Source organism: Zonotrichia leucophrys, chromosome 5 (genome assembly GCF_028769735.1).
Source record: "Zonotrichia leucophrys gambelii isolate GWCS_2022_RI chromosome 5, RI_Zleu_2.0, whole genome shotgun sequence".
NCBI classification, from domain to species: Eukaryota; Metazoa; Chordata; class Aves; order Passeriformes; family Passerellidae; genus Zonotrichia; species Zonotrichia leucophrys.
Genome location: NC_088175.1, coordinates 38400023 through 38662661, shown reverse-complemented (window position 1 = coordinate 38662661; position 262639 = coordinate 38400023). Strand labels below are relative to the sequence as shown.

The following is a 262639-nucleotide window of genomic DNA, read 5'->3' as shown; positions in this document are numbered from 1 at the left end:
TGTGGAGTCAGTTCAGAAGTTAATTGGCTGCACCCAGGGAAATTCATCAGATGTTTTAATACCTTGCATTTACCTGTTGATAAATAGAGAGGAATTACAGCTTTTTCAGGTGGATTTGGAGTCTTTTCTCTGTCCATTCATATTTTGAACCTACTATAACTATCACCGTCTTCAACGCAGGTGGTGTCTTACTCAAGCTCATAACGAGGGCTAACGATTCTGAGTGACTCCCAGGCTGGAGCAGAAGAAACATTTCTGGATATGTGAAGTTATCTGAAACAATGCTCTAAGGTACCTCCTTGGCTGCTATCCATCTGCATTTGTGTGCTCTCTGGCAGCTGCAGACAGAGGCCACAGAGCGTCGAGGCCCTCTTACTGAAGTGGATAATACTCATAGAAGTGATTATTGAAATTTATCTGTCAAGGCTGTCTCAAATATTCAAATGGCTTAAATTTTAAGTGTAGTCTGAGCTGAGAGAGGCACTTTAACCAAAGACTAGATTTAAGCAGTTGCAGGAAGACATCTGTAATTTTGAAGACCATCCCTATTGTGGAGGGTAGAAGAGATGAAAGAAAGTCAGAAGAAAAGAGTCTTTTTCACCTGCATTTGAATAGCGTTCTTTGTGTAGCATTATCTCTATTTTATTCATTATCAAGGAGTGCCTGGATTTCTTTAAGCCATAAAGTATAAGCAGGTGATCTCTGACTCTGTAATTCTCATAGGCAAACTCAAAAGGAAATAATGCTTCAAAACTTTAATATTCCTTAATGCATTTAGAAAGGGAATTTTACTTCTTGGACCTCCTTTTAAAGGAAATGCATAATTCCTGTGTGTGTGAGTGCCCATGTACAATCTCTGCATGTGCAGAGACAGACAGGTAAAGACCATCTGCTGCTTCTTAAACCATGTTTGTTAAAGCCTTTCAGATTTCGACTACAGGATGAACAGGGGCAGGCTTCTGAATTCCCCTGCTGAGACTTCAACATTTCTGCTTTAATGTTGGTGTTTCGATGTGTGTGTACAGGTACAACACTGGGGGAGGCCTGAGAGAAACCTGCCCTGATTGCATTTGAAGAGAGTCATTGCAACACTGCATCTGTTGCTCAAACAGGAGTGATGAGACAGGTGCAATGATAGCTGGGAGCAAATACTCTTGGCTAAGAGAGACACCCTGAAGAATCTGTGAAGCAATCTTTGAGTGAGAAAGCAGCCTTCCCGTGTACCTACCTCACCACAGTATTTTGGAGCTGTGGAAGGATGAAGAGTTGTCTTTTGTGAGAATAATTTGTCCAATTGAAGAGGTTTTAAAGTTTGTTTTTTTTTTGTTAAATAATAGAAAGACATTTAACCAAGTAAAACCTGCAATAGTTGTGTAATACTCAACTTACAGATAAATCTAACATAGATTACAGATAAATCTATCATATCTCATCTAAGAAAATACATGGTATTGGGACTGCTTTGGGCATACGCTAAGCCATTGTTTTTCTCTGTGCTTTTCTAAGCATGAGTCCAGTTTAATTTTTAAGCTACCTAATGTGGTAATTGTCCTCCTGTGGGTGTGCACTATGTCCAGCTCAGTAGTGTGTGTCTGTGTGTACCATTCAAATCAAACTGGACATGGATAAAAATTGATAATTTACTTTTAATTTCAGAATTGTGACATCAATACCAAAGGAAATGACAGCTCTAAAATATCAACAAGCAAAACAAACAAAAAACCAACCAACCAAAACCCCCCTCGTGAATAGCTATTACCCTCCACTGAGGCAAGAGTTTGCCTAACTGGTGGCAGAAAGTGACATTAGGACAGGAAAAAAGTAACTCTGTGGAGAACTCAGTGACATAAGAACTCTGGATTCTTGGATACCTAAACACTGAGAGGGTGGAGAGTGTTTGTTTTGAGGTTGGTTTTTTTTTCAGTTTTTAGATTAATTAAATACAGAAAGATGTGGCATTGTTGTGACAATTTTTTTCCCATAGCAACCACAAGTTCTAATTAAAAGTTCTAGAATGCATTCTTTTGACTCTAGAAGTTTTAGGGATTTCTTCTGAAGTTCTTGTGGTATTAAAAATAATTGTTTTCATGTGGTTTGCCATTATTTTTGTGGTAATTTAGAATGCTTGGCTGGAGTTTCATAAGTGAAAAGAGATTAAACAACTAGAGATTGCAATTTTCTTTGCTTGAAGTATGTAACTGATAGGTAAGTTTTCTGGAGTAGGTGCCCCTGTCAAGAACAGCACGAAATGTAAAGATGGCCTTTTTGTAGGCTTTCAACCATGTGAGAACAATATCTAATTTCTTCTTGCTCAATTTCCTTTTTTTTCCCAGTTAAAATTAGTTTCAATGTACTGAAAGTAGTAGTGACCTAGTTTACCAAAACATTTATAAACACAATGATGTTTTTACAAAATTTTGAATTATATCTGCACATAAAAATGTTTTCATTAGAATTCTGAAGGACATTCCAAAGATGCTCAATTGCACAAGTTTTGTTTCAGATGTAGATTTATGGCAGCAGCAAAGTGTATGCATAAAGATTATTTTAGTACTGACCACCACTTTTAAAGTAAGAGGTCATTTTAGTAGGAGGTCATTTATGTGTCAGCTGTTTAAATAATTTGAGGAATTTCTTATCTGGCAATGTGTAATCAGTTTTTACGACAATCCCAGAAAACCTTGACTCACCTCACCATGAAGTCCTAAGAATTTGTGTTATCTCTGCAATCCTTGTACAAACAGACCTTTTTACAATAGAAGCATATTTGGACTTGAAAGAAATCTTCAACTTTTTTTGAAGGCTGTGAGGAGTCAACTTCCTCAGATAGAGTTAAATTTTTGTGAGTTTCTGTCTAGCCTCCTTTCAGCAACTGTTTTATTGCTAGTATGCAGAGAATCTAGATTTCTGAAATAAAAATAGTGCTGGGACTGCCCAGAGAGGTGCCAAGAGACTAAAAAGATTAAGATATCAGCTCCTACTAGATCTTAAAATGCTGCCTTTGGCTTCGAGTGATAATGTGAAATATCAGTGAGGAAGCCCTTTGTTGTTCATGTGTCTCAGGTCTCTTGGGACTGCCTCACATCTTTCAAGTAATCAAACTGTGAGAAGGCCCAGAAAACAACTGACCACCCAGCAGAAAGCTGAAGCATCTCTCAAATGTTTACTAGCAGTCCTGGCTAAACAGGGAGGTCTCTGCTGGCTGGAATTCTGCAAAATGTGTCACCCATCTACAGAATGGGTTGGAAGGAGGATTTGGGGAACCAGGAGTTTGTCAGCCTGCCCTCAGTGCCAGGGAAGGTCATGGAGCAGACTGTCCTAAGTGAGATCACACAGCAGGAACAGGGCAGTCAGGGGATCAGCCCAGCCAGCACGGATTGGGAAAGGGAGGTGCTGCTTCACCAACCTGATCTCCTATGACAAAATGACCTGTTCAGTGGATGAGGGAAAGGTTGTGGATGTTGTCTACCATGACTTTGGTAAAGCTTTTAACAGCATTTCTCATTTTCAGCATTTTCTCCAGTGTCCTCCTGGAGAAGCAGGCTGTGCATGGCTTGGAGAAGTGTTTACTGGGCAAACACTGACTGGATGGCTGAGCCTGGGGATGGTGTGACTGGAGTTATTTGTGCTGTCAGCCATTGGAACAGGCTGCCCAGGGAAATGATTGAGTCACCATCCCTGGAGGTATTAACAGACATGTAGATGTGGCACTTAGGGACATGGTATAGTGCAGGACTTGGCAGTGGTAGGTTTACATTTGGACTTGATCTTGAGGATCCTTTCCAGCTAAGTGATTCTATGATCCAGTTCAAGTACTTGGGGACATTTTAAAGATTCCAGAAATTAGGGTGAGAGATATTTTACCAGAGAGCTAGATTTCTGTTTTCCTTGTGCTGATTTTAACAGTGCCCCACACTATATCTTAAATAATAACAATTTCCGCATCACCAGAAGTGTGAAGTCTGGATGTTCCTGGGGTCGAGCTCATTCTGTTTGTGATTGAGATGATCTAGAGGCACTTGGTTTGTGTTTGTTAGATGTAGTTCTTGAAATTTTAGGCAGTTTGTGAATCTTATGGCAAAAACCTCACAGCCCTGCTGCCTCCTTCTCTGGAAGCCCAGGCTGCTGTCCCTTCTCAATCATTGGGTCCACTTCCCTTGGCTCTGGATAATCCCTGCTCGTGCTGTTTCTCCCTGAAGCTATCTCCTGTGCTTAGCAGCACTGTGGCACAAACTGGTTGATATTTATCTTCACAGTTCTGCAAAAGGAGTAAAGCAGTGGCTTTAAGAAAGAACTGGTGACTGTTATATATATATATATATGTGTGTGTGTGTGTGTATTAATTTGCCTAGCCAGAAAACTCTTTGAATGGTTTGTTTTGAGCTAAGTACTGAAAGCCTGTGAAGCAGGGAGAAATATTAAGATTACTTTATTTCCTCCTTTGTAAGCTGTTCATGTAATCCATCAGAATTTGCCACTCCTTCTAAAGAATTCTTTTGTCTATCCATAAACTGGTTTAATTCTTTCAGATTCACTAAAGCAGGACTCCTTAATGACATAGTGTGTTTTACATTTTAGAGCAGGGTACCTCTGACTGTTACCAAATCACTTTACTAGAGACTGTTCACTGACTGATATATAAAATACATTGTTGAAGCTAGCATGGTTTATAATTTTATTTTTCTGTTTTTTTTTCTTTACCTCTCAAGCCATGTTGAGATTGTTGTGGCCCTTTACATCTGATTTTTAAAAAAAGAAAAAAAAAAAAGTTGCAGGACTAGGGGACAATAGTTGCTTTTCAGCAGTGGTGTCTGGAGACCAGATAGGATATCCAAAGGTGTGTAAAGTAACACAGACGCTTGCATGTAAACAAAAAACTCATATCTGAGTTGCATCACTAAGCACAGAGAGAAACCACTGCTAGGTTTGGACTTGCCATCCCTTGTTTCCCTAGAGAATAGGCTTGAATGATTTTTTTTTTAATTGAATGTTATGGTTTTTTTTGATAGGACCTTTGTACTTTCACTGTACAAGGTAAGAGGTCATTTTGAGTGCTGTTCTCAACTAGATAACAAAGGATTTGCTGGGAAACAGCTTGATTTTATTATTGTTCTGGTAGGTTTCAGATTTTCATAGCAGTGAACTGAATTTCAATGGAATAGAAACAGGAGACACTTTCGTCTTCACTTTTGATTAAATCTCATCCGATCTTCAGCATCAGCTGCTGTTATCTTTAGCTTGGAGATTTGGATCATGACCTGAAGGGGAGGAAAGCTCTGTCTAGTGAGTCCTGGCACAAAATTAACTGTGTACAAATGACTGTTGAGTTTTAATTTTAGGTGCCCAGGAAACTCCAAACTTCACACGTAGTATCACCCCAGATTTCCAAGGACTGCCTGCTCACCAGGTGCTTACCAGATGATTTACATATGAAAGAAAACAGAAATTTTTGAAAATCAGGAACTGAAAAACATGTAACTGCTACTAAATCTGTATAAGGTATGTGCAAAAATAAATTAGAAGCATGCTCTGATTTCATATTGAACACATCCAGCCAAGAAGACAATCATCTTCTTTTTTGAGCATTTAGAGTAGTAATAACAGTTAAAATGTAATAGTTCTCCTCAGCATACATAGTAAATTAATGTGAAATATAGTTACTACTTCTGTACAAATTTTTTGATTTTCTTAAATGAAAAAGCCCTCAACCTAGACATAAAAAAGACAAAAATCTCACTAAAAATATACAGACATTTTGCAGCATACATTACTTTCCAACACCTAAGGATAATTAGCTAGGCATCTCTTAAATACTTTGCATGTACAATAAAACATTTCTTTAGTGAATAGCAGGCTGACACTGGGGCAGGAGAACAGCAGGGGAGGAAAGCAAGAGATGCATGTACATGTTGGTGCTGATTACAACACACCTGCTTTGTTGTCTTAAACCAAGAACATCATCAAACCAGTGCCTTTGTTCTTAAACACCAAAGCAAATTAATTGCTATAAAATGCCACACAAAGGAGTTTTTTCCACTGCCATTCCAGCTGATTATATGGAATAAGAATTAACAATTAATTAACATTATTGTAATTCAAAGTTAGGTAATTAAGTCTATAATTAGGTCTGATTTTTAGAACAGATGAGAATGCAATTTCAACTGTATTCCAAGGAAGATAAACTGTCTGGAGGGGGAGTACATGCTGGCAGTTGAGATAGAAGGTTCCAGAAAGAGACTTGCTAAGAGAGTTATGGATTTCCAAGAAAAAAACATATGCCAGAGACTAGAGATGAATATCAAAAATGGAGGTGCAGGTGACCTGGCTGGCACTGCAGGAAGCAGAGCAGGTCTGGGGAGCCAAGGAAGAAGTTCGCCTAGAAGTTGTTCACTGTCCCCTTGTGTATTCTCCATGAGAACACTGTGCTTCAAAGATTTTCTGCCTTTACCTTCTCCAGCCATGTTATTAAATTCTGACATGTCAGAGAGTCAAATCTTTTATCCACACATCAACACCTTGTATGGCAGATTCTTTTATAAAATTGTTCTTGCTCTTTAGCTGGGAAAAAACCATAATCTAGATTTTACACAGAAGAAAATCTTTTCAGAATTATTAACAGCAGTGTGGGTACTTGATAATAACTGAATACCTGATATGGTGTGTCATCCCTAAGGTAGAGGGGTTAACCTCCAGTGGGGGTATCATTCATCCTTTCTGGAACTTTGGAAATGGTTGGAACTTTCCATGCTGCACTTAAACAGTGTGCTGTTTATCATTAATCTGTTGGAATTTGAAGCAGGCATACCCTTGTGTTCTGATTCTGCACCTATTTCACCAAGCAAGTTCAGTTTAATCTATTATAAAGTAAGCTCTGTTTTCTGGAATGCACCAAAGGGTGTGGAAAACTGTCTAAATATGCCTGCACTAGGGACAGAAGACAGAATTACATAGGAGGAAGAGAATTGCTGATACCTAAGACAAGTTAAAAAATCCACCTACTAACTTACTGCATTGCCTTATAACAGCTGGAGTGATACAGAGAAGGATGTCTGGAAAATAAGTCATTTGCAATTAAGTATGGACATAGATACATCACTCATAAGTTTTCAATTTCTAGCATGGAGAGAAAGAAGCAGGAATCAAAGCCTGTAATGCAGCTGTCCCCTAAATTTGGAAGAAACTTGCTTCTTCTTGTGACCTGAATTTTCCACAGGTTTTTTTTAATCTTCAGCCTATAATAGAATAAAACATTTACTATCTTAAACTTTAAGAATGTCACGATTTCCATCCCTGACATTTAGATCCACTGCCAAACCACCAAAGTAACTGCTGTTATCCTTAAAACAGCAGATTCATTTCTATGGCAATAAATAAGCTAAGGAAATGACAATAGTGTATTAGAGAGAGTCAGCACTGCTGTGTCTTCTTGAGAAAAGTTCCATTGTGCTTCATAAATAATAAGCTTCATCTCTAATGTTTACTACAGAGTTACTGCATCTTACTGATTCATTATTTGCAATCTGTTTCTGAGAAAGAAAAGTGCTGTCATTGCTCTTCTGTCTGAGCAGCAGAATTGTTATAATATGCCAATGTGTTTCTAACAGCACAAATGCACTATGACCTGTGAATGCCAGATCCTCTCTGCAGTTTTCACAGACTCCAGAAAAAACAGAATCTTTGTGATGCTGATAAACTTCTGGTGATCAGCCATGGCTGTGACTGATGGCTGCAACTGAAACAAGGTGCAAGCTATCAACTCAATCTTCCACTCAGGGGTCATTGAGGTCAGGGGTAGATAGCCAGAACAAGGGGCACGTTTCTGCTCGATGCAACCAGAAAATGGTTCTTTGGTAGCTAATGTTTTATTTGTATGGGAGTCGCCATAAGGGCTCTGTTTGCAGATTGCTTTGCACAATCGACCTGTCCTACCTGTTGCCGACCTTTCCAGTTCCAGCAAGCTGTGTGCACCCACTGTTCTATTTTCCAGACTGCCTCATCTTCTTCTCTCATATCTCTTTCCTTCTTCCCTTGAGGCAGTTTTCTTCCTTTGCTCTGTTTTGGCATCTGTAAGTATGTTGCTGTATGGGTCTTATGCTTATGTGATGACACAGTACCACCAAGGGAACCATGGTAAATGATAAATGCAATACTGCTGAAACCCTCAGAGGGCTTCAACAAAAGACATCATCTTTATAAATTTGTGTAGAAGAAAACTCTTAAGGAAAACCACCCTTTTCAGAGTCCATAAATGAATTTCTGAGGGGGTACACTGTCTTGTAACAGCCTCAGGCTGACCCAAAAGTCAGTACAGAGAAAAGATGAAGAAAATAAGCTTGAGCATGTTTCTTGCAGCAAAGTCCATTCTGGAGAAATAGCTCCAGAAGGATTTAAATTTCTCATGAAGCTTCTCAGACTGCAGAAAGTAATTTGTTAAGAAAAGCGAATTACAGACATTGGACCCTGGCTGTCAGTAGCTTATCTCCTGGAACAGACCTTTTGTACATAGATGTACATACTTTTAATTATGGATTTTCAAATAAAAATGTGAAAATGGCAGTCCCAAAGTTCAGGCCTACATTCTCCTTCTCTTAAGCCCATTAGGAGATGCAAGATAAACAAGTTTTTTCAGCTTGCTGTGGGTGCAGCTTGCCTTGATGATGGCCAAAGGAACCCTAGGACATCTCCAGGTGTTCTCCTGCCTAGCTGTCCATGCAAGTCTGTGGTTGTTGTTTTTTGCTCTCTCCACTACCTTCTTTTCTGAAAACTGGGGCTATTTTCAGTGACTGCAAAGCTCTTTTCATTCAAAGCTCTTTTTTCCCAGTGCTGATCCAGGGAATGGTTGGCAGCCTTGCACTGTGCACAGCTCACCCATGGGGCAGGTAAAAGCCTGATGCAGTGATCTGCCCGCTGGCAGTTTTGTGGATTCATCCAAACCTGTGGGTGACCTGCACCTACAGGAATCTAGACCACTCTTCTGTCCACTTTCTTCTGTGGCTCCCAGTCTCTGTGTATAGAGGCAAATTAAGTTATCTCTGAGAAGTCTCTCTGAGCACAGAAATAGTCAGGTGCACAGAGCTTAGGTTCACTAGAGCAGGAGTTCCAGTCACTTGTTTTGGTCTAGCAATTCAGTCTGGGAGATAACAGCTCACTTCTGCATGCTGTTCTCTGCAGCGTGGTATGACAGATGAGCTAAAGTAAAACAGGAACGAGACACATGAGGAATCTATTCAAAGTTATACATAGAGGTGGGGAGAGGGAGGGAATTTTACAGTGATTACACCCTGGCTCATGAGACTTAATTATCCGGAACAGTCTGATAACTAATGAAATTTGTTTGCATAGCTAACCCCCCAATTAGTTCTGAGGAGGTGTGTGTCTTTCTTTCCACTTCAGGGAATTTCTTGTGTAAATTTCTTCTGAAGGTGACAAATATCTTATTTCCCTAAATGCAGCAGGCTCTGAGAAACAAACTCTGAGAATCAAGCTCTGCATTCAGCAACTGAATTTTCAATTTCTTACTGTTTGATAGTTTCATCTGCTCAGAAGTTTCTTTCTCCTTTTCAGTACATACCTTGTACATATTATTAGCTCACACTTCAGCCCATATTATAATATCTTTAAATATTTTTCAGAGTAAACCTTTTTCAGAGTAAGCCTATTCAACTGTGACACCTCTTTCCATAATTTATCTATTCAAATCTCTGACATTTTATATGAAAAGACAGAATTATCACAACCACTAGTTTAAATGGCAAAACATCTTTGGAACACCAACCTTTTTATCCAAAACTTAATTGGATTGACATCTAGATTTGGGTTTGTTTTTTAACAGATCAGCAAATTGTAGTGTTCATGCATGGTGATCTGTACATTGTTCAGTACACAGAGCAGGTAATCTCTTGACAACACCAAAGTCTGCAGGTCAATTAATGTGAGATCTATTTGATAAAGTAATTTTTAAGACCTTCTATTCTGTTGTTTGTTTTGCTCATCTAAACACATTTCTGGACACCTAATGGAAGAATTTTTTTTCCTTCTGAAAGTCAAGGCCTCAGCCTGGCATAGCAAACTGAGTGAAATCAATAAGAAAAAATTAGAACATTAGTTGTTCCTCTTTATGCTTGTCACGTCTCCTTTGAAAGTAACATTTGAAATGTTGACTGCAGCTCTGTATTAACATGGGGACAGAAATAGAGATGAATTAATCCTCCCACTGACTTCATGTCATGCTGAACTAACTGCATTTTAACAAACAGAAGTCATGTTTTCAGGATGAAATGTGCTGCCTCAGTTCACCTACTTTCCAGACATGGCTGTTTGCTAGTTCAGAACAATGCAACATTTGCTGCTGTCTGTGTGCTCAGATGTTGTGTTTTCTGCTGCCTTAACAGAGCTATGGGATTATAATCATCACTCTAGTGATGTTATTTGACCTCTCACCTGAAATTGCCACTAATTGTAGATATAGAAGAAGGAAAGAAATATTGCAGGAAAGCTGACAAAGCTCAGAAAGGCTTTTTTTCCCTCTCAAAGGCATAAAGAGGAAGACTCCAGTCATCATGAGAATAGGATGCAACGCTCCTCAGACTGATCAGAGGTGCATGCAAGGAGGCTTCTCATTCCAATGAAATGAAATCTTGTGGGGTAAATGTTAGCTACACATGAAGGAAGAATACAGGTTTTTGTCATGCTTTTGTTATGACTGCAATGGTCTTGCCTGGTGAACTTTGCATGCAGAAGTTGATTTTTTTTCTTGCCATTCAGCATCTGAACATTATGAAGGGGCAAATGAGACACTCCTGACTTTCAACACTCTGCTTTCCAGATTTTGAGAGAAGATGCGTTTCCAAACAAGGCAATCAATTCACTGCTTCTTCCGAGAATGAAGAGATCTTGGTACATGCTTTTATAAGATATTTTCCCACATATTTTGCACACAGCTGTCCCAGTACTAACAATTATATTCCTAATTTATGCCCTGGGATTTTTTAGTCTCTTGGGCTGTCAAAATTACTGAAAATCTTGGAGGCTAATGAGAGAAGTCTAAGTCTCAGATTAAAAAGGAACATCTGGACATTAAGCATCATGCAATACATGGACAATTGGGCTAGAAGTCAGTCTGGTTCTTTAAGGCAGAATTAAAGAGGACAAGAGAAGTAATTCTTAAATCTGGCCCTTTTTTCTGTGCTTGGAATTCTACCCTAGTCATTCCTTGAAATTCCTGGTTAGAAACACCATTCTGGACTTCAGAGGCCCATTTGCCCTTTCCGTCAGGATTCTGGCTCAGTGGAGAGGAGTTTTTAGCATGCATTCCTTTATGTCAGATTTCCTGTGTCAGGAAATCTGACACAGACTTGCTCAGGAGTAAGCCTCTGCCTTATTAATTATTACTTCCTCTAAAGAAAAATTCTCTTATTCAGTTTTGGTTGAAAAGTAAAAGTGGTATTTCCCATCAATGGTAAGAAATCTGATCACACTTTTAACTCTCGTGATCTTGGTGAATTTTGTAATTGGACTTCCTGAGCATATTCAGTAGCAGGAACCAAAATCATTTAAAGGACACAAGCCATAGATCTAATCTCTCTCAAAGCTGAAATTAGATTGTTGGCAGTCACAGCCTTCAGCTGAGATCTCCCTGAATCCTTCCTGGTTTGTGAGAGTCTGTTTTGATCTGTTTTTTGTAGGCACACATTTCTTGGGTTTGCTGTCTAATGGTGAATTGGTGCTCTGTCATCTCAGGTCTTAGAGAAAAGAAGAGCCAAACATTTATCAGAGAAAATAGACATAATCCTCCTGCCTGCAGCCTAGTTTTCAGTGAGAAGTGATGTCTCCTGCAAAAGAAAGGTGGAAATATCTTATATTCTTCCTTTCAGCCATAATACTTGATGGGAGAAGGTGGAAGTGTTGTCTTCTAAATGATTGACACCACTCTCTACAGGTGTTTCTTTATTAAGTGCAGCATCAGAGAAGCAAACACTTGAAAGTGCCGAAGGAATTGCAGCACACTGTGGCTTCACTATCAGTCTTTCTGGGTGGAATAATCCTGGCCAAAGATGACGTGTGTGTCAGCAAAGGAATTTGTCAAATTCTGAGTGTGGTAGCTCACGGCAAGAGAAGCCAAGGGAAACCTTGGAGTGTGAGCAGCTAGGCTGAGCTGACAGCAAAGCCTGCGTGCATGGGTTACATGAGGGTGATTATCCCCCTGCCACAAAGTTTTCCATGATTGTACCACATAGCTGCAATCCACGCAAACCTTGCCCTGCTATAGCAACATGACTCATTTGTTCTTTTAAAGATATTTTTATTACATCAGGGAGACAATTTTTGGAAATCTGATAATTTTCACTGAGTCATTTAACTGTCTTGTCTTTTCCAGATGTGTCTGGTTATCTTCTGAGTAAGCTTGGAGAATGTGAGGCTGAAGGGCAGTTGTTGGGGTCTGTCTGTCTACTGGCAGAAAATACCCTGAGTAAATACCTGGCTTGTATGACGTGCTGGAATTATTCATGCACATACTAACTACGAAAGAGAACAATTTAGCAAAACAGTAAATTTTTTCTTAGTAAATTGAATGACATTTAGGGAAGAGAGAATTCCTCTTTCTCAAAGGACTTTTCCAGGTTGTTTGTGCTTGGAAAAATATATTTTAAATTGGTACAGAATAACTCCATAACAAAAGTCCAAGTATTTCTTTGTGTTATACAAACTGCACTTTATGAAAAAGCAACTTTGTATCACAACAGATAAATCATAGGTAGCAAGCTTTAAAGAACTTTAAATGTAGATATAATAAAAATATGAGGTTGTCTATTATCATGTTGTCTATTTCAAAATTATTTTTTATAACTATACAGTCCAGGGTATTTTCTCTGAATTTTTGGAAGCTTCTTAACTAAAGCTTTTACCTGAAGTCATCAAAATAATTCAGTCTAATATCGATTTCTCTGCATGGAGAAGTTTATAGTAGAAAGCTGTCTGTATGAGAGCACATGATGTGTGTGCTATTTTACAGAAAAGACAGATTTTCTTGTTTATGAAACATTAAGCCTGCAGTAAGCATTTAATATAAATCAGAGTAAGCAAACAGATAAACAAATCCCACTGAGTAAATTGAAAACAGTCCTGCCTGCATGCTGCCCATGACTTATGTGTAAATGGACAATGATATACCCTTGTAATTGGAAAATATAAAAATTAGAGTGAGACAAGGCTTTTATTTTTTAAAAGAAAATGTTTTATTTTTAAAAAGAAATTTATTTTTTAAAAGAAATTGTTTTCTTAAAATAGCTGTAAGGAGAATATAGGCACTGATTTTTAAATACTACTATTGTTGTATTGTTTCACTGACATAACTATTCTGCAACAAAAAGAAATAATTGTGTGCTCAAGAGGGATTCAGGGAGTGCTGGTTGTAATTCTCAGTCCCAGGTAAATCTCAGCCCAAGCACTTGTGGAATGGCTCGTGTCTGTCTCGGAGCTGGTAAGAGTTACAGCATGGAAAGGGAACAGCAGGGGAGTCCCCAGGCTGGGTGCTTGGTAACTTAGAAACGCTGATTCCCTAAATTTAAATTGCTTTAAAAGTGTCTCCTCCATCTCTGGAAAGCTGGGTTATGCAGGCTTGGAGCCAGCAGACCACTGCTGTCCCAGGGTGCTCTGATGTGCTGCTGGCACTGCAAACGCTCCTGAGTCTGGAGCTACAGGCAGGAGCTTTGCTCAGCATCACAGCAGGCAGAGGCAGCTGAATTAATAACTGCTCAGCTATTAATGCTGCTCTCACAGCATCACCATAATCAGCTCCTAAGAAATAACATGCCTCAGCTTGCTGGGCTGCCTTTAGTTTTACTTTCCTGCATGCAAAGGCAGCTCTTGCTGCAGCAAACAGCAGCATTTGGGGCTTTAGTTTAACCTCAAAATACACGTAAACTTTTAAATGAAATTGTTCTTTCAAACTCTTACTGTATTCTAGGACCCTCTTTTAAATTTTTTTTTCACATCCTTTTCTGTTTGCTTTTATACAAAATCAGATGAACCCAACACCTGTGAAACCTGGAACAGAAGTTGCAACTGCTCGCAGTTATATGATGTCTGCCTGGCATTTAACTGCAGGTAGGTCAAGATCAAAAATAACAACAGAGAGCTCCTAATTAACACATAGTGCTGTTTCGGCATCCAAGAGCTCTTAAAATATGAATTCACTGGATAATGCTCTCTCAAATCTTGTCTCCCCAGTACTCCAACTTTATATGAAAGATACATCTGCAATTTGTTTTCTGCATTTATTCATATTTGCTTTAAAATGTAATATGTCTAGTACCTCCACAAAATTTTGCATGCAAATCACTTAAGATTTGATTTTTATAGGCATTGATTGGTCACATTTAGCTGGCTATGGGGAGACTACCACAAGCTTTAGTCCTGCTGATGCAAGCCAAAAACCAAGCAAGCCTACAAGAGGACACAGGAAGCACTGGAAAAAAATAGCACAGGGAGTGCAGGTACTAAAATGTCTATGCATATGTCTGGGGGCTGGTTTTGTATTTCTTCAAAGCAAACTTTGTTTTAAAATATTTTGCTGTGGAAAAAGACCAGTTAGGATCTTTAACACTTAGAAAACAATCACTTGTTTTCTACGTACTTTCTTTTTTTTTTTTTCCACGCAATGAATCATAAACTTGTTTTGGAAATTTTTTTTATTTTTTTAATCATTAAGGGAACGGGCCAGAAAGAAGCAATAATTATATAATGCATTACAAAATAAGGTACTGTTGAAACCAGGAAAGCAGCAAAGCAACCTGCTTGTGGTTTATTTCCTGGGTGAGAAAAACAGCTTAGGGTGTGACTGGGAAGAGGAGGCTTTTGCCATGGAAGTGTAGCAATCACCACCCATGAATAAGGAGCTGTTGAATAATGGACAGTGAAATTTTGGGGTGCAGATGACTAACATCTTATTTCATTATTGGACCTTATTTCATTCTCTGCACCCTGCCCATGGCTTGGAGAAGGGTTCTCCATATTTTCTGCCCATCTGGCTATGCATCTTGTTTCAGCCAGGATGAAATCAGATGCACACAAAATGCTGATGATTAACTTGCTGTGGCTATACAATGAACATTTCTTTGCATTTAAGAGAAGGACCCAGAATTCTGATCAGATTCAAGTCACCATGCTCTTCCTCCTTAAATTTTAACACATACTCATCTGAAATAAACAATTGTCAAAACAATGTGCTTTCAATCAGCTGTTGTATTGCAGTGGCAAATTTATCCTCAAATGAAGCCTGCAGTTAGAGTAAATTGATTACGATGGACTGCCAAATAAGTAGCAATTGTTGTCCATTATAAGTACCCATAAAATAAATGTTGACTAAATATTGCTGTGTGAAACTTGTGGATGGAGAAAATTAAATTGATGTGGTTTGTATTTTACTTGGTAGTTTTAATGCTGAGATGTGAATTATCTGTTATGAATGCCAAACAGCATCCTAAGTTAGTTTACTTGATGCCAGTCAAAAGGTAACAGCAAAATCCCATGATCCATTAGTACAGAATATGAAGGACACTAAAATAAAGTTGAGGTCTCCTAAAGAGATAACCCTGGTGGTGGTTGGAGCATAGTGATCAGGAAATTAAAAAAAAAATACTAGAATGGAAAGTAAACCTAATAGCAAAATGAACTTCACTATTAGAGGCTACTACATTAATTAAATTTCTGATGAATCATGCTGGATTGGCAGCTTGGAATGCAAAGGGATTTTTAATTAAGAAAAGAAATCCTGCTCACTTAACAGTACTTTAGAAATAGCATTAGATGAGTAGTGTTGAGCTCTATAAGTAGAACACATAAATAGCTGGATTGCTTGATTCTTGGTACTTGAAAGAATATATGTTGCCAGGTTTTCTTCTCTTCCCTATTAGACTGCCCCATTTTGCTCACTTAAGTTATTACATTAGATGGTCCTTTAACTTAATTCCTTCATTCCTTTAAAACTTTAGATTTTTATATACACTCTGCAGGATTTTTTTTAACGTCCACGTGTATGTGAATCATAGGAATCTTCACTAGTTCATGTTTTGGGCAGTTGTCACCCATATGTAAATTGATTGATCTGCCTTTAGTGGAAGCTAATTAAAGGAAAAAACATTTAAAACACCTTCAGAATCCGGGATTTTCCCAGTTTGGTGTCATTTCCCATTGTCAACTTAAGATAATTCTGTTACAATCTGCTGTTGTAGCAAGCAGCTGGTGTGCAATCACATAAAATTTTTATTAATAGCCCACAGAGCCTCCCTCAGTTTCTCTCTCTGTTTCTCTCTTGGCACATGTGATCTGCTGTCTCTGTCTCCTTGTGACTCCCTAAGATTAAACTTTCTGCTAATTGTATCAGGACATTCCCCAGTTAAAAGGGCATCTTGGGACTGGAAAATGCCCACTGTGGGGCAGGAGAAGAAAATCTTCCACAGTGAGGCATGGGTTTATTTCTTTGTCAAGGATTTCCTCCCTCTGAGCTGTACAGGAGGAACATGTTTACTGGATTTATTTTCTGAAGAGCCCAGATACTGTCTAAAAATACTGTAGCTGAAGTATTAAAGTGGCATTTTCATTTGAATGGGCCTCTGCTGCTCTGCCCTGCAGTGGTGCCTCACTGTGAAATTGGTGTTTGGAGGAATAAATGGAGAAGAATTTTCTAGGCTTGCTTGGAGGTGGGTGTGTGCAGGCAGAGCAGTTTTAGGCCCTTAGCAAGAGGCTGTACTTTATTCTAGATGAAGGAAATAAGGATTTTCTTGCTGAGAGATGCTCCAATGTGTGAAAGTGGTGTCCATTGAATTCTATCTTGTCAGTAGAGGCTCTTAGAGGACACAGCCAGTTTGACTGCAATAGGTTCTTTTGCTTAAATGTCAGCTTGGTAAATAATTCAGAAAATCCAGGGGGAAATGGGGGATTTGGGAGGTGTTCTTTATTAGTCTCTCTCCTTACTAATCATGTGAGAATATTCACATGTCAACAGCTTAAAACTCATAGCTCTCTTAGCTGTTGCTTATTTCTGGTTTCTCCACTGTCACTGTCTTCTGCCTGGCAATAGATGGCCCAAGGTGCCCCACTAAGTATCCCAAGAAACCATTTCAAATTAACTAGAAAAGGAAATAAGCTGATAATTATAGACATGAAGTTTGAAGAGAACATTAAGACAGCCCCAATGGCAAACATTGGGAAGCAGCAGGAAACAGCAGAAACAGGTTTATCTGTGCTTCCATTTTTGTAGCTTCTTTCTACATCTGATTACAATTCTCTTTTTCAATGCATATCACACGCTTCCTTCTCTCCTAACCCTCCCAGGACCTCAGGGATGCTTGCTGCATGACATACACAGTGCTGCTCACTTAACAAGCATCTTTTCAGAATTTTGCTTATGCCTCATTTTTCTATGATTGGTGTTTAGATGACCAAGAAGTGCTTTTAGATGACTTGTGCTTTTCTGTAGTGCCTGAATGCTTCAAAAGCAGTTTTTCTTCACAAAGGCCCCTGAGACAAGCAAATCTTATCACCTCCAGGAGGTTTTATGATTAAAAGAAACAATTAGCTTGATTTGAGACAGTGTAGTTCTGACAAATTTGAAACATGCAGGAAATCTTGTTTAAGGATGTGTAGGAGTAAACTGAATTTCATACTTTCAAACTATAGCTCTGTCAAACTTCACTTGCAGCTGTGAGCCAATGAGATTATTTCCTTACTGGAGCTGCAGCTGCAGTTCAGATACCCAGAAATTAACATGCAGGCTTCACTTGCCTTAAAAAATAAAATATTAGATCAAGCCACTCCTCCAGTTTCAGGCAGAAAATATGAGGCAGAGAGAGGAACTCAATTTAACCTTTAATTCTCATTGCTGAGCACACCTTTTTCTCCTGCAGGCCCTCAGTCTAACTGCTGCATAAATCCCAGTCTCTGTGAGGATTATGGGTGCTACCAACACAGTAATCACTTTTACTTCAGAGCTTCCCTGCCTTCCCAGCGTGTTTTGTAGCATGCATGCTGAATGAAGTATTAATTGTGAAATTGTGAAGGTGGTTTCTTTATGCATATAAGGAACAAATGCATCAAGAGTGATTCATGAACATATACCAATGAATGCTGGTATTTGCTCATTTTCATAGAATCATAGAAAGGCTTGAGTTGGAGGGGAACTTAAAGATCATCTAATTCTGACACCCAGCCATGTGCAGGGACACCTTTCACTAGACCAGTTGCTCAGACCCCATCCAACTTTGCCCTGAACACTTCCAGGGATGGGGCATCCAGAACTTTTCTGGACAACCAGTTCCAGTGCATCAACACCTTCTGAGTTAAGAATCTGTTCCTAATAACTCATCCAAATCTCTCCTCTTTTAGTTCCAAACCATTTTCCTAACTATCTGCTTGGGTAAAGTGTCAATTCCTATTTTTATAAACCCCCTTTAAGTACTGGAATGCATCTAAGGGGTCCCCCTGGAACCTTTCCTTCTCCAGCTGAGTTGTTATCACAGTCCTTGCATTAACAGGACTGTTTATCTGTGGTAATGCTTGTAACCAGACCATCACTGGGGGGAAAGTGAGGGAGTGGTACCTGACAGTGAGGCTGTACTGTAGAGGAACCATATTTCTGGAAGGCATTTACTCTACATCCAGTGGGACACCACTTCTGGCAAGAGAGAAAGGGCATGAGTGTGGACACAGCTGCAATATTTATTTATTTCAACACAGAGATGAGCTTTTCTATTCCTCCTGCTCTACACTGTGATTTCCCTCTTGTTTTCTGCCCTTCCCCCTAATGAGTCAGCCCAGGTTTTCTCTCCCTGCCAGGTCTTTCCACATGCTTCCTTTTGCAGTCCACTTGCATATAGGTCAACTCTTGTCCTCTCCTTAGCTCTGGCAGCCTCTTTATTTCCCTGACTTTGTGTGGCTGTGTGGATTTCAGCAGTTTCAGAGATAGCTGTGCTTAGCTCTGTGCTTGGGCATGCCCTGTGGAGGTGGAATATTTGGTAATCACGGCTGCAAAGAGCCATGGGTTGTATATGGGATTCAGCTACTCTTAGAATTTGAGCAGCACTCTGAGGATTGGAATAAGGCATACTCCTGATGCAACAACCACTGTGTAAAACTGTGAAGTATGTGGATGTTAGAAGAATTGGGGAAAAAACCAAACATGTCAGAAGTATGGATATTTGAATAAAACACTAGATTTTTCAAATGTTATGCTCTGAAAAAAACCCCAGCCATTTTGGTTGAAATTTTCCAAAACCTATAGTTACTTTACACTGCAAACACACAGAAAAAAAATTTCATTTCAAAACTTAGCAGACCTAAAAATATTATTTTTAAAATACATATAGCTACATAACTTTAATAGGTAGAGCTATACATATGGTAGCTACTAAGCCACCCGCACATGGAACTATGCCTCTATCTACATGAGATTGACCAGGAACCCAAGCAATAATGTAAAATTATAGGACTAAGTGTTTTATTTCCAACCTCTGAGCCTTAAAATGTTTTTATTTCAGGATTTTATTTCCTCACTAGAAGGCAGTTCCCAACACAGCCAGTCTTGTCTCTCCCTCTTTTCTTCCCGTTTCCTTACTGTAATAAACTGTTTTTCTTGATCTAGAGTATTGAAATGAGATTGAGTACTGTCAGGCATCCTTCAAAAACAGAGATGTAGGAAGATACTGGAGCTATTTCTTAAACCTCATATATAGAATTTTTCATTCTCTTTTAGCTATGCCTTGTCATTTTCTTAGTGCTTTTATTCTTTGCAATAACATGACCTAAAAGTACTTCACAAAGGAAAAAAAAACCCAACAACTAGACACTTGATTCTTAAATGGAGGAAGAAAAAGGAAATATTCTTGCAGAATTCTGAAGCATACAGGCAGAGGAAATTCTCTGAAGCATACAGATAGATTTCATTCTCCTTTGGTAGATTTTGTTTCAAAGAGGTGGGGCAAAGATAAAAAAGAGTCTTGGAACTTCTCCAGGTTTCTTAGGATTTCTGTGAGCACCCAGTGTTTCCTTTGGATTGCCTGAAGTATTTTAAGGGGATTCTGTACACCTTCAAACCAAAATAAGTCAAATATACAACAGTGCTCATAATGCATAGCTCTGGTATCTGTTGCACAGTTATTTGTACCTAAATGTACTCCAGCGTTAAAAGCTGCTGGAAAGATTTTATACTTTCTCCCCTTGATTTCTTTTTCCCCCTTCTCTTATTCTTCTACATGTCTTCTTTTTTATTTTTTCTCTTTCTCTTTTCCACAACTGTCTATCACCTTTCTACTACTCATTTTATTGCTCACATCAAACCATGGATAAGATTAGATTAGATTATTGAGCTTCCATGTCATTACTTTTAAGTCAAAAGAGTACCACTTTGTTAAAAAAAAAAAAAGGAAAAACCCCAACTCTCCATCATGTAGAAATTCCCTGAAGAGCTTTTGAAGAATTTCTAATCCCTTCTATCCCATTCACAGAGAGGCTCATGCAACGTCTGTTTTCATGTCCATGAGGGAAAAGATGGACTGAGGAAAATGAATTCTTCTGTCTGGAAGAAAACAAATTCAAAATGCTATATTTGTATTTTCACAGCTGGTGACCATATATTTAATGGTGAGTATATTAGAATGTGACTTCCAGGTCTTGGGTGCACAGTAATAGAACTGCAAGGAAATTCATAACAAAAAATGCTGTGTGAGAAAAGGATAATAACTGCCTTTCTAATATTCTCTCTCTCAATGCCTCTGAAAAGGAAAATTAATTGCTATTTTTATTCCTTTTTTCTGAGATTAAGAAACTTGGAAAATTTCATCTGCAAATCAGCACTGCAGTTGGAAGTTAATGCAAATCCATAGGCTCCCTTTTTCTGAGGCAAATGGTCTTTGTCAAATGCTGCTAAAGCAAATTTCTCTCACCAGTGTTGACTTTCCGTTAAGATAGCTAATATTTGTTTGAGCCATCATTATTATAATTATTTAGAATTTCGTGATAAGAACAACCTTTGAGATTTGAAGCGCAGATTTAGAAACCTTGGATAATGGCATGGTAGCAAATTGTTCAAGATTCTTTGTACTGTGTAAGTACCAAACCACATTTTGTACCTTTTTCCATGTCAAGGAGTTGAAAAGAAATGAACTCAAGGAAAAAGAGAAATCGGTGTTTTGTTTTCTAGATTTATACAAGATATTGTGCTGTGGCCACTGTTAGGTTCTTTTCTGATTAATGTTTGTGGTCCCCCTAATGTATCAAGAAGTCATTTTGTCATGTATGACACAGAAAGAATCATAGAAAAAGATCTTTCCTCATCCCCAAAAGGCGCACTGCACTGTAAGAAAGAAAGCATGACTAAAGCTGGGAGAAAAAATCAAGCAGTGCTTTAGTCAGTTGTTGGCATGAAGAGTATTACAATTCTATGGCCTCGTTCAGTAACGAGGCTGTAAATCATAAATATAACAGAGGAAAAAAATCAGCATTACTTTTAAATAATGTATGCTTGCATAATGCATTATAATTATTAGGCATTTTTGCATAATAAACTGCAAAATCCTAGAGTAAGGCGTTGCAGCAAAATTATTATTGTCTGGACTTGGAAGGAAAAAGTGAAAGGACAGCTCAGAGGGAATAGTGACAAGAGTCTGCAAAAAGCCGAAGGATATTAATGTCAAAGAAGGAGAAGAATTTACTATGATTTAGAGGAAGTACTACAAGAATTAATAACCTGAAAAATTTGGAGGAAGTATAACTATGAGACTGCAAAATGCTCTAAAATAGACTTAAAAAATAAGACTGGGCGCATGTCTAAAAATTATAGTGCAGGAACCAGCCTGAATGTCAGAACTGAAGATTTTACAGTCATAACTGAGCCTTGTAGACTTCCTGCCACCACAGCATTTTTCTGCCAGTAACCTCAAAAATCACAGAGAACTGATATGTTGCCCTTCTGTCTGTTATATTAATAATCATGAACTGTTCTGTGATAGGCCATGTAAAAAGAGGTAAAAACCTAAAGACTGACCTACTAAAAATAATCTTTAATCCAATACCGGGAGAAATCTTTGCAGTGATAGTGAGAAAGATGAACTTTAAACTGAGGGAGAAATAAAGACTTGTGTGATCTCAAGGCTCAGTATTTACTCACCAAGAGCCTAAATCAAGTGAATACCCATACAACAAAATGCAAAGGAGTATGACCAGGGGACAGCAAAGGGAATATGCAGATGAAAACATGGAACAGTATAGGTACTGAAGAAACTACATACAAGTCATCTCAGAGACTGGGTGTAGTCAGTGAGAAACCAAATATTTGTACACCAACACCACAGCATAGTAACACAAGGGAGGAAGCTGAGCTGGAGGGGGAAATGAAACTAGACGAGTGGAGGACGAGAGGAACGTGGTGGAGTAAGAGTCATGTTGGTACCAGTTGTTGGCACTGAGATGTGTGCCATATGCTAACCCCATTCTTTATACATTGTTAAGGCAGATGGAGCATGCAGCACACTCACAATAAGATCAGAAATAAACAAACAAAAAAGAAGTAGCGTGGCTTTAGTGGAATAGGTTTGAGTCAAAAGTAAGTCCATTTTAAAACAGTAAATAAGTTATTGCGTGCCAATACTATAATTTGTATAGATTTTTTTTCATTTTTAATGGTGTTAGGAAATACATTTGGAAATTGCTTTATTGATATTTTTGTTATTGCTGATAAGGTTGGAAAATAGGTCTCACTTACAACCATGAGCCTTAGAAATTCTGAGATTTTGTAGTTAACACATCTTGTCACATACCTGAATTAGAAAGGGATGATGTTATTTAGCTTGTTTTGGGTGCATAATAAAACATGCTACAAATATACTATAGAGGAGTCGGTCACAGAATTTACTTGTGACTTGAATTATGTCAGCTTGATCTGCTGTAAATCAAAGGAAAGATAAAAGATCTTTGAATAAGATCTTTGAATAAGGCCTGCAGTTTTAAGAGAGAGAAAATTGAATAATTTTATTGTATGAATGAATGGGGATGAATTAGTCAAGTTACTTGAGCAGGAAAGCTGAGAATATTGCATGAAGACAGTACTGACACTTGCTTAATTAGAATATTGTGGAGCCATCAGGAACTCCCATGTGCGAGGAAAAACTTGAGGCACTCTGTACCTAACTAGATTATAGGTACCTCCAGAGAGATATTACCCTAAGTAGAGCTGGGAAAGAATGGAAAATGGCCTGCTTGCCAAAAATACCCCATATCTTAGAAGGAACTTTATAGCTACAGAAAGAATCAACAGAAAGCCAGTTGAGACAGACCTTGTTAAAGGCAGGGCAGATTTCAAGAGATCTTTCAGCCATGTGAACTGAGAAGTTTATAGTGAAAAATGTTCAGTGCACTGAAGTTGTGGTCAGGAGTACAGCTATTTCTCTATTATGATTCAAAACCTAAATCAGTGCCCAAACTTTCACAGATTTCCAAATTGGCCAGCATGCTAAAAACTGTGAAGCTGAGTTGCTTTGTTTTATTATACAATGGTCAGGTTAACATTAAAGACACACATACGTTTTTATCAGCACTTACAGAGGAAGGGGTATTATCTGCATATCTGTAGGTACATTAGTTTAACTTGGAATACAAAAAAGCCTTTAAGAGCAAGTTTGGAGGACAAGATTACTCAAAGATTGAAAACAAGGAAGCATACAAACAGTGATTTTGCAAACAGACAGGTGAACCACAAAAATCTTTTATCTCTCTCTAGAAGATTAGGGAACTATTTGGCAGTGGAGACAATCTGATTTATTTGAATTAAACGCAACATTTATAGAACCACATTAGAGGCTATGCATGAAGAAGAGAATGTGTGCAAAATTTCAAGTGGAGAAGAAGCTGGTAAAGGAGGGATAAAGGAGCACCTTGGGAGTAAAGAGATAGACAGATAATGACAAAAGCCTTAATCTGTTGTCATCACAATTACCCAGGTAGGCTTGATTGCATTGGGTACTGGAGCAATAGAAATGAGATCAAATTCAACAGTACAGTAGAGAGAAGCACTTCATGGAGAGACTAAGCACTGCCACAGGGGTAGTGGGAAATTAGGGCAGCTTAGAAAGAAGATTAATTTAGGTGAGAGAATGGACAGCTATCGGTTGCTGACAAGATATACAAAAACTTAGGAAAAGACAAAAGTCTTGGGAGATATCATTCAGAGCATTGCTAGTAATGATGGAGAGTATTTGAACAACTGATGGAAGCTGGAAGAGGTGCAATTTAGGGTACAAGAGATGCTTAAGGGAATGGAGAAAATCAGGAGAAATTTGCATTCTTTGGCTTAGAAAGACAAAGAGGAAAAGGGGATATTGCTCTCTGCACATGAATGATGAGGATAACCAGTACCAAGAGATAACATCTTACCCCAAGGAACACATGATCAAACAGATAGAGGTGCTTTGTCTATATGGAATCTGAAAATGAGAACAAGAAGGCTCTGGAGGAGCCCTTCATTAGAAATAGTCTAGATACTCATGGGATTTCTAAGACAAAGATCAGAATAATATGAAAAATCACTTTTGTGCCTAGGTGACTGTTCGAACAGGAAATTGCTCTGGGTGAGCTTGGAAAATCTTTCTAAACTTGCAGTGTAAATGTGTATTCAATCATTTGTGAATAGTTAGTCTCTGATTCCCCTCTCCAGTTCCCTTAGTCTACAATGCAGGAACTGTTTAGTTCTTCCATGTAAACACACTTCTCAGTAAACATTTCCCAAGATTCATCCTTGTTAACACAACAATGAACTTATTCATAAATGTAGTGGGTTAAGTAGCATTTCCTCCAGTAGGCAAGGAGAAAAAACTACTCTTTTTCCACCTCTATCAATGCTATGGAAAATCCTGCAGGTAAAAAACCCAAACCCTTTCATTTTACTTTATTTGAATGGCCTGCCATCATTTTAATGACACCAAAATACTGTCTCCTCAGAGAACTGCTGGCCTGCTGTGTCTGAGGAATTGCACTGGTCAAAGTCTGAGAAAGGGGGCAACATGCAAATTTCATCCTGCTGAGATGATTTAAATTACAACCAAAAAACGCCCCTCTTAAATATTAATTGGGTATTTATTTTATACTACTCTTTAGTTAATCACCTCTTTCTCCCCTCCTCCCTTCAGTTTAGTAATTAAAAACATTGTTTTACTCCTGCAAGAAGTCCGTATGCGGCACAGGACATCACCATGTGTAATTGCACAGGTGAGAAATTATTGGTTTTGCTACACCAGCAGAGCTATTCTGAGTGGCTGAAGTGAATAGAAATTATGTGCCAAACTCTTGACTTCAACAGGGAAGAGTTTAGTACATAACGCTCTCTCTCACCTTGTTCATGCATTTATCTTGCTAGTGCAGGTATGTACAATATCACTGGGAGATGTGTTTGGGGCTCCCAGGGCAGCCGGAGTCCTGCTTGCTGGCAGCTTTGGTTTGGGAGGAATCCAGCAAAGTTCATGATTTAGGGGGTGGCACCCCACTGCTGGCCACGTGCGACTGGACACGAGCAGTGGCCATTTTCCTTGGGAAAAAAGCCTCATTCCCCCAGTGCCCCAGGCTCAGCTCAGAGCTGGTGTTTGGGGCTCCAAGGGCAGTCAGGGTCTTGGTTGGTGGCAGCTTTGGTTTGGGAGGAATCCAGTAATGTTCAAGATTCTAGGAGGTGGCATCCCACTGTTGGCCATGTGCGACTGGACGCGAACGGTGGCCACTTTCCATGGGGAAAAACCTCCCAATCCCCGTGCCTGGGGCTCAGCTCAGAGCTGGTGCCTGGGGCTCCAAGGGCAGTTTGCCACCTTTAGTCTCTGAGTTAATGGTATACCCAGAGTGGCTACGTCAGCCAGGAATTTTTATGTGTAAATACTGCATAAAATGATCTATCATATAGGAAACAATAAAATACAAGCACGGTTGATCTGGTAAAGTAAATATTACATTATTGCTCATTATTGTTCATCAGTTCACTTTAGAAAAGTCTTGCAGAAGATTTCAGTTGGTCAATGCATTACATTGTCAGGAAGTGGACATGCATTTATAGCCACAATTTAGTTTTGCTGTGCTGGATGCTGGATAGGAGAGACAATTGTGGCTGACAGAAAACAAGAAAGGGGTGGAATTGCACAGAACTATCTAATCCCTTCAATGTAGGAAAGCAATAATCAAAGGGAAACACTCTAGGATGGTTGTGGAGAGGCTTGAAAAATGCAGAATACCTAAAGGGAAGGGAGTACAGAACAATGTACTTGGTCTCAACTGCTTTGAAATATCTCTTCATGTATCCTAACCTAGCAAGAGATTGAATAATTTCACTGGCAATGTCTTCATCTAAATGTTCAAGCCCTAAGTTAGAAAAAAATATCTTCATTTCTACAAGGCATTTAATTTCTGCAAAAGCAACACTTAATGCTTATTTCATAAAGAGTATGAGTTGCCATAAAACTCGCTTTTTTTCTGTGAAATTGAAAACCCTGAGATTCCTCAGGTTTAGTGTAATAAATTTTATTCAGAAGAAGTAACTAAATTTGTATGTTTCAGAAGAGAAAAGCTGTGTCAGAAATTCAATAATTTTTCATCCATCTGGTGAAAAGTTTCCGGAAAGCATTTTAGAGGTTTTGAATGATAAAACTAAGCCATCAACATTCTGCCCAGGGGAAAATTCCCCATAGGCATCATGCATAGTATCAACTAAAATGATGTAATTCTTTTCTGGAAGGAACACATCAAGATCAACATATAAAGCCCACAAAGTAAATTTTTACATGGTGATTTGCTTTTGTAGATACAAGTCCTGATGTGACGGTATTCCTAAGTGACAGGTGATGATTAAACTAGAGTGGAAGAAGTAAAAGGCAACAACAAAAAAGTGTTTCCATTTCTTTGTCTCTGACTGCCATTCTAGTAAGTGATCCAGGGGTAAGACCATTCCATAGAGGTGTGGCAAAAACTGAGGAATGAAAAACTGAAGTTCTTGTAGATGATGTATCTGATTCTCTCAGATTTTTGTAAGCAGAGGAGGTTTAATGCAGTAAGAATGATTTCTAGCCTGATTATTCTATATTTCTCTTCATGAAAATTTTTTTTTGTTTTCTGGGAAACCTCCTCAACCCAGTTGCTTTTAGTACTTAGTCAGGTTGATTTCATCGAGAGCAAGCAGTGAGAGAGACACAAAAATAAATTAAATGTTCTTGTGAACATACAAGTTATCATTTCGGCGAGTTTATGTTTATAAATAGTGCCTAAATTCTTTGCATGAATCTGCATAGCAGTAGGATTTGATCATACTTTCAGCTGCTGCATTCAGACATGATTATTTGTTTTGTTTCCAAGTGGTTGCTTTACTATTCTGTAGTACAAGTAAAATCTGTGGTTTAAAACTGACCTTCAGTCACTCTCTCAGGTCCAGAAGAAGAGTTGATAGAACTGTTTATTATACATTTTTGATAGAATTTCCCCATATCCCTTCTGGCCCATTTATGTCATATGAACCTGTTTCTAAATCTGGTTTTAAATGTACCTTGGCTAAGTGCCATCTGACCACAGATTATATTTGTGTAAATTTGGACTTCTGCATGGAGAGTGAGTGTTCTCTAGGTTATTTGACATAGGACAATCAAGCATAATCCACACTGAGGCTCATGTCTGAGTTGGTATCCTAAAAGACTTTGCACTTCTGGTGTTTTTTAGAAACCTGGTTGAGGCTGGAACAGTTCTCTTGAGATTGTTTACTCCACCTGCCTTGCTCTCCTAAAATATCAGTGATGGTGTGTATTTGCATATAAAGAGATGGCATGAAGGGCCAGGCAGGAGGTTTAACACATCAAGGATGCCAGCTGGGTGCAGAGCAGTGAGGGTGAGCCAGCCATGCCTGGCTCCTCAATCCCACTGCCAGGCATGCCTCACTCCTCAATGCCACTGCCTGCTGGAGCCTTGCCCACACCTGGAATGCCTGTACTATCACCTGCAGCTTCCTACTGGGGACAAACCTGATTGTTCTACTTTGAAAGTCCCACTTCCCAGAAGTGGTGGGGTGCAAGCACAGGGTGGAATACACAGCCAACAGAATCCTTGAAGGAAGCTGGCAGTGGAGGTATCACCAAAACACAGCAGAAGAGACTGAATAAAACACAAAGCTAGTTCTACTTCCTGTTGCTTACCAGCCTGAAATCAGCCTGGAATAACTCAAATGGTGCAGCAGTGGACATGAGCCAGAAGTGATAGTGGTTTCTGGTTTCCAGACTGTGCTCCTGTATAGTTGTTAAGGGAGAACTTTCTAGTCTTCACCTGTAGTCATTTTTAATATAATTTATTTGAAGGAGTTTTGCATGCAAACCTTGCTGCTTCATTGTTGCTTTGCTTTTTTTCCCCTAGTTGCAGTAATTTTTGAAATAACATTTTGGCATACTATTGAATGCTATTTGGAATACTATTCGGAATACTATTCATTGGAATTCAAAGCATATCTGATTTTTGGAAGTTTCCCCGCTAGTCCAACAGATGTGGTAAGCAATTATTAGATGCTAAAAATTCTACCCTTAACCTTAACCCTCTGTTGTTTCTGGGTGGGTTTTTGGGCAGAGGACAACATTTTTTTATTTTAATGCAACAATGGCAAAAAACTTGTGATCTGTTGCCAGAACATTATAGTGTGTTCCTCCTCGGGATAGTAATCCTTTAGGTTTTATAGCCTTTATTTTTGCATAAACAATTTGTAGTTGCAGAAGTGCACCAGCATAGTCATTAAAATCTGGTTAATATGGGGCAATAGAAGTGTGAGGCTCAGACTGCTTGTGGTTACAGAAGAGATAATATAAATTGTTCATATAGATTGTACTATACAAGTGGAAATGTGGCATAAAGCTTTATTTTTTCCTTTGTCAGCTTCTGAGTAACCTAATCCCATTTAATCAGGCCTGGTAGAGAAAGCAACATTTTTCACCAATAATTTTCAACTAGGAACAAACTCTGCAGTATTTTTTCTGTGCCTGAACTAAATAGAAAAACACAATGTGAAGATTCAGGGTTTCCTGGGTAGCACGTGCTAGGTCAGTCATGTGGTGAAGGAGAGATTTAGCATCAGTATTTTGGTCCAATCCACTGAAGGTCAAAACCATGAATTACTTTCTTCCTTGGCACAGCACCAGTACAATGAACAGCTCTTTCATGCATTTGTGGAGTGAAAACAAAAAGACTACTGAGAGGATGCAGGAGCATTCTTTGTCTTTGTTTGGAACATTGTCTGCCATTAGCTAAATCTCAGCTGCATCTCTGTGCTCCTATCAGGGCTCCATGGCAAAGGTACTTGGTAGTTCCCAGGGTGGGAAGAACTGCAGTGGCATGGTTCTGATGATCTCACATCTACTGCATCTCCTCCTGGAAATCTGGGAGAAAGCCATTGCTCTTCAGGTGTCACTATTGTTTTGCCTTCTGTAGGCAATTTTAAGTTTCTTCTAAGATTTCAAATCAAATAGAAACATGAATTCTAGAGCTGAATGATCTAGAGCTTTGGTGTAGAGGCATGAGAAGGGTGATTGGAGCTCTACCCCAGATGTCAAGAATCAACCTTTTCCTCTGTTAGCTCTAAAAGGCCTTTGGTTGCTATGGCAAGGTAGTTTCCTCAGGAAACCTCACAAGTTCATTGCCTCCCTAGCTTGGTGTTCTTTATAGTGGGAGCAAATAGTCTTTTACGTCATTCAGCTTCTTTTTGCTCGGTTCTTTCTGTTCAGCCTTACAAACTACGGAAATGGGAAGTCCAAAATCTGAGAGCAATTTGTTGAAGATGAGAGTTTTCTGTAAGATCATGTTAAACACAAATACACAGAGTCAAGCAAACCATCTGAATTATATCCCCAAACGTGTAATGTACTAAGTTTGACATTTCTTGCAATAAATTTTTGGTGAATTCAAAAACTGAAGAGAATAAATAAGAAAAAGGGAAGGAAAGGAAGGGGAACTGAAACACAGAAATCAGTCAAAGAGAAAAGTTTTAGTTAAATAATCCCTGTTGCAGTTGAATAGATGAATTGTATGAATGAAGTAGCTTGCTTTAATAGCTGGCAGGAAAAAAGCTGATCTACATAACTTTCTCATAAAGAGTATTTAAGGACAATTTAATTGAGAACTTGCTGAAGGCCTAGCAGATAAAAGCAGTCAAAATTAGTTTGAAAATGTTTTTAATCTAGATTATCACAATGTTTTAATAAAGTGGCAGTGTTGATTTTCAAACTGAGTTCTCAATCCCTTTGATAAAATTTTAACACAACCTTTACTAACATTTTTTCAGTGACTTTTAGAGTTAAAGAATCTGCTACATCTTCCACAGATTCCTACTGAGCATGGGAGCGAGCTGCTACCATCCAGCTCTTATATTAGCATGTGGTAAAGAGTTCTGGCAATAGCAAGAACAGCATAAAAGCACACAGAGTTGAGATCTGTAGGAACCACTTCAGTGAAACTTGGGAGAAAATAAACGAAAGAGATCTCACAGAAGCAGCACATGTGTGAAACAAAATCTGACTAATTGAGGTGTCAGAGAAAAGTAACTGTAAAAAGAGAACCAATCGAACATGGAAAAATTTCTAGAGAATTCTTTCCTTTTTTGGCTCAGTTTGTTAATATTTTCCTTTTTAATGACTATTAGAATATAAAGCCATTTCCAATCAAGTTTATGGAAAAGAGAGTGCACTAAAAAAATGGTCAGACAGGTCCATTGTACAGAGTCCATTATAGTTCGCATGGTTGGTCTGTACCTCATATTTTAGTACAGCTTCATGTGATATTTTAGAACTGTGAGCAAAGAACAGTTTACTACACAGGAAACAAAATCCCACAAACAGCAATGTGCATTTCTCTTTTTTTATGATTGATGGCTAACTGGAAATGAGATTGTGGTATAATTTTTGCCTCAGACCACACCTACATCTGAACTGTTATTCTCTTTTCCTTTTTTTCCCCGTCCTATTGATTTGATACTAGGATCTTCTAAACAAAAAATTCACACAGTGACATTTGAATTGTTTCCTCTTTCCAAATGTAAATAATTTTATTTTTTTCCCTTCCTGTTTCAACACTACATTGTTCCAGACTGATTCAGCTGTTTCATTTTGCTCAAAGTCTTGCTCAATTAAGTATTAGCTTTACTTCTAATGCAAAATCATCACTTTTTTAGAAGGGAGTCTGTAACTTTCCATAATAAGGGCTGAAAGATTTTTTTTTTTCCCCTAATTGCTTGCAAAAGCAAGACCAAAAACTTAGTAGCTTTTAAAGACAGTCTCCTACTAATTGTGGGAGGTGCTTGGTGCCCTGTTTGGCAGTCCAGGTAGCAAAAATTAAGCTGACCTTTAGACCACATAACCTTTTCTCCAGGAATTGCAACAGAAACAAAACACTGAAAATGATGAGTAGCCTGGGTAAATGAGAGAGTAATGCGCCCTTGTGTCGTGGTTTAAAGCCCAGCAAGCAATTAAATCCACCAGCTGTTTGCTCAGTCACCCTGCCCCCCACCCCCTGGTGGAAGGGAGAGGAGAATCCAAAGGCTTGCAGGTTGAGATAGGAACAGTTTGATAACTGAAACAAAAATAATACTTAAAAAAACCAAACAAAACAAAAACCCCCAACCCCGATGCACAATACAATTGCTCATCACCCACTGACTGGTGCCAGACCCTGCTCCTGACCCCAAATTGTCCTTCATTCCAGGTCACTCCCCCAGTTTGTGTCCTGGCCATGACATTCTGTGGTGTGGAACATTCCTTTGCCCAGTTCAAGTCACCCTTCCTGGCTATGCTCCCTCCCAGTTTCTTTTCCTTGGTGAACCTTTCTTTCCTTGGTGTACCTCCTCACTGGCAGAGCATGAGAAATGCACAAACAAAAAGAAATCCTTGACTTCAGATAAACACAACTTAGCAAAGTCCAAACCTTCACTTTATTATCAACATTATCATCATTTTGAACCCAAAATACAGTGCTGTACCCTCTACTGGGAAGGAATTAACTCCATCCCAGCTGAAACCAGGACACCTTCCTGCAAAGAAGGTAATGATGTTGTGGGCTGCATCAGGCAAAGAATTGCCAGCAGATCAAGTGAGGCAATCCTCCCCTCTGCTCAGCACTGGTGAGGCCACAACTGCTGTGCAGTATTTAATTCAGTGACAATTAAAGCTGAACAAACTTTTATCTAATATATGTCCTCCCAGACCAACAGATATAATTAATGATGGACAGAAAATCAGCACTGATACATCAGGACTGAGGAGCAATACATCATTTTCAATTCACTTGAAATGGAGTGATGTGAAAATAAATAAGGTAGCATAAACTAATCTGAAGAAGAAGTATAGAAATCCTGGAATCAAGCATGTAAGTAGATTATTTTTGTTTGTATTGTTTTAAATTTCAAATAGAAAGATCCTAATACTCCCCTGAGATCTGCTGTTAGAGTGGCTAGAGAAAGCCTTACAGACAATCTGTTTAACAGGTAATATGGGCTTTCAAATTACTTCAGTTTACCATACTGAAAGCAAATATGATGTAATTGCTGCAACTGGTTAAACTCATACCTTTAATAATGTTCTGGGAAAATGAATGTATCAGTATCACGCATGAGCATTATTTATATTGAACAAGAACGCTAAATAAACATCATAGAAGAGCAAAATCATGGCCATATAAACTATGAGAGCTGCTTTGAAGCAGTGGCTCTGCTGCTCCTGCTTTTGACTAAAACCTTACAAAGCTTTGATTCTTCAATTTAGGAGCCCAAATGGATGTATACATTAAAAGGGAGTTTTTCTGGGTGGCAGCCAATTTATTTGTGAGAGCAAAACATGTGTGATGGGATTGGTGCAAACATTGGATTTCCCTATAAAACCTATTATTTTTGGCTTAAGCAAATTTTTGTGGGCTTGTTTTTTGTTTTTTCCTGAAATGAATATAAGAAAGGCTATCAGTGGCTTCAGTGGATGACATACTGGATTTTTAAATCATTACTGACTCTTGTTATTTAGAAAAATACCAAGGACATCTTACTGTGGAAAAATCAGGTTTGTTCTTGAGACTTTTCAAAACAATTGTTGCATTCTTGGTCACTGAAATAATTTAGTTTTGCTTAATGCAAGTTGGTAGAAAAAAAGTATGAAGATTGTCAAATTATTGTTTGCATTAGTATTTATATAAATAATATCATCTGTTTATAAACCACTGATCTCCTCTGACCCTGTAGAAATAATTTTCTTCATTGCCATAGAGGTAAATATGCAAAAACTGGCAAAATTCCTGTGAGAATTGCAGTGCATCTTCAGATTTTCTCAGCAAAGTCATCTATCTATTTTAGCTCTTTTTTAAATTGGACATCTCTGCATGTCACCAAAACAATGTGGCTTATACATGCAAATTAATCTGTTGATCCTGGCAAAGAACAATATTTTCAATATTTTGTGTTACCCATTTCTTTGCTGGGCCCTATTACTATTGTCATTCCCTTTGCCACTGATTGTGTAAAATTTTTTTTCACAAATGCTGTGAAATTATTGTCACTCCCCCTCAAGCCAATGGGGCCACATACAGCAGCGTAGAGCACAAAATAATTTATTTACTCCTCTTTAAAAGTGCTGTGAAGGATTTTGCAATAGTGACCCATCCCAAGTTATTTCTAGTCGCAGTAGAATATAATTTCCTTTCTCTGGCCATCATAGTAAGAGAGAGCTGATGAATAAATAATTTAACTACATCTCTTCAAATCAGAAAATCTATTTTGGAGGAATGGTTTTGTTTGCATTACACAGATGAATATCTAGGCCTACCTTTTGAAGGAGAAACTATTAGGCTCAACAATAACATTTCTGCACTGATTATCACTGCTTTGCTTTCCTGTTTAATGATTTCTTTCATTAAAATCTGAATATTCATAAATGGGAACTTAAATGTAAATGCATACTCTTATAAACATAAAATCAATTCAATTTCTATGTCAGAATTACAAAATTCCTTAAAATACAGAGTTTTAAGTTGAGAGATCCCTGGGAGGGATTTATATTCACTTTGCTTAAAGTGCTCAGGGAAATAGATATTCTATGCTCAAGTTTTGCGTTTTAAGCCAGAAGAATTTGGGGACATAATAAAATAAAAAGAAAGAATGTTGTAAGTAATGGAAAAGGAAATTCTTTCATTATGGTTGTGATCTCATGGGTGGTGGAAAAGCTGCAGTCATTGCTGCTTTGGGAGTACACGTCTTACAGTCTGCTAAATGAGGGGAGAAATAATCCCATCACCATCAGTAACTCCCTCTCTGACCATGTATTCTGTGCAAACACAGTAAATGGGTATGCCCTGAAGTGCTGTGAGAAAATAAAGTGGGGAAAAAATTGTCTTTCTAAAAAATTATTTTGACCATGGTGATAAAGGAGGGATCCTGTTTTATACTATTCAATATTAACAAGTGTCCCAAATTGTGAAGATACATTCTTGTGTATATATCTAAAGAAAAGCGAGGGCATGCAAGAAGTTTCTTTGTTTTAATTTTTACTTAATCAGGAAGATAAAAGGGCAACAGACTGGGCAGAATGTTTCTCTGAACTAACATGTTAATGCAGCTTCTCTTTTTTCCTCTTTTGACATAATTCTCCTTAATCCAGTGAGTAAATCAGAATAATAAAGAATTGTGCCATTGTTGAATGACTGGAAGCACAGGCAGGAATCACAGTACCTTCTTGCAAAAGGTGATATTATGAAAGGTAGCAAAGAATAATGTTTCAGAGATTCTTTAGCAGGTAAACAATTGTCTTTCTCTTTGGGAATTTCTTTTTGTCTTGAGCGCTTTTATTTGAATAATGAGTGCAGTCATCAAGGGTTTCTCAGCAGCTGCTACAAATAAATGCAGCTGCCTGGAGTGTGAAATAGGCACTTGATGAGCCAGGATCATGAGCCATTGATGACTGTACAGGAATACAGGAAATTGCCCTCCATGGGGAATGTGACAGAACATGCCTCTGTATCCAGTACCTGCAATGTGCTACCAGTCACTGCAGATAGCTTGAGCATTACCACATGCTGAAGTGGGGTTGCTCACCATGTGGAAACACCAGAGAATATGGGTAGCTCACTGTTGAACACATCTTCTCTTAAAAATTTTAAAGAATTTTTCAAAGAGAATTTATATGGGCTCAATTCTTAACTTCCTGCCGGGAAAAAAAAAAAAAAAAGTTTAACACAAGTTTGGTAAAGCCTAAATAAAGACTGAAAAATTATGACCCACTGACTTCTTAAATCTAGGTAAGAATGTTGGGTACTTTTTGTGATGGCAGTGATGAGATTACTCTTACTTGTCTAGGGAGTAGAAAGGGGAAATTCAAAAATTAAAATAATGAGGTGTCAGAAGTTCCTTCAGTGAGTTGTTAAGAGGAGTCACTAGACAAGAATGCAGATTTTAGACCTTTTAGACAAAAGGAAAAATAAGGTCCAAACATGTGCTTCTGTGTAGTTTGCATGGCTACTGTGGCATTAAAGATTCTAGTGAGACACAGGACATAGGGACATTCTCTGTGCTTCCCACTGCACTGAACACTCAGTTTCTGACAGCAGAAAAATGCAGTAATGTGGTGTTGTAAAAGGAAAACTTATTTTACTGGATTTTGAGTCAGTGGCAGAAATAAAGGCTTAATCATTATATTTCCTTGAGCTATACAGATTGGACCAAGCCACACCTAAGTCCTATCAGGAGTTTAGAAAGCAAGGGGTTTCTACTCTGAACCTTGTGACTCAACAACAGGGTTTCTCCCTTATCCTTTTGTATCTTTTGTCTTTGTGTAAATCATTTTAATCAATGCTAAATCAATTTCCCTTTCCATGATTCATCCACATAGTAAGCAATAGATGGAACCTTGTCATCAAACATTGTTAAGTTGCATTTTTATAAATTTCCATTAAAATCTCTTTTGCTAATACCTTTGATAGTGGTTCTTTGAGCAACTCTAAACACCCTTTCATGACAAATTGGCAAAGTTGGCAAGATCCTAAATGGGGATTCACAACTGATTCTGAGGAGTGTTTCCTTGATTTGGGTTAATGCTGGATTCTAATTAAGTCCTTCAGGATTTTCATCATTTTTGCTCTTTCTGCTTTTCTTGGAGTTTCACTCTTTAAATATGTGATGGGAGATTCACAAAGTTTCTTATTTTACACACACATACACACAAACATGCATAATGCCAGAAATATGTACACATGTATCTGCATCTTGTACGTATACATGTATACTTGGATGACTGCATGCTACTGTAGAGGTTTCAGCCTTTATTTGCATCTTAAAATGAAAATAGACATGGAGAAACCTGCTATCACAATTGTATTTTTTCCTTTTTCTTTTTAAGGATCATTAATATGACGGACATTTACAACCAAATCTATTTCTGTTATAGTTTCTCTCCTTTTAAAAGAAATGTCTCCACAGAAGTGAAACACCATTAATAGTTGCACAGGAATTCAAACAGCACAGCAACTGTGCTATGAGCACAGAGAAATACAGAGCAATATTTAAACCAACCAATCCTTGAATGCCACTCTGGCCCTCTCTGTAATCTACTTGCATATCTGAGACTCTTGTCTCCCTTAAGAGGATGCTTAGAATTTCTTCAAGTTTAAAGTAAATTGTAACTAAAAGCCACCCAAATAAGCAAGCAAACAAACAAAAACCTAACTAAAAAAAAAGGCAAAAAAACCAAAAAATCCCCAAACCTGGTGTAACACACTGTTCTGCAGCTTCTCATCTGATGTGCAATTTGTTGACTGTAATTGAGAGAGCTTATTGCAAAATACCTGGCATGTTATTTATGACTTTCCTTTACTCTTCATGTAGCCACATGCTGAAGAAAGAAATTATTGGACTAAGGTGGAAGTTGAGAAATAGGTATTTGTTTCTTTGGAAACTGGAGTTTATTTATAAACCCCACACATAGCTTCTGATTCCAATTCAAAAACTTTTAAAAATAATTAGGCAAATGTGTTTGATGCTGAATTAAAAAATAAAATTAATAATTGAAGTTTTGTTTATCCAAAATTAGGGTAGGTAGGAGGTGGTTACATGCAAATGACTACTGATTGAGACAACACTGGCTTAATTGCTGGGTGGAAATGAGTTCCCTGTCCATATCGTGGTTTTTGTCTCTTTTCTGGAGCTTGAGATGTTGTAACTTGTAGCAGGTTTCTGAATTCTCTCCAGGCTCCTCTTTTCTCTGCTCTGCACATCTCCTTTGGTTTGCACCTCTTTCCACCCCATAGCAATCACCTGAGATGCAAAATCACTCGTGTCATTGATTTAACAGAGAAGGCAAGCTGAGATTTATAGTAACTTTTTAGACTTTCGGATTTATTTTCCCCTCTAAAGTCTGTCAGGTCATACATAGGGAGAAAAGTCAACATAGCATCTGGCCTAGTGAAGCAGATTGGTTTACTGAGCATAATTCTACATTTGTAGATGTTCAGCCTTAGGCATAGGTTTCAAGTCCTAAACAAAGCTGAACTTTACAACTGAAAACAGTTGTAAATGGGGAAAACAACCTCCTTGATTTTAATACTTCCAGCATGGAACCAAACTTTTAAGACTTTAATTGGTATCTTATTCTCCTTTTATTGTTATGTTTGAGGTCATTGACAGATACAACTAGTTGCCTTTTGGGTTGGTCATAATTTTTTTGAAGATGGGCTGAACATCTGAATTCAGACTGCTTTCCATACTTGAAGACTGGCTGACAGATAGTACCCCGGTCTCAAAATGCTGAAAGGGTTCAAAAAATGATGGTGTTTCTCCTGGAAAAAAAAGGTATTTTACACTGATATGGAAAAGGAATATTTACTTAAACCAAAAATTACTTTTCTAGCTCTAAAAAGATAAATCTGTCTTGAAGTTTTTACATTCAGGAACCAAAGCCTAAACATAGATAGGATCAAATTCTGGTTGATTTTGGGACTATGTAGAAATAGGGAAGGCACAGGCTGGAACAAAAAATCTGGTGAATTTGAGTCTCTGCCTGCAGGAAAGAAGGGCTGAGGACAGTGTTGCTGTGTAAGCCTGTGGTCTACCTCAAGAAAAAGGAGCCACCATCATGTGAACTTCTGTAATTCTCCCTTTTTCCCCCCCTGTTTTCTATAACTTCTCTTGTGACTCCCAGATGCTTCAGTGTTGCTTGTATGAGTAGTGTTGCCCGGCTGAAACTGTTCATGAATGACCCTTGTCAAGAGTCATCTGAAGAACATTATATAAGTACATTTTGTTTCAGATATCTGTTTCTCTAGAGTTCATATTTTCAATGACAGCATATCTTCTGACAGATCTTTTCCTTACTCTAATACCATACTTATAGCAAGAGATCATCATATATTTCATGTTTCTGAGCTGCAGTTCAGAAGGGATGCACTGACCTCAGTAGAATAATGCTAATAAGAAAAGAATGTGTTCAGCCCAGTCTTCATTCCCTTGTTTCAAATCCTGTGTGCCTCTCATTTATAATTTCTTTCCCTCTTTAGCACTCCACTCACAGGTATTTCTGAAATGAGTCAGAGCTGCAAAGTTATTAATTCCAATATTCCTTTAGCACTGCCTACATTCTAAAAAGCAAATATTATTTGCAAAGTAATAGCTCAGCATGCAAAGCACTGACAAATGTGTAATAATAGCACAGCAATGAGAGTGTACTTGAGCTAGGAGATCACTATATGTGTCTATGAGAACTCTTTTTTGTAGAAATGTTTGTCTTTAAAAGGCCTGTGTCTTGAACTCTCCATTCAGCCATGCACCAACCCACATGTTTTCTCTGTGGTAGAAGCAATTACTGAACCTGTGAGGGAGTAGAAATTATTCTGAGATCTTGATCCTGTGAAGTTCTAATGGCATTGCAGAGCCCAGAGCATAATGCCCACTTTCCATAACAATGGCACTGAGTGGAGCAAAGTGAAAATAAGTTTGTGTTTCTGTTGGAGTAAAAAAATAAGAGATGATTAAAAATGAATCTTATAAATTCATACACAGATTATTCCTAATTTTTCAGTCAGTAATTTGCTACATACTGACAATATCTAATCAGGGATGTTAAATGGATAACTGAGAAATGTAAAAGTAGGGTGTCTGTGCGATGGTTAATAACACAAATAGAGAAGAGATGGGTTAAAATACAAATGTCCCTTCCCATAAAATAATTTACCTGAGAAAAAGCTACTAGCTGAGTTTTAGTCTGAAAGCTGGATGACTGAAAGCACCCCTTGTCTGCAGCAAAGTCTCTGAGGAGATGCTACCATGGTGTGACTAATTCCTAGTAGTGGTTTCAGTGACTGTTCAGATGTTCCAAGTACAGCACTTGAGGTGTGGGATCCTCTTAAGTGAATCAGAGTCATAGTTGAAAAGGTCTAGTCATTTCATCTATTCCTCTGCAGGGGTGAGCATATTCTCAAAAGCTATTCCGCTATGGAGCTGGTCTCAGAACAGGACCTTTCTAATGTTCAGATTTATTTCTTTCCTGTCTGAATTTTACCACTTACTCCAGTTAAGCCTCAGGAGAAACTTTTCCTAGTCTTGCTTGGCTTCCTAGACTTGCTTCCTGCTTGGCAAAGAATTTATTTGGCAAGACCAAAATCTGTTACTGAATAGGCTTTACAATCTTTTGGCTTTAGGCTTTAAATCTGTTACTGATTTTGGCTTCAGTCGAAATCCATACCTCTGAAATCCTGCAGATCCTTTCCAAAGAAAAAGAGTGGGGAGGTGGGGAAAGCACAGACAGCTCCTTTCAAACAGTCTTTCTTATCTGACAGGTCACAAGCTATCTCACAGGTGACTTGGGACTAAACCCTGCAATGAGATGTTCTTTAGGTAAGCTCACCTCAAGGGATGAGGGCCATGAGTTCAGTCTGCAGTAGAAGAGGGCGAAGAGCTGTATCCAGCTGGTGCTTCCACAGCTGTAATTACCAGGTATGTAAAGAGAGGAGTTCCTGAAAGCCATAGATCTCTAGCAGAGTGTAGCTGGTCCCAGCTAGTTAGGCTTATCTGCAAGGCTAATTAGCTCACCAGCAGTGCCAAACAAGGAGGCTACAATGTTTTCAGCTCTGAGGCTGGCTCGGCTGACAGCAGGCTAGGGCTGCCTTTGCTATGCAGATGTGCAAATTCATGCTAAGCTGCCTACTCCCTGAAGGAAGGAGGATCTGGATTCTCACACAAGAGTGTCAAACAAAGCCATCAGCCACAGGCTCAGCTTCTCTCTCTGGCCTAATATTTCTCAGTTTAAGCAAAATGGAGCAACTTCAACGTGACTGCTCAGGAGACACCCAGGGGACCAAATGTTCCGTGGCAGCTGTGCCTGGAATGTTTACAGCAGGTAAAGGCAGCCTCAGCCTCCTTGGGCATCCAGTGAGGGCTTCTGGCTGCTTGTGACTAGCACTGTGTGCTGTATTTTTACACTCTCATTTCTCAGGTTTCTATGAGTGCTTCAGTTAGTTCTCTAAAGCTAGAAAAAAGTGTAAAGTATTTTGGAACTGCTAAGTTCAGGAAGGACTGGGCGATGTGAACTGTATTACAGATATATCTGTCTGTACAGAACTGTGTGATTAAGAAGAGAGGAAAAACTAGCTAGACTGGGATTGAAGAACCAAATTTGAATAGAGAGTTAAAAAGGAATCCTTAAATAGTTGAGATAAGCTTCAGTATCCTTATATCTGTATTTGAACTAGACTCTTGAACATTCATAGCCTATCTCCCATCTGTGCCCCTTGAGATATGCCTTGTATAATTCATCACTTAGGGAGTAATATATTTGTTAGAGATCATGTTGGTGTTGATGCAGATCTGTGCTTCCAGGGCCAGCTAATACCAAGCAGTGACTCTCCTCCTGCATATGGGAAAGAATCTTTGCAGAAGTGCATTCAACACATTCCATTTTGTCTCAAGACTCTCAAAAAACTGTGCAGTATGATTCACTTTCTGTGGTCTTGTCTAGCAGTTCCTGCTTGCTAGATTAGGGGTGTGTGGAGTTTATTATAGTACCAGATCTATCAGACTAGCAGAACAGTTTTTTATGCCTTCTATTATCTCTGCCTCTCTACCCATTCCCCTAGGGAAAATTTTCATTAAATTATTGCAACAATTATGGAAAGGTTGCTTATAGAAAACAAAGTGAGGGGAGTATGAACCTCAGATAAATCTTCACGCGTACAAACTCCTTTATCTTAATGTGTCTTGCAAAGGGCAGGAAGAGGGACTTTGCACTGCTGAGACTTTGGGTACAATGGACAGCAGATAAACTACAGATTCTCTTGATAGTTTTCATATCTATTTGTCTATCACTGAATTTGGTCTCATATCATGTATCTTTGAAATATCTAGTGACTCAGACAGAGATAATTTCTTGTAAATTCAGTGCAAGTTGGCTGAAGCTTTAACATCTGAAGGAGCCTTAATAGCTTTCCAGATCTGACTTGTTCAAAAAGCTGTTCAGACATGACCTGCTTAATTCTTCCAACTCTTCAGTAAAATATTTAGACAATATAAGTAATGTTTTAGAGGTGAACTAATAGCTTATAATGTATTTATTGCCAGTTGTATTTCTGCAAACAAAATGGTTGTGAACACCTTGCAAATATTTTAGACAAGCACTATTCTGAAGAATTGATGAATAAATGAACAAATATTTTCTTTATCAGTGAAATTATTGGGAAAGGAGTTTCAAAAGGAGTTTTCAGGAGCCAAAAGATGATATGGAGTTGTTTAGCTATGATGATCATGTCATACTATGTAATTTGATGATTACTGTATTTTGATAAATCACCAGCATAAGGAGAATTTTGTAATGTACAATTTTATAAAACACTGAATTTCTTTTTCTCTTTTCTATACAGAATTTCTGTCTGGCTAATATCTGTTGCTGATAGATCCTGTCAAACATCCCTCAAAAGGTAACCCAAAAGGAAGTTGCAAATGCAAGTTGCATTCACTTGCAAGTGAATGCAAGTATATTTTCAAAATCATATTGAAAATAATATTTTTTCTTAAATTTAGTTAGTTATTGTCACTCAATATTACTAAAGAAAAGAAAAAAATAAACCAAATTTTGGTCTGTAAGAAATGTACATTTTCAAACACAGCTGTGTTGTTCTAGGTATGAATTTCTTGCTAATGAGAGAAATTTAATCCATAACTGAACTTTTACCAACTATGTAATAATATCCCAAACGAATGTTTATTTTTAGTTTCTAAAATGTTGGCTTTCATTGTTACTTAAGCCAAGTTGTTGAGTAGGCAATGAACGTGCAGTCTAGTGTGACAATTACCAGTTCCAAGAAAAACTCATCGTCTGGTAACAGCACTCAGCTCCTCCCATACCTATTTCTATAGCAGAAATTCAGGCACATGAAAATGTGCAAAACCAGAGTTTCTGCCTCACTAATTTGATGAATTCTATTTTGTGTGCCTCTGTCCCAGCCTCACACAAATCTCCTGCCTTCAGTCACCCCAAATCACCTTCTTTTGCTTGTTTACACTACAGAGAAGGGAACTTCCCTCAGAAGTCCTAGGATTTTCTACTTGACAATTCCAACACACCTTATGTATAGCTCAGAAATAAGGCTCCAAGGGGAAAAGCTGGGAGGAGTTTCCTGCCTTGTGCATTCTCCATACATGGAGGGGCACCTAGTGCCACCTGGACATGAAACAGCTCCTTAGGCTCCCTGTCTTCCAGCTGAGCACAGGGAGACAGCACTCCTGGCTTTATCTGGGGATATCCAGGTGGAAAGGACCAAACCTTAGGACACAGGCTGCTGCTGTTGCACCAATTCAGTGACTCCTGGCTGTGTTCAACCTGCACAGCTTACAGGGTTTAGGGGGAATGCTGCTGATGTCTGCACATGCAACAAGGCAAAAGGACTGCCCATTTGAGGAAGAAGATGCCACTGCTGGAGGAATGCATTCCCTAAAAGTACATCAGGGCCAGACTGCTTTGTGTATATTTTAGCCAGTGAGTTCAGCATTTCCAAGCCTAGCACGGCTGTGCCTGTCAGCCTCCTCACCCTCTTCCTGCTACGATGTGTGCACACCTGCACCTTCCCTGCTAGAGCCACGCTGGAAACAGCTGGAACCCTTGCCTCTGAAAACAAACATGCTTATTATGGTCTAAAATTAAGATACTTTTCCTTCCCTTCCACCTTTGAAAGGAATCATAAAACTGACTAACAGAGAGACTACTCAAATTTAGTAAGTTTCTGTTTATATACACACGGGGTCTGGTTTTAGCACACTTTTTAAATGAAAAAGATAGGCTTAGCTGCTCATTCCCACACTGCTATGTTTAAGACACAGTCTAAATGTGGATATGTTGTATGTGGCTATGGCAAGAGTGGCACAAACAAATCTGGTGTGAACAGAAATTTTTCCAGCTAAAATTTGTAGTTTACTTTCATTAGATAGGAAAATATTTCATCTGTGCCTATAAATCTGATATAACCCCTCTATCCTAATATGTATATGGAGATATATATATATATATATATATATATATATATATACAGGGGAAACACAAAATGCAGTAGGCAGAGTTATCATAATACAGATACTGGGACTGAACTGAACACTGGTTGCAGCTGCCTTGATTCAAAATTTCTCAAAATAAATGGAAAACCTCCCAAACCTCCCATGACTTTGAATGGCTTTGGTCAGGTTTGTATTAGTCACAAGGGCCCCCAAGCATTTCTCTATATATAACAGTTAACAGTTTGGTTATGCAAATATGAAGTGTTTCCTGAGTTTCCTGAATGTTTGCCTTTTGTAAAGCTCACCTGCTCTTCTGGGGCTTTAAATGTTTGATTTAATAATTCCAATATGTTGTATGACACAGAGAATGGATGAGAAAGAATGGGGGCTAAGAAAAAGGAGAAGTTAAGGGAGATGACAGAGAGAAGTCAAGGTAGAAGTCATGAAGCAAAATCAAGTAGAAGAAAATGGAAAGACAGCAGGGACAAAAGAGTACATCCAGGAAGTGGCTTAGTATAAGCTTGATTCACCTCTTGTATAACTGCAAACAAAAGAAATGAAAGTGGGAATGCAGAATGCTGAGCACAAAGAGGGCAGCTCACGCTCAGCGTTCTGCGTTCCCACTTTCATTTCTTTTGCTTGGATGCATCAGTTCCAGGCACTTCTTGCACGGTGTGTGCTGGGAAGGCCAGCCAGGAGAAGGAGGGGCAGAGACAGACAGAAATCACCTGCAGGGAACCAGAGTGTGCCCTTCTCCCCTCGGTTTCCCCTGTGTTCCCCCACGCCCGGCTCCGCGGCTGCTGCTGGCTCAGTGGGTCACCAATGTGCTCTGTGACCCTGGGACAGCTGGTGGCCCTGCTGGGGGCACTTCCCAGCTCCATCCCCACCAGCAGCCGAGGGGTACAGTGGTGCTGGAGCTGTGTGTGGGGCCTGGGAGTGATTTGCTGCCTGTGCAGTGCTGGCACACGAGGGACAGCCAGGGACGGCGTGCGCTGCTGTGGTGGTGCTGGGAACAGGAACCATGGTGGGGCCTCATAGTCCGACAGAATTCCTTAAAGGCAGCTCAGGCTCTGGAGGCTTCTGCCTGCCTTGGATTAGTGAGTTGTTTAGGGATCTGGGGCAAACCAGTAAAACAGGCTGATGAATCCACACTGTAGGTGCCAATCTGGGTTGCTGCTTTTTTCAGGAGTAAACAACTAGGAGCCATTGTTCATCTTCCTAACTCTCTGCAGGACACAGGCTGTAAATTACATCCAGGAACAAAAGCTCCATGGGAGTAGAACCGGGCGCTCAACTTCCCAAGGGAGTGCTTTGCCCTCCAGCCACAAGAGCAGCTTTTCTTGCTTCAACCAGCACAGGCTCTTTCTTCTGCCTTCCCTTCAGCACTCAGAGCCCAGGAAAAGTGTGCACTTCAAGATTTGCCACACTGGAGCATTTGCAACCGTTGCCATTACAAAACCTGTTTTCAGGATTGATAATGAAAATTAAATCTACTCTGAAATTGAATCCAGTCTGAAATGCAGGAAACTAGATTGCAGTCTAGGGACATGGAGGAAATCTTATTAAAAATAGCATATTTTATTGATATTACAGATAAGTGGGTATGAAATCCTCCCTACTCCCCCAAATCTGATTTTCAGCCAGTCTCACAGATCCCTGTGTATTCTACACAAAATATACACAGCCATGACCAGAACTACCTAATGACATTTGTGCTTTCTATATTCACTAAGACCAGTTGCTGTTTAACTCCCCATAACAAGCTTGAAATAGTCACAAAATTATGCTCAGAAAATTATTTTTTAATTAAAAAAACAGTGTTTCTGCTGATAATAGAAAAAAATTAAAATCAGGAGCTGTGTTTTTATAGAAATTTTAGAAATTTGTCTTTCAGAAGACAAATGCCAGCTATTTTCACAGAAACAGTGTTCCATTCTACCCTTCTTTCAATTTCTCCCATTCAATAGTGAAATCAGTCTCCATTGATACTTTTTTTATCCATCAGAAGTACAGGTTCATTCAGGTACATCCATTTTCTTGTCTGTCCACAAAACAAAATCTAAATATTCATTTTAGGGAGAGGCTGTGCCACTGAGTTCAGTGGAATTTTGGTCTTTCAATTTAGCTAGGCCAGAATTTCATCCTGTATGTTAATTCCTGCAAAAAACTCAACTTTTTATATCATTGTAAGCCATGCATATGTTTCTAGGACTCCAACATATGTACTCCCTATTAGGATTTTTATCAAAATTAATTAGTGCTGCCTACAGTTCACATATGTGATGCAATCACAAATTAGTTACTTTGGTGTTCCTGTGCTATATTTTACCATCATAGATTCAGTATTCACTGTATCAAAGGCATCATAGAAAAATACTATTTTAAATGATGAGCTTTTATCCTTTTTCAGTCTTATTGTTTCATTCTCTTTTGAAAACCTAATTCATTAATAATTTTACAAATTTTTGGTGCCAGTAGCTTCTTGTTGCCCAGGAAGTAAGCAAATTCCAGATCTCAGATATTTAACTGTACTGACAGGCTCAAAAGGGATGCTCTGCTGCATTTCTTCAGCTGAAGATTTGCGTCAGGATTTTTCTGTTCGTAGGTAATAAGGTCTTCCCAAAAGAAAGGAGAAGTTACATATTTCTCACAGAGAAATCCCCCAAACAAAACCATAACAAACCCAAAAAACAAACCCCCAAACCCAACAGTTTTTCCAGGGTCGTACATCTGCTCGGACTAAATTCTCTGAGCATCATTGTGCCCTGCAGCCAGGCTAAATTTGGACTGCTGGCTACCTGAGACTGGCACAAGCTGACCATGTTTGTTTGGGAAAGCAGGAATTTTTTTGTGTCATTTTTTTGTTGGAATGCACATGTGTGTTCTAGGCTGCCATGCAGGCAGGCTGGTGGCACGAGGAATGGCCAAACTCACATGTCACATACAAACAGCTCATGAACTGGTTTTGGGGTTTATCACATGAAATGATGTAATGTTATCAATTACTTTTCTTGTGTAGATCTGTCTTTTCCTTTTGCATTAGGTACTAGCACCTCCATGCACGTGGTCTAAACGTGTCTAATCTTAGCCCAATTTTTCAGGGCAGCAACCAAGAGAGTCTTTCCAAAGCAGAATACCACCCACCCTTGCTGAACACATGCAGAAGTATTGAAAAGACTGAGATGAATAACAAGTAATATTTTAGTATCTAGAAAATAACCTTTCCATATTCAGGTGTCAGAAAGGCTAGAATTAGAAACTTCAGACCATGAAGAGACTAGGAATTTCCACTCCTAGTTACCTAAGACTCTGCCTCTATCCCTAAAATGGACGTTATTCTCCCTTTATCTGTGCCAAAGAAAACGTTTTATTCTTTAAAATTCTGTATCATTATGAATATCGGGTATTAATGAAGAGGCAATTTATGTTAATCAAAAATAGGACTCAAAATTTCCTGAATTTTAATTAAATGTTTAATTATTCTGTTTAATCCATAGGACGTGAATTTTAAAAATAACTTAGCAAGAACAAGATATACTTAGTAAGTTTAAAACATTCATTAACAATGTGCCAGCATTTTGAAATCCCACTAAACTTTATTAATGGATTTTGATGCCAAAACATTTATAAATGTCCAGGATTTTACAGAACTATTTCAATTTCCACTTTAGACAATAAGGTATAAAGGAGATTGCTTTTTAATTGCTTTTAAAGTAATTTCTTTTTTAAAAAAGTAGCATATTTACTAAAGAAAATGAGTTTTATCCATAATTTCAAAGTTGCTAGCTTTGTAATAAAAAGATTCCCTATGTTTAAAGGAAAGATTTTTACTTTAACTTTGTCCCATCAGATAGTCTAGACCTGTAGGAAAAGCCTGTTGGAACCTGTTGCTAAAAATTTGGTTGGTTTAGGAAAGGATAGCCAGCCATCTCTAAGTCAAAAGGCAAAAAAAGGGCAAAGTCCTGAAAACCTCTTAGTGTGACCTTCTTGTGCCTGTGGCTGGAGAGACTTGTCTGTACTTTTCCATTGTTTGTGCTAACGGAGGTTAAATTAATGAGAAACTTCTTTCAAGTGGGAAGATCGACAAAATGGTAATCTGATATAGGACTATTCATTCCAGATTTGGCAAGGGAAACTGAAATCAGGGCATTTCTGGCTGTTGTTAAAGGTGAGAAGTGCTGGCTTTGGTGATCCCTGACCAGCCCCTCATGCCATGGCACAGGAACCGCTGTTCCAATTCTCCAGCTCCAAAGAGAAGCCAGTGTGTGGAGACACCATGGGAAATCTCCGAGGCACACAAGAGACAAGCCTTTTGCTTATCTGCAGAGGCCTTGGGGTTTTCACCAGGGGTTTCATGAAGAGCCAAACAAAACCACACACTGCAATGAACATCTGTCCCTCAGGAACTGAGACCTTGTCTGAACCTCAAAGATCTTGTACCTTTTTATCCTGTTTCTCTGCTTTCTGCATTGGGAATAGGAGGAAAAATTCCTTCTGTACCTTATGCCATCAGCAGAATAAAGTATCAGCCTTAGTCCTCAGTATCACTCACTTCTAGCACTGGAATTATTCACTACTTTTGCTCATTTATTATTCTTCTTGGAGCAGCCTGTGCAGAGTAGAATGGGCTGTGGGAAACTGAACAGCCTCTACTTACCTTCTACATGATGTTATCCTCCCGCAGTGAGCAAAAACATTGCAGAAAGCTTCACTGCAGAGCAGGCATTTTACTTGCTCTTAACTGAGCCACACAAAGAGAAAACGGTGACATAGGAATAAATAAGCAAAATATTTTTTGGAAATATCTAGGCTGTTATAGATGCTTTAACAGGTTTTAGAAACTCTAGTGCCTTTATGTTCACTTGGTTTGCAATAATGAAGAGATTTTAAAATGCAGGATGAAAAGCTTATAACAAACAGTGCATTTCTGAGAGAACTCAGGAGAGATTACACAATTTTTCCTAAAGCACACTAAGTATAACTTTTGACTAGACTAGTGTAAGAAGAGAAGGTTTAGTGGCTCTTTAAAACTCAAGTGTGCCTGCTTAGTCAGTCCTAGCTCTCCTTCCACTCCCCCTTCTTCTGCTGCTGGGTAACTTTTGTTGCAATATGGGTGTGACTTTTGATGGAGCTTTCCCCTCCCAGTTATGTCATTACTTCAGTTCCTTTGAATCAGAATAAAAAGTGCAGCAAACTTCAGACTCATTGACTGCAGGCTTAACAAGCGTCGGGGCTGTTCTTCTTGCTGCAGCTTCCAAGGATCTCTGGATTTTGCAAAACAGTTCCAAGAAAACAATGGCCAGCTTCTCCTTATGGACAGTTTTTGGATTATGTTTGCTGAAGCTCTGTCTAGCAGAAACAGGTAAGATTTTTATGAATGAAAATGCTTATGATTGTTAGTTATTGCTTCAGACAGCAAGTGTGCTTCTGCTAGACCAGTGAACAGCTTTCTTGCAACTTTTATTTTTCAAGTGTTATCAGAGATGTTTCAGAAGTGTAATCTCATTTGTGCTGGTCTGTACAGTCACGGAAAGCTGTGTATTGCTTGTAAAGGGCAATTCCAAGTCTGTAAAAAGTGAATTGCAGAACATTAAAGAATGAAGTTTAAACAAGAACAGAAGTATATTAGGGAATTCAGAATGTCTCTGGTGAAGCTCAGTTCGACAATGTGACTGCTGTTCCAAACGCAGTTTGTTCTCCCTGCTCCCCTCCGGATTGCAGCGAAAAGGGGGTGGAAGGAAGGGGGTGAGCCCCCCCAGCTTACAGCTGCACTCTGGAGTTTACATCAGCTGAACCAACAGCTGAAACAAACTGCATTTGGGCACAGCCTTGCTGAGCAGGAGAAAAACTGCAGGGATCTCTGCTGAAATTTGGAGAGCTTTTATGCCCAGGATGCTTCCTTCTGACTTTGTAAGGTCTCTCTGGGGCTGACTGATGAGCTTTTGGAACAAAGGGGGTTAGAAGTGCCAAAGTTCAGTTGTGTATCACTTACCTTCCTGCAGCTTGGTTATCTGCTTCAAATATTTGTATTTAAAAATCTAAGGTTAATACACAGGAAAAAAAGTAATTTATGTCCGAAGTGAATAAAAAAAGCTTTTGAAACTTTACATGGTGGAGGCTCAACCATGTTTTAGGGGAATGATCATACTTTTAGCAGACTCTCACTGTGGCTGCAACTGCCTCGAGGCATTTTGTGGTTAGGGATAACAGTTGTGCTTCTATATTGTTTTTGTACTCATCAGTTCCAGAGTCGAACAAAATGCATTTTTCATGGCCATTGTCACCCAAGGGCTGTGTGTATAGTAAATATGTGTCTCATTTGCTTGAGCAGCAGGGGATACTTCTGTTAATGGTTGCAGCTCTGCCAGGCTGGGAATGGGTGTGTCAGGGGGAACAAGTTCCCAGTGCTTCTGTGATAGCTGAAGCAGTCTCGTAGCTTTTCTGTCTAAAATCCTCTGCCATTGTACCTAAATGCTCTGGCTAAGATCAGGTATATAGACAAAGCCTTAAGAGAAAGGATAGGGCTACTGTAGGCAAATAAGGGATGTCTAAGATGTGTTAAATCCTTGGCAGTCCACGTCTGTGCACTATATAAATATTATAACTGCTCGACTGATTTTGACTCCTATGAGCTGCCTGGAGTGTCCTAGAGAGCAGGGTCTGCCCTGCCTCTGGGAGTGATGTGTTTTCACAGTGAGACAGAAAGCCCCATTATTGAGCCCTCGGCATAGTTACCAAAAGTGTGTCAAACTTCACATATGCCCTCCAGGGAAGTTTCTTTACTGGCTTAGGAAGGTATTAGAATATAGCTACAGTATATTTGAATTGGTATCTAGTACATTCCAGCATGACTTTGTAGTCAGTAATGATTTCAAAACAGCAGTTGATGGTGTTGTTTTCTATTTTTAACCAGTGATTTTGCTGTGTATCATAGACTGATGTCTATTGCTGTTGGGAAACTCCTGAACTGGAATTTTAATTCTTTTAGTACAGAATTTTATGGAATTAAAGAGAACCTGGAATTACTCATAATGTGATTTCAGAAGGAAAAATGAGATACAGAGAAAGCTGAAAAACTTACTCATCCTGATTTCTGTGGTGTTTTGTCTATATTGTCACTGATGAGTTTCTCACTCTTGGTGTTGACATCACTTGTCTAAGGAGTCTGGATCCTGGAGGATATAGATGCTGTCATCTTGGTTAATGATGTGTTCTGAGCAGATTTTCTCCTGCAAGCATCATGTACTTGTAGAAATGTTTTTCTCAAAGTTTTCCTTGATTAACACAAAGCAAGTCCTAGAATTTTGACCCCCAAACTTGGAAGAAACTGGAAGAGAAGTAGTAGTGGTAAGGATGAAATGGAAGGAGGCAGAATGAGTCTGCCTGTGGGAGGAAGGAGCTTGCCTGTTAGCACTGGAGAGGTTTCCAGAGCCCATTCCAAAGTAAGGCTCTGAGACAGGGCTCCTGCAGCTCCTGGTTAGTCACAAAGGAAGAGACCTGCCTGGCCCTTGGTTTGCATATCTATCCTGTAAATTTGTAAATAAAGCAGTTTGAAGAAGCTCTTTGTGCTAGATTATTTTCGCTCAGTCCTTACAGTGTGTATCTTGGCAGTTTCCCAAAGCTGCAAAGTAACTAGACTTTATTAAGAGTTCACTTGAACTTTCCATCATTGTTTAGTGGAAGGGTTCTGGAGCTGTCCTGGAAACACTGGCACACACAGAGCCAAGAAAGCATGGCGGGGGATTGTTTTGCAGTCTTTGGAGAAATGCTTGAAGATTCTTTAGGTACTGGTGTTCTCCACAATGAAGAGCCTTTACCTTGAAAATAGGAAGTCAGAGAAAGGCTTAATGAGGACAGATAGCATTGTACAATTGAGGAAAAACTTTTTAAAGTAAATGCTTTTAAAACCACTGGTAGCCCTAGCCAAGGTTAAACAAAATGTTCATCCATATGTGATGTATCTTTCTTTCCTGAAGAGTTCCCATGACTTTTATAGGCTTGAATTGAAGATAGTGTGAATATTGCAGTTATTCATCTATCACCTGAACAGGCATGAGGTTTGACTGTATCAAGAATGTGCCAGGAGTTGGAGACATCACGACATGCTGATAGACAGATAAACACCAGAGAGAATCATGAGCTCATTACTCCTAAATACCTGTTGAAAAGATGTGATAATATTTGATAGTACTAGTTCTGAATTTAGTTGACTGGTAGCAAAACACATTGTACAGAAGCAGAGATAAACCAATGTAGAGTTCCTTTATAAGAAGAGGGTAAATCAGTTAAGGAATTTAAAAGTTTTTGATGTTCCAAATGCTGTCAAAAGGCTTCTCCATCTGCTTTCTGGTCTTCTTGCATCACATTTTTGTTCCAGAACTAAGGGGTGAGTGTTTGAAAATACAGTCAATATGGAAGACGATAATTCTCCCCTTCATATATCACTGTTTGGTCTTTTATTTTAAAGAGAATACTATGTGAGAGAGCAAGGGAAGGAGTTCTGCAAAACTCGCCTATAAAGTTGGGTTTTCCAGGACCAAGGCTAAATGTACATAGTTACTTGTGAAATATAACTTCACAGAGAGGATAATTGTGAAACAAACACGACCCATCACAATAATCTTGCCTGCTTTGAAAACAATGCAACATTGCATTGGAACAATTAATGGTGTCCAAAACACGCCATATTTTAGAATCAGCTGGCATCTGGGAGCATGATGATTCAATTTGTCAGCATTAAACTGAATTCTTAAAATAGAGAAATGGAAGCTTCCAACTTGCTAGAAAGCAGAACACATCCACAGTCTAGTTTGTCCTTTGCCTTTACCTGTCAGGGTTTCTGTGTGATAAACCTGGTGGTTTGGACCATTCTGTGTGTGTTATCCACAACTGTGGGCGGGAAGCCAGTTTGGTGTAGCTGCTGGTCATTTTCCAGGAGTCCATCATCTCTTAACAGACAGCCATCTCTCCCTCCCAGAGAGGCAATAATAATTTCAAAGCTATCAGACACTGTAATTATCAGTGGCCATGCTGGGTGCTGCTAATAGCAGTGGCAGAGAGGGCTGTGTCGGTGCTGTGTGTTTATCATTTCCTCCCCCAGTGCTCGGCAGCAATATCAGTAGCAGCTGGCTGTGATTTCCCTCCCTTGCGCGGCTGCCGGAGCTGCCCCCGCCCAAGGACAGCAGAGCTGCTCATGCTATGAATGAGTCTGCAGGCAGAAATGTGAAGTGGCAGCTGAGGAAAAGAGGGGTTTTCCTTGGAGAATCTTTCCAGTCAGACAGAAAGTTCAGCTAATTGCGATTTAAAGTTCAAACCTCCGTGACTGTTTCCTGCCTAACGAAACCTGCAGTCATTTTTTGAGTCTGTGCTTTCAATTAGGAACATAATTGAACTTTCTTTTGTAAGCAATGGCTTTGGGACTTTCCAGTTCCTCTACATGACAACACTGGCAACTTTATATAATGCATCTGTCTTATTTTGGTACAATAACCTTCAATTCTCATATTGTGAAACCCCAAACAAGAAAAAAACCCAAAAAACCCTAAAAGGAGCTGGAGAATAATCTACAGTTTTATCCGTTAAAAGCATGAAAGCATAAGCAGGGCATGCTAATTCAAAGTAAAAATTGCAGAGAAGACCCAAATTCTGTTTACATTTGGAGTTTGAAATATACTTTGCTTCACTTTTTTTTTTTCTCTTTTCTGCTGTTGATTGATATAGTTTAGTAGCTGGAAACTCTTAAGAGACTGTGTTGTGTCTTAAAAAAAAAAAATGCCAGACATGCAGCAGCTGTGTTAAAACTTCATCTCTCTGCTAATGATACTGTTCCAAAAGCAGTGTGAGAGGGTTGTAAAAGAGATTGCCAGGGTACATACTGTCAGCTGCCTAGGAAAAGGGCATTAGCCTGCAACCCTCAACTTCACCATTAATGCTTTACCAAATACCTGCTTTCGTAAATAAGATGCTGCCTCTGACAGAATGTGTAATAGTAAAAAAAACCTGCCATGGCATAGCTTTTGTTAATTATGTATGTCTCACAGTGACAGCATGTTAGCAAAACAGGTTCTCAGAAGTACATTTCCCTAGGGGGCTTTTTTATTGTTATTTTTGTTAATGGATAGGTGTCTGTAAAGAAGCAGGGTGTGGTGTGTGTGGGTAGCTGTAATGAATAGTTCCTTGCAGATTTCCCATAGAGAAGTGAGAGGTTAACTGGAGCTCAGTGGACGTTCTGTGGGCACGCAGACCCCTGTGAGCAGATGTGGGGCAGTGCCCAGGCAGCAAGCAGGCTGCTGGCCAAACTGGGGTGTAAAAGCTGGGCAGCACCTGGAGCTGGCAGCCTCTCCTTGGTAGCACGGCTTGGGAGTTGTATCGGCGAGGGATGGGTGTTGCGTGCCAGGGCAGCGAGGCTGCGGCTGCGTGCAGGCCAAGCTCTGAGCCCACATGCCCACATGGCCAAAGTGGGGTGTAGAAGCTGAGCAGCATCTGGAGCTGGCAGCCTCTCCTTGGGAGCACGGCTTGGGAGTTGTATCGGCGAGGGATGGGTGGTGCGTGCCAGGGCAGCGAGGCTGTGGCTGCATGCAGGCCAAGCTCTGAGCCCACATGCCCACACACACCGGGCCGAGCAGGCTGCCTGTGCTCCTCCTGCAGCGTGCAAATGCCGCAGCTCAGCCGAGCAGCAGGGCTGGCTCTCATGGCAGCTTTACCTGCTCTTTGCCATCGGCCAGCTCGCATCTCTGAGACAGTGTCCCTATCTCGGAATGAGGAGGTGAGGGAGTGACGCAGTATGTCACTGCTAAGGACAGCCAGGTCTTCCCAGCTCCGTCCTGGTGCTCTGCACAAAGCTTCTGCACAAGGAAGATGGAGTAGTTAACCAGGCAGGTTCAAGGGAAAGTAGCGTTTGCCAATTATAAAGAAACGTGATCCATTCATAATGGAGACACTGAGGGTGCGGCCTGAACGCATCTTTCACTCACTTCCTTATTTTTCCTCCTCCTGCTTGATTAGGTGTCCTTCATTATTTACACATCCTTTCCCTTTTCCCTCATTTACACAGGTGTGTAAATGTAGAAAAAAAAGCTTCTTTTGCTAATGAGTCTTCATATTTATGAATGTAGGGCTTTGTTCTCTGTTCCTGTATGTTGTTTATATATGAATTTGACATGTAGGAACCCTTAGAACATGGAAGTGAAATAATACATATTTTGTTTTAATCAATTTCACCAGTAGCGGTGCTGTAAAAATCAGATAAAACTCTATTGCTCTGACAGTTTTATCCTGTTTACTTGTGTGTTTGCTATCTATATATGCACTGAGGACTGGCAGCTTTTTAGAGTTCAATAGCAATTGTTTCCTGTTAGACAACAGCAAATGCAAAGTAGAGTTTCCTTAAAGAATTCTTATTCCATGCTTATTTTTTTATGATTAGTGATGTTTGAAGCTGTTTGCCGAGTGAGAATTGACTTACATCTTTTGCCCTGCTGTCAGAATGAACGCTTCTTTAGGTTTGAGAATTTGAAAACTTGTTTAATACTTAGCTGAAGAATAGTGTCTTAAATTTAGTCAAGTTTTGCTCGTGTTTGAAGCAATACTTCCTAGTGATAAATATAAACTGTCCTATTGAGATTTTGGAGGTATTCCTGCTTAAACTTGATGCTCTGGGAAAGGCTGTAGGGCTGGAGTGTGCAGTGACTTTGGAAGATTGGTATTAACAAAATACCACTCTTCCATTGCAGTAGTCAGAGTAAACTTTGTCTTGTGAGGAGCACAGTCTCTCCTAGCACAGAAAATAAAAATGTCCTCCTTGAAACTGGGTATTGAGCTCTAAACTTTTAAATTCCTCTTTTCCACAGTGTGGCCAAATCATTTTATGGCCTACTGAGAAGAGATACTCGGTGGTTCCAGTTCACCACTGAGTGGGCACAGCTAAGGTTTTAGAGAAGCATTTTTCCCCTTGACAATTCTTGTATTAAAACCAGTAACTGCCAGACATTTTGAGCATGTGAGACACATTCCCATGGTGACTGCCTAGAGAAAAGTTTCTTTCCTGCATTTGTGGCTTGCCTCAGTAAAACCCTGGATCCATTTGCTCCCTGTTGTGGTATAAAATATTACAGAGCGCTTCTAAAAGTGTCTATGATGATTTTTGTGTCTTGTGATATTTCTGCAAGATCAGTTCTATTCTATTTTGTTTCTTTTTTTTCTCCTTTTATTCTTATGGCTTAATTTCCTGGATGCTTTTTAGGTGGGAAGAGATTACAGAAGTTTCGTTTTATTTTCTCAACATACTCTTGATCTGCCAAGTCTCACACATAATCCCGTAGTGATATTGTTTGTGCTCACACTGGACAGAGAACAGCAATATCTGGGTTTTTTTTTTAAACAGCAAAGCTGGGGCAATCTTAGAGCATCACGAAAGAGTAAGATCAGCACAGTTTTTCAGGTGATTTTGAAGGGCATCTCTAGGCATACACACTAGACAGTGTTATTTGTCTCTGTGGGTTTATGTGGATTAGAAAAAGCCCAGTTGTCCAGTTTTCTAGGAGGAGACATATTCTGTGAGTAGGAGATTGTTAAGACCAATGACTAAATCTGAATTTGCTTTCTGGTAATGCTTTGATGGGAGCTTATTTTAATTTAGGTAGTACATATAACAAGTATTTTGTGTTTCTTTCTGGAGCTGGAGATAATTTTTCTTCTTCTTTTATATTTCGTAACAACTCCTATTACTTATATATATGTCAGTGGAGACCCTACCTATTGTACATTGGTGCAGTATAAATAATATATTGCATAAAGAATAGTGCAAGACTGGTAAGATGTTTCTACAGTGCCCTTAAAGAACAGTAGAATTTTTATCCAAAATTTTTGCAAATGAATAAACTCTTTAATTAACTTCTTTTGCTGAGAAAAGGAGGAAAAACTTAAAAAAGCTCTCTGTGCCTGACTAGGCTACCCTTCAAAATAAAGTATTAACAATGTTATTTGCTTCAATTGCTTCTGTGTTATCACAAGCCCCTTAAAACATAGCCACAGCTCTGAAAGTCTTGAGCCCAGCAAGGTTTATATTTGTTAATAACCTACAAACGTATTTATTGCTAATGTTTACTTGATACACATCCACATCTTCAAAACTCAAGGTAGACATTAGTAACAAAAACAAGTGGTCTCTCCTCAGTATGTCCTACAGTACCTTAAATATTCAAACATTTCAACACCAGCACATGTCTGAGATGTATTCCATATCACTTCGGAAGTAGATGGTGTCTCTGTTGAAATTTAGTTCTTTTTTTTTTCCTTCCATTGCGCAGAGTTTACGTAAATATTACAACATTTGGTCAAGAGGGAGTTACCTTATCTGGTGGATTTCATCAACACCTTCAGCAGAGCTGGAGTCAGGCTGGATGTATTTAAATTACCCTAGAACTTTGAATTTGAAGTCTAGGTATAGTAGTATTTAACAGAGAAATAGTATTCCCAACTAATGAGAAAGAAGTGAAATGACAAACATGCTGCCTGCAGAAAATACTGATTTGTGATTTTTGTAGGCCATGGGAAGTCAGTGTTTTTATCCCTACCTCACAGGCAGGACGACAGAGAGACAGAAATATAGCTGTAATAGAACATCTCCAAAGCTCCAGCCCCTTGTCCCATCAACAAGATCAGTGCCTCTCTTGCCTCAGTTTCAGAAAACAGCTATCATTTCACATACAGGGCGATTTCAGATGAAAGAAGCATTATGATTAGTTGTAAGAAAAACGGTCTTGTGCAAATATTATTCTACTGGATAGGAAGTGAACAAGAACACAGAGGACCAGAGCATTCTCTGAAAACTGTTACCTTAAAAATAGGAAACTCTCTTCAGTTACTGTTTGGCAATCCATCACTGAGTCTGGTTGTGCAATCCTTCCTTCTGCCGAGCACTATGTGTGAGAAAATACCCCTTATGAGTAAGAGTAAGTATTTTCCTAATTTTTGAAACACCCATACTGATGCCTTAAGTTTTAGCTTTCATGTTTTGGAGATTCTGTACTGCATTACTGTATAACTCTGAACTTCATATGAAGTGTTAGCAAGTTCTCCTGACAGTTTTGTCAGACAAAATAATCTGTTTTCCAAGGAGAGCCAAGGACACCATTACAGCTTCTGGCCCCAAAAGCATAAACAGCAGTGAACTGAGGAGAGCAGTCAGGGAGGATGGAACTTCATAACCTGAAGCAGTAATTGGACGATTAACTCCAATATGTAAATGGACCAAAACCTATAAAAGTGCAAAAACTCATGACCCATTGTCTATCTTGGGTGTACCCACGAATGGGCTCTTGTAGTGCCCAAGGTGTATCCTTTGAAGGCCTTTTAATAAATACCTACTTAGTTCCTTTAATACTGTCTAGCCTCTCTGCTCTAGGTAACCTCTCAAGGCATCAGCACAACCCCTTTTTTGTAGACCTACACTGAATTTCTTAATAGTATAAGTCTTCTGTCTGATTTTGTTACTCATAGTGGTCAAGTCATGCCATTTTATCAACACAGTCACAATCACATCAGTGTTGACTCACAGCAATTGCAAGGCAATGTATTGACACCTTTTTTCCACCCCTGATGTGATACAAATATATCTACAGTGATAGTCATGGCAACATGACTAATTGAAATTTATCTTTTACTTTTTAACTTACTGGTTTTGGTATCTTGAATTGATTTCTATATTGGGAAATAGCCCGATGTCTCCCACCCTTCCAGAGAAAGTAGTTTTATGAGTCAGATCATTCAGCAGTTTGTTATAGCAAGGTGTTTCTAAGACATGTTTTTGGGCTGTTCAAGGAAGACAAGAGGATCTATGCACAGTGATTGGTAGCAAATGACCTGGAAAAGTGGTTTCTCACTGCATCACCTACTTCTGCTGTTCCTAAGACATCACAGAATCACAGTATGGCTTGGGTTGGAAAGGACTTTAGGGATTACCTCCTTCCAACCCCTGCCATGGGCAGAGATGCCACCCTCAGGGCTCCATCTAACCTGGTCTTGAATGCTCCCAGGGGTGGAGCTTCTCTGGGCAGCATGTTCCAGTGCCTCCTACCCTCACAATAAGGAACTTGTTCCTAACATCAAATCTGAATCTTTTCTCTTCTAGTTTAAAACTATTCCCCCTTGTTCTATTGCCATCTGCCTGTACAAAAATTATCCCTCTTTTTAAAAAAACCCTTCAAGTACTGCAAGGCCATAGTGAAGCCTCCTCAGTGCCTTCTCTTCTCTAGGTTGAAGAGTCCCAGCTCTCTCAGCCTCTCTTTGTAGCAGATGTGCTCCAGCCCTCCAGTCATTTTCATGACCCTCATCTGGACTTGCTCTGAAAGGTCCATTTCCTTATGCTGGGGACTCCAGAGCTGGATGCAGCACTCCAGGTGGAGTTTTACTAGGGCAGAGTAGAGGGAAAGAATCACTTCTTTGCCCTGCTGGCCACGTTCCCTTGGATGCAGCTCAGGATGCTGTTGGCTTTTTGGGCTGGGAGCACACACAGATGGCTCGTGTCCAGCTTTTCATCCATGACAAATCCCAAGTTTTTCTCATCAGGACTGCTCTCAGTGAGTTTTTCTCCTAGCCTGTACTTTTATGTCCTGGATGGATGCTTTGTCTAGTGTTCTTGATGAGTTTTGCTTCAAGTAATGTCCTTGGTGAGAGGAAAAATATTGTGGTGCTTTATTAATTAGTAATGTCTTTGGGAAACAATGATGCTTCACTGTTTGAGGATGATTCCATGCATGCAAAAGTGTATTGCCTTTATGTATCTCCACTGCCTAAATATATGTAGGATTTAATGTAGTATTTGAAGTCACAGAATATCAAGGCCCCACTGCCAGTGCTTCCTTCCCATTCTTCCCTCAAGCAAGAGAATCTTCACTGCCTGTCATGAATTATTAAATTTAAATAAACTTTTTTTTTAATAGGAAAAATATCACTATTCCCACCATATTTGTGATAGCAATAGCATTGTGTACATCTTAATGCTTATTGCAAACTCTAGTTATTAAATGTGCCTTTTTTATGAAACCAGTTCAAAAATATTCATAACTAAAACTATAAGAATTTCTTTAATAATAAGAATTATTAAATAAATTTAACTGCTCATGTAGCTTAGTGTATGAATAACCTGCATACATCTTGGGAAAGTTACTTGCTTGTCAGCATTTTCAGTATAAATCTCAAGATTCTTGAAACCCTAGTAAATGCGTGGATAGACCCACAAACTCTCCATTAAATGGAAATATTTTGCCACCAAAAATTCCAGGAGAAGTTGCCTGCTGGCCTAGGCAATCTGATTACAGACTATGGGATCCCTGTCATTCTTGTATTAGGGGAAAAACAAGGGGGGTAGTGGATGTGAAAATAGTCTCTTCCATCATCAGAAGCTTGCATAAGAACTTTGACTTTTACAGGTCATTCTTACACTGTGGGGCATATTCTGAGCAGCCTTCCTTTCTTTGGTATGTCTATCAGAGTAATGTTATCTTTAACTGGCTGGCTTTCAGAGGTTTTGAAAAGATTACCGAGGTTCCTTTCTTTGATTGGACAAGTGACAGAGCAGTGAATAGGAGTAAGGTCCTTTGGGCTCCAGACTGAGGATCTGTCCGCTGAGCCTCTGTGTGTGTGTCAACTGCTTTTATCCCAAATAACTAAATCGGTCTAACAGTGAAAATCAGACTCCAGCTATTATTCTCCAGCTTTGTTTCATGTGTTTCTTCACCTGGGTTGCATGGAACTGATCCCAACTGATTCTCCTCACAGCCCTTGTTACTCATCCTTTGGGGTTAGACTGCTCACTGTACAGCCTGGAGCTCTCCTGGTATCGGTGATGTTGATTATGTTTGCATCATTTCGAGGGGGGCATATCAGATAACTAATTGCAGACTATGATATCACTGCCTGCAACTTTTCCCCCGAGGTGCTGTGCAGCTGTACCACGTCCTGCTGGAGTCTGAAAACTTTCAGCTCCCTATTGGGTGAGACTATTACAAAAAGACTAATATTAGTGTCAGCAGCAAGGAGGTTTATCATAAGTGATGACACCGTATCGGCTCACTCAGGATGTTTACCAGAGCAACAGTTGCCACGCAGATAAAGTATGATTGGAAGATGCATTAGCAGATTCTTTTCTTCCTACAGCAACTGCTGAGGACTGAGGCATATTTCTTGTACTTACTTGCATTTTGAGTGACTCTGTGAAGGCTTGATTTATTAATAGCACTACCCCCACACCCATTGTTTTAAAGCAGTAGCCAAGAGAGCTGTCAGTTAAGAGACTGGAGATTTTTGTCCATCAGCAGACAGATGCAGAGACAGTGACTGCATGATCCATAGGCAGATTCATTAGGAGCAACAATTTAGAAGAAAGCCAGCAGCTTGAGCTTTGTCTCGCATCCCATTTCCGGTGTGCACTTCCAGAAGACAGAAATGCAAGGAATACTTGCTAATTTTTCTTGGAGAAAGGAGAACCTCCCACAGCACTGTATCCCACTCTGGCCCCTGTGCATACGTCCAGCCACATTTCTTTTTCACTGCAGAGATCTGCATCAGCCCACTTGGACCTCAAGGTTAGCATGGCTGTCTCATGGCTTTTCATGCAGTTAACAGCACACAGGAAAGTGAGAAAGCTACACTCTTATTTGCTTTTCTAGACTGAATTACTAGGTATCCAAATATAACTGGGTAGTAGGAACAGCTTGGGCACAACTTCAAAGAAAGTTCTGACTTTACTTACACCTTTGGATCTATGGAGAGTCATCTTCACTTTCTTGTCACCACACCCAGCTACTAAGAATACGTTGTCTCTATTTATAGCAGGAATGCCTTGCAAACATGCAGGTAAATTCCTTTTAAACTGTTTTCCTGGACATTGCTGTCTTTAAAAAGCCATTTATGCAGAGAATTTTTCCCTCCCTGAATATCACATATCCATTATGGATATAATTATGTGGCGTTTTTCTGTCCCATTACAATTTTCAAGGCTTAGAACATTTTTCTATGCCAAACTGAAATGAAAATATGACATTTTAAAGGATCCCTGAGGAAAACTTTTGTCTGGGTTCCTTAAACCATCTACATGTATTGCAGCCATGTAAACATTTAAACCTAACTTTCTTAAGTGATTTTATTTTATTTTGTGCAAATGAATTATTTTAATTTCAGAATTAAGGGTAATTTCATACTGGAAAACAAATTCCTTATTTTGCTTTATTTAAGTATCCACAAGGGATAACTTGAAAACTAAAAATAAGGTTTATTGCCACTAAATCTAGAAATGTATTTCCTATAAATCATTGTGGGTTTCACAGCTTGGCAATACTCCAAGGAAAGTATTTCATCGATTAACTCCCAAGAATTTGTGAAGACTTTCACTGTCACTATTTGGAGAATCCTGGCTTATGGTGCAAGTGGTCTATTTCTAGATTTGTTTCTTTGCTTTCTTTGGAGAATATTGGTTGGCAGAACCAGAATATCATAACTGGAGGAACACAGAACCAGCCACACTTAATGATGATATGTGTGGCTTGATCCTTGGCACTTTTGTGTTGGGATGGTAAAGGACTGCTGGCTTCATTCACATGGATCTTGCAAATTTGACTTCTGAATTTTGATCAGTGTGTAGTCATCCCAGTTTTGAGTCCTATTTTCCCAGCACAGTTTTCCTTTCCTCATCAAGCCCCGAGGGTTTCAAGTATAGGTGTGTTTTAATGATGTCGACACGTGTCTATTAGTGAGTGTGGCTGGGATTAATGAATCATTTCACATAACCTAACAAACAGCTATCCAGTGGTTTTCATCACTGCCTTGGGCTTCAGTCCAACTTCTGACATAAAGGTAAAAGCCTCTGTATCCTGTTACAGTTGCCTGGGCTGCAAGTTGCTTGAGTGAACTTTTTTACTAATAGACTGAAAAAAAGGTAGATACTCAGCAGATAATGCTTTCCAGGCCCATGTGTGTTGTAGTATATTAAGTAATCACTGAATAATAGTTTTTGTACATTTTAAGTTCTCGCAGATGTCAAAATGGCAGTAATCAGACTTATGTAATATATACATTGACAAAATGTTTTGGATCCTGAAATGTTTTATGAATCCATCCCATATGAAATTTCATTCTTATTTAGCCATAAAGTAGTTTTCTTGAGAAACAATTAGAAAACCAGGCATAACTAGAGATAGGTCTGAACTGAGAGACAAGATCTGAATTGTCCGGATCTCCTCAGATTTTAGCACTCATGTGGCCCAATTCATAGATTTGCTTGAAGAGGAATAGTAATGACTAGGATTTTCTTTTAAATATATTTGAATCTGTTTCCAGTATGTTAGTTTTTGCTGCTTCATTGCTGGCATGCTTTTAAAGCAGGCGATAATATTCATAGTGCAGGTATCAGTGCTAAGCTGGTGGTGGTTCCTGTTCAGAAGTGTCAGTACAAAATTCAATAATCTGTGATTATAAGGAAACAATTACACATGTACATCTGCCTAGAGCTAGAAATCAGTTTAATAAATATAGAACATAGTTCTTACAGTAAATGTAAATCCTATATCTATTAAAACAAAGAGAATGAAAACTATATGCGCTGTCGAACCTCTAGTTCTGTCCCTTTTGTCAGCTGCAGTTTAGCACATCCTGGTGAGCTATCAGTCATCTTGAACCACAAACTGAAAAGGAAAATCCCCACCAAAACATCCCCCTAACATTTCCTGGTTGCCATGCAGTTCAGCGTGCGGTTTTACCAAGAAGTCTGTTAGCACGTACAGGTCTTACACTGCTTTCGCTCCAGCAGGCAGGGTGTTCGCACATCTTCCTCTTGTCTTACTTTGATGTATCTCTGCAGCTGCTAAAAGATCTGCTGCTTTTTTGTTTTCTTTCCCTCCAAAAAAAGACAGTTTGAGAATGAAACCCCCAGGTGGTGTCTTGAAAACAATGAAAACTGGGGAGTAGAGCATGAGGCATCCATACAGTATACCAAAAATCTTCATGGAAAATTAATTCCAGTGGGAAGAGTTAGTGTGAGTCAGTGTTACTCATTATACATAAGGGTTGCAGAATCAGGGTGGAAGTGGAAATTGCACCTGGTTTCTTACAGTGACAGTTTCTAACAAGCCTCTCCTATTAATTATCAGGGTGTAACTCACACTTCTCTGACAGGACAATGCTCTTTAGTCTGTGTGAGGTGATTCCACCCCACCAGTGGGCTCTAGCTAGCAAATTGTCTGGGGAACCAAAGTTAGTGATTTTGGCTGACAAGTATTGATTGAATCTGGTTTAGATGTGTGAATGAGGATAGCAGAGAAAGGTTTGCGTGCAGCTGCTTGAGAGAGGGCACCAGAAATCCCAGCAAGGATGGGGAGAAATGCGGAAGTTAATGCTTTCCATGCTTATAAAGCTCAGCACAGACAGAAGCACTTCATGGCTTTGGGTTGTGTCACCCAATCTCATGGTCTGAGTGAGATTGATGATTATGAAAATTCAGATGTTTTTCGTACCGTTTGCCTTCTTCAAGGGCTATTATTAAACAGCTCTAGCAAATCATGTGAATGAAGGAAAAAAGGAAGGATTGTGTCCTGTCAGTCCCCAAAGCCAGACAGCTCTAGGAGGAGGAAGGAGGGAAAGTTAGCGTGCTGTTGGTGATTTCACTGTGAGTCCACTCTGAGTCAGCCCCTTTGAAGATTCAAAAATGTTAAAAGGATCAGCAGTAGTCGGTCACGTGGAATGAATTTTACATTGCCTTGGCTCTTGGAACACAATAAAAATCCATCTTTTGCATAAGTGTGTTACAGCCAGCTAAGTAACATCAATATAAAATTAATGGATTTGGCCTTCTTGCCCTATGGGAAAAGGTGAAATATGTGTTTTGATTTAAATTTCAGTTGTGTTTCTTCCTTAATTCAAAATTACTCTGTAAGCCTGAGCATGGGAAAAAAAAATGAAGGTATTAATTTAGTTTAGATCCCATAATTTGTTTTTGGTATGGTATTTATTGGTGTGATTAGAATTTTTTTGTTAACTCAGTTAAGGGTCCCTCCCCATTGTGTGAACGTTAAAATCTGAGCCTATACAGTAAAAATGCTGTGTTCCCTGATAGCTCATTTATAAAATGTGGTAATCACTGCCTTCAAAGAGTAGATGCTGAATCTACACAATTTGCTTAGACTATGAAATTCTGTGTGAATTTTGGGTACTGCTTTGGTCCTTTTTCCATACTCAGCTCTTCATGAACAGAGTGTCTCTGCTACAGCAGTGGTACTTTTGGAATAGTAGGCGTAGAAGATATCATCAAAGTGAAGACAGAGATGCTGTCTCAGCATTACTGTAGGACACAGTGCCAACGAATTGGATGGCCTCAAACCCAGTTTTGAGAACTGGATTGCCACATTTTTGCCTGGGGTTTCCTGGACACCCACGTGATCTCCCATGCTGCGCAGGCAAGGCTTCCTGGGAGCGTGGCTGGGCGTTCTCCTGCAGCTGGGCAGCACACGTGCAGCCAGCCTGGTACCCCCAGCAGCGTCCTGGGGTGCAGGGTCTGCTCAGGCTCAGCATTTCCATGGAAAACGTACACACGTGCAGGCATGCAGCCCATGTGTCGTTCCATTAAGCCTATCTGTGTGAGTAAGCCTACTTTTTTGAGCAGCAGAACTCTAAGTAATTGACTCTCTAAGCAGAATTCTGAGTATGAGTGAATCTCAGAGTGGTAATAGAGCAAAAATTGTTGTGTTAAAAGCCAGGAGTGGGCTGAGGTTTGATGATAGCTAAATCAACTCTCTCTAAACAAAAGCAAACTTCACTTTATAATTCAGTGAATCTAGGATTAACTGCAATCAAATGGAAGCCAAAGCAAGTGTATGTGGTATCTGCTTTCACACGGAAAGCTTTTTAGAAATTAGCCTAAAATTATCAGAAAAGATGTTGATGCTCCAAGAAAATTTATCTCCAAAATCTCTGAGCTTGTTACGTCTAAGTAATCAAGTACAGCTTTGTGATCTTATCCCCATATTTAACATTAAGTCTTGGGCCTCACAGAGTGTGTTTTAGGAAGAGAGAATCAAGAAGGGAAAAGTAAAGAGAAACCTTTTTTCTTGTCTAGGTAATTTAATAGGTGCTTAATACAGGTACTGCCTGGACAACGTCCAGGACACTATCAGGCTTTGAATATGAAATATTTGGAGCCAAAGTAGAAGTCACTGGCATGGCAGATGTGAGAGCAGCTCCATCCTAGCAGTAGTCAAGGAGTGGCAGAAGGGCCATATGTTTTTTAATGACATGTGACAACAAAATAATAAAAATACAAAGAACTGTAATTAACAAGACTGTTAAACAGCTCTGAAATACTAATTGATTTTGTCTAAATTATTTTTTTTTGTCAGCCAATATTGGGGAAGGTGGAATTGTTGGAAAAGAGGGTTTTTTCCATTCATTTTGTGGGAAGGCTATCCAAGTAACAATAATGATTAATTCTGTTGCTTATGGTGCAAGCATTCAAGATTGGATGCACAGCTTTTGAGCTTCTTTGGACAAGCAAGCATCAATACTGTTGGACTCCTACCTATGCTGTGAATAGTGGTTGGCCTCTCATGCATCACCCAGCCTGCATCTTATCTCTTGCATTTTATCTCCTTCAGTGTTTCCTGTGAGCTATGGAAAGGAAAGTTCCTTGAGGTTTACACTGAGTAGATACCTTGTACACAGAATAACATCAATTTATGAATGGACAAAAGTAATTAAAGAAAGAGTGCATGCCTTGGATATTATCATTTTCTTTCACATTTATGCTGTGGAACAAAATAAACTGTCAAGCAAAAATCACATTAAGAAAGTTGCTCATTATTTATAATGTGTCAATGCAAATGTGCATGAATTGCGTCTTGTGTCTTTTAGAAAAACAGTTTTCCTATATCATCTTTTTTTTTCAAATAGACAGTAAGGACACACCCTTTTAATATTGGAGAAGACTGGTCTATTTTTCCCTTCCTTTCACATGGAACTTCCATTAAAATTAAGATAAGAATGAGTCATGCTCCTCTTTGCACTGGAAATAATAGCTACTCCTATGAAGTGTGCTTTGCAGTTGTCATTCTAGTTTGGAGTTGCCACTGCTTTTTTTCTCTTGAGGGAAAGGTGGGACAGAAGCAAAATTAATTCACATTGCTTTGAAGTGTCCTGTTGTTTCCCCATTTCTCTCTATGCATGTGATTATTCTTATTTGTATTGATATTACTATTATTATTATTATTATTATTAACCCTTTCTTCTGCACATTAGTGTTAATGGCATGTTAATTGTCCTAGATACCCTACAAAAACATGTTGTATTGCTGGTTTTGGGAAGGCTGAAGATTTGGCTCAGCCCAAAGAGGGAAAGTATGAAAAAGGTGATTGAAAGTGGCAGTGCTTTTTTGAATGAATTGGTAGCTATTACTTGTGGGTTTGCTTTGAAAGCATTATACTTGAAAAAATTAATTTCCAGGTCTCAGTGAAGCATTAGGTATACATTTTTAACATTTTTTTTCTTTTCTTTTGATAACAGAATTCAATGTAAGTTGCAGATATGGAGGAGTTTTTCATGTTGAAAAAAATGGTCGCTACAGTCTCACACGATCTGAAGCAGTTGAACTCTGCAGAGCTCTCAACAGTACCTTGGCAACACTAGAGCAGCTGAAGAAAGCTCATGAGCTTGGATTTGAAACTTGCAGGTAAAGAAACTTGAAGACATAGTATATCATGACACCACTAGCGTAGTAATTACATTTGACTTACTGTAGGTGTTATGATTAGCTAAATAAGTTATATTCTATAATGAAAAAAACATCTTTGTGCATGTGCATGTTTGCTCTGAGTCCAGTAATAAGTAAGTCCTTGATGCCATAGTTTTTTGCCATTTATTTTTTTAAAGAAATCACAACCTCACACATATAAAATATAAAGGTAACAAAAGACTGACCGTATAATCAGCTAGTTAGGAAGATGTTCATATTCTAGTGTGTCACTGAACAATTGGTAAGATAAGTATGTGGGAAGGAAGGACCTAATTTGAGGTCAAAGGCTGAGGATGGTGAATGCAGTGAAGGGAACTCAGTCTTGCCAAGGAACAGTAACGAGCAGCAGGTGGTACTGTGAGGGGTCAGCTCTTGACATCCCACTGAAAAAATGGCCACAGTACTACTTCATTCTTGTAATCTGTGAATGGAGATGTTTCACATGACAGCTACAGTAATTATTAAAAATCCCAAAACCACGTTGTCAAGTGACCTAATTATCTGCTGTAATTAATGATGTATAGAGCAACAAATGTGGATGATGCAGACTCCCCAGTTTCTCAAAAAGTAACTAGACCAAGGGACTAGAAGTTGCAGAAAACCTTTAATTAAAAAAAATTAAGTGAATAAAAGTATGTGAGGCTGAACAATTGCAATCTTCTCAGTGTTTCCTTATAGCTGAGGTGCCTTCATCCCTGTAATCAACTTCATGGCGCTCCTCTGAACTCCAATAGGTCCATGTCCTTCTTGTCCTGGGGACCCCAGAGCTGGACACAGCACTTCAGGGGGGTCTCAGAGTAGAGAGGGGGAATGCCCCCCTTGATCTGCTGCCCACGCTGCTTGGGACACAGCCCAGGATGAGTTTGGCTCTCTGGGCTGCAAGCAGACACTGCTGGCTCGTGCCCAGCCTCTCATCCAGCAGTACCCCCAGGTTTTTCTGGCCAGGCTGCTCCCAGTGTGTTTATACCCCAGCTGGTATTGGTGCACTGCTTCCACTGCCTGTGCATTTCCTTCCTGTGCCTTAGTCCCAAAACAGCTGTGCTGGTCCCTTGGCTTGGTTTCCTGATTTCTTACACTGGTATCAAGAGCTCTTGCACTTTATTGGAAGGAATCCTTGAAGACCACCTCTGTTCTTGTCCCTGAGGGCAGTTTCCCAGGATGGCCTATTGACTACCTCCTTGAAGTGCTGGAAGTTTACTTCCCTAAAATTCAGGAGTTTGATTTCACTGTTCTCCTTGCCCATTTCTCTCAGGACTTCAGACTCCACCACTGCATGATCACTGCAGCCCAGGAGATTCATGGTGGCACACCATTATGGAGTTTAAGTAAATGTCAGCAAATTTTCAACTTTATTGCAGTCTAACTTAAACAGCAAGCATGGAGAAATTTAATTTATCTTCTAACTGGCACAGAAAAATTCAGTGGGCATGTCTCCAAAATTTTAAGACTTTCACTCTGGTACCATGAGAAATAGTACTGACATCAATGCTGCTTGCAACTATTTCCTGTTCTGGCATGTTCATTTCACAAGTATTGTGGTGGTGGACTATGTAAAGAGAGAATTCTTAGGGGATTCTTCCATTAGAAGTGGAAATGTAATTTAAAATTGCACCATGTAAAGACTAGAAAGAGTTCTTTACTCTGAGGGGAAGTCCCTCATAATGCAGTAGGCATGATCTTTTCAGACATTAGCACATGAACATACACAACATTCTGAATTGCCCAGCACTACACAATATTTAAAGATCAAATCCTAAATAATGCATAGGGGTAGAGATTTCTATGCAAGCAATTAGGAGTATTCTAAACTATGAAAAGCATTTTCTAAAGCTAAAGTATGAAGGCAATTGAAAGAAGAAGAAAGATTTTTTTTTTCCCCCAGGGGGAAGCTGTAATTTTTAATTAATGTTACAATTCCCTAATTCACATTTTACCAGAGGACGGATTTGGACATGCAAGCCATGTAGATAGGATTTCTTCCTCCCTTCCTTCTGGCCAACCCTCCCACCCTATTGCATTCATTTGTTGATCCTGTGCTAGAAGTAATCCTTGTCAGTAAGCTTTAACTCTTATTAAATGTGAGTAGGAGAGGGAAAATATGCTGTATATAACCATCCAAATGTGTGTGAATAAGATGAATCAACAGAGCATAACACAAGTAGGTCAATATTGGTTTGTAAAGTGTCAGCGTTGTAAGCTTAGATGGGAGTATGAGTAAAGCAATTTATAATTCCACCTACAAGAGTTTCAGAATTGCAGGTATCTGCACATTAGACATGAAACTCAAATGATGTTCCTAGATAAAAAATTGCAAAGCTGTGACATTTGCTCCTTCTTGATAAATCATTCCTCTCAAGAAGTAAAGCAAAACCCAAACCAAACTTCAGTTCTTGTTACCATTCTATCACATCTCCAGTTAAATACATTGGAATCAGTCAGGTGTTACAGGATTGCAAAACAATAACAATGTGTTGTACCTTACGTAATCACAGTCTTCACTGAATTATGTGAGCTCTGTGCACAATAATCACACTGTTCAGCTGAAAGATACAGTAAGAATTTGTAGATGAATGATTCTTGTATTTGAATATTTTACTAGGCCATCAGTTTTTGCAGATAATGATGTGGATTGCAATAATTCTTTAAACTTGCTCAAGTACCATAAATTGAGCCCTCAACATTGCTGTGTGAAATGTTTCGGTGTGTTATGTCAAGGCAATGAAAATGTGAATCCCTAAAGAACGGGAATTTAGTGTCAGGTAATACAAATTAACACTGAACAAAAAGTGCACTCACCTCCCTCACGTTCACTCCCTTGCTCTGGAACTGGTCACCCTAGCTAGCCAATAAGATGTATATTTAATTTCCCTCACGTTCACTCCCTTGCTCTGGAACTGGTCACCCTAGCTAGCCAATAAGATGCATATTTAATTTCAACGTGTTTAAGTCTAGAAATTAAACACAAAATGATGTTGAGTGATGGGAGACTGATATAGCTGCATGTGAGAAAGGAACATTCAAATGAAAAAGGAACAAAAAAGCAAAACAATATGAATAAATGCATGAGCCTTTAAAAAATAATAGTTTCTTTGTAGCTTCTTAATATTTGAGGTGATGTCTGCTATAGTAAGTAATATGGTTTATTTACCTCTGTTGTTCACAGGTATGGTTTTGTGGTGGGGTATGTTGTTATCCCACGGATCAATCCCTATCATCTTTGTGCAGCAAATAACACTGGCATTTACAAACTTTCAGCAAATGCAACTGCTCGGTATGATGCATACTGTTACAATGCAACAGGTAAGCAGATGATTTTATGATGCATTTTAGAAACAGATTAACTAAAAATAACATATGTAATCTCCTATTTAAGGTACTGGGATGAGGGTTTATATAATAAACATAGCCTGGTTTTCAGCTGAGAAGAAATACATTTTGTCAGCCTCTAGAAGTGAATCTGTAATTTCAGCAATGACCATTTTGTTTTCAGGGTATTTGGAACTAAATCACTTTTCTGGCCTTGGGACAAACTTTGCAGCTTCAGAACAGATCATGATAATGGCTTAGTGAAGTGAACCAGGGCAGCAGTGATTCTGAAAGACACAACTGCTGTCAGCCTGGCACTTAGCTCTTCTGTTCATGCAGACGTGAGCTTTACAGCCAGGAGCAGTTTTTGTGTTTTTGGGGTGGCTGCCACCTGCAGCAGCTCCGAGGTCTGCAGTGCCCATCCCAGGCCCATGAACAGAGCTTCTGCTCTCCTGTTGGCAGATTCATTCAGTATTTGCTCACTCAAATCTCCATCTAGACATGAGGCAGCTGGACAGCAACGTGTGTCAGCAGCAGACCGCTTTCATCTAAGCTTTTGGACTTTTCAATAGTTGGAGATATTATAGCAAATTATTAGGAAAGTGTATATAGTCTGTGACAGATGCTGAAAACACTGTTTGAAAATAAAATCTAAAATAACTTCCAGGATCTTGAATTTCAGTAGATTGTGACATTTGTAGTGGAAGCAGAGAGTTCTTACAGAAAATTGTAGGAAAAGTTCATAGATTATTTGAATGCAGTGATATTTTTTTATTTTGTTCTTGGTAGTGATATAATTAAAAATCTCTGCATTGGTGTAGTATCATGTGAATTGCTATTGTCTATCACTCACAGAGTACTACAATGGTGATGTCCATCCCCTCCAGATCTTTATAACTCCTCCCAAGTATTATTCCCTACCAGCAGTGTGAGCAGGTAGCTCATACACCGTCCCCAGGTGGGGCACTTCAGCCCACAGGGGCCGGCAGTGCTCACCAGAGCGGGGCACACACTGCTTCTGCTGAGCCCTCCAGGGAGGGACGGGGCCTTGCCGGCTAAAAACATTAGAGTTGCCACTGCCACAGTGACAGTGGGTCTGACTGCGTTGAAACTGTGTCATAAGGCTGGTTTAACTGGCACTGATTGCAGACATTTTCTGGAATGGTTATGGAAATGGGGAATCTCATTGTTAGCTGACGGAACAATCTCAAAGTGCCCCACCTGGGAAGGTGGCACATCAGTGAATAGCATTTGTTTGGAAATTTGCTTCCAGTCCTCCTCATCTGAAGCTGATGTTTTGTCATTATGTACAATTGACTTGGGTATACATGTGATTTTTTAATCCATTTTTTTTAATTAATACTTTCTATTTTCCTTCTTTCACAGAAACAGAGGAAAAAACATGTGAGCCAGTTGTAAAAATAGATACTTCCTTACTCAGCAACCAGGATGAAATAGGTACTGTACTGATTAGAAAGACATGCACTTGCTCAGTTTTTAGTAGCTGGTTATCTTATCTTACATAAACAATCACTAATATTAAAAAAGCCAAGCCGAACGTAAGAAAAAGAAGTTAAGAGATGTTCAGTAGAAATTAAAGCAACTAGTCACTTGTCTTCCCCTAAAGCCTATGAAGTTTGGCTTTTTTCAGGATACCAAACATTTTTTGTATAGGTATTTGACATTTTTTGGTACCTCCGAGCTGCCAACATCCCTTTGAGGTAAAGGAATTTGCTTAAGACTGCAGCCTTCATACATCTGATTTGAACTGTTTGTTAGAAAAGCTGCTGGAAGCGGAAAAAAGGCTCATAATAAATTATTTCTTCCAACTCTAAAATCTGATTGACTTTACAAATGCCAAGACATTATGTTAAAATCAAGGTGTTTGAAAAAAATAAGTGATGCAATTCAGGCCTACAAATGCAAAAAACATATAAATTAGCATATATGCATTAGACATATTTTAGTGATGTATTATCTAGGTTAGATAGGAGGCTAAAACCAGGTGAACTGGTATTAATCCATAGGCACTATTCTTTATTATGGCTGTGTATCTCCTTGACACAAATTCCGTTTAATTCCATTTCTGCAGTCATTGACAACGCGGATGGCTCCAGCTTCAACGCGGATGGCACACGTCACACTGCTGGAGAGTCCTCCACCTCAGGGGTGGATGATGAAAATGCAGGTAGTGGATCAACTCATGAGACAACTGCCATGGATGCCTCCATCAGCAGGTCCAGCCCCTCGTATTATGGAAGTCCTACTCCAGTCTCACAGTTCCCAGGTCACTCTTCTGGAGGAGGTGAAAAGGAATTTCCTGGAATCTATGGTAAGGACAGTAGGTTGAGACTAATTTCATGGGGCCCTGTCAAATACAAATGCCATGTTCTTTTCTACTTACTTTATTTAATCTTTTATGTTGCTTGTGTGACTGAAATTATCAGAGGTCTGAAAGAATCGCTCCCGTTGAATGTCAGGGATACAGATATAAGTCATCCTCTAAGAACAGTAAAGCTTACTGTGTGACTACAGGTTTTTTATCAAATCACTAATAAATTACCAGTGAAGGATAGCAGTATTTTGCATTACTATCCTGACTACATACTGAAATTAATTAAAAAAAAAGCAAGAACATTAGGATTATAAAATTACTTTTCACTGGTGGTGTACTCACGGCATGTTATGCTTGTTTTGACATGTAGCTAGCACCATTAAAGGTAAATCCTAAGACTGTCTAGCTAAGGAACTAGGATCAGAAACATTCCCCACATTCCCCAAGGTGTGTGCAGTGTATTTCTGTTGGTTGCTGTTACAACTGTTACCATCTCTGCATGCATAGTCTAGATTTTTGGACTAAACCTCGGAATATATCTCAGCAGAGGGGAATATGAATAACTTCACTCATTGCTCTAGAGTCCTGTCCTCATGTCCTACAGCTATAATGAGATCTTGTAGCACATAAATAGATCATTGCCAGAATGTTCATTGTCACTGTAATACATTCTCTTCAAACGATCTGTTTGGGTAATATCCTTACTGTGTTAGTGAGATAAGCTTGTGTGGGGTCTGCATCTTTCTTCTCTCTTGGACCAGTACATGAAGGAATGGAGCTTGCAGGGTGGAATAGTTGAAGTACTTGTGAGTACTCTATTGTAACTGAGCTTATGAAATAGTAATGATTTATCCATCACAATACAGGTGATGAATTTCCATCTGTATCACCTGATACCTTTTTTGGGACAACGGCTGGTGATTTCCATGACAAAGATGACGGGCAGTATCCTGCAAGTACTAGTAAGATTTATGTTTCATAATAACAACATTACACAGAGATCACATTAAAATTGCTTTCTTCTTCCAGAAGGGCATTCTGGTAAGTGGTGAAGTATACAACACCTCAGAAATTGGAAAGGCATTGAAATAGACTGCTTTCTAGACTGGTTAAGTGGGTAATGACCTTCACTCTCTGAGACAAGGGGAGCAAAATCATTTATAGTATGTTTGCTGCAATGCTTCTACTTGAGCTCAGAAAGACTGCAGTTTTGGGTTTCCCACAGCTGGTTTATCACTTTATGAGGAATCACAAATTAGTACAACCTATTATCGCTTGAAGTCAATTTATTTCTGAGGTAGAAAAGAATATTTTTGTAGATTCGTGAGGTTATTCTAATATATTTGTAGTTGTGAATGTATGTATGTTCCATGTCAAAAACCATGGCCTTGCTAACCAAGGCAGTGCTTTATATGGTAGTTGCAACTACCAGCCATTTGTGCACTGCAAAAACTAATTTCACCCTTGCTGTTGGCAACATTCCTAAGAAAAACCTGGGTTCTGTGGTTACTCCACAGTCTTTGAGGACCCAAAAGAACAGTAGCCATCTTCTGTTCTTTGTCCTTACATAGCTTTACTGAGTTGGAAAAACTGCTTATGATGTTTTTATCAAATATGTAGTGCGCAGCAGCTACAATAAATAAAAAGCTTTTGAAGTCCTCTTCCACATTTTAAAGTGAAAATAACATACATATGTTCACACTAGTTCTTATGGTTAGAGTGATAAAGATCTTTGCCTCAGAAAATATAGTGAACCTAAAGGGAGAACATTTTAATTATACAGAGGAAATCTACAGAGGCTTGTTGTAGTAAAGATCAAACTGATAGAAGGGAAAGTTCCTTCCCACTGGCTCTTTTTTTCTCCATCGGGGGAATCCATGTTCCTTGATTGCCTGTTGGTTGCTGATTGTTGGTCAAATGGTCTAAGTGACTTGGAGAAATAGTGCCCTCATCACTGTATTTAGAGGAAGAATGACTGTATGCATTTCAGTTAGCAAAAGCTTTGCTTAAAGACATAAATTATTAAACCCAAACATATTTTCTCAGAAGATGTGAAGATTAGTAACGCCTTATAAGTAAGCAGAGAGAAAAAGAAATATTAGGTTGATTTTACCCCTAACTTTGAAAAAAGTAGAGAATTTTCTGGTGCTTGTTTCCAGTGAAAGCTTTTGTTACAAAATGTTGCCTGTAAGGGGCGGAGGTTTCAGAAAATCCCACCTGTAATAGTGGGGAGTTTGGTTGGCTCTGGTGGTGATTTTTCCTTCCTATATGTTTGCTTTTGTGTGCACATATGACTTAATCTTTCCTTGTGCTGGTGTTTCTGTACCCACTGAAAAAAACCTGTGCATTGTTTCTGTACAGGAAAGCTTTCTGTTTTCATTTTAATACTTGATTATCAAATGTATTTGTCCTAAATATGTATGTCCCTTCCTCTTGCTAGCAGCTCTCTCTCATGGGCAAGATTGTTTTACAGAGGGAAAACTGGAGATATTTAACAACTGAAAAGATCAAAGAAGCTGTAGAGCAATGTGATAAAATGCGTCAATAATGATAAATGTGTATCACAGAAGTGATAGCATTGGCATGTTTGTTTACAGGGGTAGGAATGATAAACTGGTTCTCTGGAGGAAAAAAAAAATTATGAAAGTAATGCTCCTGGGCTTTTCTGATAGCTTTGGCTGTTACCCAGCAAGATCACTTTAACACAGAAGTGTTTAACTCATTTAGTTTAATTTTACTGTATTATAACTGAATCAGTAACCTAGCACTCCTTTTAGAAAGACGTAAAGTATAAGCTGTGCATCTCTCTAGGAAGTCATCAAATATTCAGTAGCCCAGGAAGAAATGACATGGAGAGCAGTCCTAAAAAGAAGGAATAAAGCCATGACCCAATATCTGTTACTTAGTTTGTATAGCAGTGCAGGCTCAGTGGAATATCCTGGTCACAATTTAATTTCCCAGAGAAAAAACCCACAGACAGGGAAGCAGAAAATTATTTGTCGTATATCTTCAGATAGATGGCTGGAAATCTATGTATCTAATTCTGTAGTATGCCAAAGTGAGAAACAAAATTGGTGGCTCTCCACTGTACTCAATTCATTTGTAAAGTTAAAGTTTTCTTAAAAGATATATAGTTTAATCTAAAGAATTATGTGCTATGGTTTGAAGTGAGCAATTTGCAAAGCTTCTTGTTCTTCAGATGATACACATTCATTCTTTCTCTGGATTTGGACATCACTTGTGCTGTGCTCCATCAAATTAATGGGCCAGATTAATACAACATCAGCACTTTACCATTGACTTTCTCTCCTTGCCCAGACGTGTTTTACTCTTTGTTATTAACAAATTATGATTCACCACTAGGTGTGCCATGAATCAGATGTAGAACTCTTACTGATTAATGAGCTACCTACATGAACAGTAACTCTGACTGATTTTTTTTCATCCATATATGATAGACAGATTTATATCTATTTGCATACAAATACCTATGTGGATGCACAGTGGAAGAAAATGCTGTAGATTCCTGTAATTATTCAAAGGAGAAACATTTTTTCATTCAGAAATATCTGTCACAAACCTGTAGAACTTAATACTTGATATGCTGTGTTCTGATGAAATGTTGTGGATTTCTAATGTGATAGGAGTAAAGCTGCTCCTCTCTCCCTGTGATGTACTAATGCCTGCCTGGAAGGGGATTCTGATGTAAAATTAGCTGCCAGCATCAGCACAAGGGGAACGCATGAGCCTTTTGAATATCCTCAGTTCTGAGCTCAGGGTCTTGGCGGCATTGGCTTTGTGGATACTTCTTACATCTTTTGATTTTTTTGTCATCTTGGTGGATGTTCCTCATTCTGGGCTCTATTTCAAAGACTATCTGCTCTCTCCTGCTGTCAGAGCCTGTGAGTAACTTATTCATCTTATGGAATGTGAAGGGGTGAAAAGCCCCATGGGGCTTTTTGGTGGCTTTTATCAAGGGAGCATGTTCTTTCCTGGGACTGCCCGAAGTGCTTGCATCTGGCTAGGCATTGGAGGAATGTAATGACACCGTGGGTTCATACATTCGCCCTGCTCTCACATCCATCTGTGGGCATGAGCATGCTCAAGGTGCTGCTGCTGGTGGACTGGACTGTGCTGGAGGAAAACTTGCTTCTCAAGAAATAACCACCAGATCTTGGTAAATTGAGCCATGTCCTAACAGCTCCAGGGCCACATCATGACAACCTGGAGAAAACCACCACCCAAGCTTGGTGGAATCCGTTCCCAGACAACTGGTGGTGGTCGAGTCCTGGAGAGAAGACGCAAGAACCCACGCCAGCAACCCGGGGTAAAGAATGCCATGCTCAGAGGCTGCTTGGATTAGGGGCTGAATTACCAGGGAGCAGGGCAGCAAGGTGCACAAACTCTAGGTGGAAGGAGGGATGAATGGGTGACATTTCTCTCTGCTGTTCCTTGCATGGTGCTTGAAGTAGGGAAAAGCAAATTCTGGGCTCCCTGTCACAGAGTGTGGACGTGGTAGCAATGGAGCATTTGTGCACATTGTCCATGTGCCATGGAGGCATTCTGCCTGTATGAAAGGGATGAGTATGGGAGCATGCCGTTATGTACAGCATGTACCTGGGTCTGTCTTTCTTCCTGTTTGGAAGCAGTTTAGGAGCAAAGTGTTCCAATGACAAGGACTTGTAGGGGAGAGGAAGGAAAGGTTTACATGCCAGTATACTCTGCTCTGATTATGCTGTGAAGATGGAAAAGTTCCCAAAATGTATGTAAGAGCTCTAGAGGAGCAGCTTGAGCAGGGCCATGGCAGAGGGAAGAACCCCGTGTGAGTGAAAAGGCCAGGAGCAGCTGTGGCCCCTGGGAAGCACGGGGCTGTAAATTCTCCTCTGTGATTGTAAGGCTGTGAGTAGAGGAGGCAGGAAAGCTGAAGTGCCACCAGCAGAAGGCCTTGTGGGTTCAGGCTTCATGGCAGATTTAACATCATCACAGCAGGTGTGACCTCCAGTGGCAGTGATTCAGATGATGAGGACTCTTCTGAGGAGATTGTGTATCCCACCATGTTTCCAGGCTGGGGCAGGAGTGTGGCCAAGGACGAGACTGCTCCGAGTACGAGTAAGGAGCTTCTATTCTCTTTCATTTTTTTGTTCTTTCTCCTTTCCCATCTGGTGCTCCACCTCCTTAGCTGCATGTGTATTGTTTGAAAATTGGATGAACTCATCAGCTCTTTTTAAAATCCATCAACCATGTATCAAAAAATTCTATTTAGAACATTTGGGCTCTATACAGCTAAAAGCACTACCCTCTATTGATTCTTGAACTGTTGTCTTCCTTCTCATTTGACTTGTGGATTTTACTTGTGACTTCGTGGGAGTCAAGGACTGATTTCATTTGGAGGGAATTTCCAGCCTCCTACAAGTGGCACAATTATTTCTCTTAGTCTGCCAACAATTAGTTGGCTTGCGTAGCATGGTGGATGAAAAGACTGTAGATTCCTCTAGTTTTTTTAAGCAGAAATCTCTATCCATCTGTAAATACCAGGCATAAATCTAGGTGTCCTGCTATTTGATATACTATGTTGTGAGAATAGGCTGTGCATTGGTAACAGGATACAAGTAAACCTTCTCCTATTTATCTATTCTGCACTGGTGCCTACTCTGAAAGGTGTTTCTGGTGTGCATTTAGCTGTCAGCATCAGGTCAAGGGTAGTGCATGTCTTTTGAGAGGAATGGCCTCGCTTCCTAGCTCAGGCCCTTGGCAGGATTGGCTTCATGGGCTTGTCAGTAGAAACCATTTTGCTTCTCTGTGTGAGCTTATCTCTGGGTATCCCTTTTGCCTATCATGGATACTTCTTCCATCTTTTGTATGTGATTTTTTGTCATCTTGGTGGATGTTCCTCATTCTGGGCTCTCTTTCAAAGACTATCTGCTCTCTCCTGCTGTCAGAGCCTGTGAGGAACTCATTAACCTTATGGAACATGGAGGGGTGAAAAGCCCCATGGGGCTTTTTGGTGGCTTTTATCAAGGGAGCATGTTCTTTCCTGGAACTGCCCGAAGTGCTTGCATCTGGCTAGGCATTGGAGGAATGTAATGACACCGTGGGTTCATACATTCGCCCTGCTCTCACATCCATCTGTGGGCATGAGCGTGCTCAAGGTGCTGCTGCTGGTGGACTGGACTGTGCTGGAGGAAAACTTGCTTCTCAAGAAATAACCACCAGATCTTGGTAAATTGAGCCATGTCCTAACAGCTCCAGGGCCTCATCATGACAACCTGGAGAAAACCACCACCCAAGCTTGGTGGAATCCGTTCCCAGACAACTGGTGGTGGTCGAGTCCTGGAGAGAAGACGCAAGAACCCACGCCAGCAACCCGGGGTAAAGAATGCCATGCTCAGAGGCTGCTTGGATTAGGGGCTGAATTACCAGGGAGCAGGGCAGCAAGGTGCACAAACTCTAGGTGGAAGGAGGGATGAATGTTGTAAGAGCTCTAGAGGAGCAGCTTGAGCAGGGCCATGGCAGAGGGAGACCCGTGTGAGTGAAAAGGCCAGGAGCAGCTGTGGCCCCTGGGAAGCACGGGGCTGTAAATTCTCTCTGTGATTGTAAGGCTGTGAGTAGAGGAGGCAGGAAAGCTGAAGTGCCACCAGCAGAAGGCCTTGTGGGTTCAGCTTCATGGCAGATTTAACATCATCACAGCAGGTGTGACCTCCAGTGGCAGTGATTCAGATGATGAGGACTCTTCTGAGGAGATTGTGTATCCACCATGTTTCCAGGCTGGGCAGGAGTGTGGCCAAGGACGAGACTGCTCCGAGTACGAGTAAGGAACTTCTATTCTCTTTCATTTTTTTGTTCTTTCTCCTTTCCCATCTGGTGCTCCACTCCTTAGCTCATTTATGTTTGAAAATTGGATGACTCATCAGCTTTTTAAATCTCCCATGTACAAAAAATCAATTTAGAATTTTGGCTCCATACAGCTAAAAGACACCTCTATTGATTCTTGAACTGTTGTCTTCCTTCTCATTTGACTTTGGATTTTACTTGTGACTTCTGGGAGTCAAGGGCTGATTTCATTTGGAGGGAATTTCCAGCCTCCTACAAGTGGCACAATTATTTCTCTTAGTCTGCCAACAATTAGTTGGCTTGCGTAGCATGGTGGATGAAAAGACTGTAGATTCCTCTAGTTTTTTTAAGCAGAAATCTCTATCCATCTGTAAATACCAGCATAAATCTAGGTTCCTGCTATTTGATATACTATGTTGTGAGAATAGGCTGTGCATTGGTAACAGGATACAAGTAAACCTTCTCCTATTTATCTATTCTGCACTGGTGCCTACTCTGAAAGGTGTTTCTGTGTGCATTTAGCTGTCAGCATCAGGTCAAGGGTAGTGCATGTCTTTTGAGAGGAATGGCCTCGTTCTGCTCAGCCTTGGCAGATTGGCTTCATGGGCTTGTCAGTAGAAACCATTTTGCTTCTCGGGTGTGCTTATCTCTGGGTGTCCTTTTGCCTTCATGATACTTCTTCCATCTTTTGTATGTGATTTTTTGTCATCTTGGTGGATGTTCCTCATTCTGGGCTCTATTTCAAAGACTATCTGCTCTCTCCTGCTGTCAGAGCCTGTGAGGAACTCATTAACCTTATGGAACATGGAGGGTGAAAAGCCCCATGGGCTTTTTGGTGGCTTTTATCAAGGGAGCATGTTCTTTCCTGGGACTGCCCGAAGTGCTTGCATCTGGCTAGGCATTGGAGGAATGTAATGACACCGTGGTTCATACATTCGCCCTGCTCTCACATCCATCTGTGGGCATGAGCGTGCTCAAGGTGCTGCTGCTGGTGGACTGGACTGTGCTGGAGGAAAACTTGCTTCTCAAGAAATAACCACCAGATCTTGGTAAATTGAGCCATGTCCTAACAGCTCCAGGCCTCATCATGACAACCTGGAGAAAACCACCACCAAGCTTGGTGGAATCCGTTCCAACAACTGGTGGTGGTCGAGTCCTGGAGAGAAGACGCAAGAACCCACGCCAGCAACCGGGTAAAGAATGCCATGCTCAGAGGCTGCTTGGATTAGGGCTGAATTACCAGGGAGCAGGGCAGCAAGGTGCACAAACTCTAGGTGGAAGGAGGGATGAATGGGTGACATTTCTCTCTGCTGTTCCTTGCACGGTGCTTGAAGTAGGGAAAAGCAAAGTCCTGGGCTCCCTGTTACAGAGTGTGGACATGGTAGCAATGGAGCATTTGTGCACATTGTCCATGTGCCATGGAGGCATTCTGCCTGTAGGAAAGGGATGAGTATGGGAGCATGCCGTTATGTACAGCGTGTACCTGGGTCTGTCTTTCTTCCTGTTTGGAAGCAGTTTAGGAGCAGAGTGTTCCAATGACAAGGACTTGTAGGGGAGAGGAAGGAAAGGATTTCAAGCCAGTATGCTCTGCTCTAATTGCTAAGAGTGTGAACATGGATAGGTTCCCAAAATGTTTGTAAGAGCTCTAGAGGAGCAGCTTGAGCAGGGCCATGGCAGAGGAGAGAGCCCCGTGTGAGTGAAAAGGCCAGGAGCAGCTGTGGCCCCTGGGAAGCACGGGGCTGTAAATTCTCCTCTGTGATTGTAAGGCTGTGAGTAGAGGAGGCAGGAAAGCTGAAGTGCCACCAGCAGAAGGCCTTGTGGGTTCAGGCTTCATGGCAGATTTAACATCATCACAGCAGGTGTGACCTCCAGTGGCAGTGATTCAGATGATGAGGACTCTTCTGAGGAGATTGTGTATCCCACCATGTTTCCAGGCTGGGGCAGGAGTGTGGCCAAGGACGAGACTGCTCCGAGTACGAGTAAGGAACTTCTATTCTCTTTCATTTTTTTGTTCTTTCTCCTTTCCCATCTGGTGCTCCATCTCCTTAGCTACACATATACTGTTTGAAAATTGGATGATCTCATCAGCTTTTTTCAGAGGCATCTCCCATGTCACAAAAAAGCCAAATTTAGAATGTTTGTGCTCCATACAGCTAAAAGAACCACCTTCTATTGATTCTTGAACTGTTGTCTTCCTTCTCATTTGACTTATGGATTTTACTTGTGACTTCTTGGGAGTCAAGGGCTGATTTCATTTGGAGGGAATTTCCAGCCTCCTACAAGTGGCACAATTATTTCTCTTAGTCTGCCAACAATTAGTTGGCTTGCGTAGCATGGTGGATGAAAAGACTGTAGATTCCTCTAGTTTTTTTAAGCAGAAATCTCTATCCATCTGTAAATACCAGACATAAATCTAGGTATCCTGCTATTTGATATACTATGTTGTGAGAATAGGCTGTGCATTGGTAACAGGATACAAGTAAACCTTCTCCTATTTATCTATTCTGCACTGGTGCCTACTCTGAAAGGTGTTTCTGCTGTGCATTTAGCTGTCAGCATCAGGTCAAGGGTAGTGCATGGATCTTTTGAGAGGAATGGCCTCGGTTCTGTGCTCAGATCCTTGGCAGCATTGGCTTCATGGGCTTGTCAGTAGAAACCATTTTGCTTCTCTGGGTGTGCTTTATCTCTGGGTGTCCATTTTTGCCTGTCATGAATACTTCTTCCATCTTTTGTATGTGATTTTTTGTCATCTTGGTGGATGTTCCTCATTCTGGGCTCTATTTCAAAGACTATCTGCTCTCTCCTGCTGTCAGAGCCTGTGAGGAACTCATTAACCTTATGGAACTGGAGGGTGAAAAGCCCATGGCTTTTGGTGCTTTATCAAGGAGCATGTTCTTTCCTGGACTGCCCGAAGTGCTTGCATCTGGCTAGGCATTGGAGGAATGTAATGACACCGTGGGTTCATACATTCGCCCTGCTCTCACATCCATCTGTGGGCATGAGCGTGCTCAAGGTGCTGCTGCTGGTGGACTGGACTGTGCTGGAGGAAAACTTGCTTCTCAAGAAATAACCACCAGATCTTGGTAAATTGAGCCATGTCCTAACAGCTCCAGGGCCTCATCATGACAACCTGGAGAAAACCACCACCCAAGCTTGGTGGAATCCGTTCCCAGACAACTGGTGGTGGTCGAGTCCTGGAGAGAAGACGCAAGAACCCACGCCAGCAACCCGGGGTAAAGAATGCCATGCTCAGAGGCTGCTTGGATTAGGGGCTGAATTACCAGGGAGCAGGGCAGCAAGGTGCACAAACTCTAGGTGGAAGGAGGGATGAATGGGTGACATTTCTCTCTGCTGTTCCTTGCACGGTGCTTGAAGTAGGGAAAAGCAAAGTCCTGGGCTCCCTGTCACAGAGTGTGGACGTGGTAGCAATGGAGCATTTGTGCACACTGTCCATGTGCCATGGAGGCATTCTGCCTGTATGAAAGGGATGAGTATGGGAGCATGCCATTATGTACAGCATGTACCTGGGTCTGTCTTTCTTCCTGTTTGGAAGCAGTTTAGGAGCAGAGTGTTCCAATGACAAGGACTTGTAGGGGAGAGGAAGGAAAGGTTTACATGCCAGTATACTCTGCTCTGATTATGCTGTGAAGATGGAAAAGTTCCCAAAATGTATGTAAGAGCTCTAGAGGAGCAGCTTGAGCAGGGCCATGGCAGAGGAGAGAACCCCGTGTGAGTGAAAAGGCCAGGAGCAGCTGTGGCCCCTGGGAAGCACGGGGCTGTAAATTCTCCTCTGTGATTGTAAGGCTGTGAGTAGAGGAGGCAGGAAAGCTGAAGTGCCACCAGCAGAAGGCCTTGTGGGTTCAGGCTTCATGGCAGATTTAACATCATCACAGCAGGTGTGACCTCCAGTAGCAATGATTCAGATGATGAGGACTCTTCTGAGGAGATTGTGTATCCCACCATGTTTCCAGGCTGGGGCAGGAGTGTGGCCAAGGACGAGACTGCTCCGAGTACGAGTAAGGAGCTTCTGTTGTCTTTGGATTGTTTCTTTCTTGATTTTCTTGTCTTACCTGATTCTCCTACTACTTTGTCATGCATTTATGTTTTGAAAATTGGATGTTCTCCTCATGAGCTGTTCCCTTCAGACATACGTCTTTTGTGACTGGAAATTATGTCAGGTCCTCTAGCATAAAATAATGTCCGTTTTTAAAACTACTTAAGGACACTACTTAAAATTCGTGTCTCAGTTTTGTGTTTATTCAAATGTTTATATTTACTCATGATTATGAAGACAAAAAATTTTATCTTTCCTTCTATTAGTTTATTTTAAGTGTTAAAATAATTCTGTTTCTTGGTATATATTACCTACATCTATTCAATAGTAGACTTCCTCTCCATTGAGGATGCTGAGGTACAATCTGAAAAGGCCAAACTCCAAGTCCCTTTTTCATTAGGAACTGTCAACAATACAGTCTTGTATTTGCTACCTTTTACACACATTCAGTCTTCTAACATCATCTCATTTGTTTTGTGACCTCAGATGTCTAGGCGTCATCCAGTGTTACAATGGAGATATTTTAATACATAGCTTTATTTTCCTTGTATGAATAGTCCTACAGTGACCATCTGAGAACTCTTTAATTCAAAAGCCATCCATATGTGAAATAGTTTTTGTCTGAAAACCAGAAAAACACCATATATGAAGATTAAAGCTAAATGCTATGTGTCACTGAAGTGCACAAACTGCTACTTGGCTTTTTGACCCGGCAATGGCCCCAGCCCTGGGGGTTTTTAGCATAGATGTTGCTGTTAAATACTATAGTCTAATGCTCATACTTATATAAAGATATTAACCTGCTCTATTTCTGTTTTATAGTTTTATTTAATTTGAGTACATCTTAATGTGTCTGTTGTCTGTGCTCTTATTTAATCAGCAGTCACTGTTCATAAGCCTTTTATTTTTTTGAAGGTAGTGCAGTATTTGCGTTTTTTCAGCAGTGGTTTCCATTTTTAGTAGAAAATGCTAATCAGGAATTCATCTTGCTTTGGGACTTCTTATGTTTCTTCCTATGCTTTGGATAGTTTTGGTGTTTATTTATCTTTGAGAGTCTGCATTGGTAACTTGTCCCACAGGTGTACTGCATTCCATACCTTTGACAGCTTAATGGTGTCTGCATGATCCATGGGTGAAAGTCTATTCAGTCTCTGGTCACAGACTCTTATAGAAGTTCTGGTTTATATCTTTTTAATTGTATTATAACTTTCTTGACTAATATTGGCTTCCTGGTGCTTGTCAAGGTGCTCTCATTTTTCTTTCTGGCATTCACTTTTTTGCTCAGTCGTGGGTATTCTAACATGGTACTTCTTGAGTACTTAGCAAGCATGTTTTATGTGTATTGATATACCTACCATATTCCTTAGGTCCACCATTATTCTTAAAACATGAGTTTAAATTTCTACAACTGCTCTAATGGTTTTGCAGTGCTTCTACTGTACATTTTTCTTCTGCTGCTTGTTTTTCCTATTTTTCTTGGGAAGATTTGCATCTCTCGAATGCAAAGAAAAGAGCAACTGGTTTGTTGTGAAGAGATTTGATAAGAAGAGTAAAGAGACTACAGCTAGGCTATGCAAGAAGTTCCATTTTCCATCACCTTTATGGCACACACTGACAGCAGATTTAGAGCACAGTCAGCATTCAATCCTCCATTCTCTCAACAGCTGTAGACTCACAACACGAAACACTTCTGGAAATTACCACACAAGGCCATTGGAATCCCACCTTTACAGATGAAGAGGAGCAGGATTCTAGCTCTGCTAGCAGGGGTAAAGCATTTCAGATAATACTCATATTTCTGATATAATTCAGTGAAGTATGAAACTTGTGGTGCAGTTGTTTGTAATTCCCACACCATTAGCCTCAGTTCATCAGTTCTCAGTAATACTTTTACATTATTTGTACTAGAGCCCTCAAAGGTGGCATCTGTAACATTCACCTGTCATTTCAAGTATATCTTATCCATACAAAGTTCATTTCTTGCCACTTCTCCTCCCATCTCTGGTATTTTAAAATTTGCACTGCCAGTAGTGTGCAATAAAACTGAGCAGACTGCAATTTTTGGTGAGGAAAAAAATTCCTTTTTCCACTTCAAAATTTCTATTGTAAAATCTGAAGACAAAAGACAAAAAGGGAGCTAGTGTTTCCAATACATAAATTGTCCTGCAAAGGATAATACACTACTGCCAGATGAACTGGAGGTGAACATTTTGCTACCAGTGTTGGTGCCAGTAGCCAACTGAGATTAGCAAAATGTTCAATTCTGTAGGCCAAAGCTACAGAGTGCATCCTCAAGCTATTTTTGTGTGTCTGTCTGGTTCTGAGATTTTTTTGAACAGCAGAAGTTTATGCAATTGGCATTAGAACAGATTCTATAATCACACAGAAATGGTTTTTGTGATAACTTTCTTTTAGTGGTGAAGTATTGTTAGATCAGTTGTATTCATACATTGATTAATATTACCTCCTTTTTTTTGTAAGACGCTGTATTTGTGTTCGGTTTAATTTAAAAATAATGAACTACATTTGCATGAGCACTGTCTTTACAAATATTTCATTGCCTGAATGTGAAGATAAATATTCCTCCAGTTTTTCTCTTCTTGGGAAATAGCATCGTTTCTCTCTCTGGTAACTTATGGCATGTATGACACATCCAGCTCATTCTTTGCATGCTCTTGATTAAGGACCTTAGCTTTACTTTTATATACCATGAATGGAAATGTTTGATACTTAAGGCAAATATATTTCCAGCCAAGTTCTTATGCTTATCTTAGGTTTACTGATGTATCTTTTCCAAACCTTCATTAGAACATCTCTTTTGGTGGTGGTACTTCATCTGACTGCATCTTCTGCTGTGTAAACAACAGCAAGTTAAAGAGCAAGCAGTGAATTCGTTTCATTGGTGAGAGCTTTAATTATTATTGAGTTCAAAATAATTATGCTTATCTACTTATATGAACTTGCTTATTTAATTCATCCAATCTCAGAAGAAATTACAATTTCCTTAGGGCCAGCTTTGTAATTATGCAATTAAGATAACTCAAAAGAAAAGGTTCATCAGTGTTTTATTTTAAAAACACAGAATACAAACAAACTCAACAGTTAAGCTTTTGTTTCTATGAGCTTTTCTGGTTCTCGGATATCTCTTGTCTTCCACTGGTCATTGGGATCCTTTCTTGTGTACTTAAATCTTCTGCTGCTCCTGGTGATGCTTTTGTGTGATCGGGTTTCCAGAAGACTTCTGTTTTCTTTCATCTTTCATTTCACATGAAATGCAACAACAAGAAAAAGCCAAAACGTAACAAACACCCTTGTTACGTAGACTATGATGATAAGGATACTATGTTGAGTATTTTGATCATTATTGACTCAATCACAATCTTACCAGCACTAGTTACAAGTGAAAAAGAAAAGCATCAAGGACCAACCCAACATCCGCTATTATACAGCCTTCATTCTGGAGGGATCAGTCAAGAACAAAATCCTGCAGATACCACTGGCAGTATTGAACAACATGAATTTACTACTGCAGGTGAAAATTATTTTGGAAAGGAAACTTCTACAGGTAATATTGCAGGTCACATTTTAGTAAATTTTCAGGGTTTTATAAAGATTTAGTTTTAGGATGTTTTACTCACATTTTTGATTCTGAGGCCATAACACAGATTCTGTGAATAAACCTCAGCAATTTTGATGTTAAATTATTATTTTTTTAATTAGTATGTTCTTCAGACTTTTCCTGGATGTTTCTCTTCTATTTGTCTTGTATGTCAAGACGTTTAATAGGTTAATTTTGTAACTGTCTCTTACGTTTTGTGTTGTGTGTCATGCAGTCACAAGCTTTCAACAAGCTGTCTGCCAGGGTTTTGTCTGCAGGAAACAGAGAAGGCTTAAGTGGAAAAATAATAATGTGTGCTGCATTTTTCATTCCTTTGGCAACTGTGTTCACTCTCCCGTTGCAAGTCATTCTTGGCCCCGGGATTTATTTTTTTCGTTTTTTTTTATGACAGTTATAGCTAAAAAAAATTATCAAAAATGTTTACTCATCCCACTTTTGAGCTATAGCAATATGAGGGGAAGAAAACAAAGCAATGTAGAATAAGAGAGAGGCTTCTCTCTTTCAATGGTTGAATAAATTGAAACATAAAAGATAAAATCATACTGTAAAGGTGGTAATTGAAAATTGATATATTTTAATTTCTGTTCCTGTGAGTGTACCAAACTTACAAGTTAATGACAGATGTGCTGTACTAAGCAACAGTGAATGCACCACAGTCATCATCTGCCTTTGTGGATTATCAAATGCAAGTCTCTGATAATCTGTTATCCTACACTACTATAGCAATACATAATGGCCTAATTGCAATTAAAATTGTAACACACTGTGGCAAATTTCCTGCTTTTTTGCCCCCCTTATTTGGTTGAAGGGGTTAAGAAGGTTTATGCTTTTTTACACAATTTGGGTACTCTTTTGCTTTGATTGTGTAATAAAATCTACAGGTTGGTTGACATGGATGATGTTTTTCTAAATAACTACAAGATCAGATATTCTCCAGCTGTATGCTGTTTTATTCATTGTGTGCACCATTCACAGATCTGAACCATGACCTAGCATTACCCTTTGTTACACCTCTTTGTGTGTTCCTGGAGATGCTGCAACTAATGAAACAGGGAAACTTTGAGTAGCAGAAATTGGATATAGTCAACATACTCAAATTATGTGATTAAAATCTTACTGATGGGTCATATCCTTGTGTATTTATGTCTGAGGTTTTAAATTCTGCATCAGTGAATTTTGATTTAATATTCAACAATACAAATTTGACAGCAAGATTCAGATAAATACTATTGAAAAATAACACAACTTGATTCTGAAAAGCATATGCTCATTTTGAGGAAGGATTTTGTCCTACTGATGACAGCTGGCAGCTTTTCTAAATATAAACCAGGATGAGAAGCAAATCTACTTTACTTCTCTTTGCCATTAAATGTAGTAGACATGTGAGCAAGACCTGTCATAGAGACAAGAACTGAAGAGGAGAATAATGTGAGAAATGGATCTTTATATACTGAGTTCATAATTGCTTCACCATCATTATAACAGCTATGGTCCCCAGCCATGGGGCCAAACAGAACGACTCAGCACGAGAGCCACTGGTGTCTCCAGGCTGGAATAAGGGAGAGGATTATGCCACAGAGCCTGCTGGAATGGATAGAGTTACTCCTTCCAGAGAGAGCAATCATGAAAGAGAGTCTTCCACCACAGGTAGTAGTGATAATGTCTGTTATGTATGCTGCATCACTTCTGTCTCTCAGATGGCCTCTCCTGGAAAGATACTGCATGAACTTGTAGAAGGAGTAATTACTGATCTCTTAAAATAATCTCATAAACTGTAGAGTGATTAATTTTCTCTGTGCCCTGTCTGGATGGTGGTGAAACAGATTTCAATTTTAGCTCAATATAAAACATTTGATCTTTACTTGCCACCACCACTTAGAGGGCTTTTCATTCCTTACTGGAGCATAGCTGTGCAATTGCATCCAGCTCATTACATAAGTTACATTATTTGGTGCTGCCAGACTGTCTTTATCATAAAGTCGAATCCATACTTACGCATATTTGTACCTCGAGGTTAATCCATTCCGTTTGTGAATATTCACCTGGTGAAAGAGTGTTCTTTTCATAGACTTTACTGAAATCTTTATCCCTCTGGTTCATTCATACAATGATGAGAGGCTGGAATCTATAAAATTGGCAAAACACATCAATCCATTCTCATATAACACAGTATTTATAACATCAAAATAGTGTTCTAAAAACATGAGTAATCTCTTCTTCTGGAGGTCTCTCCTCTCCATCTTTCACTGGAGATGGAGAGGAGAGACCTTCTCAAATCTGTATATTTTGCCGACATCTCACTCCAACATGCTGAGCTTAAATGTGGAGCTTAGGGGTCTCTCAGAAGCCAGTGACAGTGTGGAAGAAGAAGCAGAGGCCTTCATGTCTTCTTGACTGTACTTTCAGTACTGATGCCTGTAATGTGAAACACACTATGAGAGCAAGTGACAGTGCCAAGGAAGCTGAGACTTTGTAGGTAGCCTGGGATGCAGGTCAGGGAATCCTTCTGACTTCTGCCTCTTTCCCTGGGTCCACTGCCCTCAGGAGTCTTTTTAATTAAGTAAAAAAGCAGGCAAGAACAGCAAATGGATATGTCTCACCAAAACTGTGAGAGAGCAGTGGTGATGTACGCAAGGTCTCCCTTCTCTGCCCTTTTTGTGGATAGAAAAGGGTAACTGTGCTTTGAGGGGAACAGGAGGCTTGGATGGGATGGAAATGGGAAGGCCACAGCAGCACACATGTGGAATTCACAGCTATTAAATAATCTGTGCTTAAATCATCTGTATTAAACCATCATAGCAGCTGTTGCCTCTCCTGATGATGCCCACCACAAAGAGCCAACTCAACCACTTCTGCGTCGGGATTATGAACCAGAAATGACCACTGAAGGCAGCACGAATCCCACAGATGTCCCCGGGGATGAAGTTCTCCACAGGACCACAGCCACTAGGAGCAAAGCTGGTAATGACTCTCCTCCAATGGGTTCCAGTAAAAATAATGGATTGTACTCATTTCTCATGTCTAGTGTGAAATGAGACATTATTTCTTCTGAAACTGACTTTTTTCCTTGTCTTTCTCATCTTCGAAGTGTGCATTCTTGTTGTGAATTTACATTGCAAATGTTTTTATTATTTTGTTGCATGTGAATATCCCAACAAGAATTCTTGTCTGCTTAAGGATATTTTTTTTCTTGTGTGCCCTGTTTCTTGTGCCCCCTGACTTTGTTGGGTGTATTTTTAACTCTGAAAACAGTTGCTTTTTGGAGGTGGCTGGTAGTGCAAATGGCTTGTTCTTCATGTCTGGTCATTCCTGGTCTTATTTTTTCAGCATATTCTCTTCATACTGTAAAATTTGAAATAATTTGTTGGAGTTTGTTTATGTAGTTCTGCAAGGTTCTAACTTAAATTCCCAAACTATGCATGTTATCCACTTAAAATTATTCTCATTCAAAATACTTCTTTTTTATTTAATACAATAAGATTTTTTTTTATCACACTGAAGTTGTTTGAAACTTCTTGCATCTTTTCTTCCTGCATTTTATAAAAAAGATGTTCTAAGGAAAAATTAGCTGTTATCATTTTCTACCTCTAAATCCATTTTTATCTGGACTATTTAATCCTCAACATTTAGGATTTGACAGAGAGCTATGAAAACTACAAATTGTGTAGATTAAAAATATAGTTTGTAGATGAAAAAGTTTGTGTTCACTATCATCTGCTCACGTTTTCTAAACATGAATGAGATTCTGTAAAGTTTCCCAATTCACTGTTTTCAAGCTTTATGAGGTTTGACAGGTCAGTTGCAAATATGAAAACCCAAGTATGATTTTGCATTTTTTTCAGAGGTTATTAATTAAGTAATTCTAATCTCATTCCTCTGTGTAACAAGAGAAATTCTTATACTCATTCTGAAAATAATATTGCTGTTTTCTCACTTCTAAACAGTGTTCACTAGGTATTTTCAAAACCAGTATTTTAGGCTGCATTGTGAATATTAATGAAGGAAGAGGCAAACCAAAAAGAGTGTGTCACATGCAGAGGATATTCTTTGCTTGTGGCTTTGTTTTGTTTTGTTTTTCTTCTCACTGTATAGTCTACATAGGCAAATAAATTAAAAAGCTAGAGATTACTATAAATAAACAGGGAGTAATATGTAAGGTGCATTTTTAAAATGGGTTTGAAGTTAACTTGGCCATCATCACAACAGTCACAGCCTCCACTGACATTCTGGCACCAGAAGATGTAACCCAGGAAGCGTGGGCACCTCACCTAGTGGTGACATCTGCTTCCTCTCCTGAGGGTGCCCACCACAAAGAGCAAACTCAAACGCCTCTGCCTTCAGATGATGAACCAGGACAGGGCACTGAGGACATCACACATCCCATGGATACACACGGAGATGAAGGCCTCCACAGAACTACCTCCAGTGTGACCACAGCTGGTAATGACTCTTTTCTGATGGGTATCAGCAAGAATAATGGATCATTCTCATTTCTCATGCCTGGTGTGAAATGAGACATTATCTCTGCTGAAGATGACTCCTTTCACTATCTTTCTCATCCTGGGGATCTTCATTCTTAGCGTGAACTTGCAGTGAAAAATCTGGCATAGGATCTGTGAACAAGGCCTGAGGGACTCCTTGCTCCTTCTTGCTGGTGTACTTGGTGGTTTCTGACCTTTGCTGAAGCATGTTTTTGGGTGATCTCCCAAATGTTCTGTGAGAAATGCACTTTGGTGGTTCTGAATCCCCAGCCTGATCTTCCTTTCTTGTGCATCAGTGGAATTAGGCTGGATATGCTTTGGCACCATGACTGGTATGGTGGAGGTGCTCTGGCAGGCTAATCAGATGACTTGATCCTACAACTCAGCAGCAGCACCATCACTGGGCAGTGGTGTCCCAGTGGTGAGGGCAGTGCATTCATAGAAGAATTGCATTCCTTAAATTCTGCCATCAGTTTCTTACTTCACTTCCCCTGCGTATTGCCAGGCAAAACTCACAGAGGTGAGGCCACTCAGTCCTGAGTTACAGGGTCAGGTTGTTGCTGCTAAAGTCTCTTCTTCTAAAGGTCTCCCCTTTCCCTCTGTCACTGGGATCTGTGTATGTCACCAGCATCCTGCTCCAACATGCTGAGCATAGATGTGGAGCTTCAGGGTCTCTCAGAAGCCAGTGACAGTGTGGAAGAAGAAGGAGAGGCCTTCATGTCTTCTTCCCTCCTTCTGTGCTTTGCATGAGGAAGGTGAAGGTGCTTTCTGGCTTGCTGTGGCCCAGGAGATGATGTGGGTGGTGGTTTTTGTGAGTGCTCCCTGATCATGCCACCATCATGGCAATCATAGAGTCCGTGGATGACGCTGACCAAGAGAAAGCAACCAAGGAGCCACTGGCACCTGGCACTGCACCAGGAAGGGAAAGTGAACCGGCAAACACCACCGATGGTTTCCATGTCCATGGGATACCTGGAGTTTTTTCAGACATTGAGGACCGTTTCATTCCCTTGCAGACTACTCATACTACCAGTAAGAACAGTGAATTATAACCATTTTCATTTATCCATCAGTAAGTTGTTGTTGTGGACAATGGTTATTGTCCAAAAATGTGTACTAAGCATAATTGTAAATGATTGTCATATTATGATTTCCTTTTTGGGTTTTGTTATTGGTTTTAACCTGCTGATAAGATGTCATGAATGGTATCTCTTTCTAGCAAAAGCATTGTGTAAAGGCTGTAAATAGTGTTTTGCAAATAAACTTTTCTTATATTCTGTTATCAGCATGTGGTAACACAACTATTGAAATGAAGAAATGAAAACTTTCTCTTCATGCCCATATATTTGTGATAGCATTTTGTCTTTCTTTTTTTTTGCTAGGCACAAATGACAGCTATGTAACCCTTAAGTATCTGTCACTTTCCCCCCATTTGTAACCTTTTAAATTAGCTGAATAAGTACAAAAGAAAGGTAATTCTCTGTGACACCATTTTTTTTCATAGCTGTATGTGCTCTTGGTATCTTTCCAGTGATTAGTTGTGGCTGTTACTGGGCTGTAACTGACATTTCTTTTGTGAACAGCCTTGTTTTTCAAAGGGTTATTCTTCTGATGAAGTTACTGCAGTTAACAGTGTTTGCCTATTATACTACATACAGCCTTTGGTATTTTTTTTGGATGTGTGGTCACATGCTAATAACATGGGAAATGAAGGGACTTTTCCATATTCCCAAATGTAGTTTCCCCACAAACAACCATCCTAAAAGTAAGGGGTTTTTTCCCATTTCAGCTAATCCAAACACTGTTTTCATGCACTTTCTTGGAAGTTAATGGAACCATTCCAGAGCAGAATTTCGCCAATACTCTGTGGACATTCATTGCATATAAACAAGATTATGTACCTATATTTTACAAGATTATACAGAAAACACTTGAAAATTAATTCTTTTAATAATTCATTAGTACTAATTATTATACTGTGAGGTAGAACTTGGGCTAATTATTTTTCCAAGAATTTTGTATAAACCAGTAAATTCAACTCTAACAAAATTGCCTGGTTATAGTATTTTGATGTAGGCATAGGACTATAAAAGCAAAATATGTATTTGTCAGAATGTTAACAATGAAATCTGTTTTAAATAATGTCTTCCTACTGAAACACATTTCTTTCATTTCACAGGCCCTATTCACTTAATTAATTTAAGCTCCCTTCTTAATTTTATGTGTAGACATTACACACTATGAAAAAATGTTTGCTGCCTTTCTGTTTTAATCACATAAAACCTGTAAGAACAGGTTTGAATATTTTCCAGTGGGAATATCTTTTTCAATGGGGGTATTGTCAGTACCTTGGCAAAAAGCTCAGAAGGCCATTTTCTCAAAACTCTTCCTTTTTTCATTTACCTTCTCTTGTCGCATTTTAACACAGTTTATGGGAGTTACTAAGACATTACCATTGTCATCAAAAAGCTTATTGAAGGGTTCATTCATTTGTAATGTTGCCCAGTATAGGTGAAATGGAATGGAAAAGATTCATGAATGTATTGTTAAGCCCTTCTCTGATCAAATTAATGGTTTGATGTACTGTACCACTTTTTTTCTACAGCAGTGTTTAAGCTGTGGTCAGACCACACCAAGTGCCCACAGCATAACAAGTCAGTCCAGTGAAGGGACACAAAAAATAACTGTCCATAAAGAAAAAAATCAGCGTGTTACCAAAATGAAATGTAGAGGGCTTTTGAGGTTCCCTCCCTGCCGCTTGCAAGCACCTCCCCAGAGCCAGAACAACAGGGAACGTGGCTGACCCTTGCTGCTGCTTCTCAGTGCTCATGGGAGCAGCAAATGTAGCAGGTTTCTAAGCACACAACTTTTAATAAATATCTGAATGCTGTTATAAGGGGTTTTGTGGAGGAAAAACTCAAAAATCTGCTGAGATGTAGTGTAGACAAGTAAGTAGGTCCCTCTTGGTCAGCTTTCTATGCTGCTAGATCAAGGTTCTTCATTGTTGAATTTGTGCTCTGTCCTTTGTTGTGAGATAGTACCAAAAAACACGCCAGTCAATAAGTTTCTTGTTAACAAAAATAATAAAAACATCTGGAAAATTCATGAGCTGCTTGCTGGCTGTGCTTCACAGAGGGAATAAAACATGCTTCTCAATTTTGCATTTGCCAGCTGTTACTAGGAAATGAGATCAGAAATATTGGACAGAAATTAGTTGTAATTTGTGATAAAGAAAAAGAACTTTACAGCTGATTAGAGTTAGTGTTTAATTTCTTAGAGTCTGGAAGAATTCAGAGAGGTGGAGATCTGTCATATATTTTTGTAGTGATAATGAAATTACTGTATCTATAGTCTGCTGATAATTTTAGACTTGGGATACCTTTATGGCAATAGCATGGGCTTGCCTAAAAGTTTAAGTAGTATGACCAGCTTAGAAAATATAAGAGACTGATTAAAGGTCTAATACCATCTTGGAACCAAATTACACAACTTATTAAAAAGGACAAGAGGATTCACTTCTAAGTTTGCAGAGAACACTTTTTTCTATTAGGAGAAGAATACTTTTAATTTTTAGAGTCCCACTCTAGCTGCCTAAGTCGCAAGCATTCAGAGAACTATTGTTCAATTTTATGGCAACATTAGAGTATTAGAGGTTCAGTTTTATCCTATGTCAGAATAGAATTGAAACATATGAGGGAGACAAGTGGGGAAAGCCATGAGTTTTGCTTCTCAAAATACTAAAGCTAGCCATAGTTCAGATGAGTGTCGTGCTTATAGTCTGTGTGATAATTTTCATTATAAACACTCATTAACTGCTTCAGCATGGACTTTCCAGAATATGATTTTTACACTGTTTAAGTTGCAGTCTTCATACATTGCTGTTAAATATCCATCAAGCATTTTTGGCTTAATGGCTGGGGTTTTTTTTGTTCTTTAGGCTCTACCTCTAATGTGTATGATAACCAAGGACCACACAAGGGACATGATGAATCCACGACTTCCCCTGGAGGGACTGCCACAACAAAAACAGATTCAGAACCAAGGTCGGCCCGTGTACCAGGTGGGTTTTGGAAGTCAAATGTTTTAAAAATCCAATGATAGAATTGTCTTCATATGAACTGAAGTAAGAGATGGAAGTGAAGGTCAAATGCTTCGTTCAGGCTTTGTTCTGGATCAGATTGTATTCAGCATTTCACAAGTAGTCTGAAAGACAGCATATTGTAACTCATATAGTTTTTCAGCAATATTAAGATAAGAGAAACCATACATTTGGGGAGTGGAATTAAGATTCAATTAACTTTTATAAACTGAAATTAAATCAAGCAAAACTTGGTAAAGTTACATGCATAGCATCATATCCATGAGAATGTTCAGCTAAGACAAGCTCTCCAGAAGAGAATGTGCAGACTAAAATAGAATAAAAAGAAGCCAACACCATGATACAACTGCAAAAGAATGTGAATATATTCTGGGACTTATTAGTGGTAAAGTAATATTTAAAACAGAGAAAGTAATTATCCCACTGTACTTAGGCCTAGCAAGTCCAGAGGTGAAACTCTGTGTTCAGTTCAAGGCATTGCATTAGTCACAGGAAAAAAATGGACAAGAGCACACAGAAAATTTTGGGAAGGTAACCTTTGAAGTACCTTTTGAAGAACTCATCATTTGCAGGGAAAACTGAAGGGAGATATAAGAAAAGCATGCTATGAAAAGAATGCCTATCAGTTTTTCACCATGGAGTACTAATAATTAACTAATTAGAAGAGGTAATTTGTTGCAATTTAAATGTATGAGTCTTGTTAAACTAGGAATGGTTGTTTCAAACAAAGAAAATACAGGACATAACTCTTGGGAGAGGACCCCCATCTGTAATGGTAGCAGAGCTAAAATGGTAGTAGAAAGTAGGCTACTGGGAAGGTTATGAAAACTGCTTTGCTAAAAATGTGCTAAAACTCATCCTGCTTCTGTGCCTGAGACTGTAGGTGTGTCATGCTGAGCTTTTTCTTTTGCCGTTGGAGTAAATCAGTGAAACAGCTCCTCTTCACCTGTGCCCACTAAAGTGCTTGCAGGTGACAGCAGCAATGGAGTATTTAATGTGAGCTGGCCTGTCTGTAGCTGAGTGATAAAAATGCACGGAAAGACTTTGTACACCAAACAAACATTCATGGAAGCTAGGAAAAGAGTGTGACAGCTTATGGGAAGTAGAAGAGATTGTGTTTCTGCAGTTCTGTGAGATGACAAAACCACATGAGATACATTCACACTCTCTTGCCCTCCCTCATCTGTCCCTGCAGACTGGCTGATCATTGTTGTTGCTCTGGTGGTGCTTGCATTGATCCTGGCAGTGTGCATTGCTGTCAACAGTCGCAGAAGGTAAGGCCACCCATTTACATTTCCAAAACGCACTGCCTTACTTCTCTCTTCCTTTGGAGTGTCCCCAAAGCTTTCTCAAAGAGCAGAGTAGCAAACCACAGGAAAGAGCATTCTCTGCAAAGCTCTGTGGCTTGTGGTGTGGGGACCCAGGTCACCATGTCCTGCACAGGTCACACATCAGCCTCCACACTCACCTGGAACCACTCCCATGAAGTCAGCAGCTACATGAACTGTTTAGTCTGGGAAAGGGAAACTAACTGTACATAGATCACAGAAAAATGATTAGCCTCTCTCTATTTGTTATCAATGGGAAAATTGTGTTCACAGAGAGTGGAAGTTGTGAGATAAACACAGACAGTAACAACCACAGGATGAGCCAGGAATAATCTTCCACCATTAAAAAATTGTCTGTGTGCAGCGTGAAGGGCTGTCCTAGACAATCACAGCCATTCTGTGAAAACCTGCTACTCTGTTTCTTCTGAACAAGAGCCACTATCACAGCTGGCAGTCACAAGCGTATATGCTAACATTGCACTCTGAGCTCTCAGGAGCTTTATGTACTCCATTTTACAGATGAGGAAGCTGAGGAGTGCAAAGTAATGCAATGATCTGTGTGAAGTTAGCTGAGAAATAGGAAAAACCCTAGCCTAAAGGATGGGCTATAATATTATTACCTCTTTCTTTTCTCTGGGCCTGTGCTGAGGTTACTTGCCAATTGTCTTCAACAGCTTTTTGCTACTTGAATGTTAAAATTGAGCTTTTTAACAGAGTAACTATTTGCTACTTGAATGTTGGATTTTAGCTCCTTTTTCATCATAATGACCATATAATATGTGGAGATTTTTGTGCAGGAAGCAGTGAGCACATTTTTTCCTAGTCTGTTGGTTGCAGAGCACTCCGAGCTGCTCTTTTAAGAGGCTCTGGAGCTCCATAGCTCCTTGCTGGTGTCTTTTGGCATTCTATGACTGCAGAGCAGGAAATCATTCCCAAGGGTGTGTGTAGCATTAGCAGAGTGAACTGAGCTACTTCAGATAAAATAACACTCATCTATGAGGGTAGTCTATGAGTCAGTAGACATGAAAAAAATGCTGTTTCAAGAGCATCTTAGTAAAATTGAACAGCCAAATCAGTCCTTCAGGAGTAAATATGCTTCATTTAAGAAGAAAGGACATAGAAGTCCAATTTCACAGACACATTGTCCCTCCTAGGCATGCTGGGCTCTGCATATTCACTTTGCACAAGGCTGTTTGAGGACAACTATGATGTCCAGCACTGTGTAGCCAGGGAGTCATCTAAACAGTAAATCTGACAGCAGTGTAAGTAGTGCTGTTTTACTATGCCGAAGGATACCCAGCCCATGATTACCAGTGTGCATCATCTTTGGACTGGTGACTTTTAAAAAGACTGTGTTGGTGTGTTTTAATTTAGAGCTACATATAAGGTTTATTGGGCAGTCTTGCAGCGAGTGTAACTTTAAAATCACAGTACCTCTTTCCTACCTGAACATTCCAAGGAACTCTGCTGCTGACAACAGCAAGAGTAATTATCCATATTTCCTTACTGTTGGTTGGCTTCTAAGCTTGGCCTGCTAATACAAAGGAAAAAGCAGTTGTCTTGTTCAATGAGGTGAGAGCTTGATCCAGATTTTCTGCTTGCTTAAGAATTTGTGCATTTCAAAGCTGTGGTCCCAAGCCTGGATTTTGAAGATGTCTTCATAGTGGGAATATTTACAAAGTTCATAAATGTGGATAAATTCAAATGACAGACAAAAGTTTCTAGCCTTCAATAATGAATGTTATTGCTATATGTAGTAACAGTAAATAGAAATTAGATAAGTGAGCTCCTAATAAATTTTATGCATATAATGGTGGATGCTTTCAAAAATAAAATATGCAATATGGAGAAACTTTACACTTTGTATGGTAAGTCTGCACTGGCAGACACAATTTTAATTTCCAATCACCTTTTCCTAAATACTGACCTTCAGTTTTTTCTTATTTTTTTTATACTCTATTTATAATATTTAATTTTAATTTATTTCTAGATGTGGACAGAAGAAAAAGCTAGTGATTAACAATGGCAAAGGAGCAGTGGAGGACAGGAAGACAAGTGAATTAAATGGAGATATCAGCAAATCACAAGAAATGGTGCACTTGGTTCATAAAGAACAGTCAAATGACCGAACACAAGCATGTGATGAATTCCTGACTGTTAATGAAACACAAAATCATCACGAGTTTGACATGAAGACTGGAGTGTAATGGTACCACACTGCCAAGCAGATCAGGGCTGGGGAAACCAAAATCATGTGGAACTTGAACAGGAATTCACAGATGCACTGTGCTACTGATGTCTTTTGAAGATAAGCATAAGTTCTGTTTCTTTTTAATCACTTTGCAGTGACGCCTGAGTTTAAAAATTGACATGTGCTTTCTGAAATACACCCCCAAGAGTTGCATAATGCTTTCAGTTCCCAGTCCCTTCACAGAGGACTCTCACTGTGTCCTGGATGTTAGGAGGCATACGAGTTTACATCATTATTCCCCAGATGGAAGGTCTTCACTGTGTGAAGCTAAAGAAGTATCCAGTCACTCCATCTTACAGATATTTAAAGTATAAAACATTCCATGGTAGAGAAATAAGTGAGGAAAAATGTCAAGAGTAAAAAAATCAAGTTTAAACCCAAAAGGCATCTTCTACAATGTCTGCAACAGCAGAATCCTTCAGAAATGCTGTCCAGCCAGGAATGGCTGTGGGTACATTCAGAATCTGCCAGTATAAACAAAAAGTGACATTTTATAATTATGTGTGGCTTGGTCTGCAACGAAGGAAACCCAGAAGGACAAAATTTATTTATCTCTATTTTTAAATATCTGTGGACATACAGCAAGTCTTCTTGGGAGGGGTAATAAAGGCATGAAAACATGAGCTGAAATATAATAAACTTCTATTCTTTATTATCCTAGCAACCTGTACCATTATCCTTCAGTTTTTGAGGTGTTCACTGCTCTTCTCCCCACCTCATTCATTGGTCCAAGTTTGTGCATGTTTTTAATGAGCCTGTTAGTTAAGATAATGAATAAAACAAAATGACCCCAGCTCTATCACATATGCACAAATCAAGCAATTGAAATCACTAGGGAAGCTGACTGTATTTTATTCCTGAAAATAGGTCTCTGTATTCTGCTCCATTTTGGTAAGGAGATGCTGAGCCTATTAATTTTTTTCCTCTATAACTATTACATTACGCGAGATTGCTGATATTTTAAAAGCTGCTTTTCTATGATCTCGCTCATTTCCTCTGAATTCTATTTCATCTACATTTTTTCCATCAGTTTTTTAAAAACACCAAAAAGAAACATTGCTTGCTTTTTGGTACCAGAAGTTCAATTTCTACAGAAAAGATCAAAGCAAAGGAAAGGAAACTCTTCCCAGCCGTGTAATATAGTAGAGTAGCTGAGCTGCATTGTTACATGCTTTTGTTATGTCCTTTTGTGTCTGTAAAGTATTTGTATTAAGCTATGATGCTGTGCATTATATTGATAAGAATTGTCAGGAAAACAATTATTTACTACCAGTGGTCTGTGCCATTTTTAAGAAAGCTTATTGGAATGGAGGGAGAATTGTAACTTCCAATTGGACTCCCCCCAGGAAATGCAGGGAAAAATGCTGGTCTGTGCCAGCTGTGGGATGTAGATGGTCTGTAGCAGGGCTGTTCAGGAGTTCTGTTCACTGGCCATAGCCCCTGTCTTTGAAACTGTTCTGCTAAAGTGTGTTATATTATGTTCTCCATCTGAAGCAGTTTGGAGGGTGAATATTCAGCTGGCTAAATACTGACTTCAGCTAGCACTGGTCTTTACTGGAACATAAAGCACAAGACTGTTGATTATATTTCTGAGTCACAGCCCTCCAGCAGTTTCCCATGTGCTTCATGGAAATGCTCAAGTGCCCTGGTATCTGCTGGCAGATCTGCTCAGGGCAATTTACACCTGGGCAAAAAGTCCCAAGAGAAAGTGATGTTTTAAAATACACATAAGATGTTTTTTGGCTTTATGCAGGCCAGATATTTCATCTGTGAACAATGCATTGATTCTTGTTTAATGTTTTTAAGCACACTTTTCTATTTGTCATTAGAAATCAAAGTGATCTGCTGAAAGCTGTGTTTAAACTGCTGTTAGGTACTTATTCCACTAAGTATGGAGATCCAGAGTAAGAATTAAAAATCTTTAAATCCTAACTCGGTACAGGTCTCAGTGAGAAGGACGTATTTCACTGTCTTGGAGGCTTAACTTCTCTTAAAAAAACCAAAAAGTCTGTGGCATGTTATTCATCTCCCTGTTCAGACATTAAATGAAGAAATCCACAAACTTCTTGGTAATTTATCTTATAGTCAGTAGCTATAAAAGCACAGGCAACACTGGTTGGGTTCTTTGTATATTTTTAAAGGAGAGATGCTCAAGAGGCAATGCCATTATTTTATATATGCTGATTCTTTTTAGGTTATGTCCTGTGACTTATGTGTAATTGTTTCATTATAGTTTCGAAACTAGACAGCCATTTCATATGTATAAAACAGTACATATTTTTATTAATCTTGCTTTTATTATGAGGAGTTGTTTGTTGTGTGTATGTATTTTTATATAGAGCACTTGATATATTTGCATATTTATTTAACAGATTAATCAGAATTAAAGAAAATGCCATCTCTAAATTGTAACGAGAAATAGTATTGCTGAAAACACATCGGACTTTAAAATAAGCTTCCAAAATAAACCAGATTCCACACTGAGGATGAAATGTAAGTCCAGCTGTTAGTGGGAGAGAAGCCTTCACCTGGATAGTCATGCTGAGTGCTGTGACCATTTCTTCTGTTGCAAATTCCAAGCCGGGCTGAGGTGAATGCTGCTCTGCTGGCCTCCCCCAGGCTCCACGGGGGCTCTGGGGGTTACTGATGAGCTCAGCTTTAGCCCAGAAGCAGAAAACAGCTACAACACTTGGTTCAGCTAAAGATCAACCCAGTAAGATCTTGGCAACCGTGCCTGGCTCGCTGAACCAACACTTGAAGAGTGCAGCACCCAGCAAGATCCAGACAGACAAATCAGCTGTGACTGACAGATCTCTGTGTCTTGGTCTGTCCCTTCTTGGTGCCCAAGAAGAATGAGGATCTCCCCTAAAAATGCTAAGGAGCCTGCAATCAGCTTCTGTTATTCCTTTGTCTTGAAAAGTTTCACGTAAATGTGATCCAGACCAGTGAAATACTGTCTAAAGCAGCAAGCATATTTAAGAGAGTCTCTGTATGTTTTATGGGAATGTAATGTTTTCATGAAGCAATGCAGGCTGATTGTTTCATCTGTATTTTCTTGAAGTTCTGAAAAGGAATATTTGATTAAAGCAGAGAAAGGATGTGCAGCTGTCATGTCTACCTTTGTGGATGTGAAACCCTTTCCACAATACCAGTTCCAAAGTTGTAATTTTGTGGTTTTTCATAGGATAGGGATGTTTTTTGTGTGTCCCTTGTCAATAACATCAACCTCTCTACTAATTAGTTTGAAGCATTATGCCTGGAATATTTTTAGGAGACAACTGCCAAGTGTCTCTTTAGCACATATTCTGGTTAGAGCTGGTCCTAATTATTCTTTCTGTAGATGAAGGAATAAATCCTCTGACAACTGTGTTCTGCCTCCGCATACAAAGACCCCAGGGTATTTTGTAAGCCATCAGTTAATGGGTTTATTTCAAGCTATATTAGGCCATTAGACAATAATTATTTCTTAAGCTTTATTAAACAGTTCAAGGGTCTAATGCCTCTGAGTCTCTGCAAGAGCTGTGATTGGTAAAATACCTGCCCTTTTGGTAACCACAGGCTCTGACTACTCCTTCTCTGTGCAGGGGAGGACAAAAGGTGCAGGAAAAGGGCTGTTCCCTGGGGTGTGGTTCCAGCTGTGGGGGAGTGGATGACAAAATTTCTGTTCCTTAAGGGTGGAAAAAATTGTGCAAAGGTGTTTTGGGCATGAATCTGGGGGGTTCAGGACAGAGGGAGAGCACAATTTCTGGGAAAGGGTGTAAAGGGAGAGTGAAATTTCTGTACTGCAACCGGGAAAGTACCTTCAACACCCCCAGCACTCTGGCACTTGAATATTTCACAACTCTGAGTAGGAAAAAAGAGCCTTTTCCTGTGAACATCCCCCGCCTCCAAGTCATCCTCTACATCTACCACCTCATTTGCAAACTGATTTTGAATTTTCCCCCGGTAGCCTATTTCTCACTGTTGCTCTGCCCTGCTGCATGGCATCCCCCATGCTGGGGGATGCAGCTGTGGCAATGAGGAGAGACACATTTTGGCAAGATGAGTAACAGTGCGTTCTGTTAGTGTGTTTTGTCTTCTGTTTCTCACCCCTTTGGAGTAAGGTTAGTAAAGGCAAGATTTCAAAAACATTTCTGTGAGGGACTGATTTGATTTTTATTTATGCCCTAACATATATTACACATGAGGTGAAAAATTACTGGAGGGACTGGGCAGGTGCTGAGAGCCCTGACACATGCCAGGATGCCTGGGAAAAAAATGCCTGGGAAATGGAGCTGTGGGAGCAGCCTTGGCAGGTAAAAGCAGTTACTCTCTCCATCCCCCTTTTTCTCTGGTCTCTTTTCTATCCCACTCTGGTCAGAACCGTATCCTTTATCAATAAATGGTTCTTGGGTGCTTGCTGCTTTTTGGCATTATTTTCACCCAAGAAATCTATCAAAAGGAATCCCCCCCTGACTCCTCTCACAGTGGGACGGGACAATTCTGCTCCTTGCTTATCTTCCTGTCCTGAAAGTGCAGGACTGGTACAGACCTTCTCATTGGCCAAGTGAGCTGCTGCACAGGGGTGTTTAAAAGTTTTAAAGTCTAGAATTGAATCCACCATCAAAGCAGCTCTCCTGACCTCAAGGCAGTTGATTATTGTCAAAGTACAGGAAAAGCAGAGGCAGTGAAATCTTTAGCTGTGCTTGAAACACAGCCTTTCAATTTTGTCTGAATGGTTCCAGCAACCAATAGAAAGGTTTTGTCTGAGTGGCAACTTCAAGGAGTCTCAGACTTTGTATTTAAAAAGTTTTATTGAAAGGAATTTATTTAGTCCTACTCTACAGGAAAAAGTGTTTTGGATGAAAAAGTGCCACAAAAAGGTGTGCTCTGAATACTGATGTGAATGTCTTTAGTTTTTCTTTAAAAGAAAATTTCAAAAATTATGAGGTTTTGGATCAAACCAAGTCCACAAAATATGTCAAAAAAGAGGATTACTTTTTTTCTCAGAAACAGATGTAGTTTCAGCTAGTTTAATTATTCCAGATAGAAGATACAGCTGTATAAATATCCTTTTTTGTTTGTTTGTTTATTTTTTGGGATTTTTGTTTGTTTGTTTTTCCTTTTTTGTTTGTTTTTTTGTTTGTTTTTATTTTGGTATTATTTTGGTTGGTTGGGGTTTTAAGGTTTTTTTTGTGTTTTTTTTTTGGGGTGGGGGAAGATTCTCCACGTCAAATACATAGTATAGCTTTCCCTTTGTACTAAAATGAAATTCTTAGAAGTAATTTACAGTCTCACTGGAAAAAAAGATATGCAAAAAAACCCCAGGATTGTTCAAGTCTAAAATGTCATAAATTTAAGTGCATTTCCCAGAAAAATCTCCAGCTTTTTTTTTTTTTTTTTTTTTTTTAAATCAAGTAAAAGTCTCACTCAAACACCCACTTAGACTTTAGGTGAGCAGGTGCCCTTTCTGCAGAGGCCCAGCTGAGATTAGGGGCACATAGGCTGGCAGTGGTAAATCAGCACATGGCTCAGAGGCAGTGGAGACTCTGCATATCCAGAAACTTTCAGGTCTGCTGAGCTTGTCCTGAAGTCCTCGTAACTCTCAGAGCAACCCCGGGCAGAGGAAAATGCAATAAGGCATTTTCTGCTCCTCTGAAGGGTCTAAATTTTGTACCTGGCATCTGAAAGCCTTGCCTTGGGCAGCTGTGGTAGGATGGAGTCTGCTTTAACACCCATATTGCCATTCTCATGGGGAAGTGTATAAATTGTTTGGTACTGTTTGGTACCAAATGGCCTTGGTACAGCTGAGTTTTAGCTTTAATTCTAAATTTACCTCTAGTCATGATGTGTACACCATCTAACTTCTGGCAGGGCAGAAGGCTTTTCTTTTCTGAATAAATCTAAAAAAAGACCCCTTAGATCATTTTCAGTGACCACATTTTCCCTTGCATGAATTGAGACTCCACATTTCCATGTTTCTCATAAGAAACAGTAATAAACTCTTATGCCCCATGATGGGGTTGAAGTCTGAGTTTATATCTATATTATTTATATTTATATTTGGATTTAGATTTAGATTTAGATTTTATCAAAGTACTTTTTTTTTTTTTAAAAGCAAGCTTCCTGTTCAGGGCTGCTGCTGCAGATTGCTAGCAGCACCTTACCAGAGCTAGCTTAGGGAGAGTTCCCTGCAGCTGGGTTTATCTAAGGTGAGTCCATGACAGCCGAGCCCCACACACGAGACACAGTGATCTCAGCTGACAGCTGCACACCAAGGGAGAGAAGAATGCTCCTGCACATGCTGTGGACTACAGCCATCAGTGATACAATCCTCAGAGCAAATGTTGGGCTCCTTTTACTTTTTGGATCCACAAACTAAGCTCTGTTTTGGCTTTGGTCAAACATTGCCTGTCTATCTGGAACCTAGTGTGCAAGTACATGGAGTTTATGTTCCTGTAAAACTGTTTCACAAGCATCTCCTTTGTTCAGCAGGTTTTGTTTTCCAGCAGTAGGTCTTCATATTCACTAGCTTTATAGTTCTTGGGTATTTCCTTGAAGTTCTTTAGTGGTTTATTTTCTAGTTAATCTTTCTTTCATTAATCAAGTGCAAGTCTGAAATGAACTCAAGGTAGGGATGTTTGTTTGTTCAGCCAGTAATTTAAAAACAAACTCACCCTTTGTTCAAGAAGGTTGACTTCCCCTTCCACCCATGAAGAGGATGGGTATAAAGTCTGCCCATTGTTTACTGGCTGGTCAAAAATGGGAAAAGCCTGGTTCAGAAACAAAGGTGAAATGATCCAGTCAATTTAGATAACACCAGTAACCTGGGTGAAATAATGAAATTATTTTTGAGTGCATTTCCTAGCTTGGAAATGCTAGGAAGGCAAAGAGCTTCCTTCGTGTCCCTTCACCGCTTCACAGCTGCCTTTTCTGCCTTGCACATGTGCTCAGCAGCATTTCTCCAGTGGGATCCAGGGATCACAGCAGAGTGATCCATGCAGCCTCTTCAGGCACCCCAGTAGAAAACAGCCAAATGGGAGACTGATCTGTTTTACAAATGACTACATGAAAAGCAAACATTTTTAGTTCAGTCACAAATGAGAATGAAGAGCACGCCACCATGTAAAACAGACCATATGTTGCTTTTCTAAATGCCCATCCCTGTACTTCAGAAGCCCTACCAAGAGTGTGAGGCCTTGCTCCTCCAGACCTTGTTCCTGTAGTTTTGGTGGGCAGTAGTCAGTTTTGTCATTTATCTGTGTACACAGACACATCTTGTTTATCACCACAGAATGTGCCTGCCCCAGCCACCAGGACCACAAGCCCTTATCTTGCATGCAATCTGTTTCCCTGCCTGCCTGCTCTGCATGCTGCACAGTCAGACAGCAGGCAGTCACCTGCCCAGCCTGGGAGGCTGCCTCAGCTTTGGGAGCCTGCACAGGGCCCTGCACAGCTTTGGAAGCAGAATGGCACCAAGCCCTGCTGGGGGGTTTGTACATTATTGCAATGCAGGTGCTTTGGAGCTGCTAATAACCCAGCCCAACTGAGTGTAGTTTCTAATGCTGTTTTCCTCCTAAAGCACTGTACGTTGGGGCCACCTGTTTGTTTCATAACCTGGTCCTGTTCACCTGTGCTATCTAATACAAAGGAGAAGATTGTTTCCAATATAACAACCCTGAAGTATTATCTCAGTTGTTCTTTCATGCCTTAGAGGAGATACAGAAATATCTCTTAATATGGGTCCATGATTCATAACTCACTGGCTTTTATATCCCCTTTTAGCAGATTCTTTCCTGTAGAGAGGAACACATTCCAGACACAAACACACTCCTGAAATAATCTTTTTCTCTAAGGCTACAGACATGGGGAAAAGGGGTACAAGGAGCTTGCAAGGGCATAGAGGATCAGCCTTTGGGCTGTGTATTTTCAGAAAGGTCAGCTTCATATAATTGCAGTACTGGTTCCTGCGAGGGTTGGTTATTTTAAGTCACTTTGCAGAAACATTGCTTTGAAAAAAGCAACGTACACAGTTTGGTGTCGAGCCTTTAATTTTAAACTTTCATTCTGCTGTGTAACAGAAGAGCAGACAGATTCCTTTTATGGAAGGAATTTGAACGTACACAGAGCACATGAAGTATGTCAGGGATGGGCATCCTGGAAAAACTTGAAACAGGAATTTTACATTAACAAAATGCATTTATTAACAACACTTGTTGATGGGGCCAGATCAGGACATTTTTGCTGTGGTATCAAAATGGCAGCAGATAGATTTACTTTTTCAGTGAATCAGATTTACTTTTTGCCCAAAGATTCTCCCAGCACCACATCAGGTCTCAGTTCGTTACTGACTCAGAGGGCAGACTGCCAGCTGAGGCACTGCCAAAGCCACTTCCTGCCATGCCTGGATGTCTTTGGAAATTTCTCAAGTGGATGATTAAGAAGAAGAAAGGCCAGGGCTGTGCAGACTGTGAGTGCTCGCGGCCGAGGTTTCGGCTGTGCCTTTATCACACACCGGTAGCTGTGCTATTTCCGCAGCGCCTGCTATTCCGAGCGTGCGGCAACCTTGGAGCTTTCTCTCCATACTTGGCAACTGCCACTCCACTGGGCCACGGTTCACTCCATGAGATCTCTTAATTTATGTGTTAAATACTGTTGATTTCTTTATAAAGAACACCAGAAGTTCCGCTACAGGCTTTGTTTATTATTTTTTTAGAAAGGCTATGAATAAAAGATTTATTTTTTAGCAGCCAGGGGAGGGAAGTAGGTTTCTAAAGCAACTGCAGCCATTGATTTGTGTCCTCCTACTCTTCTAACGTCTTTTCACTTCTCTTCTTGCCAAGAATGAAGTTAGTGAATCCTGGCCTTTGTGGAAAATGAGCTCATTTGCAGCCAGCATCCTGGAATATTTGGAGGATAAAGTGAGGGGTGAGATTCCTAACTCTTTGGCAAAGTCAGGTCCATCTACCCTGCATGTAGTTCTCAGAACAGGCAGTTTCTCTCATCAGATTGCTTCACCTAAATGCAAAGCATTTTCATTTAGAAAATGCTAAAACTCCTAAAGCATTCACATATTGAATGGGAGAGTTCCCATATTGAGCATTCCCATATTGAGCCCAGGCTGAAATGAAAAGTCGCAGATGTAAGCTGTGAAAATTATGAATCAACATTTATTGATGATATGTACATAAGAGGTACAACACTTAGTGAAATATTATATTCATGACTATTTCCAGTATAGAAAGAATGTCTAGTTTGTTTTATACATGAAAGTTACAGAAATCAGTTCACTCTGTAAGAAAGCATTAAAAGCAAATGACTAACAATCCTTGTAAAGAGGAAAGGATCTGAACTACAAAAATAGAATCAGTCTACAGGGCATTCCAACTACAATATACAAGAACAGACCCCAGGGTTGGGAGAAATTTTACCATCTGCATTTATTAATTTCTAAACAAATTGTGCTATAGATACTGTACAGTATGTAATTTCAAAATCTCAGGAACTTTCTGAGTGTAAAGACCAGCCTTATCCCTCTTCTTTTTAATCCTTTTTTACAATAGAACATCGCAAAACATTCCAGTTCATGCCTGGTCACCTTAAAGAAGGGGCAAAGGATGATGAGCAGGCAGCACAGAATACTCCAGTGTGCAATTCATCCTGAAGCATCATAATGGGACTCACCAAGCAGAATAGTTTCTGTGCTTTGGGGCCTAATTTTTATTTCTTTCTGCCTAGAGGGGATGATTTTATTTATAAGCCCCAGGTCCAGAGTATCTAGGAATGAATCAGCTTCTTGTTGCTGTAGGGTTCTATTTTCTCATAGATCTGAACCATAGCTCTGATATCAGAAGATTTGTGCCACTGACTGTGCAGTTGATCTGTCTGCTTTTATGATGAGACACACTTTTGTAAATAACAGGCCAGTACAACAACCACAGTAGCTTTAGAAGCATTTAATTTGGCGTTTATTTTCCAATAAATGCTAACATCCCTTTTTAGCAACGAAAGAAACAGTGCCCCATTGCCCATGAGTGTATCCATCTCTCTCAGAGACTGTTCCTGCTAGCGGGATGAAGCAGAGGTTCCTACTGGGACTCCTCAGGCACTCTGGACAGAACTGGCAGAGCCAGCTGAGGGACTGCAGTGCTTTCCTGGCATCTGTGCCCGAGGAGGGACTGGAAGTGCCTCAGAGGGATCCTGTGATGCTGTGAGGTGACTAAGGGCTGATGGTGCACAGAGCCAAAAGCAGCCCGGGCATCCAGCAGGAATGCAGCTAGATGGACTTCCCCTGATTCACTGTGCCAATTTAAACAGTGACTTACTAAGCTTCCGGTGATAAAGAGTCCAAACATTTGAAGCAAACATGAAGAAAATAAAACAGAAACTTATCATTCCAGGTGAACATTAATTCTTTATGTCCTAACAAGTGTATTCACCAGGCAGCAAATCCATGCTGGGATCACTTTCACTCCCTGCCAGGGAACTACACACATGCAGCTTCTAACACACACCATACTGCTTAGATATTGAAAACTAAAATTAACATATTTACAATGAGCTGGCTGCATACACGACTCTGAATGTTATTAAAAGTGGGTACTCCATAAGAGACAGATAAAGTAGTTACTAAGCTGTGGAATCTAATCAGTTGATTAGAAACAAACCCAGATACAAATGAAAAACAGAAAGTCGAACAAAATTTTAAAACACAATCTAATTTTCTACTATGGCTCAACACACAGAAACCAAGTAATTTAATTTAAAGTACAGCTACACATACTGTATACACCATTTCACTGAAATTACGTATTGATAGCTACATTATCTACACTAAGTGCAGAGAGGCACTGGACATCATGCTTCAACAAAATGTCAAAACTGGTATCAATAAGGTTTTACAGCTATTAGTAACTCAGCACTATTCTACCTGCAATTCCTATTAAGTTAATACCTGTTACATCTGATTTAAAATACAATATAGATCAAAATACAAGGGTATATCAACACACTTCCTACATATATATCTACTAGAAACGTAGGCTCCAAAACCTCAGCAGAATAACATGGCCCCACAGATTTCTGAATAGCTGAAGAGATACCCAGTATCAGTCACACTGGGACAGCAGTCCTTCCTCTTCCATGTTTTCTTTGTTTTGAATTACAGTCAAAGAGCTAGTAGGCCATAGAAGATTTTTTTTTTGTTTGTTATATAGTTGTTATAAATATTTATATTATTTTATTTTTATTCCTCTACAAACAGTTCTTTATTAATTGAGTTGAAATTGTTATAGCCATGACCTTAATGGCAACAGGTATTTGCCTAATGGGAAGAAATTACCAAAATGAGAAGTAACTGTCATTTGGGTTGAAAAATATAGTGGTTATTCTCTTAAAAATACTTAAGAACACAGGAGGTATTTCTATGGATGCTACCCAGTTACATTGGTCCCATGGTTGTTCTGTTGGTCCTTTTTCAAGAAGGCAAAATTAGGTGGCAAAATCCTGAACTTTTTCCACAGGCTGAACTCACACACATTGTATTGTAGCAAAATGGATGGGGCCTGACAACATATTTTTTTGCCTACCCAGGTCTATTTTGTATAAACTGCATTCTGAGCAAGTCAGTTATACATTAACAGGTCCTAAGGAAGAACTGCAGGATTTGGCAAAGGTAACATCAGGAAAAATTATAAAAGTGAGGGACGATCGCCCGAGACAGTCAATCTAGAAGATTGCTCAGATTATTATAGTATTGTTCCATGATGAACTGCAGCATTTAAGGACATCTTGAAATTCCTATTTGCTTCTTGCATTTTGTGCTTTGTCTATAATTCATCACCAAACATAGCACAAAAATATTTCATTGATCCTAAATGTCATAAGAAAACTGATTTTGTTCTAAGGTATAGATCACCTTTAAAGGATTATTTCCCTACCTAATATGATCCCATACAAAACATTATAAGAAAATATTTGTGTGTCTGTAAATCACAGATACTAGGTAATTTAATTCAGTCTACACTGTAGTTTCCAGAGAACAAGTACAAACCCCTAAAACCTGTATTATTCTTAACTAAATCAGTGTTGAGCACACAATATTTAACACTATAAATACATATTCAGCTTCTTCTGATGCATTCTACAAGCAAGAGCTCATACTGGATTATAGGAAATAAGATATATTTAAGAAAGGAGCAGGATATATTGGATGGAAGTGTATGCAGTTGTCTTTAAGTAGGAAGGACAACCTGTAGTACACAAGAACTCACAAGTCCATACAAAACGCCAACATGGAAATGCTATAATCTACAATACTGACTGCAAAATCAATATGCAAGCACAGTTTGCTTACAGTCTTTGAAAAACTGTAGAAAAATGAATGGAATAGAATGATACAAAAATTCCAGCAGACTACACTATTTATGTACAAAGCAATATACAGGTACAAGACAATCCAGGCTGTGTGATGCTGCCTATGACAGCTTCCCTTTGTGCAATGGTGTGTGCCACAGAGCATCACTAAAAACAGTTGCAGGACTCCTGAATGGTGAGTAGAAGCCTAGAAGGACTGGATGATGTAGCATTGATCAGCATTGGCTCTGCAGCAGGATGGAGTTAGAAATGAAAGGAGATCAAAGGTTGGGTTAAGTGAGAAACCTTACAAGTCTTCTTGTCTCCCCAAATTTTGCATTAGGCTGTTGGTTATTTCCATCCTGGACTAGTGGAGACATACTCAGTGGCTCAGTCATGTGCTCTAAGCTTTTCCAATGTTTGTAACCTGGCTTTTTTGTAAGACTCCTAGTTGCAACTGCATAACCACTTTATGATTTGAATCAGCCATTAGTGGGGAGTCACTCCTGAACAGGAGAAGATGTCTCTGGGATGGTGGGCACCTGTGAGGGACAGTTCCTTGGAATCTTGTGCCAGGGAGGCCACTCAAAAGAGAAGTAAGAGAATTACCAGGACCTGGACATCAGCAGCAGTTTGACTCACTCATAGCAGCAGATTTCCATTGAGCACCAAGTATGGCCAGGAGGAAAACGTAGGGAGGCCCCCACTGCAGAGGCTGTAGCAGGCACTGCTGCTGCTGGGGCTTCCCCAGGAGCCCTGCCTGGCTCTGGGCCTTGTCTGGGGACAGACACTGCCTTGCTGCCCACGGGGAAGAGAGACCGATGACTTTGGAAGGAATATGCGCCAAATACATTGCTTCAGGAAAATCACGAGCAAGAACACGACATCTCCAAAAACAGCATGGCAAAGCTGAACAAGTAATTTACAGCTCGACTGCCTTCTTTGACACTTCACTACTGTAAATCCTTTGTTTGTTCTTTTTACTATGTGAAACTACACTCTCTGTACCATTCTTCAGGCAAAGGAAACTGGGTAAATACTTTCCCTTCAAAGTCACCAATATTATCGGAGAGAAGAAAATAACTCATCTTTCCAAGAATGCTTTCTGCTGGGAACAGGTGCTTCTACATAATTTTATATGGTGAATTATAGCTGAGGTGAACTGTCTCAATGGACTACACACCTATCATAATGGCTAATATGAAAAATATCTTAATTGTGGCCTTAAAAGTCACAGTAATAAAACTGAGATAACCTTCAGGCTCATAACAGAATAATATTACAGTACATTTTTATAAAGTGCCCTTATTTATCCTTCTGTAAATTAATTCAAATGCAGCAATCAAAAGAGCTGAATGGAAATCAAAGAGATGAGAAACAGTTACACCTTTATGTGTCCACAAAAGGATTCTTCTGAACTCGGTAGTAAAGCTCAGAGCCTTTTTAAAGATAGAAAGAGAAGTGAATGTTAGAGGGAGGTTTATTATTGCCTATAGTTATGGGGATTTGTGCAACTGCTCCTGTGTTGCTACAACAAGGCTGCAATAACAGAAATGAAGGCAAGGAAGCAAAGAAAATTGAGGCAAGTCACCAGAATAAATTTGTTCACATGCTGATGCCTCAGCTTCTCAGATGAACAGTCTACTCTTCTGTGTATCTACTGCTACAAAACTAGTGGCCCTGGGAGTGATGGAAAACAAATTAGAAATCTATATTACTCCTACTTTTAAAAGGGGCATGAGGTCTAGAATTCCATGTGCTTTGAGAAAGAAATGGAGATCATCTATATCTCAGAAAAAAACAAGGGAAAAATCTGTAATGAGATGAGAGTGATCCTTATTTTTGTGCGGAGTTTCAATTGAGTGCTGGACTTGTAGCACTGAAACAATTAAGTATAAAAGAAGTATCTTGGCAGAAATCTTTTCCATGTGAGAATCAACTTCATTATAAATAGCAGACAAAGACTATTCCCTAGGATGGGATTGTGAAATGTCCTATAACTTAACAGAGTCAGGAAGAGACTTAATTTTTTCCTGGAACATTGTGACTCCCACAGATTTCAGTGGGGCTTTCATGTAGTCAAAGCATTGCAGGCACAGCTTTTACTACTGCATACAGTTTTTCAAAGACATCATAAGTTTCTCACCAAATCAAATGGAAAAAACACATTTTTTAATAGGGACCAGGTGGCTTTTGCCCTACATGTTTGAAGAATCTTTGTGTGTAAGACACACACATACTTCTTAAAAGGCTGATGCAGCAATGAAGAAACAATTTAAGTGGCAAAGTGCTCCATCTCTTCTGCTGTTCTAACATACAGCCTGCTTTACTTTCAGTGAACAGATACTATAAGAATACTGACGCAGCTTCAGCAGCAAATGCACGAAGCAAATGTGCAAGCATGTATGTAATTTTGCATGCAATGAACTGAGTCTTTGCCTGGTCTAGACTCTTCCGTGTGCCAACGTGCTGCCAGCAATCTAAAGGCCAAAGGATGTCACAATTGCACAGACAAAGGTGGAGGGAACTGACAGAGCAGCAGAAAACAACGTTAATATAAACTACACAGAAACAAAATGACTTTTCACTGAGCTTCTTCCTTAACTTTGCCACCCCAGCCCTGCGAGCAGATACAAAAATTTGCCAGATGCAAATTAATTCACTGAGACTCCTAGTGAAAGCAAAAGGAGGCTGGCCAGTAACCAGCACTGCCTGCTGAAACGTGAACCTTGGATTAGCTGAAGTGGATGGTCCCTGGGTTATTTTCTGTTTATTTAGTTAAGTAGCAACCCGGCCTCGTGGAATGAGCAAATCGAGAAATGAAAGCCAAGAGTGAGTTACATTTTCCCACATAAATGGAAAGCTTTTTGATGATTTAATACAGTGCTGCACTGGAGTAACACTATATTAAATATTCAGTCAGGCTACAAGCAGAGGAATATACGAAACTCAACATTTCTCCTTCTCCCACATCCACATTTAAATAGAGAAATACCGTCATAATTATATTTTTAAAAATCCCTGAGTTACTGTATCTACAGAATTACCACTTTAAAATCACAGTCTGCTATTCTAATCCTATCAAAAGATCCAAATTTATCCTCCCATTTGTGGGTGGGGTTTCTCTAGCACTGCATTCCTTCCTTCCCTAGTCTCCATCCAAAGAAGCACTCTTCAAAGGGCATTACATCCCAAGTGGATAACTGTAAGCATATTCTAAGTGTTTCTCAATATGTAATTTTATGGAGCTGCCTGGTCACATGTTGCTGACATTCCTATTTGTTTCCAACTGCTAAACAGTTTCAAATGACGGTTAAAAGTATATGGACCAATTTTCTAAAGCTACTTTCAATGCAAGCAATCAGTGTGGCTGCTCCTAAGAAACTGCTGTGGTGAAGAGGACAAAAAAATCATCTATTAATGGGTGAGCTGTGCCATGAAACAGCTCAAGAATGCTGGATATAAATTGGGGTAAATGCTGTGTGCTCATTCTTCATTCTTGGATATAACTGTCCCTCAAGAGACAGCAAATTTCACTTGATGAAAGCCAGCACACTCAGAGTAGGGAACATTTTACAGTACCTACACACCATCCCAGGCACATTTCAGGCCCATAACCCAGGGAATGCTACTTGGGAAGCAATAGCTAGACAGAGGTTAACTCTGGATATGCTAATAGCAATGATTGAAGAAAAGAGAATACAACCGGCCTGCCACTTCTCTGAGAAATCTACAATTCCATCCTTCACAAAAAAAAAAAAAAAAAAAAAAATTAAATCCTCAAGTTCCTTCAGGAGGCCTTTGGGAAAGGCCTCCCCCTCTAATACATGTTAGAGGTCTACAGAATTCACAGTGGTTCAATATTGGTTAAATTTTATAGGCCATTTTGCTTAGGATTTGCTTGGCCATGGCATTCAAGTGATGACAAAAATACAGTGGTAAGAAAACTATTCCACGATAAATGCTTAAATGAGGGGTACTCTGACAGTGGACTTGATCTTGCACATCATTAATGAAGCAAGTAGCCTTGGCTGGCTTAGGTCCATGTGCAATTTCAGAGATATTTATATGAATGCAGATGAACAAAAGCAGATTATTTTTTTACTTTAATAGCTTCTACAGAGCCAAATAACACTCTACAGTTAAACACATTATTCCCCTTTAAACCCATGACTGGTCTGAGCATAGACACTAAATGGCCTCTTTCCATAAATGTTTGAACTCTGTTTCTTGCCATTTTTAAGTTCACCATATGCTCATATTATGACTCATTCTGAAAACTTCCGAGAGCTCCCCCCAAAATTGCACAAAGCTTGTTCTGTGAGAAGAACTATCCAAGACCACGTGGCTCAGCTTTGCTATGGAACATTGCTAACAGTATAATGGCATTCACCAGTATCTTAAAATTGCTAAGTATTAACAAGCACCTTTAAAATAATTTCACAAGGTGTTTATTCTCACTGCAATTTCTTCTGACAGGTTGAGTCAGATATAGTATGTTGATCAAACACTGTCTCATTACTTCAGATGCCATGTGCTCAAAGAAACATTTCTGTGACATTAGGGAGTTATATACTTATTACTCTGCAAAAGAGACAGAGATGTAATTCAACCTACTGGCCTAAATCCTGAAATTCTGGTTTCATTTTCATTCAGTCCTGACCCTGGACAAATTCTCTTAACTTTATATGGAATTTGGTTTAGCAACGAATTCAGGATTTAGCCACTCTATGAAACATGACGTACTCGAAAGATGGCTTTCACTTCATAGCAAATGCTACTGATGATCATATTCAAAAATTCTCTAAGAGAAATGGACTCAGAACTTGTTTGCAGCTCATTATCAAGTGCCCAATCATGACATCCATAACCAATCTTAGTAGTACCTTACTTCCCATGCATGGGGGAAACTCCTCTGACACCAGTGGAGCAGGGTGAATAGTAAGGTACCACCTACTTTGATTAAAAATGGCACAACTGAATCCATGGTTTTCTGTATTTTGCACATCAGTCGTAGATTTTAGTGAAGGAACTACTACCCCTGTAATTACACTGCCTTGTATTCTAGGGTGCATTGTGGTCACAAAGCAGCACAGCCCCAGCATAAAAGAAAGGCTGCACCTGCCCTGGGACATCTGATAAAAACACACCACATGCACATACAAATTGAAGGTCTTCTCTTGATGTTAAGTTTTAGTTGTACTGATCAAACAAAGTGTCTGGGACACCTTATTGACTTCTATGCATTAATCCTGCCCCCAGATCTAAGCTCAGTTAAAGTACAACTAGGCACAAAAGTACAGTGCTTGCTATTATCAAAACAAATGGAAATCTTTAGGGATGTTTTCAAAAGGTATTTTAGCCATACAGCGATAAACAGATCAGGTATGCCACAAGAGTCACCAAAAGACTTGAAGGCTTACGTGGTGTTATGTTTCTCTTGTATCTGTGACCCTGAGTCCCTGTAGTGAACTGTACTGGCACTTTGATCTTCCCATTTTGCAGCATTTACATTCTCTGTGTCTTGATTGAAAGGGGAAGTGGGTGAGAGCTCATTGCACTGCGTGGAGCGTTCTCCAGGTGCATCATCCAAACGGTAACACAAGGGAGACAGATGGCTATGGATCATTGCTTGGCAAAGACACTACAATGACTTGATGGGATCTTTGCTAAGTTTCAGTTACAAAATTAAGCAGAAACTGTAATGTTAAATAGGAGAAAAAAAAAATCAAACAGAAATCTTCTTAATCATGGTATCTTCCGCCGCAAGATAGCTTCAGGACTTATTAAGGATGCAGCTAGGAATCTCTTCACTTAGTTTTCCCGTTTCCAAGGCTCTTCTTCAACAACATTGAAGTCTGCAGATTTGCCATTGGTTGCCAGTGTTACCTGCAAGCAATTATCATCAACAAGCAACTTAAAGGCCAAGGCACTTTGACAAGAAAAGTAGTGAGTTTTATATGGAAGATTATGATATTTACAGGAATTACATACACTGTCACTTATTATATAAGTAAAAGGTATTTATTCAGAATTCACAACACTCTCAAATAGTGAGACTCCTGTTCATTTATTTATTATAATGACTAGAAAACATCAGTAGTAGAAAAAATGTTCCACATTTTTTGAACCTTCACTGCATTTTTTTTTTTTTTAAATCAATATGTCAGATTCTACCCCTTCTGTCTCTTGTAGATTTCTCTGGATAATGTCAAAAGCAGATTTTTTTTTTTTTTTTAATGTAGAAAATAGTGTTTTTTCAGTGGAATTCCTTAGCAAAGCTGCATACCTGATGCAACATGAAAAATATGCAAGGCCAGAATAATCATAGATGTGCATCTATACAAACTCACCTACAATTACACCACCTTTAAAGAAATGGAAGAAAAGACATGTTGTGAAAGTTTTGTTCATCATACCACTGTAACAATGTAGTGAATGATTTTGACTACAGTCCAATTAAAAATTCATAGTAATGCTAAACTGGTCTCACATGATGTACAGCAAAACCTCACTCTTTCCTGTAAAGATATATGCTGGAATTTTCAGGTTCTAAGTATGGTAAAAGACCTATAGAGATCTACCAACTCACAGTGAACACTGGACAATGTGTTCTATTCCAGAGACCAGTATAAATGGACCTGTGTTTTAAGAAAGAATCTCCAGCCAAATAACTTTAAAAAATCAAAAACCCAAAAAGGTAAAATGTCAATTTAAACAAAAGTGATGTAGATCTTGATAAAGCAAGAGAATCTTTCATTTAATTCTAAATGGATGGTTTACTTTTTCCTAACTTACCTTGTAAGTTAACATCTTCAGCTTCAAATGAAAACTTAAAGACAGAGCTGAAATTCCCCATGCTGGATAAACAGGATGCATGGAAGCATTGGGACATGGAAACATGACAAAATGCACTGATTTTTGAAACAAAGTCAAGCTTTTTCTTAGATAATTGGAAGGGGAAAACATGCAAGTACAGGAATTACCAGCTTATTCAGAAATGAAAATCACACAGAGTCACCTGAAATATGATAATAAAAAAATACAAAAATATCATGCGATAACAACCACTCTAACCCCATACAAAGGTAAACTACTTATTAATTATGTACATTGACCATGCAAAATTATAAACTACTAGTGTTATACATGGAATATATTACAGAAAGTAAATAGAAAGGGCATGCTAGTAGATTAGCTTTTCCATATCCTGACCAGAGTTGCAGTAAGCTTTTCAACCCATCAGCACATTGGACAGGATGAAGAAATGGCTTTTCAAGTTTAACAGCTGGCTGTTTCAAAGCCCCAGATCCTACTCTCTGATGCCTTTGCAAGTCTGACACTTGGGAGTTGTAGACCACTTCAACATGATCCAAATGCTTTGCAAGCGCCAGCATATATTCATAGCTCATCAATTAGGTCACAACAACACATCCTTTTGGCAGCTTGCAGACAGAAAAGAGAAGTGACCTGCTCAAAGTTAGTCTTGTGCTCAATCCAGTAAAGCCTGGCTCTTTCCACGAGACTGAGACTGTAAGCAGAGCAAACCTAAAACAATTAAAAAGGACAAACATTTCTCGTTCATAAATCACTGGTCCCAAACTTGAATTAAAGGATGTGCTTAGGATGACATACAGCACCATTAATCCATGGCTTTGAGGCAATCTGTTGCCTCAGTTGAAGGAAATTATATCAGAAACTGAAGGAGAAAAAAAAGTGCAGCAAATACTGATTTCAGCAACAGGCTACTACTTTTTAACTTGACTTGGATTTGTCTGCAAATCTGAGAAACTGGGAGCAGACAAAACTATCAGTATTAAGTTCTGTAAACATAATCTTAAATCCAGCATTGTCTATTTAACTTAACAGTTTTAAAAAATTCCAAAAGAAGTTATCTAAAAAGAGTGTGTGTGCACATGTTCTTTCTTTCCAGTGTTTCTTTTTTTCTTCCAATTTTAATCCCTTGTGTCCTTGCCTTTTTTGAGAAATATAAATTAATGACAATTCTCAATTTTGTGTAAGCATGTATTCTCTTTCCATTTCCGATCTTATTTTTTAAATTTTCTAAATGGAAAAAGAGTGGATCTGAAGAGAAGGGAAGAGTCATATCAGAAAAAAGTATGGCTTTAAAAAAACCCTCTTCATTGAAACCTTGGAAAATTCAGGGGGAAATTAAAGATAAGATGAATGCTGTTTGTTTTTCTTTTCCTGAATTCAATATTATTTTTTTCCCCTGAAAATTCAGGTTTGGCCTGCATTCTCAGGAAGTAACCATTAAGAAAAAAAAAAATCATTCTAAACATTGTCAGCCAGGCTAGAGACAAGTGAAAATGACAGTATAGGATTATATTTCCAATGGAAATGGTGATCTGCTAATGAACTTAGTGCAGTCATTCACAGCTAGATACTGGCTCATTTGTGGCAACTGGGAGGTACGAGAGAATCTGTTTAGATAAATGGCTAAGATAGGCTGATTGGCAAATCCACTGTCTCAAAGACAGTGCACAGCATCAGACTGGAGCATTAATCAGTGCAAAAAAAAAAGAGAGTATGAAATCAGGAAAAAACACTATGAAATGAGAAGTTCCACCTTGTTTTACTTTCGTTTCTCCTCCTTTTCAAAATCTCTCTCTGGATTTTAAACAGCTCCATCCCAGTGGTGGGTTCTTAGTGAACTTTTAACCACTAACCTCCCGAGCTATCTTCACATTCAGCTGGTGGGGTTGCTCAAGCTCACTTCACTCTGATCAAGACATCATTATTAGTATTAATGTTGCATGTTAGTTACAGCAGGGTTACAGAAGGGAGAGAGTGTTTGTGCTTTAGTGCCTGGGGAAGGAACACTGGCAGAAGAGAAGCAGAAGCGTGCTGTGTGAGTGCAGGAGCATTCTCATGCCAAAGCGCATTCAACGTGTCGACCTCTCAACAGCATATCATGAAGGCAGTCAGCAAGTGACAACACCTGCATCTGAATTGCAGCCATCCTTCATTTGGGTTGGCAATTAAGTTCTCTGTTGCCACAGAAAATTAAGTAAATGTCCATAGAAGGTGATGCCATATTCTCTGTGCCTTGGCATATTCCATAATACGCTGCATCTTGCCTTTTGATATGTAAACAAAGTACATGATCTTTTCCCATCAAATGACAAGTTTTAAGAAGAGTGCAAAAAACCATCTTTTGAACTGCTCAAACACATTCAAAATGTCTGGGGTTCATGGACCTTGTTGTCACATTGTTATTTGCAGAACGATTTGAAAAATACATGCAGGTTAAAAAATAAGATAAAATAAAGCATGCAGTGCTATATACATGTCTCAATATCCATAAATGTGAAAGGTACCTTGCACTCATCTACCATGACTGAGTTGTGAGCTGCAAAAACACATTGGTTTGAGTTGTTTTCCCTATGATTTTTCATGTCGTCATAGATTGACTGAGTCTTGGTCATTTCAATGTCTTCATGCCCTTTATGATGGGAATCAATGGTGTCAAGTTCTGCCTTGGAAAGGTGGTAGACAATGCCAGCACCAAAAGAATCCCCCACTACATTGACTGACGTTCTCATCCGGTCCCTACAAAAGAAGGAAAAGGCAGAGGCTGAATGGCATGAGAGGAAGAAAAAGTAGGGCATGGCAGCCCTGTTCACGGTACAGTTACTGCATTTGTTTCAGGAAGCTTAAGGTATCTTTTTAAGAGAGATGGGAGCTTTCAAGGGAAATGGGAGAAGTTTGCTTTCCCATGGGACTTGTTCAAACTCCTATGTCCCAGCTGCTTGTTCTCATGGAATATGTCAAAGAATGTATGAATGTATGCTAGGTCACAGCCAAACTGCAGAGATGTGCTTTACTGAGATTCCCCATGCCTGCTTCTGGAGCTGGAGGTTTCAATATCATGGTGCCAGGCTCACACCCCTGCCCTTTATTTAATCTGAATTTATCAGAGCACTGAACTTAATGCAGCCAGAGAAAAGGATTTTGGTTCTGATGAGCTGATCTCATTTCTAGTTTGAGTTAACAAAAGGCCTGTCCCTTTACTCTTAGTGAGCAAATTACGGGGAACAAAAATGCCTGAAATATCTCCATAATGCTTAGGCTACTGAAGCTCCTCTCCTGGCACCATCTTTACAGATGGCCATCTGTTGGTGTGGCAGCATGCCCACTCACACTACGTGTGCCAGAGCTTGGCATATGAGCAACCCAAATATAGGTCATGGCCTACAAAATTATGAGCCTGTGACAGCATTTCACTAACGAGTGCCCCTTGTTGTAGGAGAGTGTCAACAGAGGCTAACATGCTTCATTACAAAGAAATATGTTTGTTGGCACTTTCTGGACAGGATGCCATTAAACAGACATGCTGCCTTTCTCCTGTCTTGTCTTTAGTGTGGCTCTATCTGACAACAGTGAAGTCACAGCTGTGGATTTTCCCTGACTTCAGAATTCTGCCCCAAACCTGACAAAAATTCTGCAAAAACAGGAGCTGGGTCCTGCTGTCTTTCCTGCTGTAGGAAAAAAAAAAAAATCATTTATAATCTCTTTTGCCTCTTCATATCTGCACTAAACATAAAACTCCTAAAAACCTTCTGACCAAGGGTTGCAAATTAAACCGACTGAAAGCAGCCAAGTCTAGCTCTGCCAAATAGGTCAGAGAAGTGATTACACTGATTAATTCTCAGAAGTATATTTATGAAGATTCATTTACACAAAATGGCCAGGTTGAACAGTGTGCACATTTGCCAAGTGACAAAAGCTAGCATGTAAGACCTCATTTCCCAAGAGAGCAATTAATTTCAAAACAACCTTTCTAGTATTTCTAGTACTAGATTTGTGTGACATCTTCTTTTTCTGTAGAACACCAAGAAGAAAACATCTAAATATATAATGTCTCAACTGGTAAACGTTCATTATTCATGTTTATTCATGACCATATCAAATTTTGAGCACATTCTAACATCTGTGCTTTGCATATCAGTACATCTTCCTTTCTCATCTGTGGAATTACAGTCCCATTCAAGTTTCTCCTCTCCCTCTCAACATTATCATGCTTACATATTTACAGAATGTGTGGTGTAATATCTTTGCTGAAGCAGTTAATATTCTGTTTTCTGGCTTCAAAAGAATATCCAGAAGGGGAAACCCTTTACAGTAATTCCCTCGAGAAACAAACCAAGAACTTATAGAAGGAAAACATCCTTCCAGTTTTGCTTCATGCAAATTAAATGCTTTATACAGTTCTCATCCAATGCCTGTGAAAATACCTATTTTAAACCTGGTCAGAGTGGTAGAATAGGAAAATAAAACTTTCTGGCATGATTTTTAATTAAGACCATTAAATACACTGAACCTGGCAACACAACTCTTCAAAAAGAACACCTACTTAATTTTTTTGCATGAGTGGTGTTAAATTTGGAAAGGATTCACTGATGCCAGATGACAGAGGGATAGTATAGCACGCCAAAAAACCAAGGTGGAGAGAATACATAAGTATAATTGAGGCAGAATTCAAATTCTGGAAGGGTCATTTGAGGAGATGCTCCAGCTTGTGCACACGTACTACAAGCTGAGAGATAAAGCAATACAAACTGCACGCTGATGCACAATGTGTTACACTGCGCGATCCGAAGGAAAAAAGGAAGGTCCTTTCCACAGAAACAGCAAAGTCTCAGCTGTCAGGAATCAACAGCAAAGTGTCACTGACCTCTTTTGGGGCAAAGAACACCCTATGAAGAACAAAGACAATTGCATTTACTCTTTTGTTAAAACCATCCAACCAATTAATTCCAGGCAAGTGGGATGACGTAAACAAAACAAATATAGGAAAGTTGCAGTCTAGACCATTTTCATTACATCCAGACTTCACCTGAGTCTGAATATTCTGACTCTGATCTAAGCCAAGGCTTAGGTCAGAGTCAGAATATTCAGACCCAGAGTCAGAACTGAAGCAATCTTTTTCTGAGTTACTGAATGAAGGTTTAAGTACTGGATCAGCTGCCCAAGCTTATTTTCCCTAATTCCGCTCTCTTTGCTGCAAAATACCACTAATCTGGTAACACTGATATTTGCTAAGCTTGTCAGCTCACATCTGGAGAGTACCCAGTTTGCAGCTCAAGCAAAATAAGCTCATTTTATTCCATCTGTTGGCATATATTTGCTGTCCTGTTAAATGTCACTGCTGTGTTGTGCTTTCTTTTAAACCGTAATAGAGTCTGTAAGAGTTGTGAAATCCCAGGAAACTTGCCTGGTTGAAAGAGCTAACACTGGGTATGCATGCATGGGAGGCAGAAAAATGGAACAACCCAACAGATACTGGAGAGGCTTGAGAAAAAAATCAATATGGAAACCTTTCAGCTCGTTTGAAGGAGAGAATGTCAAGTTTAGGATTTGACATAGTGTGATCTTTGTGTTACACAATAACCAAATTATGCAAAACTGGTTTTGGTAAGACCACATTTTCAGATGGTGGTAGTACTGTAAAATCAGCTGATGTTCTGATATTTGCTTTTGTCCACAATAATGAAAAATTCATAGAGTAGAATATTTTTTTAAAACCTTTTTTATCTGAAATTGAAATGTTATTGAAGGGATGTTCTAAGTATTTGTACATGGCTGGTTGCATTTACTCATGGGTCCCAGAAAACTGGCTGGAATTGGGTCTTAAATATTTAATTAACTTTCGCTTCTACATTCTGTTAGAAATACTGTTGTAACATTATTCCATGCTTGTAGGTAAATAAAATGTGTTTTTACATTTCATTTCAGATATTCTTTAGGTGTGGTTTGTGTGTGCAAAAGCTTGCTCAGAATTTGGCCTATGTTCCTTTTCTTAATATAGCTATATCAGCAGCATCATTTTTCATAGTTCATTAGATCATTGTGGCTACCATAACACAGCCACTGGAAGATGGAAAATGAAGCTATCAGTTGTTGAACATAGATTAATAAGTACAGTGGCATGACACAGAGCTTTTCACCTCTTCTTTTATCTCTTTTTCTTTTACCTCTCAGTTCTGAATCACGGTGCACTGGCACTGCTGATCAGCAGGCCATGAGGATCCAAACCCAACCATTTGGGCTGAAAGTTCCCTTGCCTTCCATTTATTTTGGAAAGACATCTTGAAGTATTTCTTTCAGAATTCCTATCCTTCCTATTCCTACATTCATCATGGCTACAGCTGCTCAGTACAGAAGTTTTTATTTCTTAAGCAAGGTTGGATTAGCCAGTGGGGACAATGCTGCTGAAATGCAACACCCACTAGTGGATCAGAACTGCTGATAAACTTACAGCTCTGGAGCTTGCCAGAGTTAGCAGAGCTTCTCAGTCCACAGGAATATTTTAAAAATACATTTCTCTAAAAAACCAAGCAAACCACAGGCCTCTTTTGCACATCCTCCTACCAGCTGCAGAAACCTACCTATTTGCCTTACTCGGAGAGTGAAGAAAGCCAGATATTTAAAACATATTTTTATATAATTTTTCTCGCCTTCTTCCAGCTGCAGATTCCTGTACCGCTTTCCTGTTTTCGACTATGACATCATAAATATAATAAACCCACTGAATATCACATCTTTCCCTATGCCTGCTGTATCTTCTCATTTCACCATTCTCCATCATGATATCATGAGATTCAGCTATAAATAAATAATCTAAGTCAAGTTTTCCCTTTGCCTCCTCAAGCTGTAAATTCCTTTTTCTTTCTTCCCTGAAGCAGAAATCAGCTGCATGTTATCCTTCAAAATTCTTAGTGACAGATAGACCATGCCAGTAGACCCAAAATACATGCCAGAGGATTGATTTCGTTTCTTCAATTCTTCTCAATTCTCCAAGACATAATGACAGAAAATTAAACTTCTATTTTATCTGCACAGGTACATTCTCAACTCTGCTATTTCTCCTTGCATAATTTTGGTTGTATATCTGGAACTGAAAGTTACCAGAAGCAGGCAGCTGAGGCTGCAAGTGAGAACACATAAATAGTGCAGTTACATTTATGTCTTCCTTTCTGGGCACCACAGCTGGAACAACAAAAACAAATGTCTTTACTATTTCAAAGGATATTATGGGAGAGCTGGCTGTTGGCCAGAATAAACCAGAATACACTGTGCTGCAGCAGTACAGGACAATACAAAAGTGTCTCTAGAGGCCAGTACAACTTAAGGGCTACTGAGTCTCTTTCAGTCTCTGTCATCTCTGCCCAGATGACAGAAGGATATCCCAGCTGTCAAATTACAGCAAGAGAAAGGATGTGGCCTGGCATATCCTCTGTCTGTATTTACAGCTTCTGCATTCAAGTGTTGAAGACCAGTAGCCTCAGAAAACTATATGTGGGTTAGCAGTTTCTCACTGGAGGACCTGCAATGGCACTGGAGGACTTTGATCACAAGTTCTTGGAAATGAAAGCCATTCTTTCTAGTCTGAATGATCTGTCAGTAAAATGAAACTAGGGAATTACCTTCTTTATTTCAGTTTTCATTCTTATTTGTCTTTGGTCTTTGTCCTACCCTGGAACAGACTCTTTTTAAAGGTATTTTACTTTCTTATATACACAAATAAATCAACTTTTGTTCCTACAAGTATAAAACATTTGGCATTACAAGTGCCCACATCTCTCTATAACCTGCTGGCAGCATCCTGATGGAACTTGCATTTTCAGCGTTCATCCTTCATTTTAGACCAGAACTATAACAAATGGAAATATGAAAGCAAAGATTAGAAAACTGCTCTTGAGTGATGGAAAGGCAACATTAGGGAGAAGATAATACAAAACTGTGAGCTCACAAGTGTGCCAAGGAGACCCTTGGCTCATGGAAACTGACTTCAGTAGCTCTGTAACAGTTTGTAACAGCTGAAAAGCTGCTTTCAGTGTCTTCTACTTCACTGAACAGCCCATTTCCTCCTTTGGCTTATCTGTAGAGAAGAGACTTGCAGTTCTTTAAAAGCAATGGTTGTAAAGCACTGTGGACAAACATTATTTCACTGCCTTTTCTGCACTGAGCAGCAGCACCAGCACAACTTACAGAAGCCAGTCAACAGCAACAAGCAGACTGATGTCCTGGGTGGGGAGACCCACGGCAGTCAGGATCAGCAGCATGGTGACGAGTCCCGCGCTGGGAATGCTGGCAGCTCCAACACTCGCAAGGGTGGCGGTCAAACTGCAAAACCAAACATCAAATGGGAGCAGCAGGAAGAGAACACACACTTTGCTTGCATACTCATGGGACCATTAGGAAGGCCATATTTTTAATGCGTTCTTCCCATAAAGCACAACTAAATGCTAAATTAAGGTAAGCTCAGGTGTTGTGTTGTAAACACAACACTCTTGTGTTTCTCCAGGAATATTTTTAGGGGACTCCAGATTGATGGGGTTTGTTCCGAGAGTTAGAAGAGGGGTGTCTATAAGCTAGTTATGACATTCAAATCTGTGTTGTGATGTTTTCTAAACTCGACAAACTCATCCAGGGTTTTGAATCCTGAGTTTTGACCATCCCAACATGCCAAAGTTTGGTGACTACAGGTTGAATTTTCAGGGTGATTCATTTCTGTTTATTTATGTTACCTGAAGACTGGATTGTGAGTTAAAGGCTGAGAGAAAGCAGTTATTATTAAATACAGAAGAATAAAAGTCTGGTATCCAGAACCCCAAAATAGTTTGTCTACCAAGCCTAGATACAAATCAGCCTAGATGAAAGAGCAAAATTGATGTGATTCTTTCATAAATCCAAACCTGTGTTTGTTTTTGCCTCATATATTTTGATGAAGATCAGTAGAGTGAATGTCTGAGCTTCAAATATTTAGAAAAATACAACAGAGACCATAACAAATATCAACATCATTGGGCAGTCTTATAAAGAATGGAAAATAAATTTGTCAGAGAGCAAGTCAAGGGGAGAAAAACAGGGAAGAGGAGAGGGAGAGGAGGAAGGTAAATAGGTAAATAAAAAGGAAAGCAGGTGAGAGGGACAATTTAGATTTTTGTTTATGCCTTGCTTATGCCATACATGAGGTGAAAAACTCCTACAGGGTCTGTATGCATGCTGAGAGCCCTAACACATGCCAGGTGTTAGGGAGGCAGAAAATGGAGGGATGCTCTGTCTCTGAGGGGACTGCATCTGGCAGCCAGTCAGGGCAGAGAAAAGTCCCACAGCTGGGCTGCCCAGGAATAAATGCTGGGAAATGGGGATGTGGGTGGCACCTTAGCTCCTGAAAGCAAGAACTGTGCCACAGCAGGTCCCATTTCCTTTGGGCTTCCTGGAGGGACCGGGAGCTCACCCCACCACTGGTACCCAACAAATCTGAAAGTGTGGGAGCGGCTCACAGCTGGTCTGTGAGTCAGAAAGGATTAGTGAAAGAGAAGGAGCTGATAAGAGCTGCCTTTGCTCCTGAAAGGAGCTTTATCAAGGCTGTCAGCATGGAAACTAAGGAGAGAGAAAGAGAGAGAGATAAATGAGGGGCAGGCTGCCTTGCTCCAATGAATATTATGTTGATTTACTCTGACCAATGAATGAGTATAAACTTTGTGAAAGAGTATAAAAATACAGCATGCTGTAAAATAAATACAGAGAAGCCTTCTTAATTACAGTATGTTCTTCAGTTTGTTATGACTGCTCGACAACGACAAAAGTGCTTCCAATACAGAAGTAGGGGAGAACAGACTCTGCAGGAAATACTTGCCCATTAGCCCCAGAACTCATCTGTGAGGATGTTAGCCTGATTTAGATCTGCCAGATGCTGTCTGGCTGGGTCTGACCTAGGCTGCAGTGTGTCTGTCAGGTGTCTGGGTTAGAGTGCAGCCTGGCTCACTAAACACCCAGATAGGCCCAGCAGATGTGCAGGCAGGATGCTCTGCTCTGCTGTCAGGCTTTGCACGTGATGCCAGGTCCTCAGACACTTCCAGCCTAAACTGGTGAGGGATTCCTTCCAAACTCTGTGAGCAAATGCTCCTGCCTGCCTTCCCACAGTAAAGCAGTACTTAACAGACCTGGAGGGGAATAAAGCTAGCAGAGTTCAGAACTAAACAGAACCTGTCTTAGCTACCAAGATCACCCCTTCCCAAAGAACACAGAAAAGCAGAGGAATTAAATGACCAGGATGAAGTAACTAAGGCTGGTCAAAGGCTAGTTAAGTCTTTATGAGGTTATGTCTGAGTCATTTGAATATTGTCAGCATCACAAAGTGCCTATTCCAGAAAAAACCTAATAATCTTTCCTTCATTTGTATTGTAATCTCAAGAGACAGCTCTTGTCATATTGCTATAGCAAAAATTTATGAAGAGGGAAAGCAGTGGTTTTACAAATCAACCAAAGTTGCTCCCTGCTTTGTAAATGTCAGTTGCAAAGCTGGATACACCAGCCTTGAAATGGTGAGATCAGGAAGAGCCAATTGCTCAATCCCTCAGAGAAAGAGAAGATGAGTAACTCAGGTTCAAGCCTACCAAATCTCCTGGACAACAGCAGATTCCTGATTTGAATTCCCTTGGTCTCAATTTAGTTTAATATGTGGCATCTCTGAAATGACGGTTTCCAGTTTTAGGAACAAATATGGATCATGCAGGTCTAGCATCTGCCTTCATTAGAAGCAGCCCTGAAAACCCTTTACAAACTTGGCTTTACTATTTCAGGAGTCAGGGCAGGAAGTAAACAAATGGAAAGTGTGGAACTAGTATAGCTGGGCAAGAAACACAGAATTAGACAACCCTTTGAAGGAGTTTCTTTAGTGTTAAAAAGGTTTAATAAAAGAAAACTGTGTGGGTGAAAACGACAGGAAGAAGACAAACTTGGCAGCCTTCACTTGTGGTTTCCATTTTAACTATTCAAAATGTCAGACCTGCTGTCTTCATCAAGTTAAAACTCCCTTACAGTAAACAGCCTTCAATCACTCTTATCCTTTTTTAATGGGTGCTTTCTTCCGGATAAGACAATTTGATATGAAAAGACTACATTTAATATTTGCTGGGTTAGAGATAAAAGGTCTGGGAGTATCCAAACCATGCCACAGACAATCTCACCCTCAGGATGGGCTATTCTCAGTTCATTATTTTTTTCCTGTTCACCAAAGTCACAGAAAAAGTACAGGAAAATGTAAACACATAGAAAGATTTTTTAGGTATAACTTTTTCTTGTAGTGTATATAAACAGATATAATTCTAGAAAGTGAATGGCCCATACATGAGTTGTAGCACACCCCTAAACAAACAAAAAAAATAATTTCATTGGACAGAGAATGCTTCATATTAGAATTGACATTGTTTTTTGTGCTGGTTTTGGCTGCAGTAGAATTAATTTCCTTCACAGTGACTGGTATAGAGTTGTGTTTTGGATTTGTGCTGAGCACAGGGTTGATAATGCAGAGATGATTTGTTATTGCTGAGCAGGGCTCACACAGAGCCGAGGCCTTTTCTGCTTTCCATGCTGCCATGGTGGGGAGGGAGCTGGGGGTGCAGGGGAGGAGACACAGCTGGCACAGGTGACCCCAGCTGACCAAAGGGACATTCCACACCACGTGTGTGTGGAATCATCAGTGCATAAAGTGGGAGGAAGAAGGAGAAAAGGGGAGTTTGGAGGGATGTCCTTTGTCTTCCCAAGTGACTGTCACAGGTGGTGGAGCCCTGCTGTCCTGGAGGTGGCTGAGCACCTGCTCACCTGTGGGAGGTAGTGGATAACTCCTTGGTTTTCTTTGCTTGTGGGCACTATTTCTGCTTTCCCAATTGAACTATTGCTATCTCAGCCCATGAGTTTTCTTTTACCTTTGATATTCTGTTCCTGATCCCGCTGGTGAGGGAGTGAGTGAGTGGCTGTGTGGGGTTTGGTATCCACACAGAGTTAAACCATGACAATTGTCAACTGTAGAAGTGTAAAACACCAGCGTGCACTATGGCTGCAAATACAGAAAACACACCACCAGAGAACCAGGAGTCATATATAAAACATCCATTTGCATATCATTATTAGAAATCCACGGATTTCATACTGAATCCAACTGAGACAACTCAGCTACTGAGAAGACACCCAACCCAAAGCATTCACATTTTACAGTCTGTAGAAACAAAGGACTCTTTTGAACTGACCTCACAGTAACTATCTGGCCCCCATCCAGGTCAATTCCATTCATCTGTGCTATGAAGATGGCAGCCACAGCTTCATAAAGGGCAGTTCCATCCATGTTAATAGTTGCTCCAACAGGAAGAACAAACCTTGTTACACGCTTATCAATGCCGAGATTTTCTTCAAGACACCGGAATGTGACGGGTAATGTTCCAGCACTAGGGAGAGAAAGCAAAAAACACAAAGAAGTCATAATTAAAATCAATATAACACATACACGTAAGGGAGAAAAATGAGAAATTCTAATACCATTGTTTATATTTTCTACTTCCACCTTCTGCTGTGATTTAAGCCTTTTTTAGACAATTTTTAAACTAGGCCTACATTTAACTGGAAGTGGGACTGTAGCCAAGACATGAACGAGGCTTGATGTAGGATGAGAGCTTGAGAGCGCCTGGATGAATGCTCAGCTTTTCACTGAAGCCCAATTATTTTGCCAAAATTGATTAAAATACAAACAGAGAGGTTTTTTTCCTTTATTTTGTGAAACCTAGAAATGTTTGTTTTTTTCTTTCTTGAATGCAATGAGACTGGTCTTAACATGCTCTGAAAAGAAAAAGAATTATCACTTTTCCTAGTTGAGGAAACAAGCACAGAATTAACACAATTTGCACAAGTGATTAGACAAATGGCAGAAAAGAAAAAAAAAAAAAGAAGAAAAAAAAAGTGGGTCTCTCAGATGTCTGCAGGTCTCTGCAGAGATACAGCCTCTCTAGAGAATCCTGAAGGCAAGTGGTATTTTGATTTATTTAAACATGGTTGTATTACAAATAGTTTTCATTCAATGGCACAAAATGATTTTGCAGTGAAGGTTAGAAAAGTAGCTGTACTTCCTAACCAGCAGGTAATAATCTGCCAAAAAATAAAGCACACTGGTATTTCTCAGGTGTACCTGGAAGCCGTGCCTAGTGCTGTGATCCACGCCTGGAAAATCCCAGCAAGGAATGAAAATGGGCTTTTCCTTGTTATCACAAAGTAGAGCAGAGGCAGGAAGATCCCTCCATGGATGACAAGACCCACAATCACAGTGACCATGTACATGCCAAGCTGTCTAGCAACTACTTCCAGGTCCTTGATTGCAATGATTTTTCCACAGATGAGGCAAGCAATACCCAACGGGGAGTACCTGGAGAAAGAAACAAGCATAGGCAGAATCATCTTTGCAGTGCAGTCATAGAAACTGTGCTGAGCAAAACACAGAGTGGAGAAGAGCAGGGAGCTTTCAGGCTCAGCAGCGAGGTGCACGTCAAGAAGTGATGGAAATTCAAGGGATAGTTTTCACATATTTTTTAAAAACAATGGACATCTCCAGCAAATTACCCATATACTTCATTTTCCATCTATCAAATTGAACATGCCTTTCCTGAATAGCTCTCAATCCTAAAATAACACTGGACAAGAATATGATAATGTTACACAGGCTTGTATCATTGTAAAGAATGGTGCAGATTTGTTCTTAAAATGTAACTTTTACAACCCACTGTTTATTTGGTTTCAGGAGGTTGCATTATTTACTTCAGTTAAACCGTTTGTTGAAATAGTTCACATTTGTTGAAATGAACTGTTTATATCTTGAAGCCTGGAAATGTTTCCACTATGTTCTTTCAATAATTCAGACAAATGCTTTTTAATTTATGGATTCTTCATTAATTATGTACTTTTGTTACTTAGCGTAGGGGTTTTGTCTCGTCAATCATTAGAACAATACAAAGGAAACAGATTTTTAGAATAAAAGTGCTTCCTGGTTTTTGTTAGAATATCTCATGGTTTCTCAAGCAGTGTGCCCAAAGCCTGGAAGCCTTCAATCACTCCAAATGCAAGGCCAGCTGTTACACCACTTATCATAAAATGCCACGTTTCAGTGAACTTAACAAAGTGCAGTTCTTACGGAGAGTTACATGTTGTCAGAGCCAGATGTCTGTTTTGTTTTATGCTTGTGTAGCAATGCCATGTTCCTGAGAGTCTCTAGGTGCCATGGGAGTTGCAGATGTCTGTGCTGAGCAATCATAAACCAAACAGAATGTAACTCTGCATAAGGAAGTGCTTTTTTCTTTATAAACACACACTAAAATCCCCTTGCTTCTGGCTTCAACAAATCTCTAAAAATTCTAAACAGAGATGAACAAAAGGAATTCCCAACATCAATTTCCTTTTTTCATGAGAAGAGAAATAAAAATCACATCAATAAAAAATAAATATTTACAGTGAATTTCTTGAAACTTGAAAGATTTCCTGCTGTTGCAACACTGACTACTAGAGAATATTTATATTGTAGGCAGGGTATTACATCTTGGGTCTACCAAATGGTGCTAAATAACAGTAAATTCTAGCTCCTGGAGGGTTATGGGGGTTATGACTTTCTTAAGGGCAAGTCAGGCCCCATTATTACAAACAGGTATACTTCAAAAAGAGGGCAGATATCTTCCAGGGACCCCATTGCAGCAAGGTTGTAAGACATTCTGCAGAAACTATGAGTGAAAGGATTACACATCACTGAAAACTACTGGAATTTTTTTTGATGCTAAAGTATTTTTACTAAAGAAGACCATGAATAAAGTGTGTCTACTGGCTTTTTTTTTTGTAATTAAACCTTCTAGGAAATACCCTGGGATTATGCTAACCTCCCAGGAAGATTGGGATACTCTTGTGTGGGCCATTCTTACTTGCTGAGGTGTTCTCCTCTATAATGAACTTCCACAGTCAATGTGGCATTTGAAGGCCTTTCCTGGTACATGCATTGTATTTCAGCACACAAAGAACAGAATCTCTTCAGAAATGTTCCAAGATGGGTCCTAAATAATCCTCACCAAATGGAAATAATGCTGCTGTGGTTCTAATATATCTTTCAAGGCTTTAGAAAGTCAACTATTTAATTACACCATTTACTATCAAACTGGCATCACTATATCCAAGTTTTATAAGGACTTTTTTTTAAAATTACTTTTTTGTTCTGTGAGTTAGAACTACAAACTTACCACATGATCATGGTTACTAACTTCATTACAATCTCATTCAGGATGTTGAAGAAATCCACCATCATCTTGGCCTGTTCTCCCATTTTCCCCATAGCAATGCCAAAAGCAATAAAGAATCCTATCAAACCTGTTGGGAAAAATTGCAAGACAAAAAAAGAAGGCTCTTAGGAGTTTTTGCACTTAGTCAATGTCTTGATGCTACCTGCAAATCCAGATTTCACAGAAACACAGAATCACAGTTTAGGTAAACTTGGAAAGGACCACAGTGGGTCATCTGGTCCAAGCTCCCTGCTCAAGCAGGGTCATCCTAGAGCACATTACTCAGGATATCAGAACTACAGGGTATTACAAATGTCTTGGGACTTTTTAATATGCACTCATGCTCAACTACCATAATCAATTCCAGAAAATCTTTTATTCTTCAATGTTTTACTAATTTCACAGCCCAATTACAGTTTTCTTGGTTTTTTTTTCCTGTATTGATCTGATCATCAAAAAATACATATACAGTAATCTTCCAGTGCCATTCAGCTATTAGAAACCTCATGAACCCTGGCAAATGGGAAAGGTAACATAGTGCTGTACTGTAATTCCATTGTTAAAAGAGTTTCTAGAAACCAAGAGGAATTTTCTCAGGCTTTACAAAAGTGTCTTGACAGACCAATTAGTCCTGGAGTACAGGGAAATGCAAAGTAGCCCAAGAACTTTTGTAGGGCAGAAGTATTCCTGTTAAATGAAGAAGGTAGAGGTGGGAGGAGAAGGTGGGTATTGCATTTAACCACAGAACTCCCAATAAGCAGGTTAACCTCACTGAAAATTCTATCAGTTGATACAAAATTGTAGCACTGAAAATGGGTAACATTTGGCTCCAAATATAGATTTATCTGGAGTATTGGACTATCAGTGTGAGGAAACAATGGATGCATCTGTCATGGATTACTTTGGAGCTGTTTCTTCAATGCTAACCTTTTATATCCAGAAATTTTCAGTGCCCAGGGCTGGATTATTAACTGATACTGACAGATAGTTTGAATCTTCAGCCATTCTTTGAGGCTAATTTTTCAGTCATGATATGAGTCCAGTATTTAACAAATCTGTAAACTACTCTGGGAAATTCCTATGAAAGAAACCTATTGGGACACAAAAACATTCAAGATAAGGGAATACGAGCTGCCAATACCCTGGGAAAAGACAGGCTGTCCCATATCTTCACACTGGGTTTAGCAACCAGATTTTTTTCTTCTTTTTTTTTTTTAATCCAGTTTCCTGTATACAAAGTCATTCTTTAGAACCAAGCTATCTTTGTTGAGTGAGTTGAATAGGGAAGTGAAGCATATGTTTGTGTGCCACAGAGCGTAGAGAAATGATGAAAAGCTTTTCAAAGACCAAGTTACTTCCTGGAATTCAGAATCTGCATTAGAAAATGTTAATAGGTAGTTTTGTTCATTAATTCCAAATGAGCTGTTGTGTTAGTCATGAGAGTCAGATTGGTTCCTATTTGCAGGAATTTGCCTGGCTTGTACAGATTATCCAAACTGGATGGCAATTCCCACAATATTTTCATTTCTTCATTCAAAATCAAACCCACAACAAACCAACCCAAAAAACTCAAGAACATTTGAGAGTCATTGGTCAAAACACCACAGCAAATTCCCCAGCTATATTGTCTATTTCTTTTCTACAGGAATTGTATTCAGCCTTTTCTTATCCATGACAGAGCCTACACAAAACAAGCCCAACATTAAGGGCAATGCATCTCTCACTCAAAACAACTGTTTCATTTTAATGCATAAAGAGAATTCCTGGAGAGAAAAAAACAGGTGAGGGTAAAGAGCATTGGCAATGAGCTTCTGCCTCATGCCTGGTGCAAAATGCCAACTTGCAGCTCTGAAAGTGGCTCCTCTGCCCACAGATGCTGAACGGAACGAGAGTCACGAAAGCAGGCAGGATACAGGGCTCTTGTAGAGCAGGCTGCTTCACAGAAAAACAAGACCAGCTTACAGATGCTATCATCTCCCCTGTATCTAAGCAAAGCAGCCAGCCAACTCACCAACACCTCAGGAAGGTCTGCAGACAGCACTGTGTCAGCAAGAGCTGTTCAGCAGCTGAAAGAGGCCATTTGCCCTTCAAAGATTATGGCCTAGTGGTGAGAGAAAGCAGGGGATTAGGTACCCCAACAGAGTGTCCCACTTTGAGGACACCTATAGACAGGGAGGTGTCAGCCTCAGCCTTGTGGATGTGCTGTCACAGAGCATCTTCAAGCGTAGGTGTGAGGCTACAAATTGAGAGCTAATCTGTGACTGACTTCACCCACATACAGAAAGGAAGGAGTTGAAGGAGGAGCACTCCTCTCTCAGATGAAAAAAACAGGGACTCTAGACACAGAAGAGAAAATAGAAGTGGTGTGGAAGCTGTTTGTTTCTCATGTGCCCCCATCCCAGACTGAACAGTTGCTTCAGGAAGGGGTGGGAGATAGGCAAAGTTTTCCTACCACCTCCACTTGCTGGCTTGTTCAGACAAGATGGCATGATGGCAATTGCAGCTGGTAAAGGTCAGCAGCCAAGATGAAAGGAGGAGGGAGTTGTGACTCAGAAATGTGTCAAGCCTTTCTGGGAATTTTCTTGGGTGGTGTGGTTCACACTCCACCTCTCACTTCAGGCTCTGCCTCAAGCCAAATTAGTTCAGCACACCCAAGACAGCTACTGGAAACCACTTGGATCCATCAGGGGGTGTGTGAAGCACTGGCTCTTGAAGCTCTTCCCCCATACTGTTTTGCCAATATGCATTAGTATTAGCCTAGGTCAGCTTCTTCTAGGATGAAAGGATATTTTGGATAGCTCCTACATGCTTTGCCACTGTACTCCTCCAATTCATAACCACAAAGCTGCCAATCCAGAACAATTCACTTGCTGGTTTCTGTGATATCTCAGAGACCCATGGACAGCCATTAGATGATAACATTTGATGATTATCTAGAGAGACTAAACGTGCACTGAAGACCAGATCAAACAGCATTGACTACCTAGCCATAGCAAAAAGCTGTGACATACATCTCATGTACATATTTGACAGGCAGGAAATTTTCTTACCCAGGACATTCATGCCATCCTTAAATTCCAGTCCCTTCTTAATGACCATCTGGGCTTCAGGTGCTGCTGTCTCATTCACCATAGCAATAGCAGAATCAGTGACATTAGGTGGCTCTTCAACAGGTAGTGGCACCAGCACTCTCTTGGTGACAGTTTGGATCTGAAGGGAGGATGAGAATGGAAATAGTCGGAATGCATCCATATGGTAGACAAGGAATTAATAATAAAAAGTCTTCACTTGGCATTCCAGGGAACTATATTTTTAAAGGATTAGATATGCATTTCACAGCCTCTTAACCCTTCTTCCAAAACTAAGTTTATTTTTCAACAGTTTCAAGTGCTACAAAGTACTGGGGATCTTCCTCATAACTCTAGTGTGAAAAGTATGGCAAAAGCATGTTTTTTATCACTACAATGAAACATTTTACAGATAGTTAGTCCCTTTGGCCAGGCAGTTCACAAAGGAAGCTTCCCAGACTGTATGTCACAGGCTGATACCATTTGTTTAGAACCAAAAGCCAGGTGCCTCTAAAATCAGTCATGGCAGCAGCTCTGCAGTAAGGCTTGTTATTCAGGATGGTCTGTCCATCTCAAGTCATCCCAGTTTAATGGTTAACTTGAACAAAAAATTCAGGACATTTCCAACACTTCTCTTACAACTTTTGAGCTCTTGACTTGCAAGAGCTCAAAATGGAATATACACAGTGCCCTGAGATCTCTAATTAAAAGATTGTGGGGGATAGATAACAGAAAGATTACCAATGCTGCTAGATACAAATCTGACCACCTAAAAATAAAAAGGCATCAGCTTCTGACCCCACTTGGACCCACTCCTGGCACATGAAAGTCAGGGTAAAGGAAAAGCTGGGAGGGAGTGGTAGGAGGAGAAGTGAGCTTGAGGTTACAACTAGGGAAAAAGGGAGGAGGGAGTGGAAAAAGAGAGATCTGTGATTTGCTGCTTTTAGAAGGGATGTTTTCCTCCCACTTCCCACCTTGACCCTTTTTCCGCCTCTTCATAGTCCTGGGGCAGGCAAAATGGTTTGGAAGCTATGACTGGCTTGCCATGTTTTCCCACCTGCTCCTAGAAACACTCAGCAAGGTAACAGAAACTGTGCATTAGCTTTTCAAAGAACATTTCCACCTCTTTCTTGTTGACATGGACATTGTAGTACTATGGATGAGGATCCAGATTTGATCCATATGGTGTAAAGCCTTATGGTTTTAAAATACCTTACATCTCTGCTTCTGAAACCTGCTGCCTAAATCTGGAGAGGGGGATATAGGCAGAAAACCTACATAGCTTTACATGAGAAACTCTTCAGTTGTCCTGAAACCACCTAACATTATTGAATGCCTACTTTTTTTCAGACTTAAATTTTATCTGAGGGATTTTGTCAACAGAGTACTTTTTTATGTGAGGTATTCAGAATGCAAGAACCGAGTAATGGAAATTAAATGTAAAATATTAGACTCTTCACACTCACAAATTCCATTACAGTCACTTAAGTTAAAGGTCCTCAGCAGCCCTTTGCTCAAGGTCACAATCTGTAAAAATGCTGAGTCTGACATAAAGCTTAGATTCTGACCACACCTGAGACCAAAAAACCATTTAAATGTCACAGTCATATTCACAGATGGTCCTATGGTTTTTCTGCTGGAATAGCAATTTTCATTATAAATTCAAACTTTCTTGTGGACCGTGTGAAGACTCAGGATAGAGTGAAATTTCATGATAGCCACAGTCCAGTTTGCAAATGAACAGTTCCAAAGCTGCACATGAACGTCTTCACTGGCTTTTGCCTGGTTGCAATGAAAGGCACCAAAACTTTCCCACACACTGTTCAGCTCCATTGCTGTGCACCCTTCAGAACAACTCTTTGCCTGATTACTGCAAAATATTTCTTCCATCTAAGGCTACCTGGAAACTCTGAGGGTCTATGGAGGGAGACTGTATGAATGTAAGAAAGAAAATATATGCTGACACCATTAAAGCAGGTTATTTTCCTCTTAAAGAGAGAGAAAAGTAAAGCCTAACTCCTTACAGAGGAGTTAAGGGCTATCAGAAGCAAAAGTTCCATTTAGTCACATTTCACAAATGAAATGTGGCTTTGTGGCAGAGGTTTTCAGTAGAAATTAGTCTGGAATCTGCTAAAATCAAACCCTGAAAAGCCAAAAAGCCCTCAATTTTTTTATTTTTTTTTCTTTCCAAATTTAAAATAATCAGTGAAATTAGTGATCCATATCTAGTGAAATAACCTGAACATTGGTATTACACACACTGAAAAAATAATACTAACATTTTAAAAAAATCTGACACAGGTAGCTTAATTCTTCTTCTTTCTGTTTTTTTTTTTTTTGCCCCTTTGTCAGGATATTTGACCACCTTCAACTGACAAGAAACTGGATTTTCCTCTCTTCCACAGTTCAAATGAGGGAGTGGAAGAAAAAACCATAAGCACCCTGCTTTCCCTCACTTAATTTTGCAGAAATACATTTCACATTACATGTGATGTCTAGCCACCCACAGTTTGACCACATGACTGACATTCCCGTGATGATTTGGAAATATTGAGAATGTTCTCTCTCTAAATCCCCAAGGATTATATGTTTTTATGTGGAAGTCCGTGTAAGAAGTGAAGCAATCCAAACCCTTTTGGCAGTTTAGGTCACCCTCATTCTTCCACTCTCCCATGGCCTCTTCGCCCTTCCCCCCCTTCTTGTTCCTTTTTTCTTTGGCTATAACCACAGCACCAGCTATCACACCATTTCACACAGGAACACTTAAGAACAGGTTTGGCAACAAATCCTGTTACATCAAAAACACCCAAAACCAACCCAACCCCCCCAAAACCCTGTCTGCATTACTTTCAAACAATTCAGTTGGAGGGAAAAGCAGCTTACATACAAGAAATATGCTTAAGCATATTTTACCTCTTAAAGTCAAGGTGTTTTGATTAAGCACTGGTGAAAAGCTTTCAGACAAAATTAACTCCCTACAGGGCAAGCAACACATTGTGCAAGCATCCTTCCTTCCCAGCATGCTCCAAAGCTGGTGAGATGGAGCCACCTGTAGGTGCATCAGCCCTTTGGAGCTATTATCCTCACCTCATCTGGACTCTAACACAGGAACAGAGGTTATGGGAGGTTGGGTTTTGGGGTACATTTTTGGCAACAAGCTGGAATGGTGATCACCCATATATTTCAAACAGGGCATTGCAGAACCATCATCTCTGTAATTAACAGCCAAGTTAAAATTCAACCTGGGTGAAAGACCAAGCCAGCATTCATGACCATAGATACTGTATGAAAAGCATGGAGAAAGATTACTTAATAACAAAATTTAAATAAACACCATTAAAAACACCCCCATGAATTTAAATAATAACTACAACATAAACCACGGCAGCTATAAATAATGTTGTTTTATTTACCTGCTCAAGACTTTAGACTTGTATTCCTCTTTACATCATCATTTCTCTGATTAACCTAAACAATGACATTAACTCTGCAGACAACCCTGACAAGATGTAAAGAATATTACCAAGGAGCAGAAGGACTTACCTGCTGAAAGCACGCTTGAACCAGATTTTCAGGGAACAAGTTTCGGATCAAATCCAGGAAGGCATCCAGACTAGATACTTCATCATTCTTCTTCCCTTGCCCAAGCTGTTTCTTGAGTTTTGGATTCCCTGGATGGATGGCTAAAACCAGAATCACACCCAGCACAGCAGCAATAATAGTTGTGGACATGTAGTAGACCATGGCTCTTGTCCCCAGGCGGCCACTTGCTTTAGCATCTAATCCAGACAGCCCTGCACGCGTTTAAGATACAAGCAAATATATTGACACTCAATATCCAATTAGATAATTATAAAATAAAATCCTTTATAATTTTCAATACATAATGACTACCTCTGGGTGCCTACTTTCATCCCTGTGATATTCTCACCATGAGACAGATGCTTCTCTCTCTAGTTCTTATGTGTGAAGTGTCTACTGCTAATAATTTGAAGAGAAGCATTTAAAACTCCACCTAATTGCAGAGGAAGCATTGAAAAATAGAGAAGATCTCTACCATATTTTGCCCTTGATTTCTGCAAACTGGTCATGGTCATGTGGCTGACACCACACCTTCAAGAAGGCTAGGCTCACTAGTGTCAGGCCATTTTATTTGCAAGCTCCAATCCAGAAATTAGATCAAACAGCATATGAAGAAATTTCTGATTGCAGCATGTGTGCATGTGCTTGGAAATAAATTCAGTGGAGCATATACCTACTAAAGCCAACCAAGTTATTCAGATATCTACTCTGAAATACTAACTGCAACTGCAAAATGCTGACAAGATCCCACCATTATTCTTCCTACATCACAAAAAGCAAACCAGGTGATACCTGTAGAAAGCATCTTAAAGTATTTATGGCTAATGGATCTTACCTGTGATTAAACTGGAGATAATTAAAGGGAGGATCAGCATTTTTAGCATCCGCATAAGGATGTCACCTGGGAAGGCTATTAGCATGATGATGTCAGGGTCAATAGGTGTTGCTAGGCGAAGGAGACCCCCACACACTGCACCCAGGATGACACCTGGAGGAAGAACAAACAAAGGAGCAGGTGGGCATTGGAAGGAACTGCCTGATGTGGAGTACTGCACATATCTTTGAGGAAAACTTGATTCTTAGGGTTCATGTCTTATTCCTTTTTTTTGATGCTCTGCATCCTTCTCCTTGTGCTGATGTTCTCATAACACAAACAAACCCCTCATCATTTATGTGGATAAAGTGATAAAACTTAAACCTCCTGCTCAGGATTAAGGCTGTTAAAGCATAGATTAGAGGGAAAAATGCCATGTCTACTTTCATAACATGATCTTTGTGAACAGCTATTTTATGTTTACATCCAGAAAGCCATTTTTTCCTGATCTCAAGCCTAAGTGCGATAAAACCTGATAGTAAAGCTTGTATTGCAATTCACAGCAACTATGACTATGAAGTATCTCTTTGATACAATAAAAAAATACATGTGTATTTAAAACATTTTTCTGGGACAGCATCAGGTACACCTTTGAAAGGTGATTCAAGGCAAACATTTCAGCAGTATGTGGTTTTGCAGGCTGAAAATATGGAGATGAAATTTGCAGCTCAAGACCAGTTGCAGCTGTTTTTTCAAACAATAACAAGACTATGTCTACAAAGTTGCTGCATATGGCTGTTGGGCTTTCAGTGAAAAAGAAACAGGCAAAGAGCCAGTGAACCACAATAAAATGTCAAACTGTTCCGTATATGGAAGCTGCTAATGCCAGAGGCAATATTCAAGATGAGATCATGGAGCGCTGGCTTACAGCTACAGAGAGGAAAGACAAACCTTAAAACCAGCAAAGTGTAAACTGAGAGATAAAAGAAAATTTTGAAGAGTTTTTATCTTTTATTTTTTTCCCCCTCCAAATCACTGAGAGAAAAAAAGAGTAGTGCGTTCAGTTCTACTGGATGACACTGACCTGACTGGCCTTGGGGTTTAAATCATAGTCCTTTCCAAACCAGATACCTCAGTGGTGTGGATTTGCTCTGTTTTGTGTCAAGAATACCCTGACACAGAAATTAAATTAAGCCTATATATTGCAAAATTAAAATAAGCCTATATATTGCTTTGCCTGAAATATGGCCAGAGAAGAGGGCATCACATTTTTCAAAGATCGAGTGTTCCAAATTACCATGAATCACACACATATTTCACAATAAAGCCTTTTTAAATATTTAACTCCTCCGCATTTTGGAAAGTGTGCTTTTGAACCCAGTACACATGCAGTGCCCATAGGCATCCTATCTGCTCTCTGCCTGCTCGGCTGGAAGAGCTGAAGGCCACAGACAGGGCAGTGGTGCCACAGGAGCAAGTGCAGATACACCCAGAGTGTCCAGAGCAGCAGATGTAGCTTACCAAACACAGTAAGAGTCAGGAGCAGATTCCTGTGGAGGGACTGGCAGAACTGCACACATATGTTCCTGGATCTGTGCTCCACTGGATTTAAATGACTTTCATGCATCCGGACTTCTACTTGCTTAGGCATATTGTTGGCACTAGAATAAAAAGTGAAAATCAAGTAGAAGTTATAGCACAAGATGCCAAAAGGGAAAGTCTGGATTACTTCCATCATATATAACTGGGGAATCTGATGCATATTCCACCACCTCCCACATTTCATAAACACTGCATATTTACTGCTCCAAAGAAGTCTCTGAAATGGCAGTGGTGCAGCCTTCTAAAGGTGTAGCCATCACAGTATTTTTTGCAGTTATTTCTCAAATGGTAGAGATACAATAAGAATTAATTCATTGGATATATCATCCCAAATGTTTCAAGGACTAAATTATCGGTATGGAGCTAGAAAATTCAGTTTCCCCAAAAACCATGGCTGTTTACTTAAGTAGAAGAGACGGTTGAAGAACAAAGTTTTTATTAGCAGGAAAATGTAGATTTTAATACCTTATTTAATTCCAATTGAGGATAATAGTTTAAAAATTAGGATTAATTTGCAAAATAAAGCATTCAATAAAATTTTGCTCAATAGTTTGAAAACATTTAATTTCAACATTAACATTTTATTTCAATATAATGAGAATGCTGATGTCAAGAGAGTACTTTTAACTCGTTTATAATGAGACTTGAACAATTGCCACTGAAAATTAGTTAGAGAACTATGCATTTCCCAAGAAAACCTTTGGTTTCATTGAATTGGCAGTGCTTAGAGGAAAAAGTTTTTTCACTAGCTTTGGTTTATATTTGAGGAAGTGTGTAGTGGGTTGATGCTGGCTGGATGCCAGGCACTCACCAAAGCTGCTCACTCACTCCCCTCTGCAGCTGGACAGGGGACAGAAAATTTAATGAGGGGTTTGTGGGTTGAAATACAGACTGGGAGAAATCTTTCATCAAATACCATCATGGGAAAAACAGGCTTAGCTTGAGGATATGAGTTAAATTTATTACTAACAAAGAGCAGGATAATGAGACGTAAAGTCCCTAAGAACACCTTCCTGCCACCCTTCCCTCCTACCCCAGGGGTGCAAGGAGCCAGGGCATGGGGGCAGTGGTCAGTTCATCACCAGAGTGCTCAGGGAGAGGAGTCCTTCCCCTGCTTCACCACGGCATCCCTCCCACAGGAGACAGTTCCCTGTGAACTTCTCCAGTGTGACTCCATCCCACCAGCAGCACTCCTGCCAAAACTGCTGCAATGCGAGTCCCTCCCACGGGCACACAGTCCTGCCAACACTGCTGTACCATGAGTCCCTCTGTGGGCAACTGTGCCCCTCCAAGTGTTGCAGCACGGGTCCCTCTTACACAGGCTGCAGTCCTCCAAGGACAGGCTGCCTCAGCTTGGGAACAGGGCCCCTCTCTCCATGGGACTCCCAGCCTCCTCTCAAGCATCCACCCGCTCTGGCGTGGGGCTCCTCCATGGGCTGCAGGTGGATCTCTGCACCCCAATGGGTCCCATGGGCTGCAGGGCCTCACCATGGTCATCAACACTGGCTCTGCAGGAATCTCAGCTCCAGAGCCTGGAGCTCCTCCTCCCCCTCCTTCTCCACTGACCTGGTGTCAGCAGAGTTGTCCTTCTCACAGGTTCTCACCCTACTCTTCTCTGGCCAATTATCTGTGCAATAAGGTTTTGGGTTTTTTTTCCTTTAACTTGATATCACAGAGGCATTACCACCATTGTTGATTGTGCCAGCCTTGGCCAGCAGCACATCTGTCTTTGGAGCTGACAGGGATTGGCTCTGGGGGACATGGTGGAAGCTTCCAGCAGCTTCTCACAGAAGCCACCCCTTCTCCTCCCCTGCTACCAAAGGCAGGCCATGCACTCGCAATAGAAAGTGATACACACATGAGTGCAGTACTACAAAAGTCGTGCCTCTAATTTTCTCAATAGCTGAGAAATTATATAAATAGCAATAGACTCCCTTTTTATATACAAAATATTAAAATGTATTAGAAAAAAATATTAAAAATGCTACTATGAATCAAAAATTTCCCCTAAAAGGTAAGGCTGTGTAAATATGAGAAATAGGTAAAGAACAAAATTTTTATTATCAAGAGAATTATACTTCTTGAGATCTGGTCTTATGCCAGATTAGAACAAGATTTTAGAAAATCTTCCTCTATAACAGTAAACTGAGGTTTACAGACCTCAAACAGGTCTGAAAAGATGTATGAAGTTTCAGTGTTCTCAGTACTGAGCCATTCCCAATGAATCAAAACTTTTTTTATATTGTACAGCAGTACAATATAATTCTTGTCTTTGAAAAGTTTTTCAACAGAAAGTTATTAGACGTAATAAGAATCCAGCTGTCCAAATTTTGATGCAAATATTTCTACAATTTTCCCTTTCAAACTGAAATTGCATTTCTTTCCAATATACTTGATGGCAAAAAAACAACCAAACAAAACAACAACTTCAAAATGCACTAGAGAACACTCGTTCTTCTTTTTTTTTTTAAGGGGGAAAACCCCTCCAAGTGTTGTAACCTTTATTCTGCAATTTTAAAAATATTCCACAACAGTTGTCACAACAAAATGTGCTTCTGACAGTGAAGTAACAAAGAATACCAGTACACATTCTGACAGCTCAAGTGTGAAGCTTGCCTTCTTCTCAAAGACTTATCCATGCAAGTATCAGAGATACATGAGGATTAGCCAAGGGATAATGTGCACAACTTGAGGAATTACAAGAAAGATGAGACAGTGTCTGCACTTTTCATGCACATGGGCCCCAAAGCCATGAAATCACTGGTGGAAATGTGCCAAAACCCCAAGGAACTTGGGATCCAAACTTTGCAACCAAGGATTACAACCTAGTTTCACTTGCATTCCAAGGATGAATATATAACTTGTTCTGGCCTATTATTCACTACAGGTTAATCATGTACTCCTCAGAAACTCTGAAATATGGACAGCTGAAACTAATTCAAAAGAAAACCTTGGAGTCTTGCTCACTAGCAAATAATGGGTGGAACTGAAATGGATCAGTAAACAGAAGTACTTGATGATTTTACTTTGGGCAAATCTTAGTTTGGTTTCCTGGAGCCTTTTCCACTTTTCAAAGTTTCACACTCTCCATCTACTTCAAGATTGTAGGCATGGAGTGAAAGTCTGATAAGTATGGGCTTTTTACAGAAAAAAAAAAACACAGTAGGAAAATATGCTAACTGTGCACCCATGTTAGAAAAAGTGATGACAGATGAATATCAGAACATGAAAAATGGTACCATAAAGGAGTTAGCACTGCTTTTCAACAATGAGATATTTATTACTGGACCAGAGAGGAAGTATTGTTCCAGGCTTTTGACTATGTTGTGGGAGGAAAGGAAGAGAAAAAATAGTGAAATATAAACCTTCTATGAAGGATAAGAGAAGCTTCTTGTGTAGCACATGACAAAATTGGAATTTTGCAATAGAAATTTTCTATCCAATTACTAGAAGAGGAAAATCTGTTTATCTCAGAGTCATGGAAATTAATTTTTATCTTATGGACTGAGATATCTTCCTTGTGCTGGTTTTGTGCCTCTATTTGCATCTTGTAAATGATACTTGGCTCCAGAAGAATGCAGAATTTTTGCACCTGAAACCTGCAGTCACATGATGAGATAACTGCAACAAGTGCCTATTGAAGTTAGTCTAACACTACTGAGGCCAGACCATAAAGACATTAATTAATTCTGCTCATTATTTTCTTATGGCATAATGACAAGCAGCCAAACAGCTAAGCTCCAAAACAGCACCACAGAGAACTCATAAGTATGGAGACCTTCAAAGATGGTAATATTTACTGCTAACTACAGATGCTTAATAACATTGTCAGGATTTATGAAAAATGAACCAAATATTGGAAAATAAGTAGTCAAGTAGTCACATGAAACAGCAGATCATACCAAACAGCACATACCAAGAGCTAGACATATGTTGTAGCTTTTGAATTATTTAGCAAGATGTTCTGCTTAGCTCTACCACCTACCCTTCTCCCTTTTGAGGATTTCCCTAGAAAAGAGAGAAACTCCTTTGAGCCCAGGAGATTTTATTTTTATTCACCTTAGGAGAGTACAGAACTGTCCCAAAATTAACAGTCTGTATTTTCACTAATTTCAAATGTGCTTTACCCTGACAAGGCGATACATAAGTGCCTTAATAGAACTTAGTATCAGAATTAACTTCAATTTTACTCCCTTTTAAGCAAAGAAAGAACCTCTTGCCTGAATAATCTAAAAGTTAGCTATTGTCCCTCATCTTCACAATGTGCACAAGGTACAAGAAAAAGAATCTGTCCATAAACATTTGAATTTACATTATCTAAATATTTACAGATAGGTTTGCATGTAAGATATACAGTGCCATATGAGATAATCTATTTATTTGCACTTTTTAGGCTGTAGTCTGTTTCTCTTGCTGGTTGCTACACATAATGTGCCAAAATGCAGGAAAATCATTTATTAAAGCACTAAGGTCCCTGGTATGTTCCTATTTCCTCCTAAAAATTTTTCCTTAGGTTTTCTCTCAGTTCCCTCTGGATTAGTCTGCTCTCTGTATCTCTTCAACTTCTTATTTCTTTCTTCTCATGACACTGAAGTTTCCAGAACTAAAAGGCTGGGGGGAATGTTTGCTTTTCCTTTGCCACCAAATGTAACTCCTTTCCTCACAAAATTAAGGGTTAATGATTTACACAGTGCTTGAGTGACAATGCCTTTTTATTTTCAGTCAGTTACAGGGAAAGAACTCTCTGTCTCCCAAATACTCCCCCATCTTGGCATAAACCTAGATTACAGACTAGAAGAGAAAAAATAATCTTTCATTTAAATGAAAAATGTAGGCAAAGGCCATAACAAGGCTACTGAAAACAGATGCTGAGGACAAAGTAAGTTAACAGAGACCATGTTTATTCTGTTCAAGGTATTTCAGCTCTGTCAATTAATCAAGCAGGTATTCTCAGTATAAAAGTCTGATTTGTTTTGTAGCAATTGCTTCAATCGAGGTAGCAAGAGCTGTTCTTGAGAAAACAACCTTGGACAGACAGGCTTCAAATCAGGGTTTAAGAACTTCTCTTGAGCTACATATTTATTGTCAGACCAAGCACTGGTCTCTTCTGAGCCAATGAGTAAACAGCAGCTACAAAAGCCCAATTGTTCCTAGAAGGACTGTTCTTCTTAAGGAAAGAAGAAAAAAAGAGGAGACATAGAAAGTTGAATCAGCTTTTTTGATCTCAGAATAAAAAGTGAATGGACTGCAAATCTCGTCTTGCCAATTCCGTAGTACTTAGACAAGTGGTTCAGACATGGTTGGATCTGAAAAGCCATTGCAAAAATGGTCTGATGAAGTTTGGTGGACAGCAACCTAGGTGATTCCTCACTGACAGAGCTCCTCCTAGCAATCAGTGGGATTGCATGGGAGTAAATGACAGCTTAATATGCTCTGAAGAATATTTGCTAGCAGCTAATCTCTCCCCCTTTCCCTGGAGAGACAGTATAACATTAATTATTAAGGATAACATGCTGTGCTCGTGACAGGGAGAGGGAGTATGGATCTGCTCTACCTCATGATCAGTTTACTCCTGTCTCATATGTAGGAAAGGGCCTGCTCTGGTTGCTAGATAAAAGATGAGTGACTAGGAAAACATATGGAACATCACCAGAACAAAAGGGATTTCACTAGCTAGGTGGAAGGAGTTCAAACTGTTTGCCACAACTTTTGAAATTAGGGCTCAAGCGTGAGCTCACCAAGAAACTTCTAGTTTGAGTTCAAATAGTGTTTTCTGCTGCTTAAATTAATTATAGCCCAACAGCTGCTGAGCTTCTTTAGGGAGACAGTTTCAGACTTTTTCATAACGCTGTGCCATGCCATGTGCTAGAGTTTGGGGGTTCCATTTCTTATATTAGATATATTTTTCAAACCACACTGGAGCTGGTAAAGCTCAGCATATAAAGCCAAAATATGACAGGCCATGCAGGTGAAACAGCTGAAATATTTTTATTGTGGAAAACACACATTAGGTTTGGCATCACTCCTTCTATATAATGTTCAGTTGTTAAATGTTGCATTATATATCAGTAAAATAATCTGGTCAGGTCTCAGCTTCTGCACAAAAATAAAAAAAGTGAAAAACCAAACACACACATCTTACAAATAAGAGTAACATAAGCTTCAGTCTGCAAAAGGGTCTGCAGTAACAAGGGTTTTAAATGGCTTGCTGCTGCTAAGCCCTTCGATTGAATTTTAAGTGCGTTGTGTAGGCTTTTTTCTTCTTATTTGTAAGACATTAATGAATTCTGAGTGGAGATTTACTATGGAGCCTGATTTGGCCTCGGGACTGGTATTATAAGCAACACTCTCAAGTATGACTTGTTTTTTTTTGTAGCAGGAAAAAGAACTTTTCTCCCTGGAACAATTTACAGCCATGTTGTTTCCTCTGAGTTAGCATTTACTGCACATTCTGTGCCCACAGCATCCTTCTGGAGAAGCTGGCTGCTCGTGGCTTGAATGGGTGCACTGTTTTTTGGGTTAAAAACTGGCTGGATGGCTGGCCCAGAGATGACTGGAGTTAAATCCAACTGAGGGCCAATCACCAGTGGTGCTCCCCAAGGCTCGGTGTTGGGGCCAGTCCTGTTTAATATCTTTATCAATGATCTGGATGAGTGTTCCCTCAGTCAGTTCACAAATGACACCAGGCTTGGTGGGAGTGTTGATCTGCTGGAGGGTAGGAAGGCTCTGCAGAGGGATCTGGGCAGGCTGGATCAATGGGACAAAGCAATGGCATGAGGTTCAACAGGACAGAGTGCTGGGTCCTCCCCTTGGATCACAACCTCAAACAGTATGACAGGCTGGGGGGAAAGTGGCTGGAAAACTGCCCAGCAGAAAACGACCAGGGATTGCTGGAGAACAGGAGCTGAACATGAGCCAGGGTAGGGCCAAGTGTGTGCCCAGGTGGCCAAGAGGGCCAATGGCATTCTGGCCTGGATCAGCAATAGTGTGGCCAAAGGACCAGGGCAGTGATTGTCCCCTGTACTCAGCACTGATTAGGCCACACCTCAGATCCAGTGTTCAGTTTCAGGCCTCTCTCTACAGGAAAGATACTGAGATGCTGGAATATGTCCAGGGAACGGCAGTGGAGCTGGGGAAGGGTCTGGAGCACAAGTCTTGTGAGGAGAGCCTGAGGGAGCTGGGCTTGTTTAGCCAAAAAGGAGGCTCAGGGGTGACCTTAGCATTCCCCAGAACTGCCTGAAAGGAGGCTGGAGCCAGATGGGGATTGGTGTCTTCTCCCAGGCAACTACAGGTAAAACAATTAAAATGGCCTCCTGCTGCAGCAGTGGAGGTTTGGATCAAAAATTTGGAAAACTTTCCTCAGCAAAAAGCATTGGAACAGGCTGCCCAGGGAAGTGGCTGTGTCACCACCCCTGGAGTTACTTAGTGCAGATGTGGAACTTAGGGTCAAGGTTTGGTGGAGGAGTTTGTAATGAAGATTTAACAGTTGGACTCAGTGATCTTAAAGGCCTTTTCCAACCTAAATAGCTCTGTGATGCTCCAGTTATATATTCAAGTGTCTGATCAGCAGCATCCTCACTGAACCTGAGAAGAATAGTGATCTGTATGAACTGACTTCTTACTCTGATTTAGTTCCTGGTTTCATCTCTTTATTCTGATTTTTTAAAGTATTGTTCCATGACATCATTTAAGAAAACAACTCTTCATGATCTACCTGAGTTTGCAATCCTTAAATTTATGCTACATTTGTTTGAGCTTTTAAAACCCTTTCAGAATAGTAATGAGATTTCTACTCATTAAATGCTTCCTTTAAGAGTTTCTCCAGCTTTTAAATCTGACTTGGAAAGCTAAATTGTCCTGTAGAGAGAGAGAGAAGTCTGTACTTGATAGCAGGTGCAAAGGAAAATGAAATATAATACCACAGTAATTTTTTACAAGTATATGATCCTTTTTTCCATATCTATCCAGTCTTTTCACAAACATATATATCACTGTGGAAGAGAGACTTTTTTCCCCCCTCAAGGTTTCTTTATGTCTGACTGACTAATGTATTGACTTATTTATTAACTAGGCTGCAGGAATATGTCTGAATAATAAGAGAGGTAAAGATGATGGATCTGCCAGGCAGGAATTCTTTTCTATTCATAATCACACATCCTATGTATGGCCACATAGATGGCTTTCAATAATCTCTTTAGACAGACCACAATGCATGGATAATGCCTTCCTATGCTCAGATTTTCTTATTGACTTGCAGCTTAGATTTCATGGAGCATTTCATAGCATGTTGTGTGGAAAAGAATATTAGTCTCTATGGAGAGACTGTGAACTAAATTGTGAACTAAATTTTCATGGAACCCTGCACCATAAACAACATGAGGCCAAGAGATCACATTGAATCACATGGATTTTGTTAGAAATAACAGAAGTGTATTTTATACAGACATGTATGTACCTCCATACCTAGAAACTCCTTGAAGCATCAGGTACATAGGGTAAAGCAACCAGGATAACACCTAGCTGTTAGAAATGATGAGAGGGAGAAATTTCTGCAGTAAATTGCAGAAGGGGAGATGTGTACTCTCTGTGTACTCTCTGTGTACCTGTGCACTCTCTGCATGGCAGGTCTGATGGAGGGGGACCATGGGAAGCTTTACAGGTGTCCTTCCATGTGGCAGCCATGCAGTGCCTTTGGGACCCTGCAGACCTTTGCCTTCAGGCATTCCTGCCCAATCTTATGAAAAACTGACCTGAACATCTCAAAGAGTGTGTGTACTGGTATGAGTTAACTGACTCTGATTTAAGGGTCGTGGAAAAGCTTGATGGAAAAATATTTAAGCTACAGTTTGTAAGAACAAAGCTAAGGTAGTTACTCAGACCTCACACAGACAAGTGGCCTTGTAGGCTTCCACAGTCCTTGGCAAGATTCAGATTTACTCTGTATTTCAGACTTTGGAGGGATATCAGTTCTATTTGCAAGAAGGGACACCAGTTTGTTTCTATCTCCAGCGATTTTATTCTATGCACCATTCAGAGTTTAAAGCAAGAAAGTGTGGTTTAGACTAGACAGTATAATACCTAACATAAAGATGATCATTTATTTATGTAATAATGCACATGTAGAATATCTGCTAATTTGCTGATAGGGCTTTATAGTGGTGTAACAACCTGGGACTGTGCATGTTTCATTACCCAAGAATTATGTACTGAGGCTGAGATGAAGAATTAAGGATGAATCATAATATTATCATCATGGCAAATTATATAATAACAGTGTGCTTTGTGCAAAAAGTTCTTTCCTTACATCCTCAGAAACTCTGAAACAAGTAAAATCATGACCTTGCATTTGCTTCTACTTGGGGTATGACAGGCAGCACAAAGAAAAAGGCTATGAAATTACTGGGGATTAGCATAGTTTTCAAGGGCACTGGGTAAAGATTAAGCCAGTGAGAATGTGAGAAGACCAGAAATGTAGCAGCTCCTAGACATGCTGGCTAGGGACAAAAAGGAGTAGAAGAGTGGGGGGTTTTGTATAATTCAGAATAGTCCACAGAAAGAGAGACTTATCAAGGAGCTCTGATTGAGATAGACAGTAAGAATTAATTTGTCATGACAAGGGGAAAAGTGCAGTTTCTCCTATTAATTTATTTCTTGAGTAATGGGTCTTGAAACACTTTTTTTCCTGAAGTAAACTGTCACAGGTTTGTGACTGCAGGTGACTACAACAGTGATTTTTGACCACATCACTCACACAGAACAAGTTTCTGGTGGCCATGTAACTCCCCCCCACTATGGCTGAATTAGTGCATCAGAACTCTACAGCTAAGCAAGTTTTAACTAAATCTGAACAGTTATTACCATTCATCTAGACATCATTAGGTATAAAAGGATTCAATCTCAATTACTTAGTTTATTTTCTCACCAAATCTGTGTATTAACTATTTGTTTTAAAAGTATGATATGTATTAATGAGAAGAAAAAATACAAAAAATTAGGAAAACCCTCTGTGGCCACCTCATCATGACTGTTTTTCTTTATCTACTTTGAAAATTCCCTATAGTTTTCACAGCAGTACAAAAATGCCCACCTACCCCTCTAATGGCTCAGGAGTCTTACTCATGCTGTACTGTAAAATTCCAAGTGGTCTCAAAACAGTTCCAAAGTATTTTCCAGCTAAGAACAGTGACCACAGGTGTTATTGCTTTAACCTGCAAAAAGTTCCCTCTCATACCAAAAATTTGTATTTCTTTTCCAGTATGCTTTAGAAGCTATACATCCAACAAATTGCATCTCAAAATACTAAAAGCCCTTTATGTTTTTTGAGAAGTGACTGAGTAGTGCTGTGCTATGCGTAGGTTTGCTATGCACATTCAATCAGAAGACGAGAAAAATCAAGATAAAAAACCCAACCATCAAGCTACTCCCCAACAGCCAGTGGCAAAGGTCTGAGATAGCTGACCATTCATATTTCAATATTTTCCTCTAAATCCTGTAAAGTGCACAGGTAGATACAAGTCTGACAAAGCTTGAGATAATAAAAAACAACCAAAAACACACTCAAAATGCATTCGTTTCCATGAGATGTTTGTCAATTAACCAGCATGTAACAGTTCATCCAGCACTAATTCTGTCTGAAAATATTCCTCAGTGCTTCCTGTGGGGAAAAGCTCTCTTCCAGAAACTGTTGTGGATAGAGTCAGAATCTGCACAAAGAGAACTACTAAGAAGCCTACAAGAAAACAGTTGAACTTCTATGCAGAAAATGTCAGAATTTGAATTAGTGTATGAAAACTCGAAGTCCCAATTTGCTCCTATGTACTCTAATGGACATTAATTCTCCTCTGAGTACAGATAATGGTCTTTCTCAACTGTTCTCCAAAATCTGACTTACAACTATAAAGCTAGTAAATTTGATTACTGCAACCTCAGAGTCCAGAAACCTCTATGAAAGTGCAGAAGTCTCATAGCATAACTTTAAAAACAGACTGTATTTGTTCCCCAGTACAAAATTACCTCACAGGGTGAAAAAAAAAGAAAACTACATTTTAAACTTTTTCTCTCACCTTATGACATATTTAGCTTTTAAAACATCCAATTCAATAAAATTCTTGCCATTCTTTTCTCTTATTTCTTTTATTTTTTTAGCTTTTCTTACCTAGAATGACTGCTTCCCTTTTAATGCAACTACACTTTTGTTGTAGCCAGATATTCAGATTGCTTTCATCACAACTATTTCTCCAACAAAATTGCTTTGGCCAAACTGCTCATGCTCTTGAAAAACATCTCAACAAAAATTTCCTGGGCTGGGCCCTGAAAAAGTGAAGAAACTTCGTTTTGAAGACATACTAGCTCCCTGTAGTATGTTAAAGAGATTATAGAAATCACATGTAGCATAACAGAATCCCTTGGGATACAGCTTAAAAAGAGAGCACTGTGTGCTCCTTGGAGCAGTATTTGCGATCACATACAGCAAGCTTTGAAGAGTGCATGCCATCTACTGGAATCAAAAGGACTTCTTACAGAGGAAGTCCTAAAAACAGCAATGACTTTCACACAGTGTAAAGCATCTTTTTCCTTGTCTCATGTGCCTTTGTAACCAGGGTTTGGAGCCTTTTTTTCATACTGTGCCTTTAAAATAACTGAAAAACAGTGAAAACCACACTTTGACCACAATCTTGTGGAAGGAGGGAAAAGTTTCCTATTCACATGGAATAGTAATTTATTCTAGTAGCTGCCTGAAATGGAATGGACGTTCACATAAATAGGTTGCTTGGGTGATCTGCTTCTATTGCTCTCTCTTACCAATATATCACAGATATCTGTCTAGAAACTACACCCAGAAAACCCATAGTATTAATGTGGGAAGTCATAAATACAAAAAAGCTTTCAGAAGTAAGTATATTTATGATTACGGAGTATATTTATGAGTATATTTTTGATTACGGACCTGAGGTTGGGGGACTGGGTTGCTTTCTACATGTGAAACCCTCAGGGCATGCCCCACTCCATCAAAGGATCTGCCTGTGTCCCCCAGGTCTGCTTACACTCATTTTATAGACGCAAAGGAGTTGAGAGATGTCATCAATAGCAGGAACAAGATTCTTTTTTGGCATTCCAAAAGTCTCTATCCTAACATGGCATTTTCTCAAACGCTTTATTTTTCTTGCTTATTTATTATTGTCTGCTGGACTGTTGAACCACTTGGAGTAGTCTCAACTGAAATAATGAGTTTGGTGGTGCCTTCTTAGAGAGGTGTTTACCTTAAACACAGAGCAGCACAGTTACTGTGTAAGTGTTGAAGACAAGTCTTTATATCCAAAACTAGTGAGGCTCAACAGCAGGTTGCATTTCTGTGAACTGATGAAGTTGGTTTTCTTCATGATACAACTACTGCTGATGCATGTAAAGACTAGGATGGATTTTATAATCTTGGCCAAATTCAAACATGGAAACTTGAATTCTAAAATGTTTAATTTTCCAGTTATTCCATGGTGTTTTAATATGACGAGTGAAGCAGGTAGAACTAGAGGGGTCATTTAACTGGGTTTGAAATCTCTGACACTGAGCAGCTCTAGATACCCAGGACATGATTATAAGAAAAGCAGGTAGCACAGTATTTCCCCCAAGTACTGTCCTGGCATTCATTGGTCTGTGGGTTGAGGATTTCAAGTGTTATCCCAACATAAATTGTATGATTCCTTCAATACAAAGTTAGAAAAATCAAGCAGAAGGACATACCACAAGCAATTTTTCCCATTCTGCCTTGTTAGATTTATAATCCAGATTGCTTAGGGAGAGACCAAGCCTAAAATGGCTTTTCTAAGATGGAACCTCTGTAGAACACACTGTATAAGTAGAAAGCTTGCAGACTTTTAGCTTAAATTATATTCATCTATATCTCCAGTCATAAATTACAGAATGGTCTTAACTCAAACCACATGCACTATGTCTATGTTTTCCATTGTGAATTCCAAAGCATATTATGTAAATATCATGTCCAGCAAAATGGTGATGTATGGCAGGTGCTTTAGTCCAAGGAATAGAAAGTTTATGCCCCATAATGAACTCCCATAAGGTAAGTCCTAAGGCTTCTGCTGAGTTTTTACAGACAATTCTACTAAAGTCACTTGAATGTTTACCTAAAGTTGGAGCTGTGGAAAATCTCACTCACTTTTGGAGGAAGTTATTGCCAAGAAATAAAAAAATCTCACACCACTAAAGGTCTAAGCAATGGATGTCTCCACATGAGTTTGAAACAAGATAGTAAAACTGTGTGAAGCATGACATTGCTCAGCTGTCACTGGCTCATCCCCAGGCCAACATGAGAGGAAATGCACACAAGTGGAGGCTCACTTTACAACATATCACACCCAAACATGCTCTTCTGGTCTTTTAATCTACTGAAAAGAGATCTGGGACACAGCTGTGAGTTAACTTGACAGCTCTTGCACATGTCCTTAAAGTTAAGCACACATTTATCTGGTTGGCTGAACTGGTCCCTATCCACTGAACCACAGGAAGACACAGCCCTAGAATTTACTAGGCAACTTCTCATAAAAAATCCCCAATTTAAAATGGAGCTTTAAACTGGAAACAACTGATGCCTGAATATCAAATTATAACTAATGGCTGTACATATCCTAGCTTATCTTTTTAATGATGACCAAATATTAGGTTTCTAAGTATTTATGGACATTGAAGATAATACTGCCTTAAAAGGGCCTAATGATTATTTTTATTATATGCAGATCATCTAGAAAATTCTATTTAGTTAGGAGGCTTTAGCTTTTTTTTTTTTTTATTTATTGTATTTATATTTAGTTGCTTCAAAACTTTAATAGCAAAGAACACTTGAAACAATGATTCATTGCCATTGTCCTGCTGTTTGTAGCCAGCAGTGAGCTGGAGTCCCAGCTGGCCATACTGCTTCTGATTCCTGGCACTCTCACTCAAGCTCTGGTTGTCAGCACAATGACCACAGGGGTCCTCAGTGCAAGCCAGTGCATGTCTTGATCATTTACATTTACAGCTTCATCCTCAACAGCAGACTGTTCCCTCAAAAACAAGGGGGACAAGCAGCCACAGTGGGCACACTAAAAATACAATGGACCAGTAATGCGGTAATTGTGTCCATTTAATCATGAACTGAAATTATGATCTAAGTTAAGGTGCTTTAAGGTTTGTGAAGAAATTGCTGTTAAAAATCCACAGAGTACGTGATCTAGCTTTGCATCCCCGCAAACAATACAGTATGTACTACTTTAATTGCTTGTCTTTGACTACATATTTAGTATACAGATTTAAGTGGGAAAATTTTAAACGTTTTCCACAGCAAACCTAAACGTATCCTGCAGTTTAATTTCTGGTACTTTTCTGCCAGATTAACTAACAGGTAACACCAATCAAAGCACAAGTTTGTACCACTGAAATATTTAAAAAGCTCTGGGAATGAAAAATCTGTCACCATGCATTCTTGTCTTTCCTGAGGCATCACAGAGTCACTGACTTGAAGTTACCTCATATTTTTTTCAATTCTCTTTCCCTCTCTCTCACTGCCCAGCTCAAGCCTCATACCCTAACCCTGCTACTTTCTAATTACTTAAAACTATAGGTTTTCACAGTTGCATTTACTGTAACACAATTAAACAGTTCAGTCTTGCAGTTCTTGAATCCCTTAACTCAGATTCTTTTGCTGCTAATGCTTTTTTAAGCTATTGGTGCAGCCCAAATATCACCCCATTGCTCAGTGAGTGGCCAGAGCAAACGTCTCCTGTGACCTTTTGGCACTGCCTCCTTCACAAGGCACTGGCCAGAGAATGTCTCAGAATACACAAGTGTCCCTTAGGACATTTACACAAGCACTGTGACCATCCCCAAAAATGATGAGCAAGCTCCTTCAGCTGATGGAAACCAGAAGATTCATCAAAATCAAAGTATTTTCTCTAGAGAAAATATCAAAGGATTAACTTCTTGAAGAGGAGCCCTCAGCATTTTCTCTGACCAGTTTCTCTCCCTGTCTCATCTCCTTCATCTGTCCCCAGTCCTCTCCTCCACAGCAGCAGGTGGCTGTTCCCCATTCCTCGCTGTCCCCCACCACCTGCCTGCAGAGCAACTCCAGCTGTGCCATGCTGCACATGCAGGCAGGCTTCCCAGAACTCAGCTAAAAGTCACCTTCCAAAAGTGTATGACAGTGACATTTTTGAAAAATTTCAAGCCAGAACCAGTGCATCACTCCTCTTACCATAATTACTATATTTATTATATTTCTTGACAGGTTCACTTGAACCTTCAAGGGGCAAAAGCACAGTTTGTTTCAATTCCTTGCAGCAGACTCCCTAACAGCTGCCATAAAAATAAATTTCATTGGAACAAATAATGTCTTCAGCTTTCTTAACATGTTAAGAAGTTTTACTTCTAGCAGATTTCAGAAGGGTTTTGCCTGCAATCATGGCACCACCCACAAAGAGAAAGATCTCTTCTCCCTCTTGCTACACAGCAGAAATCTACTGGAGATGAATGGGCACACGTTTTGTTGGTTAAAAAAAAGTGTGTTTTTTCTGCAAGGACTTTATGAGTTAACATATAGGGTCAATGCCAGAAGGCAAACTGGGCTAAAAAAAAAAATCCAGTTTCCTAAGAACTTCATGGAGCTCAAATTTTGCCCCAGGATAACATAAATTTGGGGACACCCATTAACTCCTCTATAGTTTTTGTGTTCTGGGCTATAATTGACAAGTGGCACTGAAATAATTTTATAAAACATTTCAATCTATTTTAACGTTGGATTTATTCCTATTCTGCCTCCTTCTTCATTATTCTGCTTTAAACTCTTCAGCAACTGAAGCTTAAAACACTTAATGGGAAAAAAAAATCTTCAACTGATGCGGGAGGCCGTGATTCTTTTTAGTAACATGAACAACACAAGGGCTCAATTTTGGAAGGAAAAAGACTCATCTGAAATGACCCAGGTAATGTGACATACACACTTGTAGAGTGACAGGAGCTAGAGAGTATGGTTTATGCTGGAGGTACACTCCTTGCCGCTGCCTTGACTCCCCACAGCAGTTTGAGAGCAGGTGCAGATTTGCAGAAGGCAGCAGAGCTTGGGCAGAGCAGCACCTTACACCCACTCCTGCCGGTGCCTCAAGCCCAAGTGACCTACCAGACCTTGCCTTCACAGGGCAGGCAGCTGGTGAACACCACAATTAATGACCTCTGCATGTTTGCCTCTGGCTCTCTGTTTTAGTCATTTGATCACTTCCAAGGCAAAGTGGAAGTGCTAATGCAGAACATTTTTACACACATTGCTTTTTCCCTGCATTTCAGTACTGCCTTGCTTGCTAATTTATTAGCACAAATAATGACTCACAGGTGTTTTGCAAGGGATTATTTATTACAGGAAGCATAGGCGTTAGATGAGAAAATACATTCTTCACCTGTGGTTAAAAATAAACATGAAACATGAACAGCAAGGGTGAACAAATATGGTATAGGCAGGTAAGTGTAAAAATATACAAGAGAACCAAACTATAAAACAAGGCCTTCACCTCTTCTATTAACATATAAAATCTGACCTTTGAATGAAAATATAGAACCTGTGAATTTTACTGTATATTTTTAACAAATAAAAATCTTCTTAGCATCTCCTTTTTTTATTTACTCATCTCTAGAATCATGGAATTTGACTATCCACTCTACTAGCATTGCTTAGCACTAATAATATCAAAGGCCACAGGACACCAGAACCTGTTACACAGTTTCCTGGGTTGTTTGTATGAAGAAAAAACACACTATTCTGATTGCTCTCCCTCCTCTTGCACGTGACTTGGGTAAAAAACAACTTGGCTTGTTATTGCACTTGCAGAAGTGTGCTACAGATTGCCTGGTATGATGAAATGCACACCTGCACTAGCAGAAAATCTACTTTTAAAGTCATTAAATGGAAATTGGTTTGCTTTGTTAACACAGTATTTTTACAAAACAGACACAATTTTATTAAACATGTTAAATTCAGTATTGTTTTTAATAAGGTTTATCTGTATGTAGCATAAAAGAAGGTGAGGGTTGGGGAAATTCACCAGAATATTACTATAGATTTTAACAGTAAAACAACACACTTGGTATCCATTACTCCATAAATGAGTCTTCTGTCACTCCTTTCAATGTCCCTGGTAACATCTACTGATTTTGTCTCTCTTCTCATTTCCTGCTTTATATGAAAGAAGTGTTATTGTCATTACAACTGTATCAGATCTAATTGAAAGGGGATGTCCCTTATTTTATTCATGTGTGTGCCAATGACCATATTTCAACTCCCTTCACTCTTACCTTGGAACATAAGAGGTTGGTCCTCCGTGGCTCCCAGTGAAAAGCTGTTCTGCTTAAAAGGGTCTAAGAATAAAATAATTCACAGCTTTTCTACAAAGTCACTGAACTAGCATGTTGCAGTCTAGACTCACTTATTTCTACTGGAAATAATAGCTCTTCAGACCATTATTCTGTACAGTAATGTCCCAGACTGTTAATAAGCATCACCTAAAAGAAAGCTCACCTTCATGCTGAATACTGAACTGTGTTTTTCCTCTTTATTAATTAGCTTTTCCAAGTTAAACAAGGTCAGCACATCTCTTTTTTTGTCTCTCACTTGCCTGTCCCTTTAAGCTCCTTATGTTTAATTTATTTTCTGAGCTGCTACCTCTCACACATTGACAGATTTATACAATTTTTAAGTCCTCAGCCCACTTAGGAATTCTCTTGGCTTCTTCTTTTTTTTTTCTTCTGTCAGAAGAGGGATTTCTTTCTCTTGGTTGTACAGGTACATATGGGAAGAGAAGAACTGGCTCTATGAGTGACCAAAATTAGGAGTACATAATGCTCAGCAATAACTTTCTCCATATACAAAGGAATTTATCATGTGGGACATTACCATGTCTCTCCATTGCCTATGTACTTCTAATTAAGAACTTAGTCAAAATTCAGGGCTTGAGAAAAATTCAGCAAAGGTTTGCAACACATTCCCATTTTAGAAATGCTAAAATGAAGGTCTGTGATTTCCTAAGGCCCACACATATTTTCATCTTTGTAAGGGACATTACATGATTTACTCCTCCCATCACTAGGCATAATGCTTGCTTTAGCCCAGGCTATTAAGAAGTATGGGAAACCATCTGGGTACCCTGATTACAGCTACTCTGGCAAGACAGTAGCAATACCACATTGTGACAGTTTGATAACCCAGCCAGGGGAGTTCTGATCTGAGTTTAGCTTGAAGTGATTGATTTCCATACAAGGGAAAGGAAGCATGCCCCAAGATCTTCGTTTGCATATTTGTTTCTCACACAGATCCTCCAGGCAGTTTAAATATCTGCTATAAAATCAGATTCACAAAATTACCTCAATTTTCTTAAACTTCCTTCATCCCCGGGCCATATTTGTATGACAAATAAATGAAACATCATAGAATTCTGGGAACCCTATGTTTTAGTTTGTGACAGCATCATTAATGCAATTTAATGCTTTTCTTTTTGAATAATAAACCCCTCAGCTGTTCAACACAAATAAAGCAATATATATGAGGTCTTCATATGCTCTTTGAATAAAATATAAGCAAGAAAACTCCCAGGAGGTCCATCAAATGCAAACATGCAATACCAAAACAAACATGTCATCACTACTTGCCAAGATACCTACTCATACCACCACTCCTTGGTGTACACCTTCAGAGAGGAGTTAAACTAGCAGTAGATTTACAATTTCTACTGTGCAGATTCCTGACTAGGGCTCAGATTAATTATTACAAAGGTTGAAACATGAATCTTTATACTAAAGCAAAAAACCAAAATTACAGCTGTTGATTTTGTTTATTCTTGCTAATACATATTTATTATAGATATATATTATGAGCATCCATATATATGGTTGCACAAAAAAATCTATGAACTTTTTTCCCCTCAAAAGCAAAACCTATTAGAAAACAAAAGTAAAGTTACAGTGGAAATATTTTAGCAGCCTTAACACAAAAATGGTTATGTAAAAAGATAGCATTAGAAGTTGTTAAACCAGATTAACTCAGGACGAGACATAAAAATGAATGCTAATATGTCTATATACTAATATAGTATATAGAAATATTAGTATATAGTATATGTACTATACTATATATTATATGACTATTAATTTATTATTATAATTATTATTTATTAATACATATTATATGAATATACATTATTTGACTATATAATACATATATAGTATATAGACTAAGTATACTAATAAGCATGTTTGTAATCTGAAACAAACAAATAGAAGAACTCAAATTATATGTAATACAATAAACAATGTCCCAGGTCCACATCTTTGAACAATTTTTTCCGTAGCCAAATCTTTCATTGTTGAAAAATATTAAAGGCATACAGGTTAGAAAATATTCTTAAATGCAGAAATGCATTTGTAGTTTCGCTAAAAGCTTTTGAAACTCTACATTTGCAGAGTAAAGTGCCATAGGAATTTTTTAACAGAAGCATGAGCTAGACAGCACCAAGTAATAGAGTTTAATTGAAGTAGTATTTGACTGTGGACAGGAAAGGTGAAATCTCATTTGCAAGAAAGTTATTCAGCACAAAACTACAATCTGATAGTGAAACTTCCCCACCAGTTTCTTTCCCACATATCTCCTACCCAAAGGTGAAGCAAAATAAACACTCCATATGTAACTGAAGGAAACGAACACTGAAAGCACACTACAAGTCTTTCTCCAAGTAGCAGCTGTTATGGAGAAGAGCAAATGGGATTCAACAAAAACAAAAACTTTGGTTTTACCTGGCCCCCCACTGCTTGCCAGAAAGGCAGCAGAAGAACCCAATTTACCCATTCTATTGCATGGCCATTGTGCTGGATTATCTTTTCTTGTAGTAAATGCTGCATCCATTCTGTGTTTACTAGACTGAACCCATAGAATAGTTATGACCTTGAAACCAAACCAAAAATGCCAATAGCAATTCAGATTTTGAAATTAAATAGATGCTAAACCTCATGTAAGTCCAGCAACCTGAAATTCATAGAGAGGATTGTGCTGGATGTAAACAATCAGAGTTTAAAAAAACAGCATTCAATATTTCTATTCACTGTTTGCTTTTGCCTGCCTCCACAGGTCCAGCAACCCAACCTACAGACTCTTTTGAATATTACATGCTTCTTACTTCCCTTAAATGCAGAATGGGGAAAAACCTTCTAAAGAAGAATCTGGACAATAGAAACATTCACACTTCTCAACGTAGAAGTTGTGAAATGACAAGTGGTGTTGTGAAAGTGACCCTTAGCATAAAGCTTGCAGTGGAATTTGGCCAGAACACCAACTCCCCCATGTGTCTTTTGGCAGCTGTTGCTGAAGTCAGCATGGCTCCAGCCAGTGGTATAAAGAAAACATGTATGTGAAGGAAAGAGAATTCATAACCAGACATTTCTTGTTTATTGGCATTTTCAAGGAGCAAATATGCAGCCTTGTCACATCAGCCTGCATGCGGTGCTATTGGGGCAGGAGAGCTTGTTCCTAAAATCCTTTGCCAGAGGAGGATGTAAGACATTGCAGTGATAAGAAAGGTCTTACAGAAGCACTGCAGCTGTCTTGCTCTGGAGTCATGCAAAGTCTGTTTTGCTCTGCAGCCAGCCTTCTTCCCTTTTGTCTCTGCTGGCATGGGCTGTGACACACCTGCTGTGCTAGACCAGAGAACAGTGGCATGAGGAGCAGCGGCAGCAGCTCACTTGTGCCTTCTCTTCCCTTTCCACTCACCTAGAAGCAGGCAAAAAGTGACTTAAAGAAACCTTTTTACTGAGGCATGATCCTGAAACTATGCCTAATGATAACGAGACACATTCAGCTGAGGAGTTTTAGCATATGAGGAGGTATTTGAAGCAGGAAAAGTAACATCTGGCTAGCAAGGGCTTCAGTATTTGTATAGATCTAAAGGAAGACTGGATGTCTGCTCTGATCCTACATTGCCTGTAAGTTTCACAGTGCTTATGTAATTAATTCTTCCTGCACCTTGCTTGGGATTTTTCCACCCTAATGTCTCTGTGGTCTGAATTAACATTCATTTTTTACTGCAATCAGTCATAAAAAGGTGGTGGTGCTGTCAAATTATTTTTTTAAAAGCTGAATCTGCTGTACCTGTGCCAAGCAATCTGTAACCAAAGTGATGTTTGAAATGTTGGATAAAGACTCAAAATGAGAGATTAATAAATAAATACAGAAGTAGGAAAGCAAACACCACAAACAACTGGAATGAATACCATCTTTGTTCTTTGCAAATGCATGTGAATGTCCTAACTCCAGTTTCATAACTTTGCATTCTGACATAAAAGGAGTGTACACAAGGAAAAGAGAAAGAGGGAAATTTCAATGGGAGATATTAACTTCTAAAGATAAGGACAAGACCTCATAAAGACACCTTCTCTTACTTAACTTTAATGTACAAGGGGGAAAAAAACTCACCCAAAGCAAACTTCCCTGGGTACATTCAAACCTCAAATCTTTGAGGGGCACAAACCATGCACTATTGTGCAATTAAAAGTGTTGGATAGTACACAATGTTTTCCGTGATGGAGTAGATTTGGTTTAGCTTCTGTTTTAATAATGCTTCAGGAAGTGCATGTGTGACTGGCACTCAGGATAAAGGTTAGCAGACAGCAAACAACATGCCCTCGCTGTGGTCACTCTCTGTGCTTAGCTGCTGGTTTTTACAGATTCTTTTCGTTTGGTTACTCATGGAGAAATAGGTACAACCTTGATTCACACTTCAAAACTAACAGCAGAAAAAACAAACATGAGGGGAAAAAAACTGCTGTTTGAAAATATTTTGCTAGAGTCTCTGAAACCTCTGAGTTGATGTAAACTATTTCAAGTCTGACTCTGCCCAGCTCCAGACCAGGTGAGCTCTAGAACTGACATATTTTGCTCCTGCAGACCTCTGTGGGCTCCTTCAAAGAATGAAGAGATGACAAGAAAGATGGTTTTTACAAGGATGATTTTGTTATCTGTTATCTACTTTATTCACTTCTCATGCCCACAGCAGTTTCACCTCTGGTTTCAAAGAAAAAAGAGCCTTGAAAGATCTCCCTTCTGCTCAGCCACTAGGGACTGAGCTCAGCAGGAGGAGACTCAAGTTCTTGTGAGCTGTGTGCAGCCTCCTAATGCTGGGGCCTGTACATAGGACACGGTGTCATGGTCTCACGTGCTTGTCAGAAATGATAATGCTAAAGGTTTTAGAAAAGGAGCCTGTCTGATTACTCAGCCTGACCCAAACTGCCTTAAAGGTCATTCAACTATCAATGAATGCATTCCTTTTTAGCAGATGCCTCAGGAGCCCTTTTCCACAGCCAATAAAAAGGGTACAAACAGGAAAAGTAACTGAATACCACAATAATTACAACTGATGATTGTCATGAAAACTGTATGAGATTTAGGGCATTTGATTTATTATAAGATATTACAGGAGTATAAGAGATTCAGATTATGCCATCCTTGGCTAGGATGGGCTAGGTCCCTCCAAGCCCCATCATGGCACTGCCATTACCCAGACAGTGGTGGATTTGCCTTCTGGGCCAGCTGCATGACAATGATCAGATTATATTTTGATGAAAAATTTAAGGCTATATTCGCACAAGGTCTCCTATTTTTCAATCAGGATCTTCTTCAAAGGAAGCAGAGAGGAGCTAGAATGAAGGCCCCCATTACTCTGCCGGCCAACTGAGATGACCAGGTGCAGAAGGCAGCTCAACATGCACCCTCCTACAGCAGTGAACAGAGCATGTTTCCCTTGGATACAGTTCTCCAGAACTTCACAATCATCTAGAGCTGCAGGGTACTAACAGGAGAGGTTTGCTAAAGGTTAGACAAGTTGAGACAGAACCCAGATCTCCTCTGTTCTTCTAAGACTCCATGCTTTTCAACCTGAGCCAAACCATATACAAGATAATGGGGGATTCCTGTTTCTTTTAGCAATTTTCAGAGAAAGCACTCAAACCTCAGGGCTGCCTGATAGGAGGATGTGGGCTCCTGGCTCTGAGCTACATGCCAGGAAAGATTCCCCTGGGTAGGAAGAAGGAGCTATCCCATTGCTGCTTTTGTAGATGTAAATCTCATTCATTACATGTCTGTCCAAAAAGGTAGACTGACTAAACTGGTAGGAGCAGCAATTCTATTCCTGTCCAGTATAAAGTTATTCCCTACAATCTCACAGATGCTAATCCATACTTTTCCTTCCTGTGACATATCTTCCAAAGACTTATACTATATTCCCCAGCTCAGTTTTCTCTAGCTCAAATATTAATATTTCAATATTTCAAGCAATAAAAAAAGCATTATTCAGTACTGATATGCTGCAGAGGGGAGCTTGAAACCTTTTATTTCACCTCAGCAGTTAGTGTCTACAATACCATCAAAGAATATTGCCGTCTCCAAACTTCTGTTACTGGAGCATGGAAATAATCTGCTATACAAATTCCTTTTGGGGATACTGAAAATAGTGTTCAGTGTCTCAGGGAAAAAAATGTTTCATACAATACTGTCAAACAAATAACTAATTACTTCCTCAAGCTAAATATTTTCTGGCTTTTTGGGACTGTATAGCTTAACTTCAAATGAAGAAGCAGATTTAATTTTAAAGCATGCAATGTTAACATGAGCTGAAATAAACTCAAAAGAATCATCAGTCCCCATGTTTCAGGAAGAGATCTTGCAAACAGAATAAGAGGCGGCCACAAACACTGAAAAAATCCTATTTAGTTGTTACACATGTAGTGTGTACATTATTTAAAACATTTGCCTTTAGAAACATTTTCAACCATAGCTTTTTGCTGATATGCTCTTTCTGTCTAGATTTACCAGTCTGGATTTGAAAAACAAACAGGATTTCTGCACTTGTTTGTTTCTTTTTCATTAAAATATACAAAATTCATGAGAATCTCGAAAAAAACTTTAAAAAATATATATACAGTTGACATATGAAGAACACATAAAAACAACCAGTCCAGAAAAGAAATCTTAGTTCCATGTTCTACACAAAAACACTTTAAAGGCACTATTACAATGGCTATAGGAAAAAAGCAGAGGATTTGCATTCCTGATCATATCCTCTTCCCTTTAAAGTTAGTGGCAGCTCTGCCCATCGGCCGAGTCTTTTTTAATCCAGCCAAAGGAAAAAGAAAAAAACCACACAACAGCTCACAACTGATGAACCCTGTGAAAAAATGCAACCATCCGGGAAGAGATTGTGCTGCAGACTTGATAGGAAGGCAGATCTTGGACTAGAAACATAGGCAGGAATTTTATGACACCTGGCAACTCTTTCAAAAGCCTAACTGAAGCCAGTTCATGCATCACCAACTGCCTTACAGGAGGCCTGATATCTGCTAATACACACAGATACACACTCCTGTTCTTTTATCAGTGTTTTTCCTCTGCTGTGGATTTAAGTCAGGATATAAGTGCTATTGGCAACTATTAGGACAATTTGGCATATCTAAGGAAAAAGTTAAATGGAATGAGCCATCTCAGCTTTATTGGCAACAGTGGAGATAAACCAGTTAATGATTAATTAGTTAATTAGTAGTGTTTTGAAGAGTTATAACTCCTTTAGACTTGTCCTTGACTCTGTCATGAATTGTTACTTTGGTGAATTGCCAAAATTCCGTGTACCTTCATTCACCTGCCAGCACAGTAAATGAATGGAATGCTTCCCACAACAGCATTATTAAGAAGCTGAAATGTGTTTGAGGCCACTAGAAGTTCCACTGCTGTTTTACTTTAGCTTTGACATGGAAGCCTGATGGAAGGGGGGCAGGAGGAGGCCAGCAGCACACACGCTGGGGAACAACGCCAGCCCCCATCAGGTCAAGGACTCAAACTGCCCAGTGCCTCACCAAATGCTGAGACCCAGAGCAGAGCCTCAAGGCTTCTGCCACTTTCACAGACAATCTCCTGAGCCTAAAAATGACACAAAAACCAGCCTCAGAACAGAAGCCCAGGAGAAAGCACAGGAGCACAGTCTTTATCTTGGGCTGGTGATACTAGACAAATTACTTGTTTCAGTAGTCCCTACCTGGCTCAGAGCTCTCTCCAGACTCTTTTCTAGTTCCTGATCACTACAACGTTAGGGTCCTTGCATATCATCCCTTCATAATTCTAGCTGTACAGACTAAAAGCCAGTGTGTTTTTTGCTTTTACCTTCCTCTTCCTCCCAGCAGTCTTCCAGAAAGGATATCAGCTTGAAATATATCTTACTTATTTCAAGCACAGGTATGATCTCTGCAAATTTGTATCCAAATTCTTTTATGCTACACACCTTTTGCCTTGAGAGGGAAAACAGATATTAAAGGCTTGTACAGAAAATGCTTTATCAATATATGTTGGTGAGAATTTCTGATGTTTCTTAAGAATAATTTTCCATTTTTCACCTTCTTCTGTCTCAACCTGCTGTGTTGGAATTGACATAGGCATCAGTTTTAGGTAATGTGAATTTTACAAAGTTAATGTTAGGACTCACGTTCCTTATATCTCAAAGATCATCAGCATGGGAAGGTCATGCAAGGTAAGGGAGTGCGCAAGTGTCACTACGCCCTTAATTTGCACAATGGTGTAGATGAGCCCTGGCCTTCTCTAGGTGCTCTCTTCCAAAGAAGAAGCTGAGACACAATACTGAGAAGCTAGTGCAAACCTTGATGTACCTCTTAGTAATTTTATTCCACAACAACCCACCCAGCATCTTCTGTTTCAAGCTGTTTGATCCCAGACACCCCAACAAAAATCAGAAATTATTTGCAGAACTGTTTTACGAGGACAATAACACATAGGCATTTGCCATATAAAAGACATTTAAATTTCTCTCATGCATTTTAAAACATTTAAAAATATTGACCTTAGAAAAATTACCTGACCCTCAGGTTTCTTACACCACTGTTAGAGAAGTCTGATTTTGCTAAGCCTAATTCTCCTTAGGCTGGCATCAGAGATTCATCCTGGAGTCAAATGAGCTCTGTAGTGAGAACATGGACCATCAGTTCCCTGGATTCCCTCCTGGGATTGTAACAATGCACATTAAATGAAAATTAAAGCACTCTTAGGCCAGAGTTACCACAGGTTTTATTTCCTCTATTTAAATTCTGTTATACCACTCAGCTTAAGAGAGTTAAACCAGCATAAAACTAAAGAGATCAACAATGCAGCATTTTGCTGTTTGCTTGGTTAGATTACTTAGCTGCCAAGGATAATCACCTAAACATTTTCCTCTCATGCTTTACCACAGACATAAAAAATCACTGTCCTTCTATTGTAGGATTCTAGACAGCTTTTGTCAAAAACCAGGGTGCTCTAATTCAGACAGTGTACTAAACTCTTATTTAGTTCTAATTACATTTCCTAAATGGTGTCTTTACCAAGGGAAAACAAAGAGGAAACTAAGATAGTCTAGCAAATTAAATCCCATTTGTGGTTAAGCACAATAGCAAAAATGAAACTTCTTAGAAAATCAGAATATGCCACCCAAATTTGTAAAGCTTAAATGAAGTTAGACTCTGTCGCCCCCTGCACAATGAAAATCATCATGTTTCAACTCAAGACTCTTCTCAAAATGCAGCCATATTATTATAATGTAGAAAGACAATAAAGTAAGATTTTTCTAGAAAGAGACCGACATCATTGGCCTTACTATCTCAATGACAGCACTCCCTTAGGTGAGCACTGAGCATGCAGAACACTTCCTGACCCACTGAACAGTGCAATTCATCCCATCTGACGAAGTTCTTCGCTTTTCCGATTTCTCTCTCCAGAGGCAAGTCAGTGATTTTGAAAGCACTCCGTGAAGAACACTGACTGTAACCTCATGTGGTCCACAGTTCCAGACACACAAACACCATAACAGAGCTCAAGGAGACCAGTCACCAAAGACATCTTTACCTTTCAGTAAGGAGCAAAATAAGTTCCAGTTGTGAACTGGGAGTTAAAGGAGGCTCTCTGAAGAGATGTTAAGGTAGAGAGCTCTCACCAAACAAGAGCTCTTCTCGAAACGTTCCACAAGAGAGGCCCTAAATCTAACCTGCTGGCAAAATGGAAAGAGGTTATGCTGAATATAGCAAACCATCATGAAAATACCATATTATAAACCCAAGTGACTGATAGCTTTATTATGATTGGAACAAAAATCTGTTTTATTTTTTGGTTGTACTGCATCTCTTGTAGGCTTTAATATAACAAAGGTAAGTCATCCCATAAAAAATTAGGTATTTAAATTAAGATATAATACCAAGTGGGGATCAGAAAAGCATTCCATTATGAAATAGGCTGCTCTATGGGACAGAAACTATTTTTTATCTGTGGCTGTAGCAGACTGAAGGAAAAAACCTTAATGTTTAGTGAGGAGGCTAAGGTTAGGTGCTATGAAAACTATTCTACTCAGCAGAAGTAAACTGTGGCGGCTGGGGGAGTAAACTGTGGCGGCTCTTTGCTAACTCTCTAGTTCAAACAAAAAAGAGTTGGAGAGGGACTTAATACACAGGCAGATAGTGAAATGACAAGGGGGAATGGTTTTAAACTAGCAGAGGAGATATTTACATTAGATGTTAGGAAGAAACTTCTTACTGTGAGAATGGTGAAGCAGTGGAACAGGTTGCCCAGAGAAGTTGTGGATTCCCTATCCCTGGAAGTGCTGCAGACCAGGCTGGATGGAGCCTAGAGCAACCTGATCTAGCAAATGGTGTCCCTGCCCTTGTCACGGGGATTGGAATGAGATGATCTTTAAGGTCCCTTCCAGCCCAAACCACTTTCCTTCTGTGATCAAAGGGCCTTGATTACTTGATTGCATTTAATCTCTTACTAATTATCAGTCTGCCTCAGATAGTGAATGTGTTTTACAGTTTATGCTGGGAAAAGGAGTCATGCTGCTCTCTGTGAACCAGGCTTGAAGTGCTAAATCCCTAACAGTGGTGTCTGGGTTGTTTGGGACCCAAAGCACCCTGACACTTTTCAAAGAACATGGCATTTTTAAGCACCAAGAATTTCAGTGATGTTCATTAGCAGGAAGATTCCAACTGACAGGTCTGTACACGTGCTTCTTTAATAGCATGATGCCAATTAGTCATTTAAAATAATGCTGGATTCCTGATTTCTTCAAAAACACAGGATACCACAGCCCATCTAGTGCAGAGGTATTAAATTGTTATTTATCATATCTCAAAACAAGACAGCTGTTTCTTTGCTATATGATTGTGATTCCATATTGTTTTAAGCACTGGTGTCTATTTGTAGTCCTTGTACCTATTCATGGACAAAAGCATGACAGTTTATTTTTAGTGAACTTTTTTCCCAAGCAGTTTTATTTTAAAGCCTGACTAATCTTTGCTGCACCACAGACTAGGCTGATCTCTTGATAAATCTTTGCTTAGATTGGTGGCTGAGCAAGACGACACCAAGTGTTTTTTCAGTTAATCCTCTTTTATATCTACCTTTAGAAGAGGGTAAGGAAGACACAGAAAGAGCCACACAGCATGCAGCACCTCCCTGGGATCCTAGTGCAGCCTGGAAAAGGTGGGGCAGCCACATGCATTTTGTTGTATTCTCTCTCTCTACCACAGTCTTTTCAGCAGCTCTACAATGGATGATTTTGTTAGCTCTGTCTGCAATTACTGACTGCATCTCAAAGAGAGAGGAAAACATGAATCAGATTTACTTGCTCAGATTTTCTTACTTTTATCTTAGCCTCTCAAAAAAGGATGCTAGGAAAAAAAAACAGCTGGGGGAACAACAAGCTCAAGTAACAGAATGGTGCATTTTTTGATATATATTATTGTGGAGTTTTATTACATAATAAAAACAGTACCAAAGCCACCAACAGTCTTAGAAATCTTTCTCCTGGAGTCTGTGACTGACAATTACACAGCCTGAGCCTGTGAGACAGAGATGGACAGACACACAGAGAGATCTCTTTTGTGTTCACAGCCTTGTAGCTGCTAATTCTGAGTGCCCCTTTCCCTTATACTGGGAAACATGATGCAATGATTATTGCAGGTGGCATAAAGGTAAGGGTCACCTGGACATCATGCTATTAAAATCAGGAGAGAATGCTCTGGTGTGAGGGAGGTCCTAAAGGCAGAGGTACACATGTATACACAGCAGGCATATGGGCACAAGAAAAACTATTTCACACACTAAGAGTTATGAGAAGGACAAATAGTTGACTCCATCTGCCCTGGAAGTGTCAGCCTAGACCTTGAATTACACCCAGATAGGTAAAGACCCAACAAGTTTTCCTAATCTGTGCTGGAGTAATGGCCATGTGGAAAACAGGGAAGCTCTGGCAGGCACCTCCCCATTTCACCGTGTCTCAGGGCACAGACACCGTCTGATTTTCTTCAGTAAGGAAAAAATCCTTGGCTTCAGCTTCCTGATGTGCTCTGCAGACAAGAAGAATGCAGCCTTTATTCTTCCAAGTAATCTCACAGGGACTGCTTGTAAGAGGAGGCATTGCAAAACCAAGCTTGAACTCTTCTGCCCCATGCTTAAGTAATTTCCTTTCCATTTCACAGAGGGAACTAAGATACAAGTACAAGAAAACACTGGATCATTTTGGTGAAATGACACCTAGATGTACTACTCAACTCGAGATGTTTATTGAACTCTGGGCAGTGAAATGCCTTGAAAGTGCAAGTAAAGGTCTCTATAAATATTTGACTAAAAGTTATAAACCAGTCCCTAGTTGTAGCATTTTGCCTTTCTTGGGGCATGAATTTTGGCTCTTAAATCCCCTGGCCAATCCTTCTAATGCTTCTGGAGGGAAATCAGCTGAGTGGGGTAGGGCTCAATACAGGGTAACCTTCAGAGAGCCTTGTGGCCATCAGCTGTCTGCAAGAGATGGCTGAACTGGCTGCAGGACAGAGGAAAATATACAAGTGTCAGGGATGGGTGGAGACTAGCAAAAAGCAGCATTGCTCTTGCTACAATCAGAACTTCTGGGGTTTCTGGTAATTCTCTATTTTTAACTCAGTCATGAAGCAATGACTCTGTCCAAAGCAGGATGTGTTTATTACAGCCAGCCCCTGTGGGCTGAGTGGTAATCAACACAGTGCAAAAAATATATATCATCCCCAAACCTTGTGGATTTTCATGAAGGTTTACTGATATTTATTTTTATTTTTTCTGTTTGTCCTCTTTTTTTCCATTATTTTTTCTTCTTTTCTTTGATTTTTTCAACCTGATTTATAATGTTTTCATTTTAAGTCTCAAGCAAGAGGGAGTTGCCTTGAATATTCCTGAATCAGGATTTTATCTGGGTTTACTGAATACCTAAATTATCTACTGGGGACAACCCCACTGCTAATCTTATGGCCCCACACATTCCCCAAAGGCCACTTACTTCCCTCCCTGCTATCCAGTTTTCAGTGGGTTGCATTTCAGGGTCACTCCTTGGCCTTAGTGAAGAGAACATTTCCATCCATGGACTGCACCCCACGTGGGGAAGGAATAGATGACTTTGGGGCAGTGGTGCAGATAATGAAGAAACTGAAGATAAGCAAGTGCTCCCTCTCTATTGTGCACACTGAATATGTCAAGTGTGGTGGAAGGTCTCAAAAACCTAGGTACAATAGGATCCCACTGCAGAAGAAAAAGGAGGGCTGGATTTTTTTTTTTAATTTGACCTTCCTTCTCCCAAATAAAGCTCTAAACCAGATAGGTTTAGAGATAACCTGACTAGTAGGTTATCTGGGCACTTCCTGAGCAATTCAGGTGGTATGCCTTGTGATGTTGGAGTCACTTGCCCAGCCTACTCTCTACAATTTCAAGAAATTAATCTTCTACTCTTTCCTCTAAAAATGTCCAAAACTGTCTAAGGAATCTTGTCATTAATGCATAAATACATGCATACATTTGGATTCTTTTTCAGTAAATTCAAGTTAATTTTTCCCTTTTTTTATCTGACTATTCCTAGTTATATCTCATGAGGACCAAGGAAATGAATTGCTTTCCTTTCTTCAGAGTACAAATATTTGTCTCAACTGGCAGCATTATATCTCAGCTCAGAGCTCAGCAGTAGAATGACCTCATATAAGCACAGGCCACTTCCTTAAAACATCAGAGTAGTAATTTCTCCTTCCCATGGCAGTAATGGTAAAGACTGACTCTTCTTTTCCCTCTCATTCTGTCAGTCTAGGACAGAAAACTGACTTCTAACACAAACCTGACAAAGAGCAGGAATCTGTGCTTTGAACTACAGGTTTTCCCAAGAAACTTACAGTGCTGCCACTTATTTGAGGTCAGCTGGTTGGCCTGCTGAACACATGAACTCTTCCATTTCCCTCTGAAATGGGATCACACATTTACCTCTACAGAACTGCAGTGAGGCATGATCTGACTTGAACAATTGGCAAGATAGTTGCCTACTCTTCAGTTTATTGCTTTTCCTAGAAATAGAAGAATGTCCTATGATAAGCACAGGCAATTTACTAACAATGTTAATACCAACATTTCTCCTTCTCATGGAAGTAATAGTAAAGGCCAACTCTGCTTCTCCCTCTAATTTTGTAGCCTAGGATAGAAAATTTATTTTTAACCAAAAAAAAAACCAAACAAACAAAAAAAAAAAAAACAACTGACAAAGAGGAGGAGCTTTTGCTCTGAACTGTAAGTTTATGCAAGAAACTTGCTGTGCTGCCACTCCTTAATGTCAGCTGGTTGGCCTGATCTGCTCCCAGCTTTGTTGAACAGATGAGTTCCCTTATTCCCCCTGAAATGGGATCACATGTTTACCTCTATAAAGCTACACTGAAGCATGATGTGACTTGAATAGTTGGCAAGAAAATCACCTACTCTTCAGTTTATTGCTTTTCCTAGAAATGATCAATGCCACCTGCCAGGTGTCTCAGTAAAGTGAAGCATCCCACACCGCTGATTTTTTGGTTCTTTTTTTTCCAAAGGCCTCATTAAGGGTTTGTGATGGACAGACAGGCAGATACAGCTCTAGTCTGTCTGGCTGATGAGGTTATAGTATCTGTTCTAGACCATCAGATACGGATTTCAAACCTGTGTGTAGAACCTGTCTTTGGTCTCATTCCTGCATATCAAAGCCTAGATGGAGAGCCAAGAAAGGACAAGAAGAGCTGTGGAAAAATCTGTGCTAATAAAGATCACAACAATAATTGTCAGCCCACAGTCATGTCTGAGTATACCAGACACCACAATGTGAAAAGATGGAGTTGGAGTAAGTCTTTGATTAAGCTGCACATCCCCACAGCAAGCGCTGAATTTGACTCAAAGACACAAATTCCCGTTCACAAGGCATTAGGGTGATGCACTGCACCCTACCTCAGCTACACAAGTGGGAAAAAAATGTCTCTTATCTGGAGTCACCAACCAAATCCCTTAGTGAGTAAAGACTAAAGACAAATCTGAATAAAAAATAAACCTGACTGTACATAAATGAGAAAAATTGGTAAGTAGGATCACAGCAATAAATGGTTTTAAAGAAGTAAACCACAACAGCAGTTATTCAGAGCCTTTTGAAAAAACAAGCATTGTGTCAACAAATTCTGTAAGCTTGAGGTAGTTGTGTGATCCTCTGTGAGCAGCTGCTGTCCACACCAATCCCAGAACACAGTAGTGCACCTTGATCTTGCTGTTAAAGGTGGACAAAACTGTCCTCAAATCATGCCACTGGCATATTTCATTTCCAAGTTTGTCCCCTTATCTTCATTATGATTTTCATACTAAGCCCTAAAAAGAATTTCCAGGAAATTTTATGAAAGAAAATGTTTGAAGTATGTTCAGGAGAGGGCTGTGGTATCCTGTGTTTGATCTGAGCAAGTAAAACTCACTATGAAAACTCAATAAATAGTGCAAAACCAGGATTTCAAAGCTCATCAATATAGCTTCTATTTTCTTGTAATATTAGAACACCACAATCTTTCCTTACATATGTATTGGTCAAAAAATAGTTTGTGGATTACTGAATGTACAAAAAAACCCTTAAAACCTTCTACAATACTTTTGCAACCATGACAATTCTGCATAGAAAAACTGTATCAAAAACTAGTGAGAACTCAAATATTCTCCAAAATTTTTTTTGTAGTTATTACCTAATTTTAATGTAAAATAGGTAATTTTTTAAATGTCAGGAGGTATCTTGTATAAAATAAATTAAATGAAGCAAATTTTGCATTGGAATTCTCAAGTTCAGAGGAAGAAATTTCCTTTTAAACATATCCCATTCTGTCTCTTAATGGTTAGAAAAACTGTTAGAGCTGCTTAAAGTTTGAGAGTGGAAGACAAAGCTCCAGGATAAAATATATAAGAAAAAAAATCATATAGCTTACATGATGTACTATGAAATTCCCATGCTACCAAACTCTTGCACTATTTTCTCATTAAAATACAAGACTCCGCAGTGATAAGGAACAGAATTTAGCATTGTCTGCTGCTGAAAACACCAAATAATTTGAACAGTGTATGTCTCGACAAAGGGCAGGCAGATGTGTGTACACTGAAGCTGAGGTTGCCCCATAAAACACACAGCCTGCACCTACCTGAGAGATGAATGTCTTTATAAATGGCAGGCCAGCAGAAGGTCACATCTCTGCTGACATAAGCTCATGGAACTGTACTGAAGTCAGTACAGTGATGATCAGTGGACACAAGCAGAAAATGTATCTCACTGAGAGTAAGTAACAAGAAGTACCCTTTCTTTCCATTTTCTGTCTGACTATACTTCCTGGAAAAGCATTGTTTGGTTTCATGTTAACATTATAATAGGATCTGTTTCTCCTAGTGAAGGACCAATTGTATATGGACACAAATGCACTCACACAACCACCTCCAATGTTGAGTTAGAACAGCTTTAGTCTGTGTCCTTTGGCCAGAGAAGTCTATGTCACATTTTTACACAGCTCCTTCAGTTCCCTGGAGCATAAAAAGCAAGTCAGAAGGAATGGTGACAGGTACATGGTTTGCTTTGTGGTGCTGACCATGATGTCAGAAGGCGTGTCTCACAGTTTGGGCCATTTTTACCAGCTTGAAGTAATTATTATTTATAACAACACATAACTCATTACTGCATGAGTTGTGCACATGTTGTCAGCCTTGCTTCTCTCATAGGGCCACTCCTCTGTGATGGATGAAGCAACACACAATGTCACAATGTCTGCTATTTTGGGAGAGGCAGAGTTAATTTTACACAGTTGAGGGTGTTGGTGTTGCAACTGAGTGGAACTGGCTGCCTAAGGGAGAGGAATTGGGATCATTCTTGGCCTCAGTCCAGCCTGACTCGGCTGTGACTGAAACGCACAACCACGAACAGCAGTTTTGTGATATATGTAAAAGGAGTGATTTCAGTCCCTAGGAAACAATCCCACAAACCACAAAAACATTACTTGTGGCACACACAGCAGGGAGAAGCCAAAGGATAAGTGTCTGTTGGAACTGGATTCACTCCTTGCAAGCAGCAAGATGAGATTTTTCAAGCATACACAAATCAGATGCTTGTACTTTTGGAGGCCTCCTTAAAAGACTGTACTGAAGCAGAGACCATCCTTCCCATGGAGAAACACCAACCCAAATCTAATCCACTCGGTTGCTCATTTAGCATCCTTCATGAGCACTGAATTCACACTGACCTAGAGGAAATAACAAGCATGCTAATATGAAGTAAAGCCATCAGGTAACTGTGGTTCAGTTTAAAATCTAAGGCTAGGAGAGAAACAAAACTCAGAGAAACTGCATATGACTAAGATCTAAAAGGCAAATGGACAGTAAAGAGAAGCTTGGCAGGCACATATTTCTGATGAGCTGTGAATAAGATAGTAGGAAGCAGAGAATAACAGGTAGGAAAAGATAATTCATAATCTCTTATGTTGCACTAGCATGTGACAATCCACATTAAAAGTTTTAAGTGGACTACAGTATCTAATTGTCTAGACAGAATTTTAGTTTGGCAGGTTGGCCTTTGGGTTGAGGCTCTTGTGTGAAGACCTGACAGAGATCAGATCTCAGGTCAGCACAACCACATCCTTCCTGATCCACCAGACAAAGTGCTGTGGGGTCAGGCCGCAGAAGGGCTGCTGCACGCCAACCCTGACTGCCAGGGCTCAGCAGCGCAGAACCAGACTGCCCTGCTCAGGCTGACCAGCATGGTCACCATGACACTGCACACAGGCTCATTTGGCAGACAAGACACTGGGCTAATGAAGCAGCACAACTCTCCTGACTGGAATTGCCCAACATCCCTCCAGCCCACAGCAGAGGCAGAGCTGTCTCAGCACAGCAAGGGGATGGAAGATCTGAATCTTGGGACTACCTGTATGAAGAGGCAGCAGCTAAGTTTCGGCTCTCTGAATTAATTTCTGACCAAGTCCACCTCTTTCTGTACCTCAAGTATCCACCTATACATTCCAATCTTCATTTTACCAGCATGTTACCCTAAAAACAGCAGCATTAAGCAAACAGGGAGGATCTGGTCTTTCTCCACTTCTTAAAAATGTGATTACCTGAGTTTGATTATATGAAATGCATTTCTATTCTGCTTTGGGAAGCAAACAAAAAAATTCACAGATATTAAGTTCAAACTATGTCATAGTTTCTATTACAAAGCAGATCTGAGTATTAGGAATTCTATCTTTTTAATACAAATCTTTGCTCTCCATCTGCTAGCAGAATTGAATTCCAGGTTTGTATTTTCATAAGACAGGAAGAAAATCTCACTCCAAAACTTCAACTTAGAAGTTGTGTTATCAGTGTATTACTAAATGGAGTTTCACTTGCCTATTTACTGTATCTCATTGCAGAAAAAAAATCCACTTAACATATGTGAGCACTTTCCTCACAGGCTCACTAAGGAAGCATCTATTTGGCTTGTTTTGGTTTTCTCAAGTCATCTTTTTTTAGTGTTAATTACACTCTCCCATACAGCCTTTTGGGTCCTTGTGGTTATTTATTACTGTATGGCAGCATTTACTGTTAACAAAATGCTCTGTGTGAAGGGAAAACTGGGAAATATCACATAAATGTTACTGAGCTTTACCTCTTAAGGGGATTTTTTATCCACTGAACCACAAGCAATCATGCACTATTTTTTTATAAGTGTCCTGATTCTTTTACATCCACAGCACAAGGGAATTGTGCCACAGAGGGAGCAAGGCAAAGTCTGAAACAAACAAAGAAAGGCCTGTGGCTCTGACACTGTATTTCTAAGCAAGTATGAGTCAAATTCATTTCATGCACAATATCCAGTGGTTTTATTAGCTGCCAGGTTCAAAATTGCAGAGTGCCTCATGTACTGCTATCTGGTAGTCAGAAACAAGCAGAGTCAAAATCAATTCTTCAACCCCACCTCCTGGCCTCATCTGGCCAGTCCTGTTTATGACCAAGCTGAGGAAAACAAAGCTGCAGAAACACAGTGCACTGAAAGAAGATGAGATTTTTTTGAGGGAGCAGCAAAGCCTTTCCAATTCTAAAGGCTTGCCTGCACTAATAATCCATTGTGGTGTAGGCAAAAGTAGCATTCTGGGTCTCCTATACTTTCAAGGTATAGTCAGCTACTTTGCCTTGAGATAATCCTACCTTTGTGAGAAATTACTGCAGAGTAGCTCATGCACAGCCCATTAGCAAACAACTTCCTTCACAGAAGGCAAGCCCATACATTTCCAGACAAAATGAAGGACTTCTAAAGAAAGACTTTCAGATAACAGGTAATCCAGCAAAGCATTAGAATTTACATGTGACATATATAATGTATCCTATGAAAGTCTGGGCTTGAGCAAAAAGACCAGCAAGTTCCACCAACACTGCTTTTTTGCTGCCAGCCACACTGGCAATAGTCTCACTGAAGGAAGAGTAAGCCTGAAATTAATTTTCCACTATTACAACTGATGAGAACTGATTGCCAGAACAAGGGCAAATAGCCAGGGCAATCTGTACTGGCAAAGCCAAATAAGCGATGCAAAGCTGGCCAAGAGAGGTGGAATTAAATGTGCACCACCTTCCTCACATTCCTTTGTAATTAACTTTTATTTGCTGTTGCAAAGTGGTAAGATCTAAAAAGTAACCAAGAGGCAGAATACCTACCTTACATCTATTGAAAGAAGTATTTGTTCAGCACTGTGAAAATCCTAGAATGCACCTTTTCCTCACTGTCTTTCCAATTCAAACCTGACACTTGTATAATGAATTAGTTCTAGCAACTATTGAGTCTGATTCTAATTCAGGTGACTAACTATTGCCAATAGTCTGAAAAAAATATGACATAGAGGCTTATAGTGTAAACAGAAGAGAGCAGGTGGCCAGCACTGTTAAACCCTACTGTAGTTTTTGTCAGGGGTCGCTACTTGATCAGTTCAAAATATTGAGACAAAAATTTTCAGGTCTAAGGGGTGCTAAAATGTCTGTGCAAACTTGTGGGACACTGCATGTGAACAGTGATGTGCATGTGAGTGTGGGTGTTTGCTCTCACAGTCACTGAGAACACACTCACAGGAGACACTCTGGTTCTGAGTCTGCCAAGAACCACCAAGGAGTGCAGGGCAGGGAGGGTCTTCAGAAGAAGCTCTGTCCATACAGGCACTAAACAAGGTGAACAAAACTTCCACTCTGTATGTGAATGAGAGATTTTATGACAGTTCTGGATTTAAGGCTAAAATCTGGAGTCTTTTCTGTTCTACATACACAATCCGAGTGTTTCAAGAGGCATTACAAGTGTAATTTTTGAACAGAAGGATACTCATCTAAGAAGACAGAAAGATAAAGATATAGCTCAGCCACTCCTCTACCACCTTCTCCAAATTCTGGACAAAGGAAATGCTGAGGAGGAAATACAAGATAAGGATGTCTAGTACACTCATTTGCCATTACAAACAAAACACCTGCTAGAATATTCTAATTTATACAGGGATGGGACTGTGAAGATCACTTCCAAAGAGCCCAAATACTTCTTTTACACTGAACTTGGACCACGATGAAGAGAAATTGACAATAAAATCTTAAGAAAGGTGTTTTGAGGTCAGTATACCCAGACACACAAACCAAACGATAGTTAGGCCCTCCTCACTTCAATGGGAATTTTGCAGCACATCAAATGGGACAATTTACAACTATGCCATGTTTTTCAGTTATGTCCTGGAGACACCTGACAATTTAGTGGCAGATTACCACTTGGGATGTAACAGTGACTTCATGCCTGAATGTGTTTTTAGTATGTGTCTAGTATGCATCTTTACACAAGAACATTCACAATAATTGTTTATGGCCAATTTCAAGAAAACACAGTATTCTGTTCTTTTACTCTTTGTAATGCAAAAAATATTTTTCTAGGGTGTGATCTTGCTACCAACTGATATAATAACTTTTCTGTCTCCTGCTACTCTGTCCTGCTAGACAGAATCTAAAGTTATGGCATGAGTGTAAGTCATCAGGAAGACACTCTATGTTGAAACATGACACTTTATTCCAGGAAACTGTTAAAGGAACAACAAGCTTCAGATGGGTTTTGACTTTCCTGTTCCTGGGCACTCTTTTGTAATGGTCCACAAAACAAACAGTGATGGAGATTAGCAAAATGCAATAACCTGATCACCTGCCAATAGAGATCTTTCCATTCCAGATTTTGATGTACATTTGGCACTAGCTTATTTCCCATCACTGGTAAATGTCCTGTCTATCTTTCAGGTATGTGCCCTTGATGTCTAAAAGCCTAGATTTACAAATCAGCCACTCTTAATTAACCCGTCAGTTCACAAGAGTGCTTACAAACAGCAGTTCTGAGAAAGGCAGTCTGTCTCTAAAAATGAATCATAATTGGCAGGTTTACAGATAATTTAAGCTTCACCTTGAAAAAAAACAAACTGAGAGAAAGCAAAAGGAGAATCTAAGCTTTCCCAATCAATTCAACAAATGTGAAGACAACATGGTATTTTTGTAAGAGGAGGGAACCACTGTAGGTCCACACAAAGAGGTAAGCTGAGCCACTCATCTGGTCTCCATTTGCTCTAGTCAACCAGAGCAAAGGCATAACCAACATTATCTGTGATGGAAAATATGGGAAACAGAGAGTTTTGCATTGCCTGACCGGCCATGGTGACTGGAAAATTTTCCTATCCACACCTGCAGATTCTGGTGTTACAGGGAGAAAACTTTACACGTTAACTCTCCATCTATAAAGACAAATTTTGGAAAATTGTTCTTCCTGTACATGTCATTTTAGCCACAAAGAGGCACACCTTAGGCATACTAGTCTAATAAACAGACTGGAACAATAACACCTCTATGTAGCCATACTTGATATATCATGGATGAGAAGGGAGGTTGACCAAACTATCATTTTTCTTGATGGCATGGAGTATAAATAGAGGGTAACTGGCTAGAAGTTAAAATCCTCCTTCCCTTTCCTTTGCCTCCTCCTTGGAAATAATGAAGAAACAGCATATGGCAGTTATTGTGATGTCCTCGTGTTATCCAAAATCATGAAACACTTACAGAATGGTGTATGGTCAGTGAGTAACCCAGGGTAATTATGAGGCATTAACACACAGGTAAAAGATGGTAATTAATTTGTGCCACTCTTTTCAGTTCACAGCCTTGCAGCCACATCTGACCTCCAGGCATCAAGTGCTGTTTCTGCAGCTTCAGTTTGATATTTGATGGGTCTGTCCAATCCATGCCCTGTTCTGCCAGGGTCCTTTTATCAGCACTGACCAGCTTCCAAGCAACAGTGTTTAGTGCTCCCTTTGCAGAAGTACAGCCAGAGGCTTTGATGTGAGAGCTCTATTTCTTCTCATCATCTCCAGCACTCAGCAGGCTATGGCTGTCAGAAGCAGCCTGGCAATCTCAGACATCTGCTGACTGCTTAAATCCTCCTGTATTTGCACGAGGAGGAGGGATATGTCAGCTCTTACACTGATTCAGGCATCACAGGGATTCTGTACCTTCAATGCAGAGCTTGAATAGAAATATTATGAACTGTTACCAGCCAGTGGAATTAAACTGTCACTTAACACGCAAGTTCTTTGTATCAATCCTACAATGTCATTCCATCAATTTGTCAAGGAAGTCTAAGCAATGAACAAGTTTTATATGCAGGTCAAATAGCATGACATACAGCAGAAAATCATTTATACTTATCAAAACAAAGGGCAAACCCAGACTGAGTGATCCAGGCACATGGGAAAACTTCACAAATTAAGTATTATTGATTTTTGTGGTTTTATTGTTAGGGGTTACCGATGCTGGCTTCACGGGGTATTTTGGGAGCAAGTTTAAATTGAACAGAAATAAAGACACAGGCATTCAAGCTTTTCTAAGACTACATCTTTACTAGAGAAGACATAAAATGCATTATCTTCTCCTGACTGGGACAATACAAACAGATTAACTAATCACTGATATTTTCAATTAGAAACATTTATCTGTAGGTTAGTGAATAAATAATGCCTACAAATTGAGTTGGTTTTGGACTCCACCTTACTCCTTACCATCACCATGGCCGCAACATCAAAGGCCCATAACAACTGAGGCTGTCTCTTTTTTTAGCTGCAAAAATGCACCACACAAAGAGGGTTTGGTGATAAACACTGCCACACCTTTGCTGCAGCACCTTGCTGGAGCTCTGTAACAGAGTGTAACTGTCCAAAGCAGACAACTACCTGTCTTTCCACTGTAAATGTAAATAACACCACACAGCTAGGCTCTGATCTCCAGCCCAGGCTTTCGGATGCTGTCACCACAATGACAAAAGGCTCAAGTGGATTGATCTCCTACGATGCAGAGGATTCCAAAACACACATAACTGCAAAACTGAAACACCTAAACAATGTACCTCATTTGGAAGGTAGGTAAGGCAAAATGGTGTAAGTATTTAAGAACACTTGGTAACACAATACTTCCATCTAAGCCAAGAAGCTGTTCAGAATCCAGGTGGCCAGAATAGGATTCCTTCAGTGCAAATTTAGCTGCATATGTTCTTGGTTTATATTTCACTAAATCCTTAACTGCAACTGATAGTAACAACATCATTATTTAATATTATTGAGGAAAAAAAGAAGTCCCCACACTGTCCCTGTGGGTTTATTGTTTCCTGCTGCCCAGTAAGTCTTTCCACCTATTCACTGATTTCAAGCCAGACACAATTAGGGGAGCAACATTCAAAAGACACCGAAGCCTCAGTTATCAAGTAAGAATGAAGACCCCCTAGACCTCCCTGAGAGAGGCTGCAGTGGGAGTTCAAGCTTTATTTGGTTTGCAAGGGTGCCACCGTGTGACACAAACCCGTTACCAGAAAAGGTGACAGGAATGTCCCCCTCAAGGCACTCCAGCAACTCACTTGAAGAAACGGTGACTGCTGTGAGGCCCTTCTGCCCTAAGTGTTGATTATTACCCATTACTGTATCTTTCAGAAGGTCCTCCCCAGGTTCCCCTTGGAAAGGGTTACTGGGAACCCCCTTCAGCAGACCACCAGGGAACAGATGCCTGCAATGGGACAGGAACAAAAGCAAGAAGAAACAGCTAATCCTGGAAGCAGCAGAAGTCTTCTTACTAAAGTGCTTTGGTATTACAGCGAGACATGTTTTGTGTGTTTTTTCCCCTACACAGCTGTGAAGGTTCCTTTGGCATTATTTATGTCAATAGAAATAGTATTTCCTAACAGTTTCCAGCATGGGACACTGCAAAATGCCTGTTCTAAGTCCTCCTAAAATGTCAGGTGAGCGATTCTGATCTGTTTTCCACTACCTGACCTAAATTCTGGGATATAAATAGCAACCAGGTGTTAATTAATTCCCATATGCATGCATGTATGTGGATGACATGTGTTTCTATACACGTGCGCTTTTTGAGACAAATCTTTTCTCAGTTACCACAGCAAAAGTAGGTCTTACACAGATAAGGACCAGATGCTTAATTAGTGAGAGAGTTTTCTGCCTCAAAGGAAGCGTACCAAACCATATATACTTGAGATGCTGCCTCTGCCATTGAACGTGGCCCAGAACCCTCTGCACACTTGGCATGAATTTGCAACAGAAGCCTCCACATTCTGTGTGATTGGAGACCATGGTTTACCTCCAGGCATGCTGTGTCCTGCAGCAGTCTGTGCTGCTCATTAGTGACTTACACAGGCAAGTCTACACAGATTCAAAGGCCACAGCAGCACCTCAGCTTGTGGCTGCAGAAGGAGCCATGCTGCCAGCATGCACATCAGCAGCCAGAAGATGAGGAGAGCCTGCCAAGAACACCTGCCCACCAGGCAACACTTACCTGAGGTGTATCAGTGACCAACTGAGGGTAAACTTATATTAGCAATTTAGTCCAAAGTGAGCTTCTGGAGTGAACTTCCTGAAGATGCCCACCTGCTGTGCTCTGGTTCACGCTAAGGAGCTGAGTTACATTTGGATTAGGCTACACCAGGAATGTTCTCTAGAAACACACCTAAGTAACCAGCACCACGTGGACTTAGCAGGTCCAGCTGTCTCTGTTGGGTTGGATTATTACTCATGTATACACAGCCTGAATCCAATCTCATGAAAAATCAGTACATGGATCAGCATATTACAGGATGGTGTGCCAGCAGTACAGGGCATCACAGCCATAGCCAAGAACTAGGATACGAATATACTACATGGAAAAGGCTGTATACTGTGTATTTGTCATGCACAGAATCTCAGAAAAGCTAAAGTTGGAAGGGAACTCTGAAGAGCCTCTAGTCCACTCTCATATCCCCAGCTACACATTACGTACGTGTTGTCACTTTTTCAATTAAGGAAGCCATGGTTCCAGGCAGTTGGTGGTTTGTAAAACCCACAAATGCTGGCCCTAATTTTTGTACTCATAAATAGTGCTGATCTTTTTTTCCTTGCCTTAAGAAACAGGTTTGAGACGCTGTGTGGGCTGAACCTGGGATACAAAGGGTACCTGTGTCTGCCTGTGTGCTAGGCTGGCAGATCCATGCTAGTGCTCTCCTGCACTCAAGATAATTAGCTGGACTTAGAGGCTGTCATTATCTTGGATACAATACCAGACTAATACAGTTACAACACTTTCAGGATCTAAACTGGTCCCTGGTCACGTTGCTCCTCCATACTGGAAATGTACCAGAAGAGTTCGTACCAGAAGTGTTCATCAATCCCTGTAAGAGGGTGCTGCATCAGACACGCCTGTCCAAAGGAGTAGGAATGAGCAGGTTTGCTCCCTGCACCTTCCAGACAGCCTTTGTGAATGATGAGCAGTGTCAGAAGCTTAGCAGTGCACGTGACTTGTTTAGCAGTGATCTCTGTCATTGTCCCTGCAAGAGCGCAAATCCCCAAATCCAAACTTCACTCGGCGGCTGGGTAAATGACAGTACAGAAAGTACAACAAACAGTTGGAAAGGCAGACACCCGGGCTTCCTGCCTCAAGGGAGATGAAGTCCTCCATCTGGAAACCACATGGCATGGCTTGAGGAGGCCACCAGTCAATCAGAAGTGCAGTCATTCCCACACGTGAAGCACAAATTCGGCAGTAGGGCTAAGTGAGACTAACTTGAATCACACAGAGATGTGAACTAGCAGGTGATGCAACCTTAGACCCATTTACCTGTTTTCCCTGGGATAAATTAATGCATTTACACTTTTGATAAGTATTAGTTTGAATGCATTGTGTGAACACTTTGTAAGTGTTCTAGTACCAAACTGACCATTTTCTCACTCACACAGATTTTACGCTTGGATACATCTTTGACTATTCTTAATCCGCCAAAGGGATGATAAATTAAATTTAAGCTTGCCCCAAAATACCTACTTCAGAGGTGCTATCCATTATCCTCTTATTAGGGATCCAGTTGATAATGAGCTATCAGAGAATAAGAAAAAGCTCAGTTCATGGATGGGGCTCAAGGACTTTGACTTTGGGAGTGGCAGTAGCTTCCTGCTCACTGAACATTGAGGCAGGCAGCCTCTATGCCTCAGTATCATTACCAGTACTCAAAACCAATGTTGCAAAACTGCAGTTGTGAAAATCAACACTGCAAAATATACTTGCAGGGTGTGAGATTGAAAAAAAAAAGCTCAAAACTGAGGAAATTTTGGAAGCAACAACGCTGAACCAGCTGAAGACAGAAACAGATATGCCTTTTTATGCAGCCTGCAGAAAAGGAGGATGAGGGAGGACTTTATTGCTCTCTGCAAATCTCTAAGAGGAGATTGTTGGCACCTTGAAAAACACAAAAAAGACAAATACTGTCCTAGTCTACTCAAAACATTTCCTTAATACACAATGAAATATTTTCCTTTATATTGGAGGGCCCACCATTTTAGTGTTCTTAACTGAAGATGACACTAAAAATTTATTTTTGAAAGTAAAAATTAAAATTATTTTAGTTTTTAAAATCTCATTCTATCATCTTTTCTTTAAACACTTCAACAAATTAGATTTCTCAGACACAGCAATGAACCTGAAGTACTGCATTTTCTTGAATTCCACACTAGTCTCCTAAAGATGCCTGTAATTAGCAGGAATATTTCTTAATTCTTTTATGCCCTGGTCCTTATTTAGTTCTTCCTTGAGCTTTGAACTTAGTCTGTTTTCCTTCCTAAGGACTGAAATGTATTGTAGTTAATTGTCTTAAAACTTCAAACACAATGACAGCCTTAAAATTTATACCGAAGTAGGATCAAATATATAAAAGCACACTTATTTGTATTGCTTGTATGCCTCTGGTAATAACATTTTAGAGTAATGACCTGGAGGCTAAAACTGTGTGAAACATTGTAGTGAGTTGGCAAAAGAGGAGTTTCATTAGTGGATGGACAATTACAGAAATGATGGATTTGACAGATCCAGCCAGTGTTTTCAAGAAATCATACAATTAATTGCTCTAAATAGCAGGCATTATAACACATTCTGCTGGCAAAGGGAATTAAATCCCACAGAAAATGGAAAGCTATTACACGAGAAGGTACTAAAGATGAAGGGTCACTCGTTAGCACTGCACCCTCACCCCACACCCCTCACATGCACAGACTGCTTTGGAATGGAGATAACCCAACACTGAGGCTCTTGTTAGTGTGGGATCCACGTCCACACCGAGTCCCAGCATTCCCTCTGTCACCTACACCACTAAGGAACCCACATGCCAAACACATCGACTCTGAAAGAGGACAGAGTTTTAATGTTACTCTTCTTAAACTGAAAAACTGTTACACTTTAAACACTGCACACAAATTTACAGGTTTTAGCAGTCTTCATTGGGACAGCCTTTAGATCAAGGAGAAACAGGAAAAAAAGGAAAGAAAATGAAATGTTATAATTTGCTAGTACAGCAATACTTTGTATGCTGACTTCTTAGTGCATTGTATACAAACATCTACACATACATCCACGGAGAAGGCTGTACATATACATATATACACACATACATACATTTATCACATACATTTATCTCACATAAACCTATGGTAAGATAAGGCTTTTGAGCGCTTAAGTTATTTTTTAAGATAGCGCAACCTCCCTTCATATATCTAATCCAAAAATATAACCTGCTGTTTCCAAGAAGTTCAAAATAAATAAGCACCTGTAGATTTTATAGGAAACATTAACCCCTGTGTGTCTATAAAATGAACTGAATATGTACAAAAATGGAGTTGCTGTCTGGGTGACAACCTCTTTTTGAAAGGGCATCTCAAGACAAGACTGAAGGTTGGGGCCACGAGAACTATTGTGTCATTTAAGGATCACGAGTTATCTTCTGCAAAGCCTAATTGTCTTTTACTGAAATTGATGAAAGATTTGCAATTGACAACAGTGAAATGAGGTCAGAGCCACAGCTGATGTGACTAATTACCAAGCTACATTCACTCCATCTGTCCCACAAAATGTCTAAGAAAGAGCATAGGTAAAACATCTCCATCCTATGCTGGTGCTCATCAAATCCTGTGTAAAAATAACAGTGAGAGCACTTGGAAGATTTCATCCTCTGAAGTATCTAAACACTTGTGCCAGAAGAATTCCTCAAGTTTCCATTTAGAGAAATTTTTTGGGTAAATTACAGAATAAGAACTCAGATGACAAGAAATGTGTGGGTGTGCTTGTTGTATATATTGTGGCAGATCCTGAAAACCCACTCTCCTATGTAGGTGCCTGAACCCTACAATGAAATGCCAAGTTAGTTTTCCTGACTCACCTAGGTGTGTCATGTTGTCTCCAGGCTAGGTGCATAATACATGCTGGCAATCTCCCTTTCAAGCTTTGTCTTGACAATGCAGCAAATGGCTTATGACTCCTGCTACAAGATCCAAAACCATCACAGCTGCATGACTAAAAAAATAATCCTGTGTAGTGAATGAATTCTTAATGTTCAAATGTGTTCAAAAATTTTTGGAAGGTTAACTTGTATTCACAGAGCTTTATAGCAGTAAGGTATTTATTATTTGTGCCTCCTGTGTTAACTTATTTTGATAATAACCATCCATCTACAGCTAGTATAAAACCTATGTGGGTTCCACAGCTGTAGCTAATTTTGGATAAATCAAATCATATGCTCTCTGGTCTGGACCGAACTTTTATTGTTGGGTGATCTGGTAGCACAGACAAACAGTATACTCCTGAAAGTGGAACTGCAGTTTCAGAGACAGTGCAACTTCTGATGAAGATAGGAATATCTACAGATGAATGAGGAAACAACAAAGTTTGGAGAGGAGGAATGGACCTCAGATGAGAATTTTTGTTTGTTTGTTTCCTTCTAAGTAAGATACTGACAGAGTCAAATACTATGGTGGGGATCTCTGCCCTGCCATGCAGTTTATCTGCTAGTGTGAACAGAACAGGAGCACTGCATTTGTGCCATTTCATATTACACAAACACCATTGATATTGTGTATGTAGAACTGAGAAGCACAATTTCACTAATCAAACCACAACACTAAGCAGTTACCCAGACTTCTGTCTATTCAAACACAGTAATGTTTCAAACTCTTCCACTTCACTGATCTATTTTGTTAGCAGGGTGCATACACACACAGACATGCCTGTTGACTGTGCACCACAAATCTGAACAGGTGCCATCTCTGTGCTTTTCATAAGCCTTGCCTGGGACCACTCTCCAGAACTGAGACCAATGGAAGTGGAAGAGCCCACATCAGGCTTATTAACCTCTGCAAAACATGGTGATCACACTCAAAGTGCCCACTGGGAACGGCCACTGGTCCACACTGACTCCCCGACCATGCCCATGGACTGGGAGAGGGCTGCCCAGCCAGGGGCACGGGGCTGCCCTGAGGCTGACCTGCACACAGAGGGCTGAGCTCCCCGCTCACACACCTGCTCTGCCTCTGTTTATGCTCTTCTGTCGATGCAGTGATAGTGTCTCCTAGTGGCTATATTCCTGAAGGAGCAGACCCTAATCCAAGCTGCACACCTGAAACTCCCGCCCTTCAGAGGCATACAAAATGCAAACATATCTCTACATTTTTAGATAATCTAAATCAGCACTCTGAAAGATTTTTTTTTTTGACAAATAAACAACCAGCAAAACAGTAGCAAGGTACTTTATTCTTTTCCTTTAGTAAGACTAAAGAGATAAGAGCCATAATAAAACCATGTGAAGCAAGGACTTTGCTCAGAGGTCTGAAAGCAAGCATGGGCATCAACTGATCAGAGTCAATGTCATGTAACCTTTAGGTCCAATCCAGACCCTGTAAAAGCAAAGGAAATGCTGAAATGCTCTGCTTTGGTAAATCACCATAGATCAACCCACCACGTACTGAGCCCTACAACAGACACCACAGTTTGTGGGTGCAGACCCATGGCCTGGGATCTTTGTACCACACTAAGCACTTGTGAAAGGCAATGCCAGCACAGATCAGGAGGCCAGGTCTCCCAGCAGCATCCCACCTGCAGTCACGGCCAGCAGAAGACGTTTAAACAGAACAAGAAACCTTGAACTGTATCCATACTTGGTGCTAGCCCTTCCTCCTTGAACAGGATATTTTCCATTTTCAGCACCAGCTAAACACCAAAAATCCTTCTTAGTAATGAGATCTTTATCAGGAGATTTTGTGAAAGAAAGACTAAACCTTCAATATACAGACAGTGTAAACCAAAACCCCACCAGCTGGAACGACAGTAAGATAAACCCAGAGGGCACATGGGTCTGATTTTGCCATGTTGTTGAACATTTCCTTTCCCATTTTCTTCCAATTGAAGTTTCCCTTTGCTGACTATCCTCTTGGAACAGAAAGATTTGTGCAGAAAATTTCCATACATGGATGAGCTTAACCAAATAAGATATTGAAAGAAAAAGAAAAGAATGAAAAGGAACAGGCAAGGAAATCTTTCCTACCAAACCCTGTCTGCAAGTAATGGCTAACTCTTAACAATGGAGCATGAATTTACCTTCCTCTGTTATATATCAGGGCCTTTTGTTGTTCATTAAACATCTGTCACACACCTGACATCCTCACTTTGAAGATTTTACATAGGCTTCCCTGCGAGAAGAGTAATAAGTCACTACAAAAACTGTTGTAGTTGGAACAGTTTTAACACCTCAAAATAAAACCTTTATATACTTCTGATCTCAACTAACATCTCTAGCTGAACATCCCCAGAGTGACTAGGCGTAAATATGGAGTGTATCCATTTGTTCCCATCTCCAGTAGGTCCTTTTCCATGTACCTGTGTGTGCCTGAGATAGTGCCCACTGCTGCAAGCAGAGCAGTGTTTCTGCCACCATTCTCACATTGTGCCAGTGCTGGTGGGAAAGCATTTCTTGAACAAGGTCCAGTGAATACTCCCTCTCCCTGATGATCCTTTTGGTGCCTCAGTTTGCTGACCTTTACGCCAGAGCGAAAGCTAATCTCTACCCCCAGCTTTTCACTTGAGGGAAGAGAAAGATGAGAATTCAGTTTTGAAAGAGGTTCTTACTGGTAAACATGGATTGACAATTGAAACGCTTCCCACTCAACTTCTTTTTCCACACCTCCTTCAGCTGTCACAGACCGCTAACTGAATCATACCAAACCACAATTTCAGTTTGTCTTAGTCTAGGTAAATTTCCTACAAGGTTTGAAAACAAGGCCTAAACTTTTTGTTTCTTTTCTCACCCTGACAATTTAGCTGTGTTCCATAAGAAAAACAAAAGCACACATCTACTGAAGCCTTTCTGGTTTCGGCACTCTGATCTTTTGTAGCCCGCCTGTTCAGTCAAGTTCTTTCAAAAGCACCTCTTTCTCTTTCTACACACATTTAAAACCTCCTTTCATCCAAAGTTGACAGATCTCCCTAACACCTCTTATTAAACTCCTGTACAATTGATCCCACCTTCCACCACTGGTCCAAAACAAGCACAGACCTCTACAGCCACCTCATGTGGGAATACAAACAGCAGATGACTGCACCATCCAGAGGAGAGTGATAGTTGGGGTAGTCCAAGGGTAGAGAAAGGAAAGAGCTGCAACCCTAGGCTGGTCCTTCCACCTCTGAGCTTCTTCTTCATGGGTCTGACCATTTGTTGACAGCATCTAGTTAAATAGAGGAAATGCTACATAGGGCAGATTAAACTGCTGCATTGCCACCAAAACAAAAACGTACAAACTCAGTGCAGAAATTCCCTGCAAAGGTAAGGCAATAGCAAATGATAAATTAATGACTTCTCTCACAGTCCTGTGAAAAGCCAAAGAGCCTCACATACTTGTCCTCTGTTAGACTGGGGATCGTTCTTTTTCCCAAAGCAACCCAAACCAACACTTTCTAAGCTTCCATTCCTCCTAAGCCAACTGCTTGGGGCTGCTGCACAGCCAGCCAGCTTCTTCTTCTGACCAGGTAATGGGACACTTGTGTGCACACCCTCCCAGACATGTGTTGGGTTATTTAAATCAGCTCAGCAAGTCTTTTAGCCTGAGAGACACAAAGGCAATATAAACAGAGCTTCCTTTTGCACTCTGTCCTTAGAGAGTCCTATCTTGAGCAGATCATGCTGATACAACATGACAACATCCAGGGATAAAGGGGAGGCTCACACTAAACGCAGTCTAATGCTAGGTAGTGTTATAAGAGGGCAAGCAGAGATCAATGAAATCTTTTCTCTTCTTTCCTACAACCAGCAAGTCTGTAAACTGAACAAGCCCCCTGGCTCACCAGAGAGCAATGAAGTGGGCGACTCCTGAAATCTGGGCATGGGTAGGGACAACGGTTTCCTTCCAGGAGACACTACCAGAGCTGAACTGTGTTTGCTTTTCTTTAAAGCCTCTTGTAGAACCCTTTGCCCTTCCCAGCATTTTTCTTGCTAGAACTTTAACGCATTTGGCACAGAACTGCAAAATTGCACAACTCCTCAAGAAGTTGGATTTGTTTCTTGCCTTTTGAAGGGATGGCTGGGGGGACAGGTTTTCGATTATTTTTGAAATTATAATTACTATTATTATTAACATTACTGTTATATTTAGGAAGAAGCTTCCCCCTCCCTTCTGAGTGAACCATTCACTTGTACTCTTCTTTCACAGGCAGGTGGTTTAAGCTTGATCTGCCCTCCAGGGGTTAAATAAAGAAGTGATGGGAAGGAAACCCAAGACCTTTTCAGTGGCTCATATTTGAAATTTTTTCCCTCGCTCTCTTCTATATGTGGATCGTCTGCTTCTCGTTTCCTCTCGCTCCCTAATTATTGTGTTAGGGAATGGCGAGGGGCAAGGATTAACAATGAAGCAGATGACAGGAAACTGTTACCAAAAGAACAATGCCGGGCATCTCCCCCATCCTCCCGTTCCTCCCACCCAAGAGATGGTCCCCCTCACCCTTCTGTCGATGCCATGGTTCCGAAAAAAACCCTGTCTTCTCAAGGGTCCAAGGGATTAATTTGGACAGCAGGGCGCGAAGGAGGTTGGTTCTTTGGTATAACCCTCGCTCACGTCTGGGAAGGAGCACGCAATTCCTTGTAATCCTGGGGGCTCCGCAGGGCGAGGATCCGGCAGCTCCGCTCCTCGGCTCTCCCCCACCCCGCCGTCCCAGAGCAGGCTCTCGGTGCCCCGGGGACCGGCGCTGCTGCGCCGCGGCCGCCCAGCAGTGGCCGGCGGGGCGAGGAGGCGCTGGCACCTGGGCTGCGATCCCCGGCGCCCTCCCCTCGCCGCGGGGAGCGTGTGCGTGTCTGCGCGGCTGTGTGCGAGAGCTGGGGGGCGACTTCACATCGGCGCGGCGCTGGCTGAGGCTGGATTGGAAGGTTTAGCCCTCGAGCCGTGGATTTGCAGTCAATCCCTCTCTATTTTAGGCACGGGCTGACATCACGAGCCGTTGTTACTCCTATAAATCCCCCCCAACAGCTCCTTGGCAGCGGGGGGGGGGCGGCGAGCCCCTCTCAGGGGGAGGGCCAGCCGCCGCCGACCACGACCTGCCCCGTTCGCCGCGGCCGCCACCGCCTCCCGGGGCAGGCTCGGGACTCCGGGGAGCGGCCGGGAGCCGCGGGAAGGCGCGATCGCATACAGACACACAGAGAGACACACACAGACAGACACACACACACACAGACAGACACACACAGACAGACACACACAGACACACACAGACAGACACACACACGCGGCCCCGCTCGGGGTGTCCGCCTGCCGCCGCCCACCCGCACGTGCCCCGGCGCGCGGCCGGCGCGGGGTCCCACAGCGCGGCCGAGAGGCTGCGTCCCCGCAGCCGCGGCACCTGCCCCGCCGCGCCGAGGCGGCAGTAGCCCCCCGGGAGGCCCGGCCCGACGGGCCGCTGTCCGCGCCGTGCTGTCCCACCGGGACGGCCGGGGCTCGCTGGCGGGACCGAGGGGCCGCGGGAGCGGGGCCCCCGCCCGCAGGGACGCGCAGGGTGCGGCGCGGGGCGGTGCTGCCCCCTGCCGGGAGGTGGGCGAGGCGCGGCGCCCGGGCCCCACCTGCCGCCGGCGGGCCCGCAGGCCCGGCCCCGCACCGCACAGCCCCGGGGAGCGGCCGCCGTCCCGCCTGTGGCCGCGACCTCTCCCCACGCCTCGGCCGGGCCCGCCCCGCGCCCCTACCTGCGCCGCCCCGCCCCGCCCCGCTCCTCCGCGTCGGGGGCGCTGCGCGCGGCCGCGGCCCGGTGGACCCGGGCCCGGGTGTCGCCCAGGGCGCTTTTGCAGCGTAGGGCAGGAAATTTCTGTCCTGTTCTATACCCGCACTCAGGTGCTGGGGCACAGAACGCTCGCCCAGACACTGCCACACACCTTCGCTCCCGTTTCCCTCAGCTGGGGCTCTGCCCGCCAACCTCAGTGCTGTCTCTCCATCCAAGTCTGACCAACCTGATGTCTCGTTTAACAGGGAACAAACATTTCTGCCACAGCTCGTTCCCTCTGCACCGAGGAGGTGGCACAGAAAGCCAGCAGCCATGCGGAAGCCCCCTGACACGATAAGGAGCTGGGAGGCTGCGGGGATTGCACAGCTGAGCAAAGCCTGCCTGACCCTCTGCACCACTCCCACTCCCCCAGGATGCTTTTCCTGCAACCAAGCCAATTCCAGTTACTTGCCCTTAAAAAATGGCAGGATGCAGCCTATCACGCAATCCCCAGTCCTAATCAAATACACATTTTTTTTCTTGTAATCTTACCATGGACGTAGGCTTTCAACAAAAATCTTTTACAAGGGCAATTCTATGAGAGTAACTGAGGGTGCCTGAAAGGAGCTTGTATTTCAGTATGTCCATTTCCTATTTTTCAGCTAAGCACCCTGGCTTTTGGGTAGTAATTTAATGCAGCCCTGAAACATACAAAGGAAAAACATACACTCGTTGGAGGGAATAAGAATGCAGAGAGTGTTTTGCTCTCCTCTTTCCATAGCAATATCCTTATGGCCTTTCCAGAATGCACAGCTCTTTTTCCTTGGAGGGAAAATGAGCTGCTATCCATGTTGTGCTATTTCACACCCTTTTTCCAACAGATGGCACAGATCCTCACCTGTTTAGAAAGAGATGTTTGAAACAGTTCTACATCTTAAAAATAGAGTCAAACTATCAAAGATATTATCAATTCCAGGTCACACATTGCTTTTTTTCAAACATTTATCCCTATTTTTCTTCATTATTGGCATTAGATGCTAACCCCTGCATAGTTCTGCTCAGTCTGTAAACAGGAAACTACTGTGGGTAAACCTGACAGGATGGACAAGCTGGTTTGTAATTCCTGGGAATACTCGACATGGTACAGGTGCTTGGATATGTTGATATGACTGCTCACTTTTGCATGTGAATACCTATGTCATACAACCAGAGCAATAAAACATTATGTGGGCATTTGGAAATAGCCAGATTTGAATCTAGGATTCAAACATGATTGAGATCCAGAAATAGAAGCAAATGCTGCAACCTCATCCTCCTCCTGTAAAGGGCTGTGCTAAAATATGAACCCTGGGGTTGAGCCAGGTGTCTGGCTATCTTCCTACTTCTGCTTCTTTGAAGAGCATCATGGCTGTGAAAAAAAAGGGTTTGAATAGTGTTGTGCATGCACAGCTATAGCAACCTCCTGAGATTTTAATTCCATGAATTCCTACAAGTTTCTCTTCAAGAATGTACTTTTGTGTGATATACAGCTAGTGAACAGCTATATTGTTGCTGTCCAAGCCCAGAAACTTTCTCCTGATTTGAAGCCAAATGGGGATGGGATTCAACACTGAGGAGAAGTTAGAGGACCAGTATATATTAAAATATAGTTGATCTTTAGAAGATGAAGAGGGAGGTCTAAGGCTGGAATTAAACCAGACTTTTGCAGATCTGTTTGGACTGGACAAAACCTAAAGAGAGAAAAAAGCATTTAGAACCTCGTCTCTCTCAGCTGTAGCAGGGGAGAGCTGTAATACTATGGAAAGCAATGCAGTCATGGTGTGCTAACTGAGAACACAACCAGCTCCCAGGTCTTCATAATTTCTGTTTACCATTAAATAATCCAATGATTATTTAGAGTGTAGAAACTCTCATTTAATGTAATAATGAAAGAGCTTTCTCATTTCACTCTTTGTCGTGGCTGTTAGGAAGAAACACATGTTGACTTTCTGCAAGTTTGTGCTTCTCCAAAACTGACACCTAATTTACTCTAAGCCATTCTGTCAGCAGGGGAGTACCACACATTCATTGGCATGTGTTCCTCCCGGCAGAGGAATGAAACACATCATGTTTTTCACATTTAATGCAGGATTTTTGTTGCTGTTGTTGCCATGCACTTTGTCGGCCAAGCATAATCTCCTGGCAGGAGAAGACAGACAAACAAGATAAAGAGAAGCAATATACTTTAATTGTAGCCCTTAAACTTTTTGATTTAAGCAACATCATGTGATCCTATTTCCAGTGAAAACAAGGAAAGTGCAAAAGCATACACAATAAGTATTTCTGCCAAGAAAATAAAAAATAAGTTACATGGAATGATGTCCAACACTAATTGTCCTTTTAGCAGCAGTTTTCAGATTCAAAAGTGGATAGAAACTACTGAATGCTAAGAAACTTGTAATGAGATTTTACAGCAGCAAAGAATCAGAACTGAAATCAGACTTGCTAACTTCAAGTTGCTATACCCATACAATAGGCAGAACACAAGTTCAGGATCTGAGTCCTTCTTGGTAAGAGCACTAAATCTTTTCATCAGGTTCCCAGTCCTCACAGCCAACTACTGCTGTAAGCTGTTTTGGGCACTGCAATAATTTGAAGGTCCTAAAAACTCCAGAGTGTCATATATGACTTAGCAAGAAATCATTATTGATGGAAGACAGTCAGTACTGTCTCTTCTCCCCAGTTTTTATAGGGTTAATCCCTAGTCTTTAGCCATGACTGAAAGAATGAAATAAAGAATAGAGAATGATTTAGTGTAAGAGCAGTGACTAAGGACCATGAGGACACTCAGGTGTCTCCCTGGACAATATGCCCAATAGGAGAATCTTACTCTGATGTCAAACAGTTCAGTCTCAGTTCAAGAAAAGTGCCTGCTAAGCATGAGACCTGGACATTATTCTTACCCTGAAGAGCTACAGAGGAGTAGTTTTACCACAAATGTGTGGGAACTAATGGGAACCAAAAGTTTTCCTGAGGTTTTCATACTTCTATGAAAAAAAACACTTGGAAAAAACATATTTAAAATATATTTCATGTTTTTATCTGTTTAGAACACACGGTGAAAGAGAACTCCTTGGTACATTTCATTGTAGTGGTTCATGTACAATAGTAGGAATGGGTGTATTAAGAAAAAAGAATCTTGTTATTTATGTTTATAAATAGTCCTTGAATTTTATGCTGATTCTGCCTTTTTAGTTCCTGAAGAGTCCCAAGTGAGAGTGACATGCAAAGAGACAAGGGCAGTAGAGAGTTCCAAGAGTGTGACACATATAAAGCAAAAATGGATCTAAATAATGTCAGACATGAGTATGTAGGTTAAAAAAACAAACCATGGTTTATTTAAATGTGTAAAGTACTTGGGAGGGAAGAAGATTACATTGTACTATGGCAATACAGACAGCACATACCACAACAAGCTCATCCATCATAATGAATTCAGGCTACTCTTTCCAGACTCTTAATCCACTCAGTCACACAGATCTTTGGGAGAAGCTCACCATCAATTTCTCCAGGGAGCTCCACACTACAGATTAATTTCAGACAGAATTTACTGTCCTGTTTCTGCATGTCAGACTCAGGAGCAGAGCATCGTCCTCCCACCAGGGGAGACAGACAAAATATGGCAAAACTTCTCATGCACTAAGACCCTCTGTCATGGGTTAAGTAAAATTAGCCTGATGAAATATCTGATCCTAGGACAAATTACCAGGCTGCCTGCCTTAACCTTATCCCAGATGTGTCTCATCACTAGGATGAGAAGCCTAAAGTAGCAGAGACTGAGAGAGATATTATGTTATAAAATGCCATTTCCAGACTCAGGTTTTTATTTCATGTTCTTCTCAATCCAGTCCTTGAAGGGAAGAGCTTTGGTGAAGCCACTGTAGAGTTCTAGGCTGCAAGTTTTATCATAACCCCAGCTCACTAATCCCATCAGGTGCCACCTTAGCTCAGGAGATGCTTTTCCTGGCAAAGTTATGGCAGCAATCCCACCAGTTTCAGCAGGGCAAATATTAGAAAAGGCTGTGTGGTCTTGTTTGGCACAGAACATGCTGTCAGTGATGCTGACTTGTATCCCATTATCCTCATACTGTTGCTCACACAACAGTGAATCCACCATCTGAACAACTCCCATGCGGATTGTGTCATTCTTGTATCCGAGATCTTTAATGTCAGCCAATACCTTCCAGCCAGTAACCATTATCTTTAAATCCTCTGTGGATGCAGTCAGGTCATGGGAAGATGACAAGCAAATGGGTTGAACACGACTGCTGATCCTGGCTTTGTCCAAGAGTTTTATGACAGCTATATCAGAATCAAGTAATATAGGGTCATAATTGGGATGCACTATGATGGCAGAAATCTGGAGAGGAAACACAGTAGGAAGAATTGTAGGGTTAACAGCAATGGCAGGTCAGCAGCACTCTTTCCATACTACCAAAATACATTTTAGTTTATCCTGCATACTTCTCCTTTACCCCCATCTATGGTGTTCTTCCACTCAAATGAGAAACATGCAATACATTACATAATATTGGGGCCAAACCTTTACTGCTCATGTCCTTAATGAAATCCTATAAGAACAGATAGGATTCCTATAAGAAAATACTGTAAAAAAAATGTAATATATTTTCTTACAGGAACACAATGAAAAAGATGGGATTAGAGAAAGAAACTAAAAAGGGGTCAGGAGGGAAAGCATCAAGTTAATTATGATATTTTGGATAAATTCCATTAATTAACTCAGACACACACCCCAAATTTCCCCCCAAAAAGAGACACACATACCCAAATTTGCTGTATTTCTGATTTTGATTTCAGCTTTTCTAGTTCTGCTTGAAAAAAATCAAATCGCTCTGGTGAGCCCAAGGTGCTATTTTTGGAGCTGGAGTCAGACACAAACTTCTTTTCAGTTTAGAGCTCTACGGCCTTGGGGCTGAGAAGTGAAATGTGCTCATGGCATCAAACCAGGATTTAGAGCACAAGTGTTTCCCTCATAAATTATGCTAATCAATTTTGACAGTAGCTGGCATCTCTTCTACTTTTTTTACTGGCAATATCACTCAAGACATTATGGCCCACAGAACCTGAGCTATTTTCTTAATTAGGGGTGAATGTATGAGTTGGATGGCTTCGAGGAATTCAATGAGCTACAGCATAGGCCTTTCTTACGCCATTCCACTTGAGTCTCTACACATGCATCTCAAAGAACAACATGTAAGAGAGTGCATTGCCCAAAGGGTCAACGTTTTGTCCCTATACAAGACAGATGTGATCAGCATCTACCTGTGCCCATCATTTTTCAATCCTGTTGGGCTTACTCACCCTCAGGTTCTGGATGGTCTTTTCATCCCTGTCATCATCTCTATAGAATTTGCCCAGAACCACCTTGAGCTCTGCTGTCTTGAGCACGATGGTCTTGCCCAGGTCAGTGACGCAGTGGGCTGCCACCACCACGGTGCGCTCGTTCACCAGGGCCCCGCTGCAGATCAGGATCCAGGCCCCTTTCCGAAGGCTGTTCTCCTTCACCCCGCTGGCTGTGCGATAGATGGCTGCTTGCCATGGCCACCTCATAGAGGTCACTGCCTTCTTAAGGGTGATGTTTTCTGCTTTTCCACAGACTGGGGAAACATGAAGCAAAAAGTAGGTAACACTTTCTCCCCAAAAGAATCCGAGCATTACTCTTAATTCCTTCTTAGAATGTGCCAAAAGAAACTAAACTGCCATGATGAATATGAAGGACAGTTGTCTAATTAGCCTCTGTCTCTAACCTGCAAAATTCTGGCAGTATTTGATATAGCTTTTTAAAACAATATTCAACTTTTCCATTATTATCTGAATTCCTGGGCAAAGTAGGAATGTGGATTTAGCACTTGAGCAGGTGAATTTTCACAACAACCTTATCGACTTGCACTATAATGAGATGACTGCAGAAAGAAATGAAAAGAACACCCTTGATTCTTGTTTATCATAAAATTCCATAAAGCCATCAGTGCACTAAAATTCACCCTAGGCAGTCACAGTGTATTTTTGAGGCCTCTCTTGGCACAACTCTTTGCACAGGTCAATTCATGCCGATAAGAACAGACTTGCCTTGCAACAAGAATGTTGAAGCAAATGCATCTAAATCAACAGTCATTCTGGGGAAAAGAAAAAGCTCTGCCTTGTTCTAGGAATACCTTATCCATGCTTGGACCTGGGGTAAAATCCCCTACATCATAAAAGGTTTAATTTCAGTTGAAAGAGTTACATTGCATTGTTGTATTTTTTCTTTGTGATATGTAGTGTGTGCATGTCCATAGTGAATGCGATACTTTTCAAAATACATGATATGATCTCAAAGTAAAACCACAAACAAGAACAATAAAAATTTGTTTGTTGTTAAGATCTACTTTTCACGGTTTGCTTGATGTCAGTAGTGGAGTTTACCAAATCTTGTGACGTTCTTACCCTAACTTCTTTGTGCATTACCTCTAGATTAGATTTTATCTAGATTTACAGTTTGCAATATGAACTCTTCCTTAGCAGGGTTTATTAAAGGAAGGGCCTCTTTAAAATTGCAGATTCTCCCTTCTATTGCTCAAACTTTGATGGTTTTGTCAGCTGTGTGCCAAAGTATACAAATGAAAGAAAAATCCCATTTGTAGTAAATCATACAGAAAAACATGAAGTAGTAGTAGAAAGCTATTTCAAATCAGGAGAAAGACTCACTATACCTCTTGCTCAATAAAAGAGTAGAGAAATTAATGGCAAATCACAGTGCTGAAAGCCTGATCACTTTACCATCAAGTTCTACTGGTGGATAAAAAGACACATATATCCTTCAAGCTTTATTGCTCCTTTCTCCCAGCTGGAAGTATAAGCAGCCTACACTGCTGTGACTCCCTAAATATCTAACATGAATGCACATCCTGTTCCCTCATTCACCCAAGAGATATGCACATTTTTTTCCCTTGGAGACTCACTTGGAATACACACAGGGGCTCTCCCACTCCATTTTCCTGTCTTGAGGCAAGTCCTCCTGCTGCTGCCCAGCCGGCGGTAGAAGGGAGAAACGCACTCATACTGGAGCTGAGTGTGCAGGTGCTGGTACCCTGGCGGCAGTTCTCCAAATGGCAGTGCTGGTTTCTTGGTTGGATAGACTTGAAGCTTTTGCTTGCTGAATGCAGAAGAGTAAAGTTGATGCAAAGGTGTTTCTCTGTTTCAAGGCACAAAGAACACCATAATTATAATATTATAAAAGCAATCATTACCATAACTTTATCACCAGTTGCGTTAAGTATCATTTAAAATCACATAAAGTTTGCTCATGAAAGAATAAGGAAAAAACATAATTCCAGCATAGGTTAGCAATACTCCCATTTACATCCCACTATTTTATTTACATATATCTGCACATATATATAATTACACATATGCTTATACATATCCTATTTGTGTCTGTTTTTTCATTTTACAGTTTCCGAATTGAAATCAATTGCCTCTGAATGTGGAAGTTTTTTCCATTCACAAAAGGACTGAGACACCATTTTTTAAATTAAGAAATTATACCTGAATTTGGCATTGTCATTATTAATTCTCAGTAGAGGGGAGATAGACACATCTTTTCTCTAGTGAATATTTTAATAGACAGTATTAGGAATTGATTCAGATTAAATGATGTTTCTAAAGCTGCTTGATTTGGCAATTAACAGAGATAATTGCCTCACCACAGAGATTTCATAATTTCATAATTGCTAAGCTTCCACTTAGAAATTGTACTGATTAGCTGAAACAGGGCACATAATTAAGAAATAAATATGTGCACCAGCATAGATATGGACCATAAGCTTGACTACAGTTAAACTTAAATTTTAATCATTTAGAATATGTCCCTTGCTTTAATGCTTAAAAGCTCATGTCTACAAAAAATCCCCTTTTTATGCCTGAAAGATTCAGCAGGAAATTAGTTTCCCTTGAGATTTCTGGTACTGCCTACATCCAGAAAAGACTTTTTTTTCCTCATGATTACTTCATTTTTTATCACAGAGAGACACAGACACCTCCATCATATCCAATCTATGAGGCAATACATAACAGGAAAGTAAAGTTACAAAGAACAAGAACAAGAGTCTCTTGTATTTTGAAAGGAGGATGAGAGCTGCTGTGGTCCTATTTAGTCTGCCAGGGTACCATTCCAAACTCACAGATGACTTGCAATATTGCATAATCTAGACTTTACCTCACTATTGACCTATTAAGTGGAGATTCTGCTTCAAGGGATTAAAAACAGTCCACAAACATGAGACGCCATCATCTTATGGATGGGAGGACATGTATGTTCTCTCAATACAGCTGGTGTTCATACCTGAAACATTAAAGTCCTGTATCCAAAAGTCAATAGAGAAATTTAAGAAAGAAAAATCCCATAATGGCTACCAAAACCTCATGTCAGCTTCTCAGGGCCATCTCTACAATCATATATCACAGACCTGGAGAATGGCAGAGTGACTGGGAAGTACATGCTTGCCTTGTTCCTCAGATCTTCTCTAGCCATTCTGGCTGTTGTCAGAGACAGGATAAAGCTTGAGCTGGTCCTTCATTCTGACCTGATATGACTGTTCTTAAGACCAAAGATGAGGACAGTTCTAGCACTGAATTGAAAACTAAATTAGTCATGTACTTCAAAAATAACCCTGAAATGAGAAATTACTACTTGGACGAAAATGAACCTGAACATTGCAACATATTTAATTCTGATGGGGTTTATTTCAAGAAATCATAAGAAGGGTAAGCCCAGGAAGGATCTAATCTTTCATTCCTTCCTCCCCTCCTACTCTACTTCACCCTCTCCCTCATACCCAGCCTATATAAAAAGTGCTGTATTGCTTTGGATGGTGAAACTTACTGGGAGCAGGTTGCATTGCAATACCCTCTTCTCTCCTTGTGCTCTCCCTGTGCACTAAGATGGCACATGTTCATATTTTTCATCATTAGCCCCAAGGAACTGTTCTTAGACTGTTCTCAAGCTTGCCAGCAGAATTCCAGCATCATGCTGTAGTTTGTCTGTCTCTATCTGTGCATTTCTTCCTGGCTGCCTCCAGGTTGCAGCTGGCAGCCTGTGCTCAATCAGACCTCCCCTCCCAGCAGCTCTCATTGCTCAATTATCAGTGGATTTGTAGGAGTCACTGCTCAGGCAGGCTAAACACATGGAGTGAAAAGGAGAGGAGGGGAAAAGCAATCACATTTTTTTCTTTAAACTGTAGTTGACATATTGCGTTCTCACCTTGACTGAACCTGCATTGGAAGCACTTTCTGTCTCACCAGGTCAGAGATCTTTGGCTCTCTGCAGGCTAGAAAAGATATAATGTTGCACAGTACTTTTTCACATTCACAGCTCTAGGTGCTATGGTTCATACACATTTGCAACCTTTCCTCTCTCTAACTATAGAGGACTGAATTAAGAAAAGAGGCAGTTAAGTTACGAGAATTAATGATCCTAAAACCTAAGGCCTTGGAAAAATACTTCTTCACAGTTCACAAGATCTATCCCATTTACAACAGTGGAAGCTTCTGAACTAGTCTGCATTGGCACTTTCAGGCATGGAGGAAGTTTTTTCCATCATTCAGTTTGTCTGAATGCCACACTTGCACCACCATGGAGGATGGTTTCGTATCAGAGCAAACTTTTCCAGTAATGGAATTATATATAAAAATGCTTCATTTCTATCTGTGTAGCCCCACACAGCTAGTTGGCATACAGAGAAAGGCTGCAAGATATTAAGCACTTCTAGGAGTCTTCTATGGAAGGAACTGGATTCAAAGAAACACTTCAGAATTACCTAAATATGTGTAAAATAACAGAAAGGAGATCTAAGATTTCTAGTTTGGCATATTCAGTTTACTTTCTTTAAGATTAGGATAAAATATTCAAGTTCAATTAACTCTGCCAGGGTCTCCTTCCTGCTGCCCTGAATGGAAGAAAAGGAATCTTGCAGGATGGATTTTATCTGTATGCCTTGTTCTCTGTGTAATTTAACAATATCTAGTTCTTTGTGATTGATATATGTGTTAGCCATTATGTCAGTATCACAGTAAGCATCAATAAAGATGCTTTCCACAGATGACTGCATGCTTCAGGGGGAGATTATTTTCATCTAAAACAACAGAATAAAGCAAATTGCCCAGGAGACAGACATATTTCCTTATATAATCATCATTTCAGTTTTTAAAAAATCCATATATCAAGAACATGTGTTTATAAAATGAATTTAGCAGTTCCCCAGCCCAAATTCATTACTCACTCACTCACTCACTCACTCACTCACTCACTCACTCACTCACTCACTCAGGGTTTCATTCACACTTAGTAGAATAGCTCCAGGTGAAGAGCATAGGATTTAAAGGTTTGATGCAGTGTTTTGGTGAATACATATAATTTAATCATATTGTACAGGCTCTGCTTTTGCATTTATGACTGGTCCCATTGTTTTAAAAGGATTGTGAAAGGACAGTTACTCCCTGTGACAGCAACTGATCGTTAACAGTCTCATGAGACAATTATTTAATTCTATTTCAATTCCCTCCTGACCTTCTTTGATCTTGATCTTACGCAGGTTCAGTCCTAGAATGAGGATAATAAGGGTCTTAGAGAACATTCCTTTCCCTGTTTAAAGATGGAATCTTCTGGAATCATTGGCAACTTCTCTGTCTGAGTATAGCAGCCAGCAGAGCTGGCAAACTACAAAACTCAGTATCAGGTATCAGCCAGACAGCTTACTCTCAGCAAATATGATCATTTGTTCAGTGCAAATGATATAGAACACAATCCAGCGAAACCATAGCAGCCTGTGTGAGTTGTGGTAAAAAAGTTTATAAACTACCTTTTATGCAGATTGGTTGCTTCCCTGACCATTCTCCATCGTCTTGGCAGGTCCTTTGTTCATTGCCACTAAGAACATACGAGTTGTTACAAAAGAAAGCAATGACTGTGCCAATTTTTGCATAGCGTCCATTCAAGAGCCCAGTGTCTTCTACCACTCTTCTGTAGCCATTGAGTGGACCACCAGGATCTGAGCAGTTTTTTTCTTCTAGAACTAATGATAGGGAAAAAAATAGTAACCATTTTATCAGGTTCACTACATTATTTTCACCCATCAAATTGCTTGGCATTTCATTCAGATGTTACTAAACAATCTACACTTTATTAAAGATGCCTTTTCAAGACCCATCTGGGATTGCTGTTTTTGAAAATGTCAAATATTAAAAAAGAAATTATAATATAGGGATGTCTGTTTATAATACACACTTCAGTCTCACTGAAACCATAAGAGTCTCAAATTGGTAAAAATTCTCAAATTGTTAAAACCTTAAGAAGTAGCTGACAGTCCTGAAAAAGAACCTTGACTTTCTATGATGTTAATGTCCCATTAATATTAACAAGGCTTCTTCAACAGCATAAAAGGCTGCACTTAAATTATTTGCAGGAAACAGGCCTTTGGCATTCTTTTCCATTTTCTGTATTTTCAATACTTCACTGCACTTGGATATAAAAATAGACTACTTAATTTTGCTTTTATGTTTGGTTGCATTTTGTTTTCTTAGCACTGAGAGAGATATCTCAATAATCCAGGGAAATACATGAATTGAAAGAGAACATATGTATGTATTTACTGACAATAAAAATTTAATATGAAACGCTTACTCATGCTATATTCTGCCTATAAAATCTCTTTTAGTTCCTCCTTCCCAGTATTTTCCACTTATTTTAAATTCTTGTTGTGTTTTTGGTTTTTCTGGTTTTTTCCTCAATAAACTTAGATTTTTGGCCTAAATCTGGAGGACAGTATTCACTATGTGATGCTAGAAGATGATTTTTCCTTCATTTTTAACTCCTCTGCTCTTTCTATTTAGCAGCTGACAAGGTACATTTTTTTCCCTTTGGATTTCACCTCAGTTTTCTTGTCAGGACAACACTAACATGCAATCCTATTTAATTTCTCTGCCTGGTGCCTCAGTGCATGATAACCAGTGCACATCTAGTTCAGACAGCTGGTGTTGGTGCTGCTCACTGAGTGCCCAGAGGACTGGGACATATCAATTGACCCAAAATTACCTCTTCATATCAGTGCTTCAGAGTTGGCTGCCTGCTGAGCCTCAGCTCACAAAAGCACCAACATATAACAAAGCACTCAGACATTTATTTAAATTGCTGTGAAATCAGCACAGTTACAGTGCAAAGGTATGGCCCTGTCCTGTCACAAAGTCATACCTTGTGCCACCAGATAAAGCCCAGTTCAGCAAAGCGTGTGAACACACAGCCAGCCATAACAATGCCCCTCCAATGAAGAGCATGTGCTTTTAACAGTGAGTATAGCATTCAAGCCAAGTCTATATTTCAGTGTTTTCTTTGCAAGCATAGGATTTTAGCATATGCTGAAGGCTATATATGTATTTAAATACTTTTCCACAAGTTATATTTAGTAAACAAGGATTTCTGAACCTCCTCTCCATCAGAAGAAAGGGAAAAGCAGAGCCCTGTCTCCTTTTTATTTGGCTCCATTTTCCTCCTGTGTACCTCTACAGGCTCTCTCAGTCGTGAACCATAAGTGACTGATAACTTGATAGCAGCTAAAGACTACAGAGAATCCCCCACAGAATAATGCTTTATTTGCAAGTTGCTTTCTGCACTGATGGCTGGCCTGGAGGCATCATCTGATCACCACAGTGCCTGTTTCCAAATGTACCAAAAAAGCTTGACCATGTAAGTCACTTAAGGCCTTCTCTTATTTCAGTACTTTGACAGTAATTTGCTCCTTCCCTAGGCTCAGGGTTATGACCTTTTTGATTTATTAAAAATAAAGAGAAAATATCTGGGAAGGAGAGACCTAGCAGTTCAGTGACTGCCAAGTCTAGAGACAGATCTTTCTATAGATCTTTAGCCAGGGCCATCATGCAGCAGGGACTTGGCATGATCTTGACATTACATTTACTGCAATTGGAGACCTCTCTAGATAGAAGAATACCTATTGCTTGCTCTTTCAAATGAACATATCTGTTTTACAACACTCCCCCCAAAATGTACATTGTTTGACATAACACACTTAGAAAACACTTTATCAATAGAAACAAATTATTCTGGAATACAAAAATGAAATTATGCAATGCAAATCAACTAAAGGAAATTTAAAGTCTCTTTGGATGTCAAGAAGGAATTTTACAACTGAACCAATGTGAATGATAGGCATGCCGTCCTGCACAGTCAGAATCAACGGAAGTTTCTTTTACATCAACTTCTATGTAGGATAGGAATTGAAATAAGAGTCTAGTGTTCACACAGTAAGCTCCTATTCACCTGCACAGAGTGCACCAGGCTTCTGCAGAGAAAGTGTCAGACACACAGAGTAATGGAAGTAACTATTCATTGTTGCTCTATGTCCCTCACTTGGCTTTGGTCCTAGACATTTTCTATGTGTAAGAAGACTTTGAGGTTATTGGTTTTCAGTAAAGTGATGTTTCAGTCAGACCTTTATATAAAAAGTCTTGCAGGCTGGAGTTCCAGCAGAGTAAAATAAGAATTCCTACTGCTTCTTAAAGACAGAAAGACAAAAGGACATATTATGTCACAGACCTACCAAATTTTAAGCAAGAAATTGATAGTCTAGTTTCATGGGAATACACTGGCCAAAAGATTTGAAAAGAATTAGAACTTAAAATGACCTTACCACATTCAGGATGATGTGTTGACCAAATCCCATCAAGCTGACAGTAGGCAACACGGCTGCCTTTTAAGCTGTAACCTGCGTTGCACTTGAAGTAAACCCGGGCCCCGTATTTAAAGTCATCTCCTTCCACAATACCATGAGCAGGAGCACCTGGAGTCCTACACATCACCACTGACAGTTCAGATATTTCAAAAAAATCCACTTTATTACAAAAACAGGACTGTGTTAGGATGATTCTTTACTTAGAACATAGAAAAACCAATTACAATGGACACAGGCGTCAAAATTAAAAGACCAACATATGCTGATCTTTAGAAAGTTGTTTAGACATCAGCTCTACACAAACTTATATCCCACTTTTCAAAACCTATCTACATCATAAGGTTCAATAGGATTACTCTGAAGTGTCACATGATCATAAATGTGCATAAATGTTTGAATTATTAGGGCTCATTTGCTCAGAATATTAGTACTTGAAATACTTTCCATCTTAACAAGGGTTTTGAATGAGCTACCATGCATGGTCAAGAAAAAAAATCTAGATCCTTAAAAGCCTTATACTGAATTTCTTTCAAATACCTCTTTACATTTTATATAGATTTTCAGATAACATCTCAGAAATTATAAAGCATCACTATTTGTGTAAATCAAATATTAACATAATTACATTTAAAAGGAACCTTGACATTTACTAAACTGGGATTTTTACCCTTTCCACAGGATATTTGGAAAATACAGATGATGTTCTATATAATTACTGCAAGTAGTAAATATTAAATTAAGCATCAAAAGCAAGATTTCTCTGACAGCATCAAGCCAACCATGCTAAGGTCCACCCAGCCCATAAACCTGTCTAATTGTGGTAAACAATGGATTTGAAGGAAGGACTATAAAATCAGAACAAGCATCTAGAATATTTTCCTGGCATAATCTGTCAAGCATTCAAAAGTCTGAAGCTCAAAGACTCCCTGAACTACAATGGCATTTTTGGTATAACATACCCTGCTGATATTTTTTTAACATTTATTTGTCTTAGTATTTTCTACACTCAACCACATACTCGGTGTCCACAATATCCTGTGGCAATGAGTTCTACAAAGTGCAAAAAGTGCACTGCCTTCTTTAGTTTTGTTTCTAGCCTGCCACCTGATAATTTTATTTGATGCTGTACTTTCTTCCTTATGAGAGGCAGAGAATGTCCATGCCTTATTACTCTTCTCCAAGTCACTTTTAAAGGCCAGTTTCCTGTATGTAGAAATTACATGTATATTTCTGTAGGTAATGTAGGAAACACATGGTTTATTATCTACACAGTTACCCATTACCCATCACTTTGGCTTTGCCTGGGCCATTCATTGTGTAAAACTGCATGGGAGAAGATTCAGTGCAAGACATAGATATGCATATGGGTTTTTTACCTATCACCTGTGGTACTCTGTTGACAATAGATAGATCAGTTCTAAAGAGATCATCCCAACTTTATGCTTTTAGAATTTTACTTTTCTGTTTTGCCTCATAGCCAGTTGCTTGCTAACCTGCAGCCAAATTTTTACCCTTAAAACTTTCAGAGGAAAATTTCTAAGTCCTTTGCTCTGTAATCCTTACACAGAGCCCGCATAAATGAATCAATGTATATGCACTGTGGACCATCCAATGATTCACATAAAGAAAACATCAAACAATGAGCTGGAAGAATCATTTGTGCACTAGTGAGTAAAGATCTTGGCAAGAAAAACTGTCTAACAATTAAGCATTAGAGTGAGGCCTGGACTATTATGCTCCTAATCAAATCATGTCCAGTTAGGGGAGGTCAGCATTTCCTCTTGGCTACTAGTATTCTTCATTAATGTCATCACTAGCAAAAGAATAATGAGAAAAAACTTTTAAAAATTAATTCCTAGCCCTTGATGTTAAGTGAAATATAGACACATATATATACATATATGGGTGGATATGTGTACACATAAGCACGTAGATAAATGAAACGTAAACAATAGGAACATAGAATTTCTAGGTGTTTTAAGTTCTCAGAATACTCATCTTCCCACTCATGATATCTGTATTCCCAGTCACTCCCTCCATATCTTTCTCTGAGCAGCCATCCATTTCCCTACATTTACATTTCTTTCTTTCAATGTAAAGTCACATTCAGCTTGTCAAATGAGAAAACTAGACCAACCATCTGTGCACCTCTCAGACTTCTACTTTTTGTCATAAATACAGGTTTTCTGTTTTGCCTATGATCCAGTTCAGCTCTGCAGAATAAATATTTTGGTGTTTTTGTGTTCTTGGTCCATCCTGGAAAAAAATGTCACCAAGCTACCCTTGCCTTCTAACTACCAGTATCTGTCCTTGTTCACTCCCTAAGTACTGAAGAGATTTAGTTTCTCATCCTTTTGATTTGTTTGTTGCCAGACTTTCTTTAGATTCTCTGCCCCCTTGGGAACCAGCTGGAACAATTCTCTTTAATTTATGATGTAAATTCAGTATTTCATACACAGATTCATTTAATACTGAACTATGGACTAGAGCAGAGGACATGGAGGCAGAAGGTCATGAGATCTAATCATAGCTAAAGAAATGTGGTTGTAGGTAGGTTGCTTCATCTGCTGTATGTGACAAATGAGAGCACCCCTTTCATCACAGGGATGTCACAAGCATTAGCTCATACCCACGTGTGTCACAGAGCCACTGTAGGGTTTCTCTGGTGGCAAACACCTCAGCATTATTAATAGATGTGTCCATTTTGTTACCCATGCCTCTAGTACTGGTTGTCTGTTCTCTTGTTACACAGGGATGAATTTGCCACTGGAGACAGAGCCACTCCATTAATTTTTTCCTATGGATCATTTTTAATCTCATTCTTTCTCTCTACAAATTATATGTGGTTTTGAATCTTGAGATGTTCCCTGCATCTCAGTCTCACAGCTGAGCTCTGTGTTTCCAGTGATATTATCTACTCTGAAAGTCTCATACAGTTACTCTAGTGCCTGCATTTACTGCTTTGGTTTGAACTCTATAGGTTTTTTCTTCTTCAGTTTGACTTGCGTTTTATCCCTTTCACCTATGTGTTTCAGGGAGCTCTTTTCCACCTTTTCCCTTTACTTGTGAACACTTCAGGCAATGGAGATTTGTAGAGTTATTATGAAGGCAGTCCTAGCCCCCACGTGTTTCATCCAAGTCTATATTATTTTTTTGTGGATAGCTTCCCATCAAATGTGAATTTGACTGGTTCTTACATCTTTCAGAATGGGCAGTGTATTTCATTGAATTTTCAGACAGCCTTCTTTGTTTGAGATATTTTATTGAAGTCTTTCTATATTCTCTCCTGGTGTACAACTAAATCCAGCTCTCCAACAGACATTTCTCTGAAGTCAAAAAGAAAGTAAAAGAACATTTTGTAAATGTCATTCATACCTAGCTCTGCCCTCTGGATACACATTAGTCATAAAATCCAACCATATTATCTGACCCACTTCTCTTCAGGTTCTAAGCTTTCTATGGTATTTGATATGATTTCAGATTCCCTTGCTTAGGCAGGATGGACTGAGAATTTTGAATATCACTCCTCTTTCTGTGCATGATCCCCGTCACAGCTCCCAGTCACCTCCAGCCACCCCCATCCCAGCTGTACCTGTGCCTGGTCTAGCCTGACTGCTGCAGCACAGACAGGGCTATGAGCTCTTTGGACAGCATTTCCTTGGGAAGCACATGGTGAGCTGGCCAGGAGCACTCCATGAGCCTGAACCATTCCTAGGCCACTAGTTAAACTGCTCTGCTCCACAGGAAAAAAACCCAAACATTCCTACTGCCCTCTGACTCTGGCTTCCTGCCCTTGGGACAAATTGGGCATGTGTCAAGCGTTCAACCTCTGCACCTTCCTCTTGGACCAAACCCACCAGGAACCCAGAAAATGGACTAGATGTCTACAGAATTCTAGGAAGAGGTGGTAATGGACAGCCAAATATGAAAGACATTCATTCAAGTTCTGTGAAAAACATCTGAGCAGCCCAGAGACTCCATGAAGGTCAGGCTGATCCCATTCTTCCTGCCAGGATGTCATCAGATCTACAAAGATCCAGGTGAATTTACATCTAGAAAGGTAAAACTAATGTTGGGGGAAAATAATCCTGAAAGTGATTAAGAGCTAAGAATGACCAGCCTGCTCATGCAAAAGTTAAAAACTATCATGATTGAAAATGTAAAAAAGAGAAAGGATACATTAAAATGCTTAAAGGAGGACAAAGAAGTATATTCAAGCAGGATCAAATTAGAAACAGGATAATTTTTACTCAAAAAAAAAATTTAAAAGTCTTCTTGACAAATGTTGGAAAGGCACAGTAGGATGTAAGTAGAAACTTTATGATTCTTGTCATTTGAAAACAGAAACTCCGGCTAAAAAAAATGGAACAGAAATGTAAGAAACGGAGCAACATCAGCAAACACATCATAAGCAGAGAGATTTTTGTTTGTTTTAATTTTTTCCTTATTTTGCTACACAGTGTTGTTCCTGGGAAGTTCCACAATTTATACAGCCATGTAGGTAACCTTTGCCACTTTAGGGTTTGAGGTCAATTTTGGGTTGAGAGCAAAGTAGGAAGGTATATGAGAGAGTTGTTACAGGCTCCTCTGGCAGAAATGCTCAGTTGTGACAGAACAGCTGTTAGATAATAAAAACCAGAGCTGCCTCAAGTGTTTATATCACAAACTCACACATTCCTGATAAAACTTATTATACTTCTTGCCTCTTACTTTGGTCTCTTAGGAAAAAGAAAACAATTTCTGGCCCATATGAAACATTAAAATAGCTTCACATTTCATGGATAACTTTCCTCAATCTGAGAAAAACTTGACTAGAGGAACAGTAAGTTCCTGAATTTTTAAGCAAAATATTCTATTATTAATAATAACAGTACAAATTCCTTTCCCTTTTAAATTATATGTAAGAGACATTCCTTAGATCAGAATTATCTGCCATTTAGAAATAGTCTTCAGGCTCATTTTATCACCAGTGAGATAAATTAGATGATCTCTTGAGCCACACTTTTCTCTCTCCAATATCCTTCAAATCCTGCCTGATGGAATTATCATTTGCTTTTGTCCCAGTCTCTTCATTAAATGAACACTATTTTTTTCTGCTGCCTTCCTCTCACCCACTTTGTTAAATAATATATATCCTTTCATACATATAACTTATTATCTCTATATTCTGCACAATCTTTCAATAATATATTGCATGCCTGAAATAAATCTCATTTCTCATTGCTGGTACTAAAAAAAGGTTTATATTTACCTTTTTGTCCCTCCCTGAAATGGGGTGCAAGAGCTTGTATGGAATTTTGCTCTTAATTTGCTTACAAAATATTTTAATATTGCTACTTGCATATTCCCAAGTCAGAGTTTGGTTTTCAGGCTGAGCTGTGCTAATGTATATAGCACATTTTGCCTATGTAGTATAGCTCTGAACATTTTTTATAGCATTATTGCATGGTTTGGGTTGGAAGTGATCCTAAAGATCATCTGGTTCCAACCTCCCTGCCATGAGCAAGGTACCTGTCATTAAAGCAGGTTGCTCAAAGCCCCATCCAGCCTGGCCTTGAACACTGCCAAGGATGGGGCATCCACAGCTTCCCTGGCCAATCTGTGCCAGTGCCTCACCACTCTCACAGTAAAGAATTCCTTCTTGATATCTAACCTAAATCTACCTTCCTTCTGCTTAAAGCTATTCTCCCTTGTCCTATCACTATCTGCCCTTGTGGAAAGTCTCTCTCCAGATCTCTTGTAGCCCCCTTCAGGTACTGGAAAGCTGCTATAAGATCTTTCCAGAGCCTTCTCTTCTCCAGGCTGAACAACCCCAGCTCTCTCAGCCTGTTCTCATAGGAGAGGTGCTCCAGCCTAATCCTCTTCCTGGCTCTCCCCTGGGCTTGTTCTTACACATCCACATCCTTTTTGTGTTGGGGGCCACAGAGCTCTTCTAGGTGCTTGTAATGTTGCTTTTGCATAAGCTGTGCTGGTATGCTCAGGAGGCCAAACACTGAAAATGGTCACAGAAACTGCACTTGGTAACCAGCAGGGGATTAAGAGCAGCTTCTGCTGTTAGGAATCCTAGCATCTTTCTGCAGAAAAACAGTTGTGGACTTAGGCTGGAACCCCTGGGGCCACCATGCCACCTAAACCATCCTAATGACTGTCAGAGAAAGCCTGATAGACTGAAACTGAAGAAATTGAAATAGCTATCCTCAAAAAGAGGACATTTTGTCTGGAGGAAGCCTAAATTACATTCTGTTCCCCAGTGAGTGCTGTCATTACCCTGCATGCTGCTAAAAGTCACAGCAGCCCCTGAGCCAGAAAAACGCCTGCACAGGGATCCTGAGCATCAGGATTTGGATCTGAGCTTTGGATTTTTCATGGTTTCACAGCAGTCCCCAACAAGTGCTCTGGAGCTAGAGGACCTAGAAGCCTGAAAAATGTGGCTCCAGGATCCTGTTGCTGGAGGGAGCACAATATGCAGAGGATGTGGAAGTGACTTTTTTTTTCCTCTCTGTGATTAAGAAAACAAAACTGAAAGGAAAAATACAACAGATTATACAAATTTCTTTGAAATTTACTGTTATGAAACCATTCTAACAGAAAACTCCCAGCCAGCTCCACCTACATGCACTTCATACAGCTCACTGGTATTTGCAAAGGCTGCCTACAGCCAAGCCTGCTAAAGTCAATAGTGGCAAATCCCATCCTGTTTGCCGTTTTGAGTGTAAGTCTGATTTGATCAAATTCTTTTCCTTGGCTTAAGTTTTGTTTAGAGGGCAAGCCTGATTCCCTGAGTATCATTACATAACAGTAATATCTGTTTTTCCAAAAATTTTATAACATTAGCATATTGGAATTTTACTATTGGAATTTTACTCCAGCATGGAGTTATCAAGTGATTAACCTGAAGGCAAGCAGAGAGTGACTGACAGAGCTAGGAACAGTCCTGTCATGTCCTGATATTCTTACTACATTTACACTTAAACTGACCTGACTTTGTGCAGAAGTCAGCAGTAATTATTATACCATTCAGTAATCAACAAACTGTTATCAGCAGCAGGGTTTTGTCCAAAGGAGGTGGAGCCATATGGGAGCAGAAAGCCCAGAGTGTCTGAACACAAAGCATGTGAGTTAAGGAGGGACCCAGACATGAGCAGCTCAGCAGTTAGTGCTGGGTATTGTGAAATTTTTTTGCAAAGCCCCATGTGTAAAGAGCTCTTCTGAATTCAGACAACATCTGTAGTCTTCACTTGAAACAGAGCTTATTTCCTAATGTTGGCCCATGAGCTCGGTCGGGTCCATGTCTCTGATGTCAGTCCAAATCTCCGATTCCTATGCTTGTCCCTTCTCTCCCCAGCATGCATCCACAAGGTGAGGACACCCCAGGTTCTCACAAGGTTTGCCAGCAGAGAAGAACTGCCATGGGGGAGGACTCAGATGGCTCTCCAGAAACATCCTCCTTTGGCAGCTTGGCATAGCAGCCAGAGATGGTTAATGCCTAACACAGAAGCCCACAGAGACTAACTGTAGCCAAAAGCATAAGGATATTGGCTGCCAAAATATTTTTAGAATGGCTGTAATCCTCCAAGAGGGAATGAGGTGAGGGATTCCTGGAGGCCATGGCTCAGAGTGCTCAGACCTGCTTTTCTACTGCTTCTCATAAGTAGTGCACAGGGCTTTCATACCAGCCTATGAGTTTGGCAGTGGATTTGATACAATAATCTGCATTAGGAGTGTCAGGCTATCCTGCCATCCTGAGGCAGTGTGGCTGTGCATTCTTCTCTGCTCATTAGAGACCTTCTTGTATCAGGTCACACACAGTATGAGGTATGAACCCTGCCTCCAGACTGATTCTTTAGGAGTCCCAGTGTTCTTGTCTGGCTCCTGTCTGCCTTCAAGGTTCTCTGCATGCTGGGATCATGGGCATATCATAAATCTGCTCATAGCATCATAGTGTTTGTGAGATCCTGTAGTGCCTCATAGAGCAAAATGTGTAAACTGTGGTGGGAATGTCCTGAGACACTGCTGACACTCTCTGAGCCTACAATTGTTTCAGCACAGGCTTTGTTTCTACAAGGAGCTCAACTCAAAGTGATGGTACTTATACTCAGGAAAGAGCCTGGCATCTCCTGATGCTGTTCTCAAGAGCAACTCTCAGCTCAACATCTCCTGAATAAATGGAGCAAACACTGCAGGATCCAGCATAAAGAAGCTAACATTCTTTCACACCTCCCTGAACATCCCACCTCTCCTGCACTGGAGAGCACTAATGACTAAGAATCCACACGAAGGAGCCCAGCTGTTCTGCTCCAAATTCTGGCAAGAGCTGGATGTGAATGGGAGCCAGAGAAGCTCGATGGCATTAACTTTGCCACGTGATCTTCATTCTTCCCCACAGCAGGAACAGACTGCTGGGAGCTGAACAGCTTTAGAGGACAGGTGGTCTTGGTCAGGACTCTGAAGAAAATGCTTTCTGGGGGTGGTGTGTGTTTACACGGGCTGTGTCTGAGGGGGCTGGTGATGACTAGAATGCTCGCTTGTCTTCTCTGACTCCACTCAAAACTTTTACTTTTTGGAGCTGACAGGCTCTGCACTTTAGATGAAAAAAGAATGTGGCTGCAACTTTTAGAACCAGAAATTAGATGGGGCTGAACAAGGAAAGCCAAGAGTGCTAAGGTTTGGATTGAAAACTAATTTTTTTTAAGCAAGACTCTCATAGCAGAGAGCAAATGATTGGAAACACCACAGTAGGTCCTGTACAGGAAAGGGCATGGAAACTAATGTGATCAAAAGGGCTTCACAGGAATGGCAGTGTTTTCTGAAACAGCTACAGCCACGTATCAAATGAGCTCTGCTCTACTTGGTCATGCCTGTCACCACAGACTCAGCAAGGAGTGGGTGAGGCTCTAGGCAGGGGTCTCAGAGGTACCTCAAGCCTCTGTGTTACCACAAGCACTTATTCAAGTCTAGGTTCCACAGAAGTGCTCATGTCATGGTGATTGCAATAGCTAAAAGAGCCAGTATCCCTCAGGAACTTGGCCTTTAGTATCAAGTACAAGTCCTGAAGGAGTAACAATCATTCCCCAAAAGTGTGAGCGTGCATTACAGTAGCCTCCATTTAGGTTTTTGGCAAGGGATGATTTTTGATAAACTATCTCTGCCCTCAGTCACTTGTGTTACAAAAGAGAGGAAGCACTCTAACCTTCTTCATGCCTCCTGTGATGTCCCAGGACACATCCTCCCAGCTCCATGCCCAGCTCCTGCCACAGCTCATGCAGAAGTGCTGGGACAAGCTATTCATTACAAAGGTCTTTGGCCTTAATTTATTCCCCATGAAAGAGTCCTGGAAGTTCAAATCACCTCTCATTGTTGCATTTTGTCAGTCCTCACATTACTCTTGGAAATGTCAAAGGAAATCATAACAAGAGTGGCTGATCAACCAGCTCCAAGAACCAGAGAGTAGGTTTCCAGTCCTGCTCTCTGGGCCTCTTTGCTTTTGCAGTAGTTCCACCAGCTAGGAATAATTACACAAAATTATGACGTAATCCCTACTGAAAACCAAATCTTTTCATTCCCTTCCAGCCAATTGGAAGTTGCCCCTGATGTTTTCTAACTCCCTGCCTCTGTGAATGAGACCGTATCCATGAGAAAATATGCTTGGATCACTCACTGTGATTTATTCATCCGGAGGCAATTTGGAGGCTGTTGCTTACAATTAGCCACTTGATCTTTATCAGCATTGTTCTTAGCCCTTAGAAGGCTGTGTCTCTGGATACAACCTTTCCGGTACTTGGATGGCCTATTTAATTACACAACTGGACCTGTTTGTGCATGGGATACTGGAGTGAATGAAATCCTAACAATCCTCAACATTCATTTTCTCTATCAGTAGCAAGAACTAATATTTACCATAAGTTCTCTAATGTGTCCCTTGGAAAAAAATCACAATATCATCCTGCAGGGGAGAGCACTGTCTGCTCAGGGGGAAGATTATAGGGCAAGAAGCAGGTGTGCTCATTATTACATCAAATTACAAATGAGAGAGTAAATAATCCTGAGGTGTTTCATTGTGGAAATGTCATCTTTCCAAATAAACAGGGACAAGCCCAAGCAATACTGGATGGAAAAGGCACTCTAAACAAATGCATATTGCTGTGAAAAAATGTTTCTGAAGGTGCATTAACTGAAACAAGAGAACAATATATAATGATATAGATTCACCTTGGCATAGCTGACAGAATATTTCATTCAGCCTTTTAGCAGGGATCTGAGCTGAATTTCATACAGGAAGTAAGATCTGGCATTGCCCATTTTAGAAAAAGAGATTGCAATTACCAAGCACTGAGATGAGAGTATAGGGAAAGGAAATGAAGGGAACTGAAAAGCAGAAGAGTACTAAGGAAGTAGCAGGGCAATTTGATTGGCTGTGAAATGCAGTTTCTGAGCTCTTGAAGGAACCCAAGTGGAAAGTGGGAGTCGTAAGAAAGCACAAGTGGGATTCTGCCTGGTTGATGTTGTCATCATTCCTGCCTCCTGGGGCCATGCTGCCTTGGCAGTGTTTTGCATCACCAGCAAACAGCATGGAAGACCATGCAATGATTTTCGTGAAGGGAAGTAAGGCAGTTGCCTCAGATGTATTTGAGTGTATAATCCTCAAGGAAGAACAAAGCCTCTTAATGAATTTGGAGGGAGGGGGAAGGGAAAGAACAAAACTGTAAGCATTGAAGAATTCTGATTATTTCAGCTAAGTCTCACAGTAGTTTTAAGGTTACCCCAAAGCACTGCAAGAGCTGCAGTCTGTATGCTTGCACCCCAGAAGTACAAACAGTGTATCAGCAGTCTTCAGAGAGGACTGAACAGAAGGGCAGGAGAGGGAAGAAAAAAAAAGCAAAGTTGTATTTTGGGAGGGTTCCTGCAAATGAAGCTTACGACGACGTGTTTTCAGGCCATAGACACTGGAGAGAGGCCAAGCAGGAACAATTATGACCTATTTTGTACTTTTCTTAGGGCTGTGCTTTGTTTTGGAGGGTTAGCAGTTGCATACAACCCATCACTCAATTCTGAAGAGGTAGGTTTGGTGTTGGCATCTGTTGTGGGGGGTGGGTGGTTGTTGAGTTTGGGGATCTCCTTTATGTCTTTGGTGTTGTTTATGGTTTATTTGGGTGGCATGTCAGTGGATTAAGTTTATTCTTTTTCTTTAGTGGCAGATCCTTGTCAGATACTTGGGGGGATTGGTTGTGATGGTGTGGGAATAGTTTTAGTTCTTGGAGGTAGTTTTTGGGGGAGTTTACTGAATGCTGATAGTTCGGGGTGGCTGCTGTTGATAGTGGGATATTCTTTCTGTTCAAACAGATTTTAGTGTAGCTATGATTTATTCTTGCAGGGTGAGGATAGTTTTGGTGGGGGCTGTTACTACCTTTATTTGTTGTTTTGGAACTTGTGTGAGGGTTATCTGACAGGGTCATTCAAGCAGTTTAAGGGTAGAAATCAGAGAATAGTTTGATGCAAAATACCAGCTTTGAGAGTTGGAGATAGAGGTTTAAATCCTTTTTTTCTGAGGTGATTTGTGGAATTCTAAGAAGAGGTGTAGTCTTCACTCATTGGTTCAGAAGACCAATGTTTTTTCTAAACTATTAGAGTATTTTTAGAAATTGAGTATTTTGTTTTTCTAGAGGTCCAGTAATGGGGAAGAGGATTAGGATGGTGGTGAAGTAGGTGAGGGAGGCTAGCTCACCTAGCCAACAGTGATGAATGGTTGATAGAGACAAAGATCCCAAATCTATAATCTACTTTGGGCCCTTCTCTCAGTTCTTCTAACTCCAAAAAACCCAAAAGTTACATCTCACACTCAGCTCAGAGGCAGAAAGCATCTCCATCAGCAAATTAGCAAATGTTCCATCCCCCTACTCTGTGACCTTTGGAAAAGGTGGGGGTGAGCTTGAAGTGTGCCAGTGGTGCAGACTGGTTTTTGGGCTGCAGGCAGTCATTATGTGCTGAAGAGCTGGTTTATGCCATGCTTTAGAGGAGGCTTTTCAGAAAGACTCAGCCTCCTCAGTGATTCAGTGGTGAAATGACAGGCAAAAGTATCTTTGTCCCATCCAGTGTGGGGAAATGCCTGAGATGTAGCTTGGTCCAACCTGTCCTCCTGACACTGATTCATCCTTCCACATGGCAAGCCATACCAGGGAGAATCCTATGGATGGTTTCATCTCTAAGATGCCTTAGCAGGCTGAGGAAAAAGTTCAATATTGTTTTGAGGTGGGCAAAGAGAGATGGCTATGAATATATTTAATGTAGTTTAGAAATACACTTCTTTTCCTGTGGCAGGCCTGTCCTTGGATAGACTGCATTTACAAAGAGACAATTTCTTGTTTATTTAGATGTTGGCTATGCCTGGGGCTGTGCTCTGGGCAGAATACCATGGAGTTTTACTAGATATGTTTCACTTTCTGAAAAACTAAAAGAATTGTCTAGTTAATTGACACTGAGAAAATAACAAAGCAACAAGAGGAGTTCTCAGTAAAGCAGATGTTCTGTCTCTTTCAGCCTTGCTGTCAGTGACACTCACTGGAGTTTCAAGACACTATAAAAGTATTATGAGATCAAACACTGGTAAATGGTATGAGCACCTTCCTCCCAGAGAGTGTGTGATTTACCCAATCCAACATTCTTACTGATGGAACTGAGGGAAGGGCCAGTCTTGGGGACCTGATTTTTGCAGGTTGATTTACAGCAGCTGTTGTTTAGTGGCTGTTTCAGATGTTTGTAGCAATATCCATCCTCAGCCAACAACATCATTTTTCTCTTAGGTGTTTCTGTCCTCCCATGAGGCATCTTGGCTGTTTGTGTAACACGAGCTGCACAGCTTTAGTTTATTGCTCAGTGAATTAAGACAACCCAGAACTGATGTTAGGATATCTTAAATCACCACACATAGTGCGTAGTGGTTTGGCAGGTGGTTTCTCTGTGAGCATTTCCAACATCTTTCTAACCAAGGGAGAAATCTCCAGAAAATATACTGAAGTGAAAACTGGGAGCAGAAATCTCTACCTCCATCTCAACACAAGCCCTTCAAATTCCTGCACTGGTCACTAACCAATACAGATTGCCTTTTAAGCACATAATTTTCCTGGAAAGGAGTGTACTGTGGGGCAGTGAGTATGTTATTGGGCAGGATGTATGTTTGCTAACATCCTAGCAAACATCTACACAGCATCACAATGTTCTTCTGAACAGCTCAGTAAAACAAGAGAGGGCATTATGCCCCCAGAACTGAACTCTGAAGTGATTTATTAAAAACCTCTCTATATTATGTTGCCTCTCAGAGGCAGTTCCAGGAAAGTTCTGGAAAACAGCCACCTCTGAGACCATTCTGTGGTCACACTACAGAGCTGCTGCATGACAAGCTAAAGGGTGGTGCTGTGTTAAGCTTCAGCCTGCAGCCCCTAATGGATCTGCAAAACCTAAGAACTGCCACACTGAGTGAAAGGTTTTTGTGTGGCTCTCAAGACACACAAAATCCCTTGGATTGTAACAGTGAAAAAAAGCCAATAGCCTTAGCGGGTATATATGTCCTTCAACAGTAGAAGGAGGGTTTTATTTCCTATCCCATACACATATCCCAATAGGAGGGACAATGGAAATGTGGTGGAGAAGGAGTGGCAATAATCTCATATCTTTGACATGACCACACAAAAAATGTGACCTTGACACAAGTGAGGAAGAACTCTGTCCCTTTAAAAAAAATCTAAAAAATCCCTTTAGAAAACAAGCCATTTTCCACTGGAAAATTCAAGTGAAGCCCAACAAACAAACAAAACAAAACAAAAAAAAAAAAAAAAAAAAAAAAAAAAACAAAGGAAAAAACCCACAAACAAACAAAAAACCCAACCAATCAAACAAACAAAAAAGACCCAATGGCAATCCCAGGAGCAGGAAAATTAAGAGTCATATTTCTATTTGGAACATTTTCTCTAGCTGGAATAGGACTAATTTCTAGTACAACACTGCAAGAAAGGACTCAGGGGTTTTTATTTAATTATACCTGAAGTTCTCCATTGTAATCATGCAGTGTAGGTAAGGTATAACACATGTGAGCTGTAAATGGTGAAGTGATTACACACTGATATAATGTAATTATACACTTACACAGTGATTATGGCACTCCTTGAAATCTATTACTAAGAATATTTCTGACAAAATTATATTAAAAAAAAACCCTCCAAGCATGCTATTAGAAAACTCTGCATTACATATCTAAAGTTAGGTAAGAAAACCTAAACCTAGGTTCAATGCCCAGAACCTCTCCCCAGTGCCTCATCCTCAGCTCTGCTGGATTTCAAACTCTGTCGAGCTTATGCCAAGCACTGACAGCTGGGCTCCTTTCTCCCACAGCAGAACAGGGGTGAGGTGTGGTTGGTGGGATGTTATGCTTCCTCCCTATTTTAGATATAAGCAGACTCTGACAGGATGAGCACATCCCTAAGAGCCAGCCCAAGTCACAGATATATGGGGCCAAAAAGGATGGAAGTGGATTTTATCAGCTGTGGGGAAAGGCCTGAAAGCTATATTCAGGGGCCTGTTGGCACACAGTAAGGCCAGCCCTAGCAACATCAAAGGCTACAGCAAGGAGTTAGTTTATACAGTTCTGTCAGTTGGATTAGACTCTTCATTAGGATGCAGAACAAACCTCTCCTACTTGGCAGACAGGAGCAAGAAACAGAATAAAAATGGAAATCAGATCTCAGCTCTGAATTCCCCATTCAGTGAAACTCTACTTATTTGCGTAGGAACTCCAGTTTGCCTGGCTTTGTTTGAAATAAAGGTAACAGGAAATTTCTGGGCAGGATGAGGTCAAGGTCCCTTGCTTTGGGGCCAGCAAGCCCTGGGAGGACTCTGAGTCAGAACAGCCCGTTCTAGGAGGAGGACAAGCACAGGGCAAGAGCATTTGCTATGGGGTACCAGCAATACTGTCTCTACAGCTGCATCCTCAGCAGGCCAACTCAACAGGGCAACTTTGGAAAAGACCTTTCTTAGTTTGAGTTGGGCAAGTAGTTGTCACACTGCACAGAGTCATGGGCATTCTGACACAAGAGTGGATGGTTTTTAGCAGGCAGGTTGTGCACTAGTCAGCTTCTTACTTTTCCCCTGCATCTTTTGATGAAGTTGCTGGTTTGTCTCAGTGTATTTGTATGCTAGAAGAACAAGATTATCTAATTTCGTGGGTTCCTAATGCCTCTGACAGCATTAGAATATACAAAGGTCAAATAGAAAAGCCTGAGTTTGCTCTCAGTCATGTCAGCATGGCTAAGGGGTCACGGGGAGGGGGATGTAGGTATACTGCAAATTCATTTTAAGGTCAGAAAGAGCCCAAGTATTTAAAACAGGAGTTAGTTTTATCTACCTACTGTATCATGACAGCAAAGTATGCTTATTTTAAGAAGGTATTTCTTGCTATCTTTAGGATTTGTGTTTATTGTGTTTTGGGTCAGAAGATAGAAGGTTAGCATTTGTTTTACAATTTCATATAAATTTTTTTAAATGCTCTCAGGAGTGAAATAATACATATCTATCTAAAATATTTCTGGCCCCGAAACGGGACTGACTGAAATATATTAGCAGCTGTCAGAAAGATAAATGCCTATGTTTCACTCCATGCTGTTGAAACCTTTAATTCACTATATTAGCCCTTTAAATTGTAAACAAAATGTTAATTTCTTGGCTGCCATAGTAGAAGATAAAAGAGACTGCTAGCTGTAAGTAACCTGCACCTTGGATTATTTTATTAATATTGCAGATTGTAGTGGCAGGGCAATTAGGGTTAAATATGACCCCAGGAAAGCAGCTTGACCAATGCTGATCATCCTGCTAAATAGATGGAATTTAATTTAATAGAGGAAACAATAGGTTCCCTGTGGTTTATCTCATTAAGGTGATTTCCATAATTCCAATAGTGATTCCTACATCTTTAAAATTAAACTTGGTAACAGACAAAAAGATAGAGCTGCATTGGAATGGTAAGGGAAAAAAAACCCCATTTCTGATTCTGTCATGAAATACTCATTGCTAAATTTGTTTAATTTGGCCTTAACTCATTCCTGAGATAATCCCACAGTCTCTCTTCATCTGAACCATGTCCCTTGGATTTCTTTAAAACCCTCCTATTTCTCTGGGTGCCTTCTGTTCCACCACCTCAGAGCTTCTACATGCACTTAACATTAAGGGGCTCTAATTTTCTTCTCTCTTATGCTTATTTTTCATCCATTAACTTTAATGGGATTGCACCTGGTTTCAAGAAAACCAGACTGAAATAAAGTCAGTCTTATAGTGCCCAAACTCGTGTTCCATACTCCAAAAGTGACTATTTTATGACAGATTTCTGCAGAAATAAATTTATTTCTTTTGTCTCTACCTCAAAAGACAGCACTTTTGCTGAAAGACCTAACAGAAAGAAAGATTCTGAGGAAAACACATTCTCTCTTTAACATTTAAACTAAAAGTCTGTTCAGGAAACCACAATTAGCTTTGTAAGAATTGCAGCCATAGATATTTTTCCCCATTCTTCCTTTTGTTCTTAAAAAACCAAATCAAACTTTAATTTTCTGGCTTTTCTCCCCATACATTGGAAAATACTTAGGATGCATTTTGGCAAAACTGAAGGAAATATCTTAAGAAAAAAAATGACTTGAGGCTGGAGAGAAAAAAGATTTGCCATGATGTTTTCTAACTGTGAGGTTTGCTATTCACAGAGAAGGCAGTAATATAGATGCTGGAAAACAATATTATGCCTAGCATAAGCAAAAGGCAAACATATAGCCACAAACATCATAATGTAGCAGAATTTTATCCACCAAAGTTGTTCTTTTACAAATCAAATTAAAAGATTCTCTTTAAGTTAAAAATCTTACTGTCTATATGTTTAAGTGTCTCCTCTCTTTCATCCTGTTAGTACCTGTACCTTTCATTGCTTACAGTGACAGAAATCCCATCCTATTGTTTTTCAACTATCTCCCCTGTTGTTTGCATGGGTGAAGCTTCTACACTGGAATTACAAAAGAAAGTCAGTAAAAGAATCTGAGCTTCATTCTTTGCCTTGCCTGTACTGTAGAGCCTGCCAAAACTAGGGCTGAGGTTTGCTGGAAATGTAATTATTTGAAATTTTGGTTGGTTCTGAATCAGACAGGAATCTTTCCTTTTTTTTTTTTTTTTTTTTTTCCCTCACTCTGTTCTAAAGGAGCAGAACTAATCTTGCTGAGCAGTTGCAAAGAGCTCAGGAGTTTCTAGTCCCTAAATGACCTGCTAAACAACTACTCACAGGAAAGAGGCTGTTAGCAGAAGAGCCAGACACTCTTAGTCCTGAGGTCAGGAACTTCCACTTTTTAGCAACCTCTTCCCTAAAGAAAACATACCAGAAATCTGTGCAATCTGTTCAGAAACAATTTTTTTTTCAGGTTTCTGGAAAATATGAAGCAACCTCTCCTCATGTCTGAGCTACTTCTGCATGTGTAGAAATTGAAAAGTCTTTTACCTCAAAATGAATCATCAAAGGAGATATCATGCCACTATGATTTAACTGCCCTGATGAGATAAAATAAATTCCAGGAGATAAATCCACTCCTAACAATGGCATACATAGGGAAAAGATTTTGAAGTGAAGTTTGGTGTATATTAGTTCCTTTGACATAGAACTGAAAACTCTGCTTCCCATTACATGCACTTATCTGTCCCTCCTGTTTTCATATCTCTATTGATACAATGTCATTTGTGTGCCTTAGGGCCAGAGGAATGCCACAGCAGGATAGCGTAAGCCATGCTTTCTGTCTTGGGCTAAATATGATCCCAAGTGGATTTCACCACTATCAGTGAAATCTTCCAGGATTAGCTCAGTGACTTTAAGTATTGCAGAATGTTCCTTTCAGCTAGTATAGATGATACAGCTTTTATCATGGCATATATTGCAAAATTCTTACTCCCTCAGGCTCTTTTGAGCTCTGTTAGAGGAAGATATTCTCATGCAAGAAGAAGTAAATCACTGGAACAGACAATTGATTTGAATCCACTAATTTTACAATTCACTTGTCAGGACAAAACCAGGTGTGTGACTATAGGTGCAGATATGAACAGAATCTACCCTTTTCCATTTGTTTTGATCCCAAATCTCTTCCATTCATGGTGCCAAAATTCTGCTTTCCAGGGGAATGTGAGGAAAGATGAATTTCCTATGACTAACTCAGTCTAGAGCATTAAGTACAGGGCTCAGCTGGGGTATGTGTTTTCAGTAGAGAACAGCTGATGCACATAGTGGAAAGCAGCAGGCAGAGATACTTCTGTCTGAAAAGGCTAATCCATTACAAAGATTTCTTGTGTGCAGTTTCCTGGCTTCAAGTCTGTTTTACTTTTTTACACATTGACATAAAGCTCCAGAATGACTGAGTGGAAATCTTCATGAACTGCAAGAAACATGTCTTTAAAAATGCCACAAGAAACTCAGTGCCTTCTCTGAATCTGTGACTGACCAAACCTACACACCACCAACACTCCTTACAATGAATGCATCAGTGAGCCCTGGAGGCTGGTCATGCACACAGTGCCTGTACTCACAGTTTTCACAGCGACTCCCTGTATAGCCAGCCAGACAGGCACACTTGTAGGTGCTGCTTTTGTCCAGAATGCATGTCCCATCATGAAGACATGGAGATGAAGAACAAGCTGTAAAAGAAAAGCAAGAATGCTCATAGTCTCTCATAGGATGGGGAACCTACCTGTTTTTCCTCATGGTGGCTGTGTCTTGGGGTAAATTACATATTATCATGGTTAGAAGTTAGAAAGACACAGTAAAGGGCCTGAGGCATGTCAAAAAGTCTTCTGCCCTTACTTACTAGAGGAGGGATCTAATAGGGATAAAGCAGTTCTTTTCCCAGCACACGTTACTTTTACCATTTTCCTTTAACTGCAGTCAAGTGGTGAGAAAGATTTATGGAACACAATTAATTTACATCAAGTTCAATTAATGTTTAGAGCTTAGACTAAATTAAAGTCTAATATCAACCTACATTTTTCCTGACATTCAACCTAGACTTTAGGGATCAGTTCTGGGATCCATGGTTTTTGTGGTCTTTTTTTGTGTCTCAGACCTTGTTTTAGATTTTGGGAGTTGCTTTGTCCCTGGGAAACTCTTGCATACAACAATCTAACAGTGATGCACATCGAACTGTATACAGTTTGTATACACCAGCATAACTTAATATCAGAATGTGTAACTCTGCATTAAATACCAGCAAATTCCCTTGTTTTTCCATTCCACATGTTTTTTGATGTCTGCTCTAAGAAGAGATGAGCCAATAGAACTATTGTGGTTTAATCCCAGCTGGCAGCTAAGTACCATGCTGCTACTCACTCCACCACTGCTGGAGGGGAGAAGAATTGAGAAAGAAAAACAAAACATCATTGGTTGAGATATGAACACTTCAATAATTGAAATGAAAAAAAATATGATGATGATGATAATAATAATAATAGGAATAATAATTCCATTGAAAGGGGGAGAGAGAGAGAGAAATAATGCTGGAGAGAAAAAACTACCTATTCACAACACAGCTGTTCACCATATCACTGACTGAAGCCCAGGCCTCCCCAGGCAGCAAACCATGCTCCCAACAAACTCTCCCCAGTTTTTACAATATTCTGTGGTATGGCATATCCCTTTGGCCACTTTGTGTCAGTTGTTCTGGCCATGCTCCCTCCCAGCTTCTTGTGCATTTACTCACTGGCAGAGTGAAAGAAAATGAAAAGTCCTTGATTTAGAGTAGCACTACTTTACAATCACTAAAACATTAGTGTGTTACCATACAAAATCCAAATCACAATATGGCCCCCTGAGGGACACCACTTGTCACTGATGTTCACTGGGGCACTGAGCTGTTTACCACCACCCTGTAGCTCTGACCATCCAATTAATTCCTCATCCACTGAACAGTTCACTCATCAAATCCATCTCTCTCCAGTTTAGCCAGAAGGATGTTGTGGCCATGTCCAAAGGCCTCATGAAAGTTCATGGACATAACATATGTAGCCCTTCCCTTGTGCACTGGTGTAGTCCCTCAACTGTAGAAAGCCACTAGATTGGTCAGGGCAGGACTTGCCCTTGGTGAAGCTGTTCTGGCTGTACTGAATCACCTCCCTGCCCTCCATCTGCCTTAGTCCTCCTTTTGGGAGGACCTGTTCCATGAACTTCCCAGGCACAGAGGTGAGGCTGACAGGTCAGTAGTTTCTGTGGTCCTTCCTTCTATCCCTTTTTTAAAATGGCTGCCTTTTTATCTCCTTTCCAGTCACCAGGGACTTTTCAAATATCATGAAAAGTGACTTGACAACTACATCAGCCATTTCCTTCAGGACTCTGGGATGTATGTCATCAGGTCCCAGAGGCTCATGTATGTTGAGGTTCCTCAGGAACCTCACTCTGAACACTGATCATCTCTTATGGTGGGAAGGAGTTTGCTGCCCCAGTCCTTGCCTTGCTCCTTGCCTCAGCTCAAGGAGTGTATGAAGAGAGGTTGCCAGTGATGACTGAGTCAAAAGAGACAGGCTCTGGCCCTCCCTGCAGCCAAACCTGCATGTTTAATGTGGCTCCATGTTTATGTGGCAGCCCTGCCTGGGTCATCACCACCTTCCTGGTGCATGCAGAGGACAGGTTCCTGCCGAGGGGACACCACTGCTGCACCCCCTCTCAGGGGGTGCTGATTCCTGCCTGGCTCCGCACGGCAGCTGCAGCAGGACCTTGCCCTTCCTGCACTCCCAAGGCGCCAGGAACTGCTGCACACCCTGGCTGCACCCTGAAAGGCACGGGGGTACAGAGGGGTGCTTGTTCTGGCACTGTGCAGATCTCCTCAGCGCCTCCCACAAGCTGCTCAGGTGTCTCCCAGCTCAGGAAAAGCCCCAGGATGCCAGGATCTGTCACTGCCACCATATGGACCAACTTCAGAGCAGCTTCTCTCAGAGAAGTTTCTTATTATCCAGATGGCATGAGGTAAGAAATATATAGATGCCACATATAGATTTCTCTGGAGGTTTCATGTGGTGATATGTAAGAGCAATTTATACATGGCCAGGCAATGAATATCTTCCATGTCTCATTGAAGATTAGGGCCTGAATAAGGACAGTAATTCATTCTTTAAAATAAAATATATATGTAGCAATTGTACTGTATACAACTTATGTAAAATATCACTGAGAAAGGGAAGGAGAACTAGAAGACTCCTTACAGACTGATATTTTTGTAGTCGCTGGTTAAAGCTAGTGAACTTTTATCTTTGTCCCAGCTTTGTGTCCTGATTCTGGAAAAGTAAGCAAGTCAAGTGAATAAGGGTAAGTGTCAGATACTCTCCTATAAAATGCCTGATACTAAAAACCACTAAATATTTTTTCTGTTTTAAGGAGTCTTGATTTCCTGGCTTAAGTCAAACAACAAGGGACAATACTACAAATGTTTAAAGTCACTATGTTATGTCCACTAGCTTGTGTGTACAGAAAGGAAAGCTTTATTGAAAGTCAGTAACTGGCTTTCATCTAACTGGATCCAGCATATGTCTAATCCTTAAGAGACTCTGATAGTTCCCCATCTGGCCTCCCATGCTTCTCATCTGAATTCTGTTCAGTGACTTCTAGTCACTCATGCCAATTACTGGTTCCCATTTCACACTTGGCATGGGATGGGATACAGCACCTGCTTCCAGACTAGGCAGCACAGCAGGTTGTGTGGTTTCATCCTTTCATAACTATACACACAGTGACCTTTCCTAAAGGAGATATAGGCTTTGCAGCTTATTTTGTATCAATCAAGACCTTTCTGGAATTTGAACCAGTGATCTCTCTGCAGTCAGTGCCCCTGCTTCAGCAAACTATGGATTCTAAGCCAGTACAGAGCTCACCAGAAGAGGAGGCAGAAAAAGAAGGAATTAAATTTTGACATACTTCTTCAGTCCTTTCCACTACACCACTAAGGTGCTGGGGGACACCAGATCACCTTCATGTTCTAGTCCACATCCTGTAATCACCTCTGTTGCTGCTGCTCCCACCTGCAGCATAGGGAATTGCTTTAGTAAGCCCCGTGAAATCTGTTCTGCGGACCTTGGCTCTTCCACAGTGCTGTGCACAGAAGGAAATTTCAGGGCAAATGCTTCAGTTTTCAATGTGCTGCCAGAGCTTTCGATCCTATGCTGCCCCCACTTTCAATTCTATGCTGCCCCATGCACACTCTATTCTTCCCTTAAATGGTCCTGCTGGCCAGGTTAGTGCTTCACATAAAAAGACACTGGGAGTGTTTGAAAAGCCTTTCACTGCACTACACATTAGACCAGAACAGCCTCATAATAAAGTGCACAAATAGAGCTCCTCACAAACTCTGAGAAGCCCTTTACAATGTGCTCTGTGTGGATTACCACACTTGCAGCCTCACAGCCTCAGAATAATTACCACTCAAAATGGGGCGGAAATAAAGTGCTCCACAATATTCAAATACCGAGTGTTCCCTGCTGGGCAGAGAAAACAGAACCAATTCAGCTTGCACCATATGGAAAATGTTAGTTCCCTGAGTGTAGGCAGCCCTTATGCAACATAGCCCACGCCACACTCATTTGTTCTATATCACCTCTCCTGCTGTAAGCCCAGGCAAACTATCAATAGCTAACTGCTCCTGCTAGCAGGTACTAAAGGTGGCATTTGGAGAGCAGGGCAGGCTGAGAAATGGCATAGGAGCTACATCCAGAAGTATGAACATTTCATATTGCTAGATATACCTCTGATCATTGTTAAGAGTCAGGTTTGTGTATTTATGTCAGTGTTATATAAACTAACTAAATTTCCTGAGCCATATATACCCTGGATGGCCTCATGAAATGTGGGTCACCAGGGTGTACAGAAGGCAAGTTATGGTGAGTCATAGATCCTGCAGGGTTTATCTATGGCAAAACAGCACAGTCTGATTAGTCTTCTGTGCCAGGAGTTCTGTAGATAGATTTGACCAAAATTCCTTACATAGCTAAATAAGGAAGATCCAGGAAGAGCGTGGAGGCTGCTGCTAATCCAATGGCAAAATTACAAGCCAGCTACACTTGCAGTGCTATTTTGAAACTATGGAAAGCAAGGTAGGGGACTGAAGCACTGAGTAGTAATGAAACCAGTAATTCTGGAGCCCCACTTCTGTCATTCATAACACTGAGATCATCACAGAATGGGAAACGCCTCTTCATTTTTTTTCCTTAAAGAAAATAATTTGTTCTGTGTACACACTTGGGGATTTTTTGTTTGTTTTGGTCTTGGTTGGTTGGGGTTTTTTTTAATTCCTAATGGTACATGAGCCAACACAAGAATTCTGTCAGGGCATTTTCACTGAACTATCTACGACACTTTGCATCAGGTTTTTGCGGCTTGAGACAATGACTCTGCCCCTGCATACAGCATTGAGCAGTTCTGCCACTGCAGATACACATGCTCCTTCCCCTACTTCCTCTGTGCTCTTAATTCTTCAACTTAAACAGAAAAATCACACAAAACAGCAGCTTTTCTCTGCTGGCTGATGTGATTGTTCTTCACACAAGTAGAAGGAATTCAGTCTTTTTTAGAAGAGCCTCACATTCACATGCCATCTGACAGCTTTTGAATCTTCCCCACACTGACTTTATGTAAGTTGCTGTTGGCAACACAGCATGAAAGTTTTTAATGAAGCAAAACAGGCAAAGAGATTAGTGAAATTGAATTAATGAGAATGAGTGGCATGTTCTACTTTTAGATTAGGTTACCTGTAATTTCTTCAAAGACAGCATGAAATCCATCAAAGTTCTTGGATCCATCAGACTGGAAGAGGACATGGAGTGAAGACCCAGTGCTTTGGATGGGAGGTGGCCTCTCATTTCCACAGAATTTCTTTATTATTTGACTGTCCAAATTGTCCCCATCACGAATCTCCACATAGTCATACTGGCACATATAATCAAACTCCAGGCTCAGCATGGAAAATCTTAGGGAACAAGAACAAACAGTCAGACTGCTTGCCTGGGTACCCTGAATACTATTTATTTGGGCATTTAGGTATTTAGGGCATACCCCCTCAGTGAATCAACATGCCCTTAACCACACAAAGACCTCTCACTCATCTCAATTTTTGCATCATGATGCCTAGAAGCTGGCTCAACTCTATACAGTTGCTCCATGAGAACATACAAGTATCAGAACAGTGAAGTCCAAGTTGAAGTCATACAGTCTATACATGTGCGTCAGGTCCCTAGCCATAATACAATGTCAGAACTTTCATCCAGGGTCAGGCACTGCAGGGGGCATATTTCTACTGTCATTGTTTGCTAAAAAATGTTCTATTTGGCTTAAATAAAGTTCTAAGTACTGAAAGTTACAGTATAAAATAACAAAGCTTCAAAAGCTGTCACATTCAGAAGTCAGCAATTAGGGATACAAGGAGAGCTTGGGGATGTAACAGAAGCAGAAACAGCCACAGAAACAGAATCAAAATACTACAGCACGTTTTGCATTAGAAAGCAAAATGGTAGTAAATCCCCAATGTGTGGCACTTGCCTGTCTTTTGAGAGCAGAAATAAGGCACAGGAATTAGTGCAGAAGGGAAATACTTAAAGCCTTTTCCCACAATGTCTGTCCTTTCCTAGCTTCGATCCAGCCACTGTGCAAGGCTTTTGTTCATTAACAGCCATGCTATATGCTGCCACTGGAATTCAGGTGGGCACAGAGCCAAAGCACCCCACCAGAATAGGAACGAGAAACAGAAGGAGCAACACCAAGTGCCTCTGGAGAATGTGCAATGGTCAGGGGGCTGGGCTCAGCCTTGGTACAGCAGGAAAAGGAGAAATGGGCATGGGAGAGGCTGTGCTACTAACTGTTCGGCAGGATATTTTATAAATGAAACTCATTATGCACTCAATCTTCCTGAAGACTCCTAACACTGCAGATGTGTATTTAGGATGAGGCTGTATCTCCCACATTGCCTATTCCAGTGTGGGCCTAGTGGTTTGCAAGGCTGCATTTTCACACCAAAGAGGTGAGACAAATTTTGGATCTGCTCCTGGACCTCATAGTCTGAAGGGAAGAGAATTCTGGAGCCTGTTTCACACTATACTTATCTTGAGACTCAGGCGTCCATGTTAAGGAGGCCTCCATGTTCCTCCACCTTCCCTTGACAACTCATGAGCTGACTTAAGAGGCCTCTGCACTCAGTCACCTTTGTTCAGGTCATACAGCTGATTTTTGAACATCAGGAGTACACTACCTACAGAGAAATGACTGAGCAGTTGTAGCAAGCTGCACCAATGGAGCAGAGCCCCTCATTTTTTAAAATAATTTGATGGAATGTAGAAGAAAAAACAAAACATCTGCTTTAAATATGCATTAGAGAGAGATAATTCAACTTTGCTTTGCATAAAATGCATGAGTTGAATTCTAGTTCTGTCAGGTCTGTCAGAGACATCCTCACACGTATCAGGTTATACACTACATTTTCAAAACATTCTTTCACTGGTGAAACATACCCCAGGGATCTAGCCTTAAGGAAGTTACAGAGCAATACAAATTAACCCATTCATCTTTGTCATACTTATCGGGCTACAGTTTATCCTGACCCAATCCTAAAAATACTTTCTGGTTTTCTGAACTGATACATTTCTGATTAAAATTAAGTATGTGTGCAAATATAGAAGGAAAATTTCTGGAATGCCCAGTATTATTTATAGATGTAAAGGTAAACTATCTCTTGATGCGTGTCCCTGAACAGAGAATATCAAAACATAGGCACAGAGAATGAAAGAGCCATACAAAAAATACTGGTTTTAATTTTTTGCTTTGTATGTTTTAAAAAATTGTGGAAACAGAGTGGAAAATGTGAAAGGCATTGGAGTTCTGACTTGCATTTTATTTAACTTGGCAAAGAAGCAGATAGGCTGTACTGACGACATGGGATCCTGTGATTAAGACTCAGAATTGGCAGGTCAGGAAACCTGCCAAAGCTTTTAAAAACCTCTTGGCTATGGCCCAGCTGACAGGACCCTTTACAAACCCTGAGGTCTATTGCTGTTTGAGCCTCAGGTACACACAATTCAACAGACCTCAGTTTCCTCACTAGTGAAAGCATAATTATATAATAATTCTCTTGAATATTATAAAACTTAGCATGCTAATTTTGTGCTACAGGTCATCAGATACAAAATGGAATGAAAAGTATTGTCTTGATTTCATCAGTGGCTGCAATGGGCATATATTGGCCAAGCCATCTGAGGAAAGCTTCTAGCCAAAGGACATATTTAAAACTGCATCTCTGCTGAGGCACTAAAGAAAAGAATTGGAAGTTGTGAGCTGCTTCCACTGTGATATGATATCCTTGACATGACTCAGGCTGAGGGAGCCTATACATCACAACCCATAAAAAACCCCCAAGGCTGGCAAAAAAAAGCAGAGAAAACAAACTACCACCACAACATGGACACTATTTATCAAAACAGCTCTACTGAGCCAACCCCCAAAGGACTGCATGGCACAGCTTAAAGCAAGGGAAGATTTATCTGTGCTCCTGGGAGTGTTACTCTTCCTGCCCTATGCAAGTAAAGACGACCACTTTGTTCGCCTTCTGTATTACCCTGTCCCCATCCCTGCCCTTGCAAGCCAGAGTGGCAGCAAACAGGATTTGTGCACAGAGAGAATGAAAAAAGGAGTTTTTTGTTGGCAGTTGTGCTGATTCAGCACAGGGTTGGCTGTGCATTACAGCTCTAAGCAGTTACCACCCACAGAGGGGATCAGCACGTTTATATGAAAATAAGAGAAGGAAACATGGATGGCAGACCCAGGAGCCAGGCTCTGTTGGTTAGCTTAGGTAAGTAAACCTGCCCTTCTGTGTAGGAGCAGCCTAAAGGTGAAGTTTTAGATTAAATGTACACATTTTCCACAATATCTAACTGGTGAAATACCTCAATGGACAGCTCTGAGGTGATGCACCTTGAAGATGTCAACTGACTCAGAACACACTACAGGGTTACCTTCTATAAGGACCTCCTGTTCCATCTTTGCCAAGAAGGTTTCCTCTATGACTCCTGTAGGACTTGCAGGGTGGCAGGGTTAAGTGTGGACATTCAGGAGAGTTCCTGATCTTTCACTGGGAGGGCTATGTCATCTGCTGAGATTTCTAGGCAGTCAGACATTAGGCTCATCATCAGGCAAAGGACCCTAGACAAAGGGCTTTAGGATTCTCGAATGTTAGTCAACTCAGATAAATTAGATGCTGACAACAGAAATTTGGTAGTTCAGGCTTCCCTCTTGGAAACCTTCACAGTTGAAATGTAACATTATTTTACATCAGGGTGATACCTAGTATTATGTTTATTTGATTGCAGGAAGGAAGGATGGACATAGCAAGGAAGAGAAAGGCACTCTTGTGTTAAAGTTTTCCTTTTTCTGTAACAGCAAAGTTGAACTGTGAACTGTGAACCATACTGTGAACTGTATGGATCTCATGTGACACATCTTCCTAGTCTGCGTGTGAGTGGCCCCCAGGGTCTAGAGTTAGTACATCTCCAAAGAGTTAGTACATCTGTTAACTACAGCACTCCCCACTCTACTGCTTTGAAAACAGATTAGAGTCTCCTTTGTGCAGCCACAGCAAGTTCTGCTCTTCAATATAGTGTTCTTTGCTAAAATAACCTCTGGTCCCCTTCTTGTGCCTGATGCCATCTGGCTGTAAAACTTCAGTCAGAGATAGGTGCATTCAATAATTATGTGCATGAACAGGATCCATTTCCACTCTCACACATCCATCCCCACAACAGCAAAGACAGGGTGATACCTGTAGCTCTTGAAGCACTTTTTAAGCCTCAAAATTAACAAAGCCCTTTTAAGAAATGCAGAAAAATATCACCTCCCTAAGCTTGGGCTGTGCAAATCATACACCTCACCAACAATATCTCTTAAAAAGAAGGCAGGTACAATCCATGCTGACGGACACTGATGCAAAGTTGTGTCATGTGCACAGAAAACTCTTCCTCACAGCATTCTTCCTGTGTCTTCTATACAATGCTATCTAGGCAATAACAGCTCAGAACTACACAATAGGCTTGCATTTGCAGGTCTGGAAAAAGTGCATTAGTGTGGGAAAACCACAAGCTCTTCTTTTCAACTAATTTGTTGTTCTTCCTCCCATTAAGTTTCTCTGCAAGCATATTTAAACTGCTTAAACGTATTTTAACTGTTTATGTATCTAGCATAGTTCTTTTCCGGGGCTCCAAAGTCGGTAAAATATTGATGTGAAGGATTAAGCTATTCTTTTTATTATATTAGCTAGTGTGTTTGGAATACCATCCCCTGCCATACTTCCTGCTGCATGTGTGAGCACCCTGCTGTGTACATTTGGAAACAAAATTAATTACCCCAACAAGAGGCTCTCCTGCACTAGGCAGGAACTGTGAGCTTGAGGCATTAGGGTTGGTTAACATTGCTCTCAACAGAAGAGCAATGACATGACAATAGGACACAGTCTTGGACTGTGTGAGTGGAAGTTTAGGCTAGACATTAGGAAAAAAATAATCACTGGAAGAGTGATGGGGCATTGGAATGGGCTGCTCAGGGAGGTGGTGGAGTCACCATCCCTGAAGGTGTCTAAAAAAAGATTGGATGTGGCACTGAGTGTCATGATTTTGGTGAGAAGGTAGTGTTAGGTCACAGGCTGGACTTGATCTTCTCAAAGGTCTTTTCCAACTCAGTTAATTCTGTGATTCTGTGACTTGCAGGAAAACCAATCACATACTCCAAGCATAGGAATGGTGAGAGGAATAACAGAGGCTGATAGAAAACATGGTTGGTGAAAAGAGTGAAAAAAAAAAAAAAAGAGGGAAAATGAAGGCTAAATGCAAGGTAGGACTCATGGGCAACTCTCTTCTTGCATGAGACATTATATAAAAACATTCTTATGTCTTTTCTTCAAAGAATGTCTTAGTTCAGCCTGGTACAGCTTAGTTCAGAAAATATAGAGTGCTTTGCTGTCAAGGGCTTGAAAACTCCTCTAAAGACACACATTGTGCCCAATGCCTGAGAAACTCTCCTCAGCATCCATCTGTCCTTAATGGGAATTGAAAGCCCAGCTCTGATCTGTCCAGCGCCTGTCCATCACAAGCCAGACCAGGGGAAAGAGCTCTGGTACCAAAAGCAAAGTGGTTGCTACACCTTCACTGCCCCAGGGCTCACAGCTGCTGACTCTCTTTGACTCTTGGTTACCCACACACCCCAATGTCCACCTGAAATCAGAGCTGGCTAAAAGTCAACAGGACCCACCTTAACTCAATGTTAAATCCAGCTTGAACATGGATTGTCCATTCACATCGTGCATTCAGTGGGTAACCCTCCAGCAAAATCTGACCTCTGGAGGCCCGGAGAACCTGCCCACACCCTGGGGAGAAAAAGAAGAAAAAAATTGTGTGAAGGACCTTCAAGAGACATTTGAAGAAAATATAAGTAGAAATAACACCAGAAGGAGATGACGTGTGGCTTAGGAAGATACACTCTTTCTTACAAGACAATGTATAAAATACTGGGACAGCCACACAATGGCTGTGAAGAGTTAGGACTGTATTGGAGTATTGTCTAGGCTAAGAGTACCCCCAGGAAAATTGCAGTTGATTGCTTCTCCCTGGTTTGCAATGCTACTTCATGAAACCATTTCTTGCAGCTTTTGCCTCTCTGTTAATTAGCCCACCTACACACCTGGCTGACGCTCCAGCTCAGAACAGTTTTGATGGAGCCCATGCTGACATTTGCAACCATTGAAGCTGAGGAAGCTGGTGGGAAAGTGACAAAACTACAATGAACACCTGAATTAGCTCAAGCAAAAGAATGAGACAAAAAAATCTGTTGCACCCAAGGTCATGGTTGCTAGTCCTTCATAAGGAGACTCTAGGAGGAAAAAGAGCTGATATATTCATAGAGGACAAGTTTGTCCTCAGGATTCACTACATCATCCTTGCATATTAATGCCACCATGCCAATGAAGATATATAAACATCACAGCTCCTCTATCATCAGCGTGACACTGATGACTCAGTGTGACACATATAGAATATACAGCCCTTATCTCTTCTTTCAGGTTCATTTCTTGTCCTTCCTCTAGTCTTGTTCCACTCTGCCTGTGCTGCTCTCAGTTTTTCACCATACTATGGAATGTACTTCAGCACCAACAGGACAAGATGAAGTGCTCCAGTCATTTGTGCCCAATCTAAGAAAACCATCAGAGGACAATGAGCTGAACAAATAGCAGACAAGGTCACACCAGGGGAGCAATATCTTTTCATGAAAATCCTGCAGCTGTCCCTAGGCATCTGTCCAGGGATAGTTGTCCTAATTCCTCATCTTGAATGCTGAACATTTTTAGCCCAGAGAGTTCTCTCACCTTCAGTAACCTCTCCCTTTTCCCCAGCTATAAAATATGGCTAATTATATTTTCTTCTGTGGAAGATGCAAAGTTGTTTAGTGATTTTTTTCAGAGCTTACTGTGATCTGCACATGCACATCCTAGCAAAATGCACAGTTAAGTCACTGTGTATCAGACAGAGCTAATTTTTCAGCTCCTGCTTTCCTGACTACATCTTTCTGAGTGGAGTCTTGCACATGGCCACCTCCCCTGGTAAGCCTTCTGTTGCTTTGCTGGAGTATGAGCCTGTATCTGCAAGACAAAAACTGCAATTCAGTCTAACAGTGTCACCTAATCAGGAGAGCCTACACACTGCAGATGAGGATAAGCAAAAAGTTGAATGACCCAAAAGACCTCCACAGCAATTCTCTCACTTCTTTTTTACCTCTTCAGTCTAACAGAAAGCTCTGCTGCTTCCGTCTGTTTCCCTAGAGAAACCCTAAGCTTTTAACCAGCAACCCAGGATGAATGTTTCCTACTGAAACAGAGGGTTTTAACACTTGCCTCCGGGCCCTTCCTTCCCGAGGGAGAAAGGGTGACAGTGACCTGATTTGGTGAAGTACCGAGCATCTGTGGTTCCCATTGATCATAGTGTCTGGAAATCAATCCTGCTGCAGCTGGTCTATGGGGAAACATGAAGACTGCAGGTCAATTCCCCCTCTTTCTTCTTAAGAAAGTGTTGCTCAAATGAAATACCCTTTGTTCATTTACCCTCGGTTACCCTTAATTAAGCAGGACCCAAGGAAACAGAAATCCTGCTCAGAAGAGTTCCTCAAAAGTGTTTCATCCTCTTCTGTGGCTCGCTCAGTTCCCTCTGTAAAAGGCGAGGATTAATGAGTGTGCCCAGCAACCACATTAGGATTCATCGAGTACAGCAGGATCTGCTGTGGTGAAAATGATAATGCTCCTTCCCACAGCAAGAAACAGGCCCTTGTGCTGCCATTGGCTCCTGCCTCAAAAACAACCTGGGACAAAGCTGCTAGAAATCTTCAGAGGGTTTGACAGGGGGCTTGGACCACCTCAAAGAAAGTTTTCCTTTAGTCCTGAAGGGCTTTTGAGTTTTCGATGCCTTTAACAAAGGAAAGCCAGAGAACTGGTGCAAAGAGATACTTGTATGCATGGCATACTAAACACACTTCTCTGTTTGCCGTGGTACAGCCTGAACTCTCTGAACACTGGCGCCGAGGAAGTAGGTTTGGCCAGCAAAGCAGGTGGTCCAGAGACTAAAGAGGAGCCATTCAGTGACTCTCTCCAAAAGAACGTTCTCAGGTTTGCTCCCACCCCTCTCTGCACGAAGCACCTTTGCGATCACATCAAATCTGCGCTCTTTAATCTCCAGCGCTTCTAGCAGAAGTTAGGCTGACTCCCCAGACCAACAGTTCAATCATATGTTGATCAAAAGGAGCCTTTTCTCTTCCTATTCTAAATCTGCAGGAGACCTGGAAAGCCCTCAAAAATAATTTACATCATAAACACAAATGCTGGCAAATTCTGCCTCATTTACAAAAAAATAAACCACTTTGGCAGAGTATCAACATCCTTGTTCCGTTCCTGTTCCTGAAAAAAAGGCAGCTTTCACGGCCACAGTAAGATTTCCTCCAAGGCTTGTTACTAACAGAGAATAAAAAATTCAGGAGACCTCTGAGTTGTAGCCCCCAGAGACCCATGGGTCTATGGAGGGAGAGGTCCTGAGACGACCTTTGGTAAGGACACATTATCTTCTGTTTGAGTGCTGCATCTCAGATGTGAGGCTCCTTCAAAGGTCAGGACGACTGAAAAGAAGAGAAAGACAGTAGAAAGGTTTCTGCTATTCAGAAACAGGCTGATATGGGAAGGCAGCTGTCACTTGTCACAACTTGCTGCTTCCTGTTGGTTGCCGGTCACCAGTATTATGTGAAACAGTAATGTTCAGAAAGTTTCAAAAACTACAAGTACTCTTGTCTGGCACAGGGTCCACATTTGGACAGCAGAGCTGAGAACAGCTGTTAGAAAACACCACTTTCTCCCCTGTTTTAATGGAGCATGTGCCTTGAAGTGACATTACAACTTGGGGCTGGCAAAAACTGTTGGAGTGCAGGGTACAGAGGAAAGGGTTCTGCAGGGTTGGTTTTCTCCTGGTTTTAGAGTCTGATGTGCCTTTTAGGTCATGATGATTCAATCCAAGAGAAGTCCCATTAGGAAATATTCTAGCACCCAATTAAATCTAGTCAGTGTGCTTATTTCCTAAGAGCACTTCTTTGGCCTACCCTATATCATTTACCCTTTTACCAAATGATCTGGTATCCTTTGGTGGGTTTTCAGCCATACCCATGCTTCCAGCTATGCTAGCGGATACTACAAACCGGACAGACCCATGGGCCATGCCATGGTACTTCTTCCTTGCCATGGCTCTATATCATTGCTACTTTTGCTGGCAGCCCCCACAAATCTCTCCAGGGGGCTCACCCTGAGCTGGCCAACGCTCTCAGCCCCTGGAGCGCTGCGGGGCCTGGGCCTCGTTGTTCTCCCCGAGGTACCCAGACGGTGCCACAGAGCTCCCCCCGCCGCGTTCAGTATCAACAGGCGCTGATCCTGCCCGCAGATCCCCCGCGCTACCCTCCCGGTGCCCATCCCGCGGGATGACCGGGGCCTCACGGCGCGGCCTCCGCGGGCCCCAGGCCGCCCCCTACCGCCCGTGCGGGCCGGTGCCGGTGCCTGCGGGGCCCGTGGCGGCCGGGGCTGCAGTGCCCGCCGGGCCGGGCTGCAGTGCCCGCCGAGCCGGGCGCGCTGTGCCCGGGGCGCTGCCTCAGCACGGCAGTGCAGGGATGCGGCCGGAGCGGCGCTCGCCCTCCTGCCCGGCCGGCCCGGCCCGGGAGCCGCAGCACGGCGGCAGCGCCCGCCGGCCCCGCGAGAGGGAGACAGAGCCCGGCGGGAGCTGCCGCCCGCCACCCGCGCCGCACGGGAGGCCGCGCCGTGCCCGGCAGCGCTGGCCTTGGCAGCGTAGAACGGAGTAGGCAAATTGTTTACATCCCGCTATTACCGTGCTGGCGCTTCTTTGTCATTCCGGGATTTCTTGGCCCTCTGCCGCTGGCGAGGCACCCGGAGCTGGCTGCGAAGTTTGAGCTGTGATACCGTATGCAGGTACCAGAGATGGCTCCTCCTCCAGTGCTCTCCCAGCTGAGGTGTGCTAGCACATCCACGGCTCCAGCAGCCTGTGCCTGCTGGCATTCCAAGGCTGCTTGCTGGCCGCCCTCCAGACCCAGAGCCACATCGCTGGGAGGGGCAGTTCGGCACCCATCGTGGTTGTGGGCTGCTTTCCAGACATGCGGTTTTCTCCATGCCTGAGCCACGCATCAAGGCCAAAATTGAGTTAGCCACAAAAGGGGAGCTCAGGATGTGTTGGCATCACAACTGTCCTCTGTGTCCCCAATGTAAGAGTGGAAGAGACAACAACACTGTCTAACCTTCCTACCCCACCTCTCAAGTACCACAGAACCACATGAAAGAGAGAACAGCCTCAGTGTCATACTGAGTCCCTTGAAAGAGCAGGTAGTAAGAAAAATTATGTAAGACAAAGCTGTCCAAAATTTCAGTATGCAAAAATATCCAAATAGACCTCTGTGTGAAGGTGTGTTTTCTTCAGTACAAGTGGGAAGAATAAACTGAAATGTACTGTAGGCAAGCAATGTATTCAGGCAGATGGAGGAAAAATTTGATGAGCTAATGACTCTTTCTTGGCTCTTCTTTTAAAGAAAATTCCAGAGAAGCTCTAGCATGCACCTAGAGAAAATGGTATTTTAAAGTGTTCTCAGAAATCACACCGTAAATAGCAGGGGACTCAGTTGATCAACTTCAAAGCCTCAAGGCTGAGATAGCTCTGTTGCTGAAACATGTTGATTCCCCACATTCTGCTATTTGAAGCAATGATTTTATTTTATATGCTTTCACCTCCTGAATGATCATGGGCAGTGTTGTGAAAGCGAGTTAAATTGTTGCTTTAAATTAAATGACTAAAAGGACACAAGCCTAAGGTATATAGCCCAATAGACAGAACAGAGTAGGGAAAGCAGAATCTGCTTTTATCCCTTCCAGCAAAATATGAACAAAGAGACAGTCAATAAAAATTGAAAGAGAGCTTCACCTTCACTGGTGGGAAATTGGTGAAGGAAATACCAGTCTTAAACATTACACAGTTACCTGATGGAATTCATTATTGAAAGACAGAATTGGGATTAACAACTTAGCAAAACTAAAAAGCAGGAGCTTTTGTACACTGTCAGGAACAAAACCTTTAGATATTGGTACCGGGGCCTGAAATACTCATTGTTGTGACATAATCAGAAGTTACAAGACAGTGTTTTCCAGAGGCACCTTGAAGTGTGTTGAAGATGTGTGGCAGAGGAAGGAAACCCTGGGATATCTTTGGGGCTGGCAGGGTTTGAAGGAGGACAGAGGGTAAAGCCTTTTTGATAAAGCTGCTGCTCTTGTAAATGTTTATGCTTGTGCTCAGGGGCTATGATGACGTGAGTCCAAGAAATGCAGATTACAGAAGATTTCCGGAGTCACGGTAGTTAAAGTTTTAAAATAAACCAAACCCAAACTGACATTTAGTAGGGTTCTAAGTCACCATGACATGAGCCCCAGTCCAATTCCTGGGCCTCAGGCAAGCACTGGGAGAGAAGTTTTTTCCTAATTGTAGATCTGCTTACTGCCTGGTTGTGTTTGCCTTCTGCTCATGCCCTTTGCAAGAGCTGCTGTGCAGGAATAGCTGGAAAGGCACAGCATGGCCCTGGCTCTCTCCCGCCACTCCCTGTCCCTGCCATCCCTCCCTGCCCGTGCAGGACACTTACTCATGCAGTCCCCTCCATACCAGCCAGCTCTGCACTCTGCACAGTAGATTCCCTTGATGTAGAAGTCGTCGAGTGTCCCTCCCCAAGAGCCATTGCGACAGGACTTGCAGTTCTCAAAGATGGTGCAGCCTAAAAAGAGAGCCACTGTGTTAGATGAAAGCCAAGGTAGATTGTCCTGTGGGAAAAGGAGCAGCCTCTCTGTCTTTTCCACAGAAAATGCCAATGACGTTCATGACTGCAGAGTTGCTGACAGCTCTCCCGCTGGGAACCATACCCAACCTCCACGCCCTAGGCAGCTCACACTCAGATTTGGAACCAAACTCCTGGTCTGACTTGCCCAAACCTCTAAATCTCATTGCTCCAACTGTAAACGCCTCTCTCAGGAGTCTGAATGTGTGTGCTGATGCCACTTGGGCCCAGCCTAAATTATTCTGATGACTTCTAAACTGGTCCTAGCTCCTCCTGCTCTCTCCTCCTATCCCCTTTCACTTTTCTTTTTCCTCCTTGCCTGTGGCACTTCCAAGTTATCTCTCCTCTTTTGCTTTGGGGATGCAAATCAACCAAGAGTAACACCAAAACACTCCTGGTGTGAAGCCAGCTGTCATGTCACCCTTTGGCAGCTTCCAAACCTGCCCAAGACATCCTGACAACACTGCTAGTAGAAACAACACTGCTGTTGGGTTTTTTGGCCAGTGATGCTACCTGCTTTGGGGGAACCTTGCCAAGTGTCTTGCTGCTGTCAGCTGAGTGGCAGATGAAGTTCCTGCGGAAATGCAGGACAATCTCATGCCTCAGTGAGATGTGCTTGTTCACCACTGCCCTGCCCAGCATCTGCCATGATGCCTTGGCCAAAGATTTGGTGTGAACACAGCATGGTCACAAACACACCTGGGTGGATTAAGCAGGAGTCACACTCATTCTCCTCGTTCCTGCAGCAGGGAATGGTGTAGCCCACTCTTTCTTTCTGTCCTGGGCAGATGCACTCGATTTGGTCGTATTCGCAGCATTCCCGACACATGATATTCCACTCAGCTCCTGGGCAGTTTTCATTGATCACTGTGTACTCTGCAGGGAACGGAGAGGAGGACACACAATCTGATGAGGACTGGCAGGATCTGTTGTCCAGTGGTTTGTCAGATCATGATGCCATGAGGCTGGCCAAGGTCTTCAGCCCAGAAACACCCAAACTACATGGCAACATGCACCTGAAATGTCAGCATGGTTTGCATGTCTAAGGAACACACAGGAGTTTCACAGTGCCAGCCAGAGGAAGCAAACAGACCAGAGGAAAGGAATATGTTCACTTTCTCTGCAAGGCCTGCCCACTTCTGTGGTGAGAAAAATAGCTTTAAAAAAACACAGAGGATGATATCACATGAGAAAGTTTCTTCAGATTGCAGGACTGATTTAAAGCATCATCTATAGTATAGATTATTTAAACTATGATAGCATGTTTTGATTGTATTTCTGCTTGTGAATTTGCTATTCTTGAAAACTAGGGGGCCCACCAGGAAAGGCCATTTTTAAAGTTGGTTTTTAGCTGGCTTTACTCCCTATTTTCACCCAGAAGTACATGTTGTTACATTTTACTTCACTGCCAAAGGAAACAAGATTTTTTGTTATTTTAAAAGGTTCATTTTGCCTGGCATTTCTAATGTGGTAACACCTTCCTATTATTTAGCATAACCTCATATGATATCTAAGCTATGCTGGAAGTACCCTTTTAAGAAACAACCTCAGACTGTGACTCAGGACTGCCACAATAAGTGCAGATCCTGCCTTTCTCCACCAGTGTGCTGTCTAAATTCTACAAAGAGAGATCCAAGGAGTGCACAGAGCTGTCAGCATGCCTTCTAAGCAGCTGACAGCCCTGATGACTGCTTTCATGGAGTTTGATAGTAAAAAGAGAGAGCAGACTAGAAAGATGAGACATGAAGGAAACTTAATGAGACTAGCTCTTTCTTCCCCTTCTATCCTCCTCTTCTTTCTTTTTTTTTTTTTCCTTTTTTCTTTTTTAATTGTGGTTAGGTAAGAACCTTTTTCCTTGTGTATTAAACTCTGAGTAACAGGGTTGCCTTGTCATGAAACAAGCCATATATCTCTAAGGTGAAACACTCCCATCCATGCCCGTACCTGTCTGCCTTCTCACACGAATGTTTTTTTGTTTCATTGTCACTGACAACCTAATTACTGTGCCTGCTGGAGCTCCCCACCACTGAGCCTTGCTGCTCTGTCTCACTTGACTCTCCATGACCTCATGAAGCCTGGTTGCTGGAAGCTTATCTTCTCTCCTAATGATTTTTACTGACTCCATAAAAATGGACCACCAAACTGTTTCTTCTCTTCTTTTTTTTCCCCATTTTGGCTGGGAAATGAAATGCAGCCCTTTGTGCTCCTCAGAGCTGAGCCTATCCCTTGTGCCTGGTGTACAGACCAGGGAGAGTCCACTGCTGCTCTAAGTTTAGGAAAGAGGCTGCTGTTTGTGCTGAAACCTTTCCATCCCCTCTGTCTGCCCCTATAATAATTTCAAAAAGAAAAAGTTGTTCCTTCTGTCCAATAAGATTCTGTATTTTTTTTTTATTCCAGTAGTGGAATCTTGCATTGAAATAATCTTATTGTTCAGCAGTTGTACACCCTTTTGCCTGTAGATCTTTACGAAGTCCTCTTTCCAGATGGGAAAATGAAGCACAAGGGAGGTGAAGTGACTTTGCTCAAGGTCCCAGGGAAAAACAATGGTAGAGTGGGGAATTAAACTCATGCCTTCTAATTTCCAGAATGGCAGTCAATCATCCTGGCCAGGCTGGGGCTTCTTAACCTATGGCTATTATTCCCTTTTAATTAAGCCTTTTATCTATGAATTATATCTGATTCAGATTCCAGAGAAAATTAATTACACACGTTTAATTATCTCTGTGGAACTGACACTCAGTTTGATACATCTCACCATACAAGGCAGACAATAGCTGTGTCTCTGGTGTATGGGGTGGGGGTCTCACTCCTTCCTGAAGCAGCACTCTTTAAAGTCTGACTAATAAATAACTATCCACCCCTCAGAGCTTTTTTAAAGCATCCTCCAAATTCTCATTCTTTTGCTAACTCAAGATAGAAATCTAATTTATCTCAAGCTTGCTAAAGCCTATTAATAAAGTGGATATATTATTCAAGAGAATTTTTTGTCTGTAAAATGATCCAAGTATTCACAGGCAAACTTGCATTGGGGTGACAAAGGAAAGTCTCCATCCTTGCAGAAGCTCACATCCTGGCAAGGTGAGGCTGTGAGCAACACAACTTCCAAGTTAGCACCAAGAGATGGGCTGGACCATGTGACATCCAGAGGTCCCTTTCAACCTAAATTACTCTGTTCCTCCCTAAAAGATTACATATGTATTTCCATGTAGGTAGAGAGTGTGACTGTGTGCATATGAATATTTATTTTCATATGTTGAGCTTGTGTACACAACAGACCTAAAAAGCAGAGGCCACACTTATTCTTGGGGGATCAAATGTGTGTATTTGTAGAATAAGTTGACCTTGAGGTAATATTTAGTGTTAAGAAGGGAGCAGCTGATCTTGGCTCTTAAAAAAATGTAGAAATATACTTTCTGCCACCTAGAAATGCTTTTTGCTCACTTCTTTTGTCTCAGCTTAGACAATGAAAATGTCTAAAAAAGTATCTTTTTGCTTACTGACAATCCCCGTTCAGGTTCTCAGCTTCTGCAGCTTGGGCAATTTATATAGCCTTGACAAGGAAATTTTTGGATTTGAGATTTTTAAGTGGCCCTTCTAGGATTTTCTTCACAGAAATCATGGAATCTATTATTTGGAAGTTCTGTAGAAGCTATTCTTTAAATAAATATGATTGAAGAGTTTATGCATTCCTTTAATAACAAAAGGATCCCTTTTGTTTTATCTCTGGGCTACTGAAAAAAAGGCAGATAAAACCTTTGCCTCAGAAGTTTAAGAGGGATATGCAGAGAGTCACTTAAGTGTGTAAGCAATGTTTGTTTGTGTGGCTGAGCTCAGCCTGTGCTCCAGGGAGGCAGAGGCATAACCCTGCTCCCCCTTGTGTGTTTGGGGATGGGCAGCCACTGGCAGCTCCCCCACACACACTTGGCCATTATTACCGCAAAACAGAAGAGAATGAGGCAGAGAAAAGTGGGGGAAGATTTATTGACTGAGTAAAATGCTGAAAGCAAGGCCTCGGCCAGCTGTGGCAGAGATAATTGTGGGGTGTTTTGTGAGCTTTACTTTGATAATCTTCCAAAGCAGGCAGTCTGGCTTGCAGGCAGTGACTGGGTCTTTGATTTTGGGACAAGCCGGAAGAAGCTGCTTGACAACCCATGCAAAATATTTAACTGCAAAGAACAAACAAGATTCTGGACAGGCAAATAAACAGTGGATTAATTTATGAGATTTTAATGATGGAAGAAAAGCCCATTAAATCTAGGCATAAACAGCTCACATGGAAGCAGCTCAAGACCATGGAAACCATGCAAGAAATGCCTGTGTTGGGAAAGCACGCAAGCGTCCAGGGCGTGTGCTGGAGGGAAGACCTGCTTGGCTCAGGAGCCTGGCACAGCCCAGCACAACACTTCACCTGATGCTTTGGGTCCAGCCTGAGCAGGACTCTGCAGTGGGAGATCAACATTTTCAGGCTCAGAGGACAGTGCAGTCATGCTTGCTACCTACATCTGCACCTAGCAAGACCTCCTCATCCCTACAGCATGTCAGATCCTGGAGGAGCTGTCGGTGATGGATTTTGTGAAACACCAGTTGGAGGCGATGCTCCAGACAATGTTCTCCTTGTTGGCAGTGTCAGTCCAGCAACAATTCACCTCAGTGATGCTGCTGCCTCCCCTCATGCCCAGGGCTGAGATGAGGCTTAAAGCTTTGGTGATTCAAGAAGAGATTCACAAGCACATTGTTGCCTCAGGGGTGGGTCAGGCCGAGCATCATGGTGAAATGTCAGCTTCAGCTGACTGATCTTTTGCCATGGTGAGTTTGTATATCATAGACACCTCGCTAGATGGAAAGGGATTTCTGCTCTGAAGATCTGAGAACTGGGAAAACTGTGTAGCTAAGAAGTAAAGTGAATTGAAGCAAGTCCAATTATACCAATTATTTCTTGAGTCTTCCACTTCTTTAAAAGAATGAGGATTTTTTAGAGTACAGTCACTTTAAGCTGATATAAGGCCTTGCTGCTGCTAAGATGGGACATTTTTCTCCCCCCTCTCCCTGACTTCCCATTCCCATCCCTGTATTTGTGCTGACAGTAGCTGCTATTTGGAGGGATCCGACAACTGATTGAGAAAAAAAACAGTTTGCCATATCTGTCCTTGGAGGGAACTTCCTATACTGCAAGCCCATTCTGTTATCCTGCAAAAATTGTCCTTCCATGCCTCAGTTTATCCATCAGTAAATTGGCAAACATTACTTAAGCTCAAAGAAATGTTATTTCAGATTGCTTTGAAAAGTGCCATTTGCAGTAACAGTGCAGTGTAAGACCGGATACAAAAAGATAGATACATCTCTCGAATTTGAGTCCTTAGAGGATGACTTTTTGAAGTGATTATTTAACCAGTTTGTGTTCCACAGATGAGAATATGCCCCTTTGTGTTTGATTTCATCCTTATTTTTCAACATGCTGCTCAGCGACAACTACTGTCTTGAAGAAAGGAACAAGCAGTTGAATTTGAAGGAGCAATTTCTTAAGGCTGTTAGTAAAGAATGTTTGGCCCTGTAATAATTCTGAAAGGATTCTTTAACTTCTCATTAAAGAGAAGACGGCTTCAACAGAGATGAAACCTAGTAGCAGCTTACATTTAGGTCCATCTCATTTTTCTGCTCCTTTCTTACTTGGCTCTGCTGCCATTGCACAGGTATGCAAGCTGGGCCTCACCCCACAGCCTCAGGTGTGTGGACATTGACAACAGCAAATGCTCTGAGTGCAGCACTGGCTGAAACTGTGGGTCCATGGTGATGAATAGTAAAATTCTCCATGTGAGGCCAAGAGGAAGACACCTTGGAAGGGAAGAGGGATATTCCCTTTAAAATTATGTACCCCAAACCCTTAATAATAAAGGAAAGTGCAGGTCTTTATTGTTGACCTTTTTGCCTGCGATAAACTACTGTGCAAATTGTGTCTGTCTCTTTGATGTGTTAAGAGGATGAAAGGGATAATGCTGTCTCTAAAACCACTTGCTTCTCTTTAGAAATTATGTACCTATTATTCTTTCAGCAGCTGGGCTAATTAAAAGAGGAGCTGAAATAGATCCCTGTTTTAACTTTACTCAGTGTGCTTACTTTATGGTCACAGATCTTTGCTGGATAATTAAACTGCTGATTCTGCAGAGTCAGTTAGCAACCTTTTCTGCCTGTAGTGTGGGCTTTCACACAGTGGCAAGTGGGGAGAGGCAGAAAGAAAGGATCTCTATTTTAGAAAAAATCAAAGCCAGTGGAAGAGCACAGGAGGAAACCTACAATACTAAGTGGAATCTGCCCACTTAATAAATGCACACTAATTTGACTGTCTTTTTAAAATAAACTTCTCCTTTAGTTTCTTCTCAGTATTTATGACCTGGCATTTGTGATCTTATTATTGGAACTGTGGCCTTTTGTCTTATTTGAGAAAAGCTGTGGCAGGAAGAAATATCCAGGTTAAGACTTTTCAGAAATTGCCACATCACCCTTCAGGCTTCAATTCTCTCTGGGACAGAGGATCTTATTCTGGGCAGAAAAATTTTACTAGTATGATCAGGAAGAGAATTTGTCTTCTCTGTGCTGTAAGACAAGGAACAGGAACAGGTAATGAATGTAGAATTTTTGAGTAAGTGACAGCATTGATGATGTTAGGCTTCTGCAATAGGAGAGAATGTTTGGAAATCTGTGGAGAAGAAGCAGCTGCAGTATTGAAATTAATTCATGACCACATCACATGAGAATGTGCTCGTGTCCTAAATGTAGAGGAGTGGAGCTGGACCTGTCTTGAGGACTTGCCTCTTGTAATGGTGTGAGACCTGCAACATGTTGACAACTTTAACTTGCAGTTAATGTTGCCCAGATAGAAACAGTCCACACAGACTGCTGCAATCCTCCACAAATTTTAATCCTTACGGCTCCCATGGAGCGTGTAGTCCAGCCCTGACCAAGGACTGAAGATGCTCTCAGTCTGCCAGGCCTCTGTCCCTGCTGCTGGCTTGCCTCCCTCCCTGTGGCCTTCCTTCCAGTTTGCCCCTCACCATTGTCCCTGTTCTTGCAGGAGGGAGAGGGGCATCACATGCTCAAGGGAGGTCCTGCTGCTGACAACTGCATCATCCTGTGGTGGTCAGGGGTCCTTCAGGGCTGGTGGAGAGAAAAATCCTGGGCATTGGCAGGCTTGCAGGGACTCCTGGGAGCTACTTGAAGAGACCTCAGGGTCAAAAGTGAGTAACCCCAGCATTTTTTCCAAAATAAAAAGCAAGTCTCTTCCCCTTTGTCCATGCTAGGAACCTAAACATGTGAACTGAAGTAACCCATTTGCTAAGATTGAATGCATCTGGATGTGTCTGAGTGCATCTGGCCTTCACTTCTCTAGACAGAGGCTGGAGGGGGAGGGGAAGAGAGGTTGGGAAGGGTTTAGATAGGCAGAAACACACAAAAACACACATATATTTTTAAGGAAACATGAGTCACTTGCACTCCAAGTTTATTCCAAAAAGTAAATTCCCAGACCGCCCTGACTCCTGCCCCCAGCTCTCGAGGCAGGCCCTGTGCAACTGGGTGTGATAAATATGGATAAAAATTGGATACATCTGTGGGGAGGAGACAAAACGCTATTTTCCAACCTGCCCTGACATGTTAAGGCCACTGCACTTCTGAGTTGCTCCCCTGTCTCCAAGAGCCCCTCTTGCTGTGGCTGGAGGAGGCCCCCTCATGCTGCCAGCTGTGTGCCAAGCAAGTGCCAGCAGCTGCTCCACCACCAGCAGCAACAGGGCAGGGGAGGCATGGCAAGGAAGGGCAGGGGACAAGGGGGACAGCTGACATCCATGTGTCCCACAGGCTCTTCCACACTGCTCCTGGTGTGTGAGGAGTGGGTGTAGGGGGAACTAGCACCCTCCCTCCAAAGCTCACAGCCCTTGTGTCTCACTGGGCATTGCTATGCTTCCTCCTGCCTCCCCTTGTCACTGCTGCCAAAGGGATCAGTGCTAGATGACTCTGCAGGTCAGAGAGAGATGTGCTGCCCCTGCAGCAGGAGGGGTTTATGCCCACCCAGCTGCCTGAGAGCCACAGCCTGTGCCCAGGGATACTCTGCCACTGGCAGGGCTAGTTCTGTGCCACTCCAGCACATGGCACATGCCATGGAGCCACCTTGCCTGGCCAGTGTGCGAGGTGGCACGTGTCTGAGGGACAAGCCACTGCAGGGACAAGCCAGTGCATGTGGCACAGAGGTGGGGAGAAGCTCTCTGTGCTTGTGAGCCAGGGGGAGCTTTGGCAGGAGGCCAGCTTCCCAGGAGGGCTGCAGGTGCTGCTGGCCAGCCTGGTGGGCAGATCACCCTGGTCATCACCCGTTCCCTGTGTCCTCAGGGTTTGGCAGGGAAGGGCACTGCAGAGGCAGACTCTGCTGCAGCCCCTGCTGAAGCACCATCCTTGACACCAGTTCTTCGCAGCCATTGAGATCTGAGTGCCTGCAGATCTGACAGCTCTCCTGGTAAGAGGAGTCAGCAGTGCTGAAATATGCAGCAGCTTCAAGAGTGGGTGACTTGAGGGCACCTCACCTCCCAGTCCTTAGGGCTGCAGCTCCCAAGAAAGCAGCCCACGATGCTGACAGCTGGCTGCTGCAAGCAGGTCTGGACACCTCCAGGTGTAAACAGGCCAGGTTCGTGGCCATAACTACAGCAAATTTGCACTCAACAGTAAATGCTTTCTGCTCAACCTTATCAAGATAATACTTGCTGGTTCAGCAGAAACTGGGATGGGGCTTGCGAACAAAAAAGATCGTTCTGCTTTAACAAGGCTTCCCCTTCGAGAGAATAATATTGGAAGAGCTAAATCCCAGATTGGAAACAATGTGTGGGTTTTGTTTTCTTTCTTTCCTTCACTTTTTTCTCCCTTGCCTTCATTCTTGGTGTTGAGGCTGGAGAGGAAAATCTCTGTCTTGCCAAACTAAACAAATTACGCTTTACAATTCAGAAAGTTAAATGCCTCTTTTTATCATCATTTCCGTAGCACTGAGTGTTGAGAAAATAAAAGGAGTAATAAGCAAAGTGATTGCATACCTTTTTCTTAATGGCCATTGGCAAACAGATTCAGCCAGTTGTTTCTCTTTAAGGCTATTAAGTTTGCCTGAAAATCATTCCTGGGTAAACCTACACACACACACACTCCATGCTGACAAGAAAAAAAGTACATAAAGCAGAGCCCTTTCTTTCTATTATTGCTGTCCCTGCAGATCTCTCTGCTTCCCATGACAGCGCAGGAGATGAAACCCCTCTGACCACACTGAAGGAAGGGGGCTCACTCGACCGTGCCGGGAACACACACGCTCTCTTACAGTACCTCTTGGCAAGCAGGAGATGAGCAGGAGCTGCAGAAGGGTGAGTCCTACAAGTGTCCAGGGTGCTGGCTCCATGCTGCCCAGGCCAGTGCAGCGGTGTGACTGCTCGGGGAGGGAAAGCAGGCAAACAGCTTTTACTGGGACCTCACCAGCTCCAGGCTGCGAGGGATCTCGGATTTCAGACCTCAGCACGCTCCCATCCTCACCAGAGGGGAACTACCTTCAAGAGACTTCTCAGGCGTCCAGAAGCACACGTCACCCCAAACCTCTCCAACTGCTGCCTTAACCCTTTCTGGACTCTGGCAACAGATCCTTTCTGTGATGGCTTTATTGGCTCAGTGCTCAGAACACAGATAGCAGCTTTCCCTAAGTAAAGAAAGCTCTTTTAAAGCGGGGAGAAAGAGAAATGCAGATATCTCTCTATATGAGCCATCCCGGGTGAGCTGAAGTTGCAGGCATCTCCAGAAGGAGGCACTTTGTCCCCTTGGGCTTGTAGGGCTGATGCATCCCGGGGGTGCCAAGGCAGGGTGTGGGGTGGGTGCAGAGAGGGATTCCTGTCCCACACTCCCACAACTGGGCAGCCTGGCCAAGTGACACTGTTCACTTTACGACGTGCTTAAAATAGCCGTGCGTTTTTATGGCGGGGCAGATGAATGAATGAGGCTCAGTAAAAGTTCACTCCACAGTGGATGAAAACCACAACACACAAAAGGAATCACTTGGCACACGTGTGCTTGTGCTAGTCAAAACCTTCTTACTGTCCATTTCTGCCAGGAAATGCAATTTTGGCAAATTTGAAATGTTTTGTCGGAACATGCTGATATTGAGGAAATGTCTAATCCAAACAAAGGAGACCATTTAGTTTGGATTTTATCTTTGTGTCATATTTTGTTTTGCCTTTTCTATTAGCACATGCTACTGACTTTTTTTCTGGTCTTCAACCCATATTTTATAGCAGCATACTTAATTTTCTCTAAATTTTTCCTTGAACAATTTTTTAACACTTTCCATAGGATGCTTTTTACCTCTAAATCATACTTTCTCAATTTGATTTCTATAGCAAGATTTCAAAATTAACATATATTGTGAGGGGGGGAAAATTGAAAAATTGGCATTTGCTTTGGAGTAGGAAATCAAGTAACCCAAAAAGCTTTAACAAATACCAACAGTTTGTAAAACTCAGGCATGTTGAGCAGCCTCAAAAATTTGAGAGCCATTGCCAATGGAAGCCTTGAGTACTTCAGTGCAATGCAAAATCGCCTACACCTTCAGGTGGTCTTTCATGGGCTGAATTCCTTTAACCAGACATCTCTCTAGTTTAGGCTTGTCTGTCTGCCAACCTCTTCACTTGACAGTGTGAACAGTCTTTTCAGGGTTTGTGCACCTTCCATATAAAACAGTACCAAAGTATTTTTTTCCCAAATCTTTAACACTGATACAAACCTGCCATTGAGAATGTTAACAGAAGAAGACCTGAGATGGGTGTCGAGATTTCAGCCATTATGGCACATAATCCTTGCTGAGCTAGTCTGGCTCCTGCCCTGGATGCTTTTCAGCTCAGGAGGTCACCAAAGCTCTCCAAGTCCCACTGGGCCTTATTATGGCTCAGTTACTACGTTCTCCTGGAGCCCTTGGTGGACATCTCTTGCCCCAGGGCCCTGAAACTCTGCCTTGGTGGTCCCTTGCTCCTTTCTGATCATTCATATATATGCTCTAAACTCCTAATTCCAGCCTTAGGCTCCTCTAACAAGCCATTTCTGGTCAGTGCCAGGAGGAAAAAATCGGAGGATAAAATTGAAGCCCCCAAGAGTAGATGAAAACAGTGCAAACAGGAAGCTCTGACATCTTCACAAAGAAACACTAACCTATTTTAAAGCCTGTGGAATCATCCGTTTATTTCCTAGCCATTCTTTCCAGTAAGCAATTAAATTCTTTAGGCTAGTAAGACCTTTTTGGACTGCAAGTTGACTTACAGATGTCTGAGGCTTAGATATCTCTGAGGGGCACTGCTCATGGGGATGCAAACCGAAATCTGGGTTTGGTGTGTAAAGCAAATGCAAATCACAGAGCACTGAAAGAGGCTGGACACAGGGAAGCAGAGTTTTCATGCCAGACACAGAGGATTTAATACATGGTTTCATAAAGGCCAGAGCCACTAGGGAAAATATGCCCACAAGGGCCACAACTATTCCTTTCAGTCAATTCCTGTGGTGAGACCTTCAACATGCTAGAAAAGGAATAGATGAAGTTGTGTCTTTGCAGGAATCTGCTCTGCAGGGACACCTTCTGTTTTAGGGTAGAAAAGTGGCCCTTCTGTACTAAGGAGGTGTGAACTAAAGGGTTAACTGGTAGATTTATGACATCTTTTTTTCCTTTTATTTGTCTCTGAGGAAAAGTAATTATGCCACCAGAAGATATAGCCACACTCAGCATTACGGTGCTTAGCTTAGCTTGGCACCTTGCAAAATCAGTTTAGTTGGTGGTTCCACTGCCTCCTTAGAGAATGGCTCAGCAGCCAAAGAAGAGAATTCAGTCTTAAGCCCACAAGTTTGCACTGTTGGGGTGCAGCTTTAGTCCCTGGAATGACTATGGGCAACCTGCACAGTGCTCCTGAATGCCCTTCTTGCATTCCTATTAAGAGGCAGGGACCAAACCAGGCACAGTGCACCAGCCAAATATTTCAGGTTGTATGTAATCCCCCATGAAAGAAAGCTGAAAGCTCTTAACCATGTGTCTGTGCTGCTGAGGAATCTCACTGTAGCATTTGGCTCCGATGCTGTATCTGCCTTACTGTTGGATGTAAAGGTTTGGAAAGTACATTCCACTGAAACTGAATTGTAAAAGAGAGTGCTGCAAAAACTCATAGAGCTATTGTGTATTAATAATAACTTCCAAGTACCTAGCAATCCAGTTCAACTTAAGAGTAAAACAAGATCTTCAATAATTAATAATTGACCACTGAGTGAATAATTAATGTGCAATTAATATCACCAGCTATGTTTCTAAAAATTTCCCATGAAATCTTAAAAACAGTGTGTGGTCCAACCTGCAAAAGCAGAAAAAATGTCATTATTTTATACTGGGGAAAAGTGACATGCAGGGATATGAGCTGAGGCGCATATCCTGAAAAACAGTGGCAGGTTCCAACAGAGTGGAGCACAGACTTCATTCCATTTGGTACTTGTAGCTCTGGACTGTCCTGCTTGAGAGGACTCAGTGAAGAATAATTAAAGATGGATATATAGTTCTGAATAAATTCAGTTTGGACTTGAAATAAAAATTTTTGCTTTTCAGTCTTAAAAATTTTAGTAAACTTTTTATTTCCCCCCAACCTACAGAAATCTCTTGTTTCTATTACTGGAACATTGCCAGAAAAATTTCTGCTTTTGTGACTTCTGCTCAAATGATTCTGTCCCAAATGTTCTTGATCATTGTCCAAAGCTCCAGAGGTTCTGCTAAGAGGAAATCTGTGATTTCAATGTTACACACTTCTGCTGCTACAGAATAGATGCCTTCACAGGACCTCCTTCTTACAAGAACATTTGGAGCCCATTTCTTTTTTATAGGCAATATTCCCACTTAACTAGAGGAATCTTCTGCCAAAGAAAGAGTTTGAATCATCTGGACTCAAACATGCTCTCAAGAAGATTATTGGAATTGGGTCTTGAACTTTACTGACTGCCCAATAATACCCATGCCACTCTAACAGTATATGGAGAAACCACTGGAAAAACATCATAAAATAAAATGGTTCCCTTCAGAGGGTGGAAAGGGTTTGTGTCTCAGGGGGAAATGAAGTTCAGATGAAAATCAGATCTGGCACTTCAGGAGTAACAGCAAGAGAGGTTAATGAAAGATTAGCGCTTCTCCCTTCAAAGCATTGTTGTCCAATAGGGAGGGTCCTTTTAGAGGAGAGATTATAAAGTGTTTGCCTTTAAAATAAAGCTTCTAAACTAAATTCCCGACCTTACTGGAATATCTGAGGAACATTTTATAAGCTCCTAGGATTATCAAAAGTATACTTTGCCCTTTGGGCTTCAAGTTCTGCTGAGCATGTGCAATGCAAATATCCAGTGTTCATGAATTACATTGGAATTGTGGCAGCCTACCCACACAGGCACCTACAGATAAGGGCCCCTTTTTTTGGCATTTCTGGCCTGAGCTCTGCAAAATATTCCCATCTCTCTATGGGGTGTTAATCCTGTGACTGGAGCATTACAGTCCAGGAGAGCTAACTGGGTGTGAATAGAAGTGGCCAAAAGAGATAGGAGCTGCAGTGCCAGCACACAATACTGTGTGAAATGACCTAATGGCATGTAAAGATGTAAAGAAAATTAAAATGCTTTGTTAGAAAGCATTTGTATTTGATAATGTATTTGCTAGCAATATTTTGTCAGGAAAATTGAAACAGCTCAAAGTTTACAATTCCAAATATATTTCTGGATGGGTCAGCAGAAAAATATGGCCAGAAAACTATGACTGCTTAATGGCACCAACCAAGCAATATGCCTTTTTTTCAGTTACTATTACATGTCTTTGTCTGGATGGTTTTTTCAGTGATCCTTCTGTGTTTCACTTTTGTATGCAGTCTATGATAATCTTCACCATTGCAACGTGTAAGAAAAGAAACAGGTGGAAGGTTTGGCTTGAAATTAAAACTAGCCAGTAGGCAATCCTACTTAACAATCAGTCAGACACTGATATTACTGTCTAAGAGGATAATAAAAAAGGGCTGCAATTATTTATTTCCCTGTGTGGAAATTACCAGCTTGTAGATTCAGCCATTCTTGTGATACACATTTTTGGTCTGAAGGTTAAAAAATAAGGCTTTCTAGGTTAATGAATAAAACTTTTAGTCTGTATAGCAAATTCAAACTAATCACCAAAACATGAGACACAGAAGATTAGGAATTGTTTTGATTTTATTTAAGTTGGACTTATGTTTTATAGTCTTGGGTGCATGTGAATCGGGATGGAAGCCAAGAAAAGAGTAAGGTTTTGGGCTAACCATGTTCCACCAAGAAGGCCAACTACAGCATGAACTCCAGTCAGATGAATGTATGCATGAAACAAAGGTCAGAAAAATGTATGTGGGAAATAATTGGCGGAAGGTCAGCTTTCCATAGGTGCTCAGTATCTGATTTTTCAAACTGCAAATGTGGAAGAGCAGCAGTTCTGGAAGTGCACTTCACAAGCAGTGACTGTACTGTGGCTAGGTAATGGAGATAACAATGTAGGACTCGAGCAGTGCTGTCCAACAAACTAAGAGCTTAGCCTCAAGTACTGCTTTTTTGTCATCTCCTTTTCTCCCTTCATTGCTCCTCATAAACTGAAATTGAGGCTCACTTTCTCTGTCCCTATAGGTCAAATTTGCCAGAATGTCCTTAGGAAGGTTCTGTGAAAACATCTATCTGGGAATAACAGTGAAATTCCAATAACAAGGAGTAACAAAACCATTCACCATTTATGCAGTTGCTTTACATGTCATACAAGTAAATAATCATGAAATGTACAATAACACAACACACCATTTATTTTCCTGATGCAACTTTTGGGAGTTCTGCTGCTCGTCATTTTACACCACCTTACACTAATCAGTTCTCAGGTTTTTTGTACTTCTCCCTTAGCTGACTTGACTGACCTTGACAAAAAGGGAGAGACTGAAATAAGATGACAAAGATGATAAAAAGCAATATATATAATGATTCAGAAAGAAAGAACAAGATTACCCCGACTAATAGATGAAGTGGCTGAGATCTTTCAGACCAGCAGTCTGTTCTGAGAACAGTTGGACAAGGTCACCAGGGGATTGCAAAATTTGATCTCATGTTATAAAAATATATACTGCTCAAAATCCCAGACCAATGTGCAGTCACGTCATCAATTTTTATTAAAAAAAAAAGTCATTGACATCTTCAGCTACTGCAAACCCAAGTGCTGAGAAGCAAGTTGCTGAAAAATATCATTTTATCCACTTTTTCTGTCCCTACCAAGCACTGATGTGCCAAGTTGTCAGTCCTGATGGTCCTGCTCCCACACAGTTATCCTCCATGTCATCCTTGTCATCTTTGAACTCTGGTGTGCCAGACCACAGCTGCTGTTTCACTTAAATACTTAGAAAAATTTTCCTAACAATTTTTCTTTTATTATTTTTAGGCAGCAACCCTGGAATATGAGTCGGATCATACGTTGTTAAATATTGTCCTTCAGAAGTTAACCTGTGTATAATTCTGAAGCACAAATCCCATCCACTGCCCTTGCATAATTCTCAGGGGAAAATTTGATTTGCATCTGTGAAATCACCAACTGTGGCACTTTTCAGGAATGCAGCCTCAGCAGGTATAGGATATGTTTGTACCACAAAATCCTCCTCTGTGTATTGAGTACCACAGAAAAATACATCTTGACACAATTCTGCTACTTACATAGCTATATAAACTGGAGAGGTTTAGACAACTTATAAGCTGTTACTCAAGTAAAAATGCCCTGTATACAAAAAGTGTGAATAAAGTGTTTATTCAAGTTAATAGAAGATCTTGTGTAGCTCATAAGATGTTTGTTTAAACAATTGTTTAAGATAACCATGAAGATACTACACAGTGCTGATCGCAATGGTATTTCAGGCTCTGACCTAGTAAAGAATTTAAGCATGTGCCGAACTTTGGTTGCATCAGTAGTGTCATTGAATTCAGTGGGTCTTAATGACTCATTAAAGTTTTTGAAGCCTAAAAGTGCCAGTGGATAGCCATATCTGAAACTGGGAGAAGTGACAATGCCAAGGGTGATGTGGAAAGTTTCTGCCCAAGTCCTGGGGTGGCTGAGCTTCCCTCACCTGCAGAGATAAGAGGCATCACTATCAGTACTGCAGGTGCTGCCCTTGGCCCTCATGTTGCAGTGTGCTGCCTGCTTTGTACAAGAAATAAAAAGAAATAGATTCCATCAGAGTTGATTTCTCTCTGGGATTACCACCAGACCAGCACCAGAGCACTGCTTCAGAGACACTGGAAGAGTGACAGGAATTCTAATTTCTAAATCCTTCAGCATACATTGTTAATAAGTGTATCAGAGTTTTAGCAAGTATTTATGCAGAAAACTCCAGGATTAGAAATCAACACTGCTGGTTCACTTTAAAGATTAAAAAAACTCAGTTGAGACAAAAGTTAAAGATTTTTCCACAGTATGATTGCTCCCTTGGCTTTTAGCATTCAGTGGTGTGCAAGTTGACAGAGAGGGTATTGATTTTTACTACTTTGAACATTTCTTCCTAGAATGGGAGCAATAAAAAGGACTAGAAAAGAAATAACAGCAATTCTTGTTTTCTCCAGCAGGGCTTTGATCTTACAAGTTTGAGCAGTAAAATAAAGGAATAGTCTCTTCCATTGCACTCTGTCCTGCTTGAAAATCCACCTTTCTCCATCTCTGTTATTATTTCTCTATCTTGAAGCCACAAGAGTACATGTCTCGTGGCAGCACAGATTTAAACTTCCTGCATGACACCTTCACGAACTCCTATTGCACTATAACACAAAAAAACATTCAAGAAAAGAAAAAGTCTATAGAGAAAAATCTGCTTCAAGTAGTTTTAACTGCTTTAGTTTCTGCTGCAAGATTATTGACTTTTGTGGGGGAGTTATTCCTATATATTTGGTTCTGTCCACAATCCCATTGTTTATATTCAGTCACTGTTTTCTGTGTGAAGAATCTCTTGGCCACTGACATTTGGTTTAGATTTCTTTTCATGTATTTTTAATCAAAGGAAAACGTGATCCAAAGCCAGGCAGATTGTGCTGGTTTGGGTTGCACTCATTATGGGGCACAATATTGTCTGCTCCTGCAAAGTGCCTGTGCCAGAAGGGTGGCAGGATCTGGCCTTTGGTGCCAGCCCTGCTCTGCTGCTCTGGCAGAGTAAAGCTCCTTTACATGTTTTAGGATTTCATCAAGTAAAATAATCCACACGGGCCTCGCTGTAAAAAAACACATGGAACAATAAGATGCATGTGAAAGAGATCTGCATATTCCCTGCTATCTGGAATATATTTGGTATTGTCCTCTTCCTCCCTGTGGTCATAACTAAGGTAGACCCACTGCAATCTTTTACAGCTTTTCTCTTTGAAGTATAACTTAACAACTGCAAAAAGAAGAACAAAACATAAATCAAAATGCCTTAATAAACAGTACTCAGAAATGAGTTGGTGAGACTGTTTTTTACCCTGTGTGTAGGCACAGAGTAAAGATTTTAATCAGTTTAAGATTCTTTTATAAGGTCAGAGTGCTCAGTGTGATTAACTAGATATGAAATTTGGCAGGCAATACATTCATAATATGATCTAATAATGTTTGGTTGTGTGGGGAGGGAAAGAAAGAAATTGGCTGAGAGCAGATTGCTTAAAAGTTGGCAACCTTGGAAATACTGTAACTTCTCTATGGAAATCTCATCAGAATGATGAGCCAGCCATCTTTTCCAAGCTTGTGCAGAAATTTTCCTTTCAAAATATTTGTGCCTGAGAGATAATGGATGACTTCTATTACTGGATGGCTCCTGCAGTGCATTTTCAGGACTAACCTGAAGTATCCCCTGCTATTTCATTATTGGACCACAAACTGCTTTGCCAAAAGCCTCACTCCTCAATCCGTCCCTTTTTTTTCAGGCCTAGGGCTAATAGATCTGCTGGAATATTGTCACATAAATGCAGCCAGGCCAGACAAGATTAAGTATCCTCTTTATATAGCATTCTACCTCCAGAAATGACCAGATAATTTCTTATTAGTTCACCATATAAAACCTTAAGCTCATTGGGATAACCTTTCTAGCTCACAGTTCTATCTTGTTCTCTACTAATAAAGGCCATCTCAGCTCCTGAAGTGTTTTTGGTTTAGTAATTATGCTTCTTACCTCTTGCTCTCT

General features: G+C 40.5%; 3 protein-coding genes across 6 annotated transcripts; 1 reads left to right on the top strand and 2 right to left on the bottom strand.

Moving 5' to 3' along the window:
- Positions 1–48736: 48736 nt before the first annotated feature.
- CD44 (CD44 molecule (IN blood group)) lies at positions 48737–102715 on the top strand. Its single transcript, XM_064715243.1, is given in 23 exon segments — positions 48737–48902; positions 67085–67250; positions 70477–70613; positions 72006–72077; positions 72712–72951; positions 73821–73916; positions 77156–77281; positions 77941–78063; positions 79198–79323; positions 81642–81764; positions 82893–83018; positions 83679–83801; positions 85504–85608; positions 87213–87404; positions 88944–89105; positions 90261–90282; positions 90284–90324; positions 90327–90419; positions 91665–91922; positions 92783–92971; positions 95877–95999; positions 97234–97312; positions 99357–102715. Coding segments are annotated over 23 exon segments (3006 nt in total). The 5' UTR covers positions 48737–48835; the 3' UTR covers positions 99574–102715.
- Positions 102716–108746: 6031 nt separating this feature from the next.
- Positions 108747–194390, bottom strand: SLC1A2 (solute carrier family 1 member 2). Of its 2 annotated transcripts, none has more exons than XR_010440467.1 (11): positions 193901–194390; positions 143048–143187; positions 141548–141700; positions 140674–140924; positions 137113–137272; positions 134024–134150; positions 131941–132174; positions 131012–131206; positions 126966–127100; positions 118749–121523; positions 108747–117839 (listed from the first exon to the last, which is right to left on the bottom strand). XR_010440467.1 is itself a non-coding variant. In XM_064714534.1 (11 exons), the coding sequence occupies exons 1-11, from the start codon at positions 193915–193917 to the stop codon at positions 117765–117767; spliced, it is 1719 nt and encodes a 572-aa protein (XP_064570604.1). In that variant the 5' UTR covers positions 193918–194388; the 3' UTR covers positions 108747–117764. The 2 variants fall into 2 exon arrangements, 1 of the variants encoding a protein (XP_064570604.1); XM_064714534.1 differs by having other exon boundaries at positions 121292–121523; positions 193901–194388.
- A 3049-nt stretch (positions 194391–197439) lies between these two features.
- PAMR1 (peptidase domain containing associated with muscle regeneration 1) lies at positions 197440–253928 on the bottom strand. Of its 3 annotated transcripts, XM_064714674.1 has the most exons (12): positions 253737–253928; positions 245091–245267; positions 244203–244331; positions 238242–238356; positions 232709–232926; positions 227513–227620; positions 208883–209053; positions 206042–206254; positions 204445–204511; positions 202145–202377; positions 200505–200800; positions 197440–199542 (listed from the first exon to the last, which is right to left on the bottom strand). In XM_064714674.1, exons 1-12 carry the CDS (start codon positions 253807–253809, stop codon positions 199006–199008), a joined length of 2337 nt encoding a protein of 778 aa, XP_064570744.1. In that variant the 5' UTR covers positions 253810–253928; the 3' UTR covers positions 197440–199005. The 3 variants fall into 3 exon arrangements, with proteins under 3 accessions (XP_064570744.1, XP_064570745.1, XP_064570746.1); XM_064714675.1 differs by lacking the exon at positions 208883–209053; XM_064714676.1 differs by lacking the exons at positions 244203–244331; positions 245091–245267; positions 253737–253928 and adding an exon at positions 242393–242503.
- Between the last annotated feature and the right edge of the window lie 8711 nt (positions 253929–262639).

Coding starts and splice junctions, on each gene's coding strand:
- SLC1A2 (XM_064714534.1), bottom strand. Junction 131,207..131,940: donor GCACTAGGCACGGCTTCCAG/GTACACCTGAGA, acceptor TTCTCTCCCTAG/TGCTGGAACATTACCCGTCA. Junction 117,840..121,291: donor TCATGGTAGATGAGTGCAAG/GTACCTTTCACA, acceptor AATTGCTTGCAG/GTAACACTGGCAACCAATGG.
- PAMR1 (XM_064714674.1), bottom strand. CDS start 253,809: ATGGAGCCAGCACCCTGGACACTTGTAGGACTCACCCTTCTGCAGCTC. Junction 238,357..244,202: donor GTATGGAGGGGACTGCATGA/GTAAGTGTCCTG, acceptor TTTTCTCCCCAG/GGTGTGGGCAGGTTCTCCGG. Junction 227,621..232,708: donor TGTCTTTGAAGAAATTACAG/GTAACCTAATCT, acceptor TTTCTTTTACAG/CTTGTTCTTCATCTCCATGT.